Source organism: Oryctolagus cuniculus, chromosome 19 (assembly GCF_051225735.1).
Source record: "Oryctolagus cuniculus isolate XC-2025 breed Fujian yellow rabbit chromosome 19, ASM5122573v1, whole genome shotgun sequence".
In the NCBI taxonomy this organism is placed as follows: domain Eukaryota; kingdom Metazoa; phylum Chordata; class Mammalia; order Lagomorpha; family Leporidae; genus Oryctolagus; species Oryctolagus cuniculus.
Genome location: NC_142885.1, coordinates 17,542,233 through 17,796,950, shown reverse-complemented (window position 1 = coordinate 17,796,950; position 254,718 = coordinate 17,542,233). Strand labels below are relative to the sequence as shown.

The 254,718-nt window shown below is 57.1% G+C and overlaps 10 protein-coding genes, 4 long non-coding RNA genes and 1 other non-coding gene across 43 annotated transcripts; 8 read left to right on the top strand and 7 right to left on the bottom strand.

The window, feature by feature from the left end:
* Positions 1 to 16,029: 16,029 nt before the first annotated feature.
* LOC149120365 (uncharacterized) lies at positions 16,030 to 16,751 on the top strand. The gene is made up of 2 exons (XR_016226368.1): positions 16,030 to 16,177; positions 16,463 to 16,751. It is a non-coding gene; the product is annotated as an uncharacterized LOC149120365 (long non-coding RNA).
* A 15,341-nt stretch (positions 16,752 to 32,092) lies between these two features.
* Positions 32,093 to 34,411, top strand: FZD9 (frizzled class receptor 9). Its single transcript, XM_008249097.5, has one exon. The coding sequence runs from the start codon at positions 32,349 to 32,351 to the stop codon at positions 34,119 to 34,121; it is 1,773 nt and encodes a 590-aa protein (XP_008247319.4). The 5' UTR covers positions 32,093 to 32,348; the 3' UTR covers positions 34,122 to 34,411.
* A 2,465-nt stretch (positions 34,412 to 36,876) lies between these two features.
* On the bottom strand, positions 36,877 to 109,967 carry BAZ1B (bromodomain adjacent to zinc finger domain 1B). Of its 2 annotated transcripts, XM_051835449.3 has the most exons (19): positions 109,491 to 109,967; positions 99,416 to 99,532; positions 94,484 to 94,628; positions 84,329 to 84,530; positions 81,067 to 81,188; positions 77,355 to 77,552; positions 67,507 to 69,208; positions 62,466 to 62,604; positions 61,226 to 61,359; positions 58,965 to 59,067; positions 58,207 to 58,305; positions 56,442 to 56,619; positions 54,079 to 54,261; positions 46,334 to 46,481; positions 45,334 to 45,481; positions 42,443 to 42,558; positions 39,838 to 39,983; positions 38,861 to 38,964; positions 36,877 to 38,692 (listed from the first exon to the last, which is right to left on the bottom strand). In XM_051835449.3, exons 1-19 carry the CDS (start codon positions 109,595 to 109,597, stop codon positions 38,335 to 38,337), a joined length of 4,449 nt encoding a protein of 1,482 aa, XP_051691409.3. In that variant the 5' UTR covers positions 109,598 to 109,967; the 3' UTR covers positions 36,877 to 38,334. The 2 variants fall into 2 exon arrangements, with proteins under 2 accessions (XP_051691409.3, XP_089178111.1); XM_089321985.1 differs by lacking the exons at positions 77,355 to 77,552; positions 81,067 to 81,188; positions 84,329 to 84,530; ... (1 more) ...; positions 99,416 to 99,532; positions 109,491 to 109,967 and adding an exon at positions 72,206 to 72,277.
* A 146-nt stretch (positions 109,968 to 110,113) lies between these two features.
* On the top strand, positions 110,114 to 118,772 carry LOC103345303 (uncharacterized). Of its 5 annotated transcripts, XR_016226365.1 has the most exons (4): positions 110,114 to 110,253; positions 111,618 to 111,728; positions 117,283 to 117,528; positions 118,408 to 118,772. It is a non-coding gene; the product is annotated as an uncharacterized LOC103345303 (long non-coding RNA). The 5 variants fall into 5 exon arrangements; XR_007915433.3 differs by lacking the exon at positions 117,283 to 117,528; XR_011384584.2 differs by lacking the exon at positions 118,408 to 118,772 and having other exon boundaries at positions 116,766 to 118,007.
* Positions 118,643 to 136,895, bottom strand: BCL7B (BAF chromatin remodeling complex subunit BCL7B). Of its 2 annotated transcripts, XM_051835451.3 has the most exons (6): positions 136,548 to 136,786; positions 132,338 to 132,413; positions 123,319 to 123,415; positions 121,497 to 121,667; positions 119,779 to 119,858; positions 118,643 to 119,652 (listed from the first exon to the last, which is right to left on the bottom strand). In XM_051835451.3, the coding sequence occupies exons 1-6, from the start codon at positions 136,637 to 136,639 to the stop codon at positions 119,554 to 119,556; spliced, it is 615 nt and encodes a 204-aa protein (XP_051691411.1). In that variant the 5' UTR covers positions 136,640 to 136,786; the 3' UTR covers positions 118,643 to 119,553. The 2 variants fall into 2 exon arrangements, with proteins under 2 accessions (XP_051691411.1, XP_089178112.1); XM_089321986.1 differs by lacking the exon at positions 132,338 to 132,413 and having other exon boundaries at positions 136,548 to 136,895.
* Positions 136,896 to 140,224: 3,329 nt separating this feature from the next.
* Positions 140,225 to 149,044, bottom strand: TBL2 (transducin beta like 2). Of its 2 annotated transcripts, none has more exons than XM_002721965.6 (7): positions 148,794 to 149,044; positions 147,039 to 147,169; positions 146,615 to 146,799; positions 146,123 to 146,274; positions 145,735 to 145,861; positions 144,547 to 144,699; positions 140,225 to 143,390 (listed from the first exon to the last, which is right to left on the bottom strand). In XM_002721965.6, the coding sequence occupies exons 1-7, from the start codon at positions 148,921 to 148,923 to the stop codon at positions 142,928 to 142,930; spliced, it is 1,341 nt and encodes a 446-aa protein (XP_002722011.3). In that variant the 5' UTR covers positions 148,924 to 149,044; the 3' UTR covers positions 140,225 to 142,927. The 2 variants fall into 2 exon arrangements, with proteins under 2 accessions (XP_002722011.3, XP_089178110.1); XM_089321984.1 differs by having other exon boundaries at positions 148,811 to 148,961.
* A 7,409-nt stretch (positions 149,045 to 156,453) lies between these two features.
* Positions 156,454 to 186,128, bottom strand: MLXIPL (MLX interacting protein like). Of its 3 annotated transcripts, none has more exons than XM_051835439.3 (17): positions 185,971 to 186,128; positions 169,812 to 169,918; positions 165,840 to 165,922; positions 165,637 to 165,726; positions 165,327 to 165,371; positions 164,689 to 164,890; positions 164,491 to 164,571; positions 160,883 to 161,052; positions 159,188 to 159,728; positions 158,912 to 158,979; positions 158,675 to 158,825; positions 158,449 to 158,561; positions 158,234 to 158,353; positions 157,894 to 158,021; positions 157,672 to 157,795; positions 157,234 to 157,363; positions 156,454 to 157,022 (listed from the first exon to the last, which is right to left on the bottom strand). In XM_051835439.3, the coding sequence occupies exons 4-17, from the start codon at positions 165,676 to 165,678 to the stop codon at positions 156,904 to 156,906; spliced, it is 2,034 nt and encodes a 677-aa protein (XP_051691399.2). In that variant the 5' UTR covers positions 165,679 to 165,726; positions 165,840 to 165,922; positions 169,812 to 169,918; positions 185,971 to 186,128; the 3' UTR covers positions 156,454 to 156,903. The 3 variants fall into 3 exon arrangements, with proteins under 3 accessions (XP_051691399.2, XP_051691397.2, XP_051691396.2); XM_051835437.3 differs by lacking the exon at positions 185,971 to 186,128 and adding an exon at positions 172,996 to 173,363 and having other exon boundaries at positions 158,675 to 158,822; XM_051835436.3 differs by lacking the exon at positions 185,971 to 186,128 and adding an exon at positions 172,996 to 173,356.
* On the top strand, positions 172,051 to 174,624 carry LOC103345302 (uncharacterized). The gene is made up of 2 exons (XR_011384581.2): positions 172,051 to 172,788; positions 174,547 to 174,624. It is a non-coding gene; the product is annotated as an uncharacterized LOC103345302 (long non-coding RNA).
* A 6,560-nt stretch (positions 186,129 to 192,688) lies between the features above and the next one.
* Positions 192,689 to 196,353, top strand: VPS37D (VPS37D subunit of ESCRT-I). 2 transcript variants are annotated; one of them, XM_089320765.1, is made up of 4 exons: positions 192,689 to 193,024; positions 194,314 to 194,479; positions 194,788 to 194,870; positions 195,240 to 196,353. In XM_089320765.1, the coding sequence occupies exons 1-4, from the start codon at positions 192,887 to 192,889 to the stop codon at positions 195,630 to 195,632; spliced, it is 780 nt and encodes a 259-aa protein (XP_089176891.1). In that variant the 5' UTR covers positions 192,689 to 192,886; the 3' UTR covers positions 195,633 to 196,353. The 2 variants fall into 2 exon arrangements, with proteins under 2 accessions (XP_089176891.1, XP_069920627.1); XM_070064526.2 differs by having other exon boundaries at positions 192,731 to 193,024; positions 194,308 to 194,479.
* Positions 196,354 to 201,253: 4,900 nt separating this feature from the next.
* Positions 201,254 to 204,870, bottom strand: DNAJC30 (DnaJ heat shock protein family (Hsp40) member C30). Its single transcript, XM_017337949.4, has one exon. It carries the CDS (start codon positions 204,830 to 204,832, stop codon positions 204,149 to 204,151), a length of 684 nt encoding a protein of 227 aa, XP_017193438.1. The 5' UTR covers positions 204,833 to 204,870; the 3' UTR covers positions 201,254 to 204,148.
* A 140-nt stretch (positions 204,871 to 205,010) lies between these two features.
* On the top strand, positions 205,011 to 215,718 carry BUD23 (BUD23 rRNA methyltransferase and ribosome maturation factor). 14 transcript variants are annotated; one of them, XR_016225686.1, is made up of 14 exons: positions 205,011 to 205,087; positions 205,183 to 205,220; positions 205,336 to 205,399; positions 207,212 to 207,307; positions 207,392 to 207,474; positions 207,568 to 207,664; positions 209,352 to 209,448; positions 210,446 to 210,496; positions 211,799 to 211,884; positions 212,029 to 212,074; positions 212,300 to 212,358; positions 213,365 to 213,793; positions 215,230 to 215,319; positions 215,453 to 215,718. XR_016225686.1 is itself a non-coding variant. In XM_089320771.1 (12 exons), exons 4-12 carry the CDS (start codon positions 207,468 to 207,470, stop codon positions 215,505 to 215,507), a joined length of 588 nt encoding a protein of 195 aa, XP_089176897.1. In that variant the 5' UTR covers positions 205,011 to 205,087; positions 205,183 to 205,220; positions 207,212 to 207,279; positions 207,392 to 207,467; the 3' UTR covers positions 215,508 to 215,718. The 14 variants fall into 14 exon arrangements, 12 of the variants coding, with proteins under 12 accessions (XP_089176897.1, XP_002722009.1, XP_089176898.1 ...); XR_016225687.1 differs by lacking the exon at positions 215,453 to 215,718 and having other exon boundaries at positions 213,365 to 213,517; positions 213,617 to 213,793; XM_089320771.1 differs by lacking the exons at positions 205,336 to 205,399; positions 213,365 to 213,793 and having other exon boundaries at positions 207,212 to 207,279.
* On the top strand, positions 214,805 to 214,927 carry LOC127488045 (small Cajal body-specific RNA 20). Its single transcript, XR_007915440.1, has one exon.
* Positions 215,719 to 216,374: 656 nt separating the features above from the next.
* STX1A (syntaxin 1A) lies at positions 216,375 to 229,922 on the bottom strand. 3 transcript variants are annotated; one of them, XR_016225685.1, is made up of 11 exons: positions 229,794 to 229,922; positions 223,522 to 223,599; positions 223,184 to 223,283; positions 221,148 to 221,222; positions 220,616 to 220,689; positions 220,417 to 220,525; positions 220,215 to 220,288; positions 219,444 to 219,581; positions 217,671 to 217,781; positions 217,284 to 217,534; positions 216,375 to 217,239 (listed from the first exon to the last, which is right to left on the bottom strand). XR_016225685.1 is itself a non-coding variant. In XM_070064523.2 (10 exons), exons 1-10 carry the CDS (start codon positions 229,821 to 229,823, stop codon positions 217,457 to 217,459), a joined length of 867 nt encoding a protein of 288 aa, XP_069920624.1. In that variant the 5' UTR covers positions 229,824 to 229,922; the 3' UTR covers positions 216,375 to 217,456. The 3 variants fall into 3 exon arrangements, 1 of the variants encoding a protein (XP_069920624.1); XR_011384579.2 differs by having other exon boundaries at positions 216,375 to 217,534; positions 217,671 to 217,872; XM_070064523.2 differs by having other exon boundaries at positions 216,375 to 217,534.
* An 8,110-nt stretch (positions 229,923 to 238,032) lies between these two features.
* On the top strand, positions 238,033 to 239,589 carry LOC127488039 (uncharacterized). 2 transcript variants are annotated; one of them, XR_016225684.1, is made up of 4 exons: positions 238,033 to 238,097; positions 238,828 to 239,004; positions 239,144 to 239,287; positions 239,367 to 239,589. It is a non-coding gene; the product is annotated as an uncharacterized LOC127488039 (long non-coding RNA). The 2 variants fall into 2 exon arrangements; XR_007915431.3 differs by lacking the exon at positions 238,033 to 238,097 and having other exon boundaries at positions 238,865 to 239,004; positions 239,167 to 239,287.
* Positions 239,541 to 241,614, bottom strand: ABHD11 (abhydrolase domain containing 11). Of its 3 annotated transcripts, none has more exons than XR_007915422.3 (6): positions 241,455 to 241,614; positions 241,169 to 241,304; positions 240,438 to 240,611; positions 240,179 to 240,349; positions 239,896 to 240,097; positions 239,541 to 239,801 (listed from the first exon to the last, which is right to left on the bottom strand). XR_007915422.3 is itself a non-coding variant. In XM_008249093.5 (6 exons), the coding sequence occupies exons 1-6, from the start codon at positions 241,577 to 241,579 to the stop codon at positions 239,669 to 239,671; spliced, it is 921 nt and encodes a 306-aa protein (XP_008247315.3). In that variant the 5' UTR covers positions 241,580 to 241,614; the 3' UTR covers positions 239,541 to 239,668. The 3 variants fall into 3 exon arrangements, 2 of the variants coding, with proteins under 2 accessions (XP_008247315.3, XP_051691406.1); XM_008249093.5 differs by having other exon boundaries at positions 239,896 to 240,077; XM_051835446.3 differs by having other exon boundaries at positions 239,896 to 239,951.
* Positions 241,615 to 254,718: the final 13,104 nt, after the last annotated feature.

Below are 254,718 nucleotides of genomic sequence, written 5' to 3'. Positions count from 1 at the left end.
TAGCCTTTGAGATGAAGTTCAAAGTCCCTAATTTAGCACAGAGGGCCTGGCCTCGCTCCAGCTGCTCCCTGCCTTCCAGCCCTGCTAAGCCATGGTTCCCGAGTATGCCCCCCATTGCCACTCTGCGTCCCCGAGTGTCCCTCCGTTCCCACTCTGTGTCCCCGAGCGTCCCCCTGTTCCCACTCTGTGTCCCCGAGTGTCCCCACTCCCACTGTGTCCCCATTTCCACGGTGTGTCCCCATTCCCACTCTGGGTTCCCTCATTCCCACTGTGTCCCCATGCTGCTCGCGCTGACTGGCCACTGCTCTGTGCTGTTCCGCAGACTTCGGCCCAGCAGAGCCCTGCAGGGCGCGCAGCCCCCGGTGGTGGCCCTGGCAGGGGAAGCGCGTGTGCCCCCGCCCCAGCCGCTCCAGCAATCACGGAAAAGGGGCCCTCAGCGCTACTGAGCTGGTCGGTCCCATCCAAGGAAAACCACGGGAACTTTCCTCTTTGCTTGGTATTAAAATAGTTCTCATGTTTTAAAAAATTTTAATTTCATTACACAAAAAAACCGCACGCATAAAATAGTTAAAAATACATGTGTAAAACTGGAGAGGGGGAAGAAAAAACAGGTTAAGCTCCACCTCCTCCAGGCAGCCTTCCCTGACCACCCTGAAACTGCTGTCCCCAGGGTACTCGGCCCCCTCGGCCTGGCAGAACCAGTCTCCTGGTGCTGTGTGTTCCCTGAGGCAGGGACGGTGTTTCACTGGGCTTTGTCCAGGCCCGAGTGTGGCCTGATAGCCCAGCACCTCGGGGTCTCCGTGAGGCTCCTCGTCCACAGACTCACAATGTCCTCACAGGCGAGACCAAGTCACGCAGTGGGGGGAGCTGAAGCCTGTGCTGTGGGCCTGTGTGGGATTCCAGGACCCTGGGTGGGAAACGACAGGAGCCAGGGCAGCTGAGTGCGGGCTCCGGGTGGCCTGGGAGCACGCTAAGGGCTTACGGTGCAGTGTCGCTGCCATGCAGGACGCACACAGCCCATCTCGGGGCACCTGGGCTGGGGTCCCAGCCTCACTCCCCGTTCCAGCTCCCTGGGAAGCAGCAGCGATGGCTGTAGTCCCTGGGCCCCTGCCACCCATGTGGAAGCCTGGGATGAGTTTTTCACTCCTGGCCTCAGCCTGGTCGGGCCCTGGCCGTTGCTGGCGTATGTGGAGTGGACCAGTGGGTGGGAGATCTCTGTCTCTCCACCTTGCAGATGAAAAGGAAACATGAATTATTTTTTCAAAGATGGACAGAGCAGTGCCGGACACAGTACCCCACTGAGGCGAGTGGGGCTGGTGGGCTGTGCCATCGCCCGCCTCCCACGGGACCCCAGGCAGGTCCCCAGCCCGGGGAAGGCCCCAGAGAGCAAGCTCCATAATGGTTTCCCCCGGGGCGGGGGGCGGGGTCAGCAGGTGTCAGGATTGCTGTTAGAAACCAGCTGCAGCCTTCACCGTCCCCTTGAAGATTTGTGAGAACCCGGCGGTGCCGACCCCTTACCCGTCTGGGTCCTCACCCCAGTGATGGCCAGACGCCAAAGCCCAGTATAGAGAGGGGAGCCCACGCCCTGCCTCCCATCAGCCACTCCCCGGTGGGCAGTGCACAGTGAGGTCTGCTGAGCCCACCCTGCAGGCGGCGGAGGGGCCCCACGCTGTGGCCGTAGCCGTGGCCGTGGCCGTGGCTGTCAATGGCACAGTGTTCCCCCGGCCACAAAGAGCCTCCCTCACGTACATCAGCAAGGTGCGCGTCCAGCCCCGGGATTACTCAGCGGCCGGCTCATGCGTCACCAGTGCCCCGCAGGCTGCACGCCCCGGAAGTCGGCTCTCCCTCCCCCCCCCCCAGCACCCCACTGCTCTCTCCAGGCCAAAGGAATACAGAGGCCATCAGACGTGGAGTTAGCCCCTCGCCCTGCCACAGAGCCCCTTCTCCCACCCCCAACTCCTGTGCGCATGCCATGGGGGCCTCCCACGCCTTTCTCTGCTGTCTTTTAAAATTTTTAATTTTCATTTTATTTGAAAGACACACACACACACAATCTCCTATCGACTGTCTCCCTCCCCTATGCCTGCCACAGCCAGGGCTGGGCCAGGCTGAAACCAGGAGCCAGGAACGCCATCCAGATCTCCCGTGTGGGCGGCAGGGGCCCAGGGACTTGAGCCACCACCTGCTGCTCCCCAGAGTACGCATTACCAGGAAACGGGAAGCAGAAGCAGGGCTGCAACCCAGACCCTCTGATAGAAGACGCAGGTGTCCCGAGCAGTGTCTGAGCTGCCTCGCCCGGATGCCCGCGCCCGTCTTTTCTCTCTCCATCTTCGGCCGCCAGCACAGTCTCCCCTCCCCTCAATAGCACAGCTTCCTGCCGCTCCTGGTGGGCAGCCTCGCACCCAGAGCCCCCCACCCCCCACCCCTGGGCCTGCTCTCTTGCTCAGTCCCAGCGCCCTCCCTGCCTCCTCGCCTAATTGAGCTGTCGGGTGGGGGTGTGGCTTTTGCTAACCGCACCCTGCAGGCGACGGCTCAAGGACCTGGGGCCCTGCCACTCACCCAGGAGATCCAAATGGAGTTTCCGGCTCCCAGCCTCGGCCTGGGCCAGCCCTGGCTGTCGACTGGCATCTGGGGAGTGAACCAGCAGGTGGAAGCTCTCTGTCTCTTTCAAATAAAATGAAAATCAATAAAGATTGAGATATAGCTGACATGCCACGAGTTTCACTCCTTGAAGGTGGGTTTGGGGGGTTTTTGCGTGTGTGTGTGTTTACCATGTTCACACAGTTTCATGCCATCACCCTAACTCCAGGACGCTCCCAGACCCCAGAAGCCCAGCCTGACCACAGGAGGCCCTGTCTTCTCCAGCCCCCATTAGTGCGTTCTGCCTCGGGGCCAGCCTCGCGCTGGAGATCTTGTATGGATAGGATCAGGACCACGCGGCCAGCTTCCTTCACTGGGCACGGTGTCCTGGGTTCCTCCACGTTGCTACGGGTGTGTCACTCCCCGCGCGGCCCTCTCTCCCCGCCTCTCCCTTCTCCGAGGGCATCCGCCGCGTGGCCACTTCTCGGCCGCTGGTGGCACCTGCTCCTGGCGTGTTTTTATTCGAACACATTTGAATGTATAGCAAGGAATGGGGGCGCGGGGGTCGCAGGCTGGTCCGGGGCTGCCACCGCACCCTCCATTGCCACCAGCGGTGCACGGGGGTCCCAAGTTCTCCCAGCCTCAGCCACACCGCTCTTTGCCTGCCTGTGTAGCCTTCCCCGTGGGCGGGAGGTGGCTGCTCACTGTGGTTCTGGTCTGCATTCCCCTAATGACAAAGAGAAGTCAAGCACTTGCTGGCCACTCGTGTCCCTCTTCGGAGAGGGGTTATCTTAGAACCCTGGCCCGGTTTTCAGTTGGGACGCTCCCTTCGGGGACCTGTATGGGCTTTCCTTCTTCCCTGTGCGTTGCTGATGTGGGTTTTTCATTCATTTATTTGAGAGAGAGCCAGAGGCAGACAGAAGCCCCATCCGTGGCAGCAGCCTGGGTGGACCCGGCCTGAAACCCGGAGCCCAGCACAGTCCAGGGCTCCCACACGCGTGGCGGGGAGCCGATTGCTCGAACCGTGACCGCTTCTCGCCTGCCAGTGCATCCAGGCGGGGCGGGGGGTGGGGGGTGGCCGGGTCGCAGTCCCTCAGAAAGATGCCCTCTTGCCCAAGACCCCTGAGAATGCGCCACTTCCGGAAGGGCCTCTTGCAGCGGCTTCCGGTGGGGCTGTGCACACACCAACCTCCTCCTCCTCTGCCTGCTTTCCTCCACTTCTTCCCCTTCCACACCCAAGGTCATCTGACTCTGGGAGACTCCTCCAGCCCCCACCCCTCCGCCACCTGCTGCTGCCCAGGGGGTCGCGGTGGCAGTGGCCAAGGCCCCAGTGTCCAACGCCTCAGGCCAGTGCGGACATGGCGGAGGGGGCTGCTCAGGGAAGGTGGGGAGAGGACACTCACAGCACCTGGCGCCCGGGGCGGGGCTGAGGGCGGGGCTGAGGGCGGGCGCAGCTGCAGGTTCGTCCGCGTCTCCTATTCGCGACCCGGGCAGCTGCGGTGGTGAGGAGGGGGCGTGTGGAGGGCGGGGGTGGGAGCCCCCACACCCCTCCGTAAGTGGCACTGGGCACGTGCAGGATCCCAGTCCGAGGGCGTGCCCAGGGCGACGGGTGGGATCGGCCTCTGGCTCCTCCTCCGCTGTCCGCACTCGCCGAGCCGCTCGCTGTGGTCCTGGTACCTCCTCCCTGTCGCCTCCCCCGCGCGCCCTCCCGCCGCCCCACAGTGGGCTTCGCGGGAGAAGCCCTGGCCTAGCTCCTCTCTGCGCCAATCGCGAGATGGGGGAGGGGTGCACTCTGGTTGACCAGGTCCCGGGCGTGGCGGAGGAGGGGGCTATCGGGCCCTCTTGGCTCCAGGGGATCGTGGGGGGCAAAGCCTGGGAAGGGATGAAGAGGTCAGACCCGGCCACGTGCAGAGAGGGAGACCCCGGCCGGGAGTGGGAGCTCTCCCGGCGCAGGGGCGCGCGCCCATTGTGGGGAGGGGGAGCCGACCGAGGACTTCCACAGCCTCCGGGGGTGCGGGGCGTCCGGGGCAGGGGCAGGGCCAGCAGCGCGGCTCCGACGGAGAGCAGAGGACCGCGGCGAAGGTCCAGGAGGTGCCTCGGGGTTGGCCCGCGGGAGAACGATCCGGGCGGGCTTCGTGGAGGAGGCGGCCCTGCGCCCCCCGAGCGGCCCGGGGCCGGCCGAGCGAGCCGCCAGCGGCTGCCAGGCGGAAACGCGGGCGGCGCCAGCCCCCCGGCGGCGCGGCGGCCCCCGGCCCGGCCCCGCCCGCGTTTGTGTTGGCAGCGGCCCGGGGCGCGCGGCGGCCGCCGTGAAAGGGGCCTCTGTGCGCCCGGCCCGCGCACCGCCCCGGCGCGGTCTGCCCTGCGCTCCGAGCGCGGCTTCTCCTGGAGCTCCTCCCTCCTTCCAGAAATGCCCGCGCGCGCGGTGGGTGCTCGCCGGGCCCGGCTCGCGGACGCGGGGGACACATAGCACCCCCCTCCAGGGGTTCCCCTCGTGGCGAGGGCGGGCAGGCGGAGGGACCCCGCGGGGCCTCCCAGCGCCGGCTTCCCCGCCTGCGCCTATGCCTGTGCGGGCCGGAGTCTGTGGCCCCGGGCGGGCGCTCCCAAGGCCGCAGCCACCGGGTCACTGCCCGAGTCGCACGGAGGGCGCTGGGCCCGAGCGGGGGAGGGGGCGGTCCCATGATTGCTGTTAGATGGCAAACACGTGTGTGTGCCGGTGCTTGGGTTCCCCGCCGTGTGCTGGATTAGGTAAGTGTGCGCGTGCCCTCTGTGTGCTCCCCGGGAGCCACTAACAGGCGGAGGGGACCGGCCTGGGGCAGTTTAAGCCACGGCGACACACGTGGGCACAAGCGCCAGCCCTGGCCGCCCCGCTTCTGATGCAGCTCCCTGCCCATGCGCCTGGGAAGACTGCACCTGCCAGGGCCCCTGCCAACCCGCAAGAGAGGCCGAGATGGAGCTGCAGGCTCCTGCCTTCCGCTTGGCCCTGGGCCCCAGCTGTTGCAGCCACGGAACAGGGGAGTGAGCCGGCAGATGGAAGCATTCTGTCCCTCTCTCTCTCTGAAAAATAAATAAATAAATAAATAAGCAAGCACAGGAGCCAGGCATTTGGCACAGTGGTTAAGTTGCCGCTTGGAATGTTGGCATCCCGTGTGGGAGCCCCTGAGTCTGGGTCTCAGGCCTGCTTCCGGTCCAGCGTCCTGCCCAGGTGGATCCTTGGAGGCCGCAGAGGGCAGGTGCAGCGAGCAGGCCCTGCTGCCCATGTCGGAGACTCGGTCTGAGTGAGCTCCTGGCTGCTGGTTTCCTCGTACCCCAGCCCTGGCTGTTGCTGGCATGTGGGGCATTAATCAGTGGACAGGAGATCTCTCTCTCTCTCTCTCTCTCCCCCTCTCTCTCCCTCCCTCCCTCCCTTTCAAATAAATAAATCAGAAACATTGTAAATGAACAATGCCAGTGAAGCTCTGATTGCCAATAGATGATTGAGTTCCTGGGGCAGCGGGGCCTCGGAGTAGTGCACAGCAGGTGCAGGCACTTTTTGTGCAGATACAAAGTTTCCCGAGGACTTGGCAAAGGAAGCAGGGTGGGCAGCAAGGTAGCATCCGGAGAGAGAGAGCTCCAAGAGCAGAAAACTGAGCCCCTCTGGTGGAGGGGAGGGAATGAAGGTGCGGTCGATTGCAGTCGATTACAATAAATGTAAACGGACACAATTCGTAGTCTGACGCAGCGTGTCATAGTAAAGCAGAAGCCGGACACAGGCACCCTGGAAGCAAAGGAAAGGGGAGAGCTGTGCTCAGCAGATGCTAATCCAGCGAGGGCTAGCGCTGCCCAAGATCGATTGTAAGATTTTACCTCCAGGAAAGGTGGAGGAATACGCTCCAACACGTCCGTCTCCAGCTACAGAGCGTGGACGGATCCAGTCTGAAGGGAGAATGGCCCGGAACTCCCCACACTGGGCAAAAGCTAGTAAACCTACACACTCAGTAAGTGCAGGGACCTATGAGCCAAAGCGGGGCCCACGCAGACAGGCCCTAGTGACATTGTTAGAGGGGAACACAGGCCGACAACTCACCCCAGCCTGAAGCAGCGTATTTATGGTGCTGGGAGGAAAGAAACATCAGCCCAGAAGTCTGCATGCTGTGAGGAGATCCCGCAGGACCTGAGGCAGAATGAAAGCACTCTTGGATGGGGAAAAAGCAAAAAAATGTCTGTCCCCAGCCAACCTGTTCTGAAAGAGTTACTGCAGGGTGTTCTCTGGACCCAAGGGAGATCCGCAGTCCCAGGCAAATGCCACGGACTGTTTTTTCTTCTCTTGTATTTTGAAAACGCCGTTCAGGGGTCGGATGTGAAACTGTGTTTGGTGAGATTTCCCATGTGCACCGCTGCCCTGTGTGATAGCCACAAAGGCCCGATGTGGTGAGGGTTCAGCACCCTACACCAGTCAGTAGCCACTGGAAAGCAGCAGTGTGAACTTACCCAAAGACGGAGAAGTGCATTAGATTAATGAAATCCCCCCCCAAAAAAATACATTTAAATAACCAAAGAGATGAGAGGAAAGGGAAAGTAGGAAAAAAAGAGAAAATAAATAATAAAATCGCTGACTAAATCCAGGCATTATCACAACCACATGAAATCAGTGCACTGATTAAAAGAGGAAGCTTGGGGTGGGTGCCGTGGCACAGCCCTAAGCCACTGCTTAGGGACTCCACATCCCATGTCACAGTGTGTGTGTCGGAGTCCCACCTCTGCTGCCAATCCAGCTCCCTGCACTGCACCTGGGCGGCAGCAGCTGAGGGCTCAAGGACGACCCTGCTTCAGGCCCGTGACGTGGAGTGAGACCAGCACGTGGGACATTGGAGTCCTCCTGCTGCGAGGGTGTGAAAGTGTGCCGCCTGGGGGGCAGAGCTCTGGCGCCAGCAGACCCACCCCCAGGTGCATCCCTGCCACGTCCACATGCACAGGAAGGCCAGTGCAAAGCAGAGCCGACGCCTGGTGAGCTGGCAGAGCCCAGCAGACCGCGGCAGACTCAGCAAACGGAGGCTCCAAGGTCAGGAGCAGATTTTCAGATGGGTCCTCCCGGGCGTCCAAGGAACAGAAAACACTAACTGTTAATGAAGTGGGGAGGCGGGGGTACCCTGAACCCAGCGGTAGCCGGGAAGCGAGGGGGAGAGAGCATAGCCTCCAGATCTCTCTGACACCGCAGGACGCTCTGCGGCTGCAGGCCAAGTCGGTGACCACAGCGACTCTGGCCAGCAGTGTCCGGTGTGTCGTTAGGACGTCACGACGTCACAACCACAGAGAGCGCAGCAGAGAAAGCCATCCGTGATCTACCCGACACCAGGGGAACAATCACATGGTTATCTCGGGAGATTCAGAAGCGGGAAACATACTTGGTAAAATTACAGCCGTTTCTGTTTTTAAACAGGTGGGGGGGGGGGCGGCGCTGTGGTGTAGCAGGTAAAGCTGCCACCCGCAGTGCCGGCATCCCATGTGGGCGCCGGTTCGAGTCCTGGCTGCTCCACTTCCCATCCAGCTCTCTGCTATGGCCTGGGAAAGCAGTAGAAGATGGCCCAAGTGCTTGGGCCCCTGCATCCGCGTGGGAGACCTGAAAGAAGCTCCTGGCTCCTGGCTTCAGTTTGGCACAGCTCCGGCCATTGCGGTCAATTGGGGAGTGAACCAGCAGATGGAAGACCTCTCTCTCTCTCTCTCTCTCGACTATCACTGCCTCTCTCTGTGTAACTCTTTCAAATAAATAAATAAATCTTAAAAATTATAATAAAAAGTAGTATTTTAGGATGCAGGGGAGTCCTGTGGTTTTCCTACCTGTGGCCTACCAATTCTAGTTTTAGGTAAATACCCAAATGCACGCACGCGCACACACACACCAGGAGTCACGGACAAGAACTCTGCGGGGCGGGCTTCTGGCTTCTCTACATCTGATCCGCTCCCTGCCAATGCGCCCCCTGGGAGGCAGCAGGCGATGGCTCCAGTGCCTGGGGTCTCTGCTGCCCGGATGAGAGACCTGGACTGAGCGTTGGGCTCGGGGCTTCAGCCACTGGTTCATTCTCCAGGGTGGGTGGGCGTGGGACTGGGCCAGAGCTGGGAGCCGGGAGCCGGGTGCTCCATCCAGATGGAGCCCAGTTGCCTGCGTCAGCAGGAGCCAGAGCCGGGGACTGAAGACAGGCGCTGCGATGCGGGGCCCGACTTGTTAACCGGCGCCTTAGCTGCCGGGCTGGCACATCCCCCTTCTCACTTTCTCGCTGGTAACCTGTGCAGGCACAAAGAATATTGTTTCTGACGAAGTCCAGTTTCATTTCCATTTCAAGTGAATTTTTGCCTACGGTATGAGGTAAGGATCCAACCTCTAAAACTGTATTTATTTTCACTTTATTTGAAAGGCAGAGAAACAGAGAGAGACCTTCCATCTGCCGGGTCACTCCCCAAATGCTCACAACAGCCAGGGCTGGGCAGGTGGAAGCCAGGAGTCTGGAACTCCATGTGGCTCACCCACATGTGTGGTGTGCAGCCGGCACCTGCCGCCTCCCCGGGTCTGCATGGCCAGGAAGCTGGAGCCAGCAGGGGAGGAGTCAGGTCCCGAACCCGGCATCGCACGTGTGAGTGAGCCAAGCACCCGCCCCAAGAATCCACTGTAATTTTCCTATGTGGCTCTCCAGTTGTTACAGAGAGGCAGAGAGAGAGAGAGAGAGAGAGAGAGAGATATCTTCCACCCACTGGTTCACTCCCCAAGTGACCGCAACAGCCAGAGCTGGGGTCATGCGAAGCCAGGAGCTTCTTCTGGGTCCCCCACCTGGGTGCTGGGGCCCAAGGACTTTAGCCATCTTTTCTACTGCTTTCTCAGGCCATAGCAGAGAGCTGGACTGAAAGAAGAGCAGCCTGGACTAGAACCGGTGCCCATATGGGATGTTGGCGCTGCAAGTGGTGGCTGTACCCACTGCGCCACAGTGTTCGCCCCTATGTGTGTGGTTTATTTTTTTTTTTATTTTTAAAGATTTATTTATTTATTTGAAAGAGTCACACAGGGAGAGGCAGAGAGGCAGAAATAGAGAGAGAGAGAGAGAGAGAGAGAGAGGTCTTCCATCCAATGGTTCACTCCCCAGTTGGCTGCAACGGCCAGAGCTGTGCCAATCTGAAGCCAGGAACCTGGAGCTTCTTCCAGGTCTCCTACGTGGGTGCAGGGGCCCAAGAACTTGGGCCATGTTCTATGGCTTTCCCAGGCCATAGCAGGGAGCTGGATCAGAAGTGGAGCAGCTGGGTCTTGAACTGGTGCCCATATGGGATGCCAGCACTTCAGGCCAGGGCATTAACCTTCTGTGCCACAGCGCCGGCCACATGTGTGTCTTTTTTTTTTTTTTTTTTTTTTTTTTTTTGACAGGCGGAGTGGACAGTGAGAGAGAGAGAGAGAGAGAGAGAAAGGTCTTCCTTTGCCGTTGGTCACCCTCCAATGGCCGCTGCAGCTGGCACACCACGCTGATCTGAAGGCAGGAGCCAGGTGCTTCTCCTGGTCTCCCATGGGGTGCAGGGCCCAAGCACTTGGGCCATCCTCCACTGCACTCCCGGACCACAGCAGAGAGCTGGCCTGGAAGAGGGGCAACCGGGACAGAATCCAGCGCCCCGACCAGGACTAGAACCCGGTGTGCCAGCGCCGCAAGGCAGAGAATTAGCCTAGTGAGCCACGGCGCCAGCCAATGTGTCAATTTTTAAACTATTTATTTTAGTTATTTGAAAGGCAGAGTGGGGGCGAGGAGAGAGACAGATACAGAGATCGTCCATCTACTGATTCACTCCCAAATGGCTGCAATGGCCAGGGCTGGGCCAGGCTGAAGCCAGGAGCCTGGAGCTCCATCCGGGTCTCCCAGGTGAGCGGGAGGGGCCCAGGCACTTGTGGTGTCTTCCTTTGCCCTCCCAGGTGCATTAGCGGGAAGCTGGCTCAGGAGCTGAGCAGCCCAGACTGGAACCAGGACTGCAATGTGGGAGCTGGAGTTGTGAGTGGCGACCTAACTCACTGCACCACCCGCTGGCCCCTGTGTGAGAGACAGACAGACAGATGAGAGAGACAGAGAGACACTCCCAAAATACTCGCAGTGGTCAGGGGTGTGCCGGGGCCAGCGCCAGGAGCCAGGAATGCAACCCAGGTCTCCCACGTGGGAAGCAGGAACCCGGTCACTTGAGCTCTCATTGCTGCCACCCAGGGTCTGCGTCGGCAGGAAGCTGGGGTTGAGAGTGGAGCGGGCGACCGGACGCAGGTGCCCCAGTGTGGGGTGTGGGCGTCTGCACCACTAGCCTGGACGTCCACTCCTCCAGCAAACGTTGAAAACACTGCACTTGGGGCCGGCCTCGTGGTGCGGCAGGTCAGGGTGCCACTGTGGTGCCTGCATCAGACATCAGTGACATCAGAGCGCTGGCGCGGGGCCCAGCTCCCTGCTGACACACCTGGGAAGGCAGCAGTAGCTGGGCCAAGTGCCTGGGCCCCTGCCACCCCCACGGGAGACCCGGATGGAGCTCCTGGCTCCTGGCTTCAGCCTGGCCCAGCCCTGGCTGTTGCAGCCGCTTGGGGAGTGAACCAGCAGGTGGAAGATTTCCCAATATTTCTCTCTCTCCTCTTTCTCTCCTCTCTCTCTCCCCTCTCCTCTCTCTCCTCTCTCCCTCCTCTCCTCTCCTCTCTCCTCTCTCTCTCCTCTCTCTCTCTCCTCTCTCTCTCCCTCCTCTCCTCTTTCTCTCCTCTCCTCTCTCTCTCTCTCCCTCCTCTCCTCTCTCTCTCTCCTCTCCCTGCTCTCCTCTCTCTCTCTCTCTCTCTCTCTCCTCTCTCTTTCTCTCTCTCCTCCCCTCTACATTTCAAATAAGTAAATGTTAAAAAAAAAAAAAAAAAAAGACGAGAAGACTGTTCTCGCCCTGTTACTCGTCCTGACAGCGTCGTCAGAACCTCGTTGGCCACAGGCAGATGTGTTTGTTCCTGGCCCTGGGGTCCGCCCTGCTCACCTCTGCATCCGCCCTTGCGCTGATGCCCACTGTCCGGATCTCACTGCTCCGTGAAGTGTTGAAGCTGGGCTGTGAGTCCTCCGGCTTTGTCCTGTTTCCATTATTCGGTCCCTCTGGACTCCTTGTGTTTCCGTATCATTTTAGGATTGTCGTGTCCGTTTCTAGAGCGGGGGAAACACCATGGAAATCTTTCTAGAGATTACGTGGAATCTTTTTCAATTTAAAATGTGAAAGGTGGGCCGGCGCCGCGGCTCACTAGGCTAATCCTCCGCCTAGCAGCGCCGGCACACCAGGTTCTAGTCCTGGTCGGGGCGCCGGATTCTGTCCCGGTTGCCCCTCTTCCAGGCCAGCTCTCTGCTGTGGCCAGGGAGTGCAGTGGAGGATGGCCCAAGTGCTTGGGCCCTGCACCCCATGGGAGACCAGGAGAAGCACCTGGCTCCTGCCTTCAGATAGGCGCGGTGCACCGGCCGCAGTGCGCCGGCCGCGGCGGCCATTGGAGGGTGAACCAACGGCAAAGGAAGACCTTTCTGTCTCTCTCTCTCTCACTGTCCACTCTGCCTGTCAAAAATAAAATAAAAATAAAAATAAAAAACATGAAAGGCAAAGTTACACAAAGAGAAAGAGACAGAGACTGAGACATATTGAGTGGGGGTTGGGAGAGGGAAGTCTTCCACCTGCTGGCTCACTCCCCAAGTGCCCACAACAGTCAGAGCTGGGCCAGGCTGAATCCAGGAGCCAGGAGCTCCATCCAGGTCTCCCGCATGGGTGCCAGGGGCCCAAGTATGTGGGTGCCAGGGGCCACCCTCTGCTGCCTCCCAGGGTGCATCAGCGGGGAGCTGGATGGCAAGCAGAGGAGCCGGGACGTGGACGGGCGCCGGGGATGCAGGGGTCCCCAACGATGGCTCAGCCCGTGGTGCCACAGCGCCAGCCCCCTGCGTGGGGGCCTTAGAGCCCCCTGTGACTCAGTGCTGTTGTGGAACTCTGTGGATCCCGGCTACTGCCTTGAATCCTTCCTTCCACCTATGGGTGCGCCCCCACCCTTGCCCCCAGCCATCTCCTTCATGGTAGTGCTAGGCAGACGCTCTAGGCTCAACAATGCCTAATAACCATATGGCTTTACAGTTTTAATGCTGAATCAGCTGAGGGAAGGACTGTGCCCTGGTGCTGGCTTTTACAGTGCGTCATCATCTCCACGCTGCTCCTGCTTTCCTGTGTGGGTGGGTGTCTGGGATCGCCTGCTCTCAGCTGGCTTGCAGCAGCCCTGGGGAAGCCAGCCGTCTGAGCTGTCGTGCGGCTGGGAAGGAGGACATCCTAATTGCCTTCCAAAAGGCAGCTCCGCCTCCCTCACCGAGCGCTGTCCCCTTAGAGCGCTGGGGATGTGTTGTCCCAGTGCCTCCTGGGCGGCATCGTTTCAGGTGACAAGTCTGCTGTCTGATCACGCCCACAGGCCCTCTCTGTTACCTGCTTTAAAAAAAAAAAAAAAAAAGATTTATGTATTTGAAAGACAGAGTTACAGAGAGGCAGAGAGAGAGAGAGAGACAGAGAGAGAGAGAGAGAGAGAGAGAGAGAGGTCTTCCATCCATTGGTTCACTCCCCAGATGGCCACAATGACCAGAGCTGTGCTGATCCAAAGACAGGAGTTGGGAGCTTCTTCCAGGTCTGCCATGTGGGTGCAGGGGCCCAAGCACTTGGGCCATCTTCCACTGCTTTCCCAGGCCATAGCAGGGAGCTGGATTGGAAGAGGAACAGCTGGGACTTGAACTTGCGTCCATATGGGATGCAGGCAGTACAGGCCAGGGCTTTAACCCACTGCACCACAGCACCGGCCCCTGTTACCTGCTTTTCCCTGGATTATGGGTCACGTTCCCCCATTTGCTTGCATGTTCCAGACTTTGTGTTGGAAACTGAGTACGTTAGTTTAGCTATTTGAAAGGCAGAGTGAGGGAGTGACAGAGAGAGGAGAGGAGAGAGAGAGGAGAGAGAGAGAAACACGTCCGTCTGCTGGTTCACTGTCCAAATGGTAGCGACAGCCCCAGCTGTTCCAGAGCCTGGAACTCTTTCCAAGACTCCCACACGGATGCAGGGGCCCAAGCACTTGGGGTACCATCTTCTGCTGCTTTCCCAGGTGCATCAGCAGGGAGCTGGACTGGAAGTGGAGCAGCCGCGGGCAGGGTGGGGAGGAGAGCATTGTGCATTGTGTTGTAGTGGGTAAAGCCACTGCCTGCAACAGCAGCATCCATATGGGCGCTGGTTCAGTGGGGGGCCGGTCTGTGTCCCGGCTGCTCCATTTCGGATCCAGCTCCCTGCTAATGTGCTTGGGAAAGCAGTGGAAGATGGCCCAAGTCCTTGGGCCCCTGCACCCACGTGAGGGACCCGGAAGAAGCTCCAGGCTCCTGGCTTTGGCCTGACCCATCCCTGGTCATTGCAAGCAGCTTGGGAGTAAACCAGTAGATAGAACCTCTCCCTCTCCCTCTCCCCCACCCCTCCCCCTCCCCTTCTCCCTCCCCCCCCCCTCTCCAAATAAACAAATAAGCCTTTAAAAACAACAACAACAACAAGAAGTGTGGAACAGCCAGAATTCAAGCAGGCACCCACACGGGATGCCAGCACGGCAGGCAGCGGCTTAACCTGCGGCACCACAGCGCCGGCCCCTGGGGTGCATCTTGGGTGTGCCCGCAGTCTCCCTGGGGGACAGCGCTTCGGCCAGGGCTCTGTTTCCTGTCTGTCAGATCCACTAATGCTGGCTGACGGTTCTGCCTTCTCCAGCATTGTCCTGCAGTCAATGCCAGGCCAATCTGGACTCACCAGAAGCTCCCCACGTCTCTCAGCTGTGGTCCCCAGAAAGCCGGCTCAGCCTCCGCTGGGCCTGCCTGTGCCGTGACTCTGCCGTCTCCTGCTGGCCCGTGCTCTGCGCAGAGGAAGTCGGTTCCTTTGGGGCCAGTGCTGGCACTCTGCCTTCCGGCTGGCCTCCCTCCCTAGCCGCAGCTCTGGGGCCTGGCGTGAGGGCGCCCCGGGGCCTCCTCCGGACTGACACCTGTGCGGAGCTCGGTGCTCCGTGGAGGAGGCCTGCGTGGCTTGCCCCTTGCCCCGCCGAACCACGGCCTGCCAAGCCAAGGTGAAGGGAAGGGGTCTTCAGAGGGGAGCCCAAGGGAGGGGGCGCTGGGCTCTGGCCGCCCCGTCTGGCGGGGAATTTCCATCGTGTAGAGTTCGGGGCCTGGGGAAGCCCAGAGATGCACCGGTCTCACCAAGTTGTAGCGGATTTTCTTGAACACATATGTTTCCCTCTTTTTATAGCCAGAGGGTGCCTGGGTGCGGCGGTGGACAAAAGCCCCTGTCCCGCCCCCGGCAGGCGAGGAGTATGCTGAAGAAATGTTCTGCTGGCTTTTAGCAGTTTCTCTACATTGATTTTATGCATTTGAAAGGCAGAGCTGCAGAGAGAGAGCGCGCGAGCGCGAGCTTCCATTCGCTGGTTCCCTCCCCACATGCTCACAACAGCCAGGAGCCAAGAGCTCCGTCCAGGTCTCCCACGTGGGTGGCAGGGAGCCACCCCCTGCTGCCTCCCAGGGTGCGCCTTAGCAGGGAGCCGGAGTTGGAAGCAGAGCCAGGACTGGGGCCCAGGCCCCCGGATATGGGAGGCCAGCACCCCCAGGGGCGTCTTCCCCCATGCCCAGCGCCCGCCCCACGTCTGCGGTTCTGAGTCGCCGAGAGTAGGAACTGTTAGCACAGCGACTCTAACGCCGAGGCTCTGGAATCTGGGCATGCGCGAGAAGCACCTGGGAGGCGGGGTCAACCGTGGAGCGCGGGGCCCCACCCCTGCAGAATTCGTGCTCCCCACGGCCAGGGCCCCTCCCCTCCGACAGGCACCGGGGATAAACGATAGCAGAGCAGTTTCACCTCCGAGACAGTGGTGAGGCGTGAGTGCCTCGGCAGCCTTGGCGCGCCCGTCGCTCTGTGCCGAGCTTGTCGGAGAAAGACGCTCGCTGGGCTCCAGGTTCAAGGCCATCTGCCGTCGGACTGATAGAGCCCAGTTATTGGCGGGCGCTGCGGCTCACGAGGCTAATCCTCTGCCTGCGGCGCCAGCACACCGGGTTCTAGTCTCGGTCAGGGCGCCAGATTCTGTCCCGGTTGCCCCTCTTCCAGGCCAGCTCTCTGCTGTGGCCAGGGAGTGCAGTGGAGGATGGCCCAGGTGCTTGGGCCCTGCACCCCATGGGAGACCAGGAGAAGCACCTGGCTCCTGGCTTCGGATCAATGCAGCACTGGCCGCGGCGGCCATTGGAGGGTGAACCAACGGCAAAGGAAGACCTTTCTCTCTGTCTCTCTCTCTCACTGTCCACTCTGCCTGTCAAATAAATAAAAATGTTGTTTTCATTTTACTTGAAAGGGAGAGACAGAGAGAGAGAGAAAGGGAGAGGCAGAGAGAGAGAAAGAGAGAGAGCTTTCATTCTCTGGTTCACTCCCCAGGGCTGGTGCAGACCAAAGCCACGAGCCAAGAACCCGGTGACCCGAGTGCCTGCACCATTGCCTGCCACGTGGCACAGGGCGCGCGTCAGCAGGGAGCTGGGTCCCGAGTGGAGCCCAGCGCTCCCATACGGGATGCGGCATCCACACAGTAAGTGTTCAGCCCTCTCCTGTCCCTCCCTGACCCCCCTGCAGCTCATCCCTGCGGCACCGTCGGCCAGGTGCCACTCTCGGGGCTGCTCCCCTGAGTCCTTGTGCAGGTGCAGAGACCCTGGGGCTCGAGACACCTCATGATCACAACACCATCAGAGCCGAGGGCAAAGGCGGAGGCAGAGCCCAGCGGCTGCCCGGGGCTGAGTTCCCACACTTTGGGACCGGTGCTGTGGCGTAGCAGGCAAAGCCGCCACCTGCAATGCCACATCCCATATGGGTGCAGGTTCGAGTCCCGGCTGCTCCACTTCCGGTCCAGCTCTCTGCTATGACCTGGGAAAACAGGAGAAGACGGCCCAAGTCCTTGGGCCCCTGTACCTGCGTGGGAAGAAGCTCCTGGCTCCTGGCTCCTGGCTTCGGATTGGCCCAGCTGCGACCATTGCAGCCATCTGGGGAGTGAATCAGCAGATGGAAGACCTCTCTCTCTCTGCCTCTCCGTAATTCTGCCTTTCAAATAAATAAATCTTTTTTTTTTTTAAATCCTTGATCCATTAAAAAAAAAAAAAGTTGCCACATTTCGTCCTCTGTGGCCTGTGTTTTGTCCTGGTCCCTCCACGGTCATGGTGGAGTCCTCAGGCCACACCCTGGCAGGCTGAGGAGCCAAGTGCCATGAGCTCATTAACCCTCCCTCGGGCAAAGCCCTGGGTGTGGGCGCCGTGTACTCGGGTGCCGCCCTTGGCCCCGCGGGAGCGCCTTCCCCGGGCAGCGGCGCTGCCTGGACGTCTGCAGGAGGAACTAAGAATTCCCAGCCGGGCCCGGGCCGGGGAGTGGCTAGGACCCCTGGCCATCAGAGGCACACGGATGCTCAGGAAAGAGCGATGCCCCCCCCCCACCAAGGCGCCGTGGGGCGGGCCCCCGCTCCAGTTTCCTTTCGGGAGTTCAGTGCCCCCAGCCCGCACTGTAACAGCAGCCTCTGCCCTGGCGCCCAGGGCACAGCCCGGTTCTGCCAGGGAGAGGCCACTTCCCCGGGGTGGGGGGAGAAGGGCCTGGCCACGCTGGGCCCCCACAGCCTGGCCGTCCCGGGCGCTCTGAAGGCAGCCCTGTGCCAATGCCAAGTGGGGACACGAGACAGGGTGGGAAGCCAGGTTCAGATCCCGGTGTCAAAGCAGGGACAGCGGCCGCTGTGGAAACCGTGTGTGACGACGACGCGGGGCGTGGCACCGGGCGGGTCTCGCCCCCGCGGCCCCTCCCAGCCCTGACCCCAGGGCCCCATCCTTCCCTGCACCCCCAGCTGGGAGCGGATTTCCCCAGAGAGCGGCTAAGGCACTGGAGAGCCGGGCGGGGGGTGGGGGGTGGCCAGGGTGTGCCCATGCCCCAAGCGGGTCACTCTCCCAGCTGGTCACTTTTTCCCACAGTTGCTGACCTAGAGACAGCCGGGAAACTGGCTGGCCTGAGAGAGAGAGAGAGAGAGAGAGAGAGAGAAGAGGGAAGGGCACCCTCGGCTTGTCCTGCCTCCACCTCCCGAGCCCCCCTCTTACGGGGGAGCGGCTGGGGGGTTCCAGTGGGAGTGGGAGGTGCTCAGAGCTTGTTTTATTTTATTTTATTTTATGAATTTATTTGAAGGCAGAGACAGATCTTCCATCTCGTGGTTCAGTTCCCCAAACGGTGGCAACGACCAGGGTTGGGCCAGGCTGAAGCCGGGAGCCTGGCCCTCCACCCTGTGGGGAGGCAGGGACCCAAGTACACGAGGGGTCACCTGCTGCTTCCCAGGGTGCCCGTGGCAGGATGGGTCAGCAGGGGAGGAGGCACTGGACCCAGCTATGCCCCGTGCCTGCCCCCCCCAGAGCCCCCAGGAGACCCTGCCGCCGCCCACAGCGTGCCCTTGCAGACGCACGGCCAGCCCCTGGCCCCTCCTCTGCCTCGGTTTCCCCGATGGGGCACCAGGCAGCCTCACCGTCCCCCACTGTTCAGCTCCAAGCCTCTCTCCGCCCCGGCTTTGCCCCAAGCTGTGTCCTGCGCCCTGGTGGCTGGCCCAAGCCTGGCCCCCGCCCGCGGCCAGCCTGGGGCCTGGCGGGGAGGAGGTGGAAACTCCGTGCGCGTGGTCACACGAGGCGCGACAGAGGGCGGGCGGCGGGGGCCGGCCGGGCCAGCGTGCGCAGGACGCCGCGTGGCTATTTTTACTCCTGCCTAGGAAGGAGCGAGATTTATGGGCGGCTGCTCCCCTCCAGGCCCCGGTTATAAATACACCTGGCCCCACGCTCCTGTGCCGCGCGCCACCGTGCATGGCCTCGCCAGCCTCCCCGTGTCCTTTCCCCGGCTAGCCCGGCTCCGCTCAGTCCCCGGGGCCTCCTCGTAGGGCAGTCGATGAGAGCTTCGGCTGGGACAGGGAGAGAAACAGGGCCTTGGGGCTGGGGCTCCCCCTTCCTTCCGGGGGGGGCTCTGGGCAGTGGGCAGGAGGTTGGGGGTGCGGCCAGGGCACGGGGGCAGGCGGAGCCAGGAGGAGTCCCAGCCGCGTGGGCCTGGGCAGGTCCCCTAACTTCTCCAGCCCCCATTTCATTTTTCCTTCTGAAAAGCGGGCCTGGGGTCCCGGTGGGTTGATGTGTGTGACGTTCAGGGTGGGGCCGGCATCCCATAGCGCAGTGCTGGTCTGAACCCCACCCAGCTGCTGCACCTCCCATCCTGCCCCGCGCTGGTGCACCTGGGACGGCAGCGGAGGATGGCTCATGTGCCAGGGAGCAACCTGGGGAGTTCCCGGCTCCCGACTGTAGCCTGGCCCAGCCCTGGCCACGGCTGGCGTTCGGGGAGCGAAGCAATGGACGGGCGCTCTCTGGCTGGGCTCTGTCCCCATCGAGGGCCCCAGAGGGTGCTGGGAGTGGAGGGGGAAATGCTTAGTGAGGCACCAACCCCAGGCCTGATCATTACAGAGGGGACACAGAGCGAGGGAGGAGTGTGCAAAGGCCCCGTGGCCGTCTCCCCAGACTTCACCCGCAGGGCTCAGGATGAGGTCAAGAAACGAGGAGAGAAGTTGGGGGCCTTCCTCCCTCTGGGTCCTGAGGTTCGTGGGAAGAGGAAGGCGAGGGCAGGGGAGGAATTGGATTCGGCGTCCTGGCTCGCGTGTCCCCGTCTGGGCCCCCGCCTGGAGTGGCAGTGGCAAGGGGCAGATGGAGAGGGTACTCGGGCGGGGGTCTCTCATCCTGCTCCTCACAGCCGGTCCAGCGTGGGGGTCCCTGGGGTGAGAGGCAGCCCCGGGACAGCTGTGGCGGGCAGGGTGCTGCCTCCATAGGGGACAGGAGACAGTGGGCAATGGTGGGTGGACAGCGGAGACCCTGCACCCCGGGACCCAGGCCAGCGTCTCTGGGAGAAGAAGGTCCGAGGCTTGGAGGGACCTCGCAGCTCAGCCGCTCACCGTGGAACACAGGGCCCCCCACCCCACAGCGTTCCCGGCTCTGCACCCCCCCCCCCAGCTGGCTCCAGCAACTGCGACCGTGCCAGAGGCCTCCAGTTGTCCTTGAAGCCAGCGTGGTTCCAAGCCAGTCCTGGCCCACAGTTTATAAATAGCACAGCCACCTGCCAGTGTCCGGAAGCCTTCCTTGAAGACACTGACATGTACCCTTGCCCCTTTCTTCTTCCCCCAGGCCACTGCCTGGAAAGTGGGTGTGATGGCTGGGACTCCAGCTGCCACCTTGGGCCAAGAGGTTAAAAAAAAAATTCCCAGAGGTGAACTGGAAAGCACCTAGGTCCCCGAGGAACTTGGGGTGCTGAGCAGCCACGTCAGGCGGGGGGGGGGGGCTGGTTCTGGTGGGGGAGGGGCACATCACACTCTCACAGGCTGAGCTTCCCGGCTCTCACACCTCCAGGTCTTTCCTTTTGTCACCAACACCCACCACCCAACAACCAGGAGGACCCCGACGCCCCCTGAAAAGTCCAGGCGGCGTCTTTTCTGCTAGGCCTGTCCAGCATCTGCTGTTGTCAGCACCTTTTTCCGGGGGAAGCACAGGCGGGGGGCGGGGCCGGCCCCTGGCGGGGGTCCCCTAGGTGGGAGCCTCCACTGTCTCTCCTGCAGAGGAGCGCAAGGTGGGGTGGGTCCTGCCTGGGACCTCGATGCCTTGTGGCCTGACCACGTGGGGGGCGTGGCCAGAGGGGCAGCGAGGTGAGCCAGGTGTGTGGGGCGGGGGTCTGCTGGGGTCCCCCAGCTTCTCAAAGGCAGCGCGGTGACCCCCCACCCCCTCCCCACGCACGCCGCTAAGGGGCCGGGCAGCTCAAATGGGATCCTCTGATCTGGTGCCTGACGCCCACAGCGCACGCCCCGGGGCCTGGGCAAATCCCCGGCGGCTCCGATCTGGGTCCAGCTGCCCGCAGGTGCGCACGCCGCGGGGGGGGGGGGGGGGGGCGGTCCGCGCCACCCGCACTGGGGGCCCGGATGCAGCTCCCGGCTCCGCCCCAGCCGGGAAGGGGGTGGGGAGTGTACGGCGGGTGGACCTCTGTCTCTCTGCCTTTCAAATAAAATGAAAAAAATAAGTCAGCGGTGCCTAGTGCAGCGTCCGGTACGCAGTAGGCGCTCAGTACATGCGCAGGGGATGAGGAGCGCAAACCCCCACCTGCCCCGTGCCCCCGGGACGCTCAGGCTGTGGGGTTGGGTGGGGGGAGCGGCCGCCCCCTCCGCTCTTATGCACTCTTCTCTTAAAGGGACAGCACCTGATGCCATAGAAGCTGCGCCCCCCAAACGCCCCCCCCATCCAGAGTCTGGAAGCCCGGATGTAGCTCGGTGCTGGGGGTCTCACTGTGGTCAGGAGGGGCCCGGGAAATCCTAAGTGCAGTTCTCAGGGTGTGTGGAGACCCCTGCCTCAACACCCACCCAGGATGCAGCGAGCGTGGAGGGCGTGAGCGTGGAGGGCGTGGGCGAGCGTGGAGGGCGTGAGCGTGGAGGGCGTGAATGTGGAGGGCGTGGAGGGAGTGAGCGTGGAGGGCGTGAGCGTGGAGGGCGTGAGCGTGGAGGGCGTGGGCGGGCGTGGAAGGCGTGGGCGTGGAAGGCGTGGGTGTGGAGGGCGTGGTGGGCGTGGGCGAGCATGGAGGGCGTGGAAGGCGTGGGTGTGGAGGGCGTGGGCGAGCGTGGAGGGCGTGGGCGTGGAAGGCGTGGGCGTGGAGGGCGTGGGCGAGCCAGGTGCAGGGGCCCCTCTTGGGGGAGCCGCAGCGGCCACGCTGGGCAGCTGGGGGCCCTCGACAGGGCGGTCTTGGCGGGGCGCTTTGCGGGCCCCTCACCCCGGCTCCCAGCCCTTCTCCCCGGGGCCTCGGGGACCTGGAGGCTGCGAGGGCCAGGGCGGAGGTGGGTGTGGGGCCCGTGCCCTCATCTGATGGCCGAGAGAACTGGGTTCCAGGAAGGGGCGTGTTCCGGGCCTCGGCGAGGGACCAGCGGCTGCCCGAGTCCCCTCGGCTGGGGCCGGGGTCGGCGGGAGCGGGGGGCGAGGGTCCCGGCCTCCCCGCGGCAGCCCCACCCAGGCTGGGGTCCCTTCCTGCCGGGGGCACCGCTGGGCCAGGAGCCCGGGGGTCGCCGCCGTGAGCCCCCGACTGCGCATCAGCCACGGCCCCCGGAATGCCAGCCCGGGGCCGGTGTCCTGCCCCGCGCCGTCGGGGTCCGCGCGCCCGGGCGGGGGGCGCGGGGCCGGAGCGGGGAAGGAGACCCCGGCCGCCCCGCCCCCGGCCCGGCTCCGCCGCGTTTGTTTATTTACCTTGGAAAAGGCCCCGCGGCCGGGCAGGAAGTGGGCCGATTCCAGAGGCCAGGCTGGGGAACAGGGAGCCGCATTGTGCTCGCTGCCCGGCCGCGGGCGCCCGGCCAGGCTGCGGGGCTTCCGTGCGGGGCCCGGGCGGGAGCGCGCAGAGGCCGGGGGCGGGAGAGGCGGGATGCCCGGCCGGGCTGGTCCCCCGCGCCCCCGACCCCTCACCCCGGCAGCCGCCCTGCCCACCCCAGCCCTAAGGCCCAGACCTGGGCCGAGCCCCGCTGGGTGTCGCGCGGGGGCGGCGTCTAGGGCGTCCACGTCCACGGCTGAGGGCGCGTTCATTCCCCCCTTCCCTCCGCCGGCTCCCGCCTCCCTGCCCCTGTCCCCCCACCCCCAGCCGCCTTCATTCAGGGCAACTGCGATGACGTCACGCCCTCCCTCGACGTCCCCAAAGAGTTCCTGCTCTCTGGGTCCCCACCTGCCACCACCCTCCACCCAGGCTCTCCAGGCCCCGCCCCTGGCTGGTGCCAGCATCTGGAGGGTGACCCAGCAGATGGAAGCAAGAGCCCTCGTTCGCTCTCTCTCCCTCCCATTCTGCGTTTCAAATAAATAAACTTGTGAAAAGTGGTTAAAACCCCTTCTTGGGTTCCTGCAAATGAACTCTGTGGGAGGCAGTAGGGTGTTGGGTCTGCACCCCAGGGTGTTGGGCCTGTACCCCAAGTGTTGGGTCTGCACCCCAGGGTGTTGGGCCTGCACCCCGAGTGTCCGGCCTGCACCCCAAGTGTTGGGTTTGAGACCTGGCTCTGCTCTCCTTTCTGGCTTTCGAGAGGCAGAAGCTGATGGGTCAAGTCTTTGGGTCGCGGGTCAGCTGTGTAGAAGGCATGGCTGGAGCTGCCCTGGCCCAGCCCTGGCTGTGGTGGGCAGATGGGGACTGCCTCTATGTCCCACAAATGATTTTTATTTTTTACTTTTATTATTTTTTAAAATATTTATTTATTTGAAAGAGTTACAGAAAAAGAGAGAGGTCTTCCATGCACTGGTTCACTCCCCAATTGGCCACAACGGCCAGAGCTGTGCCAGTCTGAAGCCAGGAGCCAGGAGCTACTTCCAGGTGCAGGGGCCCGAGGACTTGGGCCATCTTCTACTGCTCTCCCAGGCCATAGCAGAGAGCTGGATCGGAAGTGGAGCAGCCAGGACTCGAACCAGCGCCCACATGGGATGCCGGCGCTCAGACTAGGGTGTTAGTCCACTGCACCACCACACTGGCTTCTTTCAAATAACTTTTAATGTGCACATCTTAACGGAGATTATACCTCAATGGAAGAGAAATACATGCACGTACCACTTTATTAAAATGAACCTAAGTACGTGAACGCACCCCAGTGCTGGTCACGTGTCAGCATTAATGTGAGCCCAGGTCTGTGACGTCTGGGGAGCCCCCCCCATCAGCAGGGCCCCTCCCCCAGGGATAGGACAGGGGCGTGAGCAGTGTGGCTTCTCACACTTTAGTGTTTACACTCACCTGGTTAAAGTTTGCCCATAACATGATGCTTGTTAATCTTTTTTTTCCCCAAGATTTATTTATTTGAAAGAGGCAGAGAGAGAGAGAGAGAGAAAGGTCTTCATCCACCACTGGTTCACTCCCCAAATGGCCACACCAGCCAGGACTGGGCCAGGCTCCTGGAGCTTCTTCCCAGTCTCCCACATGGGTTCAGGGGCCCAAGGACTGGGGCATCTTCCGCTGCTCTCCCAAGCGCATCAGCAGGGAGCAGGATGGGAAGCGGAGCAGCCAGGACTGTAACCAGCGCTCCTATGCGACGCCGTGTCTCCGTAACACGGACCTCTATGCGTGCTCTATTTAAAGAGAAAGTGCAGTATATGGTTGTCCAGCGGGGGACTGGCTGCAGGACCTGCTGTGGGTACCGACATCCAAGGATGTCCATGTCCCTCCCATCAAGGGTGCAGGATTGGTACGGAAGCTGCACACAGCCCTGGGGACTTTACGTCCTGCATGGATGTCTCCTGACACCGCGATGACCAGGCTGGCCCAGAACAGCCGGCACGCGTTTCAGTGCAGACACAATGCTTCCTCCAAGTGTCTTTCACCCTTGCTTGGTGGTGCCCACGGATGCCCAGCCTGCAGAGGTGGAGGACCACCCATGTGCGATTTCTTTTTAAATTTTTGAGTGGACAGTGAGAGAGAAGAGAGAGAGAGAGAGAGAGAGAGAGAGAGAGAGAGAGAGAGAGAAAGGTCTTCCTTTGCCATTGGTTCACCCTCCAATGGCCGCTGCGGCCGGTGCACCGCGCTGATCCCATGGCAGGAGCCAGGTGCTTCTCCTGGTCTCCCATGGGGTGCAGGGCCCAAGTACTTGGGCCATCCTCCACTACACTCCCTGGCCACAGCAGAGAGCTGGCCTGGAAGAGGGGCAACCGGGACAGAAGCCGGCGCCCCAACCGACCGGGACTAGAACCCGGTGTGCCGGCGCCGCAAGGCGGAGGATTAGCCTAGTGTGATTTCTAATCGCGGGTATTTAAAACTAACAACCCAATGCGGATTCCAGTCCCTGCTGCTCCGGTTCAGCGAACCAGCGGGTGGAAGGTCTCTCTCTCTCTCTCTCTCTCTTCTCTCTCTTTCTCTCTCTCTGGGACACTGAGCTGAGCAAAGCCTTCGTCAGCAGGGGAGGGGCCTCCCGCCTCGGTGGGCTGAGCTCAGTGACTCCTCCTGGGCTGGGGGTGTGGGGAGCCTGGGGATGCCCCATGGGCCAGACCCCCCCGCTTTTATCGCGCCCCGTGCCCCACTCCCCAAGCCCCGCGCCCCGAGCCCACCGCCAACGTGTTCTCATTGCCTTAGACTTCAGAAGGAAAAACATGCACTCTTAGGCCGCCAATGTTTTCATATACGATATTAATTATTCATCTTTTACCAGTGCAGCAGAAAATGTAAGTCTTCATTTATTTTTTCCCGTGGGACCTAAATCCCATGGAAAGAGGACGCTGGGGTGGCGGGGATGGGCGTGTGGCCCCGATGGGAGTTTGCTGCTCGGGACTCCCACATCCCACATCCAGCTCCCTGCTGAATGCACCCGGGAAGCAGCAGAACATGGCCCCGTGCTTGAGCCCCTGCCGCCCGCAGGGGAGCCTGGGTGGAGTTCCTGGCACCTGGCTTCCACCTGGCTCAGCCCTGGCTGTTGTAGCCATTTGGGGAGTGAACCAGCAGGTGGAAGATTCTTTGCTCCCCACCCTCCCGACACTCCTTCCCTCTCTGTCACTCAGCCTTTCAAATAATCAACCAATTTTAACCTGCTGAGCACCGTACCGGCCCCCAGGAATGCCGGCCGCCGAATCCTGCAGCATCTCCCAACCACACTGCCACCCGGCTCCCCGGGCCTGGGACAGCTGAGGGCCTCCGGGAGCTGTCCCCGCAGGGACGCCTCCGAGAGCCGCCTGCCCGGAGCCGTGGCAGCCCTCTGTGCCAGGGAGGCCTGCGGACCTGCAGGGCGGCAAGCGGCCCTGGCCGTGGCGGGGGGGAGGGGGCAGAGACACAGCCCCACCTCTCTGCCTACCCCCACCCCAACTCAGTCTCCACGTCCCTGACAAGGGCCAGTGGAGCTCTGGCCTACAGGAGGGCCCCACAGGGCACGGGGACGGGGCGGGGGCAGCTCCACGGCGGGAGTGCAGGGAGGGTCCGGAGATGGCGCGGAGGCCGAGCCGCCGAAACAGCAGCCACCATGCTGGGGTCTCGGGGGCCACCTTGCGGTGCCCTGGGACTGGGCTGTGCCCCCTCCCCACCCCCAGCCACAGCTCCCAGGGGAATGGAGGAGGAGGAGCTGGAGGAGAGGGACAAGGCCGTGTGGGCCCCCAGAGCCCAGCCAGTAGGTCCAGGGCCAAGGCCAGCACCTTGGACGCCTCCTGTTTCCAGAGGTCTTCATTCAACAGACTTTTTGACTATAAAGATTTATTTATTTATTTGAGAGGCAGAGAGAGGGAGAGAGAGAGAGAGAGAGAGGTCTTCCATCTGCTGGTTCACTCCCCAAATGGTCACAATGGCTGGAGCTGCGCCAGTCTGAAGCCAGGAGCCAGGAGCTTCTTCCAGGTCTCCCACGCGGATGCAGGGGCCCGAGGACTTGGGGCCATCTTGCGCTGCGTTAACAGGGAGCTGGATTGGAAGTGGAACAGCCGGGATTTGAACCAGTGCCCATATGGGATGCCGGCCCCACAGGCAGAGGTTTAGTCTACTACACCACAGCGCTGGCCCCTAGTGTTGTAAATTTTATTTCCCTATTGTTTGAGAGACAGAGAGAGATCAGTCTTCTGTCCTCTGGGTTCGCTCTCCCCATGATGCAACAGCCAGGGCTGGTCCGAGCCAAAGCCAGGAGCCAGGAACTCCATCCAGGCCTCCCACGTGGGTAGCAGGGACCCCAAGCACTTGGGCCATCACCTGCCGCCTCCCAAGGTGCGCATCAGCAGGGAGCTGGGACACATCAGGCCCTCTCAGGTGGGCTGTGGGCCTCAAAGCAACCCCCACCCCGTGCACCAGCCCCTGTGCTTGGCGGGGGTGGGGTGGGGGTGGGGGTGGGGACGATAGGGACCCCAGAGACGCAGTGGTGAATGCTGGGGCGGGGTAGGTGAGGTGGGGGCAGAGCTGCCTGTGTTGGGGGCCAGGTGAGGGAAGGAGCCCCAGCGAGGCGACAGCCTGGCTGTGCCCAGGCTCAGAGGTGGAGAGGGAAGCATAGGACCCCGGGCAGCCCCCCACACACAGGTGGGCGTTGCCCCCTGCCGGAGGGTGGCGCGTCGGGTGCGCATGTGCAGCCGGGTGTCCGAACTGGTCATTTGTCACAGTGCCCTATGGCTGGCGAGGCCAAGGCCGTGGCTGGGGCACCAGCTCCGTGACATAGCAGAGGGCGCCCCACGGAGGTGCGGCCGGCTGCCAGCCAGTCACTCTCCCTCTTCTTACACAGCCACTGGTTCCCCATCCTGCAGCCCCCACCCCCATGACCTCCTTTAACCCTAATCCCCTCCCAAAATTCCCACCTCCATTCCACCACATGTAGGAATTAGGGGGGTTACACTTCAGTGAGAGGACACACACCACTCCAATCAGCTGGGAACGCGGGGGTGGGCAGCCACGTGCCCCATGGGGAGGTCTCCTCGCTGTGCCAACCCCAGGGTGGTGGAAAGGGGGGCCTTTGTCCGGGTCCTGCAGCCCAATCTGGCCCTGGCCAGGCTGAAGTGCCCAGGGCGAGGTGAGGGGTGTGGCAAAGGGCTGTGTGCCCCTCCAACCAGGGCCTGACACCTCCCCCTCCCCGGGGCCCGGGGCCCAGCCTTGCCCACCCCCACCCCCAGAGGTGGCCTGGGGCAGCGAGGGGAGGCCCCACGCCTTTCCTGCCATGCCAGCCAGCCGCTGGCCACAGGAGGACACGGCGTGAAGTGGCTGAAGGTCACACCGCCACATCTGCCAGGCCCTGCTGGGATTCGGCTCTCCCGCCCCGAGAGGCCGCGGGGGCCCAGAGCCAGGCTCCTAGGCTGGCCGCAGGGCTCAGAGTGGCCCGGGGACACCCTGGGGACCACCTGCTCTGGAGCCGCCCCCAGGCAGGGGCTGGGCGGAGGGGACCCAGGAGGCGGATTGATGCTTTCCCTGGGAGAAGCCGCCGTCCAGCCTCCGGGAGAGAGAGAGGGGGCCCAGCCTGAGGCTTGCAGCCGAGCCCCGCTCCTGCCTGGGCCCCCTGGGCAGGGCAGGGCCGGGAGGGGCGGCCAGCGGGGGCCTCTTTCCTCCTCGCTGCTCGGCAGCCCGGGTTATTTTTTTTCCCCTGCCGCTGCTGAACTTCCCCCTCGAGTTGGATAAATAAGCGGCGGGGTCCAACGTCAACGAAACAGGAGCTCGCCCGGCAGCACAAAAGCGGCTTTCAGCGCGCCCGGCGCCTCCCGCCCGGCCCAGGGCAGCCTGGCTCCCGCGAGCCCGCACGGGGCCGCCCTGCGCCCGGCCCACGCCCCTTCCCAGCGGCTCCCCCGGCCGGCGTGTGACCCCCGCGTGCCCCAGCACAGCCCCCGCGGTCCTCGGACCCCTGCATCCTGCACCCCCTCCCTCCCAGGGCTCCCTGTCCCTACCTGGCTCCCCACCTGGCTCCCCTCTCTGATTGCAGTCATCAGCTGACACTGCAGGGGGCCCTGTTCTGCCTGGGATGCCAGCTGCCCTTGCCCATCCTGTGTCCCCCAGCGCCCGCCCAGCCTGCACCCCGCACTGAGCGAGTGCCCACTCCGTGTCTGCCGTGGAAAGTTCACATTAACATTGCACTGAGATAAAAACAAAAGCAAACCAACCCGGGGTGACGGCAGCTCGTGGCGGCCCGACCCCAGGGACGGGGTAAACTTTTTGAAACCCGTGCCTAGTTCTTGCCGACCCCGCGGTGCCTGCGAGGTGTCTGAGGACCCCGTGGACTGGGCAGTTTCTCTAGAGCGTCACCGACGCACCTCTGTGAGGCTGTACGAGAAGTCCCACCCACCGACCCAGTCATCGAGTTCCCCAACTCCATGCTCCAAAAATAAGAGCTCGAGCCCACTGAGCAACCGGCAAACGTTTTCTGTAAACTGGACGGAGTTCCAGGCTCCTGGCTTCAGCCTGGCCCAGCCCCGGCCGTTGCAGCCATCTGGGGAGTGAACCAGCAGATGGAAGATTCTCTCTCTCTCTCTCTCTCTCTCTCTCTCTCTCTCTGTAACTCTGCCTTTCAAATAAATAAATACTTTTTTAAAAAGAAAAAATGAGTCCTATCTCTTCTGTGCTGACACGGAAAGAAGTTCATGATGAAATTTTTTTCAGATATTTTATTATGAAGATTAAAAATTACAGAGGAGAGAGAGACAGAATTTACAGTGGGCACTCAATGCCCGCCACCTGGGTTCCACCGCCAGCATTTCACTTTCACCTTCTTTTTTAAAGTTGCTGCATTACTTCTTTTTATTTATTTGCAAGAGAGAAGGAGAGGCAGAGAGAGAGAGGTCCTCCATCTGCTGGCTCACTCTCCAGTTGGCCACAATGGCTGGGCTGCACTGATCCGAAGCCAGGAGATTCTTCCAGGTCTCCCACATGGGTGCAGGGGCCCAAGGACTTGGGCCACCTTCTGCTGCTTTCCCAGGTCATAGCAGAGAGCTGGATCGGAAGTGGAGCAGCCGGGACTCAAACCGGTGCTCCTATGGGATGCTGGCACTGCAGGTACCCGCTGAGCCACAGTGCCGGGCCCTTGCTTTTACTTTTCTCACACCCCCATGCAAGGTGTACTGTATATGATATCAACTCTCTGGGGAAAATGAAAGTCCCAAACTGACGCTTGACCCCCCAGACTGCCTGTCCCAGGGTCTGTGCTGCCGGGGTCGGGGGGCTTCACCGCCAACTTCCAGTGTGGAATAACTGGCAACAGCAGTCAATGCCCTAAAGAGGAGTCGTTGAAACTCTTCCTTAGTAAGTACAGAACACAGTCCAGTCCGCCCCTTCACACCCCATAAAGGGAAACTGAGTCAGAACCAGAGCTCAAGCTGCACCCCCACCCCACCCCCAGTCTTGCCCAGCCCCTCCTGTGTGCACCAGGATTGTGTGCACACACAGGTATAACCAGGAACCTGCGCGTGTGTGCACCCGCACACAGTCACATACATGGGCAGCTCTGTCCCCCAGGGTCCGACCAACACCCCTTCCCCAACCTCGGGCCCTCCACGTGCCTTCAGTTTCTTCCAGGAGTATCTATGGCCCCCTTCTCGACCCCACATTCTTGGCACCCGACACACATTTATGGGAACCAGGTCAGGTGCCAAGAGGGGTGATGGGTGCGGAGGAGGCACAGCCAGGTCCTTACCTCCAGAAACCGCACCCCCCAGCCCCCGGCTTATGGGGTGCCAGACACAGGTGCAGTGGCCAGGCTGGGGGTGGGGGCCTGAGTCTGGGGTGTCCTGGGGGAGGCAACATCAGAGCTGAGCGGTGGGGGGGAGGTAGGGGAAGAGTGATGGGGGGAAGGGAGGGCTTGTCCCCAGGGGGCTGGCATGTGTCCCACGGCGGGGCTGAGTGCTGGCCATAGTCTAGGTGGTGATATTAAGAGGAGCCTGTAGAGGGCCAGGGCCAGGGTGGGAGGGCTGGGAAGGTTGGCCCTTCCCACACGTGCAGGGCACCTGGGTCCATCCAAGGCCCCCAGGGAGGGAGGCGCCCCCCAGGGAGGCTCCCCCCACCCTGCTGCCCCAGGGAGGAGGCTCCATTCCCATGGCCAGCGTCTCAGGGGCCCCGTCTGCCCAGGGAGCAGGGCCGGGCTGGGCATTGAGGTCCTCATAGTCTCCCTTTCAGTGAGCGCCTTGGGCATTGTTCCCCTTTGTAAAGAGGGGATCCGGTGACAATGCCGGGTGGGTGGGCAGGCGGCCCCAGAACCCTCTCCTCGCCCGCCCCGGGCAGCATCTGCACGGGGGCGGGGCCGGTCCACCCCCCATCTCTGGCTTCCCAGGAGCGGCTGTTGCCATGGCGACTGGCCTGGCATCCCACGGCCCCTGGGACGCCCTCCCCGCCCTGCTCTCCACCATAGGGGGCGTGGCATGTGATCACACACACACACACACACACACACACACTCCTGCAGCCCCTGGCTGGGGACGAGGCAGCTGGGCGGAGCCGCCCTGCCATTCAGGCACCTGGATGCCTCTTCTGCCTAGAGCCAGAGAAACAAACGTTCTCACCGCCCTGGAGCAGCTGTGGCTACCAGGACAGTGAGGGCAGGCGCAAGGCGGGCTCAGAGTGTGCTGGGACAGGGCCAGGCAGGGACCCCGGCCCCCAGAGCAGAGCCTCTGGCCCTGTCCAGGGAGATCAGGGTGAGAGGGAACCAGAGGCTTGGAGGCTGGACCCTGCTTGTCTCTGGGGCGTGGTGGGGGGTGTGGGGCCCTGCCTGGGTTCCCACTGCCACTGCCAACACAGTGGGGAGTGCCTGACATTCTGGAAGCTCCACGATGTCAAGCAAGTGGTCAAAGCTGGGTCCTTTCTCCAGAGGAGCCACACTCCTGCCTTTGACCTCCCTTGAGAGCCGGGCCAGCTGTGTGCTGGGGACAGCATTTCCCTGTCCTTGTCCCTTCCGGACGGCAGCACAGCTCTGAGAGCACTAACTTGGGAACGTGTGGGAGATGGCAGCCCCGTGTTCTCCCCCTCACCACCACCACTGTGTCCTCACAGGCTCCAGCTCACAGGTCCAGCGGGGCGGGTGCTGTTCCTCTGGGGGTGGCGACGGGCAGGGGGAGACTCTAAATGCCCAGCCCGCCCCTTATGAGCTATGTAGTCCTGGACTAACACTACAACTTCTCTGAGCCTCAGTTTCTCACCTATAAAATGGGTACCGATTTCCTGTAGGACTATGACAGGTGGCTAAGAACTCTCCTGGAATCCAAGCCAGAGCTGAAGGGGTGGGCACAGCTGGGAGGGCGGGAATACCAGTGTCTGGGGGTCCCAGAGCAAAGCCCCTTGGAGGCCTGCCTGTGCCACTTGGTTTGTCCCTGTAGCGCTACCTGGGAACCCTGGCAGCTCTGAGGGGGCGCCCTCGGAGGAGGCGCTGGGGTGACAATGAGGATCTTGGGAGAGTCATGTGGGGTCTGGAGCCAGACAATCCCAAAGGGAAAACACTCAGCAGCTGTGGCCAGCCCTCTCGGAGCCGCAGGTTACACACCTGGAAATGGGGACAGTGACTACGAGAGACGACTAGACGACTGCGGGGGAGGTCGCGGGCCCAAAGCAGGTGCACAGCTGTGTGATCGCCTGTCCGCTGTACACAAGAGGAAACTGAGGCTCGCAGACAGGAGCTCGAGGTCAGATGCAATCGATGTAGCGGCAGAGGCTGCGCTCGGGTTGTCCCTGCGCCCAAGGCGGAAAGTGGACGCCTTAGAAGTGGTTTCCCCGCTGCTCCCCTGGGGTAGAGAAAGAGGCGGCGCGGACGGGCGTGTGGGCAGCGGGGGAGCCTCCCGCAGACCGGCCCTGCCGCGGGGACAAGCTGGGCAGCCGAGAGGCAACGCGTGGGGAGCAGGCAGACGGCGCCCCCCAGGCACCCTGGCCTCCCGCGCGCGCCCCGGCCGGGCTGCGAGATGCTGTGCCTTTAAAGTCCGGCGGGGGGCGTGCCCAGCGGCCAGGAGGCCCCGCCCCTGGGCGTGGCCCCGCCACGAGCCCCGCCCCGGGGTTTGTAGCCGCGGCCGCGGGGAGACGGCGCCCGCTCTGGCTCGGCGGCGGCTGGAGCGGCGGCGGCTCGGCGGGCTCGGCCCCTCTTGCGCCTCGGGCGGCTGTCCGCGCGCTGCCCGCGGCTCCCGGCGGCGCCCGGACACACGTGGGTGGTGGTGGGGGCGGCTCGGCGATGGCCCGCGCGCCGCGACGTGGCGGGCAGGCACGGGGGCGCGGGACGGCGCGGCCCGAGTGAGCCGGGGCCGCGCTCCCGCCCTGGGCCGGGGCTGCCCGGGATGGCCGCGCCGCCGCTCCGCGGGGCGCTGCTGCTGTGGCAGCTGCTGGCGGCGGGCGGCGCGGCGCTGGAGATCGGCCGCTTCGACCCGGAGCGCGGGCGCGGGCCGGCGCCGTGCCAGGCGGTGGCGATCCCCATGTGCCGCGGCATCGGCTACAACCTGACCCGCATGCCCAACCTGCTGGGCCACACGTCGCAGGGCGAGGCGGCCGCCGAGCTGGCCGAGTTCGCGCCGCTCGTGCAGTACGGCTGCCACGGGCACCTGCGCTTCTTCCTGTGCTCGCTGTACGCGCCCATGTGCACCGACCAGGTCTCGACGCCCATCCCCGCCTGCCGGCCCATGTGCGAGCAGGCCCGCCTGCGCTGCGCGCCCATCATGGAGCAGTTCAACTTCGGCTGGCCCGACTCGCTCGACTGCGCGCGGCTGCCCACGCGCAACGACCCGCACGCGCTGTGCATGGAGGCGCCCGAGAACGCCACGGCCGGCCCCGCCGAGCCGCACAAGGGCCTGGGCATGCTGCCTGTGGCGCCGCGGCCCGCCAGGCCCCCCGGCGAGGCGGGCGCGGGCGGCGGCGCCGGCGCCTGCGCCAACCCCGAGAAGTTCCAGTACGTGGAGAGGAGCCGCTCGTGCGCGCCGCGCTGCGGGCCGGGCGTCGAGGTGTTCTGGTCGCGGCGCGACAAGGACTTCGCGCTCGTCTGGATGGCCGTGTGGTCGGCGCTCTGCTTCTGCTCCACCGCCTTCACCGTGCTCACCTTCCTGCTGGAGCCGCACCGCTTCCAGTACCCGGAGCGCCCCATCATCTTCCTCTCCATGTGCTACAACGTCTACTCGCTGGCCTTCCTCATCCGCGCCGTGGCGGGCGCGCAGAGCGTGGCCTGCGACCAGGAGGCGGGCGCGCTCTACGTGATCCAGGAAGGGCTGGAGAGCACCGGCTGCACCCTGGTCTTCCTGCTGCTCTACTACTTCGGCATGGCCAGCTCGCTCTGGTGGGTGGTCCTCACACTCACCTGGTTCCTGGCGGCCGGCAAGAAGTGGGGCCACGAAGCCATCGAGGCGCACGGCAGCTACTTCCACCTGGCTGCCTGGGGCCTGCCAGCACTCAAGACCATCGTCATCCTGACACTGCGCAAGGTGGCAGGGGATGAACTGACCGGGCTCTGCTACGTGGCCAGCATGGACGCCGCGGCGCTCACGGGCTTCGTCTTGGTGCCCCTCTCCTGCTACCTGGTGCTGGGCACCAGCTTCCTCCTGACCGGCTTCGTGGCCCTCTTCCATATCCGCAAGATCATGAAGACAGGCGGCACCAATACGGAGAAGCTGGAGAAGCTCATGGTCAAGATCGGGGTCTTCTCCATCCTCTACACGGTGCCAGCCACCTGCGTCATCGTGTGCTATGTCTATGAGCGCCTCAACATGGACTACTGGCGCCTGCGTGCCACGGAGCAGCCGTGCGCCGCCGCCGCCCTGCCCGGCGGCCGCAGGGACTGCTCCCTGCCCGGGGGCTCGGTGCCCACCGTGGCCGTCTTCATGCTCAAGATCTTCATGTCGCTGGTGGTGGGCATCACCAGCGGGGTCTGGGTGTGGAGCTCCAAGACTTTGCAGACTTGGCAGAGCCTGTGCCACCGGAAGTTGGCAGCTGGCCGGGCCCGGGCCAAGGCCTGCCGGGCGCCCGGGGGCTACGGCCGTGGCACCCACTGCCACTACAAGGCCCCCACCGTGGTCCTGCACATGACCAAGACGGACCCTTGTCTGGAGAACCCCACCCACCTCTAGGGGCTCACGGCCTGGCTCAGGCGGCTGCGAGAGACGGCTGCCCAGCTGTCAGGGTCAGGCCAGTGAGTGTGCCGGGCCTGAGGACCCAGCAAGGCGCCCGTCCACGTCCCCCCCTCCCTTAATGCAGGGGGCGGGTCTGGCTGAGTCCCCACAGGGTCCCGGGAGAGGGGGTGCACTCCAGGCAGGAGGGGGCGGAAAAGCGGGCAGGATGCAGCAGGAGTTTATTTAATGATGTAATTTATTGTTGCGTTTCTCTGGAAGCTGTGACTGGAATAAACCCCCGTGTGGCACCGCTGAGTCCTCTCTGGGCCGGGAAGGGGGACGGTCGCAGGGCGAGGGCCCCCGCAGGGGCTCCCTTGCGGGCAGCGCTGGCAGAGGGCAGGTGCCGGGCTTGCCACCAACCCGGAGGGAGGGGTCCGGGCAGAGTTGCTGTGCCCTGCGTCGCTGTGTCCCAGCTGCAGGGGGCGCTGTTCCCTCCTCTCCCCTTTGCCTGTCACTGAGCCCTGTGCTTTTCAAGGGAACCCAGGAAGCCGGCTGGGGTGCCCCAGATTGCTGGTGAGTCCCCCCAACCCCCCACCATCTCTGAGTGCACACGGGGCCGCACTGGGGACGGGGACGTAGGCTCGGTGGGAGTTAGGCTCCCGGCTTCTGACGCTGCGGGAAGACTGGGGAAGCCAATGGCAGTGGGGACAGTGGGGCAGGCGGGAAGCCCCACAGAGGCCCCCTGCCCATGTGTGTGCAGGAGACCTGGGTGCTGGCGCAGCTCAGGGTTGCCCTGTGGGCATGGCCGTCCCAGAGACCCCTGTCACTTTGGGATCAGAGCCCACGATCTTGGGAGGGGGGGCTATGACTCCAGCCAGGTGCAGGTTTCATTACTATCCCTGGGTGCCTACTCCACACGGCTGGCAGCACCAGGCAGACCCTCCCCCTCCCCACCCAGGGCCCAGCCCTGCTCCCAGCCAAGGGGTGGCCCCAGGAAGCGGGGAGCTCATTAGCCCATTCCTCTCCCTGCCTCCAGGTTTTCCCAGGCCACACTCTCCGCCCTGCACCAACCAAAGCGGAGTTGGGCAGTCAGCATCCACAGGGCTGTCGGTGGCCAGGGGATGGCCTGGGGCTTGGTAACAAGCCCGGGGCTGGTGCTCAGGGCAGCAGGGTCACAAGCACAGGTCCCAGGAGGCTCTGCTCTGAGACTGGGATGGTTCATGCTGGCCGGGACTTAGGAGGCAGGGAGGGCAGGGCCATGGCTGCCAAGGCTTTGGAAAAGTCCTGGACCCAGTGGGAAATGGACCCTGGCCCAGGTCCTGCTCTGGGCCTCTCCCCACGTGCAGGGAGGGCTTGGCCCTCTCAGATCGCTCAGTCGGGCGCTCCAGGCTTGTGAAAGCCAGCCTGTCCCAGGAGCTGCCGGTGACTCCTGTGTGGGGGCGGCAACGGCTTGCCTAGGGAGGTTGTGTCCAGAGAAGCTGGGCGAGGCGGGCTTGGGAGATGACCACCCGCTCCCAGCTCGAGGGAACCTTCCAGAGCCAAAGGTACCTCGGCAACTGTGCTGCCACGTGCCCGGCTGGGTGGAGCCTGCCCCCTGGATCTGAGTGACCTGGTCCACATTTGGGAATAGAACGGGGTTCAGGGCAGGCAACCAGAGGGCTGAGGCCAAACCCTGCAGGGAGTGGCTGGACTCAGGGAGCTTTAAGGCCCAGGGCAGGGGGTAGGAGAGGGAGGAACCCAAGCAGGACCCTCTTCCTGCCTGGTGTGTTTCTCACTTGGCGCCCTGCAGGTAGGGGGAGGCATGGGCTCTGAGCTTAGTTGCTGCTTTGCAATCTAGACACCTGACAGCCACAGCTGTGTGGGACCACACTCCCTCCCGACACAGGGTTTTGCAAGTGTACAGGAGGAGGTGTCAGGTGTGCCTTGCAGTAATCAAAGGGCACAGGAGCCCAGACCTGTGAGACACACCCAGAGGTAGCTCAACTTTCTCCCCCAGGGCTCCCAGGCCCCCCTCCCCCACCAGGCGGAACCTGCGCCCAAGGCTGAGAGCTCCCCGCTGCTGCTGGCTCTGGCGGACACAGGACGCGAGTGAGACCTGGGTATCCGTAGCCCCTAGGCTGGGTGCTGCCCACAACCATTGTGACTTCACGAGGCTGGCCTGTGGCACAGGGGTCCACATCAAGGACGTGGGAGTTCACTGCTTTTCATTCTATGTGTTGAGATTCTCCTTAAAGATCTTTTTAAAATGTCAGACTTTCCCTCAAAATTAAAGGACCAGCCAAGGGGGCCGGCGCTGTGGCACAGCAGGTAAAGCCGCTGCCTGCAGCACTGGCATCCCACATGGGTGCTGGCGGGTGTCCCGGCTGTACCAATCCAGCTCCCTGCTATGGCCTGGGAAAGCAGCGGAAGGTGGCCCACATGCTTGGGCCCCTGCACCCACGTGGGAGACCCAAAGAAGCTCCTGATGGGTCCAGCTCGGGCCTTTCTGGCCATTTGTGGAGTGAACCCGCGGTTGGGAGATCTCCCTCTCTCTCCCCCAATAAATCTTTTCAGGGACCACCCAGATTTCCACAGCGAAGCCTTGAGACGTGCTCTTGTAACCTTGTTTCCAGTGAGTTTTGGGGGAGCTGAGAAAAGACCAGGAGAGGCTTGGGGGTCACCATTCGGTCACCAGGACGTTGGGAATGCGCCTGGAGGCTGAGGCCCTGCGGTCAGTGGTGAGGCCCCGGCTCCCAGCCCCGAGAACACAAAGGAAGACCCGGCACAATGGTTCTTCTTTATAAACACAAGTACATAATGTTTATTTGAAATTCCAATTTATTACAAGTTCACCCTTGAACGGGGCCCTTCCTCCTTAAAGACGATTTAAAAAACAACCACCGGTTCCGATGTCACTTAGGTGGGAACGTAGGATTCTCACTACCAACAAGGACTGGACCTAGGACAGAGGCGGGGGAGGGCGCAGCGGCCAGGGTCACGAAACTGGACATCGGGGCTAGCTCCAAGCCTGCAGGAGGAGGGGCGGTGAGCGCGCGTGCCGGCCACGGGGTCCTCGGCGAGGAAGACGGCGGGAGTCGGGCCGCAGCTGGGCGTCCACCGCCCAGAGGCCCTCTCCCCAGTCCTCCAAGCACGGTCCCCTTCCAGGCCGCTTCTCCTTTAACTTAAATAGGGACAGGAGCGCCGAGGCGCTCCAACCTCCCGAATTCAAAGCTGATAGAAAAGAAAATGAAACCCTGTTCTGTACTTTTATCAAAATCTGTCATAAAAGGGAAAGACTACAAAGCCTGGCCTGCGCTCGCCGTGAGCGCTGGATGGCTGCGGGGAGGGGCCTCCCACCCCCGGGCACTGACCACGGGAGCGCGCAGGCTCCCAGGGAGCCGCAAGCTGAAGGCTGAGCGGGCACAGGAGGCAGAAGGGGCCGGGGCCGCCGCCTGCCAGGACGGGCCCAGCCCAGCCTCTCTGCGGGAGGGAGTAGAGCAAACACCATCATAGAAATCGTACTGTACATGTGCCAAAGCAAGATGACAAATATTTTACAAGATGTTCTTTATACAATGTCACTGCTGAAACAAGCAACTTTTAATAACTAGAAAAGTCAATTTAAAAAAATTCAACAATTCCGTTCCTCCTGCTTGTCTTCTGCTCCCCCAAGAGCTTGTCTGGTGTGGGTGGGCCGGGCCCAGCACCCGCGGCCAGGCCTCACGTAAGGGTTACATGCATGATTAGAAGCAGGACGCCAGTCTCGCGTGAAGTGCCTTCGTTGTTGTTTTTTTTTTTTTTTTTTTGATTATTTTTATTTTTGTTGGGGGGGGTGGTGGCACTGGGGAGAGGTATTCAGGAATGGCTCGGGACGTGACCTTCGCCCCCGCAATGCTGGTGAACACAGATCCTGCGTGCATGGCACTCACCGACGCTGCCGCGGGGGGGAGGGGGCATCCGGGCTGAAGGAAGCGAGGCTGCACAGCCACAGCTTGCAAAGTCAGCCCACGCCCCCCGACCCTGCTGTGGTCGCCAGAGTGGGAGGGGCCCTGGGGAAGGGAAGGGATAGGGACCGGGTTCCCAGGCCGTCCTCTGCCCACAGTGCCTCTGGGCAGAGAGCCCCACCCAGGCCGGGCGGCCCGCAGGCGGCCCCCTCTCCTGGGCTCCCCAACCCTCTCTCCTCCCGTTCCTGTTCCCTTGCTGTCTCCTGCTGCCCACCCCCTAACTCAGCTCCCTCACCAGGGCCCCGCCTCTACTTCCTCTGTCTCCGTCCCCGGGACTGGCCCGCGGGCTCGGCCTCACTGTCCGCTCCGTCCTCGGCGGGCCGATCGGGAAACTTCTTGCGCTTCCTGCGGACGTAGGGGTGGCCGGGCAGGTGCTTGCGCAGCAGGGCCACCAGGCACTGTTCCGTCTTCGCCATGCAGCTGAGCACGTGGCTGCCGCGGCAGTTGTAGAGCTCGGCGTTGCTGAACACCTGCTTCATGTCGCCCAGGAACTCCTGCACGGAGCGGTAGTCCCCGCACGAGCACTTGTTCTGCATCGTCTGGAAGTCCATGGGGTGGCTGATCACGTCGTAGTAGTCCTCGGCCTCATCCCGCGTCACGGGCTCCCTGGGGGAGAACGCAGCAGGAAGCCCGCGTGACGTGGCCCAGTCCGGGACCCCCCCCCCCAACTGGCTGGGACCGGCCAGGCCAGCGAGCCACGCCCTCCCAGGGCCCGGGGTGGGGCTCCTGCGGCAGCTGCCTTTCCGGAATGTTCTTGGCAGCCGCGGGGCTCACCTGAAGGGCCAGCTGAAGCGGTACTTCACCACCTTGTGCAGGATCTCCTCGCACTTCTGCAGCTCCAGGCTCTGCCTCCGGGAGCCCCGCTTCGTCTGAAGCACCTGGCACCGGGGAGAAAGGACCGTGAGTGCAGGTGCAGGGGAGGAGGAGGAGGAAGAACGGCCCAGGGCAAGACACGGGCGTCTGCTGAGGGAGACAAGGACGGAGGTCAGGTGTTTCCGGGTGCGCGGGCGCCAGCATCGCCCCGCAGCGGGCCAGGCCGTGCCGAGAGCGGGAGGACCTGGGGCCAAGGTGATGCCGCGGGGGCACCATCAAGCCACTGCACTGAGCCCAGGGGTGTGCAGGGGCTGGGGCGTCTCCAGGGTCTAAGCAACACGAGAGCTCTGGCAGTGCAGGCTCGCGAGCGCGGGGCCCCTTCCAGGTAGGCACAGCAGCCGGAGTTGACCGGGGCAGGGCTGGGCAAGCAGGACCTGCCAGCGCCCTCTGGCCTCCCAGTGGCTTGCTTTGTGCCCAAGCCCAGGGGAATCTGTCGGAACAGGCACATTTTCAAGAGCTTTTTATCCCTTACAGTGCAAGCGAGACCTGAAACAACGTGCTAAGACCCAGCGGGCTGAGGGGCAGGCAGGCCCCGCCCCTGCCACGACAACTGTGGGCAGAGCCGCGCCAGCCAGCGAGGCCCCGGCATTGCCGACATTCCCGGGAGCCCCGGCCCCTGCGCCCGCTGCGGACACGTGGGAACTATTTTAAAACCTTAGCAAGCTGCAGGCTGCCTGCTCCTGAGGCGGCGACGCAGGCCACAGCAGGGGGAGGCCGGACAGAGCAGCCCAGAGGGCCTGGGGCCTCTGTCTGCTTGTGGCTGCCGGTGCCTCCCAAGCTGCGGAGGGGGAGGGGGGCTCCCACCTGTTGCTTGACAAATTCCTAGTGCTGGGGTGGGGTGGGGTGGGTGGGGAGGACGGACAGAAAGTCACCCTCACCAGCTCGTCCACCTCAGCGTCGTCCCCAGGGGGCGCCTTGGGCCGCGCCCGCCGGGTGGGGTGCGGCTTCTTCCCCGGGCGGCGGCCTGGCCTGGCCGCAGGGGTGGTGACGCTCTGCTTGCCCCGGATGCTCTTGCGAGGCCTCACTGCAATGAGAAGAGAGGATCAGAGCGGAACAGCCGAGCATGGCGGGCGCAGCCATGGCAATGCAGGAAGGGGTGCGGAGGTCCCGGGGCCAAGGCCATGGCCTCTCCAGGGGGTAGGGTGCCCCTGCTCCTCCTGTGACGGGGAACGGACACTGTCACCGCGCTGGCACCAGCTCCTCCAGGACCTCCACCCTTGGGGCGGCGTGGTCACTCCAAGAATGAGGCCTCAAAGGCGTTAGCTGACAGGGCAGCTACAGGACCTCCTCAAGCCAAAGCTCAGCCTCATGGGGCGGACACCCTGGCTGCAGCTGCCCCCGTCCGCAGGCCCCGAGCCATCCTGCACTGTCGCTCCTTCCCAGAGAAAAGTCAATACTCACTGCAAGGGCCACGGCCACGGGCTGCCTCTGAACCCAGCCTAGGGTTGGCTTCGTTTCTGCATTTCTGAACACCACAGGCAATGCTAGGGCACTTCCATCACAGCCCTGTCCAGGGTCCCCACAGAGACCTGCGGCTCAGGTCTGCAGCAGGCACACCGCAGTGTGCCCGCAGGCAGCAAGGCCCAGGACCAGCCCGAGGCTGCTCCATCAGGTCCAGCGACTCTCCTCGCTAACGGCCCGGGTCACTCGTGGGGAGTGGGGAGATGACCTCTGGACGGACGCGGGTGACACTCCTTGGGCTATTTCAGGGTCTCCAGCTCAAAAGCAGTAAGCGGTGCTGGGCCTAGGAGCCGCACTAGGGAACTGCAGCTGGGGGCAGGGAGTGGAGTCCAAAGGCGGCCCAAGCGAAGGTCTCTGAAGCCCCACATGCTTCTCTGACCCTTCTGGGCAAACAGAGGTCCTAGACACCCAGGTGGGAACAATCCCTTGGAAAGGGAGTAACAAGGTAGAAGTACTAGGCAATCATCAATGTGAAAACAGGGGCTGCCAATGTGGCACAATGGCTTAAGCCACCACCTGCAGCGCCAGCATCCCGTATGAGCGCTGGTTCAATTCCTGGCTGCTCCTCTTCCGATCCAGCTCCCTGGCTCATGTGCCTGAGAAAGCAGTGGGAGACAGCCTAGCTGCTTGGGCCCCTGCACCCACGTAGGAGATGTGGAAGAAGCTCCTGGCTCCTGACTGGCCCAGCTCTGGCTGTTGCAGCCATTTGGGGAATGAACCAGCAGATGGAAGACTCTCTCTCTGTAATTCTACCTTTCACATAAAATAAGCAATTCTTTATTTAAAAAAAAAAAAAAAAAAGAGTGAAAACAGAGAGAAGACATTCAGAATCTGTCCCCAGACAAATGTGCACCGAGCCGTGAGCCCAGGCCAAGCGAGGCCGGGCGAAGGCACTACACCTGCCTCCCAGGGGGACACCCTTCGACAATCGCCTCAGTGAACAAACAGAAGGAGCTCCTGCTAACGCGGAGACCGAGCGTCACAGGCTACACCACGGGGGACGGCAGCACACTGCCAGCCCGGCGCCCGACTCTGCGGTCAGAGTGGGCCGGCTGAACCCGAGAGCAGCTCTGCTCTCTTCAGGAGCTCCTGACTCTGGAAGGACAGTCAGGACGCCTCCTGGGGTGGAGGCGAGGCCCAGCACTGTGGGGAAGCAGGTGGGGCCGCCCCTCCAACACCAGCATCCCATGAGCGTCAGTTCAAGTAACAGCTGCTCCACTTCCAGCCCAGCTGCCTGCTAACGCGCCTGCCACCCGCACGGGAGACTGCACCGAGTTCCTGGACCCCCGCTTTGGCATGGCCCAGCCCCAGGCACTGCGGCAATCTGGGGAGTGAGCCAGTGGAAGGAAGCATTCTTCTCTGTCGCTCTGCCTTTCAAATAAATCTTTTTTTCATTTTATTTATTTATTTATTTATTTTTGACAGGCAGAGTGGACAGTGAGAGACAGAGACAGAGAGAAAGGTCTTCCTTTTTCCGTTGGTTCACTCTCCAATGGCCGCCGCGGCCCGCGCACTGCAGCCGGCACACCGTGCTGATCCGAAGCCAGGAGCCAGGTGCTTCTCCTGGTCTCCCATGGGGTGCAGGGCCCAAGCACTTGGGCCATCCTCCACTGCACTCCCTGGCCACAGCAGAGAGCTGGCCTGGAAGAAGGGCAACCGGGACAGAATCCGGCGCCCCGACCGGGACTAGAACCCGGTGTGCCAGCGGAGGATTAGCCTAGTGAGCCAAAGTACAGGCATAAATAAATCTTAAAAAAAAAAAAAAAAAAAAAAAAAAAAAAAAAAAAAAAAGACAGTGCTTCGGACAACCTCAATCCGTAAGGAGGTGCCTGGGTCCAAGTCCCAGTCCTGTACCAAGTCTAGCTTCCTGTTACTGTGTGCCCCGAGAGAGAGCAGGGCACAGGGTAGCCGGGACCCCTACAGCCCTAACACGAGAACACAGCCAGCAAGGCGGCAGCACTCGGGCCCCTCCATGGCAGCTGGGCAGACCGTGAGGAGAGCACAGACAAACCGAACACTTACATCGCAAACCAGCCACCTCATAGTCTTCCTCCTCCTCCTCTTCCTCCTCCTCCTCCTCCTCCGAATCGCTCTCATCTTCTTCACTGTCTTCAGAGGCCGACTCTTCCGTATAATTCCTATGAGGAGGAAAAACCAAATGGTAGTCCCGAGAAGGGCTAATGACTCACAGGACCCCCAGCTTGTCATCAGAGACTAGAAGGGCAGATCTGCTCTGGGCAGGGAACCCCAAATCCAGGCCAGGCCAGCGCTCCACACGATGAATAACCAAGTGTCAACAGCTGTCTCCTCTAGCAGGCCCCAAATGGCTTGGACAAGAACCGTGGTGACAGAATCAAGACCACAATGCAATGCTCCCCTCCCCCACAAAACAATGCCTTTGCCTCACAAAAGGAGCCAGATAATGTAACACTGCAGGTAGTAAAAGCTGCCCGTGCGGGGTGGACTGCAGATGCCCAGCAGCCAGGCAGGTGCGGCTCCACCTTGCTGGCCCGGTTCCACCACGAGCAGCTTGCAGATGGCCCTAAGATCAAAGCACGGTAATCCCCGCTCTGGACAGCCCGTCCCAGCCCCGCGTTTCAGAGCAGCTGGAGGGCAGGGAGAAGCCACGAGGACACCGAGGGTGGGGTCAGAGCACACAGCTCTGCCCTGAGAGACCACGCCAGGGCGCACACTGCAGGGACTGCCCTCTGATGGCCTCCCATTTCAGTGTGAACTCAGCAAACATCAGCAGTCTGCTCTTCACAAGCCTGCACTCAGCCTCACTGATACTCAGTGAACAAAGCGGCGGGGTCGGCGCTCGGGCGTGGCTGCAGCACCGGCATCCCATACGGCTCCCGGTTCCAGCCCCAGTCCCGCCTGTTCCACTTCCTGTCCAGTTCTCTGCTAGCAGCCTGGGAAAGCAACGGAGATGGCCAAGTGCTTGGGCCCCTGCTTCCCTTGAGGGGCGCCCAGAGGAAGCTCCTGGCTCCTGGTTTCTGCCTGACCCAGCCCCGGCTGTGCGGCCATCTGGGGAGTGAACCAGCAGACAGAAGACCTCTCTCTCTTCCTCTCTGTAACTCTACCTTTCAACTAAATAAAAACAAATCTTCCCAGCGACAGCAGGGTGAAGTTTAGCTGGGCCGCGGGGCAGGCTATGCAGAGATTATTCCCAACACGGAGGAGAGCACAGGAGGCAAAGCTGAATGATGCATGAATGTCCATAACCACACAGACGTGATGGCAACCGGGGCTCAGCAAGCCCTGGGCCAGCATTAAGTCTCCAAGTGTAGGCCAGGGGACAGGGGGAGAGGGGGTTCCGCAGGGGAAAGGGCCGACGACGACCACAGTGGATAGGACGCTGCTTAGGCTGCCTGAATCCTCTGCCAAAGCGCAGGCGGTCAAGTCCTGGCTCTACTCTCTTTTTTAAAGATTTATTTATTTATTTGAAAGTCAGAGTTACACAGAGAGAGGAGAGGCAGAGAAAGAGAGAGAGAGAGAGAGAAAGAGAGAAAGAGAGAGAGAGAGGTCTCCTACCAGCTGGTTCACTCCCCAGTTGGCCGCAATGGCCAGAGCTGCACCGATCCGAAGCCAGGATCCAGGAGCTTCCTCCAGGTCTCCCACGTGGGTGCAGGGCCCCAAGGACTTGGGCCATCTTCCACTGCTTTCCCAGGCCACAGCAGAGAGCTCGATTGGAAGTGGAGCGCCCATATGGGATGCCAGCACTGCAGGTATCCACTACGCCACAGCACTGGCCCCTGGCTCCACTTCCAATTCCAGCTTCCTGCTGAAGCACACCCCGGGAAGCAGCGGCAACGGCTCAAGTATCTGGGGACCTGTCACCCACGTGGGAGATCAGACTGAGTTCCAGGCTCCTGGTTTTAGCTTGGCCCAGTCCCGGCTGCTATGGGCGCTTGGAGAAAGAAGCAGTGATGGAAGAAGTCTGTCTGTTTCTGTCTTTCAAACAAATAACATTTTTAAGAAATTGGGCTAGGAGCCAGTGTTGTGGCAAAGCAGACAAAGCTGCCACCTGACATCCCACGTGGGCGCTGGTTTGTGTCTCAGCTGCTCCATTTCTGATCCAGCTTCCTGCTATGGCCTGGGAAAAGCAGCAGAAGATGGTCCAAGTGCCTGGGCCCCGGCCATCCATGTGGGAGGCCTGAAAGAAGTTCCTGGTTTCTGGCTTCAGTCTGGCCATTGTGGCCTTTTGTGGAATGAACCGGCACACAGACGATCTCTCCCTCTCCCTGTTACTCTTTTATAATAAATCTTAAAAAAGAGAGAGAGAGCGAGCGAGCAGTCAGGCTAGTGAGTTTAGAAGGGGCACTAGAAAGGTGAGTCTGCCCGCTGACACATGGAGAGCGGCGGGCAGGAGGCTGATTTCTAAGATTTCTGGACACTGGACTAACCACACCTGGCCAATCAGTGGCTATGTAAAGCCAGGGAGAAATTCACATCCAAGCTGGCATCAAAGTTCAAATCCTGACGGGGAGCAGACAGCGCGCGTGGGGAAAAGGGTGCCGCGTGCTCACTGGAGATCTAATTGTGAAGAAGTGAGACGTGGGCAACATGGAAGCAGAAGGCAGAGCACTTCGCAAAGTTTGTGGAAAATGTGTCTTATGAAAAACGCAGACTGACATTTTTTGCACCACAATGATCTCAATCTTTAACCCCTTTCTTCCAGGAGCTCTTGTGCAGTGCTCTTTCTTGAGAGACAGAGAACAGGGCAGGCGGGGAACACCTGAAACCCCAACATCAAGCTAGAGGCAGAACAGGGCCCTCTGGGCCCCTCCCGGGACGATCGGGTTCTGTACCGAAACCCCAACGCAAGCTCCCCTGAACGATCTGGTGTGAGTCACCGCGGCTCCGCGGTAACAGCTCTTTGTTCATTTCTTTTGAAAACAAAGACTCCTCACCTGCCGCGGGAGTTGCGCCGGGCAGTGGCTGGCTGGCAGGCCGGGCACTGCCACTCGCCATCTGGCACTTCGTAGAGGGCCGGCCGCAGACAGAACAGGTGGAAGGCTTTATTACACTCGTCACAGAGGATCAGCTTGTCGTCCTCACCTGTGGAGAGAGAGGCTTGCAGAGCACCGCGGGCAGCCGGCCACAACCACGGAGCTCTAAGACAGAGCACTCGCCCCGCCCACGCCGCCACAGGGCCACACACGCTCCAGGACGGGGCGCCCTGACGCTCAAGGCAGTCATTTGCTGAGAAGAAACGTAGCATAAACTAGAGGACAGGTAACTGAGGGCTCAGGTCTCCTAACGCACAGCGCCAGACCCGCGCAGGGCCAGGTCGGGCCAGCCAACGCCAGGAATGCCCCTTAGTCTGCTCTTCTGAGACCCCACACGCCCCCCCCCCCACTTCCCATGAAAATAAACCAATCAACTGAGCATGGCCATCTCCCCGCTCCCACCTCCCTTCATCAGCTTGATCCTGAATGACTGTACAGACTTTCCCATCCTTGGAAATTAAACTTTAACCTAATTCACAAAATAACTTCAGCCCCCGAGGAGACAATCACTCGGCTTTTAGCAATGAAGTTCTCTCTGCACACAGGACAGCTGAAGATCTTGGCATGCAACGGTCCCACGTGCCTTGCCCTGCAGAGGCCCCATCTGAGCATCCTCACACCGCACAGACTGCCCCCTGCTGGCCGCACCTGCTCTGACCTCACAGATACTAAAGTTCTGAGATAACCGAAGGACTTAGTTTTTGATTCACTAAACTGCTCCCTGATGGCATCAACTGTTCCTGTTTCACTGAGAGCAAAGGGCCTGCTGGGGCTCACTGTGGTGTAGCCTCAGACCCTCAGAAGGTAAGGTCTGTCCCAGCACACTCGGGGGAGACACAGCATCAGGAGTGAAGATCCCAACCCCTAGGACACCCAGATTAGAAACGCCGTCTCGATATACCCTTCTTTCGACAGACTTTGCACCGCGCGTTCTCTGCAGACATATCCCACTTGATGCACGCGTCCAGCATCCCGAGTAGAACGTGCATTCTGGAGAAAGTCTGAGCCTCACGGATTGCCGTCTTCCATTTTTCCAGTGCAGACGCAACCTAAACAGAGACCGAGTCAGGCCAGCATTACTATGACGACATCAAAACCAGGCATACGCAAAGACACTAAGGCACCTGCCTCCAAGCACTTCCCCGGTTTCACTCAGGTATCCTGGAAGAAATGGCGGCTCCAAAGCATGGGGAAAACATGCCAAACGTCACAGAAGGGAAAGGACAGTCCTTCACCTGGAGACTGAGCGTCACTCAGAAGCCGGAGCTCCCAGGTGCAGCCTGTCCAGCTGTCCCTGCACTCACACGGACCACACTTCTAGACTACGGGGCAAAGGGTGCTGAATCACGTCCGCTGCACTCCTAGTTCACGGGGAATCCCAAGTGCAGGAAAGCCTGCCTTCACTCAGCCCAGCATCAGAAAATGCCCATGAATCTACAGGCAGCCTAAGCACGCGCAGTAGGGATATGGGAGAAATGGAATTAGCAGTTCAGTTATAGACACCATCTTCCCCATACACGCTCTAAGGAAAACAGAAGTGCCATTTTAGCCTAGTTCATTTATAGCGTTTTGTTCATCAAAAGGTGATTTTTCAAAAATGTTTTCAACGGGGCCGGCACTGTGGCACAGCAGGTTAAAGCCCTGGCCTGAAACGCCAGCATCCCATATGGACGCCGGTTCGAGACCTGGCTGCTCCACTTCCAATCCAGCTCCCTGCTATGGCCTGGGAAAGCAGTGGAAGATGGCCCAACTCCGTGGGCTTCTGCACCACGTGGGAGACCTGGAAGAAGCTCCTGGCTCCTGGCTTCAGATCGGTGCAACTCTGGCTGTTGCGGCCAATTGGGGAGAGAACCAGTGGTTGGAAGACCTCTTTCTCTCTCCTCTCTCTGTGTAACTCTTTCAAATAAAAATAAATAAATCTTAAAAAAAAAAAACCTTAAAAAAATGTTTTCAAGTGTTTGCGACCTAAAAGGTATGCAAATGCCAGCGTAGGGGCCTCACTTTCCCAGTGGGGAAAGGTGTCAGAGAAGGGCGTGGCCAGGCTCAGGCGGCACACGACAGCACGGATCAGGAGCACCAGAGGGGTGGAGGTCCTGTGTTCAGCTCAGTCAGGAATGAACGAGCGCGAGAGGAGGCCCTTGCTGCTCTCAAGGCTGGCACGCCCTAGTGCCAACTAGCTGACCCCCACGGCTCAGCCGGCACCACAGGGGACCGCACCACGTTGCCCTAGGCACTTAAGATCCCTGGAAGACAGACCTCCTATAGGAGAGGTGACCGGGCAGGGAGAGCTGGGTTCCCTCTGAGCACGGCTGCCCTCTAGTGGACAGTCAGCTCCCGTGCACATGTGCACACACGTATGGGAGAGCACAGTCCCATGCAGGCTGCAGCTTTTCACTTCCTGATTATATCCTAAGTTATAAAATGCGGGCACCCAGCAGCTAGTCTGGCTTCAGTAAACTATTTTTTAAACTTGAAGAGATCTTGGAAATAAGCTTGTCTAACCTGGTGTATTTTTAAGATTCTAAATGGATCATACACTTCTGCGAGTGCCTTCTGACACGGAGCGTGTTTCTAGGGTCATGCACACGCACGATCTTCCTCCCATTTTACTGCGGAATAACAGTCCACTGTACAGACATATCACATTTTATTTACTCAACAACTGGCGGACACGTGAGCTGTTTCCATATCTGAGCTTCTCAGAACAGCGCTGAATGCTTGTGTAACATTCACTTGTTATTTTCCACGGGAACAAAGTCTGCCTGAAGTTCCACAGCAGTTTAAGGTGCAGGTTCCCTGTGTCCCAATCCACACACACGGCATGACACCTACTGGACAATCATTAGCATCCCCTCATCCACTAAACCCGCCTAGACTCCAACCAACTTCTGATTTTGAGGGGCAAAAACTTTTATTAGACACTCAAGATTTGAGAGAACATCCTGGTCTTCTCTGATGGCACAAAATCCCAAACAGGCCCAAGAACGCCAAAGAAAACCCAAACAAAACATCTACCACATTCAAGGTTGTGTTTTCTTTTCTTTTCTTTCTTTTTTTTTTTTTTTGACAGACAGAGTGGACAGTGAGAGAGAGACAGAGAGAAAGGTCTACCTTTGCCGTTGGTTCACTCTCCAATGGCCGCTGCAGCTGGCGCGCTGCGGCCGGCGCACCGCACTGATCCGAAGGCAGGAGCCAGGTGCTTCTCCTGGTCTCCTATGGGGTGCAGGGCCCAAGCACTTGGGCCATCCTCCACTGCACTCCCGGGCCAGAGCAGAGAGCTGGCCTGGAAGAGGGGCAACCGGGACAGAATCTGGCGCCCCGACCGGGACTAGAATCCGGTGTGCCGGCGCCGCTAGGCGGAGGATTAGCCTAGTGAGCTGCGGCGCCGGCCAAGGTTGTGTTTTCAAAAGCAGATAGGAGTGGGTATTTGGTGTCAGGAGGGTGAAGACCACTCAAGACTCCTGTACCCCGCACGGGAGAGCCAGGGTTTGAGCCCTGGCATGGCTCCCTGCTAATGCACAGCCTGGGAGACAGCAGGTGACGGCTCCAATACTTGGACCTCTGCCACCCACAAGGGACCCAGATTGAGTTCTTGGCTCTTGGCTCTTGGCTTCGGCTTGGCCTAGCTCAGGTGTTACGGGTATTTGCAGAGTGTACCAGCCGATGGAAGCTCTGTCCTTCCAAATGTGTGTTTTTTTGGTTTTTTTTTTTTTTTTTTTTTTTTTTTTTTTTTTTTTTTTTTTTTTGACAGGCAGAGTGACAGTGAGAGAGAGGGAGACAGAGAGAAAGGTCTTCCTTTGCCGTTGGTTCACCCTCCAATGGCCGCCATGGCTGGCACACCGCGCTGATCCGATGGCAGGAGCCAGGTACTTATACTGGTCTCCCATGGGGTGCAGGGCCCAAGGACTTGGGCCATCCTCCACTGCACTCCCTGGCCACAGCACAGAGCTGGCCTGGAAGAGGGGCAACCGGGACAGAATCCAGTGCCCCGACCGGGACTAGAACCCGGTGTGCCAGAGCCGCAAGGCAGAGGATTAGCCTAGTGAGCCACGGTGCCGGCCCCAAATGTCTTTAATAAATAACAAAGAGCGAGCTAAAGAGCAGCCAGTGTGCTTCCCTACCCACAGCCGGCGGCGTCCTGCAGCCGCTGTCCCGCAGTGCTGCTGGGGGCCGGGCACACTACCCTGGTGGGAAACCAAACCCTCGGCACACCAGGTTTTCATAACTGTTGGGCCCACCGGAGAAGCAGGTATTAACGACAGAATCGAGAGGGGGCAGCGTTCATCCAATCACCAGGAACGCCCTTGCTCAGCACTGGAAGGGCAGGTATCCCATCCCGGCGGGGATACCAGCAGCTTCGGATCAGTCTTCCACGGAAGACCATGGGAAATGGAAAAACAAACAGCAAAGTGATCAGGACAAATGCAACCAAAGTAAACAGAAAGTCAAGCAAAACCCAAGCCTTCGCCAAATTCTACATTACATACTGTCTTTTCCACTTAACTCAAGGAAACAAGAAAGCATCGAATATTTGAGATAATCTACATCTGTAAATAAGGAAACTAACGCCTGGATTAGAGACCGATACACGTTTATGCAACAGGGATGGGAAGCCCTGGCCCTGCTGAGTGGAAACCTTCACAGCCAAGGACTGGAAAATTCCATGCTGTGGGGACGCTGGCCCTGGGGAAGGGCAGGCACAGGCCCGGCTGGGAGGCGCCTCGCTCATTTTCCAGGAAACCGTCCCAGGCTTTCCATCCACGCCTCTGGATGTGGAGGGCTCAGTGTCCTCCCCAGCCACACGGAGGACAAGTCTCACCCGACAAGCTGCAAGGCCACTTCACGGTGGGGCTCAGACGCACAGAGCTTACTGAGAACACCACAAAATGGCAAGGGAAGGGGTGACGCCTGGAAGGGTCACATCAGGAAAGACGGCTCTGTCCTCAAAACCCAGGCCAGACTCAGAGCACTGAAGACGATGCCCGACAGACGGGTCCTCTACGCGGCACCTCAGTATCGCCTGGCAGGTAACCTCGGTCATCAACAGCCACTTGGAAGGCGACAACTCAGTCCCAGTCAGATAATACACATGTGCCATTTCTAAGCAAGTCTGAACTACAGCTTTATCTAAACCTCTGCTCTGCTGACCTGTCTTATCGCCACCGTCTTCCCTGTATCACCCCGTATCACCCTAACGAGGAGCTCTGGAAAGCAACATAGACAAACAAAGAGCGCGCCAGTTCTGGGGACAGAAGCCAGTTCCGACCAATCTGCAAAGGCCCGAGCAGCCCTTCCGTGGCCTGATTTCCTGCCTTCCCTTGCAAACCCCGTGCCTCTGGATATCCTCGGGGAAGTTCTGCCTGCCCTGGCCGTGCCTCCCTCACAGCACTTGTCACTCGACTGCCACTGTCTCCTGCTTCCATCTCTTGCATGTAGCCAGGACCCAGGGCTTTGCCTCAGCTCCATAAAACCTCCAGACCCAGCCCTGTGCCTGGCACCAGCGGGCTTCAGCAGATGACTGTGAAAGGAAGGGAGGAGGGCCATCTAGAACAGGGACAAGTACTCCACGGTAGATGAAGGCTGGGGCCTCTCCCCTAACGGAGGGTCTCCAAACGCTTTTCTTTGTAAGTCCTCATAAACTGAAATATAACATACAAAAATGGAGCTGCCAGTTATTATATTATTTATTCCTTCACTTAAAAAGGCAGGGAGACAATGAGAGAGCCCTCCCTCTAGGCTTATCCCCCCCCGCCCAACGCCTGCAACAGCGGGGCTGGGCCAGGGTGAAGCCAGGGGCTGGGAACTTCACCCACATTTCCTATATACGTGGCACCAGCCCAGCTACTGATACTTAGTAGAGGGAAAGCTTCATGACACTGAATTTGGCAATGATTTCTGAGATACAACAGCAAAAGTGGAGGAGGTGACAAAAATAAAAATAGGGGGGCGGGGTGGGGGAGAATGGCACGAGTGCTGTGGCACAGTGGGCTAACGAGCACCGGCTCCAGTCCCGGCTGCTCCACTTCCAATCCAGCTCCCTGCTAACGGCCTGGGAAACAACAGAAGATGGCCCAAGTGCCTGGGCTACTGTTACCCACTTGGGAGACCTGGATGGAGCTCCTGGCTCCTGGTTCACTCCCCAGCTGTTGCAGCCATCTGTCTCTCCCTCTATAACTCTGCCTTTCAAATAAATAAATAATATTTTTTTTTAAAAAAAGGAAAGATAGGTAAGTTGGACTGAACTGACTTTATCAAAATTAAAACTTTAATGCATCAATTACTATCAAGACACTATCAGGAGAATGAAACGGAACACCTGGAATGGCGGACTGTATTAGTCGTTTATCTGAAAAGGCTAAACATAGAAAGAACTTCGACAACAAAACAATCCAATTAAAAAACAAGCAAAATACCTGAATATACATTTCTCCAAAGATTTCAGGCACATGGCCATTTTGAAGAGACTCTCAACATCACTGATAATTAGGGACACGCAAATAAAAACCACAATGAACTACCCATTCATCCAAGCCATGGAGCCTAATGAGCGTTAGGGAGGATGTGGAGAAACCAGAATCCTTGTGCACTGCCGGCAGGAAAACGAAAGTGAAGTGTCGCTCCCCGTCTTCGTGGGGGAACGACACAGGACCCTGCGCTGTTCTTTTGTCTGCTCGGCCCTCCCCGGGTTTGCTGCTGGTTCTTCCCGGGTTGGCTACTATCCCTTCCACCTCCGTGGAAGGGCAGTTCCCCCTGGCCACATTCCCCACTTCCGCAGGGGAGCGGCACACCGCCGGCCGGCTCTTCTCGGGGGCTGCACGGGTGTTCCTTCAGCTAGATGTTCCCCTTAGATGTTCCTGGTGCATGCCGTCTCTCTCCTCCTTTATAGTCCTCCTCCGCCAATCCCAACTCGGCTGCCCACACGCCGAGTACGCTGCTCTCCAATCAGGAGCAAGTCCTACAGTTAATTGGTTGAACTGGAGGCAGCTGTGCAGAAGCTGTTTACTTCTCTCCCAGCGCCATATTGTGGGAGAGCAGATGCATAGAATAAGTCTTAATTCCAGTAACTCAGTCTAGTCCGGGTTGCTCCCCACAGTGAAGTGGCTCAGCCCCTGGGAAACTGCAAGGTGGCTGTTACGACATTCAACGCCGAATCACTGTGTGACCCAAGTCCACCTCTGGGCACACTGAAGTGCAGGGACTCAGACAGTCACAGTAGAATCACCCACACAGCTACAAGGCAGGAGCACCCGAGTGCCCATCCGCAATGGCGACATAGAGTGTGTACACACAAATGCGGCACAGTAAGGAACGTGCCGGGTCTCTGTCCTCGAGCCTAACACTCTCAGCACTTCCTCCCAGGACCACCTCTGGTGTTCACAGGAACCCTTCGGGTCACACTGAGCTGATGTGACTGCGATGACCTCGGTGGCCCCTAAGCAACCTCAGGATGGAGCTGATCGCCAGAAAGACCAAGTGATTAGAGAGCTGGAACGCTGCAGCCCTGTCTGGGACCCCCTGGAAGGGAAAACTGAGGGACCTGGCGCTGAGGCTCTAACAAGAAAGGATGATCCGCAGTGACGAACATACCCGGGTGCTGGTCAAGTGGCAACAGTGGAGAGGGCGTGGCTGCTCTGTGCGCTGCCCCACCCCACCCCAGGCCTGTCCTACGCATCTCTTCCATCAGGCTGTTCCTGTCTTGCATCCTGTAGGACAACACAGTAAACCTAAACAAAACGCTTTCCTAAGTTCCGTGAGTCATTTTAGCAAATCATCACACCAGAGGCGGCAGTGGTTGTGCGACCCTTCAACGTAAAGCAAGCTCAGGTGGCAACACGGGACTTGCAGCTGGCGTGTGAAATGAAAGCCGCCTTGTGGGAGAAGCCCCTTAACCCGTTTGAGCTGACGCAAGGCCCACGCACAGAGCGTGGGGATTCACTTGTGGGACTCAGTCGCGTTGGCAGAGAACCGGAGAACTGCTTGGTGCACAAACCCCACATATGTGGTATCTAAAGTGCTGTGTGGGTAGATCAGGTTTTAACACAGAATGGAATATTAATCAGCCTTAGAAAGCAGCTCTGGTATGTGCTTCAACATAAACCCTGAAGATGTGCTAAGTGCAACAAACCAGTCACAAAAGGACACACTGCATGAATCCATGGATAGGACATACCTAGAGTAGTCAAACCCATAGACAGAAAAAGGACAGTTTGGTGGCTGCCACGGGTTGGGCAGGAGGAGGCAGAGTTATTGGTTAATGGGACACAGCATCAGTTTGGAAAAATAAAAAGGCTCAGGAGATGGATGTGCTGACAGTTGCAGAAGTGTACATGTAGAAACAGTCAATGTCACATTAGCTATGTTTTACCATAATTTTTAAAATATTTTTAAAGCCACCACTATCTTCTAAAAGAGACAATCAAATTGTGCTTAAAGAAAGGGAATGGGGTGGGGGAACTGCATAACCACTCTATTATCCACAGACTAGTTTGAAAATCATTAATGTAGCAGAAAATTATTAAGAAAAAAATGCAAAGTTAGCTCAGGGCACAATACTTATGGTAACTAAAAAGCAGAGTTAAGGCTATTTTTAAAACCAAATGACACTCTCCCATAGCAGCATAAACTGTATCTTCAATCACTGAATACCTTTGCTTCCTCTGCCATTTTCTTCTCTTCATCCACTTCCTCGGCTTTTGCTGAATCTTCGCTTTGCAATTTTCTTCTCTTTTGCTTGGGAGCCATGAAGCCCTGGAGAAATTTCTTTATGACACTGGCCTGAAGGGCAATGACACACTCACCAAAGTCCTTCAGCTTCTCTAAGGAAACGACCTGCACAGAACGACGTTAAAGCCAGATGAGGAAAGGCCGACAGAGAGATGAAGCAGTCCATCCCCAGCTGCATCAGACCGACCGAGACGGCCGCACCGCTCATCTACCTGTGCTCTCAGCTCATGGGAAGGCTATGGGTTTGAAGCAGTCGACCAGCTCCATGTCCCCAGGGAAGGGATCCAGAATTTTTTGAAATTTCTTCAGCTTTAGGAGAGCTGCACAGAGCTCTCATGCAGTAAAGACCAAATGCCTACAATGTGCAGGGACCATCTTAATGCAAAGACAAGCTGAGGAGGCCCAGGTGTCCCTGGATTTCTGGCGCCGTCCGGCAACAGGCCTTGCACGTACTTCATCTGAATCAGGCTGCTGAGCATAGCACACTACACTGTCCGTCACATAAGATGTACGAATTAAAAAACTTCATTGTGGCCGGCGCCGCGGCTCACTAGGCTAATCCTCTGCCTTGCGGCGCCGGCACACCGGGTTCTAGTCCCGGTCGGGGCACCGGATTCTGTCCCAGTTGCCCCTCTTCCAGGCCAGCTCTCTGCTGTGGCCCGGGAGTGCAGTGGAGGATGGTCCAAGTCCTTGGGCCCTGCACCCCATGGGAGACCAGGAGAAGCACCTGGCTCCTGCCTTCGGATCAGCGCAGTGCGCCGGCTGCAATGCGCTGTCCGCGGCTGCCATTGGAGGGTGAACCAACGGCAAAGGAAGACCTTTCTCTCTGTCTCTCTCTCTCTCACTATCCACTCTGCCTGTCACCAAAAAAAAAAAAAAAAAAAAAAAAAAAAAAAAATCATTGTATAGCAAGGAAAAAATTAGGACAGCTCAGTGTCAACTAGAATCAAGTAACTTACAAAACATTTGCTACGTAAAAAAGTGAATGTGTAACATTTAAAGTTGGCAAAATCCTTTCGTGTAACTCTTCAAAAATCAAGAACCATAAATATGCTTAAATCCTTTTTTTCTAGAAAATGTACCAAGAAATATCACTAATTAAAAATAAAAAAAAATTCCATGCAGTGGATATGTATGTAATTTGCTAGCTCTCGTAACAAAGACAATTATGCAGAAGAGGTGGAAGGTATTTATAAATCAGGGCTCACGGGGACACGGGCCGCTCGTAAGTCACACACACCGTAATGAATGACGTGGTTTCTCAGCACCCACAAGGACACCGGCTGCAGAAGCCTCCTGACACCAAGATCTGTGGACGCTCAAATCCCTTCTATCAATGGCACAGGATCTGCAGAAAACCTAGCACATCCCCTCTGCTCTTCAAACTATCTCGAGGTGACGTCTAACACATAGTGGCCACGTAAGGGCTGTTTAGATAGTTGTTATACTGAACGTCTAACACATAGTGGCCACGTAAGGGCTGTTTAGATAGTTGTTATACTGAACTGTGTAGAGAATAATGACCCCTCCCAAAATGTTCACATTCAGCACAGATTAAATTTTCCCCCCAAATATTTTTGATCTGCAGATGGTTTAATTCATGGATACAGAACCCATAGAGGGCTGATTATAACTTGAAGAGATACAGTGTTGCTATGTGTGGGATGATACAGGCTTTATGACTTTAAAGCAGTACAGACTTCACAATGGTGACTGATGGGTAGTATTCCCCAGTTTCCATATCTAATCTGTGCAGTGTGGGCCCTGAGGGCTCATCCGTAGTGTCAGGTGTCATGGACCCACACTACTTCAGGGTCCTTCTAGGCAGTGAATGGCAGGATGGGAAACAGCCCTGACATGGAGTCCACGTCATAGCATGAGTAACGCCCAACGTCAGCAGTGCTCTCCCTGTGCTGGCGGGCTGAGGGCGGAGAAGCAGAACACACAAACATGGTGCATGTTTCTCAGCACAGGAACCCAGCGTTAACCAACCAGGGCCTCACAACCAGTTCTCCAGCCAGCTTAACAGAAAAGCTCATTTTGAACAGATTCTGAGCCAACTATTAGGTTTCCTAGAGACCAACAAAAGATAACACCACCCCCTACCCCAAAAAAATGTACTCGAAGACTTTTGGTCCTATCTATGCCTTTCAAGGCAAACCACCCAAACATGACTTCCAGGGTCACCTTGGAGGTTAGGAACACAGTATCAGGAAACAAGTCCACCCCACTCCAAATGGAGTTTTGTGAGTGACAGCTTTCAGAGAATTTGCTCCTGGCCTTACCCGGGCTTCAAACTCTGATGTCTCCTCCACGTAGCCAAGCCCTCCTTTTTGTAACCTTGTTGCGACTTCAATGAGGTCACTCCTGAGGAAGTTTAAAAGCTCCTGGTTGCCATCACAGGATTTCAAACCCAGATTTGGTTTCCGAGCCAGGTGAATAGAGTGAATGATGTCCTGGTACCTACAAGCGTTGGGGTGGGGGAAGGGTGGGGGCAAAGTTACTCTTGCACATGACGTATTCTTTAGCCTGGATCACAGCACTATGGTGTGCCTAGTACCACTCAAAAAAGTCTGGCACTGTTGCCAGTCTGTTCTAAGGTTATCTCCCAGCTCTCTTCAATCGAACCTGAATTCAAGCATGAAGTATGGAGTCAGCAGTGCCCTTAGCCAAAACCCGGCTTTGACAGAAATGAGGTTAAACAGAAACGGCACAAACCAGTCTAGATGGAGCTGATGCTACTTTATAGGTCAGAGTTTTGTAAAAGATGCGATGAATTCACATAACATAAAACTCACTATTTTAAAGCACACACTTCAGGTGTTTTTATGTTGTAAAACCATCACAACTGCCCAATTCCAAAACATTTCCATGTTCCCAAACAGGGAGGATTCTATACCCCTAACAGCTGGCACTCCCAATGCCTCCCCCCTCCCAGCCCCTGGCCACCACTAACCCACTCACCTACTTTGTTTCCAAGCTTTAGCCTGTTCTGAATGTTTCAAATGCCTGCAATCACAGAGCAGTGCTTTGTGTCTGGCTGCTTCCACTGTGTTTTCAAGGCTCATCCCTTTGTACCATGGATCAATACACCCCATTCCCTTCTCAGGCTGAAAACTATCCCATGGTTTGGATAAACCTACCCCATGATGTTTTTTTAATATGATTTTATTCATTTATTTGAAACTCAGAAATACAGAGAAGGAGAGACAAGAGAGAGAGATCCTCCACCCACGGGTTCACTTGCCAAGTGGCCACAATGGCCAGGGCTAGGCCAGGCCAAAGCCAGGAGCTTCTTCTGGGTTTTCCACGTGGATGCAGGGGCCCACGCACTTGGACCATCTTGCCCAGCTTTCCCAGACGCATCAGCAGGGAGCTGGACTGAAGTGGAGCAGCCACAATGGAACCAGAGCCATGCCAGCGCTGGGGAGGCTTGACCTTCCATGGCACAGCACTAGCCTGCACCCCATATTAAACTGAGGGGTGCTGGGGTGTTGTGAATACTGAGACCACTTCAGGACACCCACTGACCACCAGCACTGCGTCTTCAAGGCAGCCTGGCTGTGCATGCATCACTCCTGCCTGCTTAAAAGGTATAACTTGTGGTGTCGCAGGTAGAGCCACCGCCTGCAACACTGGCATCCCATTTGTACACTGGTTCAACTCCGGACTGCTCCACTTCTGACCCAGCTGCCTTGCTAATGCTCCTGGGGAAGCAGTGGAGAGCAGCCCCAGCTCCCTTGCTGATGCTCCTGGGAACGCAGTGGAAAGCGGCCCCAGTGCTGGGGTAGTTGTCACTCGGGAGACCCGGAAAATCCTGGCTTCAGACCAGCCCAGCTCCAGCCATGGTAGCCATTTGGGGAGTGAACCAATGAATGGAAGACCTCTCTCTCTCTGACTCTTTCAAGTAAATAAATAAATCTTAAAAAGAAAACATAAAAGCATGACATTTTATTTTAATAGCTTTTATGGATAAGCAAAACCCGGGAACGAGAGCCCTCAGACCTCGGTATGAGAGTAGAAGGGAGCCGTGAGCACAGGAGCCCTCACCTCTTCTCCAGCCTCTCCTTCAGCTGACTTTCTCGGATTCCCTGAGGGTGAAGGCAGTTTAGCAGCTCATCCAGCTCCTTCTGACTATCACACAAAAACCTGCAGAGACGACAGACACAGTCAGCTCGGACAGACATCCACACCGGACACTAAGCAGGACATCTAGGACTGGTCTAGAGTGGAGAGCAGAATTCCAAACTTGTCTGAATAATTTATTGTTTCCAAGAGGCTAAATGTTAATTTTACACTAAGATATTGGGGCAAAAGTTTTCTATTAAAATTTAAAAGACAAATTTTATATAAAGTTGATATGAACACTTATTCCTGTATTTTCAAAATGTCAGCTTGCACCCAACCCAACAGCCACGGCAGCTACCACAGCCACAGACCAAAAGAGGCCCTCATGAAATCTCACCCCCGCCTCAAGAATGACAAGTGGCCACCCGCGCCACCCCAACCCTCACACACACGATTGATTCATAAATGTGCTCTAAACTCTGTACATTGCATCAAGCCATAAGCCATAAATGATTAATGAATTTGAGTTGACTGGGTTTGATTACGGGGAATGCTGAGTGCCTCTATCCTCAGGTTCAAGAGCGTAAAATCTTACCTACTGCACAAAGTTACATTACAGAGGGCAAAATCAAATTCCAAACCTTAGAGAAAACAAGTACCTTTTTACCACTTACTTATTTTGTAAATATTTTGTTAATGCTTAAAAGGAAGAAGAGCAACCAGATGAATGCTCACGTTACCATAGGTTCTGTCCTTGTTTGGGTATGGTGGTCTCCACAGCAATTTCTATTGCTGGTCCATGGGAATTCAAGTTGGCACTTTTGCCTAAGTTTGCTTTCTTATCTAAGAAAAATTTACACATTAGATTTAATAAAATAAATACTCAATTCTTAGTTTCAAACCTAAACAACACCCAATGCTGAAGTCAACAACAAATAAGAGACACTGTCTATTAGATCTATCCACGTGTATCTTAAATAACTTATACACAGTATGTTATCTGGGATGTAGATGGTCTCTGGCTGAAGACGGTTCCACTTCAGATTTTTTGACTTTGCAACGGTGTGAAAGCAGTAAACATTCAATATTCTGAACTCTTCCTGGGCTAGCATTTGTGCAGTGGGGGCAGCCGTGGAGCGAGCTGCAGCTCACAGCCAGCCAAGGGGTAAACAGTCGGTGCTCTCCAGTGTTATAAACTAGGATGCTCAGCACTTTGGGCATGTTAAATGCACGTCTGCCCAGGTATCTTCAGCTTAGGTTTACCAGGGCATAACTGCACTGGAAATCCAATAGCATCTGGTATCTGCTCTGTGCAAGTATAGCTAAAGAGCTGTACAGTTCAGAATTTCAAGAGTGCCGCCACTTAGAATGGAGAAGCATGGGGCAGGTGCTGTGGCATAGTGGGTAAAGCCACTGCCTGCAGTGCCAGCATCCCACATGGGCGCCGGTTCAAGTCCCGGCTGCTCCACTTCTGATCCAGCTCTCTGCTATGGCCTGGGAAAGCAGTGCAGGATGGCCTAAAGTCCTTGGGCCCTTGCGCCCCATGTGGGAGACCTGGAGAAAGCTCCTGGCTTTGGATCGGCCTAGCCCTGGCCGTTGCGGCCATTTGGGGAGTGAACCAGCAGATGGAAGACCTCTCTCTGCCTCTCTGTAACTCTGCTTTTAACTCTGCTTTTCAAATAAATAAATCTTTAAAAAAAAAAAAAAGAATGGAAAGGATGACTAACTTTATAGCAAAGCAAATAAAAGTAAAAAACCTTAAAAATAAATAAATTTTAAAAAGGAGACTTCTCAAAGAAATAATGTTCAAAGAAGAGTTGGCAGGAAATTCACTGATCGTCAATCCAGTGGTTCAACAGGGAGATGCTGGACAAGCACTGAAGACATTAACTTCTGAAGTGGAGGGGCCAGTCAGCAGCAGGAGCAGCAGGCAGGACGGCCGCGGCTCGGGACAGCCTGTCTCGTATCCAGGCGCCTCCACGCCGGCTCCAGCTGCCTGCTCACGTGCACCCGGGAGGCAGCAGGTGATGGCTCAGGCACCTGGGTCCCCGCCACACACTTGAGAGTCCCAGATGGAAGTTCCCAGCCCCCAGATTCAACCTAGCCCACCCCAGCTGTTGTGAGCATTTGGAAAGTGGACCACTGGATGGGAGCTGTCTGTCTCCCTCTTTCTCTCAAATACATAATGTTTAAAAAAATAAAGCGGAGGGAAGAACGTCTGAACCTGCCTTCCTGTCCCCCTTGAAACATCTACTAAAAAACTTCCAAGAGACAAAATTTGGAAAGTACTTCTATAAAATCTAAGTCCAAAGATCCTGACATGAAAGTTCTTTTCTCTCAAAACCATGCCTGGAACAAAGCTAACAACCAAACATTAATCTCCCTCTCTCGTTATCCAGCATCTCATATCCGCTCATCTCCCTCCATACATCGGGCTCAGGCAATAAAGAAATTTTGTGGGACAGCTGTAGTACGTGGGATGCATCCATCCCATATTAAGTCCTGACTACTCCGCTTCCAATCCAGCTTCCTGCTAATGCAAACCCTAGGAGGCAGCAACTGATGGCTTGAGTACTTGGGTCCCTGCCATGGCCCAAATGAGGCCCAGATTCAAGTTGGGGCTCTTTGGCTTCAGCCTGGTCCACTCTAGCCATCACAGTCATTTGGAGAGTAAACCAGCAGATGAAGATTCTGCCTTTCTGCGACTCTTCACCCCAGTCACACTGCCTCCACTGTACCACCCGCCCACTCTGTGATGGTGGGCAGGCGGCACACTCGCTAGGAACCTTTTCCCTGGCCGCTGATTTCATGCGGCCAGCCAGCGGCGCCAGAGCCGCAGCTCCCCGACAGCGCAGCAAGCGTGAGGGGAAACAGCCGAGTTCAGCAGTGCGCTGCGCTGTGGAGCGGACGCCTGGCAGGTGAGTCCTGACTCACTTTTGCCTTGCGATGGGTTAGGACGCAGCTCTATCAAGTCAGGGAGCATCTGGAGCGGACAACTTACTGCGGGGACAGGAATCCTCGTCAGGAGAGTCCGAGTGCTTCTTGCGGTGATGGTTGAATCGGTAGTCAATGCTGTCATGTACCCAGCCCTTCTCAATGAACAATCCTGGAACTTCGTCTGAGAAGAGCCAGTATCTACAAACCACAACCACACGTTAGTCAGGACTGCGGGACGACTGCGCGTGTCACAGAGCCTCACGGACCATTCACAACCACAGACAGGAACGCTCTCTTTGCTCAAAATTCAACAGACACCAACCACAGGGGAAAGCGAAGGATACTACATTTTCTGCAGTCTGAGACTCATATAATGTCTGTAACTTTTATAACATCTAGTATTTCTCTGTCTTTAGGTTCCATGTAATGTATACCTTTAAAATAATTAACAATATTAAAGTGTTGGTCGACACTATATTTGGTCGACATTTCTCTTATTTTATGCGTTTTATTTGAAAGGCAGACAGGGCCGGCACCGCGGCTCAATAGGCTAACCCTCCGCCTGCGGTGCCGGCACACCGGGTTCTAGTCCTGGTCGGGGTGCCGGATTCTGTCCCGGTTGCCCCTCTTCCAGGCCAGCTCTCTGCTGTGGCCAGGGAGTGCAGTGGAAGATGGCCCAAGTGCTTGGGCCCTGCACCCCATGGGAGACCAGGAAAAGTACCTGGCTCCTGCCTTTGGATCGGCGCACTGCGCCGGCCGTGGCAGCCATTGGAGGATTGAACCAACGGCAAAGGAAGACCTTTCTCTCTGTCTCTCTCTCTCACTGTCCGCTCTGTCAAAAAAAAAATAAATAAATAAATAAATAAGAGAGGCAGACAGACAGGTATCTCCCATTTACTGGTTCATTTCCCAAATGCATATAATGGCCGGACCTGGACCAGGCCAAAGTCACAAGCTGGGAGGTCAACCCAGGTCTCCCACATGGGTGGCAGGTACCCAATCATAGGAGTCGTCACCTACCAACCCAGAGTGAGAATTAGCAAGAAGCTGGGATCTGGAACAGAGACAGGACTTAAAGCCACACACTCCAATGTGGGACACAGTGTCTGCCCCTATATAACATAAGTTTCAGACCTGTGGTATCTTCAAAGGGTAATTTTGCTACCCTAACATTCAGCAGTTAATATTCAGTAAATGTGTGATAAGCACTTCTGTCTCCAAACAGATCTGGGAAACTCAGCAGGAGCACGACACAGTTTCATGACTAATAACGTAAGACAGAGCAGCTATGCTTAGTAACTGACCTGTTATGGTTTCGATCGGTGCCAATAGGAGTTCTGCGCATGACGAGCTTCGCCTTGGCGATACCTTCCTGGAAAGCCTTTTCGGCAGCTGCTTTGTGCTTCCGTATCCGTTCTTCTTCAGCCTCCCGCTCTAGTTTGACTGTTGAAGACAAAAGAAGACTTATTTTTTCCTAATAACGCCACTCTTACAAATTAAGACATACAGTGAAAAGTGCCAGATCCTTTCTCTCCAAAACTTAACTTCCGGTTAAGACATTTTAAACAACCCTGGTGACATTTCCTAACAGTCGATAAAATGGAACACTTTTAGACAAATATAATCACAGGATCCTCCAAAAGACCATGATGAATAAAACAGTTATTTCAAAAATGAACCATATTTCAGTCCTCAGGAATCAGACAGCTACTCAGCTCAATAGCTTTGATGACAAGAAAAAAGAACTGAGAAAACAAGGGCAAGGAAGCACCTGTGGATCATACTTAATGTACTCGGAATATCACTTTTCTACACTGTTCAGCAAATTACTACTGCTAATAGGAAAACACTTTCATCAGTCACTGCATGGGTTTATTTCACTTCCCTAAACAAAAGCCTGTAATCTTGCCTTCAAACTGTCTCTACAACTGTCACAGACTTTAATACTGCAGAGAGTACTGATTTAAAATGCCAGGTGTTTTTTTGTTGTTGTTGTTTTGTTTTTGACAGATAAGAGTTAGACAGAGAAAGACAGAGAGAAAGGTCTTCCTTCTGTTGGTTAACCCCCCAAATGGCCACAACAGCCGGAGCTACACCAATCTGAAACCAGGAGCCAGGTGCTTCCTCCTGGTCTCCCATGCCGGTGCAGGGGCCCAAGTACTTGCGCCATCTTCCACTGCCCTCTCGGGCCATAGCAGAGAGCTGGACTGGAAGAGGCGCAACCGGGACTAGAACCCGGCACCCATATGGGATGCTGGCGCCACAGGCAGAGGATTAACCAAGTGAGCCGCGGCACTGGCCCCAACAATGCCAGGATTTTTAATCCTTAACCCTCTACTGAGGTAACAACTACAGTATTATTGAGGATCTGGACAGTGCCATCTGTCTAAAGCTATTACTTTCAAAAATTAAAAAAAAAATACTATTTTAGTATTATATTAATCTCACCTTTAATAAAGTTTGCTAATGATATTGTATGATTGTCAAGAATGAAGGTAAATGATACAAAGAGACTCAGAGTAATGGCCGCTTCTCAATCAAAGAAAAACTCATTTTCCTGGGGCCGGTGCCATGGTGTAATAGGTTAAATCTCCACCTGTGGCACCAGTAACCCATATGGGCACTGCTTCAAGTCCCAGCCGCTCCACTTCCAATCCAGATCCCTGTTAGTGTGCCTAGAAAACAGCAGAAGCTGGCCCAAGTCTTTGGATCCCTGCACTCTCGTGGGAGACCCAGAAGCAGCTCTTGGCTCCTGGCTTCAGATGAGCCTAGCTCCGGCCATTGTGGCCACCTGGGGAATGAACCAGCAGATGGAAGACCTCTCTGTGTGTCTCTAAAATAAAGAAATAAATAAATCTTTTAAAAAAAAAATTCCAAAATTTAGCCCAGTGTCCTCCTCTCACACTGGAGTACCCGGTTCAATACCAGATTCCAGATTCCTGAGACTGCAAATCCTTGGATGCAGTGGTAATGGCTCATATAGCTGGTTCTGCCACCCACTCTGAGATCCCAGGTCCAGACATTTGAGGAGTGAACTAGCAAACGGATACAAGCTCTGTCTCTCTTTCAAATAAATAAAACTTAAAAAAAAAAAAAAAGAAAAGAAACGAAACGAAACGAAACTCACAGAACTGAAGGAGACCCAGAATAACCAAAATAATCTTGACAAAGGGAAAGTTGAGAAAGGAACTCTTCTCTATTTCTAAAGTTACTAGAGCATATAGTCATAGAGAACACACTAAAATTCATAGTCCACAAATAAACTGAAGTGCCTAATAGTTAAGTAATTTTTGACTCAGGCACCAAAATCATTCCACGAAGGAAAAGATTGTGTGTGTGTGTGTGTTTTTTTTTTTGGACAGGCAGAGTTAGACAGTGAGAGAGAGACAGAGACAAAGGTCTTCCTTCCGTTGGTTCACCCCCCAAATGGCCGCTACGGCCAGAGCTGCACCAATCCAAAGCCAGGAGCCAGGTACTTATCCTGGTCTCCCACACGGGTGCAGGGCCCAAGTACTTGGGCCATCCTCCACTGCCCTCCTGGGCCACAGGAGAGAGCTGGACTGGAAGAGGAGCAACCGGGACAGAACCGGCGCCCTAACCAGGACTAGAACCCGGGGTACTGGCGCTGCAGTTGGAGGATTAGCCTAGTGAGCCACAGCGCCAGCCAGGATAGAGTTTTTAACAGATGATGCTGGGACAAAAGGACAGCATCAGGACTGGCACATGGCGTATAAGGTTAAGCCTCCTCTGGCAGTGCTGGCATTCTACATGGGTGCCAGTTCCAGTCCTGGCTGCTCCTAGGCTAACATGCCTAGGAAAGCAGCAGAAGATGGCCCCAGTGCTTGGGCCCCTGCACCCCTGAGGGATACCTGGATGGAGCTCCTGGCTCCTGGCTTTGGCCTGGCCCAGACCCAGCCATTGTGGCCATTTGGGGAGTAAACCAGTAGATGAAAGTTCTATCTCTCCCTTCCTCTATCTGTAAATCTGCCATTCAAATAAATAAATAAATCTTTAAAAGGAAAAAGAGTGGACAGGAAGCTTCTTCACCTTTCAAATAAATAAAATAAAAACTAAAAATATAAACAAATAGGCCGGCGCTGCGGCTCACTAGGCTAATCCTCCGCCTAGCGGCGCCGGCACACCAGGTTCCAGTCCCGGTTGGGGCGCCGGATTCTGTCCCGGTTGCTCCTCTTCCAGGCCAGCTCTCTGCTGTGGCCAGGGAGTGCAGTGGAGGATGGCCCAGGTGCTTGGGCCCTGCACCCCATGGGAGACCAGGAAAAGCACCTGGCTCCTGGCTCCTGGCATCGGATCAGCGCGGTGCGCCGGCTGTGGCGGCCATTGGAGGGTGAACCAACGGCAAAGGAAGACCTTTCTCTCTGTCTCTCTCTCTCACTGTCCGCTCTGCCTGTCAAAAAAATAAATAAAAAAATATATAAACAAATAACAGGCAAAAGATCTGAATTAACATTTCTCCAAATAAATGGCCACTAGCACATGAAACAATGCTTAGTAGTCACCAAGTAACCACAAATCAAAAGCACATGAGATATTAATTCACACCCACTAGGATGGTAAGAACTCGAAAGTCAGATAGTGTCAAGTGCTGGTAAGGATGGAGGAATCAGAACATTTCTGCACTGCTGGTAGGGATATACGACTATACAACCCTCTTGCGAACAGCCTAGCCTGTCAGCTCCTGAAATGACCACATGACCAATTCCATTCCTAGGTATTCACCCAAGAGAAACGAAAATATATACCCCCAAAACAAACTTGTACGTAAATGTCCATAGCAGCATTATCCGTAAAAGCCAAAAGGTGGGAAATAACCTAAACGTTCTTCATCGGATGAATAAATAAGATACCATGCAGCCCAACAATGGGCTACCACTCAGCCCCAGAAAGGAGTACTGACGCAGCCCGTAGCATGATGAGGTCAAAGTAGTGACGCAGGCCATAGCATGACAAGGTCAAAGACGACAGACAGGCCGCCGCCGCGGCTCACTAGGCTAATCCTCCGCCTAGCGGCGCCGGCACACCGGGTTCTAGTCCCGGTCGGGGCGCCGGATTCTGTCCCGGTTGCCCCTCTTCCAGGCCAGCCCTCTGCTGTGGCCAGGGAGTGCAGTGGAGGATGGCCCAGGTGCTTGGGTCCTGCACCCCATGGGAGACCAGGAAAAGCACCTGGCTCCTGGCTCCTGCCATCGGATCAGCGCGGTGCGCCGGCCGCAGCGCGCCGGCCGCGGCGGCCATTGGAGGGTGAACCAACGGCAAAAGGAAGACCTTTCTCTCTGTCTCTCTCTCTCACTGTCCACTCTGCCTGTCAAAAAAAATAAATAAAAAAAAAAAAAAAAAAAAAAAAAAAAAGACGACAGACACACAAGCCATGTATTCTGTGGTTCCACTCAAAGAGACAGCCAGAACATGTAAGTCCACAGAAACAGAGAGCAGACCGGGCGGCTGACAGGAGCTGGGGGCTTCTGGGGTGATGAGAATGTTTGAGAACTAGGCAGAGATGGTCTTTCTAAACTGGCTTCCTTAATGTGACATGTTTTACGTGCTACAACGTGAACAAACCTTGGAAACCGGCTATGTGAAAGAAGCCAGTCACAAAAAAACAACATTTATTATATGAGTCTTGCATAGGAGAAGTCTAGAACAGGCAATCCACAGAGACAGAAAGCAGACGGGTGGTGGCTTCTGGCTTGGGGAGGATGGGTGGATGGTTGACACCCAAGGACACGGGTTGTTCTTTTTAGGTTAAAAAAAAAAATAGACATAAAATTACTACAGTAATGGTTATACATATCTGTGAATTTATTAAGAAACAGTGAATTAATTATACACAATAGATGAATGAATGTTATGGTATGCAAATTATTTCTTGATAATGCTGTTTTTATAAATGTTTGGATTTGATGTGGTCATGAAAGCTCAAAATTTCTACGTCTCTTAAACATTATTAAGGGAGGGGACTATCTGAAGTGGTGACTATGCTTGGGGCTTCAAATAACTTGTCATTCAGGTGCCACAACTGTTACCAAGCACCAAGTGAGGCGTGGGTAAGTAGCTTGCCAAGGCCTACAGCCAAGGCCCAGCAGGTCACGGTGTTGCTTCCACTATGCCCACCTGTGGACTTGGTCCTCCCCTGAACCCAGAAGGATGCCACCATCACAGGAACGCATCATTAGCTGCAGAGTGCCGGGCTGAACACTCCCACTAAGAGACACATCTGCTGGTGCTGGGTTACCACCCGGAAGTGGACAGTTGTGACACACACAGACCCTGCCACACCTTGGTCAGTCCCTCCGTTTACAACGCCTGCCCGGCCCCCACACGACAATTTACCTTTCATCTCTCTTTCCTGGATTTCCCGTTCCTTCTTAGCTTGCATGGCAAGCAGCCTTCTGCTCTTCACAGCACTAATCATGTCTTCAGCTTCCGTATCTACTGGGGGCTCTAACTTCACAACCTCTTTCTTCCTGTCAGTTTTGCCTAACCCGTTCTCCTCCTTTCCATTTTCTTTATTTCTGGCTTCCATTTCTTTCCGCTTCTGCTTCTCTGCTCTCTTCTTGTCATTCTCCTCCTTCAGCACAGCAAGCCGCTCCTTCCACAGCTCCGCCGACATCTGCTGCCTGGTCTCCATGTGGTCTTGCACCGAGTACGTCATGAGGATCCGGTGGCACAGCGCTGTCAGGATCTGCAGCTTCTCTTCTGACGTTAGCTCAAAGAACTCAGACGTCTCCAGCTTCTCCAGGAACTCATCCTGCACTTCATTGTCCTCAAACTGCGCGGAGTCTTTGTTGTCATCTGCGTCGGAGCCCTCGCTTTCCTCCTGAACGTCAGATCTGCGCAAGCAGAGCCGTACCAGCTCTGAAACGGAATGCAGGGTCAGAGGGATCTCGGACAGCTTCATTCCCAATTCGCCATAGTCCTCCGCGATCTCGTCCTGTAACAAGGTCTGCAGGAGGATGACCAACACTCTGTTCAGGTACAGAAAGCCACCCTTGTCTGCACTCAAGGCTTCCATAAGGGACACGGCAGTAATGGGGTACTGAGCATCAGGTAAGAGCAGCCCAGAGTAACAACTCAGGAACTCCACCACCAGGGCCACGTCCCCAAAGAGTGTGTTGGGCAGTCCTTCGGGGGTATCCACTAATCTAAATGCTGGGAGGCTTTTGCCAGTTAGCTCTTGGTCCTCATACCGCTTCTGTTTCTCTAACTTCTCAAGCATTTCCTTCTCCCTCCGTTCTTTGGCTTTCTCCTTCAACCTTTCTTTCAGCTCCTCGCGTTTCTTTTTCAAATACTCTTTCCGCTGCTCCTCAGACATTGAGGCCCACCTCTTCTTGTGCTCCAGAAGCTCGTAGCGTTTCTGGACGATGCTGCGCAGCTCCTCCGGGAGCCGCGCTCTGTCCTCGCTGGAGAGGAGGCGGGCTGTTTTGGAGATGACACAGGACAGGGCGCTCTTCTTGTCCTCCCTGTCTTTGTTTTCTTTGTAGTAGGCAATGAGGTGCAGGGCGGCAGGAGGCAGGTGCTTATGGGGTTTAGTAGTGGACCTTGGCGCGCCCCCAGAATTCCTTGGGGCTCGTGTCATCTTCTGAGTGCCTTTCGCCATATCCAACAGAGTCATCTGCTTCATTTTGGTTTTAGGAGTCTTTAAGCCCTTTTTGGGAGATTTGGAATTTCCTGTGGATTTCTGTCCATTGAGGATGCCTTTGCTTCTGCCCTTGGCCTTCAAAGGCTTGTCACTGTGCTTCCCTTGTTTCTTGGTGGGCGGGCCTTTCTTAGGAATGTGAAAGTTAGCATGCAGCTTGTTGGGGGACATCATCTTCATCATTTCTTCTAGATGTTCTTCTGGAGATTTGGAATTTTTTGAGTTCTTGACTTTGAGTGGCGAGCCATTCAAAGATTTCTTCAAGTGTACATGACACCATAACTTAGGATTTAGTGGTGAACTGAGAGACGAATTATCAGTCTTGGATTTCTTTGAAGGCTTCCTGTCTGGGGATCCAGTATTCTTTCTCTTAGTAGAAGGATTGAGAGTCATATACTAGAATTTAAAATAGGAGCAAAATTAATTTTAAAAAGTAATTCAAAGCAGCAGTATGTAAGCCCTCTTTCCCCAGCTATCAGGTAAAGCTACAAGTTCATTTGTCCATAGACACTGTGTCCCTGAAAAAGCAGACATAAATGTTAACTAATGCTTTTGCCACACCAATAAAAAATTCCCTTGCTACCTACACTTAAAAGTCAATATGCTGATGTTAGGCATTTTGCTACGCAACTAGCTGTCTGTAAATACATCAGTGATCATTAAATATTTAAATGACATCTGTGAACCCTTTCCCCCCAAACTACACACAATTACAGAGTCTGTCCATGGACCCCAATTAGGAATGCCTGCCTCTAGGTAATAGTAGTTAACCAAGGGGTGTAAAAAGTACTGCTCTTGAAACAGATCTTGAAAAAAATTATTTCCATTCTTTAAACTTTAGTTCCAATTTGAGACAGCTTATAAGAAAAAGGCAAGGCCGGCGGCGCGGCTCACTAGGCTAATCCTCCGCCTTGTGGCGCTGGCACACCGGGTTCTAGTCCTGGTCGGGGCGCCGGATTCTGTCCCGGTTGCCCCTCTTCCAGGCCAGCTCTCTGCTATGGCCCGGGAGTGCAGCGGAGGATGGCCTAAGTGCTTGGGCCCTGCACCCCATGGGAGACCAGGATAAGTACCTGGCTCCTGCCATAAGATCAGCGCGGTGCGCCGGCCGCGGTGGCCATTGGAGGGTTAACCAACGGCAAAAAGGAAGACCTTTCTCTCTGTCTCTCTCTCTCACTGTCCACTCTGCCTGTCAAAAAAAAAATAAAAATAAATAAAAGAAAAATAAAGAAAAAGGCAAACTAAGTGTTTCTGCCTAATTCTGGGCATATTTCCCTATTAAACATCTCAGCCAGTGTCACAACAACATGATCACTGCTCACAAAGAAAGGAAAACTCCTGACCCTGGTCTCCTCCCGGTCCTCTCCCCGCACCTCAACGACTCATTCATTACAGCTCTCCAAATGACCGCACTGACTTCTGTACTTCTCTCTGAATGCCGCCCAGATCCTTCCAGCTCTCTTGCTCTAGTTTCCCACTGTGCAGCCCACAGCCTCAAGTTCATCCATCTGATCACACCTGCCCCAGACTTGCCCCCTTCTTTACTAGGATTCAATTCCAGCCAATCACTGTAGCGAACCTCTCCTGAACCTAGTTTCCTTCTCGTTCTTGCTCTAGTTCATCTACTGAGAAAAACTATGAATTCAAGTACCTCACACTCTATGTACTGTGGTCTGCATGTGCTCAGTCTAACACTGCTAGAGAAAAGATGTAATGACTGCGATGAGTGGCCAGGTGCCTTGGCTGGGCGTTCCTGACCACTCAGCACTCACGGGACTTCCTTCACTCCCACTGCTCCAGACACACAGCGACTGGCTCCTCAAACCTCCCTGCCTTGCCTCCTTCATATAAACATTTAATAAGGTAGACCTGGTCCATCTGCCAATATACCGCTGCTTACTATGTGTATTAAAACAAAAACAAAAACAAACAAAAAAACCACTATCTTCGGTGCTTTAAAGAATATAATTATGAAGAAAAAAGCTGGCAGGTAAAACGCAGACTAAATGAAATTGCTAAGCAACACAGAGTGTAGATATTTCAGAAAACACTTTGCTTTCAAGTGATTAGGAGGAAGACCAGGTAACCTTCCAAATACTTGATTTCCACTACCAGAGAGAAACAGGTAAGCGCCAGACTTAACAAGAAGGGACTAACTTGTAAAGAGCAACATGTACAGGAAGTCAGGAGGCAGGGGTAGGACCAGCTAATAAAAGATGAGAATGCAGCCCAGGGAACAGCTGGTGGTCACTGACCATGAAATCACGAGCCCCTGAGAAAGGTTACAGGAAAAGAGCTTAGGTGAAGTAAATCCAAGAATTCACACAGAGGAGCACCTATACTCGCGTCAGGGGTCATGCAGACTGCAGTGGTAAATTTGGATTAGGAACTGAAACATTAAGGATATGACCCACAGAAATCGCACAGAGCCAAGGTAACAGAACACAGCGGGGAGAGAGAGGTCTCCACTGAGTAGGCCAGACTGCCTAATCCCTCTTCTGGCTGAATTTTCTAACTTTAAATTGCCCTTTAAGACCCGGATGGAGTTCCAGACTCCTGGCTTCCCCAATTGTTCCAACCATTTGGAGAGTGAAATGGGAACAGGAGCTCTCTCTGTTTTTCCTTCTCTCTGTTACTCTGCTTTTCATATAAATGAATCTTTAAAAAATAAATTATAGGCAAGTACAGGTTACTGTTTCGTGGGCTATTTTCACTGCCTGACTAAAACTGGATGTTCTGTTCACCTCTAACCCTCTGGACGGGCTGACACCGAGGTACTTCTACAGCCATGCAGAGCACCAATTCTATCCATGACTCGGGAGTCTCGTCCAGAGGCACAACTTCCCAGTCCGGTTCCCCAGAACTGAACTTCACAAAACGTTAAAAAGACTAAGCAAAGAGAGCTTCTTAGGGATCCCGTCACTGACCGCAACACAGAGGTGGATCCACCACCAGCCTACGTGATGGGAGCTCAAGGTGTATGAGGGCCTCCCCAAGTTCACCGTCCTCTCTGCTGCCGTGGAATGCCGCCAGTGCAGCGCTCAGTCACCAGTCACACACGTATTTAAGTTACCCTGAGATGAAATTTATCTCGGAAAAGGAAACTAATGGGAGGCAAAGTTTCCTGTGCACTATCTTAAGCAGATCTATTCTAAGTGGCATACTCTTCAATTTACTGATTACATTTACTGATTCTATTAAAAATCACTCATATTTAGAATAAAGTTCTTTAAACTTCTTCAACCTAGAAGCACAGTCTTATGAAGAAATGATACAAGAAGGAGGCAGATGGCTCAGCCACAAGAGGGTCTAGCAACCCATTTTTATTTATGAGGTGTGTTTCTGCCAAGCCACACCACATAATTGTTTTATTGAAAATGAAAGAAAAGAACTCACCCAACCCCCTCCCAACAGGCCGGCTCCCGGTGTGAGCAGTCCTCCAGTAACTGGATCATCTCAGCATGGGGCATGCTGGGCAGTCACAGCCAAATGGGAGCCGGCGTGGCTGGACTCAGGGGGATCTGAAAAAGTATAAAACCACTTATGTGCTAAGGGTCTCCCCTGTACCCCTCTCAGCACAAGTAAATCTACAAGACCAGTGGATAAGGAAGGAGAAGAGAAGACGGGACACTCAGACCATTAGCACCAACATGTTTTAGCAAAGGTCCTTCCTAATTGCCGAAAAGGAAGAATGCGGACTGTCTCTGGGCACGGGGGAACACAGGGCATACACAATTTCCATCTGGCCCTGACCCAGACACACCTCCACTACGTCTAAAGGAAGCTACGGTTCTTGAGATAAGGTAAAATTGAAATAGTTATTTGAAGTAGCTCGATGAGGTGCTGAATTTAACTTCAGTAAGCAGTATAATCTAGCAGCAAAACAAAATTAGAAAACTTCGGCAATGCATATTGATTCTTTTTTAAAATATTTTTAACCAACACAAAGTAATTATACATATTTATGGAGTACGGTATGGCACTGCAATACAGGTACACAGCGTGTGATGATAAGAACAAGGGAACTGACAACTATCACCTCTTTGTGTTGAGGACATTCAAAAATTCTATTAGACTTTTTAAAGTAGTCAATTAATTGTTCCCAGCCATGGTTACCTTACTGTGCCCCATACCATTAGAAGTAATTCCCTGTCTCACTGCAGCCCTGCACCCTCAACCCTCCCTCCCTCACCCCTGCCCAATCTCTGGTGCCACTATTCTAGTCTCTACTTCGTTGAGATCAACTTTAGCTTCTACTTCCAATTCTTGTTAAGTCTTATTCACCCAGCAACACATGAGGAATCTGACGACAACATTCAGAGTGCGCTTATCTCCATCTCTACACACCATAATCAGCAAATTCGTGGAATTAAAACACTTTTAATTGTTTTAAAAATAATCTAACTTATAAAGTACATCTGCACATAAACAAACTTCAGGAGCCAAAATTTATTTAAAGAAAATCTTAAGGCTATGAACACTACTCGAAACACCCAGTATTCGGACAAGAAAGAAATGTCTTAAAACATGTAATAGGGGCTGCCAATGTGGCACAGTAGGTTAATCCTCCACCTGCAGCAACGGCATCCCATATGGGCACTGGTTCAAGTCCTGGCTGCTCCACCAGGGGAGGCTCCTGGCTCCTGATCGGCATAGCTCTGGGGGTTGTGGCCATCTGGGGAGTGAGCTAACAGATGGAAGACCTCTCTTTGCCTCTCAAATAAATAAGTAAATCTAAAAAAAAAAAAAAAAACAACAACAACAACAACAACCCACAAATGCTCCCTCATCACCCTCACACTGGGCCCTATTCAGGTAATACTCCAACCCCTCTAAGTAACCTGCCTCTTCCACCGGCTACGCCCTCCCCAAGGCTCCCTTCCTAAAACTGCTCACAATTTGGTTCCTTGATCCATGCCTCAGCCCTGTCTACAGGAAATGTATTCAGCAGTAAGGTAGAACGTTACATTGTACCAAAAATCAGAGGAGAGAGAGAAAACCTTCTTCACCTTTGGGATGGGCAGATCATCTGTGATTAACTTTAATCCTTAAAGTATCATTTTAAATAATGAAAGGATCCTGGACGGTGCTGTGGTGCAGGTTAATCCTTCACCTGTGGCAGCACCGGCATCCCATATGGGCGCCAGTTCTGGTCCCGGCTGCTCCTCTTTGCATCTAGCTCTCTGGTGTGGCCTGGGAGGGCAGTGGAGGATGGCCCAAGTCCTTGGGCTCCTGCACCTGCGTGGGAGACCGGGAGAAAGCTCCTGGCTCCTGGCTTCAGATAGGTGCAGCTCCAGCCATTGTAACCATGTGGGGAGTGAACCAGCGGGTGGAAGACCTTTCTCTCTGTCTCTCGCTCACTGTAACTCTACCTCTTAAATAAATAAATAAGTAACATCTTTAAAAATAAATAAAATAACAGAAGGATCCAAAGCACTGTCTCATGACCAGCTACTCATCTTGTGCTATATCCTACCTTAAGATGTCAAAATCCTTTAAGAAAACTAATTTTATGAAAAGGAAAAATGGGTTGGCGCTGTGGCATAGTGGGTAAAGACATCGCCTGCAGTGCCAGCATCCCAAAAAACAGTGCCGGTTCAAGACCCACTGTTCTACTTCCGATCCAGCTCTCTGCTATGGCCTGGGAGGGCAGTAGAAGATGGCCCAAGTCCTTGAGCCCCTGCACCCATGTGGGAGACCCAGGGGAGGCTCCTGACTCCTGGCCTCAGATCGACACAGCTCTGGCCATTGCATTCATCCAGGGGGTGAACCAGCGGATGAATAGAAGACCTCTCTGCCTCTGCCTCTCTGTAACTCTGCCTTTCAAATAAATAAATAAATCTTTAAAAAAAGGAAAAACACGCCATGTATGCAAAACACAGGAGACCATCAGTGAACTAACAGTATTTTAGGACAAGAAATCAGGGTTTAAGTACATGCCCTTCACTTCACAGAGTGGTATTTTACATGACTCAATTCTCTATCTGCTTTCCTGTAGCAGTTTAGTCTAAGCGAGCTTACACTGCCCAGGCTCAAGCTGAATAATTTAAATCCTTATTAGAAATTTCCAGCAGGTGATGCCTTCAGAAGCTGCCTTTCCAGCTCTAAGTTACAGAATTCTAAGCTCTGCCTCTTACAAAAAGTGTTATCAGCTTTTTGTCCTAATAAACCAGAAAAATCTTTTACTCATAAATGACAGTCTATCATGGTACTCACATACCTGAATCACTAAAATACACAGAAGATAGCTGTAAGATTTAAGAAGAGGAAAATATTTATCAATGGTGGGTGTGTGGCCCAGTGGTTAAGTCTGCTCAAGATGCTCACATCCCATGTAAGAGTGCCTGGTTCAAGTCCAGCCACTCTACCTCCAATTCAGGTTCCTGAGCGGCAGCAGGTGACTGCTCAAGTACTTGGATCTGGGCCACCCACCTGGGAGACCTGGACAGAGGTCCTGGCTTCAACCTGACTCAGCCATGACTCCTGCAGGCATTTGGGCAGTAAATCTGAGGATGAAAATTTTCTTCTGTCCATCTCTTGTCATTTTACATTTCAAATTAATCAATCAATCTTTAAAAAAAGGAAAGAGGGCCCAGTGTTGTAGTGTAGTGGATAAAGCTGTCACTTACGATGCTGGCATCCTATATGAGAGCAAATTTGAGCCCCAGCTGCTCCATTTCCTACCAGCCCCCTGCTAATGTGCCTGGGAAAATAGCAGAAGGTGGTCCAAGGCCCCTGCACCCATGTGGGAGACCCAGAAGAAACTCCTGGCTATTGGCTTCAGCCTGGCCCACCCGGTCAGTTGCACCCGTTTGGGAAGTGAACCAGTGGATGGAAGATCTGTCTCTCTCTCTCCCCTGACCCCTCTGTTAACTATGCATTTCAAATAAATAAATCTTAGAAAAGAAAAAAAATTATTGCTGGAGAAAACCTGAAATGCAAAGGAAATAAGAAACACAGAAAACCTAGAACAATGCTTTGGTTCCTGTCATTTTATTTTGTGTTGATCCTAATTAGATTAGGTCTCAAATTCCCCATCTGTAAAGTAAGATTAACATAAAACACTACAATATCATAAATATGTTCTGAGAACAAATGTGACAATTAGAGGGGAAAGAATCACTCAAGAGAGATATGCCAGGCTTCCTACTAAGCTGTCACAGAAAGTGATACATATTTCAGGTTCTTTTCAAGGCTGCCAGTGAATCTGATCACCTTGTCTGACACACAAAATCAGTTTTCATCTTTAGGAATTGGTTTGCAAAGTACTTTTTGAGAGGCTGGCGCTGTGGCGTAGTTAGCTAAGCCTCTGCCTACGGTGCCGGGCATCCCATATGGGTACCGGTTCCAGTCCCGGCTGCTCCTCTTCTGATACAGCTCCCTGCTAATGTGTCTGGGAAAGCAGTGGAAGATGGCCCATAGTGCTTGGGCTCCTGCACCCACATGGAAGACCAGGAAGAAGCTCCTGGCTCCTGATCGGTCCAGCTCCAGCTGTTGCAGCCATTTGGGGAGTGAACCAGAGGAAGGAAGACCTTTCTGTCTCTCTCTCTGTAACTCTCTCAAATAAGTAAAACCTTTAAAAAACAACAAAAAAGTATTTTCTACATGTATACCATACCTTATTCCAAAAAGTATTTGAAGCCAAAAATGTACATGCATGTACTTTTATTTAACTGTACAAAGTAAAAAACTAGGGGAGTTATTCAATGTGGCCTCTCCCCTGCCAACCCCACATTACAGTCTATATTAATTAGATGTATCTGGAATTTTTTTTTTTTTTTTTTTTTTTTACAGGCAGAGTGGACAGTGAGAGAGAGAGACAGAGAGAGAAAGGTCTTCCTTTGCCGTTGGTTCACCCTCCAATGGCCGCCGCTGCAGCCGGCGCACCGCGCTGATCCGATGGCAGGAGCCAGGAGCCAGGTGCTTTTCCTGGTCTCCCATGGGGTGCAGGGCCCAAGCACTTGGGCCATCCTCCACTGCACTCCCTGGCCATAGCAGAGAGCTGGCCTGGAAGAGGGGCAACCGGGACAGAATCCGGCGCCCTGACCGGGACTAGAACCCGGTGTGCTGGCGCCGCAAGGTGGAGGATTAGCCTATTGAGCCACGGCGCCGGCCTGTATCTGGAAATTTTTTAAATTTATTATTTTTTTGACACAGTGGCTAAAATACTGCTTGGGATGTTGACACCCCGTACTGGCATGTCTTCCAAGTCACAGTGCCACTCTGATCCCAGGTCCCTGCTAATGCACCCTGGGAGGCAGCAGTGATGGCTCAAGTACTTGGGTCCCTGCCACCCACATGGGAGATCTGGACTGAGTTTCAGGCTGTTGGCCTCAACTGGCCCAGTGGCAAACACTGCAGGCACTGGCAGAGTGAACCAGCAGATAGAAGGGGGGCTGATCTCTGTCTCTCTGACTTCCAAATAGTATGAAAAAGTAAGAGTTCAAAACCTGCTGTCAATCTAATCCTACTGGAGCCATTGGAGAAAACAGAGTCATCTAACAGTGCTTTATCATACTGTCCAAAAAATTAGCAGTGATCTTACCTTATATGGGTCGAGCAGAAAGTCACTGAACTTGCTAGGCAAAGAATATTTCTTCACCAACTCATCTTCTACAACCCAAGGTGCATTTTCACCAGTACCAGCTCGTAATGCATTATGCCGTATAAAGTACCGAAGTATCTCCTTATTTGGTGGGCGCTCTGTACGAACCAAGCTGTCTGCTGGCACATTGCTGATGATCTAGGTGAACAAATATAAATAACTCACCACCAGATCAAAAACAATTAACCATTGAAATAAAAATATCTGTTCTTCCAGAAAAAAAAATCACAATTCCATCTACAAAACAGGGTTACAAATTAGAAGACAACGTGGAATGATAGTTACAAATGAAAACTCAAAGATATCCCTAAGGGAGACAGACATTGTGGTACAGGGAGTTAAGTTGCTGCTTAACTACTTACTCTGCTTCTAACCCAGCACCCCATTAATACATTCTGGGATGCAACAGATCGAGGCTAAGTGCAGGAGGCTCTACCGCCCACGTCGGGGACCAGGATGAAGCTCCAAGCTCTTAGACTCAGCCCAGCCCAGCCTTTATTATTACAGGCATTTGGGGAATGAACCAGGAGATGGATGATCTTTCTTTCTCTCCACTCTGCCTTTGAAGCAAATTAAAACAAACAAATAAATAAAAAATAAAAAAAAGACATCCCTAGGCAATATGTTCTAAAAATGAAAATATCCTTGAACCAGCAACTCCTCATTAAAAGTTTATCTTTGGAGGGGTGGTATTGTGGTGTACCAGATAAAGCTGCTGCCTGCGATGCAAGAATCCCATACAGACACCAGTTTGAGTCCCCGCTGCTTCACTTCCGATCCAGCTCCCTCATAATGTGCTTGGGAAAGCAGTGGAAGATGGCCCAAGTCCTTGGGCCCGTGTACCCACGTGGGAGACTCAGAAGAAGCTCCCGGCTTCGGTCTGGCCAAGCCCTAACCGCTGTACCATCCAGACAGTGAATCAATGGATGGAAGATCTCTCCCTCTCTCTCTCTCTAACTGTGCCTTTCTTTACTGTAAGATTTATTTATTTATCTCAAAGTCAGAGTTACACAGAGAAAAGGAGAGGCAGAAAGAGAGAGGGCTTCCATCTGTTGGTTCATTCCCCAATTAGTCCCAGGAGCTTCTTCCAGGTCTCCCACGCGGGTGCAGGGGCCCAAGGCCTTGGGCTATCTTTTACTGCTTTCCCAGGCCATAGCAGAGAACTAGATTGGAAGTGGAGCAGCTGGGTCTTGAATCGGTGCCCATATGGGATGCCGGCACTGTAGGCGGCAGCTTTACCTGCTATGACACAGCACCGGCCCTTAACTGTGCATTTCAAATAAATTAAAAAGTTTATCTTTGGGGGGCCAGTGCTATGGCATAGTAGGTTAATCCTCCGCCTGCAGTGCCTGCATCCCATATAGGCACCGGTTCTAGTCCCAACTGCTCCTCTTCCAGTCCAGCTCTCTGCTGTGGCCCGGGAGGGCAGTGGAGGATGGCCCAAGTGCATGGGCCCCTGCACCCACATGGGAGACCCAGAAGAAGCTCCTGGCTCCTGGCTTCGGATCGGCGCAGCTCCAGCCATTGCGGCCATTTGGGGAGTGAACCAGGGGATGGAAGACCTTTCTGTCGGAGTCTCCCTCAGTCTGTAACTCTACCTCTCAAATAAATAAATAAATAAAATCTTTTTTAAAAATGTGTCTTTGGGAGTAGGCATTTGGTGAAGCGGTTAATCACCACCTGGGATACTCACATCCCACACTGGGATGCCAGGGCTGAACACCAGCTCCTTCACTTCTGACCCGGACTCCCCCTAAATACCGGCAGCGCCCTGGAACACAGCAGTGGTGGCTCAGGTGCTGGGCCCCGGTCACCCATGGGGGAGACCCAGAGGGAGTTCCTTTCCTGCTCCTGGCTTCAGGCTGGCCCAGCCCCGGCTGTTACAAGCATTTAGGGATTGGCCGGCGCCGCGGCTCACTAGGCTAATCCTCCGCCTAGCGGCACCGGCACACCAGGTTCTAGTCCCGGTCGGGGCGCCGGATTCTGTCCCGGTTGCCCCTCTTCCAGGCCAGCCCTCTGCTGTGGCCAGGGAGTGCAGTGGAGGATGGCCCAGGTGCTTGGGCCCTGCACCCATGGGAGACCAGGAAAAGCACCTGGCTCCTGGCTCCTGCCATCGGATCAGCGCGGTGCGCCGGCCGCCATTGGAGGGTGAACCAACGGCAAAAGAAGACCTTTCTCTCTGTCTCTCTCTCTCACTGTCCACTCTGCCTGTCAAAAAATAAAAAAAATAAATAAAAAAAAAATAAACAAGCATTTAGGGATTAAGCCAGAGGATGGAAGATCTATTTATATTCCCTATCACTCTGTAATTCTGCCTTTCAAATAAAAAATAAATAAATTCTTTAAAAATAAATAAATTTTTAAAAGTAAACTAAGAGCTGACAACCATTCACCAATGTCTACATTCACCAATGTCTCTGAATACAGGACTACAGATCATTACTCTTTTTTCTTGTTTGCAGTTTCTATTTTCCTAATCAATATTTACTAAGCAAAACCATTCACACTCATCAATTAAGAATATGAGTAATAATTAGGAAAGTGGCTCAGATTCTTCACCATGTTTTAATGAGCTACCCTGCTGAATAAGACATAGAAAAAGATTCATGAGAAACTGTATGAATAATATTCAGTTTTCAAATGTAAAGAAAACCTAACAAGCTAACCATGTCTTCAGATCACTAGCTATAAAACAAGTGACTCAGAATGGACCAAGGCTTGACAAATTCTGAGGTAGGAGTAAAAAAACAATACAAATGAAGCAAAAGAACTGAGTTTTATAAACCCTTTTCAATCTCATTTACTAAATTAGGAACTTTAATAGGGCTACTAAACTTTCCAGGGTTTAGTTATTTCTTCTTATGAAATGGTTCTCTATGAACAGCCCTCCACATCCAGCGTCTTACCCCTTCTCTTTCTGGTTATAAGATTCTATACAGAGGGGCCGCCTGCAGTGCCGGCATCCCATATGGGCACAGGTTTGAGTCCTGGCTGCTGCACTTCTGATCCAGCTCTCTGCTATGGCCTGGGAAAGCAGTAGAAGATGGCTCAAGTGCTTGGGCCCCTGCACCCACATGGGAGACCTGGAAAAAGCTCCTGGCTTCAGATCGGCACAGCTCTCTCTCTGCCTCTCCTCTCTGTGTGTAACTCTGACTTTCAAATAAATAAATAAATCCTTTAAAAAAAAAAAAAAAAGGAATAGTAGGTTAAGCCTCCATCTGCAGTGCCGGCATCCCTGTTTGAGCACTGGTTAGAGTCCCAGCTGCTCCATTTCCAATCCAGCTCTCTGCTAATGGTCTGGAAAAGCAGTAGAAGACAGTCCAAGTGCTTGGACCCCTGCACCCGGAAGAAGCACCAGGATCCTGACATCGGGCTGGCCCAGCTCTGACCGTTGTGGCCATCTGGGTAGTGAACCAGCAGATGGAAGACCTCTCTCTTTCTGTCTGTAACTCTGCCTCTCAAATAAATAAATATTAAAAAAAGAAAAAGAAAGAAAATTTAACTTAAAGTTCTAACTATTAAGACTAGAAACACGCTGTACAAAGATTCACTGACATCTCTCTTCAGCACATTTTCTCTAGGAAAATCAACTCTATGATATTTTCTTAAACATCTACAGATCTAAGAGGTTTACCATCAAGTGCCAACCCACCTTATCTTCATTTTGTAGCTTCACATCATATTTGTGAGGCAAAAACTTTGGCGGAGCCCATTTTCTTTCTCCTTTTTTTAATGAAGTGGGAAGTTTACGTGGAGATCTACGAGCTCTGTCATCTACTCAAATAAAAAGAAAAGTAGTGAAAACAAATTCTTTAGATTCTATTCATTCATTCACAGTAACTTTACTGAACAGCAGGCAATGGGTGATGTGGCCTAAATATGAACCCCAATGTCCTTAACTTCAAAGTCTACTGGGGGGAATAACAGGTAAATGATGACAATGTAATGTGGTAAGCACTGCCACAGAGGTTAACAAAGAAAAATCTGTGAGTGTAGGAAAGGAATACCTAATTCAGTGTGGGAGGCTGGTGGGAAAGACCCAGGTGGCATGATTTGTCCAGAGACTGTAAGCACGGAGTATGGATGAACACAACATGTGGAACAGGCAAAATCAGTCCACAGAGGTCAGGCAGCCAAGGCCAGATGAGACAGCATGCATCTCCCACTTCACGAGACTGGAATGTGTCTTGTGAACACTGGGAATCATGGAAGAACTGTTTATCTACCTTGATGTGCATTTTGGAAAGATCAGTGTAAAGGAACAATATGAAAATAACAATTCCAGGTGAAGCTAGAAGTTAAAATAGGGAGGGAAACTGAAGATTTATCACAAGGCACAAAGCTAAACTTCTCAGTAAGTATAGCTAGAATGGAGAAAGAGTGAGTCAAGAGGTACAGTATTTAGGAAATAGACTTGGAGACCAATCAGATGTGGGTGTGGTAAAGCTTCCAAGTTTTCAGCCGTAGGGATTGAGTAGACGATGGTACCGTCATTAACCCAAGTGAGAGAATGCACCAGTAACAGCAGGGCTCCTGTTTACCTGCCTTGTGAGGACAAGAAGGGGTGAGATCATTGATCAGTTTAGCTTTCTATGTGTGACTGAGCTGCCTGTAAGACATACTAGTGAAGAAAGATCTAGAGTTAGGAAGACATCGGACCCAGGGGTGGGCATTGTGGCACAGGTTAAGCCACTGCCTGGTGCGCTTGCATCCTCTATCAGAATGCCCATTCAGAATCCCAGCTACTGTGCACCTCCAACCCAGCTTTCTGTTAATGCACACTCCGCGAGCCAGCAGGGGCTGGCTCAAATATCCAGGTAGGAGACCTGGATGGAGTTCCAGGAGGCTTCAGACTAGACTAGTCCCAGAAATTGTGGCTTTTGGAAAGTAAACCAGCAGTTGGAATCTCTCCCGGTGTCTCTCTGCTACTCTGCCTTTCAAACAAATAAATGCATAAAAAAATAAAAACAAAAACAACTGACTGAGGCTTGGGAACCATCTACATACAGATAAGAGTTAAACTGAGGGCGTGAACAGCATGTAGACTGAAAAATAAAAAGGGAGTGAGCAGAATTTTATGAAAAAAATCTAAGAGATGACAGGAAAAAATAGCTGAAGAACTACGAGAAACAGGATCACATAAGCTTAAAGATACAGAAATGAATACCAGTGTTAAACGTAAGAAAACAGTAGAACACAGAGAAATCTCTTATTTAGCAATTTGGAAGTCACCTGTAAGTATATTAGGAATTGTTTCAGGAGTAAAGAGGCAGAAGTTAGACCCAAAAGCATAAGGAATAAAATGATCTTAAGTAAGAAAAGATTAATCTTCTCAAGGATCTTGACTTGAATGAATGGGATAGACAACACGATCAGGAGGACTCTGTTATTCTTTTTAGAAAATGAGACTCTGTTGGTAAGTTTATACTTCCCCAGAAAACATTCAGAATACGTCATAACACTAATTCCTTAGCCCACCCACCACCCTCTTCACAACTGGCAATACTACAGCCCAAAAAACAAAACTAAGGATAGAACACACTAAAGAAGTCAAAGTCTAAAACTTGGGAGTTCCTAGTGTATTTCAGGTATATAACGAGGGTAACACAACATTGTCATTCCAATATGATACTAGAAGTGTTAAAAGACAATCAGGGACCAGCTCTGTGGCATCGTGGGTAAAGCTGCCACCTGCAGTGTCAGCATCCCATATGGATGCCGGTTCGAGTCCTGGTTGCTCCATTTCCCATCCAGCTCCCTGCTAATGTGCCTGGGAAAACAGAGGAGGATGGCCCAACTTCGTGGGCCCTTGTTCCCACATGGGAGACCTGGAAGAAGCTCCTGGCTTCGGCCTGGCCCACCTCCAGCCATTGAGGCCATTTGGGGAGTGAACCAGCGGACAGAAGACCTCTCTCTCTGTTTTTACCTCTCTCTGTAACTGTCCTTCAAATAAATAAATCTTTTAAAAAAAAGTGTCTTTAAGAAAAGAAAATCAGCCAAGTTCTAATCAAAACGTTCTAATAAAAACATCAACCACAAGGAATTACTAGTAATGCTCATATTATAAAACTTCAGTATCGGAAAGAAAGTAGAAAACACCAATATTAACATTCATAACACAGAGCAGAAAACAAAACCAAGTATCAACTGGAACAGATCAGCCACAATGGCCACCTCAGAAGTTTCCTCCAAACTGTGATAAAGTCCCTCAAAAACATCTGCACGTGTGCAGAACATCCAGAAAGACACAGAGCAGAATGGAAGCCAGACGACACAACATTCACACCCACATCCTGTTAACAGGTAAATATGGAGGTAAAATGACTTGATTCTCCATAACACTCGTGAGGAGAGGAATCAGTATGAACCAAATATTTTACATACTTGTGTTTCTGTGACACAAGGAATCTAGTCTAAACTCAATTACACAATTCTTAAAACTGAAGGCTGGCCGGCGCCGGCGGCTCACTAGGCTAATCCTCCGCCTTGCGGCGCCAGCACATCAGGTTCTAGTCCCGGTCGGGGCGCTGGATTCTGTCCCAGTTGCCCCTCAAAGCCATTATATTAGCCAACAGGGGTTAGAGTAACTGGTACCTCTGATGTTAATCAGGCCCCTCCATAAATGTGTTATTCTCAACACAAAAAGTGAAGGGAAAAGCTCACTTTCTTTGCCACCATGAGTAGGTAGGAATGCACAAAGATTTCTAAGCAACCAGAGGAAATGACTTTCAATGTTCCTAATTATTTAGGGAAACTGAAGCCTTGATTTACTCTTTAGATATTTTAGTTCTTTTATGAATCATAAATGAAAAAAATCCTATATATTACATATTTACTTGCTAGAGAACTCTCACAGAGCCATGCACGATAAACTGAGCCACATAACTCACTAAGAAAGCTACTGCCATACATACTAATACTCTCTCTCCTTCCTTCCTCCTCTTTCACAAGCGCCTCCTTCTTCGGAGGGTCCTGAGCGATCTGACCGGAGTTCTCTTTGTCACTTGACGGAGAATCACAGGCCCCGTCCGACTTCTTCTCAGCGGCCTCTTCATCCACCTTCTCCAAAGGGTGAATCTTCACAATCTTCACCCTGAGCATTTTCTCCTTCCCAACCTATAAAGGGCACAGGAGAGAAACCCAGAGACAATAATACATCAATTACATTGACTTAGATTGACCAGTCTTGCATCCCTACGCTTCTCCCAGGTTTCCCAAGTGGGTGCAGGGGCCCAAGGACTTGGGCCATCATCTGCTGCTTTCCCAGGCCACAGCAGAGAGCTGGATCAGAAAGAGAGCAGCTCTGAAATGACGTGGGACGCTGGCGTCACAGGAGGTGGCTCAGCCCACTGCCCAATGCTGGCCCTGTATTTCACACAGCCATTCCAGACTTCTGACGCACGCCAACATCGCATTTCTTTTTTCCCTCCTTTCCTTTTTTTTCATTTGTTTTTCTTGCAGGCAGCAGACAGGTTTTTTGTTTTTTAACTTAATCTAACAATATCTATCTTTTATCTGAAATGTTTAGGCTACATTAATGTAAATAAAGATACGGCTAGATTTATTTACTTTCTATTCAGTTTCAACAAAACTAAAAATTGCTCATCAAAAGTCACTGTTGGAGAAAGAGAACACAAGCCATAGCCTGGGAGATAATGGTCTCTAGAAGCATGTATCTGATAAGGAGCACACATGCAGATTACACAAAGAACTTTGGGGCCAGCGCTGTGGCACAGCAGGTTAAAGCCCTGGCCTGCAGTGCCGGCATCCCATATGGGCACTGGTTCGACTCCTGGCTGCTCCACTTCCAATCCAGCTCCCTGCTAATACGCCTGGGAAAGCAGCACAGGATGGCCCAAGTCCTTGGGCCCCTGCACTCATATGGGAGGCCCGGAGGAAACTCCTGGCTCCTGGCTTTGGATCAGCTTAGCTCCAGTCATCGTGGCCATTTGGGGAGTAAACCAGCAGAAGGAAGACTTCTCTCTCCCTCTCTCTCTCCATAACCGTCTTTCAAATACATAAAATCTTTTATAAAAAGAAAAAGAACTTTCAAGTCAAAATAAACAAAAAAATCTAATTTTAAATGTACAAAAATTTGAACATTTAACTAAAGGAAATATGAATAAGTGGATGATAAAAAGCACTAATATGATGCTCAGTATTACTAATTGATGGGGGAAACAAACTGAAACCACATGATATACCACAACTTGCCTATCAAAATGGCTAAAAACCAGGAGTGCATGTTTGGCCTCGCAGTTGAAACACTGGCTGTTCTGTCAGTGAAGTCACCTATGTCCTATTGTGGAGTGTTTAGTTTTGATTTCTGGCTCTGGTTCCTATTTCCTGCTCATGCAGACCCTGTGAGGCAGTGGTGACTAACCATGTGACTGGATTTCTCCCACCCACATAGGAGACCTAACTGTAGTTCCCAGTTCTCTACTTCAGACCCGCCAAGGGCCACTGCAGGCATTTCAGGGCAAGAGAACCAGCAGAGGAGAGCTCAATCTCTCACTCCATAAAAAATTAGTACATAACAATAAAAGGACTAAAATTAAAAGACTGACTATACCACGTGTTGGCATAGATAAGAAGAATTTTCTTTCACCGACAGTAGACTGTAATTTAGCTTAATCGTCTCAGACAGCAGCCTGGCAGTTGCTTAAGTTAAACCTATGCCCACCATTCTGACCCAGTCACTCCACACCCAGGTATGCATCGAAGAGAAAAGAAGCCTGTGTCTGTACAGAGACTTGTACACAGGGATTCACAGCAGCTTTATGTCACCCAAAACAACCCACATGTCTATGGCAGCTGAATGGATCATCAAACTGTGATATATACATACACCGGAACAGTACTCAGTAATAAAAGCAATGCGATTTGATACATGCAACGGGGATGTGCACTCAAATAGTTACGCTGAATCAAAGAAGCCAAAGAAAGCCTGCATAATGACTGCATTTATATGAAACCCTAGAAAACACAAATCAATCTACAGTGATAGAACCTAGATAAGCGGTATGGAAGCAAAAACGAGCAAGAGGGAGAACACAGATGAGCACAAGCACACTTCTAGGTGTGAGGAGTAGGGTCATTATCCTATTAGGAATTTCATGGGTGCAAACAATTTATCAATACTTATTAAACTAGGCGCCAGTGTTGTGGCATAGTGGGTAAAAGCCACTACCTGCAACACCAGCATCCTGTGGGTGCTGGTTCGTGTACCCATTGCTCTACTGCTGATCCAGCTTCCTGTTAACGGCCTGGGAAAAGTAGCAGGAAGATGGCCCCAGGTGCCGGCACTGTGGCATAGGGGGTCAAGCCAACGCCTGCAGTGCTGGCATCCCATATGGGCGCCGGTTCAAGTCCTGGCTGCTCCTCTTCCAATCGAGCTCTCTGCTATGGCCTGGGAAGGCAGCAGAAGATGGCCCAAGTCCTTGGGCCCCTGCACCCGCGTGGGAGACCAGAAAAAGCTCCTGATTCTTGGCTTTGGACTGGCACAGCTCCAGCCAATGTGGCCATTTGGGAAGTGAACCAGCAGATGGAAGACCTCTCTCTCTCTCTTCTCTGCCTCTCCTACTCTCTGTGTAATGCTGACATTCAAGTAAATAAGTAAATAAATCTTTAAAAAAAAAAATAAGAAAAAGAAAAGGGTGGCCCCAGTGCTTGGGCCCCTGCCAACCTCATAGGAGGCCCAGATGAAGCTTCTGGCTCAGTCCTGGCTGTTGCAGCCACCGGGGGGTGAACTAGCAGAAGGAAGATCGATTCTCTCTCCCTCTCTCTTTCAAAATAAACAAATTAACCTTTTTTTTTTTTTTTTTTTTTGACAGGCAGAGTGGACAGTGAGAGAGAGAGAGAGAGAGAAAGGTCTTCCTTTGCCATTGGTTCACCCTCCAATGGCCGCAGCACTACACTGATCCAAAGCCAGGAGCCAGGTGCTTATCCTGGTCTCCCGTGGGGTGCAGGGCCCAAGTACTTGCGCCATCCAACACTCCACTACACTCCCGGGCCACAACAGAGAGCTGGCCTGGAAGAGGGGCAACCGGGACAGAATCCGGCACCCCGGCCAGGACTAGAACCCAGTGTGCTAGCGCCACAGGCGGAGGATTAGCCTAGTGAGCCATGGCGCTGGCTACAAATAAACTTTTAAAAAAATGTATTAGCCGGCACCGCGGCTCACTAGGCTAATCCTCCGGCTTGCGGCGCCGGCACACACTGGGTTCTAGTCCTGGTTGGGGCGCCGGATTCTGTCCCGGTTGCCCCTCTTCCAGGCCAGCTCTCTGCTGTGGCCAGGGAGTGCAGTGGAGGATGGCCCAAGTGCTTGGGCCCTGCACCCCATGGGAAACCAGGAGAAGCACCTGGCTCCTGCCTTCGGATCAGTGCGGTGCGCCAGCCGCGGCGGCCATTGGAGGGTGAACCAACGGCAAAGGAAGACCTTTCTCTCTGTCTCTCACTGTCCACTCTGCCTGTCAAAAAAAAAAAAAAAAAAGGTATTAAACTATACTTTTTGAATATGTATGGCTTACTATTATGTCAATTATACCTCAATAAAGCTGCTTTGAAAATCAGCTATACAGTCTCCACCTTGTCCAAACCCTTCAATTCTTTGACATTCGAGTCCAGAGTAAAGTGCTTTGCCAAAGGCTTCAGAACTGCAAAGTAACGAAGCTGATCCAGAATCCAAGTCTGCTACTTTGAAGTCCCATAATTCTTTTTCACTGTAACACCTAATTCACTAGTCTTTTTTTTTTTTTTTTTTTTTTTTTTTTTTTTTTGACAGGCAGAGTGGACAGAGAGAGAGAGACAGAGAAAGGTCTACCTTTGCCGTTGGTTCACCCTCCAATGGCCGCCATGGCCGGCATGCTGTGGCCAGCGCACCACGCTGATCCGAGGACAGCAGCCAGGTACTTCTCCTGGTCTCCCATGGGGTGCAGGGCCCAAGCACTTGGGCCATCCTCCACTGGACTCCTGGGCCACAGCAGAGAGCTGGCCTGGAAGAGGGGCAACCGGGACAGAATCCGGCGCCCCAACCGGGACTAGAACCTGATGTGCCGGCGCCACAAGGCGGAGAATTAGCCTAGTGAGCCGCGGCGCCGGCCAATTCACTAGTCTTATACTGACTTGCAAGTCTTAGACTGGATTTGAATGTACCACACTAATAGCTGGGACTCACCCTTGACCTCTCATTTTGCCCAACCTGCACACCCACGTCATCACAAGGTTCTCTATGTTCCAATCTGTCCTCTTTTCTCCAGTGCCACAGCCATCACCCTATGCAGTTCTCACCTGGACTACTGTATTAATTAACCTCCATTCCCCACTGCAGCCAAACGGTTTTTTAAAGACAGGTATCAGATCATTCAATCACCCATCTCAAATTCTGCAAAGGTTCCTGAAGGCTCATGAATTCAAACCATGACACAGCCTCTGCGGTCCCATAAAGGGTCCAGCCCTTGTTCATCTCACGCCACTCCCATCACCTCTGCTCCTCCATTCCTGGCTTTCTAGTTTTACATGAAAGGACTTCAAAAAATTCATGGAAAAACAGAATTGAAAGTTTATTTGGGGTCAAAATATTTTCAAACTCCATTTTATCACAATTAAGTTTTTAAAGAAAACTATTTGACAGACAGTGAGACAGAAACACAGGTATCTTCTATAGGTGAGTTAACTCCACAAATGTCCACAACAGCTGAGGCTGGGACAGGCTGAAGCCAGGAGCTTCAATTCGTTTTCCCACATGGATGGCAGGGACCCAAGTACCTCAGCCATCACCTGCTGTCTCCCAGAGGGTGTATTAGCAGGAAGCTGGGATTGGAAATGGAAGCAGGACTCAAACTCAGTAATCCCATGTGGCATGCGGACATCCTAAGCAGTGGTTTAACTGCTGTGCCCAATGTCTGCCCCATCATGGACTCTGTCCTAGCATATCCGTTAGTCATGGTGATTTTCCCGGTCCCCCCTACTATACAGGGTGACTTTGTTCCCCGTCCCTCCCCCAGAACATCTGGCAATGTCATGTAGCAGGAGCAAGGTATGCTGCTAAATACCCTGCAATGTGCAGGACAGGCCTCCACTACCTGGAATCATCGGGTATAAAAGTCAGGCAGCCAGGCTGAGAAACTGTTCATAGGAATCAAAGTTCCCTTTTGCCTTAAGGACCTTGACACATCCTGTTCTCTCCCCCTGAAACCCTCAATGTCCCTCTTGAGAAGGCTACATCCTACAACCTTTTTGTTTATAAAGATTTATCTATCTATCTATCTATCTGAAAGGCAGTGGCAGAGAAACAGAGAACAAGAGAGATCTTACATCCACCAGTTCATTCTCTGAACAGCCATACCAGCCAGGGCTGGGCCAGACCAAAACCAGCAGCCAGAAACTCCATCCTGGTCTCCCAAGCAGTAGGAGGGACTCAGGTACTTGATTCATCATCTGTTGTTTCCCAGGTGCATGAGCAGGGAGTTGGATCAGAAGTGGAGTAGCTGGGACTTGAACTCACACTTCAATATGGGATGGGGTATCACAATGCCTGCCATCCTAGTCAACCTTTAAATCACACCTTAAGGGGCTGGCACTGTGGCATAGTAGGTTAAGCTTCTGCCTGTGTTGCTGGCATCCTATATGGGTGCCAGTTCCAGTCTTGGATGCTCCACTTCCGATCCAGCTCCCTGCTAGCGGACTGGGAAAGCAGTGAAGATGGCCCCAGAGCTTGGACCCCTACACCCACGTAGGAGACCCTGAAGAGGAGCTATTGTGGCCATTTGAGGAGTGAATCAGCAGATTGAAGACTTCTGTCTGTGGCTCTGCCTCTTAAATGAGTAAATCTTCACAAAAATAAATAAAAAATAAATCACACCTTAAATGTCACTTCCTTAGAGGAGCCTTATAGGACCATCATCATTTCTGGGTCTAAATTAGATCCCAATTATAAACTCTTCTTCTTGTGCTTTTCTTTCATGGTTCTGATCACTAAGGTTAAATGCTAAAAAAAAAAAAAAAAAGATGGATTTTGGCCACTATTGTTTTCATAGGATCCAAAACACACTCTCTAGGGGCCAGTGTTGTGCCACAGGAGGTTGAACTGCTGCCTGTAATGCGGGCATCCCATATAATTGCTGGTTCGAGTCCCAGTTGCTCCACTTCTGTTCCAGTTCCCTGCTGACGTGCTTAGGAAAGCAGCAGTGGCCCAACTACTGGGCTCCTGCACCCATGTGGGAGACTCAGATGGAGTTCCAGGCTTCTGGCTTCAGCCTGGCCCAGCCCCAAGCCACTGCAGCTATTTGGGGAGTGAACCAGTAGGTAGAAGATCTCTCTTTCTCTCTCCCTTTCAAATAAAATCTTTAAAAAAAGGGTGTGTGTGTGTGTGAGGGGAGTCGGCTCCATGACACAGTGGGCTAAGTCTCTCTCTGCAGTGACAGCATCCCATATGGGTGCTGGTTCGAGTCTTGGCTGCTCCACTTCCAATCCAGCTCCCTGCTGATGGCCTGGGAAAGCAGTGGAAGATGGCCCAAGTGCTTGGACCCCTGCACCCACGTGGGAGACCCGGAAGAAGCTCCTGGCTCCTGGATTCAGATCAGGGCAGCTCTGGCCATTGCGGCCATCTGGGGAGTGAACCAGTTAATGGAAGAGCTCTCTCTCTCTGCCTCTCTGTAACTCTGACCTCAAATAAATAAATAAATAAATCTTTAAAAAAAAAACCTCTCTGTGTCTTTCTGCCTCTCAAATCCATCACATATACTTTTATTTTTTATTTTGAGAAAGTAAAACATTTTAATAATCAGATGAACACATGTCTACCCACCACACAGGCTAAAATACTGAATATCAACAGCACCTGAGAGGCTCCCTGTGGGCCTGTCCCCTCTCCTGCAGAGGGCACCATACTCTCAGTTACTTAGTTCTGCTGTCTGAAGCCTTCTATAAATGGAATTGTGTCCTGTTCAGTGACTTCCTTCTCTCCTGTTACAGTATCCCAAGCCTTAACCATCTATTTACCCACTCCAACTGCCAACTGATACTTGATTTATGCTGTTTAGGCTACCATGAACAATGCTGCTATGAATATTCTTATACAAGTCCCGTGGGGCAAAACTTAAGAGGCAAATTCTCAGGAAAAAAAAAAGCCTAAGGCTGTGTGCATAGTCAACTGAAGTCAGCAACGCCCAAATGTGCTATTTCCACTGCTGGCAGTGAACCAGCAACTCTACGTTCTTATCGAAATGTGCCACTGACTTTTTTAATCAGACTGGAATGAGATTATCTCACTGGGGTTTTGATTTCCTAGATAACTCATGAGTTTAAACATCTTTTCGGGATGGCGTTGTGGCATAGCAGGTAAAGCCGCTGCCTGCAGTGCCTTCATCCCACATGAGCGCCAGTTCGGAACCAGCTGCTCCACTTCCAATCCAGCTCTCTGCTATGGCCTGGGAAAGCAGTAGAAGATGGCCCAAGTCCTTGGGCCCCTGCACCTGCGAGGGAGACCCGGAAGAAGCTCTTGGCTCCTGTCTTCAGATTGGCCCAGCTCCAGCCATTGCAGCCAGCTGGGGAGTGAACCACTGGATGGAAGACCTCTCTCTCTCTCTCTCTCTCTGCCTCTCTATAACTCTGCCCTCAAATAAATAAATAAATCTTAAAAAAAAATAAACAAACATCTTTTCATGTGTCTACAGGCATACATACCTCCCCAATGTTTCTCCCCTTTCCTCAACATTCCCTCTTCCATCTTGCAGAGTATTTCCCTTTGCCACTTCTACTCTGCCTTGTCTACACAGAGCGGACCTCTACAGCCTACACGAAAATGCTCACTCGCCCTCCGGAGTCTGGGGCTTCAGAAAATGAGATGGTGGAATTAGAGTGACACCACGGCATTTCTTTCCCCGAGCGCCTCCCTCGCAGGCTGGATGTCACTCACTGCCGAGCGCCTGGAGGCTTAGGAGTAGTACAGCCTCCTACTCCTAACAGCTGGGAGGTACTTAACTTCGCCTTGCTAAGTTTTCCTTGACCCTGATCAGACTCCTGTCTGCTGTCCACAGTCCCTTTATTGTACTCAATCCAATTACACCATGGAAGTGTGCCATGTTTCTTGCCAGGACATTGAATGACAGGAAGTTTACACTTAAAACTCACTGGTAATATCAGAATTACCCTCAAAAAAGCAGCTCTGAAATGCAGTGAATCGGAGTAAATTAGTGAAGTAACAAGAAGAACAAAGGTTCTGGAATCACGTAGACATGTGGCCCCTGCACCCACATCGGAGACCTGGAAGAAGCTCCTGGCTCCTAGCTTCAGCCTGGCCCAGCCCTGGCTGCTGCAGCCGTTTGGGGAGTGAACCAGCGAATGGAAGATCTCCCCCAATCCTCTCTGTAACTAACTGTGACTTTCAAATAAATAAATCTTAAAAAAAAAAAAAAAAAAAAAAAAAAAAAGGCAACAAGGAATCTAAGAACCAAAACATACACTTAGAAGACCAGAGGGCAAGACAGGGTCCAGTCCCTAGACAATGTTTACCTAGCTCTGTGCCAAAGTTAGAGGACCTACTTCCAAGACTTATCTTGTGAGATAACCACGTTATGCTATTTAAGCCAGTGCTACTCAAAGTGTGGTCCCCACCATGACAGCTTTCTCACCAGCTGCAGCTTGTTAGAATGACAAAAGTTTAGGCCCTGCTACAGCTCTCCTGAAGAGAGCTACAGCAGCTCAAGGGATGGACCAAGAACGCATTTTCAGAAGCATTAATTTCATTTAGGCTAAACAAAGTTCCAGGAGTACCGGCCACGATTCGAATACTGCATTACACACAGCTAAAAGCACATGATGTAACCAGTACACGTCAGCCTCAACAAGCTGTTTAAATGTCTGATCCTGCTTGTCACCCTCCAGATGTCTGTCTTTTTTTTGAACAGGCAGACTGGACAGTGAGAGAGAGAGACAGAGAGAAAGGTCTTCCTTTGCCGTTGGTTCACCCTCCAATGGCCGCCACGGCCAGCGCACCGTGCTGATCCGAAGCCAGGAGCCAGGTGCTTCTCCTGGTCTCCCATGGGGTGCAGGGCCCAAGCACTTGGGCCATCCTCCACTGCACTCCTGGGCCATAGCAGAGAGCTGGCCTGGAAGAGGGGCAACCAGGACAGAATCCGGCACCCCGACCGGGACTAGAATCCGGTGTGCCGGCGCCGCAGGCGGAGGATTAGCCTAGTGAGCCGCAGCGCCAGCCCACTCTCCAGATTTCTATGCAGATTCTGCAAGACACTACGTCAAACAATTGGTCCGGATCTAATACATATGTTTAGGAGACAAATGTTAGTTCCCTTTCTGCTAAATCTTACTCTGAGCTTTCAAAAGATTATATAGGGATGTCTTTTTTTTTTTTTTTTTTTTTGAAAGAGTTAGAGGAAGAGACAGATAATCTTCCATCTGCCAGTTCACTCCCCAAGTGGTCCCAACACCTGCAGCTGAGCCAGATCGAAGCCAGGAGGTTCCTCTGGGTCTCCCAGGTGGGTGCAAGGGCCCAATCAGTTGGGCCATCCTCCGCTGCTTTCCCCAGGACATTAGCAGGGAGTAAGATCGGAAGTGGAACAGCCAGGACATAAACTGGTGCCCATATGGGATGTCAGCATCACAGGCAGCAGCTTTACCTACTACACAATGCCAGCCCCCAGAGGATCACTTTTGTAATAGTTATCCTTTAGCTATTTGGGCTAGACCAAAAAAAAAAATTAATTAAGTAAGTAAAAAAAAAGGAAAATGTCAAGTACAGTGTAGACATGTATGAAAGTACAGTGAAGACATGGACTAAGCTCATCTGTAAGCCTCAATTACTCAGAAATTACAAGACCTGAAAGTCAAACAATAATCAAAATCTCAGTGAAGGGTCCACTAGTGTCCAGTGTAGCACTGAACATTCCCACTAATGAGAAGTTCTAAAATGTGTTCTTTATAAATACTGATTTTGATATTGAAGCAGACTTCAAATATAACTCAATTTTCCACACACACAAAAGCATTCTGTAATCTAGTTCGGACGCTCTGATTCCGAGGACTCAGATCACAGGGAAAAAGGCACTTACCTCAAAGTCACACTCCTCTCCCACAGCATATTTGGTCATGATCTCCAACCAAGCAGTATCCACTAACTTCTCTAAGGAGGCTGTGTTATGGTGAACCATTTCCAGAACAAGCTTCTCATACCAGGCTGGGAATTCCTCCTTCAAACTAAATAAATACGCTATTAGTTACCAAGAAAACACAGAAAAACCTATCCACAGATTTAATTCAGTTCAACAGAAACACTCTTTCTTTAAAAAAGACTTATTTTGAGCGGCAAAGAGAGCCAGCTAGCTCCCACCCACCGGTTCACTCCCCAAATGTCCACAAGGGCAGGGGTGGGGCTGGGAAGAAGCTGGGAACCAGGAACTTCATCCAAGTTCTCCACATGGGTGGCAGGGAATGATACTTGTGCACATCAACAGGAAGCTGGAATTGGAAGCAGACCCAGGACTTGAACCCAGGCACTCTGATCAGGAAGTGGGCATCCAACTAGCATCTTAACTACTAGGTCAATTGTCCCCCGCCCCCAAGACTTAATTTTTTAGAGATTTAGTATTACAGCAAAATAAACATTTCCTTAGCAAATGCACACAAGGTAGCAGATGATAGGAACACAGATTAAAAACTGCAGCCGGGGCCAGTGTTGTGGCCTAGCAGGTAAAGCCGCTGGCTGTGAAGCTGGCATCGCGTGTGGGCTCTGGTTTGAGTCCTGGCTGCTCCACTTCCAATCCAGCTCCCTGCTGATGGCCTGGGAAAGCAGCAGGAAATGGCCCAAGTTCTTGAGCCCCAACCCACATGGGAGACCTGGAAGAATCCCTGGCTCCTGGCTTTGGCCCAGCCCAGCCCTGGTGGTTGTGGCCATCTGGGGAGTGAACCAGTGGATGAAGATCGCTCTCTCTCTCCTTCTTTCTGTGTAACCTTGACTTGCAAATAAACAAATATTCTTAAAAAACAAAAACAACAACAAAAGTACCCTATGCAGCAAAAGGATAAAAGCACGAGCTTTCAAGTAGTTTTGTCACACTGTTCTAGCCATTTTCTCATCCATAAAATAACAGGTCTATTTCTGGTAAGGCCAAGCATCTTCCTATCAGTGTGTTTCTGCAGTGGACTTTCCAGTTGTGAATTCATTCATATCCTCAGCCCGCCTCTTGTGTAAGAGGATCTAACTCCACATTTCTGTTACATCTCAATCAGTTCTCATACCTTGTAAGGTATCTAGAATTTTCACTTTACAGGTAAAAGGTTAACATATTGGAACCATGACTTGAACTCCAAAGGCCTGACAAAGTAAAACAATGAGGAACCACTTTTTATGTACCAAACTACCAACAAAGAAATTTCATCATCATACCCAATATGTACAAGTGAACAGTGCAAAGTGGCATCATACGATAGTGATGGCCTGCTTTAAGCCTTCGGAAAGCAATCTGACATGTATCAAACCTCTGACAGGTACAAAGATTCACTGCTGGATTCTCAGGTAAGCAGAAAATGGGACGCCAGCTAAGTGGACAGCTGTTTAAATACCCAACTTGGGCCGGAGCTGTTTAAGTACCCAGCTTGGGCAGATGATTCCATACTTACTTAGAATGGGGGGAGGTGGGGAGGGAGATCAGGCACAAAACATTCTTGTAAAGGCTAGGGTTAGGGGTTTCCTTTGTAATCATTTTTTCTTGTTGCATTTTTTCTCTATTTATAAAGAGTTATTTGTTTATTTGAAAAGGAGAGAGATACAGAGAGAAAAAATCTTCCATCTGTTGGTTCACTCCCCAAATGTCCACAAAGCCAGGGCTGATAGGGCCATTTAGGGAGTAAAGAGTGGATGGAAGATCTCATTTTCTGGGGCTGGTGCTGTGGTATAGGGGGCTAAGCCTCCACCTGTGGTACTGGCACCCCATATGGGAGCCAATTCTAGTCCCAGCTGTTCCTCTTCCAATCCAGCTCTCTGGTATGGCCTGGGAAAGCAGTAAAAGGTCCAAGTCCTTGGGCCCCTGCACCCATGCTGGAGACCAGAAGAAGCTCTCCTGGCTTTGGATTGGCCCAGCTCTGGCCATTGCAGCCATTTGGGGAGTGAACCAGTGTATGGAAGATCTCGCTCGCTCTCTCTCTCTGTCCCCCCACCCCGTAACTCTACCTCTCAAATAAATAAATAAAAATCTTAAAAAAAAAAAAGATCTCATTTTCTGTCTCTCCCTCTCTGTCACTCCATATTTCAAATAAGTTAACAATAATGAAGTTCAGGGAAGGAGCTAGCACTGAGATGCAGGTCAAGCTGCTACTTGCAATGCCAGCATCCCATATCAGAGTGCTGGTTTGAGACCAAGGTGCTTGGCTTCCATCTCCCTATTAATGCCACTAGGAAGGCAGCAGAAAAAGGCCCAAGTACTTGGACCCCTGCCCTCCTGTGGGAAACCCGGATGAAAGTCCTGCCCAGGCTGTTGCAGCCATTTGGGGAGTGAACCAGTATGATCTCTCTCTTTCTCTGTTGCTCTTTCAAATAAATACAAAATTAAATCTTTTAAAAAAAAATTCGGGGCCAGCACAACTGTGCCTTTCAAATAAATAAATCTTTCATAAAAAATTCATGGTAAATGCATATAAAGCATTACTACACATGGACAGCATCAGGGCTGGCGTTGTGGTGCAGCAGGGTAAGCCACCACCTGTGATGTCAGCATTCCATACGGACACCAGTTCAACTTTCTGATCCAGCTTGCTTCTGATGTACCTGGGAAAGCAGTGGAAAGATGGCCCTCATGGGAGACCTGCACTGGGTCCCTGCACCCATGACCTAGAAGAGGCTCCTGGCTTCAGCCTAGCTCAGTTCCAAACATTGCAGCCATTTGGAGAATGAACCAGCAGATGAAGATCTCTCTCTCTCTCTCTATTTCTCACTCTCTCTAACTCTGCCTTTTGAATAAATAAAAATTTTCTGCACCAAAATAAATTTGTCTTTTAGTTTCATTTTTCTAGGAACTTTGTGACGTACCCTCATAAAAAATTTATCCAAGATGCATCAAATAAAGAAACAGGTGCCAGGTAATTAGTGACGAAGCCACTATTGGAATCCCATGCTGATAATCCATCAAATGAGCAGAACACCATTAGATTACTAAACTCTATGCTCTTTCTGCTTATCTGCTATCAAGTTCATAAAAAATCTGCAGAAAATGCATCTATTCCAAACTCCCAACAGTAGTTTTATCATTCCTTGCTCTTTTTTTTTATACTGTTACTTCTACTTTTTCCATGAACTTTTAAAATGCTTATTATTTATTTATTTGCGAGGCAGACAGAGAAAAGTGATGATTCCCAACTGCCAGTTCATACTCCAAACACCTAGAAGCTGGGAACTGAAGTCAGGAGTCCAACCCAGGTCTGCCATGTGGGTGGCAGGAACCCACTCACAAGAGCCATGATCTGCTGCCTCTCCAGGGTCTACATCAGCAGGAAGCGAGTGTCAGGACGAGCTGAAGCCAGAGACTCCAATACAGGGCAAGGTGTCTTAACTGCTGGGCCAAATGTCTACCCCTGAGAGTTTTCTTGGAGAGAATATCCAGACAATGGAGTATTTTGAACACATATAAAAAATTTTAAGTATTTTTTGACACTTTTTTATAATTTATTTGGGGGGAGGAGAACATACTAACTCCCACCCACTGGTTCACTCCTCAAATCCCCCCCCCCCCCACAGCTGGGGGGCTGAAGTAGACCTAAGCCAGGAGCCCAGAACTCAGTTCAGATCTCCCACAGAGATGACAGACATCCAAGCACTGGACTCACCAACTGCTGCCTCCCAGGGTGCACATTAGCAAGAAGCCGGAACTGCAGTGGAGCTGGGACTCAAACCCAGGCACTCTGATGTAGGATGTGGGCTTCCCAACTGGCCAAATGCCTGCCCCACCAGGATTTTTTAAGGCACCCCTTTAGTGTCTCCATGTAAACAGTTCTCAAACTGTTTTTCAGTTTTGACAAGCTCCTCCAAACATCTGAAATGTCAAATGACCTTCTGCTAGTGTGCTGTCCCCCCACCACTCCAGTGCTATCAGCTTCCTCTGCTTGGAATCCCATGTCCAGAGTATTTAGAAGGTAAACATTTGGAGCAAGAACACTCAGAGGCTTGGTAAATACAACTAGATGCACGTTAAAGGGGCCTGCGCTGTGGCACAGGAGGTTAAGACTCCACCTGCAGTGCCAGCACCCCACATGGGCACCAGTTCCATGTGAGTCCCGGCTGCTCCACTTCCAATCCAGCTCCCTATTAATGCACCAGGGAAAGCAGCAGAAGCTGGATAAATGCTTGGGCCCCTGCACCCACGGGGGAGACCCAAAAGAAGCTCCTGGTTTCGGCCTGACCCAGCTCTGGCCATTGTGCCCATTTGAGGAGTGAACCAGCAGATGCAAGATCTCTTTCCTTCTCTCTCTGTATCTCTGCCTTTCAAATTATAAATAAATCTTTTTTTAAAAAATAAGTATTAAAAACACTTTGCTACTAGCAAAATTGCAGTAGGCAAAAGCATCAAGACAACACTAAAGTATATATTACTATTTGAAAGACAAAGTTACAGAGAGATAGAGGTAGAGACAGAGAGAGAGGTCTTCCATCTGCTGGTTCACTCCCCAGATGGCTGCAATGGCTGGAGCTGCGCCGATCCGAAGCCAGGAGCCAGAAGCTTCTTCCGGGTCTCCCACGTGGCTGCAGGGGCCCAAAGATTTGGGTCGTCTTCTACTGCTTTCCCAGGCAATAGCAGAGAGCTGGATCGGAAGAGGAGCGGCCGGGACTAGAACCAGCGCCCATATGGGATGCTGGCGCTTCAGGCTAGGGCTTTAACCTGCCGCACCACAGCGCCAGCCCCGTGTCCCATAAATTTAAACACAAATCTACTTAGGGTTAACATTCCCCTCCTTCTAATGAAAAGGAGTCAGAACACAAGGCTTCTGTTACTTACAGTTCAGCGACTTCCTGTTCTTCTTCCCAGGCCTCCTTGTGTGTTAACTGACTGCTTCCAGTACTCTTACAGGTCCAGATGCGCTCACTGTACCTCTCCAGGCGGGCTTCGTATTCTCTGTTCACAGTGGCTCAGGAAAATAACATTCAAAGAGGGACAACCAACCCACTGCCATAAAATACTTAAACATAGAAAAAAAATGTGCACTATCCTTTTAGAATGTGCAGCATGAAAAGATAAAAATGGAACCAGGGTTTTCAAGCAGCAAAAGCAAGGCAAGACACTTAAGACTAAAGGAGGGGAGAATAATGTTGTCACACTTTACAAATAAAACACTAGCATTTTAGTACAAATGTGATGCCTTCAATTCACCAAAGTTTCATTTCACAAGAAAAAAAAAGTACTAAAACAATGTAGGAAAAAATAAAGGCAAACTATAACACAAATCATAAAAAATAAAAATTTAAGGTAAGTGGAATTGTTACACAACTCCAAAGGTCACAAGTTTTAGAATCAGTGCAAAGTAAGATGGGATGGCCAGTCTCCAGGACAGTCTGCAATAACCCTATGCATATGCTAATGATCACTGACAGCTTTCCAGTCTACCCTGCAAACACTGGTTGCTTCTGGGGATTAAAAACATAAAGTCCTGGGGCCAGCACTGTGGTGCAGCAGGTTAAAGCCCCAGCCTACAGCGCCAGCATCCCACATGGGCGCAGGTTTGAGTTTCAACTGCTCCACTTCTGATCCAGCTGCCTGATGATTCACCTAGGAAAGCAGCAGAGGATGGCCCAAGTCCTTGGTCCCCTGTACCCACGTGGGAGACCCAGAAGCTCCTGGCTCCTGGCTTCACATCGGCCATTTAAGGAGTTTTACTCCTTCTCAACTAGAATTCACCACCAGCCAGCCACATTCAAATTCAAATGGCAATTTACTTTCATGCACAGCAACAGATACTGTGCAAGAAGATAAACTGACACTACAACTAGAGAGTAAGCTGTCAATCCCTCTACTTTCCAAGTGACACGTTTTATAGTGGCTGAAACAAATGTATTTAAAGTGCTCCTAGTGCTGGACTTGTGGCAGGGCTGGTAAAGCCGCCACCTGCAGTGCCAGCATCCCATATGGGTGAGAGTTCCATATGGCTGCTCTACTTCCAGTCCAGCTCTCTACTATGGCCTGGGAAAGCACTGGAGGATGGCCCAAGTCCTTGGGCCCCTGCACCCACATGGGAAACCCAGAAGAAGCCCCTGGCTTTGGATCAGCTCAGCTTCGGCAGCCGTGGCCATTTGGGGAGTGAATCAGCGGATGGAAGACCTCTCTCCCTCTCTCAGCCTCTGCCTTTCAAATAAATAAATGTTTTTTTTTTTTTTTAATTAAAATACATTTAAAAAATATTTCTATTTCTCCCTCTGTCACTGACTTTCAAATAAGTAAATCTTAAATATACATATAAAAATACCAAACAGGCCGGCGCCGCGGCTCAATAGGCTAATCCTCCACCTGCGGGACCAGCACACCAGGTTCTAGTCCCGGTCGGGGCACCGGATTCTGTCCCGGCTGCTCCTCTTCCAGTCCAGCTCTCTGCTGTGGCCCAGGAGTGCAGTGGAGGATGGCCCAAGTGCTTGGGCCCTGCACCCCATGGGAGACCAGGAGAAGCACCTGGCTCCTGGCTTCGGATCAGCGCACTGCACCGGCCACAGCGGCCATTGGAGGGTGAACCAAAGGCGAAGGAAGACCTTTCTGTCTCTCTCTCTCACTGTCCACTCTGCCTGTAAAAAAAAAAAAATCTATTTATTGGTTATGACTTTTTTTTTTTAAGATTTACTTATATTATTAGGAAGGCAGAGTTAGAAGGAGAGGGAGAGGGGAAGAGGGGAAGAGAGGGAGAGAGAATTAATCTTCTATCTGCTGGGGCACTCCCCAAATGGCCACAAAGGCTGCCAACCGCCAGACCAAAGTCAGGAGTCTCTTCCAGGTAACCTACATAGTTTCAGGAACCCAAGCAGTGGGTTAAGCCGCTGTCTGCAGCGCCAGCATCCCATATAGGTATCAGTTACAGTCTCGGCTGTTTCACTTCTGATCCAGCTTCCTGCTAATGTGTCTGGGAAAGCAGCAGAAGAAAGCCCAATTTGCTTAGGCCCCGGCAACCATGTGGGAGACCTGGATGAAGCCCCTGGCTCCCGGCTTCCACCTGGCCCAGCCCTGGCTGTTGCAGCTTTTGGAGAGTGAACCAGCATCAGATGGAAGACCTTTCTCTCTTTGCCTCTGCCTTTCCCTCTCTGTAACTCCACCTTTCAAATAAATAAAAAAACCTTAAAAAAAATCTATTCTGCTGAGTCATTTCCTTCCATTCCCATTAACTTCAATCACTATCTATATACTAATAACTTCTATCAGCAGCTCAGTCTACCTATGAACTCTATCCATATATTCAATGGCAACATGGACCTATTTTTATACGCACAGGGACAACAATCGTTAGGGGCAGGCTCTCAGCCCAGCAGTTAAAGCTGTCCACATCCCGTATATCAGAGTACCTACATTGGAGTCCCACTCGGGCTTTGTGCTAAAGCAAACAATGGAAGTGGCTGATGAAGACTCCAGTATGGGTCCTGCCACCCATACAAGAGACCTGGATTGAGTTCCAGGCCTCTAGCTTTGACCCAACCATGGCAGAGGCACTGGGGGAATGAATTAGTGGAGGCGAGCTCTCTCTGCATCTGTCATTTTTTCTCTCTTAATAAGAAAAAATTTTTAAAAAGAATGTCCAAACTGAACATTTTACTTCCCCTCCTCTACTCATAAAACAAAATACTTGCTCCTCTTCCATGATTATTTCAAAAAATGACATCACGACCCAATCCTTCACCCTACCTCTCTTCTCCACTCAACCACCAAATCCTGTCAAATCTTCCTCATCATCCCCAAAATGTACCTATTACACATCTCTTCTGCTCAAAGGCTTAATATTTATTCGGACCACCATTCACTGTCATATTATTTCAACGGACACATCACTTGTCTTAGTGACTGCTGGTCTCAAGGTTTGAGACCCACTCAACACTGCAGCCCCAGTTATTTCTCCTAACCTAAAAGCCTATTCAAATTTATCAACAGCCCCCACTAAACATAAGGCCCAGTCAAAACCACTCTGCCTATGTCACAGGGACCTGCAGACGGATGCCTTCGTGTCTCTCACCACGAAGCAATCCCAGCCCCATTCTCGCTTCTTCACTGCAGGTATACGAAGCTACTTTCAATCTTTTAAAATCAAGAACCTTCAAATTCACATTCACAGTCATCACACCTTGTCTACCAAGACAAGCCCTCTATTCTTTATTAACTAAATTCTAATCTTCCTTTAGATCTCAAAAGTAACCTTCCCTAGCAAAAAGTCCCTGAACCTTCAAATAGGGTTGATTACATGTTGATGCTTCCAACTGTTTACCTCCTTGCTACAGAGGGTTTCACATGCAATGCCTCCTGGGAAGAGGAATGCACACTCCCACCCCACGCATTGGTCATGTGACTTGCTTTGACCATTAGATACAAACAGATGTGTTCTCTACTTCCAAGAGGCACTTCTTCTTTAAGGTTTATTTATTTGAAAGGCAGAGGCAGAGGCAGAGAGAGAGAGAGAGAGGTCTTCCATCTGCTGGTTCATTCCCCAAATGGCCATAACCACAGGAGCTGGGCTGCTTCGAAGCCAGGGGCCAGGAGTTTTTTTCTAGGTCTCCCACATGGATGCAGGGTCCCAAGGACCTGGGCCATCTTCCACTGCTTTCCAAGGCCGTAGCAGAGAGCTGGATCAGAAGTGGACTGGCCAGGACCCGAACCGGTGCCCGTATGGGAATGCCGGCACTGCAGGGGGCAGCTTTACCCACTAAGTACTACCACCCAAGAGGCTTTTAAAAGCCACTGTGTTTGCGCTGTGCTGTAGCAGGTTAAAGCCCCAGCCTGCAGCACCAGCATCCAATATGGGTGCCAGCTGGAGTCCGAGCTGCTCCACTTCCAATCTAGTTCCCTGCTAATGCGCCTGGGAAAGCAGTGGAGGATGGCCCAAGTCCTTGTGGGAGACCCAGAAGCTCCTGGCTCCTGGCTCCGGATACACTCAGCTCCACCTACTGCAGCCATCTGGGGAGTGAACTAGTGGATGCAAGACCTCACTGTCTCTCCCTCTCTCTGTAACTCTTTTAAATAAATTAAAAAAAAAAACTTTTTAAAAAAGTCACTGTGTTTGCTACTAAAAAAGTATGTCACATGGGGCCTGCATTATGGTGTAGTGGGTTAAGCCACAGCCTGCAATGCCAGCATTCCATATGGGCTCTGGTTCAAGTCCCAGCTGCTCCACTTCTGATCCAGCTCCCTGCTAATGCACCTGAGAAAGCAGCGAAGGATGGCCTAAGACCTTGGACTCCTGCACCCATGTGGCAGATCTGGATGAAGCTCCTGGTGTCAACCTAGCCCAACCCTGACTGAAAAAAAAAAAAATTGTCACACATATGGACTGCTCCTTCAGCCTGAGTCATAAAATAAGAAAATGTGTGTTTTCTTTTTTCACCTTTTAATTTTAATTAAAAAAATTTTTTTTTTAATTTTATGAAAGAGATCAACAGAGACAGAGGTAGAGACATTTCATCCACTGTTCACTCCTCAAATGCCCACAACAGGCAGGGCTGGAACAGGGGAAAGCCAAGAGTCAGGAACTCAATCCAGGCCTTTCACATGGATGGCAGGGACCCAGGTACCTGAGCCATCCCAGGCTGCCTCCCAGAGCGCACATTAGCAGGGAGCTGGACTCAAGCAGAGCTGGAACTAGAATCCAAGTTTCAATATGAGATAGGGACATCCCAGCAGCATTTTTATTTATTTATTGGAGAGGCAGAATTATAGACACAGAGAGGAAGAGAGAAAGGTCTTCCATCCACTGGTTCACTCCCCAAATGTCCTCATTGGCCAGAGCTAGGCTGATCTGATACCAGGAGGCAGGAGCTTCTTCTGGATCTCTCACATGGGTGTAGAGCCCCAAGGACTTGGGCCATCATCTTGTGCCTTTCCCAGGCCATCAGCAGGGAGCTGGATCATAAGTGGAGCAGCAGGGATTCACACCAGCCCATATGGGATGCTGGCGCTTCAGGCAGAGCTTAGCCCACTCAGCCACGGTGCCGCCACCCCTCCCAGTGCATCTTAACCACTGGCTTTTCTTTACCAATGTGGCTACTCGAAAATTTAAAATTCTATGTGGTTTACATTTTTATTGGACAGCACTGTAGACCTATACCTATAAAAGAATAAATGCCCCCTGACAACATTAACTCTAATTTTTAAATTGACTAGTCAGATTAATTCCACAAGTCTAAAACAAATTCCTAAAATAACCCCTAACAATAGATACTTTTAAGTTTATGTGACTCTGTTCTGTTAAGTTAAGAAAAAGTGAAGTCAATGAAAATTAATGAGGGGAAAAAAAGTCCATTGGAAGAATACTGAGGCCGGCGCTGCGGCTCACTAGGCTAATCCTCCACCTTGCGGCGCCGGCACACCGGGTTCTACTCCCGGTTGGGGTGCCGCATTCTGTCCCAGTTGCCCCTCTTCCAGGCCAGCTCTCTGCTGTGGCCCAGGAGTCCAGTGGAGGATGGCCCAAGTGCTTGGGCCCTGCACCCCATGGGAGACCAGGAGAAGTACCTGGCTCCTGCCATCAGATCAGCGTGGTGCGCCGGCCGTAGCGCGCCGGCTGAGGCGGCCATTGGAGGGTGAACCAACGGCAAAGGAAGACCTTTCTCTCTGTCTCTCTCTCTCACTGTCCACTCTGCCTGTCAAAAAAATAATAATAATAATAAATAAAAATAAAATTAAAAAAAAAAGAATACTGAATCAGCTACCTCTAAATCCTGTTTCAGATTTTAGGTTACCAAAATAAGTCGCTCACTCTCAAATAACCACTCAGAGCAAATGCCAATTGAGGTTTTTATGTTCCAGCAACTGCTGCACATATAATTGCAGGCAAAATGTCAAAGCAATTCTCCAAAGGTTGTGTAAGCTATAAATGATAAGATATTTTCAAATCCTAGACTATCGTATTATGCATCTACTTTTTCATGAGTTCAAGAGCTACCTCCTTACCATAACATGCTGCTGCTTTGTTCCCTTTAGCCTCTTAGGGATTTGTTCTTCCAATAAAGCACTTGATAGCCTGAAAGCACGTGGCCCAGAAGAATATAGAGGTTAAAAAGGTGTAACTGTGGGGCCTGCGCTGTAGCACAGTGGGTAAAGCTGCTGCCTGCAGCACCGACATCCCATGTGGGCGCGGGTTCGAGACCTGGCTGCTCCACTTCGAATCCAGCTCTCTGCTTGGGCCCCTGCACCCGCATGGGAAACCCGGAAGAAGCTCCTAGCTCCGGATTGGCATAGCTCTGGCCATTGCAGCCAATTGGGGAGTGAACTTCTCCCTGCCTCTCCTCTCTGTGTAACTCTTGACTTTCCAATAAATAAATAAACCTTTAAAAAAAAAGTGTAACTGTAACCCTAAGACTCTTAAGTGAAAAGATGATATAGTCAACTGAAGATCTGCTTTTTCTCTCTTTGGACCAGAATCCGTCATCAAGTCAGAAATAAATCTAATCTTGTATGACTTATTACTTTAGAGAAATTAAATTGGGACCAGTATTGTGGCATAGCAAGAAAGGCTGCTGCATCCTATATGGGAACTGGTTCACAACCCTGCTGCTCCACTTCCGACCCAGCCGCCTGCTAATGGCCCAGGGAAAAGCAGAAGATGGCCCAAATGTTTCGGCTCCTGCCACCCATGTGGGATACCCAGCCCTCTCTCTCTAACTTTTTCAAACAAATTAATAAACCTCTAGAAAAGAAATTATAAACAGAAGAGCTCAGTAATAAATGGTCCAATAAAATCCTGCCTTGCAACCACATCTACAGCTATTCAGCTCTTCAAATCCTCTTGCCATTCGTGTCTAGGGCCAGAACTACAAAGGACAGCACATCATCACACCACTGAAAATTTCTCACAGGATTAGACTACAAAGGTCATGAGCTACTTGTTTCTAAGCTTTAGACGCTAGGACAGCAGAAGCAACACAACACAACTATTAACACGCAGCAACGCCCTTATAGCTTCAGAGGCTGCTTAAAACCCAGCGTGATGTAAATATAGTCAGCGTTTCCTGTTATCGGCAAATATCACATCAAGAATTTTGTCTGGTCGGCACTGTGGCCCAGTGAGCTAAGCTGTCAACTGCAATGCCGGCAACCCATACAGAAGCACCGGTTTGAGTCCCAGCTGCTCTGTTTTGGATCCAGCTCCCTGCTGGGTCCCTGCCACCTACATGGAAGACACGGATGGAGCTCCAGGCTGTTGCAGCCATTTGGGGAGTAAACCAGTGGATGGAAGATATCAATACTGATCTCTCTCTCAAAATTTGTTAATGTTTTCCAAGTAAGGTCTAGTGTCTTGCCTATGGAACAAGCCTAGGAAGTAACACGCTGCAAATTCAAAGCTCCGGTGTACAGTACAACCTACACCTAACTCAGGCATTCAGTGTGTGCATCATTCACAACTGCCCTGTAGGCTTAGTGAAGATGGGCTATACCTGCAAGAACCTAAGAACACACAAGTTTAATTCAATAAAATAGCACACAAATTTGCCACAGAGTACACATGCAATCAAAAGGTATTCAGAGAAAATTAAAGTATCAAATTCTATGAAAAACATACTTATGAATACAAATGAGGCCGGCGCTGCGGCTCACTAGGCTAATCCTCCGCCTTGCGGTGCCGGCACAGCGGGTTCTAGTCCCGGTCAGGGCGCCGGATTCTGTCCCGGTTGCCCCTCTTCCAGGCCAGCTCTCTGCTGTGGCCAGGGAGTGCAGTGGAGGATGGCCCAAGTCCTTGGGCCCTGCACCCCATGGGAGATCAGGAGAAGCACCTGGCTCCTGCCTTCGGATCAGCGCGATGCACCGGCCGTAGAGCGCCGGCCGCGGCAGCCATTGGAGGGTGAACCAACGGCAAAAAGGAAGACCTTTCTCTGTCTCTCTCTCTCACTGTCCACTCTGCCTGTCAAAAATAAATAAATAAATACAAATGAGAACTGAGAGTAATACTTCAAAAGCAGCTATTAACCCAGCCACATATTTGTTTTCCTCTATGAAACCACTAATAGCCTAATAAAGAAATATGCCAACCATACAGTGCAATTGCTTAAAACCCATCCTCAAAGTGCTTCCCCTTGTACAAACTCCCAAGGGCGCAATCTCCCCCCAATACATAACACTATGTAAGAACTCCTTTGTTACAAAGATTTTAAATACTGGTGTGGGAAAAGGAAAATAAAGAACATTTATTACGTACATATCACTTAAAGTGTTTCTGGTTTTCAACTGTGATCATTAAGAGAAAGTCTTCCTACTCATGAAGATGTCATTAAATGATCAGAAAAAGCCTGTGTTGCCAGTACCCACTCAGCTACCTCTGGCCATTTTTGACCTGTTAAGAGACTTAGAACTTGTCTCTTCCCTACGGCATGCTCCTTATACTCCACTAGAACCAAAGCTGAAAAATTAACATCTGAGTACGTCACTGGGTGAGACCACCAACAACTCAAAAAAATAAATGACATCTGAAAATGCACTCAGACTCCCCCAAGTTTTTTCACTCCACTGTTCTGGGAATTTTATTTCAACAACAACAAAAGGAGGCTACTCTGGGAAGAAAGCTGTAGTTAGCAGAGCTACAAGACCTCTCTGAAGCATTCGGAAATGCCTAACAGAACAAGAAAAAGAGGCAGCGCGCCCCCCACCCCCAATTAAACGCTCTCATTTTCAACCACAGACGGCCACAAAGCGGACCAGCGCTGAAATGAGCTGAAAGTGCCCCAGCGGCAGCCCGCGCTCCTCTCGGGGACTCAGGCAGGGATCGGCCAGGAACAGCACTGGATCCTACTCCCGCCTCTCCTCCCGCACAGAGGCACACGGCCGGAGGCCCCAGCAGCTGCACCAGGCCAGAGGCGCACCTCTTCCCGAGCACGAATTCCTTCCCCAAGTCTCTGCGCACAAACACCCCACACTCTCAGCCTATGGGATACTCCAGGAAGGAGAGGCCCGAGGAGAGGAAGGGCTCACGGGAACACTCCCTCCCGTGCCGAAGCAAGCACGCAGGAACCACTAAGAAACCAAGTCGTTCCAGGAGGGAAAGGACCGACAAAGCAACCCATCAGCCTCCACGCGTGAGGTTCCCTCAGCTCCCAAGCAAGCGGCACGCACAAGTCGACTTCAAACCCTAAAGCTCAGAAATCATTCATCCGGCGAGCCATTAAAAAAAAAAGTAAATCAAAGTCGTACAACTTTTAAACTTCAGGATGACACTTGCACAAGAAATCTCAGAGAACTAGAAGGGAGGACGCTCCCTATTTAAAAACATCAGCCTCGCAGGTTCCCACCACACAACACTGAGACTTCTAGGTACCTCTCGGCACTATAAAAAAAAAAAAAATTTATTATAAAACACCAACCTCCCGCCTAACCCTTCCCGATTGCAAACCCGCGTGTGCCCAAGGAAGTCAGGGCTCCTCCCAGGGAGCCTCTTTGCGTCCTCGCCTCCCTCCAGGCCCTGCGGGCTCGCGGGCCTCCGGGTCCTGTCACTTCGCCCCCCGGCCTGGGGTCCATTCCGGAGCAGAACCATCCGGGCGAGACGCGACTCACACGCGGATCACGAGGCCGCGCGGCTGCGATTTCAAAAACTTTCATTTCCATCGAAAAGCAAAACCAGCCAGAGAAACCCTGCTCCCCTCCGCCCCCCACCCCCACCCCCACCCCGGCATCCGGGGGCCCCCCGCAGCCAACTTGAGGAGGGGGCGGCGCGCTCCTCGGCCAGCGAGGCCCGCGGACAAAGTGCGCGGCGGGGGAGGGACGAGGCTGGAGGGGGCGCGCGGCCCCGGCACGGCCCGAGCGCTCGCCCCCCCACCCCCGCCCCGGGCTCGGCATCCAGGCCCGCCGGCGGCCGGGCGCGCTGACAGCTGCCCCCCGGGCGGCCCACGCGCCGTCGGCTGGAAAAGGATACTCCCGGGTGCGGAAGGCCTCCTGAGTGTGCGGGATGGTGAAGAGCGGCTCCTCGCCGGGAAGCGGCTTCACCAGCGGGAAGGGCTTGCGGCCCAGGAGCGGCGCCATGGCGGCGGCAGCGGCGGCGGCGGCAGCGGCGGCTGCGGGATCGCGCGGCCCGCGGCCGGCCCCGCGGCCCAGCACTAGGCCCCGCGGCCCGGAGCGAGCGCCTGGCTCCCGGGGGCGGTGGGGGAGGGGAGGGGTGAGAGGGCGGCGCGAACTCCGGGCTCCCTCAGTGCTGGCGCGGCCGCGCGGGAGCCATGGAGCGGAACGCCGGGGCACGGAGCTCCCACGCACACCGCGGCTGCGCCTCCAAGCCCCCCTCCGGCCAACCTCCGCTGCGGGTCCCCGCGGGCGACAGTCACGACTCCTTCTCTAGCGGCACCGGAGGAAATTATTGAAAAATGGCGGGAGATTCCCCTCCTCCCCCCGCCGGGCCGGCGCGCACACTAACTTGCTCCCTTGTGGCGCCGGGGGCGAATGCTCCAATAGGCGGAGAGCTGCTCAGCGCTCACGTTCTATTGGTCCGGAGCAGCTGCCGCTCCACGCCTGGGTCCCGCCCCCGTCCTGCCGCTGCCGCGTAGTTGGGTTGCAGCGCACTAGAGGGCAGTCCGAAGAGGTGAAAGGTCACGTTATGTAAGCGCCGGTGACAGGCGTACGGGCCGTCCGCGGCAGAGCGAAAAGTGGGGGGCAGCAGGGGACCGAAAGGCCGAGAGCCCAGAGAGGTCAGCCTAGGGGAGCTCCTCACACTGGCAGACACTGCGCCATCTGTCACCAACGGCGACACCGACATCCGGGCACCACTGTCCGTGTGGTGCGCCGGCGGGGGGAGGGGGAGCGCGCGGCCAGGGGCTTTGTCTTTCCACTCGCGCTCCGCCCCTTCTTAAAGGCGCCGCGCTCGGCCACGCCCGGGGGTGCGCGGGTGGGGCCGGGCTGCGTAGTGGGGTTGGCGGGAAGCCACCCCAGGACGTGCAGGCGACCGCGGAAGGGTGGCTGGAGCCCCAGCTTGGCTCACCCCCCGGAGTTAACCCACTCGGGGTGGGAGGGCGGCTGGGGTCTGCAGAGAGGCGTTCTGCTTGCTTCTGGGACCACGCTGGAGAGGCTAAGGCGGAAGCTGCTTTGGAAAAATGCCTTAGGGGACGTAGTGGTGATGGGAGATGAAGCCCGTTCATCCTGCTGATAGGACACTGGGCTACCCCCCCTGTTCTGGGCCCTGTGCTGGGTGCTATAGGGCGGGAAGACACAAGAGAGTGCCCTAAGAAATAAATAAATATATATATAGCGTGCAATCTGCCGGAGGAGTGCTTTCCAAAGTGCGCAGTCAGAAGGCAGCAGGAGATCGGAGCTGCTTCTCCTGGCTAAAATCTGGCACCATCAGAAGAATCAGAGAGGTGGGCGTCTGGCCGCCAGCAGTTGGAAGCACATCCTGGTTAGCACCTCCAGGTCCCACATGGGGGAGCCTGGGTTCCTCCGGGCTGGGCCTCCCCTCTCCCGCGTCCTGATGCTGCAGTAGCCCTGCCGGTGATGGCGCAAGTACCTGGGTCCCTGCCACCCACGTGGGGACTTGGACTGAGTCCCCAGCTTCCCTGGGGGCCACTGTGGGCATTTGAAGACTGAACCAGCGCTCTCTGTCCCTCTTTCTTTCTTTCTTTCTTTCTTTCTTTCTTTCTTTCTTTCTTTCTTTCTTTCTTTCTTTTTTAATTATTTATTTGAAAGGTAGAGTTACAGAAAGAGGGAGAGACAGACAAAGGTCATCCACACGTTGGTTCCCTCCCCAAATGGCCGCAATGGCCAGAGCTGGTTGATCCAAAGCCAGGAGCCGGGAGCTTCTTCCAGGTCTCCCACGTGGGTGCAGGACCCAAGCACTTGGGCTATTGTCCACTGCTTTCCCAGGCCATAGCAGAGAGCGGGATCGAAGTGGAACAGCCAGGACTCGAACCGGCGCCCATATGGGATGCCGGCACTGCAGGCAGCGGCTTTACCCACTACGGCACAGCGCTGGCCCCCATGTCACTCTTCTTAAATAAGTGAATCAGAAACACACTCATTGAAATTCTCTGACTGCTAAATTATCTTCCCTGGTTCATAGCTTCCTGATCTACACGGCCACACTGCTGGGTGTCCCAGAGTAAAGTGTGCCGGTGTCTGCTCCATACCTGCTTTCCCTCTGTCTTCAAGGAGATCCTGTTCCCACTAAAAGGTGAGTTCTAGGTCCGACACCACCTCCAGGAAGCCTCACATGGTCACCTACCAGAGAAGGCAGAACCGAATTTGCAGCACAAAGTATGGGGTGGGGGGCTGCTTGTGACACAGGCATCCCACAGGGGAGGGGCAATTGGAGTCCCCGCTGTTCCAGTTCCGTTCCAGCTCCCTGCTGATGCGCCTGAAAAGGCAGCAGATAATGAATGGCCAGGGCTTGGGCCCCTGCACCCACTTGGGAGACCCAGACGGAGCTCCTGGCTCCTGGCTTCAGCCGGGCCGGGCCCTGGTGGTTGTAGCCATTCGGAGAGTGAATCAGCAGATGGGAGATCTTTGTCTCTCCCTTTCTTCTTGTCACTCTCTGCCTTTCAAATCAATAAATTAAAAAAAAAAAAAAAATGAGGAAATGAGTGTGGCAAAGGAAGTGGTCATCCCAGCCATGTGTATGCGCTGAGTTGGAGTGACCACTTACATGGGAGCTGCAGGGATCCCTAGGGCCCAAGTGCAGGAAGTGGGCCGGCGCCGCGGCTCATTAGGCTAATCCTCTGCCTTGCGGCACTGGCACACCGGGTTCTAGTCCCGGTCGGGGCGCCAGATTCTGTCCCGGTTGCCCCTCTTCCAGGCCAGCTCTCTGCTGTGGCCAGGGAGTGCAGTGGAGGATGGCCCAAGTACTTGGGCCCTGCACCCCATGGGAGACCAGGAGAAGCACCTGGCTCCTGCCATCGGATCAGCGTGGTGCGCCGGCCTCAGCGGCCATTGGAGGGTGAACCAACTGCAAAGGAAGACCTTTCTCTTTGTCTCTCTCTCTCACTGTCCACTCTGTCAAAAAAACAAAACAAAACAAAACAAACAAACAAAAAAAAGACAAAAACAAAAACAAAAAAACAAGTGCAGGAAGTGGAGCTAGGCCTACAGATCTGAGGCCCAGACAGGAGACCCCAAGGCAGTGACCATCAGCTGGGCTAAAACCTGACAGCAAAAATCACTCGAAGTAAGGGCTCCAGACACATTAAGAAACAATCAGGGAAGTTGGGGTACTTCAAAAAGTTCATGGAAAACACATTGAGCCTGGCAGGTCAGGTCCCGGCGACCCACAGCAGAGCACCTGTGATGTAGCACAGTGAGTTAAGCCACACCTTGAGATGCCCACATCTCGCATCAGATTGGCAGTTCAAGTACCAGCTACTCTGCTTCCAATCCAGCCCCACACTTATGGGTCCTGGGAGGCAGCAGAAAATGACTCAAGGGCTTGGGCCCCTGCCACCCACCTGAGAAACCTGGATGGGGCTCCTGGTTCCTGGCTTCAGCCTGGCTCAGCTCTGCCTGTTGTATGCATTTGGAGAGTGAGCTAACAGATGGAAGATCTCTCTCTCACTCTCTCTCTCGCTCTGCCTTTAAAGTAGATGAAAGTAACTTTAAGAAAATTTATTTTGGTGTAGAAAACAAAATTGGAAATCCATGCATGTCTTGTAATATACATTTTGTGCGAACTTTAAAGTACCCTCAATTTTTTTTTTAAGATTTATTTATTTGTTTGAAAGGCAGAACTACAGAGAGGCAGAGGCACAGAGGTCTTCTATCCATCGGTTCAGTCCCCAGATGGCCACAACAGAACTGAGATGATCTGAAGCCAGGAGCCAGGAGCTTCCTCCAGGTCTCCCACATGGGTGCAGGGGCCCAATGACCTGGGCCATCTTCTGCTGCTTTCCCAGGCCATAGCGGAGAGCTGGATCAGAAGATCAAAAGAGGAGCAGCCCGCGGGGGGGTGGGGGGTTGGCGCTGTGGCACAGCGGGTTAAAACCCTGCCCTGAAGTGCTGGCATCCCATATGGGCGTTGGTTCAAATCCCAGCTGCTCCTCTTCCGATCCAGCTCTCTGCTATGGCTTGGGAAGGCAGCAGAAGATGGCCCAAGTCCTTGGGCCCCTGCACCTGCATGGGAGACCCAGAAGAAGTTCCTGGCTCCTGGCTTCGGATTGGCACAGCTCCAGCTATTGTGGCCATCTGGGGAGTGACCCAATGGATGGAAGACCTCTCTCTCTGTCTCTACCTCTCTCTGAAACTCTGTCTTTCAAATAAATAAGGGGCCGGCGCTGTAGCGCAGTGGGTTAACGCCCCGGCCTGAAGCATCGGCATCCCACTTGGACATCGGTTTGAGTCACAGCTGCTCCACTTGTGATCCAGCTCCCTTCTGTGGCCTGGAAAAGCAGTAGAAGATGGCCCAATTCCTTGGGCCCTTGCACCTGCGTGGGAGACCCGGAAGAAGCTCCTGGCTCCTGGCTTCGGCTCGGCACAGCTCTGGATGTTGCGGCCAATAGGGAGTGAACCAGCGGATGGAGGGGTTCTCTCTCTACCTCTCCTCTCTCTGTGTAACTCTTAACTTTCAGGTAAATAAATAAATCTTTAAAAAATTTTTTTTAAATCTTAAAAAAAAAAAGTGTGGGAGGGACGGTATGGGGGGGAAGCCATTGTAATCCATATGTCGTACTTTGGAAATTTATATTCATTAAATAAAAGTTAAAAAAAAAAAAATAAAGATGAGCATCCAGGACTCAAACCAGCACCCATATGGGATGCCAGCACTGCAGGCGGCGGCTTTACCTACTACGCCACAGCATCAGTCCCTAGAATTTAATTTTTATTTACCTATTTTTCTGAAAGGGAGAGAGAGAGAGAGTTCCCATCTGCTGGTTCATTCCTCAGAGGCACACAAAGAAGGTGCTGTAGGTTGAAGCCAGGAGCCAGAAACTCAATGCAGGTCTCCCACAGCGGCGGGGGCGGGGGAGGGGGGGCACCGCTTCTTGAGCCATCACCACTGCTACCTTCAATGGCAGGAAGCTGGAATCGAGAGCTGGGTGTCCCTACAGGATTCACCCCTGCAAGACCAAATGTCTGCCCCCAACCACGAGATCTTAACATCTTGTCCTGACACTGCCCCCCCCCCAAAAAAAAATCAGGGACTAAGCTAGCACAACGGTTTCCTGTTCTAAAATTTCCACTCTCAATGCCTCCTCCAAACCCTCTGTCTTCTAATTGAGTTCATTCTTTGCGTCCAGTCTTAGGATTCCCAAGTCCCAGCACGCCGGCCCCAAAGGGACCACTGCCTCCCCACTCCCAGAATCCACCACACTCATTCCTCCCCAGTGCACAAGTGCACCTCCCTCTCTCTCCTCCCCCCTACCCCGCCCTCATCTGAATCCTACACTTTCTTCCCCATGCTGCTCTCCCTGGCCCTGACCTTTGGCTCTGAACTCTCCAAGTTTTCATGAATCATCCTTTTAGCCTAACTCAAGGCCTTTTCTCTGCCAACATCTGGTTAAACAAGCTGAAACAGAGGACCAGGATCAGAACCTGTTGGTTCCCAGGATCTGGTGCGGGGTCGGCTCCAGCTGATTGGCCGCAGGGGTCACAGCACGTGGGGACACGCCCAGCATCTCTTCTGCAGATCGCCAGCGAGCCTGGCATGAGCTCGTCGGCACCTCCGTCTCTTGTGCTCTGTGTGCCAGGGAGCTCTGCCTTGTCATGCACCCATCCTCCAGCCGTGTTGATAGACACCTTTGCCCAGGAAGTTCCAGCTTCTGGCTGGGGCTGGTTTCTGGGCTGTCCTGCTCATTCCTCAGACTCAAATATCCCAAAGACCCAAAGGGAGGGAGGGAGAGAGAGAGAGACGGAATTATCCATCCGCTGGTTCACTCCCCAGCTGGCCACCAGGAGCCAGGAACTCCATCTGGCCTTCCCACATGGATGACCCAAGTACTTGAACTATCATGCTACCTCCGAAGTGCATAGGCAGGAAGCCAGATAGGAAGTGGAGGCAGGATTTGCTCCCACGTTCTCCAGTGTAGGATGCAGAGTCCTGAGAGGCACCTTAACTGCTGCCCCAGTTTTATGCTTGGTATTGACTGACTGCAGAGGAAAGTGGAGACTTAGCCCTCTGTTTAACACGCATTATAGGAGGCTCCTGCATTAAACCCCAACCAAACCAAAAGGGAGTCATTCCCGTTAAATGTCGCAGCATCCAGTGGAAACTTCCAGAGGACACACACTGACCATTTTCTCCTGAAAAAGAAGAGACCCGGTCTCCCCGAGTCGGAGTAATCGAGTCCCCTCTGCTTGGACTCTTACAGAAAAATTTGACCTGATGTTACCCAATCAACTCTTCTTGTTTCCTCATTTCCACCTTACAGTTCTGCTGTTGCCCAATGGGAGCCACCATTCTATTTTTTTTTTTAAAGATTTTATTTATTTATTTGAGTAGAGTTACAGACAGTGAGAGGAAGAGACAGAGTGAAAGGTCTTCCTTCCGTCAGTTCACTCCCCAGAGGGCTGCAACAGCTGGAGCTGTGCCAAACCAAAGCCGGGAGCCAGGTGCTTCTTCCTGGTCTCCCACGCAAGTGCAGGGGCCCAAGCACTTGGGTCTTCTTCTCTCCTTTCTTTCTTTCTTTCTTTCTTTCTTTCTTTCTTTCTTTCTTTCTTTCTTTCTTTCTTTCTTTCTTTCTTTCTTTCTTTCTTTCTTTCTTTCTTTCTTTCTTTCTTTCTTTCTTTTCTTTCTTTCTCTCTCTCTCTTTCTTTTCTTTCCTTCTTTCCTTCCTCCCTCCCTCCCTCCCTCCCTCCCTCCTTCCTTCCTTCCTTTCTTCTTCTTCTTCTTCTTCTTTTTTTTTTTTTTGGACAGGCAGAGTGGACAGTGAGAGAGACAGAGAGAAAGGTCTTCCTTTGCCATTGGTTCACCCTCCGATGGCCGCCATGGCCGGTGCGCTGCGGCCGGCGCACCGCGCTGATCCGATGGCAGGAGCCAGGAGCCAGGTGCTTATCCTGGTCTCCCATGGGGTGCAGGGCCCAAGCACTTGGGCCATCCTCCACTGCACTCCCTGGCCACAGCAGAGGGCTGGCCTGGAAGAGGGACGACCAGGACAGAATCCGGCGCCCCGACCAGGACTAGAACCCGGTGTGCCGGCACCGCAAGGCGGAGGATTAGCCTAGTGAGCCGCGGTGCTGGCCTCATCTTTGTTTTTAATGTTTCTTATTTTCATCTACTTGAAAGGCAGAGCAAGAGAGAAGAGAGATGTATCTTCCATCTGCTGGTTCACTCTCCAAATGCCCACAACCACCGGGCTGGGCCAGGACAAAGCCGGGCGTCTCTCACGTGGGTGTCGGGAATCCATTACTGGGCCATCGTCTGCTGCCTCCCAGGATGCCTAAGCAGGAAGCTCCACTGGAAGCAGAGCAGACGGACTCAACGTGGGATGCGGGCATCCCAAGGGGAAGCTTAACCCACTGTGCACCACCACCCACGCCTGTGGCCATTTATCTAAGGGATGTGAGCACCCATAGATTTTGGTATCTGCAGGGGTCCTGGACCAACCACCCAGGGGTACCAGGTGAACCGAGGTGAAGGAAACACTTTACCCATTTATGGGACTTTTTGCTAACTGTCCGGTTTTGCAAATTCCCTGAAATGTGGGGGAAGTTAGAGACCCGATTACATGGTTTGCTCCTGCATACGCCCAGTGCTTTGCCACCTCTGTCCCTCACTTGCCCTGGTTACTCTCTTTCCTCAGGTCTGTCTGCACCCAACCAGAGGTTTCAATGCCCAGCGAAACACTTCCCTGCATCCTAACGGTCCTCTTCCCTCCACCCCACCCCCCGTGAGGCATAGGCTCCTGTCCACGCTCCCTACCTCACCACACCATACACTCCTTAAAAAGACAGCGACCATGTGGGATACATCGGCACCAAGTATTTGTAAAACAAGCACCTGTCAAGGCTGACTAACACAGCATGGAAATCTAACCCCAGATAAAAAGGTGAGGTCCACTCGTCTTCTTTATACTCCAAACCCCTCTGGCCTCTGGGGCAATCCTTATTCCACACCATTAGTTAGGTGAGCCCATATGTTTTGTTTTTTTTTTTTTTTTTTTTTGTATTTTTGAAGATGTGTTTATTCAAAAGGCAGAGTGACAGAGAAACCATCCACCCATTGGTTCATTCCCCAGATGCCCATGTAACAGCTAGGGTTGGGGCTGGGCCAGGCCAAAGCCGGGAGCTCCCTTTGGCTCTCTCACGTGGGTGACAGACACCCAAGTACTTGAACTTCATCTTCTGCCTTCCAGGGAACATTAGTAGGAAGCTGGATCAGGAGCAAAGGAGCTGGGACTTGATCCAGGCATTCTAATATACAGGACGTGACTTAATCACTGCCCAAAACACCTACCCCTGGCCATTTTTTGATGGCCTCTTACTGGTTATACTTTCCCTTGCTTAAATACATTAGAGAACACATTTATCTTATGTGCCACAAGTCATCATGGAATCTGTGACATTCATTTCACAACTTAATAGTGTCCAATTTTTAAGAAAAAACAAGTAGGGGTTAATAAGGCGGGGCAGCAGAACTTGGATTCTAGTCCCGTCCATGATACCTGGAGCCCCGGTGAGGGGTCAAAGGCATTACTTAGGAAACTCTTGAACACACCTAACGCCAGATTCTTTTCCACCATGACCCTTCTGATTTCCTTAGGAATCAGAACAAAGAGGAATCCGTGGCTGCCGGGGCCTGGGAAGAGTGGGAAACAGGGAGTGAGTGCTGTGGGGTGGGAGGGTCCCGTGGGGGCAGTGAGAAGGCTCACGGGGAGGGTGGCGATGACCAGACGTGTGAGCAGCTTACACTGTGTGCTGACCTGCAGGTGCAAATGCTAAGCTTTCGTGTGATGTGCATTCTACGACGATTTCAAAAGTGAAAAACAGACTTCACGGATTCCTCCCTGCTGCCTGGGGCTGCGTAAGACACACAGGGACAGCACTGGCCACACGACAATGTCAAGGCAATCTTGGCAGCGCACTCCTGTCTAAGGGCCCAGCCCCCAGCACCCCCAGCCCTGCCTGCCCTCTTCCACAATGAGGCACTCAGAGACCAACAAGACTATTTCAAATAGTTTAATTTTAAAAATATTCTATTCAGTGCTAAAATATGTCTTCACTCACTGTCGCTCATTTCCATTTTCTTAAACTTTTTTTGAAACAAAAAATAAAATCACAAAGTTCAATTAAACATGCAGGTTTGAAAGAAGAGGGAACTTTCTAGAAGTCTGAGCTGAAGCAGTACTGTGGGGGTGGGTGCTGATGTCAGAACCTCGACTTCTTGCTGAGGCAGAGTGTACAGCAGGAGGCAGGGGGTGCTGGAATGACACGCACGGGTGGGAACAAAGCCGCCGGCGTGGGAGTGCGCGGGGGGAGGGCACAAAGACCACCAGCAGCCAGAGCCCACCGGAGGCAGGACCGCCTCGGGCTGGGGCAGAGACGGACCTTCACCCTCCCTCCCTTGGCCCAGTCTCCTCCAGCAGCGGCCTGGAGGCCGCACACCCTGAGGATCCCAGCTTCTACAATCTCCTTTCAAGTTCAAGTATCCTTAGGCACTCTCTCCTCTAGAGGGCGCCATCCACACAGTCTCACAGTCTCTCACAGTCTCTCTCTCTCTCTCTCTCTCTCTCTCTCTCTCAATCTCTCTCTCAGACATGCCAGCAGCTCCGTCCAGAGGTCCTGGGGCAGAGACTGCCACCTGGGGGTGACAGAAGAACCGGGGAGGGCGGACTCTCCAGCCTACTTGGGTATGGGAGGACAGGAGCACTCCTCCTCTGGGGGGAACAAGCAGACAGGTGCCAGGGACAGAAGATGGTGCTGCAACCCCAAGTCCTTTGTCAGCTTCCAGGCTGGACGGTTCCTATGTGCAGGCTCCGGACCCCAGCGCTTGCCCTCACCCCAGCGACACAGCCCGGCCAGAGCCAGAGAACAATAAATAGAGGCGGGGTGGGAGGCGGAGGGTGCAGACGCCGCTAGCTCTCCGACGCCGACGCTGTCTGCGGCACTGCAGGCTGGTCCACGCAGAAGCGCTTCAGGGGTGGGGCACTTGCGTCTTCCTCTTCCGCGGCCACCTAGGAGCAGCCAAAGGTGGGTTGGCAGACCCCGGAGGCGCCCCACACCCTCTCTGCGCCCTCCAGGGGCCGACAGAGCCTTTACTTTGTGTCTGAGAAACTGGGACGCCCACAGTGACCGCTCACCTGTGTCTCCAGGGGCACTGGTTCTTCCTTGGTGAGGGTGGGAGGCTCGTCGGCAACTTCGGAGGCCGGCAGGGAGGGCTCTGAAAAAGCGGCAGGTTCAGCCCAGGGCAAGCTCCCCAGGCAGGGCTCCCCAGGCAGGGCGCTGTCCTCAGTTACCCGACAGAAGTGGCTCAGTGAGGAGGGAAGGAGCCAGAGTCTTGTGGAGCAGCCACGGCCACCCCGGGGAGGTGGGGACACTAAGACTAGGCCACAGGGGACCAGCCTGGCCTGCAAGTGCCTGGACCCACCAGAGCAGCTCATTGCTCCCCAGGCCCCTGCCACGGGATGCGATGCAGACAGACACGGAGGGAGCTACGCAGAGGACAGCTCTGTCGTGTAGCCCAGCTGGCACCAGATCGCAGTGCGGCAAAGCTGACGAGGGCCCAGGACAGGGGCACCTCGACTCCGGCTTGTGCTGGACAGAGCACAAAGGGCATGGACGCTGGCGTCTGAGGGACTCAAGCTGACGCCCACTCTGCCAGTCGGCAGCGCCGCGATCCCGTCCAGGCCTCCACCTGCTCTCTGTCTCAGGGTGTCTGAGAGGTCACCCAGGCTCCACAGCGCCTGCGCCTCGCTCGAGCCGCGTGCTTCCTCCTGCCTCTCCGGAGGGGGTAGTCAGTCCTTCCTCAACACGCCCACGCGCAGGGCACTGGGTGTCTGCTGCAGAGGCTGGGATACCGGCATTCTACATCAGAGTGCCTGGGTTCCAGTCCTGGTTCTGGTTCTGAACCCAGCTTCCTGCTACTGAACACCCTCTTGACACCCATGTCGGGGTCCTGGATGGAGTTCCTGGCTGCTGGCTTCCTCCTGGCCCAGTCCCAGGTATTATAGGCATTTGGGGAGTGAATCCATGGATGGAAGTTTTCTTTTTTTTGTTTTAAGGATTTATTTTATTTGAAAGGCAGAATGACACAGAGGGCAAGACAGAGAGAGGAAGAAGTCTTCCATCTGCTGATTCACTCCCCAGATGGCTGCAACAACCAGGACCAGAGCAGGCCGAAGCCAGGAGCCAGGAGCTTCTTCCAGGTCTCACATGGGTGCAGGGGTCCAGGTACTTGGGCCATCTTCTGCTGCTTTCCCAAGTGCGTCAGTGGGAGCAGGACTGGAAGTGGGGCAGCCAGGACTGAAATGCACTGATCCGGGATGCTGGTGTCACAAGCAGTGGCCTAACCTGCAGTGCCACAACACTGGCCCCTTTCTGCTTTTCAAGTTGAAAAAAAAAATGTTTTGGCCGGCGCCGCGGCTCACTAGGCTAATCCTCCGCCTTGCGGCGCCGGCACACCAGGTTCTAGTCCCGGTCGGGCGCCGGATTCTGTCCTGGTTGCCCCCACTTCCAGGCCAGCTCTCTGCTGTGGCCTGGGAGTGCAGTGGAGGATGGCCCAAGTGCTTGGGCCCTGCACCCCGTGGGAGACCAGGAGAAGCACCTGGCTCCTGCCATCGGATCAGCGCAGTGCGCTGGCAGCAGCGCGCCAGCCACGGCGGCCATTGGAGGGTGGCAAAAGGAAGACCTTTCTCTCTGTCTCTCTCTCTCACTGTCCACTCTGCCTGTCAAAAAAAAAAAAAAAAAAAAAGTTTTTGTAACTATGCCAAGCTGTTACCAAATGGCTTGATGGTGCCAGGCCGTGGGGTGCTCCCCTAACCCCTTCCTCCAAAGAAGACAATCGTGAAGGCAGACTCACCCTCGAGGATCTCCTGGCCCAGCGTGGGGGGCTGGGAGTCGTCTGTGCGGAAGTCCGAGGTGTGTGCTGGGCTCAGAGACTCGCTCTGCTGGGGGCTGGGGCTCGAGTTGGTGCTGCTGTCCACCTTCAGCTGGTAGACGTCAGACGCCGAACTCTGGTTGCTGTTTTCATCTGAAACCAAGCACAGCGAAGGTGACAGCTCGGGCAGCTGTCCTCAACAGGACTCAGGACACCCGGCGTCTCCACAGCACAGGGCTCCTGTGCCCTGCAGGCTGGCTGCAGGCTCCCGCGGATTCACTTCGGCATTTCTGTACCCCGAGCACAGAGGCAGCTGGAATCCTGGTGCAACCTGCGCACTTCGGGAGGCTCGGGATCCTTCAGCACCCAGCTGCAGCCTGGACTTGGGGTTTCTCACTGCCCAGGGCAGAGGTGCAGCTGCGCCTCTGGTCAGTACCTGCCCGTCTCCCTCCTGCCACAGATGTGCAGGAAATGACCCATTTGTCTGGAGCTGGTACCTGCAGGGGCTCAGCTCAGGCCCTTCAAGCCAACTGCCCCCGGGGCCGAAGGACTGCCATCCGCCAGCTCTGTCTGACGGCCCAACACGACCACCTAAGATAACAACATACAGCAAGCCCTGCCTCCAGCACCCAGGCACCAAGTGGGCTCCATGCTCCCGCCATGAAACCACTTGCGCTCACGCCTGGCTCTCCTGCGGCCCCGGCCTGGGTTGCAGCATCTCTGAGCAGGCCTGCTGGCCAGCCTCCGGTCTGGCCTGCCCCAGGGCTCACGGCTCCACACTGCTCCACTGCACAGATGGAGGGGCTTCCTGAGGCTTCCCAGGATAAGCCCCACACGCCAGCACCTCTCGTGGCCTCCCTGCCTTTCTCCCCGCCTCACACTCCCCAGGCAGGAACAGCCTTCTCTTTCCAGTCTTCCTGGAGAGCCCTGCACGTTCCGACATCCAGCTCCAGCATCGCTCCCTGCGCGGGGCCCTGCCTCCCTGCTCCCCCAAGCTCCTGTCGTACCCCGCGCACACCTGCGTCTTTCCACTGCACCCCGTGCGGGCAGGCTCGGACACGCCGTCCTTGGCTGCCCAGAGCACGCAGCACCTGCTCATTACTGGATGAAACCACACGGAGGAAACGGAGCCGCACATCTCCCAGAGCTTTGCGACTACTGAATGTCCCCCACACAGCTACAGAGCGGCCTCCCTCCCTTCTGGTCTCCCGAAGCTGCGGTGACCTTGCTGGGGCCGGGAGCACAGGTGTGGAGCGGGCAGCTGCAGCCCGGGTTCACCTGTCTCACGCTGGGCGCGCTCTAATCTTGCTACTCCTGAGTCCATTATCGTCCACACCAGCGCGGAAGCAGCGTTCCGCAGGTCAAGGAGCTTCCCCACCTGGGCGTCTCAGCACTGTCTGGCTCACGGCTCAGGCTGACATTGGAATGAAAACAAGACGCTGGAGCGACAGCGCCACACGAGCAGTAACTGCCGCCTGACACGCGCAGGGCTTAGGCTGACGGCGGACTTGGCCGCTGCTCTAAGGCACTGCCATTAAACACTTAGCATACAGAAAGCACCTGTGATTCAGAAACCCGGGCCCTACGCGGGGCAGGGTCTGCACTTCCGATGATGTCACTTTAAGGACGTTCTCGATGGGACCCCCCGCCTCACAGTCATGGGGGAGCGCTACATGAAAGACCTAAGCGCCCAGCGGAACAGCAGCCACGGAAACGAGACGCACAGTAGCCATGGTCTCGGCAGGGACACCATCTACGTTGTCTGTTTCCTGCAAGGAAGATGGAAGATGGGGATGCGACTCACCCTGGAATTCCAGGAGGAGAGAGGAGTTGGCTGAGGCGTCAGAGGGAAAGCCGTTAGGTTCTCGGGCGGCAGAACTGTTCGATTTTGCCTTTTCTTTCTAGAAAAGGATAAAAAGAGGACTATGACAGAGCCAAGCAGGGGCCGCACGAGGAGGGAGAAGGGTGCTGTCTGCATCAGACTGAGCAGGGATGAGGGCGGGGCAGAGCCCAAGGACCCCAGGGGGACACTTTGGGGCGAGATACTCCGTGTCAAGCCTGTGTCTCCACCTGTGAGACGAACCCTTCTGCACGGATCTCAGCCATCAGAAGTGAGCGGCAGACACACACGCCTCCACCAGAGCCCCCCCACCCCCACCCCGCTCCGCTCATGCTCTCCTGCCCTGAGCAACACGCTCCAACCAACCCTTTCCTACGTGCATGGGCCAGAAACACTCAGGTGGGAGAGACGCCCAGTTCAGTAGCACCACAGGGAACAAGTGAGGGAACAGCACTCGGATTAGGCGGGACGAACCATCGCTGTGCGTGTGACGCGGGCAGACAGGACGGGGTGGCCCTGCGGCTCCGCTGCTCACCACCAGCCTCAAGCATTCTGCCCCTGCCCTCCCTGTCATGTCACTGCTTTCAAGGAGGTTAAGTTATGGGTGTGGGGACCAGGATGGAGGGAAGCACTAGCTTGCAACCAGCAAGTCCAGGGCAAAGAAAAGAAGACAGTCAATCCAAGCATTCGCAGTTGAGAGCCTTCCAGAAGTGCAAAGGTCACAGCTGGGCAGCCCCGCACCGGCCAGTCCACACCTGTACAGTGGAGGAAGTGCGCTCAGACACCACTCAGCTTGGTTAAAAACTCACTCCTAGCACCCTGTCACAAATCACCCCTGCCATGCAGTCATGGGTCTCCTTCCCGCATTTTCCACATGCGGATATTATTCTAATGTCATTGCAAACACGGAACCATTTTAGCACGTTCCATACACATGATTGTTACAGTTGCATAATGTTCCACAAACCATAATTCACTTAATTACTTCCCAAATATGGCACATTTACTTTTTAAAAAAATTTATTTATTTGAAAGGCAGAGTTAGAGAGAGGTAGAGAGGTACAGAGGTAGAAAGAGAGAGAAAGGGAAGGAAGGAGGGAGAGGGAGAGAGAAGTCTTTCATTCACTGGTTCACTCCCCAAATGGTCGGAGCTGGGCCAACCTGAAGCCAGGAGCTTCCTCCAGGTCTCCTACACAGGTGCAGGGGCCCAAGGACTTGGGCCATCTCCACTGCTTTCCCAGGCCACAGCAGAGAGCCGGATCGGAAGTGGAGCAGCCGGGACTAGAACTGGCGCCCACGTGGGATGCTGGCTCTGCAGGTGGTGGCTTTACCCGCTACACCACAGTGCCGGCCCCAGCACATTTAAGACTGGGGGGAGGGCAGCATTATGGTGCTCCTGGCATCCCCATATCGGAGCACTGGCACATCTCACCCTGACGGGATCACCGTCACTCGTTCTCTTGCCCAGCAGACCCACGATGGGGGACGCCACTGCCATGGACTGCTGGGGGCACATGCACCTCAGTAACCAACACTGGACTTGCGAAGCCCTCAGAGAAAGAAAGCAGACCAAGTCTTGGGCAGGGGCTACCTGGCGCCTTCCTTGCCCCACACATGCACACTGCCTGACCTTGGGCAGCAGGGGAAAAGGCACCACTGCAGCCAGGGCTGGGCGAGGAATCACAGCTCATTCCTCAGTGCCCAACTCTCACCCATCCACTCCTCAGGATGCTTACCCCCAGAAAAATGCACCCCCTGGAGGACGGGTACCCCTGGAGGACGGGTACCTCTGGAGGATGGGTACCCCTGGAACCAGTACCCCTGGAGGACAGGTAAGCCTGGAGATGGGTACCCTAGAGGACAGGTACCCCTGGCAGATGGGTATCCCTGGAGGACAGGTATCCCTGGAGACGGGTACCTCTGGAGAACGGGCACCCCAGGAGGATGGGTACCCTGGAGGACGGGTACCCCTGGAGGATGGGGACCCCTGGAGGATGGGTACCTCTGGAGGATGGGTACCCCTGGAAGATGGGTACCCTGGAGGATGGGTACCCCTGGAGGACGGGTACCCCTGGAGATGGGTACCCCTGGAGGATAAGTAACCCTGGAGGATGGAGACCACTGGAGGACAGGTACCCCTGGAGATGGGTATCCCTGGAGGACGGGTACTCTGGAGGATAAGTACCCCTGGAGGACAGGTATCCCTGGAGATGGGTACCTCTGGAGATGGGTATCCCTGGAGGACAGATACCCTGGAAGACGAGTACCCTTAGAGGATGGGTACCTCTGGAGGACGGGTACCCCTGGAGGACGGGGACCTCTGGAGGATGGGTACTCCTGAAGGACAGGTACCCTGGAAGACGAGTACCCTTGGAGAATGGGTACCTCTGGAGATGGGTACCCCTGGAGGACGGGGACCTCTGGAGGATGGGTACCCCTGGAGGATGGGTACCCCTGGATGACGAGTACCCTTGGAGGATGGGTACCTCTGGAGGATGGGTATCCTGGAGGATGGGTATCCCTGGAGGACAGGTACCTTGGAGGATAAGTACCCTTGGAGGACACAGACCCCTGGAGATGGGTACCCCTGTAAGATGGGTACCCCTGGAGGACTGGTACCTCTAGAGGATGGGTACCCGTAGGGATGGGTACCTCTGGAGATGGGTACCCCTGGAGATGGGTACCCCTGGAGGACGGGTACAGGGGCAGAAGATGGCAGAGGGCAAAAGAGAAAGGCTGAATCCTGAGGGTAACCCTATCCCTTTAATTCATTTTTTTAAACAAAAGATTTATTTATGTCTCTATTTGAAAGGCAGAGTGACAGAGAAGGAGAGACACAGAAAGAGGGGAGAGGGAGAGATAATCCATCCATTGGTTCACTCCTCAGATGGTCACAACACCAGGCTAGGAGCCCAGAACTCCGTCTGGTTCTTCCACGTGGGTTGCAGGGACCTAGCTACTTTCCCAGGGGCATTAGTAGGAAACTGGATCAGGAACAGAGTAGCAGGGACTCAAACCAGGACTCCAATATGGGATGTGAGTGTCCCAAGCAGCAGTTTAACCCACTGAATTAGCTTAATTAGCGACTTAACCCACAAATAATTCCTTTAGATGGGGGCCAACGTTGTGGCATAGTGGGGAGAGCTACTGCCTACAATCCTGGAACGCAATGTGGGCACTTCTGGATCCCTGCTGACGGCCTGAGTGCTTGGGTCTGTGCCATCCACATGGGAGACCTGTAGTGCCGACATCCCATATGGGCACCCGTTCGAGTCCCGGCTGCTCCACTTCTGATCCAGCTCCCTGCTATGGCCTGGGAAAGCAATAGAAGATGGCCCAGTCCTTGGGCCCCTGCACCCATGTGGGAGACCCGGAAGAAGCTCCTGGCTCCTGGCTTCGGATCGGCACAACTCCGGCCATTGCGGCCAATTGGGGAGTGAACCAGCGGATGGAAGACTTCTCTCTCTCTCTCTGTGTAACTCTGCCTTTCAAATAAATAAATAAATAAATCTTTAAAAAATTAAATAATAAAATATTTTTAAAAGATTTATTTATTTTTTTGAAAGACAGGGTTACAGAGAGAGGTAGAGACAGAGAGACAGAGAGAAAAAGGTCTTCCATCTGCTGGTTCACTCCCAAAATGGCCGCAATGGCTGGAGATGAGCTGATCGGAAGCTAGGAGCCAGGAATTTCTTCTGGGTCTACTATGTGGGTGCAGGAGCCCAAGGACTTGGGCCATCTTCCACTGCATTCCCAGGAGCATTAGCAAGGAGGTGGATTGGAAGTGGAGCAATTGGGACTTGAAATGGGATCCACATGGGATGCCAGCACTGCAGACCATAGCTTAATCTACCATGCCACAGTGCTGGCCCCTGAACAAATAAATATTAAAAGAACTCAAGTATTAAAAAAAAAAAAAAGAAAGAAAGAAAGAAATTAAGAAAGCAGCTGGCTATAAACGTTACAGGATCTTCTAACAGAAGTCCTAGAAGATCAAAGAGAAGAAATTCTAAGTTTCTCAGAAGTAGATGATCTAACAAAGAATCAGAATCAGAATGACATCCAATTTCTCAACAGCATCAACAGAAGCCTAACAAGTAAGCAGTCCCTCAGAATGGTGAGAGAGATCGATTTTCAACCTAGAATTTCACATACAAATGAAATCAAGCATGAAGTAGAACAAAGAAGTTCTCAGGACGTCTTCCCAACAAAAGCCCTCTGACACACGTTCCAACAAGACAAATGAAATTAGGAGAAAGGAGTAAAAGACAGGTGCAAGGATTAGTCAATAATTAACAATGCCTATTTTGTCTAAATAAGCAATAACCAAAACTAGAAAGGCCGAAAATCTGAAATTCCAGTCAAAATTAAGGACAGCATAGGGGGACGGGTGGAGACCAGAAGTGATTAAAGGGTGCTATGGGCATTTTCCCAAATTCAGAGGGAAAATACAGATTTGTTGATAGTCTTTACACACTGACAGGGAAGAATAAGCATGTGCTATTAAGTAAGAGATAGCCAACAGAAAAACAGCATTGCGGAAGTCCTATGTAGAACATCCAATCCAGAGAAGAAACCTGTGCACGCATCACCAGGGAAAGAGGGAGAGAGGGCAAAGTACTACGGAAAAACCCTTTTCCAGTGCCACAGAACTGGCTGGTGGGCACAGGCTCCCAGGCTTCTCGCGGGACAGAGCACAAGCTACCTGGAGCACGAGGGGCAAGTGTGTGTCCTGAGGCGACTTCTAGCAAACTCCCTGCAAGTCATGCAAAGACCGTTCTCTCCCTCCTCCCTCTCCTGCGACCAGCGCCCGCATGTGGCAATGGGAGCCTGACCTTGGGAACTGGTGCAGAGCAACAGGGTTTCAGAGGCACACGATGCACAGAGCTCTGTGGGCGGCACGGCAGTCTCTCCGGAGGGTGCGCACTGTGCAGCGCTGACTGAAGCTCAGGACACCCACAGCCCGTATCAGAGTGCCAGTGCCAACCCCTGCTACTCCACTTCCAATTCAGCTTCTTCCTAATCCATCCTGGGAGGCAGTGGGTGATGGCTCATCCCACGTGGGAGACCAGGATGGAGTTCCTGGCTCCTGGCCCAGCTCTGGCTGTAGGGCCTTGGAGAAGGGCATCAGTGGATGGGAGATCTCTGTGTTTCCTCTCTGCCTCTCCCTCTCTCGTGCTGCCTTTTGAATAAGTCATTTGTTACAAAAAAAAAAAAAAAAAAAAAAAAAAAGATGCCACTTGGGACGCCCTGGTTCCAGTCCTGGTCCCTTGGCTTCTGATTCACGGCTACTGAGGTGTGAGGGATGTCCAGCGCCAACGAGAAGCTGGGGACCACTCCCAGACACCTAGAGTACGACACAGCAGGAGGCAAACAACAGTCCTTTCAGTAACCAGGGCCAGGACCAATGTCCACCCATGGAGACGAGGCGAACTCGGGCCCCACTCACACACACCCCAACGTCAAGTCCAGGTGCACCGTGAACGGTGCCACAACAATGAGCTTGCGGACAACCACCTCTGCAGCCTCACAGGAGGAAGCAATTTCTGGAGACATCTGAAAGGACCACAGGAGGAAGCGATTTCTGGAGACATCTGAAAGGACCGCTTTTTCTTTTAAGAGGCTTATTTATTTATTTGAAATGCAGAGTTGCAGAGAGAAGGAAACATAGTGAGAGATCTTCCTTCTGCTGGTTTACTCCCCAGATGGCCACAACAGCTGGGGTTGGGCCAGGCCAAAGCCAGGAGCCTGGAACTGTATATCCAGATCCCCCATGTGGATGACAGGGTCCCAAGCACTGGACCACCTTTTTTTTTTTAAAGATTTATTTTTTTTTTATTTGAAAGTCAGAGTTACACAGAGAGAGAAGGAAAGGCAGAGGGGGAGAGAGAGAGAGGTAACTTCCATTCTCTGGTTCACTCCCCAAATGGCTGCAATGGCCGGAGCTGGGCCCATCCAAAGCCAGGAGTTTTTTCCAGGTCTTCCATGTGGGTGCAGGGGCCCAAGGACTGGGGTCTTCCTCCACTGCTTTCCCAGGCCACAGCAGAGAGCTGGATCGGAAGTGGAGCAGCCAGGTCTCAAACGGGCGCTATATGGGGATGCCAACATTGCAGGCGGTGGCTTTACCTGCTATGCCACAGGGTTGGCCCCTGGACCACCTTCTGTTGTTTTCCCAAGAGCATTAGCAGGGAGCTGGATTGAAGTGGAGCAGCCAGGACTTAAATCCACGCTCACAGGAGAGGCCAATTCTGCAGGCAGAGGCTTAACCCATTGCGCCACTACACTGGTGTCTAGACCAACTGTTTTTTTTTTTTTAATATACATTATTTTGTCTAGATTAAAACTGAAAACTTGAGGCCAGCATTGTGGCATAGCAGGTTAAGCCGCTGCCTGCAGTGCCAGTATCCCATATGGGTGCCAATTTGAGTTCCGGCTGCTCCACTTCCAATCCAGCTCCCTGTTACAGTGCTGGGAAAGCCACTGCAGCCAGGACTGTCCCCCTCTGTAACTATTAGCCTTTCAAATAAAATAAGTGAACCTTAATAGAAAACAAAAAACCTGAAAGCTTCCGTTACCCAGGGCAGTAGAAAGAGAAGGCCAGGACAAGCCACAGACACAAAGACACAAGTCCACAAGAACTCCAGTCCACAACACGGACGAGTCCTACAAGTCCACACAGCAGGGAGGGGAAGGGGGACTTCAACAGGTGCCTCCTGAGAGAAGAGATCCCCCAGACTAAGAGTCACAGAACAGACTCTCAGCCTCCTCGGGGACCAGAGCATGAGCACCCCTCGAAGCCACGACAAGCGCTCTGCACAGAAGCCTGACAGCACCCAGTGTAGACGCACATCTGCAGCAATGCCACCTGTCCTGGTCCTGGTCCTGGGGGGGAACAGAAACGCTGTCTCCGCCCTCCAGAGGACAGTTCAGCATCTGCCAACACAGGGCCACGTGCACGTACTCTAGGCCCCAGCAAGTCAACTCCTCGGACTCATGAACACGTTCACCTGGATCCTGAACAGGGGAAAATCCAGATGTTCACTGACGAGGAGAATCAGAGATAAACTATGAAGTGGTCACGTGACGGAATTCCACACAGCAATGAAAAGGAACAGGGCACTCACAACGCCACGGGTGAATTTCACAAACACACAACTGAGCAAGAGAGACACAAACACAGGCCCTTGACGCTGCTGCTTATGGACATATTTACAAACGAGAAGCAGGAGGAAAGCACAGGTCGAAGGGTGGCTACCTGGGCGGGGGTGGGGCTGCAGGTGCTGCCAAGAGGTTCTGTAGGAGTTGGCAACGCTCTGTTTTTTGACTGGGTGGAAACAATCAGAATAAAAAAAAATATGAAGATAATCTGGGTGTGCAGCACCGCAAGAGTATATAGGTCAACGTGGCCCTAGCCGGGGCCAGCAGTGCAGTGCAGCAGGTGAGCTGTGATGTGACACTAGCACCCCGGTCTGAGCACTGGGTCAAGTCCCAGCTGCTTCCTTTCTGATCTAGTTTTCTTTTTCAAAGATTTATTTGTATTTATTTGAAAGGCAGACTTAGCGAGAGAGAAAGAGAGAGAGGTCCTCCATCACTCGTTCACTCTCAAATGGCCACAATGACCAGGGCTGGGCCAAGCCAAAGCCATCTGGGAACTCCATCTGGGTCTTCCATGCAGGTGCAGGGGCCAAGCACATGGGCCATCCTCTATGCCTCACCAGGCCATTAGCAGGAAGCTGGATTGGAAGTGGAGCAGCCAGGACCTGAACTGGTGCCCACGGGGGATGCCGTGTATTGCACTGGCCCCCGGATCTAGTTTTCTATAAAGGTGCCTAGGAAAGCAGCAGCAGATGGCTCAGGTACTTGGGAGACCCAGATGGAGCTCCTGGTTCCTGGCTTTGGCCTGGCCCAGCCTGGTTCCTGCAGGCAATTGGGAAGTGAACCAGCAGACCAAAGATCTCTCTCTCTGTACCCTGCCTTTCTAATATATAAATAAATCTTAAAAGAGAGAGTCAAAAGTAAATAGTTCTATTTACATATACAGGTTTTTTTAAAAGATTTATTTATTTATTTGAAAGGTGGAGTTACACCGAGAGAGAGAGGAAGAGAGACAGAAACAGAGAGACCTTCCATCTGCTGGTTCACTCCCCAGGTGGCTGCAATGGCCAGAGCTGGGCCAGAGCCAGGAGCTTCTTCCGGATGCACAGTTTTTAAATCAAGGTTTAGCAAAAGAGAAAAAACACCAAGAAGCTTACAGTACAGGACTACATAGAGTTTCGTAACGAATACCCACATTCCTAACCCTAGGAGGCAGCCAGGCGGTAACTTGGGCAGCTGGCTCCCTGCTCACACACACGGAGACCTGGACTGAGCGCCTGGCCCCTGGCGTCGGCCTGGCACAGCCCTGGCTACTGCAGGCGTCTGGAGAGTGAACCAGCAGCAGTGAGCCGACAGATGGGGGCTCTGTCTCTTAAAGAACAAAACAAAAACAACCCATAGGAAGCAATGCTATGTGTTTTTCCAGAATACACAGGTTCCCAAACCAATCAGAAGACAAGGAGTCAGAAAAGTACAAACCTTCACATACATACTACAGCGGGTGGCTAACAGGTGAGAACGGGCTCAGCAAACCTTTTCTTAAAGGGACAGACCCATCCTTAGGCTGTGAGGCAGCACAGGTCTAGGGCAACTACTCGGCTCTGTGGCTGTCACAATAAAGCACCCCGTGGGCTTGGCTGTCTTCCAGACCATACTCACGAACACAGGGCTCAGGCCAGGCTGCAGGCTGCCAAGCCCTGGAGAAACAGACACGCTCAGGAAGAGAACAAAGGGTGAAGATTTTAGTAACTGAGAGGCCTTGCCTGGAGCAATGACAGAGGGGACCCTGACGAGTTCGCAGCTCAATCCTTTACCACTAAGAGGCAACCAAGGAAAGAAAGAAAGAAACGGGTACCTTGTGGTTGTTCTCATTGTCTTCCACACTTACCTCCTTGCTGTCTGTCACAGGAACCCACTTAAATATCCTAAGGGATGTGTCACCCACAGTCACCCACTTTTTCTCCCTAAAAGAAAGACACTTCTCAGAACTAATAAAACAAAAACATACATTTTCTGTTCATTGCTTATGTTTCTCTAGTCTTAGCCAATCTGTCCTTCCACCTGGAACGCCCCCTGACGTCCCTCTCCACGGAGAGACCCCTCACCTCACGGCGCAACCTCGTCCCTTCCAGAGACTTCCCTATCAGATGCGTCCGGTGCTGAGCCCTGTCCCCGTCACCTGTCCTCAGGAGCCCGGACCTCGGCCGTACACAACTCAGGGCATTGCCAGCTCAGCAACTGACCTGGCATCACCCTTCTTTTCCAAACATTGAGTCCACCCCACGGCTATGTAGAAAGTGCTATTCCAGAAGGCCCTGCAGGAGACGCAAGATGCTGAAGACATGGTCTCTACCTTCCTCCCTGGGAGCTCGTAAGAGATGGAAACGCTAAGGAACATCACCGCCTACCATGGGGGCGGCGAGGACATCAAGGAGGCTGAAAGACAAGGCCAGGCGAGGCTCAACTATGGAGGGGCACCCTTGTGACTTCTGTAGCACAGACAGCAAAGGTGGCAGCGTGGCGCCACCCACGACATCAGCACCCCGTAGCGGAGCCCTGACTTGAATCTCTACCTGCTCTACTTCTGACCCAGCTTCCTGCTAACATGCCTGGGAAGGTAACAGAGGACGGCCCAAGTGCTTGGGCCCCTGCCACCCACAAGGGAGACCTGGATGAGTACATGCCCCTGGCTTTGGTCTGGCCCAGCCCCAGCTGTTGTGCCCATTTGGGGAGTGAACCAGCAGATGGAAGATCGATCTCTCAGTCTGTCACTCTGCCTTTCAAGTAAATCAATAAATAAATCTTTTAAAAACAGTAATAATAATCCCAGAAGCAAGACAGGATGCTTCTGGGTAACAGAAGTAGGCCTCACACTGGCTCTCAAAGGAGCTTTAGGGTTTTATTTTACAGAGAAGGCAACTTTCAGATATGCCACGAGCCCCCTCTCCCCAGCACATACCTGGGCAAAGGAGAGGAACATTCTAGAATATGGGAGACTATGGCCAGGCAGAGGATGCAGTGTCTGAAGCTGTGTCTGGGGAATAGCAAGCAGCCCCTCGGTGGGAGATGAGGCTGGAGGGGTTTGAGGCTACTCTGCAAAGGGATTGAGCAACCTACACACACACATGCACACACACTCCTTTTTGTTACCATGTGTGCTTTTCTTCTCCCCAGAGTGAGGACTTATTTGGCCTGGAACCTTCCCTGAAGCCCAGGGGAGAGCCCTGCAACCATCAACCAACTGCCGAGCTCATCTCCCAGAAACCGCTTACGGACCAAACCGTAACCGGAGGCCGTTGGCGGGGTTCAGCGCGGTGGCTGAGACGCCTGCAGCCCCATCAGCGCACCTTGGCCAGTCCCTGGCCCTGGCTGGCACCTATGCAGACCCTGGCTGCGGTAACGGGCACTGCCACCCATGTGGGGGACCAGACTGCGTTCAGCTCCCGGTTTCTGCCCGGCCCAGGCCTGGCCACTGTGGGCATTTGGGTTGTGAACCAGTGGGCAGGAGTCCATTCTCTAACAAGTCTTAACACTAACAAAAACAAAATAGGCAGGGCCGGCACTGTGGCATAATGGGTAAAGCTGCTGCCTGCAGTGCCGGCATCCCATATGGGCGCCAGTTCAAGTCTTGGCTGCTCCACTTCCGATCCAGCTCTCTGCTATGGCCTGGGAAAGCAGTAGAAGACAGCCCAAGTGCTTGGGCCCCTGCACCTGTGTGGGAGACCTGAAGGAAGCCCCTGGCTCCTGGCTTCGGATCATCACAGCACCAGCCATTGCACGCATCTGGGCCACCTGGGGAGTGAATAAGCAGATGGAAGACCTCTCTCTCTCTCTCTCTCTCTGCCTCCCTGTAACTCAGCCTTTCAAATAAAAAAAAATAAATCTTTAAAAAAAAAAGAAAGAACAGAAACCTCAGAAAGAATCGTTTTAAAAAAATAAAATAAGGCACTCAAAACAGCAATTCTAAGCTCTCTGTAGGCACAGGCCCCTTTTTGCATGCTCCTTGTTAAATGATGTCACATGTGTGCCTCTGATAGTTTTTGTCCCATCAGCTTATTTACCAAATTAGAATCTCAGTAAAGATAACAAACTATGTAGCACATCTTCAAAAATCCCTATTATTCCATTACCACTAAGCATATAGACAAGCAGAAATAAACTTAGGGCAATTTTTTTTAATTAAAGCAAAAATTTAAAAAGAAGGTTCTGGTCATTTTAGTGTTAATCTCTAAGTCACTCTGGTCATGGACTGGCTGCCCTGTTCTGCTTCCATATAAAGATTCCTCCAAGGGAGAAAGGACCACGGGGGACACACACAGACAGACACACACACACACTCTCTGCTGGGTGGGAGCGGCAGGCGTGGACCCGGCCTTGGGATCCCTTGCTGTTCTGCCTTACCAAGACTGCCTAAGGAGGCAGCTAATCTGAAGAAATGTTCAGATTTCAACCTTCAAGTTCAAAGCTCTGGAGAAATCCTCATCACTCACAAAACAAGCAACGGCTCAAGACCAGGCCAAGGGCTTGCTCAAGACCAGGAGGGCCTGACAACATGAGCTAGACCCAGCGAAAGGAAATCAGGCCCGTCCTAAACTCAACACAGAGCAACACGCTCGACCTGCTCTGAAGGGCTGCCAGCCAGTGTGCGTGCAGGTGGGAGCTGGCTTTCTAAGAAGTTGCCTCTCGGGGCTGGCGCTGTGGCGTAGAGGGTAAAGCCCCAGCCTGCAGCACTGGCATCCCGTATGGGCGCCGGTTCGAGTCCCGGCTGCTCCAATTCTGAGCCAGCTCTCTGCTGTGGTCTGGGAAAGCAGTGGAAGATGGCCCAAGTGCTTGGACCCCGGAACCGCGTGGGAGACCTGGAAGAAGCTCCTGGCTTCAGATCGGCGCAGCTCCGGCTGTTGCGGCCAATTGGGGAGTGAACCAGGGATGGAAGACCTCTCTCTCTCTCTCTAACTCTGCCCATCAAATAATGTAATTAATTTTAAAAAAAGAAAGAAGACTGCTTAGTACTTGCTGTCAGCCCGAGCAAGAACCAAATGCAGGGAGCTGATGTCTCGCGGACCTGAACCGCTTTGCAAAGTTTCAAGGCCAAATCTGAAGTTTATCAAATAAATAATAAATAAACACATAAAAGTCACTACTGTCACAGCTGCTATGAAGCAAATAATGCCATCAGGAAATGCAGAGAGGTGACGATGGACCGGAAACAATGACCTAAAAAAGGCTCAGGGGGCACCGGTTCCTGACCAGTCCGCTCCGTTTCCTCATCTGCTGACCACGTATTCAGTATCAAAGACCCTCGGCTAGAAAGGCAGGGAACGAGACGCACGGCCCCTTCCCTCCCAGGACCCGCATTCCAGCCGCAAGCGGACCTGAACAACTCAGTCAGCGCTAGCCGTCCCAGCGGACACTTCTGGCTTTCGGCGCGGTGACCGGAAACCAACGGAGAGCGAGCGAGAAGGCCCTTCCGGCCTGCGGGGAGGGGGACGCATAGCCAGGCCCACACGGGAGCCCCCGGGCTCCTACCTACTGCTGGCTAGCTAGAGGAGCAGGCTCCGGGAGCTTCCGGAGCTTCACCTGCGACTTCAGGGGGCGTTAGGGGAAGAGGCAGGTTTCCTTTCCGATGACCACCACGCCTGCTCCCGCGGCAGGTGGAATTACCGGGAGAACTCTCAGATTTCGACTGTGTTATGTGGAGCGCTCAGCCGGGCCGACCGAAGCCACTCGGGGGATGGCTGGCTCCTAATCAGGGGGAGGACAGCACCGGGAGACAGCAGCAGCGGTACCACCCCGCGACTCTGAGCCAGGACCCGCAGGCCCAGCGCCGGCCCGAAGTCCGCAGCCATTCCCGGGCCGCGCGCGACCGCGGCAGTGGGCGGGGCAGCCAGCCGGGCGGCCCGCTGATTGGCCCCGGTCGGCGCTGCCCTCTGACCTCACGCCGACGCCGGCGCGCCCTCCGCCCGCCCTCTCCCTCCCCCTCCCCCTCCGGAGCCGGCCGGCCGGCTCCCACCCAGCCTGCCGGACTGGCGCTCCTCGGGGCCTGGGCCCGCAACACACGCGCGCGCGCGCGCGCGGGCACCCTCGGCTCCCGCCCTCACCATTTCCGCACTTTCTCGATGGCCGCCATCACCTTCTTGATGTCGTCCTTGGCCCGGCTGCGGGTCTCGGCCCTGACCGACCGGCCCGACATGGCGGCGGCGGGAGCGGCGGGGGGCCGGGGCACTGCTCCCAAGACGCGCGGAGAATCGCGCGCGCCTCACACGCGCCGCCGCCACCGCCACCGCCGCCGAAGCCGCAGCGTCACCGCGGCCGTCGCCCCCTCCGTGCGCGCGTGCGCGAGGAGGCGCGCGCACCCGCCCGCCCCTTGGGACGCGAGCCCTCAGCGCGCCTGCGCGCCCCGCCCCGGGCGGCCCTCCCGACCCCCCGGGCATGGGTGCCCCGGGCCTGGGCGCGCCGAGCAGGCTGCACGTGCTGCGGGCAGGGCAAGGTGCGAGGTGCTGCCGGTGCAGTGGGCGGGGTGTCCGCTTCTGCCCAGGGGCATTCGAAGGCCCGTGCCCTTGCACTGCGTCCAGAGAAGCTGGGAGCCTCCCCCCCCCCCCCAGGACTCCCACTGGGCTCCAACGGCAGGGAGTTTTACACCTGTCTGGGGTGTGCCTGCTGTTCTTGGTGCTCACCCGAGGAACTGGCTGCTCGCTCTTCCAGAATCCGGTTCAAACTCCAGCCTCCCGGGGTACCCTAGGGTCCCCGTGTTCGTTCTTAGCACGATTCCACTGCCGCCATTTAATGCAGCGGTCACTGGTTTCAGCGATGATGCCTTGGGAGGTTTTGGTTTTGTTTTTTCAAGATTTGAAAGACACAGAAAAGGGAGAGAGAGATCCTCAATTCACTGGTTCTCTTTCCCCCTAACGCCTGCAACTCCCAGGGCTGGGCCAGGTTGACTCCCAGAGCCGGGAACTCAATCCAGGTCTCCCGCGGTTGTGGCAGAGGCCCAAATTCTGAGCCATCCTCCCAGCTTGTGCATCCCAGGAGTGCCCCAGGCAGTCGGACCGGGGTGTGGGCATCTCAGGCAGCTTAGCCCGCTGCCCCGGAACACCACCCCCGATGTGTTTTTGCTTTCAAAGAGCTTGGAGTTCAGTAGAACATGCAGACCAGGAAACAAGTATTTAAGATGCCATTTGATGAACACTAGGTTAAAAGAGACAACAAAGTGACCTAGAAAAAGTGCCCTTGAAGCTGATCTCTGCAAACAGGGCGGTCGCTAATGCCTCAAGGCCTCACTGCCTACAGACTCTCTAAACACTGCCCCCACCCACCTGCCAGCAGTCGCTCCTTCGTGCCCACGGGATGGAGGGAGGGTCCTGTGGCCGCAGCTCCTGGAGACGGCAGGAAGCAGTTCTCTAGGGAGACTTCTCTCTAGGGAGAGAAAGGCCCAGCGAACTTTGGACACAACAGAGCCTGGGACTGTGCCCATCTGACCAGTACCAAGACTTGACAAGCACACACCCTTCTGTATTGGGGGGGGGGGGGCACCAGGAACAGCTTCTGCTTGACTTTGGTGGGGGGGGGGGGGGAGAATGAGTTGAGAAATAATAGGATCACAAAGAGGACACATCTGTTTCTGAAACCCAGCTCATGCACAATAACCCAAGCACCGCTGGTGCACCTGCTGTTTGCCCTACAGCAGTGGACACATTGGTTAGGCAGACACACTGCTTGCCCTTGGGGTGAAGATGAGGAAGGCAGCAGGGAAACCCAAGACAGAACAAGTGCCACGAGCGATGCTGGCTCGCGACAATTCCACAATTTGACTCACAGGGCCCCCGATTCAGGCCCCGAGTCCAACGGCCAACACCTGGAGGTGATGGCTGATTTGTCTCCCATCCATGACCAAGTCCCAGCCAGCCTCCTCCTGAGATTTTTTTCTTCTTTATTTATTTGAAAGAGTTACAGAGAGAGAGAGAGTTCTTCCCTCCACTAGTTCATTCCCCAAATGACCACAACGGTCCAGGCTGAGTCAGGCCAAAGCCTGGAACCTGGAACTCCATTAGGGTCTCCCACCTGGATGGCAGGGGCCCAAGCACTTGGGACCATCTTCTGCTGCTTTCCCAGGCATTTTAGCAGAGCTGGATCAGAAGTGGAGCCCGCGGGACTTGAACTGGGGCTCATGTAGGATGCTGGCATCGCAGGCAGCAGCCTGACGCATTGTGCCACCACACTGGCCCCCAGCCTGAGGTTTGTTGCCTGTTAACTTACTGCCCCTCCCAACTGAACTTGCCCTGGCGTTCACCGTGCTCATCAGCCACCTTTCTTGGGCCACCCCTGCCCCAACTCCGAAGATGCCCAGTTCCTCCCATTTGTCCATGTGGCCCTGCGTTCCTCAGCTCATCTCACGCTGGAGCTCACTCTCTCTGTAAGTGACCAAAGTGCTGATGGGAACCCACCAGCTACTCCCTACAGGCTATGCAGGGGGCATTGTGTTGATACTCTTCTAAAAACTCACACCTGGCCAGGGCGAGGCCACACCAAAGCCAGGAACCTCAAACCCAATCCACGTGTCCCATGTGGGTGGCAGGGGGCCAAGTACTTGAGCCACCCCCTGCTGAATCTAAAGCACAGAGTAGCCACCCACGGCTAGAACCAGGCACTCTTGACAGGAAACGCAGGGGTTCCAAGCACACAACTCCCATGCCAGAGCTCTGTCTTTAAAGATTTGAGTTAAAGAGGAGAGGCACAGGCAGAGAGAGAGAATTTCCATCCACTGGTTCACTCCCCAAATGTCCACAATGGTTAGAGCTGGGTCAGGCCAAAGCCAAGTAGCCAGGTGCACCTGGATCTCCCACGCGGGTGCAGGGGCCCAAGGACCTGGGCCATCTTCCACTGTTTTCCCAGCTGCATTAGCAGGGAGCTGGATCAGAAGTGCAGCAGCCAGGACTCAAACTGGCACCCATGTCATTTTGGGATGCCGCCATTGCTGGTGGCAGCTTAACCCGCAGCCACAGCGCTGGCCCCGGGGGACTGAGTCTTAGGCAGGCAGGACAGGGTCTTCCCAGGGGTTTCCATGCCACACACATACACACTGCCTGACCTTGGGCCTGTAGGGACTTGGGCCATATTCTGCTGGTTTCCGAGGCCATAGCAGAGAGCTGGATCGGAAGTGGAGCAGCTGGGACTTGAACCGGTGCCCATATGGGATAACCCACTGAGCTACAGTGCCAGCCCGTTTTCAATTTTTGATGCCTGATCTAGATTATGTAAACAGTAGGTGCCTGATCTAGATTATGTAATCAGTAGGTGTTAAGATGCCCACGTCCCCCATCAGCGTGCCTGGGTTCAGTTCCTAGCTTCCTGTCCATGCAGACCCTGGGAGGCAGCAGCGACAGCTCAAGTAACCGGGTTCCCGCCCCCCATACTGGAGACCTGGATGGGGTTCCTGGCTCCGAGCTCCATCACAGGCATTTGGGGGAAGTAAACCAGCAGTTGGGAGCTGTTTCTCTGAGTGTCCAAAATAAATAAATCCCCAACTTCTACTGAAAATTTTCAAACCCACTGGAGTTGAAATAGCATTATAAAAATACCAATGCTGCCTCCACACTCTCAAGTATTTTTATCAAGAAGCAAAAAACAAAACAAAACGTAAACCACAGAAAGCCCCAGCAGCTGCTGCGCCCACTCCCCACCCCCCCCACGGGCCCAAGGGCAGCTTTCCGTCCCGGAGGTCTGCAGTCACCTTTCCCTGCTGTCTCCATGCATCGCATCAGAAACTCACGAGGCGAGGTGAGGTAGGAAGAACAGAATTTATTCCCATTTTACAAACAAGGAAACAAACTCAGAGCCGGCGTGACCCGCAGCCGACGGCAGGACTGAAGACTCCTGCCTTCAGCGACAACATCCCACAGTCGCTCCCTCTCCGGGCTGTGAGACGGGAGAGTGACCCCAGAGCTGCTTCTAAGAACAGGGGGGCCATGGGGCTTTAGCCTCACGCTTTGGACAACAGTACGCTATTCACAGGCCCCGTGTGCACAGATACCTTAGTCGGTCAGATGTGTGTTACCAGGAGCCTAAAGCAGAGACTGGCAGTATGAAGACACACGGAGAGGAAACCAGTCTCCGTCCTGTGGCCCTGGCTCGAGTTCAACATTGATTGAGTGCTTACGCTGTCCCAGGTACCACCGCGCTTGAGACACGGAACCAAGGAGCTGGGACCCTGCCCTGGGGAGGGGGGTCACACACGCACGTCCCAGGGGGGTTCCTCAACAACCCAGGGGCTGGTCTGAGGGATGAGACCCGGCCCACACTGGAGTTCTTTTTTTTTTTTTTTCAAATAAGTTGCCAACTTCTAGCTTCTCAGAAACAAGTGACGTCTGTTAGATCCCCGGCCCCTCCCCCCGCCGAGGACGCCCGCGCTCTGGCTCACCGCAGTCCCCACCATTTCTAACTGTCTTATGGGCAGGCGGCAGGGGGCCTACCACGCGTTTATGCTACCTCCTTGACGGAAGCAAGCACTGGCGCCGCAGACACGTATCCAAACAAGAGCATTTCAGAGAGCGAACGCTGCAGATACGGCGGACAGGGAGTGCAAGGGCCGCGACGTAATTGGTGAAAAGGGCTACTTCAGATGGGGTGGTCAGGAGAGCTGGGTCGTGCGCCAGGTGCAAACGAACAACCGCGGCTGGAGGCAAGCCCAGAGCAAGGCTGGGGCGAGCGGCAGAGTGTGTCAGGAAACAACAGAAAGCAAAAAGAGAAGCAGGAAAAAGGAGGAAGAAGCCAGATTCCACGGGGACCCAGCAAGCCAGCCAGCCTAAGAGTTTTGGACTTTATTCCCAGCGTGGCGGCTGCAGGCTTAAGGGCTGCAACCGCGGACTCCCGTGACCTGCCTTGCATGTTTTTCCCCAAAGATCACCCAACTGCTTAGCAAAGTGCGGCTCAGCAGAGGAGGCAGGGGGGCCGCTGGGCGACAGTGGCTGGGACCAGGATGGTAGCAGAAGAGACGGAGGGAGGCGGCCGCCTCGGCATCTGTCAGCTGCAGCGCAACCAGAGGGACTTTCTGATGAGGAGTGGCAGTCCTGGCGGGAATGGCGGGAGGGAGGCAGTGACACAGGCAGCCTGTGTGGCGAGCACGCCCTCGCGGCGCTGCGCACGGCACACGCAGGGGCAAGATGTCTCCGGATGAACGCACATTGCCCGGAGGCCAGGTCTCCCGAGATCCCTCAGTTCCAAGATTGCTTACACACAAGCAGTCCTCAAATCCAGAAAGTCGAACGCCTAAGGACTCAATGTCCAATCAAATCCATGCCTTCAACTTCAACTAGAAACTCAGTCCCCTCTATTGCCTGGCATTTTACAACATCTGCTGTGCTGTCAGTCAATTGACCAAAAAAAATACAAAAATCAAAAAAAGCACTCCCTAGACCTGCAGCCAGCCTCGAGGGCAGAGGGCACGTCTTATTCCTGTTTCTCTCCTGTCCCTAGAGCTGTGCCGGCCGCACGGTAGGTGCTCACGTATCCCAGATTCTCGCGAGGGCCCCGCATGGTGACCGACATGCACCTGGCAGCCTGCCCCTCCCCAGACACCGGGGTCCCCTAGTGCCTTCATCTTGGACTCTGCAGCCTGCGGAGACTGACACACCGACGCCTCGCAGTTACCTCCACAGGAACCGTTTGATGGACTGAGAAGACGGCCCACCAGCCGGGAACGCAGCCCCCGCCCCGCCCTGGCACAGAGGAGCCCCCCCCCTTAAGGGAACACAAGACTCTCCCACGCAGCTTCAAGCAGAACCAAACACAAACTGCAGGATCCGGTCTCCCAGAAAACTTTGCCTTTCCAACGTACGCGTTTCCTTCCTTCTAAACGTGGCTGCAAGCCACGCCGAACCTCCGTAGTTCACGACACTGAACAACATCACTACCTTTTCCAGTTTTCTCTGAATTCTGAGACTTGATGCCTCTCTCAGGCTCACCAGCTGGGCAGAGAGGCGTATTCGGCATTTTACAAATGAGAAAACTGAACCCCAGAAGGAAGTCCCTCCATTGCTCTGTGATGGCCTTAGGCGCCTGGCCTGCTCTGACCCACAGTGCACTCCCAACTTCCGGGCGCACAGAAGCGCTGCTCAGGACTCCTGTGTCCCCTGGGGTTTGCACCGCACGTCCACAGAGAGCGCTGGGTGGCAGGGTGTATTGCCCCAAGGTCAAAGACCACATTCCCTCCTCTCTCTGCCACTCTCCTCCGTTCCAGGGGAAAGAGACATTAAGCCTTTTGGGCCCGGGGAGAAACAGAAGGGCTGTGGTCATCCATCAACAAGAAGGCAGAGAGAGAGAGAACTAAGTAGGCAAGAACAACTTCAATAAGAAAAAGAAGACAGGGGCTGACAGTAAGACAATCAGGCGCCTCCTTTCAGAAGCTGTCCCCCGGGGAGTACCTGGGAAGCAAAGCGGCGGCGGCGGGGGAGCAGGGCCCACCCCTCCCTCTGCGCTGGCCCAGTCACTTCTTCAGGGCCCCCAGGCTCCTCAGGGCCTCCTGGGCCTGAGTCAGCTGCTGCTGCAGCCTCTGGCGGGTGCTCTCGTTGGAGGCCCGCTTCAGGAAGCCCTGTGTCTCCTCCACCACTGCGCGGTGGCCGGCGGTGTTGTGGAAGAGTCGCACGGCCCGGTCCCCGCACGAGGCCAGAAAGCGCCCTGTGATGTCAAAGGCCAAGTCGCTGATGCACTCGCCGTGCACCTGCTGAAAGCACTCCTCCTTCTCACCGCGCCGGGTGTTGTAGACATGGATGCTCGTGCCGCTGGCCAGGGCCAAGACCTGGGCGTCAGGGGAGAGTGCCAGGCGGCACGGCATGGTGCCCGCCTCTTCAAAGCGGCCTGTCCGCAGCAAGTAGGGGTCTTGCTGCTTTTTGTATTCCACGTCCGTGTCCCACAGTTTCCACGTGCCGTCCTTGGAGACTGACGCCATCCTGCAGCACAGAAAATCACAGCTCAAACCGCGACACAGCCTGGCATGGGGGAGCTCCGGGACAGCCTGGGGGCCTCCAGCTAGCAAGTCAAGCCTACTTCCTGCTGAGAGCCAGCGTCCCACCCATGCAGAGCTGCAGGAGGGACAGGCAGGAGGACCCAGCCGTCAAGGAGGGCTGGTGCAGGGGGAGGCAGCTCTGTGGCGCAGTGGGTTAAGCTACTGCCTGCAAAGCTGGCAGCCCATGCCAGTGCCCGTTCAAATCCCAGCTGCTCCACTTCAGATCAAGCTCCCTGTTATGAAATGCCACCCACAGGGGAGACCCAGAGAGAGACCCGGGCTCCCCACTTCAGCCTGGCCAAGCCTCAGCTATTGCAGCCATCTGAGGAGTGAACCAGCAGAAGGAAGATTTCTCTGTTAACTCTGCATTTCAAATAAATAAATACATCTTTTTAAAAAAAATATATTTATTTGAGAGGGAGAGTTAGTCGAGAGAGAGAGAGAGAAAGGGAGAGACACAGATAAAGGTTTTCTATCTGCTGGTGCACTCCCCAGATGGCCACAATAGCTGTAGGTGGACCAATCCGAAGCTAGAAGCCAGGAGCTTCTTCGGGGCCTCGCAAGCGGGTGCAGGGGCCCAAGGACTTGGCCCATCTTCCACTGCTTTCCCAGGGCACAGCAGAGAGCTGGATCGGAAGTGGAGCAGCTGGGACTAGAACTGTTGCCATATGGGATATCAGTGCTGCAGGTGGAGGCTTAGCCCACTACACCACAGCACCAGACCCTAAATAAATACATCTTTAAAAAAAAAAATTGAGCTGGTGCTGTGGCACAGTGCATTAAGCTGGTGCCTGAAACGCTGGCATCCCATATGGGTACCGGTATGAGTCACGGCTGCTCCACTTCCAATCCAGCTCCCTAATGCACCTGGGAAAGCAGTGGAAGATGGTGCAAGTGCATGACCCCTGCACCCACGTGGGAGACTCAGGTGGAGTTCTTGGCTCCTGGCTTCAGCCTGGTCCAGTCATGGCTGTTGTGGGCTTTTGGTTAGTCACCCAGTAGATGGAAGAGCGATCTGTCTCTGTTAACTCCGCCTTTCAAATAATAAATTAATAAATAAATAAAAGAGCCAGGAGCGGCCGACTGGCGCCATCACTCACCTCCGGGAGTCGTTGGAGAAGGCGAAAGCGTGGACAGCCGCGGAGTGGCCCTTCAGCTCGAAGGCTCGCACGACCTCCTGGAAGTCCCCCTTCTTTCCAAAGCAGACCTCCCAAACCTTCACATCTGGAGTGAAGCCACACGAGCCCACAAACCTGCCAGACAGACCAGATGCCTTTCAAATGCAAGGGTATCTTCTTCCTGGAGCCCCTAAGTCCCCTCCCTAAGAAAGCTAACAAACTCTTATCTAAGTAACACTGTACCCTTTAACAGGTGCTTTTCTGGACCCAGCCCTGTGGCACAGTGGGGTAAGCCACTGCCTACAACATTGGCAACCCAATCGGGTACAGGTTCAAGTCCTGGTTGCTCCACTTCCGATCCAGCGCCATCATGTGCTTGGGAAAGCAGCCGAAGACAGCCCAGGTCCCTGGGCCCCTGAACCCATGTGGAAAACCTGACTGGAGTTCCAGGCTCCTGGCTTCAACCTGACCCAGCCCTGGGCACTGTGGATGTTTAGGGAATGAACCAAATGGACGGAAGCGCTCTTTCTCAGTAACTCTGCCTTTTGAACAAATACATCATTTAAAAAAATAGTAATAAAGGGCCGGCGCCGCGGCTCACTAGGCTAATCCTCCGCCTTGCGGCGCCGGCACGCCGGGTTCTAGTCCCGGTTGGGGCGCTGGATTCTGTCCCGGTTGCCCCTCTTCCAGGCCAGCTCTCTGCTGTGGCCCAGGAGTGCAGTGGAGGATGGCCCAAGTGCTTGGGCCCTGCACCCCATGGGAGACCAGTATAAGCACCTGGCTCCTGCCATCGGATCAGCGTGGTGCGTTGGCTGCAGCGCGCCAACCACAGCGGCCATTGGAGGGTGAACCAATGGCAAAGGAAGACCTTTCTCTCTGTCTCTCTCTCTCACTGTCCACTCTGTCTGTCAAAAAAAAAAAAAAAAAAGTAATAAAGTGCTTTTCTATACGGGACCTCAGTTTATCTCACAGCCTTGCTCTAAGAAACACAGCACCCCCAACTGTTATAAAATGACAGACTCTGGACTTGGGGCAGCTCCCGTGAGGTCCCCTCCCTTCTTTACTGCAGTGGGAGGGGTGGGACTTGCTGCTGCAGGCTGGGCTTTGGCTCGGTCTAGGCCCGCCCAGCCTCTCCTCTCCCCTCCTCACACCACACCCCTCCTTCCTCACCTGCTACAAGGGGATATGGCAGCGTAGGTGTTGTTCATCTGGTTGGTGTTGATGGTGGCCAGCACCTGGCCTTTCAGATTCCAGATGAGAACAGTCGTGTCACTGGAGGCCGTCATGATGAACTTCCCTGAGGGAGTGAGGCAGGACGGGAGCTGAGGGCAACGACCTCACCCACGGACATCCTCCCAGGAGGCACAGAGGCGGCTGCTGCCCCCCTGCCCAGCCACAGGTCGGCACAGGGAAGGACCCTGCGGTGGCTCAGAGGACTCCACGGGAGCACAGAGCCCCTGTGTCACGCACCAAGAGCCCACGCACTGTCTTTCCCAACACATACAAGCGGGTCCATGACCTTGCGCCCGGGGCAGGCTCCACGCTGCGTGCCTCTTACCTGTGCTGGCGATGCCGATGCTGATGACAGGGGCCTTGTGCCTTTTAGGAAAGTCCTCTGGGGTGGCTGTGAAGGTGTAGCCCCCGTCCTCTCGCTTGCTCATCTTGAAGACACGGAGGGTGTCTCCACCAGCCAGCCAGACGATAAAGGCCCTAGAGACGGAGCACACGGGTCACTGCCCCACCTGGACATGCACACCTGTGTGCTCAGGTCTGGGGATGGGTTCTGGGGAAAACCAGGATTTACCCTCATGCCCCACCACCCAGCCTCACAGATTAACCCCTCCAAAGACAAAGTCCTCATGGCTTCGGCACCTCCCCTCTCTGCTCCCTTGCTGTGTAGCACCACAGCGCTGCCAGGAGCCCCGGGCAGTGCTCAAGCTAGCTGGGTGCCCTCAACGCCACCCCAAGGGAGACCCCGGAGCTCGCCTCGCTACCCTACACGGGACGCGGGCAGGCCCCCGGGACCGGCCGCGGCTGCGGGCTGCCCCACCTGCAGTCGGGGCTGAAGCGCACCAGGGTGGCATGGTCCAGCTCCACGTTGGCCCTCATGCTCCGGTGCTCCCGCTGCAGGAAGTCCTTGGTGCTCCAGAGGCGGACCGTGCGGTCATCTGCGCAGGTGGCCAGGTACTTGCCATTGCTGCTAAAGTCCATGCAGGATACGTTCCCGCTGTGGCTCTGGGGGAAGGGTTGCAGGGAAGCATTGAGTGGGAACCCCACGGGCACCTGGAGAGGCCAAACCTGGAGCCAGCCGGAACCCTAGGGCCTCAATGCCTGGGGTAGCCGGCAAACTGGGGACCAGACAGGACAGAGGACGGGCCACGCCCACTGAGTCTGCACAGAGGCAGAGACCTGCACGGGCGTCTCAGGGTCAGCGTCTGTGCACGGGGGCTGTGCGTGCGTGCGTGCCCACGTACCTTCAGCGCTGCGGCCAGGAGGCGGTGGCTGAAGGTGTGCTGCTGAGGCTTCTCCTTGCGAATCCGCTGCTGCTGCTTCTGCTTCTTGGAGCCCGAGGACTTCTCAGGTGCGAGTCCGTTTGCTTTCTGGCCTGTGAGGTGGGGGCCACATCATTCCCCCATTCTCTCCCTCCTAAGCGTTCACTGACCACCTATGATTGGCCAGGCGCTGAGTGCGGCAGCAAGAGATAAACCGGATCTGGCCTTTATTCTTCCCAACAGCGTGATGTGGGCACAGACGCAGGCTTTGCAATCTGACCTGGGTTTGGATTCTTTTTTTTTTTTTTTTAAAGACTTATTTATTTGAAGGGAAGAAAGAGGAGAAACAGGCAGAAAGAGATCTTCCCTCCACTGGGCCCAAGGCTGGGCACACAGTGGAAGACAGGGGCCTGGAACTTCCGGTCTCCCACATGGGTAGCAGGGCCCAAGCACTTGGGCTGTCTTCCCAGCAGCATTAGCGGGGAGCTGGATGGGAAGTGGAGCAGCTGGGACTCAAACCGACGCTCATGTGGGATGCAGGTGGCAGCTTAACCCACTGCACCATAATGCTGACCTCTGGGTGTGGATTGTGACTGTGCCACTGAGGAGGCGGCCAGTCTATGGAGCACCGCAATGCAAATTAGAAACGCCAGCCTCATTCAGGGCCGATGCTGTGGCATAGCGGGTAAAGCCGCCACCTGCAGCGCTGGCATCCCATATGGGTGCTTGTTCAAGTCCCAGCTGCTCCACTTTCCAATCCAGCTCTCTGCCGTGGCCTGGGAAAGCAGTAGAAGATGGCCCAAGTCCTTGGGACCCTGCACCTGTGTGGGAGACCAGGAAGAAGCTCCTGACTCCCGGCTTCAGATCGGCGCAGCTCCGGCCGTTGTGGCCATTTGGGGCGTGAACCAGCAGTGGAAGACCTCTCTCTCTCTCTGCCTCTCTGTAACTCTTTCAAATAAATAAATAAATCTTAAAGAAAAACAGCCTCTGTGTGACAGCAGTTGGGCAGGTAACACAGCACAGCCGGGAGAGTGCGGATCCTTGGCCAGAATAAAGTGCGTCTTCCCTAGCAGCCTTGGCCTCGGGAACATTCTTAAATCCCTCTGGGGCCTTGGATTCCTTCAACAGGTTGAAAGTATTGGACGAGGCAACACACATAGGGCTAGAGGCTCCGGGGCATCCCAGAAAGAACCCAGGGATGGCGGGAAGTCCAACCCGTGTGGGAGCTCCCAGCCCCTCGCCAGGAACGGTGCCAGTCAACTTAGGCATCCCCTGCCTCATGGAGGACCAGGCTAGGCACAAGGCTAGCACCTGGAACACGCGCGGCTTGGGCTCCTACCCTACTAGCTGGATCGAGCTTCTGTCTGCCTGTCCTCCCCCTCTCCTGACCCCCACACGCTGCGTGGGGGTGCCTCGTCTTGCCCCTGGGGGCAGCCATCCTCCCCGGGGCCCACGCGGCCTCCCCATCTCTGCGAAGGGGTCCTGCACACCTCCCCTCTCGCTCACGTCGGACACGCTAGGGGACCCCTCCCCCCCGAAGCCCACCATGGAGCAAGGGGTGCACCGAGCTAAGTCGCTCTGCCCTCGCTCTAAAGTCGCGCACCCCAGGCACAGCCGCAGAGCCCCGGAAAGGCCACGGCGCGGGACCCAGGTTCTAACCAGGGCTGCCCAGGGGCGAGGGACCGGCCCGGCCAGGCGGCACCTCGTCCCTGCGAGCGACGCCCTGGCCTCACTTACGCGCAGGCGGGCCGCACCTCTCCTCTTCCGCGCGCAGCCACCCCCGCGCCACCGCCGCCGTCGCCATCAGGGCCAGCAGTCCAACCAACAGGGACAAGCCCATTAACTCCGGCATCTGTGGCAGCTCCATGTCGGACACGCCACCGCCAGCTCAGCCGCGCACCGCTCGGGAGCCCGTACGTCTCCGCGGGGCCGCGCTCGCACGCGTGGGCGGGGCTGGCCGTTAGAACCGCCCAGAGGGGCGGGTCCGGGCCGTTTGAACGTCTCGAGGGGCGCGGCCTGGCCGTTTGAACGTCTCGAGGGGCGGGGTCTGGCTGTGAGCGCTTCAAGGGGCGGGGCCTGGCCGTTGGGACGCCTCGAGGGGCGGGGTCTGGCTGTGAGCGCTTCAAGGGGCGGGGCCTGGCCGTTGGAACGCCTCGAGGGGCGGGGTCTGGCTGTGAGCGCTTCAAGGGGCGGGGCCTGCCCGTTGGGACGCCTCGAGGGGCGGGGTCTGACTATGGGCGCACCTCAAGGGGCGGGGCCTGGCTGAAGCCCGACGCCGGCCCCAGAGTAACTTACCCGTAATAGCTCATTAAAGGCTTTATCGCAGCCATTGCCGCACTGGGTCCTTCTAAGAGGCGTGGTGGACATTACTTGTCTCTGGGAAAGCGTCTCCAGCGTGAGGAGACGGGAGGGAGGGAGGGCGTCCCCCGCGTGAGGGGACCGTCGGATGGGCTTTCGCTGGGGATGGAGCCGGGGAAGGGTCGTTCCGGCGTTGGATGCGGGGCAACCTCGGCCCGGCCCCGAGAGCATGATGGCGGAGAGGGTCGGGAGGCCTGGAAGGGTCGCGGGCTCTGGCTGCATCCTGCAGGCTGGTTGTTCCAGGGCCAGATGTGTTTCTCCTTCTCTGTCACTCTGCCTTTCAAATAAATCTTAAGAAAAAAGATCTTCCATCTGCTGGTTTATTCCCCAAATGGCCACAGCAGCCAGGACTGGACCAGGCCGAACCCAGGAGCCTCTTCCGGGTCTCCCACGTTGGCTGGCAGGGGCCTAAGCATCTGGGCCATCGTCCACTGCTTCCCCAGGCCATAGCAGGGAGCTGGATCAGAAGTGGAGCGACCGGGACTCAAACCGGAGCCCATATGGGGTGCCAGCGCTGCAGACCAGGGCTCTAACCCACTGAGTCACAGCGCCAGCCCCAAGTCTCTGTTTTAAAAAAGATTTACTTGAAAGTCAGTTACCGAGAGGGAGGGAGAGACAGATCTTTCATCCGGGTCTCGCACGTGGGTCGCAGGAGCTCACATGCTTGGGCCATCTACTGCTTTTCCCAGTCCATAGCAGGGACCTGGATCGGAAGTGGAGCAGCCTGGACACAAACCGCTGCCCATAAGGGATGCCGGCACCGCAAGTGACAGCTTTAATGGCCAGGACACAACTCAGGCTCCTTGGGAAAGATTGGTGGATGGAGCTTGGAAGGGGCGTGTCTGGGGAGGGAGTATTCCCAGGACGAGCGTGCCCCACGGGGTTCTCAGCACCGCGCAGCACAGAGCAAGTTCAAGGCTGGAGACTCCAGTCTCAAATGCTTCCATCCCCATGGAGGAGCCTGGCTCTCCCCACAGTCCAGGCTGCGAGCTGTCAGAAGCTGCCCGAGGGCCAACTGACAGCCAGACGCACCCGCAACCTCGGGGAGGAAGCAAAGGGAGCAGCCTCACTTCCTTCCCTTTGTCTTCTGCAGGGGAACTGGCATTGACTCAGCCGTGGGTGGCGGGGGGGAGGGGGTGTCCACAGCATCCTGAGGAGACTTTGCCTCACTAATGGAGGCCCAGGGGGCCAGCGTTGTGGAGTAGCGGATGCAGCCACACTGCCTGCGGTGCCAGCATCCCGTATGGGCATCAGTTTGAGTCCCGACTGCTCCACTTCCGATCCAGCTCCCTGCTGATGGCCTGGGAAAGCCACAGAAGATGGCCCAAGTCCTTGGGCCCCTGCACCCACGTGGGAGACCCAGAGGAAGCTCCTGGCTCCTGTCGTCGGATCGGCACAGCTCCCGTCGTTGCGGCCAACTGGAGAGTGAACCAGCAGATGGAAGACCTCTGTCTCTTTCTCTCTGCCTCTCTCTGCAATTCTGTCTTTCAAATAAATAAATCTTTAAAAATAAATTAATTAATTAGAAAAAAAAGGCCCTTTTCGCCAAGAACCCCCATCTAGAGACAAAACTACTTTAAGGAATTTTGTTCACCAGACGTTTCTTACGGATTTAGTTTTTATTTGAAAGCGAAAGAGGGAGAAAGGGAGAGGGAGAGCTCCCATTTGCCGGCTCACTCCCCAGATGGCCGCAACCGCCAGGGCTGGGCCGGGCCAGCCAGGAGCCAGGAGCTCCATCGTGGTCTCCCACAGGGAGGCACCACTGCCTTCTGAGGGCGCTGGATGGAAGTGGCCCTCTCCTATGGGATGCCGGTGTGGCCAGCGGAGGCTTAGCCCTCTGCGCCACCGTACCATGCCTTCGCCAGGGGTTTCACTTGTGGTAGTGGTCCTGGAGCGCGGCATTCGTTTCATCTTCTGCCATTCCTGGGCCAGTTTCGGAGACTGATCTAGGAAGGTAAGTCACCTTACCAGGGTCACACAGGTGGGACGAGCACAGCTCCGTCTGGCTGTCACCCGAGAATGTGGGGCAAAGCAAGGCAGAGCAGCCATTCCTTTTTTTTTTTTTTTTTTTTTTTTTTTTTTGACAGACAGAGTTAGACAGTGAGAGAGAGAGACAGAGAGAAAGGCTGCTATGGCCGGCGCTGTGCCAATCTGAAGCCAGGAGCCAGGTGCTTCCTCCTGGTCTCCCATACGGGTGCAGGGCCCAAGCACTTGGGCCATCCTGCACTGCACTCCCAGGCCACAGCAGAGAGCTGGACTGGAAAAGGAGCAACCAGGACAGAACCGGTGCCCCGACCGGGACTAGAACCGCCAGGGTGCCGGCGCCGCAAGCAGAGGATTAGCCAAGTGAGCCGCGGCGCCAGCCCCCCCCCCTTTTTTTAAGATTGTTTCTTTGCAAAGCAGAGTGACAGAAAGAGAGAAAGACAAAGAGAGGGTTCTTCCATCTGCTGGTTCACTCCCCAAATGTCTGCAATGGCTGGAGCTGGGCAGATCCAAAGCCAGGAGCCAGGAGCTTCTTCTGGGTCTCCCACGTGGGTGCAGGGGCCCAAGGACTTGGGCCATCTTCTACTGCTTTCCCAGGCCATAGCAGAGAGCTGGATCGGAAGTGGAGCAGCCAGGACTCAAAGCGGTGTCTATATGGAATACCGGCACTGCAGGCAGCAGCTTTACCTGCTATGCCACAGCACCGGCCCAGAAATCTGCATTGTAGCAAACCTGTACTTGATTCTGATGCTCATCACAGTTTAAGAGCCACTGATTGTCACTGATGTGTGGTGCAGCCCTGAAGATACTGCTGGGGATGCCCGCACCCCATATCAGAGTGTCTGGGTTCTGGGGGGCCATCTTCCACTGCCTTTCCAGGCACATTAGCAGGGGGCTGGGTCAGAAGGGGGTTATCTGGGACCTGAACTGACATCCATGTGGGATGCTGGCGGCACAGGCAGAGGCGTTACCCATTACACCACAACTCCAGCCCCTCGGCTCTCCACTCCAGCTTCCCGCTAAAGCACACCCTAGAAGGCAGCAGACGATGGCTCATGTACTTGGGTCCCAGCCACCTACCAGGGAAACCAGGATTGAGTTTCAGGCTCCTGGCATCAGCCTCATCCCAGCTCTGGTCGTTATGGGCATTTGGGGGGTGAACCAGTAGATGGAAGATCTGTCTGTGCGTCTGTCTGTCCCTCTGCCTTTCAAAAAAAGAACCACTGTTAGAAACTAACTTTGAGCCCCAGAAATATTTATTTATTTATTAAAGATGGATTTATTTATTTGAAAGTCAGAGTTACTCAGAGAGAGAGAGAGAGATCTTCCATCTGCTGGTTCACTCCCCAGACGGCTGCAATGGCCGGAGCTGTGCCAATCCGAAGCCAGGAGCCAGGAGCTTCTTCCAGGTCTCCCACATGGGTGCAGGGGCCCAAGAACTTGGGCCATCCTCTACTGCTTTCCTAGGACACAGCAGAGAGCTAGATCAGAAGTGGAGCAGCCAGGTCTCGAACTGGCACCCTTATGGGATGCCAGCACTGCAGGCGGTGGCTTAACCCACTACACAACAGTGCCAGCCTCTGTTTTTTAATTTGAAAGAGTGACAGAGAAGGAGAGAGAGCGTGTTCTCAGCTGATGGTTCACTCTCCAAGTGCCCACAACAGTTAAAACTGGGCCAGGCTTTAGCCAGGAGCCAGGAAACTCCATTCAGGTCTCCCGTGTGGGTGGCAGGGACCCAAGGACTTGAGCCATCCCTGCTGCCTCCCGGGGTGTGCATCAGCAGGAAGCTGGAGCTGGGAGCCAGGCTGTGGGACACAGGTGTCTTGACCACCCGTCCAGCCTGGACCTGCTGGTGAAGATTTTTAAAAGTCCCTCAAGTGACCTGTGAGTGAGGAGCAGAGGTAAGGGATACAGCGGGTGCAGGAGCTCAGGCATAAGGTGACAACCTGCGGGACCGAGGTGGCAGCCATGCAGGTGTACACTTAGGTCATCTGGCCAGGCCCTGGTAACAGCAGATAGCACAGGGCAGCAGGGCACAGGGAGGGGCTGAAGATGACAGCTTCCGGCTTGCGCAAGCGTCTGGGTGGTGGTGCCCAGCCTGGGAGTGGGGAGGACAGACGGCACCAGGGGTCAAGGGGTCAGACTGGGAACTGATGAGTTCTGTATCGGCTATGGAGTTAGAGGGGCTTCAGGACATACAGAGGAAGGAGCCGACGCGTGGCTCTGGGGAGACAGGGAGGCCCGCATGGAGGGGTCCTCCATGGAGAGGCTAAATCCCATGGTCCCCAGGGCCTGGGGGTCCCACGCAGGGACTGGGAGGGCCCCATCCATCAGGGAGGAGGAAGGGGGGGGCTCAGCGAGAATTCCAGAGTGGTTCTGGAAGGTTGCCACAGGGGCAGCAGTTACCAACATCCCCCCGGGAGACTTGGCGTGAGTCCCCACCCTCACTTCTGCTCCAGTTTCCTGCTAGTGCACAGCCTGGTAGTGACCCAGGGGATAGAAGAGTTTCTCTCTTGCTCTCGCTCTCACTCTTGCTCTCTCTTTTAAATACACACACACACACACACATTAACAAAAAGGATACCCCAGGGGAGAAGGCATCTAGAGAGAAACACAGGGTTGGGCACCGGGGTGGGGGTGGGGGTGTTTTATGGAGAACTTTCCAGCAAGGGGGTGAGTGGGTGAAAACAGCCGCGCACAGACCGCCGGGGTTTTCCTCTGTGCAGAGCAGTTTCCAGTCTGGCTGCAGCAGTACAGCACGCTCGGGGCGCTGGGTGCACCTGCTACCCTGCTGTGCAGAGGACAGACTGAGAGCAGATGGTCTGGCCGCTGACTGTCTGGGCCAGCACCCGAGCCACTCGGTGACCAAGGCCACACAACCTTAGGCAAATCACTCGGCCTCTCTGTGCCTCTGTTTGTCACCTGCAAAATGGGAATTAACTTACACACGGTCTCCGAGACCGGGCACGGTGGTGACAGGTGACTTGTAATCGCTCAGTTGTGCCTCGGCTTGCACAAGCCCACTCCAGCAGGATGAACGCAGGCATCCGGCTCAGCAAAGTAGGACCCCTGGATGTGCTGGGGGTCCTTGGGCAGGGCTGCCTGCCGCCACGTCACTTGTGCCATCTGGTGGTGGGGTGCGTCTTAGCCACGACGCTCTCCCTCCTCACCGGCAGTAGCAGCACCGAGATTTGCCCAGCCCTCCCTGTCCCGCATTACGGCCCCCAAGAGACCGCACCACCAGACCCCAGCTGCTACCGCTGCCGTGTTGCCCGGATGTAGGGACCCAACTCCCTGAGCCATCGTCTGCTGCCTCCCAGGGGCACATTCGCAGGAAGCTGGGATGGGGAGTGGAGCCAGGGCAGGAGCCCAGGCGTGGGATGTGGGTGTCTTACTCAACATCTTAACTCTGGGCCAAATGTCCACCTTTTAAAAATATATTTATTTCGGCCGGCACTGCGGCTCACTAGGCTAATCCTCCACCTTGCGGCACCGGCACCCCAGGTTCTAGTCCCGGTTGGGGCGCCGGATTCTGTCCCGGTTGCCCCTCTTCCAGGCCAGCTCTCTGCTGTAGCCAGGGAGTGCAGTGGAGGATGGCCCAGGTGCTTGGGCCCTGCACCCCATGGGAGACCAGGAAAAGCACCTGGCTCCTGGCTCCTGCCATCGGATCAGCGCGGTGCGCCGGCTGCAGCGCACCGGCCGTGGCGGCCATTGGAGGGTGAACCAACAGCAAAGGAAGACCTTTCTCTCTGTCTCTCTCTCTCACTGTCCACTCTGCCTGTCAAAAATATATATATATATATTTATTTGAGGCCAGCGCCGCGACTCAACAGGCTAATCCTCCACTCCGGGTTCTAGTCCCGGTTGGGGCGCCGGATTCTGTCCCAGTTGCCCCTCTTCCAGGCCAGCTCTCTGCTGTGGCCCGGGAGTGCAGTGGAGGATGGCCCAAGTACTTGGGCCCTGCACCCCATGGGAGACCAGGAGAAGCACCTGGCTCCTGGCTTTGGATCAGCGCGATGCGCTGGCCGCAGCGCGCCGGCCGCAGCGGCCATTGGAGGGTGAACCAACGGCAAAAAGGAAGACCTTTCTCTCTGTCTCTCTCTCTCTCTCTCTCTCTCTCACTGTCCACTCTGCCTGTCCAAAAAAAAAAAAGTATTTGGAAGGCAGCGTTATGGGCTGGGGAGAGAGCAAGAGAGAGAAAGAGAGTGAGAGAGAGAATCTTGTATCCACTGGTTCATTCCCCAGATGGCTGCATCTGCTGGGGCTGGGCCAGGCTGCCAGGAACTGCATCCGGGTCTTCCATGTGGGTGCAGGGATGCAAGCACTTGGGCCATCCCCTGCTGCTTTCCCTGGCGCATCAGCAGGGAGCTGGATTGGAAACAGAGCAGTCCCAGGACTGGAAGCAACACTCTGATGTGGGGTTTGCGGGCCTGGCCAGCAGCAGCAGCACCCACTGTGCCACAAGGCAGGCACCTGGCTTTGACACCTCCATCCTCACGGCAAGGCTCCGAGGCAGATGCTGTGAGAACGCAGTGAGTGAGTACTTAACAAAGCACTCAGAATGGGGGTGTGTGGCTTGCGGGAAACACCAAGCACTTCTGGGCTTGTTCTTTGCAGGCTCAGATGAGAACTGACAGCCCACAGAAGCCCATGTGTGCGTTTCTTGCAACCCACAGGTGCGTCCAGATGTCCCACTGAACGCCAGCTCCACAGAAGGGGAGATAGAGCCGCAGGCTGTGGCCTGGTCCCCAGCAGGCCCACAGGAAATAGTGGCACCTCCACTCCCATCGTCCTAGCTCCGCCCTCTTCCAGCCCCAAAGGCAGCCTCCCTGGCCTCTCTCTTGGCCTGGAAGGAGGATTTCCTGCACAGGAGCCAGGCCCTGGCCCCACCTGGACACACACAGCAGCCTCCTAACTGGTCTTCCTGCTCGTGTACCTATTCTCAGCCCAGCCCACCTCTCCCCGCCACCCCGGGGCAAGGTCTTGGTCGGGGACTCCCAACTCCTCCCACTGCCACCGACAAGGCACGTGGACAGTCACATGGACAAAACAGCAAGGCGGTTTTTGCTTTTATTGGTTAAGAATTCTTTACAAAACACACTCACACATGCGCACACACACACACGCACATGCGACGCCTGCCCTGGTCTCTCCCAGGGTCAGGTCTTTCTGGCTTCACTCCAGGGGCCCTCCCCAGCCCCCCACACCGTGCCCCGCTGCTGGGGAGCAGGTGGGGTTGACCTCTTCCCTCTTTGAACTCCCTGAGTCACCAGTGCAGGTGCTGACGTCATGGTTGTTGCTAAGGCCTTGGGGACGTCGGCTGCTGGAAGCCTCCGTGTGTCCATTTTTGCAGATTGGAAGACAGAGGCCCACGTCGGTGTACAGTATGAGACTCGGCGGGACCTGACTCAATCCATCCTCAGGGGAGGGCAGAGCCAGGGCCTGGGGCAGTAGGGGAGCACATGCCCGGGGAAGACAGCCCCAGGGCAGCCGGGTCTGGCCGGGACTACAGCGGTTTGCCAAGGGTGCCCTCTGTGACTGCCCGCGTGGCTTGCTCAGGTACACGGCCTGGGTCGGTCAGGATACTGGTGGACGTGCTCAGCTGGCGTAGGGAGTTCAACACGGCTAGGGGGTGGCAGTGGGGAGACAGACTGTCACCTGGGGTCAGGCCCTATACCCCGGGATGCTGCGGACAAATGGTGGTGGTGGTAGTGGGGAGACCCTGCAGGGAGCAGATCCCAGGCTGTGTGGGAGGCCAGAGGGACCTGGGGTCTGAGCAGGGCTCTGAGCAGTTGCCCACCCTCGGGGCAACGCGCCTGCAAGGTGGCTCACGTACTTGGCCGGAGAGCCGGCAGGGAGCAGTACTGATCCAGCCAGGCCAGCGAGGTCTGACGGAGGCTGTGCAAGCTGGCCGTGGACACCATGCCATTGAAGGACTCGAACAGGGGTCGGATGAGGATGCTGAACTGGTCCCAGGTCAAGGAGCGGGTCTGAGGCCAGGCTGGTGCCCCCACAGCCTCACTCACCCTAGCCCTGACCCTAGGTGGGGCCTGGACACCATCCAACCACAGGCTCCGGTGACTCGCGCTGGTGCACCCGTCCCATCCCCACCAAGGCCCTGACTCCTACGCTCTTCTCCCAGTCCCTCCACGGCCCTTTGCGCTGACCGAGAAGCCAGGGGTCAGGGAGCAGGAGGCAGACCCACAGCCCGTCCCCCCTCCCCCACTGCCCCTCCCCTGGGAGCGGCCCTGGGCTGCCGCGCGCGCTAGGATACCACCCAGAACTTCCAGTTGTGCAGCGTGCGCGTCCGCACGTAGTCATCGAACATGTCTCGCATCTGGTCGAAACGCTGGTGCGTGATGGGCACCCCCGTGGCGGGCAGCTGCTGCTGGCACAGGCTGCGGGCGGGCGCAGGCGGGCGCGCTCAGGGCTGGGAGGCAGACAGTCCCGGCCCTCCCCAGGAGGCCACGGCGCCCGCCAGAGGGACCCTGCCTACTTGATGGCGGCGTTGAGCTCCTCGATCTCGTCGCGCAGCTGCTGGGCCTCCTCCTGCATGGCCGCGCGCTCCTGCTGCAGCATGACGATGTACTCGGCCGTCTTCTGGAGCGTGGTGGCCTTGCTCACCTGCGGCCGCCAGCAGGGGGCGCTCAGGCGCTGGGGGCCGTCTCTTCGGACCCGGGGTGTACGTGTGTGTGTCGGGGGGACCCACCCGTTGCACAGCGCGGGGCGGGAGGAGACCGCAGAGCGTGCGGACGCGGTCTCGGGCATGGAGGTGCAGGAAGGGGCCCCGTGGTGGCGGTGGGCAGGGGGCGCCGGCCCGGGCATGGGGGTTGCACCTTGATGCTGGGCTGGGCGCTGAGCGTGCTCACAAGGCCGTGAAGCGTGTCGAACCCCAGCTTGATGTTGAAGCGCCGCTTCTGCTCCGCAGAGATGTGCGTGATGCGCCGGCTCTCGGTCTTGGGGAGCAGACACCGGGTGAGCCCAGGCGGGGGCCCGGGCGAGCCTGGGGGTGGCAGACCCGGGCTCGGAGCCAGGGGGACGACGCCCCCACCTTGTTGTCTGGACGGCCGCGGCTCAGGATGGGTTGAGCGGGAGAGACTCGCAGGCTCAGGGCCGCCTGGCAGGGCGCGGAGTTGAGCTCCACTGACAGCCGCCGCTCACTGCCTGTAGCGGGGACAGAGGGGCCCACAGACAGACCGACACACAGGTGGGGGGGTCCCACTGCCCTGTCCCCCTCAGCCTCTCCGTCTCTTAGAGTCCCTGGGACCCCTCTTTACCGCTGGGTGCCGGGGGCGAAAGTCTTTCCACCTTGGGGACAATCAGGGGCCTGGGAGCGGCCGGGGCAGCGGGGCCTGGCGGTGGCCGGGGTGGCGTAGGGGCCAGGGCCGGGGGATAGAAGGCGCAGGAAAATTCAGGGGTGGGCTCCTGCTGCGGTGGAGCAGGGCAGAGGGTTAGGGGGTGGGGAGAGTCCCCGGGCCCCCCCCCCACCTCCCTCCCAGTGGCCACCAACTTACGGGGGACTCCGTGGGCTGGAGGAGAGCACCGGGGGCCAGCGGTGGCTCCAGGGCGTGCTCAGGTTTGGCTGTACACAGGCAGGACCGTGAGGGCTGCGCAGGCTGGCCCAAGCCCCATCATTGCTCAGGACTGCGACCTCAGTCCTCTCAGGCACAGCTGGCCGAGGTCCCTAACTCCTTGCCTCCTCCACACCCCTCCCTGCTGGGCCTGCCCCCAGCTCCCCTCCCATGCCTGGTCCACTCCTCCCCCTCTGGCCGCTCTGCTCCGGGTCTCACCTGCAGTGAGCAGCTGCGTGAGACAGGGGTTGTTGCTCCTGGCCGTGGCAGGGGCCAGGGTTGGGGGGCTGGCTTTCCGCCCCCCAAGGGATGTGGTGGGGGGCTTGCATCTGGGCCGCACACCCTGAGGCACTGCGAAGCCAGGCCCGAAGGCAGGCTCTGGGTACCCAGTGGGGAGGTGGCCCAGGGGGAAAGTGGTGGGGGCAGGGCCTTGCACCTGCTGGGGGGTGGGCAGGAAGGGGGTGGGAGCAGGCAGCGGGGACACGCCTGGGGCAGGAGGGGCAGGAGGGGCAGTCAGGAAAGGGAACCTGGGCGGGAAGACAGACTCTCCCTGCTGCAAAGCAGCCTGCGAGGGCGCCGTGGCAGGGAAGGGGGCCGGGGGGCAGGGCTCCAGGCCGGGCACCTTGGCAAGGCTGGGGCATTGGAGGAGAGGTGGGGTCGCAGGGTGGGGCGGCAGCTTGGGCTTGGGGTCTTCAGGAAGGAGGAAGTCAGAGCTCAGGAAGGCACTGGGGTCCAAGGAGCCAGGGCAGCTGCTCCGAGCCTTGTTGGGGGGCAGAGGGGTGGACAGAGAGTTAGAGAGCAGAGTGGGCCCTGCAGCCCCCACACAGCTCCTGCCCTGGTGAAGTGTAGATTGGACACTGGTGGGGGGAGAGGGGAAATAACCCCTGCCTTCCAACACACACACACATGCACACACTCGCACACATACGTATACATGCATGAAGTCATACACATATGCACACATGCACATGCAGTCCCACACGCATACACAACACACAGCAGGGAGAGTCTACTCTGGTGAGCGGAGGGGAGTGCATCTCGACACAAGTCAGCAGGTTTCCTGCCTTCCATTCATCGCCCCGACGAGCAGCCCATCTCCTAACGCTTGCGCCAGTCTGCCCACGGACCAGTCCACCCACCCAGGCTCTATCCATCCATTCTCCACCCAGGCACCCCCCTCCTCATGGAGCTCACTCACCTGCCTCTCCCTGCCCCAGCCCCACTACCTGTCACTCATCCGTCAACCCATCCATCAGCGATCCGCCCATCCGTGAGCCACCTGGGCACCCCGCCCCCCCCCCCCCGAGCCTCTCACCTGCCCACCGGCCCATTCATGGAGACACCAAGCAATGCATCTTGGAATCCAGGCAGCAGCCCGTCCATGCCACTGGCCACTCCCTGCTATGCTAAGTCCCCCGCCGGCCACAGCACATCTCCCATTCCTCCCCCAGCCTGCTCGCTCACTGCACAGGCACTACCTGGGTGCGCTTGTGCACCTGGACGGTGGCCAGGGTTGGTGAGCAAAACACTGCCCTTTCTTCCAGCAAGGGAGGAGGAAAGAGACCTCCTCAGTGGGCCACTCTAACAGCCTTGAGATCTGCCCGGGACGGGGAAGGGTGTGACAGCGAGGGGGACAATAGGTCAAGCGCGACTGGAGCTCTCGAGCCAAAATGAGGGTTCCCCAAGCCCTGAACCTGTAGGCTCAGCTTCCCTGCCCTCTCTGCCCCTGGTTTGCTCTCTGCCCGTCTCTTCCCACCGAGGCCCACAATTCCCCCTCCTCCAGGAAGCCTTCCTCCCCAGCCTCCCTCCCAACCTCCCTCGTGTCCAGTTCTGCTTCCCAGGGTCCTCCCTGCCCAGGTGGACGCCGAGACCCAGGCAGGGCCCTGGGGTCAGCTCTCACCCAGGTGGGCTCACCTGCAGGCGGTGGTGTGCTGAGAGCTGGGTCGGACCTGTGGAGGCTGGGGGCACCTCGGGGCCCAGGACCCCGCTGCTGAAGAGGGAATCAGCCATGGGGCCGAAGCTGGGGGGCTCGGGGAGGCTCGGGGGCGCAGGAGTCTGCGGGGGCCGGTAGTTGGTGAAGAAATCTGTAATTGAGTCACACAGGGAGGTGGCACTTAGGGCTCCTGCGGGGGCTGGGAGGCAGTGGGCGGAGAGAGGGCATCAGGCTGGCCCCGGGGCTGGGGTGGGGGTGCTGGCGGGAAAAGGGGGGGCTTACACAGGAGATTGTGAAACTGGGGGCGTTTCTGTCTCACTCACGGGAAGCGGCGACAGAGGCTGGACTGGGGTGGGCATGGCGGGGGCGGTAAGCAGAGACCCCCAGAAACCCAATGGGCCCCCATCCTCGGCCCCTGTCTGCCCCCTACTCCAGTTTCTGCTGGAGGCCCAGGAAGGGGGTGCAGAGAGGGCAGAGTGGGGGGCTGCGGCACCCTAAGGCAGCATGGGTTCGGGGTGAGTTAGAAGTGAGCGAGGTCAGGGGGTCAGAGGCGCTGGGACCAGCTAGGTTTACTGTGAGGTCAAGAGCAGGGTGTTATGAGGGGGTTGACAGTCGGGTGGGGCGGGAGTGGGAGTGGGAGGGGGCCGGGAGGCCCGAGGCGCTGGGGAGGAGGGCGGCCGGATTGTTTGGGGTGCGGGTTGTGTAAGTCTTAGGCTATTCTGGTTTTGGGAAGCAGCTGGCTGACCACATCCCGGGCCGGGGCGCCACCCGCCTACCCGCTCCCTTCCGGCCACCTTTCTCTGACCCGACCAGCCATGGTCCGCGCCAGCTCCCAAGGCCTCCGGGGGCCCTCACTCTGCCCTTCCAGCCCCCCACCCCAACCCAGAGAGTCTCCCCTCCCCCCACCTCAGCTAAGGACACCAGGAATGGGTTGAGTAAAGTCACAGCTGGGACTGGGACCCAGGACCCGGGGGTGTCCAACACATGTGCGTGTGTGCGTGTGTGGGCGTGCGTGCAGCTGACAGCTCTGCCAGGATGTGGGGCCCGAGGGGCCAAGGGGCCGACTCTGGGAGGGTCAGCGTGCTGTCTGCATGTAGCGTCTGTTCCCCTTGGCGTCGCCTCCCGGCGTCTAGAGCTGAGCTGTGCTGAGCTGAGCTGACCTTGCCCCATGCCCTGTGCCGTGTGTGTGTGTGTGTGTGTGTGTGTGTATGTGTCTTTCCTCAGCACAGGGCTAGGAGGTGGCCCCTTGCTGTCCACCGAGGGACTGGACGGACACGGCTGCTGTGGGCCTTTGGTGCTGCGGCTCAGCTGCCCCCCCCACCCCCAGAAGTTCACATCCCGTGTCCGGGAGGGCCTGGATCCCAGTCCCGGCTCCTGGCTCCAGCTTCCTGCTAATGTGCACCCTGCAAGGCAGCAGGCGCTTGGGTCCCGGCCACCCGTGTGGGAGACCTGGCTGGAGCTTGCGGCTGCTGACTCTGCCTGGTCCAGCTCTGACTGTCGCGGGCATTCGGAGAGTGAACCAGGGAGATCTGTCTCTGTGCCGGTCCAATAAAATAGAGGGACTGGGTGGGACAGGGCCAGGGGTCACTGATGCCACCCGGGACTGAGGGACCCTGGGACTGTGGGTCCCACCATCTTGGGGGGCCCAGGCTCCAGTTCACTGTAGCTGCCCACCACACACACAGCAAGCCCGCCCCAGACCTGAGCCTCCAGCCGTCCCCTGACCATGGACAGCCCATGCTGTCCCCACCCTACCTTGGGGCAGTCACTTCCTGGCCCAGCCACCCACTGAGCCCTGAGCCCCTCCAAGGCCTCCCCTCACCCAGTGTGCCCCCGCCGCGGCTCCTGGCCCCTCCCTGGGTTTCCAGCCTGACCTCCCCAGGGAGGGGCCCCTGGGGACACTCAGAGCGGCAGTGCACACAGTGCTCGCTCCAGGGGGCCGCACCAGGCCTACTGTTCTTTGTGACCCATAGCCGCCCCCACCCAGCAGCCACCCTGGATTGACAGTTGATTCCCAGCCCCAGACCAGCTCCTACCTGTGGCGAGGGTTTGGGTGCCCACCCAGGGCTCCTGCTCTCGCAGGCCGCTCTGCTCCCGGGGCACGGCCATCAAGACTTCTGCCCCCAGCAGCCCCCACCCGGCTCAGGGCTGGGGGCGGTTCCTCATTCCCTAGTCCCCGCCCCCATAGGCTTCAAGTCCCCACCCTATAGGCCGCCACCTCTTGACTGACAGCACCCTGGGCGAGGGGGAGGGGGAGGGGTTGGGAATTACCGAAACTGAGCCTCTATCCCAGGGACCCTGTTTTGGTCCCCTAGGCCGCAGGTGAGACAGGCCGAGCCCTGACGTCCGCCTGACATCTACAGCTCAGTGGGGCAGAGACTGTTGTGAGAACCAGGGCATGTGTGACCCCCTCCGCAACCAGCAGGAGCAGCCATGGACTTGGTGGCCCTGCGGGGGAGGCTGGGGAACTTACTATTTTATTTAAACGCTTGCTTTTGAATTGAGGGGTAGACAGAGAGACAGACAGACACAGAAAGCGTTTCCATCCACTGATTCACTCTCTAAATGCCCACAACAGCCAGGGCTGGGCCAGGCTGAAGCCAGGAGCCAGGAGCTCCATCCAGGTCTCCCACGTGGGCGGCAGGGGCCCAAGGACTTGAGCCATCACCTGCTGCCTCCCAGGGTGCGCATTAGCAGGAAGCCGGATGGCAAGTGGTGCAGCCAGGACTTGAATGCTGATGTGGGGTGCAGGTGCCCTAAGCAGTGCCGTACCCACTGCTCTAAACTCCCACACTCCCCCCAAGAACTATTTGCACATGAAAATGATCTAGAGGCGAACTTTGTGGGTCCAAAGGGACATTCTTGGTTTAAGTAGGTTTTCCCAAATGGTTACATGCCACCTGTTCAGGATGGAGGTTAAGACGGCCACAGCCCAAAGCCGCGTGCCTGGCTCTGGCTCCTGGCTCTGGCTCCCTGCTCATGTAGACTCTGGGAGGCAGCAGGCAAGGCTCACATAACAGGGTCCCTGCCGCCCACGTGGGAGACCTGGATCGAGTGGCCAGCTTCTGGCCCTGGCCCTGGTCCTGTTGAGGACATTGGGGGAGTAAATCGGCAGATGGAAGTTCTGTCTGTCCTGTCTCTCTGCCTCTCAAACAAGCACATTAAAGGGTTAAGCCCACCACCTGCAATGCCAGATCCCGCCTGAGCGCCAGTTCAATTCCCGGCTGCTCCACTTCCTACACTGCTCCCTGCTAATGCACCTGGGGAAGCAGCGGAAGATGGCCCAAGTGCTTGGGCCCCTGTACCCACGTGGGAGACCCAGAAGAAGCTCCTGGCTTCAGCCTGGCTCTGTCCTGGCCATTGCTGCCGCTTGGAAAGCAAACCAGCAGATGGAAGATCTCTATCTTCCTCTCTCCGACTTTCAAATCAATCAATCAGTCTATATTTTAAAGGCGAACAGGAAGATTCTTCAGAATCCACCCAGGCCACCTGCCTGGGACAGGCCTGAGGTCTGACAGTCACCCCAAGGCTTTCCTGTACTTGACCCTGCTCCTGCACCCCACCCCACCCCCGGAAGGGCCCCGCCCACCTGAGATCTCCATGAAGTCATCCAGGCTGGGCTGCAGGGGTGTCAGGTCCGGTTGGATCATGTCAGCATTGCCCACGTAGGCTGCAGAGGGCAGTAGTGCACCGTCGGGGCCAGCAGGCAGAGAGCGGCCTGGATCGTCACAGGCCTCGGCCTCCCTCGGCCCCCCTCCCGTCCCCCAGCACCCACCCCGGCCCTCACCATCCTCGGGGGGCAGCTGCAGGGGCGAGGGCCCCGGCTGAGTCATGGTGAAGAGTGTGTCGGAGATGTCGGACAAGAAACTGTCGATGTCCAGCAGCTGCCGGCCGCCTGGCTCCTCCTCGGGGCCCCCCAGCAGCACCGGCACCACGCTGGAGAAGAGCTGCTGGCACCATCGCTCCCGCGGCGGCCACCCCGTTTCCGGCTGGTGGGACAGAGCACTCACCGCCCGGCCCTCTGGGTCACCCCTGTGGGGGGTTCAGCCAGAGCCACACACCCTCACACACATCTGCCCCTCCTCCTCTGTCCCTGCAGGACCCAGTTGGCCACCTGGAAGGCCAAGGTCATCTCGTGGGCCCCTACCAGCTCCCCCAAGGGGTATCCTGGTCTGAAAGAGGACCCCTTCCTGCCCCTTTATACCTGTGTTGGGGGGTGGGGAGGGTTGGGGCCCAGCCCTTAGCTCCCTCGGCACCCCCCGGCCTCCCTCCACTTGCCCAGTGGCCTGGGGGGGTCCTCCCAGTTCTGCGGCCTCCCAAGGGGAGAAGTGCTCCACTAATAGAGCACAGTGAACCCCAGGTCCCTGGCTGGTCCCCTCACTGCCCTGTCCACCGAGGCTGAAGCTGTCCACCCTCTGCACGCACCTGCTTGGGAGCCAGGAGGTCCCCTTCTCTGCTGGACTTCCGGAGCTGCAGGAACACAGAGTCGGACCCTCGATTCCTTGCTCTCGCCCCCCACAAAACGCGAGCCCTCGGTCGGCCTCGGGAGTTCCCCCCAAACCCAGACCCTAGAGGATGCAGCAGGCTGCGAGGAGTCCGCGTGGCCGCACGGTGGCGCTGTCGCCCTCCAGGAACGCAACAGAAGGCGCGAGGCGAGTGGGCTGGGCCGCGGCCGGCAGGGGGCACTGTGGGTGGGGGGAGGTGTTGGGGGGGTGTCCCTGGACTGGCCACTGACCCGCTTCTTGTAGTAAATGCGCCACTTGTGGTACTCTCGCATCACCACCTCGATCCGCCGCTTCCAGTAATTTCCCTCCAGGACGACGGCCTGGGGAGGGTCCAGGGGGAGGGGGCTCAGAGAGAAGGCGGCCCGGGCACCCCGCCCCCAGCTCCCGCCCCTCGCTGCCCCTCTGCAGGGGGAGGGTCCCGGGTCCCCGCTACCTCCGGCTTCCGGTGCTCATCCGCCTCGGGCCCCTGCAGGGGGGTCACGAAACCACACACGGGGCTCTTCCTCCGCTGCACATCTGAGGGAACCGGGCCGGGTCAGGGCGCCCCCAGCCCTTGCATCTCCCCGCCCAAGGGCACTGGTTCTCAAGCAGCACCCCACGAAAACCTGCTGGTGCCGCCTCCTCTGGGAAGCCTTCTTGCCTGCTTTAACCTCCCCCACCCCAGATCTTCCTCCTCCAGGTATGCACTGACTTCCCACACCTCTGTGCCCGCCCCCAACCCCCGGAGCTTGGGAGCTTCCAGCTGTGGGGCCACAGGAAGTGAGCTGCCCCAAGAAGGTCCTGGCCAGGCTGGAGTCCCCGCAGCAGGCTCCCCACCACCACCACTGACGCCCCAGGCCAGGTCCACCACCTCGGGGAGCCCTACCCCCGCCCCCATCTGCAGTACTGACTTCACCCCAGGCTTGCTCCCTTTGGGCCACCCCCAAAGCTCCCACTGGCACTTGCACCTGCTGCACTCACCCAGCTCCCAGGCTCTTCCCCAACCCCAGCAGCTGCCCCCTCCCTGCTTTCCTGCCTGCCCCCCCCCCCCCCGGCTTTGTCCTGGCTGCCCCGCAAAGCCCAGCCCCCAGCCTCTCTCAGGCCACCCTCCCCGGCCCCAGCCCCACATCCAGTTTCCCGAGGTCCCTCCAACAGGAAGTCCCAACACTTGCCACCAAAGCTGGTCCCCAGCTCCCAGCGTCCTCTGCCTAAGCCACAGACCTGGCGGCTCAGTGCCCTAGGATCTGTGATGTCTCTTCCGAGGCCCACCCTCCCGAGCTGGCCTCAAGCCTGCCCAGCGCCTCCCTGACGCCAGCCCCACCGTCTCCAACCCATCTGCCCAGTCAGTGCAGGTCTGGAGCCCTCCATGGCTCATCCCGGAGTCTGGGTGCCACGTGCTTGCCCCGCCTGCCCCTCCTGGAAGCCACACAGCCCACCCTCTGGTCTGATTCCACAGGACACTCCCCTCCCTACCCTGCAGGACGGGGGCCCCTCCTCCAGGAAGACCTCCCTGCCCATCCAAGCCCCCCAGGGTGCTTCCAGCATCATTTCTCTGCTTCCAGCACAGAGCTGGGCACACAGGCATTCTGATGGACAGAACAATTGCTGAGCCTTGGCGGGGATGATCTCGGGGAGTCCCCCCTGGGGCCCCCTGCCAGCTTCCTCTGTGACTAATGAGGACCCAAGGGGACCCAAGGAGGGAGCCGCTAGAACATGACATGCATCGGGACCTTTTTTTTTTTTGACAGGCAAAGTGGACAGTGAGAGAGAGAGAGACAGAGAAAGGTCTTCCTTTTCCATTGGTTCACCCACCAATGGCTGCTGCGGCCAGTGCACCGCGCTGAGCCAAAGCCAGGAGCCAGGAGCTTCTCCTGGTCTCCCATGGGGTGCAGGGCCCAAGCACTTGGGCCATCCTCCACTGCACTCCCGGGCCACAGCAGAGAGCTGGACTGGAAGAGGAGCAACCAGGACAGAATCCGGTGCCCCGACCGGGACTAGAACCCGGTGTGCCAGCACCGCAGGTGGAGGATTAGCCTAGTAAGCCACGGCGCCGGCCGGGACTTTTCTTTTTTAATTTAACTTATTTGAAAGGCACAGAGACATCTCTCATCTGCCAGTTCACTCCCCCAAATGCCTGCAAACAGCCAGGGCTGGGCCAGGCTGAAGCCCGGAGCCTGTAGCTCCATCCGGGTCTCCCACGTGGGTGGCAGGGACCCAGGTCCTTGAGCCATCACGCGCTGCCTCCCAGGGTGCACATTAGCGGGAAGCCAGAACCCAGAGCTCTAGCGGTGTGTTAGCCGCTGCTGTAACGCCCACCCCTAGCCAGACCTTTGGCACCGTTTACAAAGCTCTGCAGGACCCGGCGGAGGGGCGGGGGCTTGGTCCCGGCTGCTGGGACTGGCTTGGACAGAAAGTAAAGGGGATGAGCCTGTGGGGGTGCAGACTCTCAGGGCTGAGAGCAAGGGAGGGCTCCCCCCTTCCCCCAGTGAAGAAGCGAGCACCAGCGAGGACGAAGCAAGCCGCCGCCGAAGGGCTGAGTGGGCGCAGCCTGGCTGCCCCCTGCCCAGGCCTGGGCAGCCCGTGTTCTGGACAGAAGGGCTGCGACACTGTGGCTTCCTGGGGCTGGGGGGGGGGGGCAGGCTTTGTTGAATGCTGATAAGTTGGCCGCCTAAGCCTTTCTCAGGGACAAATACTGAGATGGGGATACAGGGGGATACAGAGCTGAAGCAGGGTGCTGTTCGCAGCTCCAGTTGTGTGCAGAGATAAGGAGAGCAAACAAACAACAGACAGCGCAAGGTGGAAAGTCCTCCCGCCTGCCCGGGAGGGGGAGGAGTGCAAAGTGCCCTGGGAGCTGAGTGTGGGGGTAACCAGGACAGGAGCTGGGGGCCGGGAGCCTGCAGAGAGGGGGTGACAGGGCCTTCCCGGCTGAGCCCCCTCCCCTGAAGTTCATTTCCAAGCCTTTGTCATTGTGGGGGGGGGGTGTCCTGCTGTTTCTCATGTGCCCGCTGTGAGCTGTCACCACCACCACCATCGTCATCATCGTCACTCCTTGCCTCCAGCGAGCCCTCAGACCTACACTTATACCCATTTTACAGATCAGCAAAGACAACTGAGGCCACATAGATAGGGCGTGCCCAGCCTGGGGGCTGCCAGCAACCTGAGTAGTAACTGCTGCAGAGGGAGGTCTGTCTGGGCTGGGGGGAAGGAGGCACCGCGGCTCAGCAGAGTGATGGGTGTGTGTCCCAGGCAGCTGATGGGGAGGGGGCACACTGACTCCCCCCTGCCCCGCCCCGGCTTCTCAGCTTCCCAGCTTTGCCAGGGCCTGCCTGAAGGACTCAGGAACAGCAGAGGCCCAGAGGAGACATCCAGAAAGCCATCTGCTCTTGCACACCTCAGTCCTGGCTCTGCCAGGCGCTGTGTTCTCAGCCAGCCGGGAGCACTGGGCTCTGAGCGGGAGAACCCCGGCAGGCCAGCCAGCCCCCCGAGGCTGCTCCTGCTCTGCTTGGTGAACCTGAACGAGCAATCGCTCACTCTCTGGGTCTCAGTGGCTCCTCCACAGAATGGGAGCCCGTCAGACGGATCTCCCAGGGTTGCTAGGAAGTCTCTAATCCCGTGGATTTGTGGAGCTGCCCAACACGCAGATGGACAGGAACCAGAAAACTCACACCCTCTCTCTCTGCTTGGATGGAGGCCAGCGGGGGCCAGGACAGACAACAGCATGTGGGCTGCCCTCCCCCCTCACCGCGGGAGTATGTCCCCGGCTCAGCGCTGGACCTAACTGTACTGGACAGGGTCCCAGCCCAGGGCTGCCTGCCTCAGGACTGGGGTGTCCCCAGATGAATGAATGTGACCTCCTACAGGGATGCATCCACTATGGAACAGGGATTTAGTGCCATCTCATACCAAGCATGGCAGGTAGGACCACTGGCCTTGCTTTAGAGATGAGGAGAGTTCAGAGAGGTTAGGCCACCTGCCTGAAGTCACACAGCCAGCAAGGGGGCAGAGATTGGCTGGCAAACCAGCTCCAAGAGGAGTTGAAGCCCAGAATCGCTTCCACGACCCACCATGGCCTCTCTGGCAGCGGCGGAGGGGTGGGGTGCCCCTCTTCCCAAATCTCCAAGGCGGGCACTGGCTAGGTGTTGAGTGACAGCGTCAAGGAAAAGGTGGGAGAGGTCGGCTCAGGGTCAGTGATCTCTCTGAGGAGTGATGCAATGGTCCCCAAGAGCGTCCAGTGCCCACCCCATGCCCGGGCGTGCAAGGCACCCGTGTGGACGAAGGGGACCCGCGAACGGGCCTTGAACAGTTCCCCAAATCTGAACCTCCAGCGGAAAGCGCCCTTGGGGACGATATGCCCTTCACCCCTCTGGGGGGCCGGGAGCTGGCCAGGGGCGCCCCCCACCCCCGCCCGCCGTGCTGCCCCACTCACACTGGATGTACCAGGCTCTCCAGATGGCGTTGTTCAGGCGGATCTTGTCTCGGCACAGCAGCTTGAGGCCTTTGAAGTTCTTCCACTTTGGGGAGACCAGCTTGCCGCTGTGGCCGGGAAGAGAGCAGGCGGGTCAGACACGCGCGGCCGGGAGCTTGTGCAGGGGCTGCCAGGGGCCAGGGGCCAGGGACCAGGGACCACCACCAATGCCCCTCATCTAACCTGCCCGCAACCGTGGCCCCGGGGTCAGCCCTGGGCTCAGAGCGTCCCACCAGGAGAGACGGCCAGGCCCGGACTGTGGATGAGCCCAGTCCTTGGCCGGGCCAGCGCTGTCTGGTAGGCTTGGCTGGAGACAGTTCTCAGGCCCCTTTCTTACTAAGAAGAGTCAAAAAAAAAAAAAAAAAAAAAAAAAAGAGAGAGAGAGAGAGAGAGAGGAGAGAGTTGGGAAGGGCAAGGGGCAGGCTTGGGGCCGTCCCAGCCTTGTGGCTTCGGGGCCAGTTTGCCTGGACAGAGCAGAGGTGGCCTGAGAGCTGCCAGTCACCGCTTGGCCTGTGCCCTGTGGCAATCCGGGCACAGTGCAGGGCGTGTGTGTGTGTGTGTGTGTGTGTGTGTAAGACAATGGATCCCCAGGACCCCCAAGAAAGGTGCTGGGGAGATGTTGCCCTGAGCCTAATCCTAGTGGTCCATCCAGTCCACGGGGGTGGGGCTTGACACCCAGGGGCCTGAGAGTCACGGGCCAAGTCTGCTGCCTCCAGGAAGTCGGCCCGGCTCTCCCTCCCTCCTTCTTCAGGGGCTGTGAGCCAGGGCAGTGCGCGAGTCCCCTGTGCCCGCCTCCACCCCTTGCTCAGTGGGAAACACCGAGGCCCCAGTGCCAGGGGAAGCCAGGCCCGCTGTGTCCAGGGGCCCGTCTCCCATGCTGGGGGGTCAAGGGGTGGGGGTGCCAGTCTGACTCCTCGGCCCCTTCTCCCACTGTCCCCTGGGCATGTGAGTCATTGGTCCCTTCTCCTCTCTGGTCTCCAAGCTCCTGTGTTTGCTTTGGGGTAGCAGCGGTGGGGAGGGCATGATAGGGCTCATTGCCCAAATGCAGTGGTAAGCCCAGCGCCCCAGCCCCTTCCCCCCTGGAGTTAGATAAACACCATCTGTCTCAACAGGAGACAGGGGAGACAGGCTAGGGGGGGGGGGAGGAGAGGCCTGGAGCCAGAAGCTTAGAACCAATGCAAGGACCTTCTTGGGATGGCTCAAAAAATTGGAGACCCTTGAGGGAAAAAGCGTAGGGACTTCTGGTTCAGGTACCGCACCCCTCCCCGCCCTCGATACCTGGTAGGGTCTCCTTTCCTGCTTGCTCCACCACCCCCCGCCCCGCCCCTGCCGACAGCCTGAGGTCCGTGTCTGCATTGGGCAGTCAGCTCTGACCATGAACAAGTGCTTCCTTGGAGCGCCCAGAACTCCCCCCTACAACCCAGCCCCCGGGCGTCCGCCCACGCAGGCCGTGGAACACAGCCTCCTGGAAAGTCCTGCCTCTGCCCACACTGCCCCGCGGGAGGTCAAAGGCGGCCACCTCTGCAGGCCAGAGCACCTCCCACCACCTCCTGGACTTTTTGTCCCACACGGGACACTGGACTTCTGCCATCTCTTGTTCCAGGGAAACCCCTATAACTGGGGGGGGGGCGTGCTTTGAGGGCTTAAACACTGACCCAGTCTGAGTTTCATCATTTTCCCTCCGCCAAGTGGGGGCAGGGAATCCAAAGGCCCCTCCGAGACTGAGCCACTCCCCTCCCTGATGCTGGGGTCTGCACCCTGGGGAAGACCAGAGGTTGAATGTTCTGAGTGGGAAAACACACAGTCTCTGCCCACTCCAGCTGCCCCTGGCTCCATCCTCCTGCTGGTGACTCAGGGGTGGCAGTTCTGGGGTGCACTGGGGCTTGTCTCACCCCCTCCCCCACCCTCCCCTTTTTGATCACCCTTTGGCCTGGGGTGGGACACAGGTGTGCCAGTCCCAGCAGAGCAGGTGCATAGCACTGCAAAGCAGGAAGATGAAGTGGGGGCAGTGGGTGGGAGTGTGGGGAGAAGGGCTCATCCCTAGTGCCGGGACCTCAGATGCCCTGTCCCAAGCAGTCCCGTGATGTCCGGGGAGGAGGGAGGGGAGGGGGAAAGGGACGGGAATTTGAACTTTCCACATCGGTCTGGCGTCCTGGACTATCAGGTTGCAACATGACCTGGGCCCGGGGCCAGAACGTGTGGGCCAAGGTTACGTCGCCTCCAGCCAATGGGGTCTGGGCTGGGCCAATGCGGCCAGGGGCAGGCATTGCTCCTCCGTGGTCCGCGCCCCTCGGTAGCCAGCGGTTCTCAGAAGGGGAGGAGGCGCCGCGGAGGAAGAGGGCTATTTGCAGAGGAAAGATCAAGGCCCGCCGATCCCCCCTCGCTTCCCTAAGGTCTTCGGTTGATAATTTATCCTGGTCCCTCAGCTCCGAGGAACTTTGCTCCAGGGCTCTGGGCCAGGACCCTGGTTCGCGCCCTCCGGAGGGGCGCAGGGCGTGGAGCAGAAGTCCTGGGGAGCGGCCGGCAGGGACCCCAGGCCACGGGAGGCGCTCAGACTGGTGCGGGGAAGCCCAGGCCTCCCCCAGCACCCGACCCGCGCGCCTCCTGCGGGACCTCGGCGTGCACAGCCTCTCTGGCCCGCCTGGGGCAGGCGCTCTCCTCCCGCCACCCGTGACCTAGCAGGTCAAGAAGGAGGGGTCCGGGCGCTGGGGACGCGATGGACGAGAGTCTGGGTCGGCGTCGGACATAGGGGCTGTGCACTGCGGCCACCACGGGCGCCATTCGGGGTATCGACAGGTGCCCAAATGGTGGTCCCAGGAGGAGGGCGGGCACCGGCGGGGGTGGCCCAAGCTTCTGGGAGCGCCAGCGATGCCTGGCGTTTGTCTGGAGCGGGGAGAGGAGCGCGTCGTGGGCCTGCGGAGGTCGAGGCGGAAGGCAGGTGCGTGCGCCCGAGCAAGAGGTAACGGCGGCCTGAATGGAAGCCTGGGGTGCACAGGTCCCATGGGGGGGGGGTGCGTAGGCTGAAGCGGGGTCAGGGGACACCCGGGTCCGGGGAAAGAAGGTGCCCGGAGTGTGACTGGAGTCTCGGGGTGCAGCCGGGGGCTGGGCCTGAGCTGGGCGCGGGGCTCTCCGGAGCGGCCCTCACCTGTACGCCAGGCTCAAGCATTCGAAGAGGCGAGTGAGTGTGGGGTCGATGCTGCGCGGCCCGAAGTCGGAAAGTCCGACGGGCCCCTCCTGGTCGCGCCGCCGGGTCAGCGAGTCGCTGTGCGGCGACGACACCATGAAGTGTCCGCTGTGGATGACCTGCGAGCGCAGCGGGCCTCCCGCGCTGCGCCGCGGACTCGGATCCTCCGAGTCGGTGTCCGAGTCCGAGTCCGGGCTGGGCGCGGCCCGCGGGACCTGTAAGTCCGCGGCCAGACCTGCCAGCGCCCGGGCCATGACCACCGCCGCGGTCCGCGGTCGCCTCGCCGGGGCTCGGGCGGAGCGGCAGCAGCGGCTCGCTCGGCTCTCCCGGCCTCATTAGCATAGCCACGCCCCCACACAACGATAGGCCGTCCCTGGTGGGCGTGGCTCGGAGCCCCGCCCCGGCGCGCCGGAGGGTGGGCGGGGCTCGTCCTAACTTCGTGCGCCAGGTGAGATCTACGCTACCTGGAGCTCGCAGGTCTTTCCGAATCTCCGCCTCCCGCCTTTGCCCTTGCCTGACCCCTCGAGGTCTTGATGAAGAGGTGTCCTGAAGGGTGGACCCTCACACCTGGGCCCGCCAGCGGCTCTGTACATGTGGTTCGTGCCTCCAGGTGGGGCTCAGAGGCACAAACATTCCCAAAGACTAGTTATAGAAGATTCCAGAATTCGCAGCCAGGCCCGACCCCAGTGGGAACCGGAGAGGGCTGGAGGCCGATGTGAACCGGCCTTGGCTTTGCTGGTGGTGTGCTCTGTGCACCGTCCAGTGAGGGCCCCGCGAAGCGGGTGGGGAGGGGGCCTATGAGGAGTCTCGGGAAAAGTTCCAGCACACACCCAGCTCTTGGTGGGGTCAACACCGCCCCCAGGATCACCAAGGACCTCCCCCGGAGGGCCCCAGGAACTGGCTGAGGGAGTGAAAGGCGACCCAAGGCTCTGCTCGGAGTCACCTCACATTCCCAGGAGCCCCCGCGGGAGACCCACGTTCTCCCAGCCCCCTCCTGCCAACGCTGAGGAGGCCACCAGGGCCCACGGCGTGCCCCTCCTCTGGAGGGGCTGTGCCAGGTTTCTGAGAGCCACCCCTGAGCCACCTTTTGTGGCTGCTGGCTCCAGCAGGGTCATTCCTTGCCATGGGCCCTGAGGCAGGCCTCCTGTATCCTAAGATCTGAACCCCAGCCCAGGGCACTCACTCAGAGAAGGGGCACAATGCTAAGAGGAACAGATCAGTAGCTGTGAGGGGTGGGGGCTTCCCCATGTCGCTCTGCCACTGGCTCCACCACAAAAGGCCCCCCGGGGAGGGGGGGAATGTCTGTCTCACTGTAAAACTGGATGCCAAATTCCTGCAGCTTTTGCCATCCTTGGTTCAAAGCCTCTCTACCAGTGTCCCTGGTAGAGACAGGTCCCAGAGACACTCCCCTCTCCAGTGAGCGGGGTGCCTCCTCTCCCCCACCCAGCTCCCCTCTTTCGCCCGTCACTGTCAGCTGCCTGTCCGCCCACACCTGCACTTTGTTTCTCCCAGCCTCAGCCCAGATCACACCTCTGAAGGCTTCTGCACCGGGAAGATAAGCCCCATCTGTGTGATTGGAAGCAAAACAACCTAAGATGTGCAAGAAATGCAGGGACAGGGGCCGGCACTGTGGCACAGTGGGTAAAGCCACCGCCTGCAGTGCTGGCATCCCATATGGGCACCGGTTCAAGTCCCGGCTGCTCCTCTTCCGATCCAGATCTCTGCTATGGCCTGGGAAAGCAGCAGAAGATGGTCCAAGTGCTTGGGCCCCTTCACTTGCTTGGGAGACCTGGAAGAAGCTCTTGGCTCCGGATCAACCCAGCTCCGGCTATTGCAGCCATTTGGGGAGTGTGGCTGGAAGACGCCTCTCTTTCTCTCTCTGCTTCTGCCTCTCTGTAACTCTGCCTTTCAAAAAAATAAATAAATATTAAAAAAAAACCATAAATGCGGGGATGTGCACAAACCCTGACATCTCCCAGCTGGTGCAGGGTGTCCTTGCCTGCAGGCATGAGCAGGTCTGGCTAGGTTACCCACTTCCCAGAGTCGGTGGCCTCTCTACTAACAAGTCTTGAACACAGTGCACGGCTGTCCTGGCTGTCTCCTGCGACCCCATCTGATACCAGGCCCTCCCAGCCTCCTGGCCTTGGCTCTCAGAATCCCGTCCACCCTTGAACTTTTCCAGGTTCCCGTCTGAGCGCCCACCCCACCCCCCTTGTCCAACGCAACTCTAATTTTCTTCTGCTCCCAGTGAATGGTGCACATGCCTCTCTTTGCCACTAGATGGCAGACTCCCAAAAGCAAGAAATCACATTTATCTCTGCATCCCCTTTCCCTTGATAGTAAAAATATGCAAATAAGAACAGTCAGGCCTCCTTATCAGAGGGCTCTGCATCCATGCATTCAATCAAAATTCGGAAAACAATTGGCACATGTACTGAACATAAACCGACTTTTTTTTTCTGCCTTCACTCCCTAAACAATACAGTGTAACAACTGTTTGCTTCACATTAGCTTGGTGTTGTGCATTGTAAGTCAACTAAGAGAGGGTGTGCGCCAGGAGATCGCAGCTTGAGGCAGTGCCCCATGCCAGCAGAAAGTAACTCGTCCCCCCATATGAGCCGGAAGTAGCCCTAAAAGACAGATCATCGTCCCTCCACCCTCCTGGACTTTTGGGGCTGATGTAATCCAATAGAACACTTGCTTTATGAAAAAACAAAAGGGGGGAATGTTGGTTAAATGGCATGGTCTTATCCGTGGCTCAATCTACACCCTGGACATCCTCCTAGGCTCTGGCCCCTGCCGCCATTGCTACAAGCCAGGTGACCAGATGGCCCAACCACAGGTGTCAGCTCCACCCCCACCTAATGGGACTCTCTGCTCCTCCTTCCTTGCCCCACCCCCACCCCACCCCACCCCTGCAAAGCCATAACAGGACCTGCTCCACTCACAGGCGCTCTCTCCAGATCACTCTCTTTCTTCACCCTCTTTCTTGATCTCTCTCCCTCCTTCTCTCTTCTTTAGCCCTTCTCTCCTGCCTGTCAGATTTCCCCGTCAATAAACATTTTCCCTTTGGAAAAAAAAAAGAGATAGAGAGGGTGTGCGGAGGTTCTACGCAAATATTGCGCTTTAAATAGAAGGGACTCTTGGGACCAACCCCCTCACATACTGAAAGACAATTGTATTCATTGAGTGAATGAGTTAGAGTGGATGAATGAGCTATGCCTCATCTACCCACAAGGTGCTATTCATCTGTCTGTCTGCCCAGACACACACACAAACTTTGTGAAGTGTGTAGTGGCTGTCCTAGGTCTAGGTTTTTGGGTTTTGGGCAAGGCAGAGAAACACAGGCAGATGGACAGAGAGAACTTCCACCTGCTATGGCTCCCCAGCAGTCTGTAACGGCTGGGGTTAAGCCAGAGGGAGCTGGGAGCTCAATCCAGGTCCTCCACATGGGCAGCAGGAACCTCAGCTTGAGTCATCACCACTGCCTCCCAGGGCGGGCATAGCAGGACTCTGGAGTCAGGAACCGGAGCTGAGACTCGAACCTGGGTCCTCCGACATGGGACACGGGCATCTTAACCGTCAGGCCAAATACCTGCCCTGTGCTATTTTTACTTTTGCAAAAGTTAATAAATATAGAAAGACAAATATTTGGCACTTTTGATATCCACAGAGATAAAAGTAGACCAGCAATTGCCAGGGACTGGGGGCAGGGGAAGGGGGAGGGATTGCCAATAGGTAAAGGGTTTCTTTTCCAGCGATGGGAATGCTCTGGGGTTAGCGATGACGATTGCATAACTCCAGATCCAGCAAGAATCACTGGAGCTGCTGGTATTGTGGCGCAGTGGGTTAAACCTCCTCCCACAACACTGGCATCCCATACAGGCACTGGTTCAAGACCCAGCTGTCCCACTTCCGAGCCAGCTCCTTGCTAATGTCCTAGGCAAAGCAGCAGAAGGTGGCCTGGGTGTTTGGACACCTGCATCCACATGGGAGATGAGGATGGAGGATGAAGCTCCCGGCTTCAGCCTGACTCAGCCTCTGCTGTTGTGGCCATCTGGGGAGTGAACCAGCAGGTGGAAGTAAATAAATCGTTTGAGACTGTTGAGTGAACTGAAGCAGTGGGTGATGGTGACATGGACAAGAGTGAGATAGAGGAATCATTTTTTTAAGATTTTATTTATTTCTTTGAGAGGCAGAGTTACAGACAGAGAGAAGGCCAAGATAGAGAGAGAGGTCTTTCATCTGCTGGTTCACTCCCCAGATGGCCGCAATGGCTGGAGAGCCGGGCCAATCCGAAGCCAGGAGCCAGCAGCTTCTTCTGGGTCTCCCGTGTGGGTGCAGGGCCTAAGCACTTGGGCCATCCTCCACTGCTTTCCCAGGCCACAGCAGGGAGCTGGACTGGAAGTGGAGCAGCCGGGACTCAAACCGGTGTCCATATGGGATGCCAGGAGGTTTAACCTCCTACGCCACAGCAGCACTCAGAGACTGTGCAATCTTAGCTGTGTTCATTTCCTTGTCCAGGTCTCAGTTTCTTCCACATGGAGGATGAAGCTCCCGGCTTCAGCCTGACTCAGCCTCTGCTGTTGTGGCCATCTGGGGAGTGAACCAGCAGGTGGAAGTAAATAAATCTTTTGAGACTGTTGAGTGAACTGAAGCAGTGGGTGATGGTGACATGGACAAGAGTGTTCACCCATGTGGAAGATGGGTGAACAATCCAAAAAAGAGAAATGGATGCATACGACTACATTAAAGGGAGGAAGTTGGACCAGGTTCATTTGCATATCAGATGCACCTCGTTGTTCTACTACAGAATCAGAGTCCTAACCCCTTAGGAGTGAAGACACCTCTTGCCTTTGCAAGTACTACAAGGAACAGTTGCATCACTCCTGTATTTCTTTTTCTTTTCTTTTTTTTTTTTTTTTTTGACATCCAGAGTTAGATGGAGAGAGAGAGAGAGACAGAGAGAAGGGTCTTCCTTCCATTGGTTCACCCCCCAAATGGCTGCTACGGCCGACACTGTGCCAATCCGGAGGCAGGAGCCAGGTACTTCTCCTGGTCTCCCATGGGGTGCAGGGCCCAAGCACTTGGGCCATCCTCCACTGCACTCCCTGGCCACAGCAGAGAGCTGGACTGGAAGAGGGGCAACCGGGACAGAATCCGGTGCCCCGACCAGGACTAGAACCCGGGGTGCCGGCGCCACAGGCGGAGGATTAGCCTAGTGAGCTGCGGCGCCGGCCAGCTCCTGTACTCTTAAAACTGATGCAAATATCAAGCCCAAACCAAGCCTCGGAAGAATGCTTCTGGTCCTGACTGATACCCGTCAGTCTCCACACTTTGAGATTGTGAGTGTGGAAGAGGAGTGAGAGAGGAGGAAGCACAGTAGGGCAGAGATCAAGTGAGCAGCCAGCCGTGCGCCTACATCCATTTGTCTGTCCCTCTGTCTGTCCGTCTAAGCATTTGCCTAATCACCCACCCATCCCCCAACACTCAGTCTGCTCACCGATACGTCTATTCATCTGCCTGTCAATCCACCCACCCATCCATCATCCACCCACCCACCCATTTTTTCTTCCATCCGTCCATCTGTCCACATGAACGTCCAGCTGACATCAAGCCCCCGAGTAAGCCAGCAGTGAGGGCTGTATTCAGATGTTTGCAAGGTGACTCCTGCATCCGGGCAGCCGAGCTGACAGAGTGAGCATGGCTCATGGGGCAGAAAGAGCACCCAGGGTGGTGGAAATTCAGGGAGGGAGGGAGGAGGGGGGCCCATTTGCAGACTGGCGGCCAGGGAAGGCTCTCAAGAAGAAAGAAGGCTTGAGGTGAGCCTCAAAAGACGAAGTGGGGGCAGGTGTGTGGTCTATCAGTTCAGGCTTCCCTGCCCCGCACCGGAGCACCCAGGGTTGATTTCTGCTAATGTGGACCTGGGGAGGCGGCAGCAATGGCTCAAGTGACGGTTTCCTGCTGCCTACACACGGACCTGGACTGAGTTCCTGGCTTCCAATCCCTTGCTCACCGCGGTGGGCATTTTGAGGAGGGAACTAGAGCATTTGGGAATAGGAGCGTCCTCTCTCTCTCTCTCTCTCTCTCTCTCTCTCAAGAAAGGACAAAGTGGGAATTATACATGCAGAGATGGAGACAGTATTCTAGAGCCGGATGGCTGGGCAAAAACAAGGGCCAGGGAACCAGAGTGGAAGTCGCTCAGCTGGCCGGGCTGACAGCGGGGTGCTGGCAGCCACCCCCTGGCCCCGGCCTGAGGCCTGGCTCCAGGGGACACTGAGGGACCTGCACCAGTGCCACTCAGAGGGCAGCCCATGGGTCAACACTGAGCCTTGGCTCCTGTTACCAGCTCACAACAAGACAGATTGGCAAATTGAGAGTGTTCAGAGACGCTTAGATCAGTTTAATAGGGTAATCGTATGTCTGTTGAATACAATAATAATTAATAATAAATCTTGGGCTTAGAGTTTGCATATTCTTCACTATAATTTTTGTAGTAATTTTTAATTGCATTTTCTATACCCATAGCAGATTGAAAAAAAAAATGACCAGCCCAAGGTTCTGACAGACAGCAGGTGGCAGGGCTGAGACCTGAGCCCAGGGCTGCCTCCCCCAGCAGACATCAGGCTGCTCCCCCTGGGCCCCTGCCCCAGGCCTCTGGGCTGCAGGCAGAGCCGCTGCTGGGAAAAACTGACCAGCAGGGTGGGAGAGAGGGAACGGACCGGGGTCTGTCCATGGTGCTGAGGGCGTCCCCTGCTGGAGGCGAGGACGCTGGCCTGCCAGGCGGCAGCGTGGGCATCCCCTCCCCAGAAGAACCTAGAAGAACCAGACCAGGCCCAGGGGCTCTCTGGGAACATCACGGACCTCCTCCCAGGCCTCGCCAGCCTCAGTCCCTGCCTCTCCTCCCGCCTCCCACACCCCGTGAGAGTGAGTTCCCGTTCACCCAGCGAAACCCCTGGCCTCTGCCTGGCCCTTGGTAGGAACCACATTTTCTGACACATTCCTTCCTCCTGTCTCTGGGGCAAGACTGGATGAGGCCTCAGGTTGGCGCAGCTCCGGCCTTTGCAGACATCTGGGGAGTGAACCGGCGGATGCAAGAACTCTCTCTCTCTCTCTCTCTCTCTGCCTCTCTGTAACTCTGCCTTTCAAATAAATAAATAAATCCTTAAAAAAAAAAAAAAAAAAGCAGAGACCGAGACAGGTAGCCCACAAGGGCCAGAGCTGGGCCAGGCTATAGCCAGGAGCCTAGAACTCCACCCGGGTGTCCCACAGGGGTGGCAGGGGCCCAAGCACCTGAGCTACCACCTTCTGCCTCCCTGGTTGTGCAACATCAGGAAGCTGGAATCAGGACGCACACCCAAGCGCTCCGGAATAGGACGCAGGTGTCCCACGGTGCCAGGCCCAGCCTCCAGGGCAGGCGTCTCTAACTACCTCAAGCTATCAATGGGCAAACAGGCTCAGAGCAACCCTGTTCCTTGGCTGAGGTCACGGGCAGGTAACCTACGTCTCTAATTCCAGACCTTGTACTTTTTTTTTTTTTTTTTTTTTTTTTTTTTTTTGACAGGCAGAGTGGACAGTGAGAGAGAGAGACAGAGGGAAAGGTCTTCCTTTTGCCGTTGGTTCACCCTCCAATGGCCGCCGCGGCCAGCGCGCTGCGGCCGGCGCACCGCGCTGATCCGATGGCAGGAGCCAGGAGCCAGGTGCTTTTCCTGGTCTCCCATGGGGTGCAGGGCCCAAGCACTTGGGCCATCCTCCACTGCACTCCCTGGCCACAGCAGAGGGCTGGCCTGGAAGAGGGGCAACCGGGACAGAATCCGGCGCCCCGACCGGGACTAGAACCCGGTGTGCCGGCGCCGCTAGGCGGAGGATTAGCCTATTGAGCCGCGGCGCCGGCCCAGACCTTGTACTTTTTGGCGACGAGGGTTAAATCGTAGAGGAGAGGAAGCCCCCCATGGGGTGAGGGGTGGGCGGGGCCCGCTGGGCAGGAAGCAGGCTATGTGGTGTCACGTGATTGGCAGAGTCCTTCGCCCAGAATCCTCCCTTTCTGGGGCAGCTTTGCCGGCAGCCTTAAACGCCACTCCCGGCCAGGAAGAGGCTGGAGTGACCAGGGCAGGCGAGGGCAGGGCGGTAGGGATTTCCCCTCCTAGGACGGCAAACGGGTGACGCGGGAGTCCATTTTCAGAGGCCATTAGGCAACATCTACAAAGCCAAAAACGGCGATGCCTTTGGACCCACTTCTAGGAATTTGTCCTGTGAAAACAGTTCCCTTACGGTGCGCGATTGGGACAGCGGATGAGACGGCCCCTTAGAGCAGAGTGCCGGTCGCAAGTCCTGGCTCTGCGTGCAGTCCCAGCTTCCTGCTAACGCGGCCAATGGGCAGCAGACGGTGGCTTGGGGACCTGAGGCCCCGCCACCCCTGTAAGAGATCCGGAGTGAGTTCTGGGCCCCTGGCTTTGGCCTGGCCCAGCCCTGGCTGTTGCAGGCTTTTGTGGGAATGAACCAGTGGATGGAAGACCACTCTCCCTTTCTCTGGTGTGTGTGTGTTATTCTGCATTTCCAATAAAATTGAAATTAATTAAAATCTAATTAATTTATTTATTGAAACTTAATTAAAATTGAAATTAATTCATTGAAAAGGACCCTTGGGGCCAGTGTTGTGGCATAACAGGTTAGGCCACGGCCTTTGGCGCTGGCATTCCATATAAGAGCGCTGGTTTGAGTCCCGGCTACTCTGCTACCAATCCAGCCTCTTGCTAACGCACCTGGGAAGGAAGCCATAGACAGCCCAAGTCCCTGGGCCCCTGCCACCCACGTGGGAGACCCGGATGAAGCTCCTGGCTCCTGGCTTCAGCCTTGGCTCAGCCCTGGCTGTTGCAGGCATTTGGGGAGTGAACCAACAGATAGAAGATCTCTGTCTCCCTCTCCCTTCCTCTCTCTATTACTTTGCCTTTCAAATAAATAATTTTTTAATCTCATCCATGTCCCTCACAGCACTGCTTGTCATTCGGAAAAATGGGAGAAGCATCCAATGTATGTTGATACATCCTTACGGCGGAACATTATGTAACTGTTAACAGAACCTCATCTTTGAAATGGAGCTAATAACACTATGAATCTCCCCTGGTTTCTAATGTGGGCTAATTCGGTAAATTAATACCTACACAGTGCTTAGATGCTATCTACTCATCACCATTACAGCGGTAAACATAGAAGAAAGCAAGCTGTCGGCAATAGGTGAGTGTGATCTCATTTGAGTAAGAATTAACCATAATCCACAGAGGCAGAGAGAGAGAGAGAGAGAGAGAGAGTGAGCTCCCATCTGCTGGTTGGTTCACTCCCCAAATGCCCACAATGGCTGGTACTGGACCAGGTCCGAGCCGGGAGCTAGCTGTCTACTACTCACATCCTCAACCTGTGTGGTCAGGAAACCCCCCTGGGTTCCAGGGTACGAGGCCCATCGGGGACCCATGGATGACTGGGAGCCAGCCATTGCCCGCCCGGGGCCTCTGTGACCCGGGCACGTGCAGCCCAGCCTCACCGGCATGCTGCGAGCAGACAGCAGGCAGAGTGTGCATCAGAGCAGGGGACAGGCCCGAGCCTGGAGCAGGTGCATCAGCCAGACAGTCTGTCCGCCAGGGCACGCGAGTGCTGACGGCTGCTGTGTGCCGAGGAAGTTCCTTTTCCACATAATTAATTTGTGGGAGAGGCAGTGAGACAGACAGACAGCGAGAGCGAGAGGGAGAGAGTGAGAGAGTGCCTACCCTCTGGTTCATTCCCCCAAATGCCTGCAATGGCTGGGGCTGGGCCAGGCCAAAACCAGGAGCCAGGCGCTCCATCCGGGTCTCCCATGTGGGTGGCAGGGACCCAGGGACTTGAGCCCTCACTGCTGCCTGCCCCCCAGGGTGTGCCTTGGCAGGAAGCGGGAGTCAGGGGCCAGGTACCAAACCCAGGCTCTGGGATGTGTGCTGGGGGCATCCTAGCAGCCCTCACACCAAACGCCTGGTTCACCCCACTTCCGGCACGGCAGGTGCCAGTGTCTTCTCTCAATATCGCTTGTCCAGCTCTGATGCCATCTGGGTCTCCATCCAGGACTCCACATGGGTGGCAGGGACCTGAGGACTTGAGCCATTATCTGCTGCCTCCCAGGGTGCCATCAGGGAGCTGGGTCTGAAGCCAGGACCAGGCACTCCCCAGCACGAGTGTGCAAAAATGGGATGCGGTTGTCCCAAGTAGCAGCTTAACAGCTATGCCGAAAGCCTGACCCCAGTCGTCTTTATTAGCATGCAACAGGCACTCTTACTATTTTGGATATTCCAAGAGTTTAAGGAGCTATGTACCAGGAACCAGAGGAAAAAGGCAAAACTGCTATTCCCCGCCATCCCATGGCAGCTCTTCCCATGGGCTGCCAGACCCTGGATCTTGGGCACTGAGTCCACTCAATGCTCTTGAGCCCCCTTCACACAGGGTTGAGGTTCCCAGCGCAGGCAGCACACCATGGCTCAGGTTTGTGGGGCCAGCGCTGTGGCATAGTGAGCTAAGCCTCTGCCTGCGGCGATGGCATCCCATATGGACGCTGGTTGGAATCCCGGCTGCTCCTCTTCCAATCCATCTCCTTACTGTGGCCTGGGAAAGCAGTGGAAGATGGCCCAAGTGCTTGGGCCCCTGTACCTGGGAGGATGTGTGTAAGGTCACCTGCTGTTTCCACAAGGATCTCAGCTTCTGCATCTGAGGGCGCCCTGGGGAGTGCTGGGGAGCTGGTGCTGCATCTACCTTACTCCCTTACAGAAGCGGGAGCCAACACTGTGTGCTAAGTATGGAAGTCTTTCTTCCTTCCCACACTCTCCTCTCCTTCCTTCACAGACAACCCTCGGGGTATGTTAAAATCCAGGTGCTGTGGCCAGCCTCATGGTGCAGCGGATTAAGCCATGGCCTGAGATGCCAGCATCCCCTATCGGCGCTAGTTCAAGTCCCAGCTGCTCCACTTCCAACCCAGCTCCCTGCTAATGTGCCTGGGAAAGCAGCAGAGGATGGCCCAAGTGCTTGGGACCCCTGCACCCATGTGGGAGACCCAGAAGAGGCTCCTGGCTCCTGGCTTTGTATTGGCTCCTGGTTTTGGCCTGGTTCAGCCCCAGCTGATGCGGCCATTTTGGGGAGTAAACCGATGGATGGAAAATAGCTCCCCAACCCCCAATCTCCACCTTTCAAAGCAACAGCAGCAGGAGCAGGAGCAGAAACAGAGAGCTTTGGAATCAGGCTGCCTGGGTTTGAATCCCAGTCCTGTTTCTTTTAGGCTGTGTGACCTTGAGCCAGTACCTTGACCTCTCTGGGTCTCTCCAGAAAGTGGAAGTAATAATCTTCTCCCTTACAGGTGATCAGCGAGAAAGACACAGGGCCAAGAAAACGCCATGCAGTGTCCGGCTCCGAGGGGCTACCCAGGAATTCTGTCCCTCCCTTTCCCCTCCCTTTTCTGCGTCCCACTGGGGCTGAAAGCCCTTCCTTGGTCCCAAGAGGAAGTGAGAACTGTGCTGAGGAGGGCGTCTCTCAGCCCCTTACAGCCCCATCACATCCCAGGGCCTGCGTCCACCCAGCGTGGGGCCAAGGGCTGTCTGGGGAGAGGGCCCGGGGAGGGCTCTGTCTGAAGAGTGGGCAGCCCCTGGGCAGGTGTGGCTCGTGGACCCCTCAATCCCGTGCCCCCCTGCTGTTGGCCAGAGCCCATGCCACCTGCCTCCACACCAGGTCCATAAGCATCGCCTCCACCCAGGACACTCCTCACAAGCCCAGCGATTTCAGTCCCGGGAGCCCAAGATCCCAGCCCTGTCCCTGATCCTGGCTCTCAAATGCTCTCCCACCAGGGCCCCAGGTGGAGCCCTGAGCCCAGCCTGAGCCTTGGTCCTTTGGGGGTCTTGAGGGATGATCCAAGGACCAACCTCTCAAGAGAAGGCAGAGTCTGCTCACCACGGCTCAGGGGTGGTCAGCTGGGGTCTCTATTCTCTTCCCCATTTCCCCTGTAGGAGGTTGAGGAGCTGGACCTCCCTGGGGTGGGCATGGGATTCCTGGACCCCTACCCAGAGCCTTCCCCTGGGCCCATAGAATTGGGCGAGAGACGGGGCAGAACCATGGCTCAATATAAGTGGACTTTGGGGAGCAAGATGGAGGCTTGGATTAGAACCCGGTCCTCCCAACCCCCCCCCCACACACACTGCTGCACCTGCTTCAGCTGACCTTGTAATATCGGCCTTATGAAGGACCAGAGGGGACTACGGTTGGCACAGGGCCACCCAGGCCTCCAAAGCATCCTAATGTCTCATTGTATCCTGTCCCCGTCTCCACGGAACCGTCACCAAGGGAAAGACATGCTCAGAGAAAGGAAGTCAGGAGTGCAGAGCAGAAACCAACAAGAACTGAAAGCTCCCGCACCCAGCCCTGGCCCGACCCCAGCACCTCCCCTACCAGGAGGGTCTCGAGAGGCAGGCACAGGGGGCACTGGGAGCAGGCAGGAGACCCCGGCCCACCCAGCCGGAGCCACCCGTCCGGACCCTGCACAGGTGCTAGAAGCCTGGTGGCCGGGAATCCACAGGCCCCACCTGCACACCTGGCGCCTCCTGCCCAGCCCAGCGCCCCCCCTGAGCTCCGCTGCTCCCCTGGCGCCTACACCCGTGCAGGGCTGGGGAGCCGGAGCAGAAGGTTCCCCCTCCTGCCTCCGGGAGCCGGCGCTCAGCTCCGGGGCAAGCCCTGTGAACCCAGCCCAACTCAGCCCAGGCACCTGCGTGGGTGACCTCGCTTTTGCATTCTTGATCCAAATTCCTCCGCGGGCGAGGGGGCCCTAGCCTCTGGGCCTGAGCGAGGAGCGGATACACAAGGGTGTGGACCCCATCAGCCCAGCTGAGCCCTGGCCATTGGACAGGTGGCAGTGGAGGCCCGCACACCTACACTCACCTGTTCACGGAGGGACTTCCCGCCGCTCCCCGTGGATCGCGCGGTGTCTGGGCGCTGGGGATGCTCCGGACACCCCTGCGCCGGCGGCAGGGGCCTGGGTGCACTGCGCCGCGGGTGTGGACGCGGGCACTGCCCGTGCCGCCCGCCCCGCTCCGGGGTGTCCTTTGCCCCTTGATCCGGTGCCTCCTTCTCCCCTTAGCACGTGGGTGGCAGCCGTTCAGGCGGCTGGAGTCCCGTGGAGCGGCCCTGGCCCGGGCTGTGGGCTCCGGCGCCTGCCAATCCCCGCCCGCTCGTGCGCGCTCACCTTTAACCCCCTCTTTCGGCGGGGGCTCGGCCCGGCCCCCACATTCGGCTGGGTCCGAGAGGGGAGGGGCCCCAGGCGTAGGGCCCAGGCCCAGGGGGTAGAGAAGGAGTATGGGATGGGCCTGGGTCCCTGCACCGGCCCCAGACCCTCTCTGGGGCTCATCCCTGTGCCTGAGTTTGCCCGAACTCTATTTGCATGCTGGGGGACAGCTCCATTGGTGCCCCTCCGGAGTCCCCTCCCCCTCCCTGATGTCCCCTCCCTGCCACTCAAGCCCACTCCATGGAGGGCCCTCTACCTTCCCACTGAGCTGCTCCAAAACCCCCTGCTCCCCTGAGCTCCCTGTCCACCCTGGAGCCCCTCTTTCTGATCTCTCTCCCCTTCCCTGGCTCCCCATTCCCTCCCCAGCTCTCTCCCCTCCCTGCACCCCATCTGTGAGCCTCCCTGAGCCCCACTCCTTTCCTGAGTTCCCCCCTCCCAGCAACCCCTCCCTGAGGTCCCCCCTGGAGCCCTCTGGCCTCCCCTGTCCAGCTCTTGGCACCAAATCTTGGCATTCTCTCTCTCTCTCTCTCTCTCTCTCTCTCTCTCTCTCTCTTTCTTTCTTTCTCTCTCTCTCTCTCTCTCTCTCTTTCTTTCTTTCTTTCTTCTCCTCCTCCTTTTCCTCCTCCTTCTTCTTAGATTTATTTCTTATTTATTTGAAAGGCAAAGTTACAGAGATCTTCCATCTGCTGGTTCATTCCCCAGATGACTGGGCCAGACTGAAGCCAGGAGCCAAGAGCTTCCTCTGGGTCTCCCACGTGAGTGCAGGGGCCCAAGCACTCTGGCCACCATCCTCTGCTGCTTTCCCAAGTGGGTTAGCAGGGAGCTGCATGGGAAGTAGAGCCTCCAGGACATGAACCAGTGCTCCTTTGGGATGTCAGTGTCACAGGCGGTGGCTTTACCAGCTATGCCACAGCGCCAGCCCCTAAGTAGGCAGCTTTTTAAAAAGATATTATTTATTTGAAAGTCAGAGTTACAGAGAGGCAGAGACACAAAGAAAGGTCTTCCATCCACTGGTTCACTCCCCAGATGGCCGCAATGGCCAGAGCTGCACCGATCCGAAGCCAGGAGCCAGGAGCTTCTTCCGGGTCTCCCACACTGGTGCAGGAGCCCAAGGACTTGGGCCATCTTCTACTGCTTTCCCAGGCCATAGCAGGGAGCTGGATTGGAAGTGGAGCAGCCAGGTCTCGAACCGGCACCCATATGGGATGCGGACACTGAAGGCGGCAGCTTTACCTGCTACGTCACAGCGCCGGCCCCCAGTAGGCATCTTTTAATCCCACATTGCTACCAAGTTGTCCTGAAATTGTTGCGACTACCCCGTTGTCACGGTGACCCCCTGGGCTTTCCTTATCAGTTCCACTCAGGAGTGCTTTGGCTCGGTCCCCTCCCACTCTGGTCCTTCAGTGAGGTATTCCCCTCTGCTGAGACGAGTGTCTCCTGTCTCTCTAGTTTCGCAGAACAGTAGAGTTTGTCTACATTTTCTGGATGAGTGTTAGAATCACCCTGTTTTCACTACAATGGATGCCTCCCACTGGGATTTCCTGGACAAGGTTTGACCTACCTTGCCACCAACACCCTTGAACAGCCTCAGAGTTGCAGCCCAGGGAGAAGAAGGGGACAAACTGATGGTGGCCAAGGATCACAGCCCATCAACATGGGGTGGGTTAAGACACTGCTTAGGGGGCCGGCACCGTGGTGTAGTAAGTAAAGCCACTGCCTGCAGTGCCAGCACCCCATATGGATGCTTGCTCGAGTCCTGGCTGCTCCAGTTCCAATCCAGCTCCTTGCTAATGCACCTTTGGAACCAGCCAAAGATGGCCCAAGTGCCTGGGCCGCTGCACCCACATGGGAAACTTCGAAGAAGTTCCTGGCTCCTGGCTTTGTCTCTGCTCAGCTCCGGCTGTTGCAGCCTCTGACTCTCCCTCTTTGACTGCCTTTCAAGTAAATGCATTTTTAAAAGATGTAAGATGCTGTCCCTGCTCCCAGGGGACTTCAGGATCCAGGCCGTGACAGCTGATTCTGCCCGGAGCAGAGGAGGCGTCGGCTGGGTGGCGAGAGGTGGGTCCCTTCCCTGACTCCTGGCTTTGGAGGAGGAGCAGCGTCCTGAGTGGGAGCCAAGCAGTGTGGAGATGCAGCAGGGAGCCAGGAGTGAGTCAGGAGCTGGGTGACTGCAGGGGGCGCTACTGGTCCAGTGGGGACGGGGGTGGGGGGAAGGGAGAGAAGTGGGGCAGGGGGCATAACACAGATCAGACACTCCATCGGGAGAACAGGGAAAAACACCCGCACCCGGGATTTGCTGGGGTTGCAGGGAAGACCTGGGAGCCCCCAAGCCCAGGGCCACCTGAGCTGGGCAGGATGGCCAGGCCTGCAGGGAGGTGCACAGGGCACTCCCGGGGCCCTTACTTGCTGGTGCCGGAGCCAGGGGTGGAGGGAGGGAGGTCACCTTGGGATGGCACCCAGCGGGCCACTGTCCGCATGATGGACAGCCCAAGCACACAATGAGATCCTATTCGGCCATAAAAGAGAAGGGAATGCTGTCATTTGCAGCTACCTGGCTGGAACAAGAAGGCATCAGGCACAGGAAGACAAGCACTGCACGTGGTCACCCCTATGCGGATGCCAATGCTGATCTCAAGGAAGCAGAGAAGGGGGGAGGGGAGGGGAGGGACAGAGGGGGGCTAACAGGCCCTGGGGGTGCAGTTGGCTAGGCAGTAACTCCAATGTTCTGTAGCACAGTTTTTTCATCCCATGTCAACTCTGACTGTCAACAGGTCATGTGTAACTTTCTTTCTTTCTTTTTTTTTTTAAGATTTATTTATTTATTTGAAAGAGTTACACAGAGAAAGGAGAGGCAGAGACAGAGAGAGGTCTTCCATCTGATGGTTTACTCCCCAGATGGCCGCAACGGCCGGAGCTGCACCAATCAGAAGCCAGGATCCAAGAGCTTCTTCTGGGTCTCCCACGTGGGTGCAGGGGCCCAAGGACTTGGGCCATCTTCCACTGCTTTCCCAGGCCTTAGCAGAGAGCTGGGTCGGAAGTGGAGCAGCTGGGTCTGGAACCGGCGCCCATATGGGATGCTGGCACTTCAGGCTAGGGCTTTAACCTACTGCGCCACAGCGCTGGCCCCCTGACTTTCAAATAAATAAATAAATCTTAAAAAAAAAAGAAATAGCACTCTGTGCCCCATAAAAATGGGCAGTTATCATGTGTCATCTTCAAGTAAATATATATATATATTTGAAAACTACAAATAAAGAATATGCTGTCTAGACACCCACGTGCACAATGTAGCAAAGGAAAGACACCTCCGTTAGAGTGGCCGCAACAGAAACGACTGAGCATATAAAGTGTTGGCGAGAGGCCTGGATGGAGTTTTGGTTCCTGGCTTCAGCCTGGCCCAGCCCCAGTCATTCAGCCACGTGAGCAGTGAAGCAGTGTGTGTAAGATCTCTGTCTCTCCTCTCTTCCCCTCTCTCTTTTCCAAGAAGCGAGGGGGGCGGTCAGCAGTGATGGGGACCCTGGAAGAGGAGGGGTGAGGTGAAGTGAAAGTGAGCCTCAGGGTTAAGTGGGGTGAGGAAGCAGACGCAGGAAGTGTGGCGGGTACAGAGTCCTCTCAGAGGCTCCGGCGTGTGTCACAGGGAGCTGTGAGTCCCCAGGCAGGGAGTAAAGGTGACGGCGGCGCAGGGCACCTCCCGGAGCAGGCAGGTGTAGGTGACACCCTGCAAGGGCACCTGGGCTGGCTTGGCACAAAGCGAGGCCGCGGCCCCCAGAGACAGGAGGGTAGGAAGGGCACCAGGCAGGTGCAGAGGGGGAGGGGGCACTGGGAGACAGTGCTCTGTACGCTGGGCCTCCGGGGGGGGGGGTCCACCTAGCAGGGCGGCTGTGGGTTTTGGGGGTCTCGGGAGTGTGCGGAAGGCTTACGTGGGGCTTTGTGGGGCTGAACAAAAGGGGACGGGCAAGGGGAGACGGGAGGCTTTTGAGGTGAGCAAGGCTGGGGGGCAGGTGCACGGAGCCCTGTTCAAGATGCCACATGGGATGCCCTCCCTCCCAGATGGGACTGCCTGCTTTCAAGCCCCAGCTCTGCTGTGCGTCCTGGCTTCTCACTAACGCACACCCTGGGGGGCAGCAGGTGATGGCTCAACTACTCGGGTCCCAGCCACCCATGGGGAAGACCTGGACGGAACTCCAAGCCCCCGGCTTTGGCCTAATCCAACCTTGGCTGCTGCGGGCGTTTGAGGCGTGAACTAGCAAATTGAAGGTCTCTCTTTGTCTTTTTTTTTTTTTTTGAAGATTTATTTATTTATTTGAAAGTCAGAGTTATGCAGAGAGAGGAGAGGCAGAGAGAGAGAGAGAGAGAGAGAGAGAGAGGTCTTCCATCCGATGGTTCACTCCCCAATTGGCCACAATGGCTGGAGCTGCTCTGATCCGAAGCCAGGACCCAGGATCTTCTTCTGGTTCTCCCTCATGGGTGCAGGGGCCCAAGGACTTGGGCCATCTTCTACTGCTTTCCCAGGCCACAGCAGAGAGCTGGACAGTAAGTGGAGCAACCGGGACTCAAAGTAGCGCCGATATGGGATGCCAGCGCTTCTGGCCAATATGTTAACCCGCTGCGCCACAGCACCGGCCCTTCTCTTTGTCTTTTTATCTGTCTGCCTTTTAAATAAAATGAAAACTTTTTTTCCAAAAAAAAAAAAAAGAGGGGCTGGTGCTGTGGTATAGCGAGTTAAGCTGCTGCCTGTCTCCTCTATGGGTGCCGGTTCAAGTCCCGGCTGCTCGGCTTTCCATCCGGCTCCCTGCTAATGCGCCTGGGAAAGCAGCCGAAGATGGTCCAAGTCCTTGGGCCCCTGTACCCACGTGGGAGACCCGGATGAAGCTCCTGGCTCCTGGCTCTGACCTGGCCCAGCTGTGGCCATTGCAGCCATCTGGGGAGTAAACTTGTGGATGGAAGACCTCTCTCTCTTTCTCTCTTTCTCTGTCATTCTGCCTTTCAAATAAATAAATAATCTTAAAAAAAAAAAAAAAAAGGTGAGAAGGTTGCCCAGAGTGGGAGGGGCTGAGACAGCGGCTAAGGCTCAGTGGCCATGGTGAGCGAAGCAGAGGCAGAGCAGACCGGGGAAATCAGCCCCCCACCCACTGTGACCGCGGTGCAGGGGGAGCAGAGGGAGGGGGCCCTCAGCCCCGCCTGGGGAGGTGGAGCGGGCTCCCTGGGGGTGGTGATGTTCCGGAGGAGTCGCTTTTTACATCATTTATTTATTCATTCATTTTTATTTGAAAGGGAGAGACAGAGAGAAAGCTCTCATCTGCTGGTTCAACTTCCCAAGCAGCCACAACAGCCGGGACCAGCCCATGTGAAGCCGGGAGCCGGGACCCCCAGCTGCGTCTCACCCGCGGGTGGCAGGGGCCCGAGCACCTGCTGCCTCCCGGGATGCACATCAGTAGGAATAGGGAGCAGAGCTGTGCCTGGACCGCAGGCGCCCTGGGACGGGGTGGGGGTGGGGGGAGGCAGGCGCCCACGACGGGGCTTCCCCACGGCTCCTCCCCCACAGATGAATCTAGAAGAGATCATGAAAATGCTGAGGGAGTCTGCCCTGTGGGCGTCTGCCCCCTGCCTGCCCAGCACCCTGGATGCAGGGGGAGGCCCTTTGGCTGGCTTCGGGACTTCCCTCCGCCTTCATTTTCTGGGTCAGCATCGCAACTCCTATTCATGCTGTGAAACCCAGCTCAAAGCCACCTCGTCTGGCAAGCCTTCCTGATGGCCCTGACCCTAGGCCGGTTCTCTCATTGCTGGGCGACCTAATGCAAGCAACCGAGTCCCTGGGTGCCATTGCCGAGATGAGACCAAGGCTCCAGCCGCTAGGATTTGTAAAGATAGGGCTACACCTGGATCAGCTGCCTGGCGACGGACACCTGCCACCCCGAGTGGGGCTGCGACTGTGTCCCATTCCAGGAGCTCCCCGGGAGCAGGGACAATGTCCCCGCACGCCCTACATGCATGCGGGGAAGAACTGGGGTGACCCATGGCGTACCTGTAAGGTGACTTTGGAGGGTGACGTCATTTCCGCGATATTCTCCCCCCCAAAAACAGCGCCCACGTGGGCAACCCATCACCCATTTTACAGCACGGAAGGCTGAGGCTTAGAGAAGGCGAGTGACTTGTCTGAGTTGGCTAAAAAATGCTGTGTGTCTCCAAGTGGGGTGACAAACAGCCCTGGCAGCTAAGCAGCGGGAGTGAGAGGGTGGGCGCCTAGTGGGGGTGGCGGGGGTGCGCTGTGAATTGGGTCCGGGTCAAAGGGTGTGGAGACACGCGGCCTCGGATTTCGGGATGGCTGCAGGGAATCGGTACCTGGGCGATCCCAGGGGTGCCCGGGACGCGGCGAGTCTCTCCCCGCCCCACTCCCAGCCCGGCGCCGCGGCCCCTTTAAGAGCGCGCGGGGCGCCCCCTGGCGGCGGAGCGGCGCGCGCACGGCCGGAGCCGGAGCCGGATCCCGGAGCCGGAGCGGAGCGGAGCGGAGCCGGGGCGGAGCGGGCCGGGCGGGCCGAGCCAGCGGCCGAGCTGGGGGCGCGGGCGGGCGGCATGTACCGGGCCCGGGCGGCGCGGGCGGGGCCGGAGCCCGGCAGCCCGGGGCGCTTTGGGATCCTCAGCACCGGGCAGCTCCGGGACCTGCTGCAGGATGAGCCCAAGCTGGACCGGATCGTGCGGCTCAGCAGGAAGGTAGCGCGGGGGGCGCGGGCGGGGGGTGCGGGGGGCCGGGCCGCGGCCTGCCGGACCTGGCGGGCCGAGCGCAGGGCCGCGCGGGCGCGGGCCGCGGGCCGTCGGTGGGCGCGGGAGCCTGGCACGTACGAGTGGGCCCCGTGGAGCCGCCCCCGGGGGAGGGGGCGCCCGGAGCCCGGGCCTGGGGCGGGGGCTGGGGGCGCCGAGGACGCGGGGCTGGGGGCCACCCGTGCCCCCCCACGCCCGGGATGGCCGCGAGGCGTGTCCTACGGCGGCCGCTCCGGGGAGGTGTGTTCCGGGGGGCAGGGGCTAGCTGTGTGGTGGTGGTGGGGGGCCCTGGCTCGCACGCCCACGTTCTAGAGAGCCAGAAAGGGGAGGCGCCTTCCCCGGGGGGTGGGAGACCTAGGGGCCCGTTTGACACCTGAGGGACCCCTGGGCGGGGGGTGGGGTGGGGGACGGGGAGAGCTGGGCATTCCGGGGGCGCGCGGGGCGGGGGCTTGGCGCTGCGCGTTAGGGAGGACTGGGAGCTGAGGTGTGTATTCTGTAGGCCACCATAAGAGAAAGTTGTGTATCTCCCAGAGATAGGCCGGGCTGCCAGGGCAGTGGGAGGCAGAAAGGGAAAGTGTGGGGGGGTGAGGAGCAGGGGCAGGTGCATCCGACCGACGGGGGAGGGGCGCAGCCTCCCTGGGCCCCCACCCCTCCCGGGGAGAAACTAAGGAGAAGCCTCATCCAAGGCCAGGGGCCGCTTTGTGGGGGGGGGGGGAGGCAGGCGCTGGGGCATCCGAGTGGAAAGGGGGGTGTGTATTCCTGGGGGTGGGGGGGCGGTGTGTGCCGGGAAGGGGCACTGGGCGGGGACATCACTGTGGAGAGGGCCGGATCGGCAGCTGGCAGTGTTCTGGACATAAACACCTAGGGAAGCAGCAGACAAAGGCCTGGAACGCGGGGGCAGCTGTCCAGGCGTGGAAAATGGGGCAGCAGAGGGAGGGGAGCTCCCCCGAGGGACCCAGGGCAGACATATTAATTGAGAAATTAAAAATTAACTAACATTTGTAGAGGCCTCCGTAGTTTCCCTCACTTGGGGCTCAGGGCCGCCCTGCACGCCGGATGCGTTCAGCTCGCTGTGCCAAACCCAGGCACGAGCCCCGGGTCCCCAGGCCCCTGGAAGTCCCTGCACCTGTTGGGCCTGACGGGTGCCTTGGGCCCCAGGCTTGGCGCTGTGGCCCCCTCCCACCCCCCGGGGCTGGACTCCTGGAGCGGGCCTCTGAGCCGCCCTGTTTTGCTAGTTCCAGGGCCTGCAGCTGGAACGCGAGGCCTGCCTGGCCTCCAACTACGCGCTGGCCAAAGAGAACCTGGCCCTGCGGCCCCGCCTGGAGATGGGCCGGGCCGCCCTGGCCATCAAGTACCAGGAGCTGCGGGAGGTGGCTGAGAACTGCGCAGACAAGCTGCAGCGACTGGGTGAGGGGGTGCGGGGCGGGGGCGTGGACCCCTGGCGGCTGGGCCCCAGGGGGCAGCCAGCTTCCAGGCTCTTTGCAAAGGCCAGGACTTGGGCACGCCTCTTCTTGTATGAATTTGGGGATTGGGGGGGGTGGGCTACCCCTGGCCTCCTGGAAAGCGGAGGTGGGAAAGGGGGTGCCCCGATACCCCAGGGCCCCCCACCCCTGGGCAGGTGCTAGGAGCTAAAGCCCTGACTTTCTCTTTGGCACTGGCACTGGGGGGCGGAGCCCGGGGGCTGCTGCCACTCACCGCGCCCCTGTGTCCCCCAGAGGAGAGCGTGCACCGCTGGAGCCCCCACTGCGCGCTGGGCTGGCTGCAGGCCGAGCTGGAGGAGGCTGAGCAGGACGCGGAGGTGAGGGGAGGGCTGGCTGGGCCGACGCTCGCTCTTGCGCTGCAGGTTTGAGGGGGCCTCTCCTCCGGGAAGCCTCCCTGGAGTGCCTGACCCACAGGCGAGCCCGACTTTGCTGCCAGCACTGGAGGGCAGGGCTCCCCTAGAGAATGAATGTCTCAGGCAGCCAGGGCGGGGCGGGCAGAGGGGCTGGGCCGGGTGGGGAGCGCAGCCCCTAGTGAGGCCCAGCCCCCAGTGAGTGCCAGCCTGGGGTGTCTTGGCTGGCACCCAGCAGGTGAGGAGGGAGCTCCGGGGGGGGGGGGAGGAGACCCCCCCCACAGCCCCTGGTGGAGCAGCTCCCCCACGCCCACCCCACCCCCAATCCTGTCCCAGGAGCAGATGGAGCAGCTGCTACTAGGGGAGCAGAGCTTGGAGGCCTTCCTGCCTGCCTTCCAGCGAGGCCGCGCGCTGGCCCACCTGAGGCGGACCCAGGCCGAGAAGTTGCAGGAGCTGCTGCGGCACCGCCGGGAGCGGTCTGCCCAGCCGGCCCCCTCCGCCGCCGCTGCCGCCGCCGCCGCCGCCGCCGCGGACCCCCCCAAGCCCTTCCCCGCGGCAGCGGTCCCGCCCGCGGGGGCCGCCCGGGGGCCAGCCGCCGCCGTGCCCCGGAGCCTGCCCCCCTTGGACTCCCGCCCAGTGCCCCCGCTGAAGGGCTCCCCAGGGTGCCCCCTCGGCCCCGCCCCCCTGCTGAGCCCTAGGCCCTCGCAGCCAGAGCCCCCCCACCGGTAGGAGCCAGGGAGCGGCCCCCCAGTTGGGGGGGCCCAGACAAACTTGATGGGGGGCTCCTCCTCCTCCTCCCCCCCACTGCCTGGGTGGGGGGAGGGGCAGGCCCCTCCCCCTGGCCTCAGGCAGGCCCACCCCTGGCCCTGGAGGCTGAGCTGGGGAGTAGGGGCACCTGGAAGCCACCCCATGGAGGGCTGGGGGTGGGGTGGGCAGGTGTCTGGCCTCTGGGGCTGAGGCACCTCTGCCTTTTTTGTCTCCCCGGCTGGGGGCCTCCAGGGGGGATGGAGCAGCCCCCATCCAAGAACTTGACTCACCTACTGGTGGGGGGGCCCTGGGAAGACACCCGCTTCCCGCTGGGGCCGGCCCCACAACGCCAAGGCCGACAGGAGCGTTTTCATCATGTCCTGAGCCTACCTTTCCCCCAGTTGCTGGGGCCCACCGCCAAGGAGCCAGGCGGGCAGGCCCCAGTGGCGGGGCTGGGGGCGCCACAGCCCCCCTGGGGGCTGCTGTGTACCCGGCTGGCGCTCTAGATCCTGCCGTGAGGTAGCCCGGGGGGGCTCCCGCCCTGCACAGGTGAGAGCGCGCCGTCCCCAGGAAAGACCGTTCTTGTATTTTTTCTGTCCCTGTCTCCTTAGAATGGAAGCTTTTTGAGGGCAGGTCCTTGTCTTTGTATGTTCTGTCCCCAGCCCCAGCTCCTAGGGGCCGTGAATAAATGTGATGATGAGGATGCGATGCTGCCCGGCTCCTCTCTGCCCCTCCTTGCCCGCCCACCCGCCTGCCCGCCCACGCGGGCCGCCTCCACCTCTCTGCTCCTGCACTCCTCCTCTTGAGACACAGCTCCGGTACGTCTCTGCCACGAAACCTCTGGTTACCAATCCACCAGAGCCTTGCCTAACTCTTACCATCCCGGCACCTCTGGCCAGAAGCTCCATCCGGTTCTCCAACGGGCTTGCCTTCTTTTCCTGGACCACCCATAGGCCGAATCAGGATGGCACTTGCGCCTTCTCTGGTCGCCACATGACTGCCCCTGCTGAGCAAGCTATGGAGGAGTGAAGGCATCTGCCCCCAGCGGGGGGACACTGGGATGGCCAGGAGCTGGGCGAGCCGGGCCAGGTCACGGGTCAGCCTAGATCGGGTCTGATAAGACGGGGCTGGGCGAGGAGGCCTATATAGGAGGTTTTGTAGACCAGAGGGGTCAGCGTGCTGTGTATGCCTGCAGGGCTGATATGGGCATGGGCCATGTTAATAGGGATGGAGCCATCTAGAAAGAGGGAGGTGTGGATTGGTTCTACTTTTCATTGAAGTTTCACACTGTAAGGGACCTGCAAAAATGGCACATTTGAAGTAATAGGGACAAGAGACTGTATTGTCCCACGAGGAGTAGAAGATGTGTTTGAAATTCGTGTGTGTTTGTGTGTTTGCGCATGTGCCTGTGTGTGCGATTGCTCGTGTCTGTGTGTGCACATTTGCACATGTGGATGTATCTGTGTCCAAGGGCAGGCCTGTTTTGCACATGTGTCTGTGTGCATGTGTGTGCGATTGCTCATGTGTCTGTGTGCATGTATGTGTGCCTGCACATGTGCATTGTGTGCACGTGTGCGATTGCTCATGTCTCTCTGTGTTTGCATGTGTGCATGTCTGTTCATATGTGCATGTGGGTGAGCGTTTGCATGTGCATGTGTGCACAATTGCTCATGTGTCTGCGCGTGCATTTGCATGTGTGCACGTGTGTGCATGTATGTATGTGACTGCTCATATGTCTGTGCATGCACATATGCACATGTGCATGGGTGTATGCACACTTATGTGCATATGCATACGTGTGCATGGGAGAGGTTTAGTCTTTGGACCTCGAAGGGACTGCTTCACAAAGAACCAGAGAGGGCAGAGCCCGGACCCGCGGGTGGAAACCACAGGGAGCCAGGTTTCCTCTCCGTGTGCAGCCGGTAGCTCAGGGCTGCTCCCGAAACAGGTGTGCACTTGCACAGGAGTGGGTGCCCAACGGGAGCCTTAGAGAGTTAGGCCCTGGCTAGAGGAGGGCCTGGCCCAGGTGAGCGTTAGCAAGCCCTTCAGTCGTGGAGAGTCAGCCGGCCCTGGCAGGGGCTCGGTTACAGCACGGAGAGCGCCCACTGAGGACCGCCGTCCTGCCTCGGCCTGGGTTGTCCCAGCTGCCTCTGGCTGGCGCTTGAGCTGTCGCAGGCTGGGCCACCAGAGCCATCTTAGATGACAGAAGGTGGCACAGCCTTGGGCGGCCTCTCGCCACGCTCAGCACAGCCTGGGGCGGGCTGGGCCCCTCTCACCTCTGCCTCCCATCCCTGGTCCACACTGCTGGCCGGCTTTATTTTCTTTTGTCACCAACAGGAGAAAAGGGTCTCAGGTTGGGCACCTGTGAGCCTCCCTCCAGGGCACCAGCATCCCGCTTGCTCCACTTCCGAGGTGGCTCCTTGCTCATTTGCATTCCCCACCAGGGAAAGCAGCAGCAGGTGACCCAGGTGCTTGGGCCCTGCCACCCAGCTGGGAGACAGGGTGACTCCACGCAGACGGAGTCCCTGCCTTGCCAGTCTCTCTCTCTCTCTCTCTCTCTGTTCCTCCCTCTCTGTAACTCTGCCTTTCAGATAAATAAAAATAGGTAAATATTTCATTGACATACATGTACATCTAAGAGAGAGAGACCCAGGCAAGAGAGGCTGTGGGGAGGGAGAAGAGTGTTACCATGGAAACCAGGGGGGTCCCCACATACTTCTCCCCCTCCACAAAGAGCTCAGGGCAGTGAGGCCTCTCAGTGTCCAGCTGTGAGACCTGAGGCAGGTGGGGAGGGGCCCTACCCCTGTGTGGAGTGGCCCTGGTTGTGAGTGGGCCAGGGGAAAGGTTGAGCATTGTCTATAAAACTTAGCCCGCCCCCCACCCCGGCTTAAGGGCACATGGAATGTTCTGGAGAGTTCAGGAAGGTTTCGGGCAGTCTGGGCGCTCTGTCCTGCTTGCAACCTCCTGGAATTTTCCACTCCCAGGTTCGGGGGTCTTGGGGAATGTTCCTGTCTATGATCCTAGGTGAGAGAACCAACTTGGGGTTTGTACATCACGGGGTCTGAGAAAGAACTCACCTAGCCAGCAGTTTACACACAGAGCCAAAAAAACCCAGGCAGATAACAAAACTCCTACTCCTTTTCTATTAAATTTTTTTTCTTACCTCTCCAGAAATCCTGTTGCCTCTAACCCTTATTTGCTGGTGTCCACTTATTCTCCTAAGCTTCTCTTGTTTTCCAAATATGAGACATCAATAACATTATATGTTCTTAACCAACCAAAGGCCACTGAGGTAAGCAGTGGCTAAGAGCTTGCCCCTGACCCAGGTGAGACAGAGGGCAATAGTTGGCTGGGCTCCCGGCAGGTCGGTTCCAATGAATACAAGGCTCCCCCCACCAAAAAAAAAAAGACCGAATGCGTTGGTGTTACTGCACCCAGGGATCTCTGGCTTTGTCTAAGTCCATGCCATTGCTATAGATGTAGGAGCATTGTCTCCCATGTGTGTGCAGGGGCCCAAGTTCTTGGGCCATCTTCTGCTGCCTTCTCAAGCCATTAGCAGGGAGCTGGATTGGAAGTGGAGCAGCAGAGACTTGAACTGATATGGGATGCTAGCATTGGAGGGGCAGTTTTACCCCCTGTGCCACCTCGCTGGCCCCAAAGCTATCCATTTCCACAGAGAAACACTCCCACCCTGTTCACTGGAAACATGTTTATTTATGGTCATTTATGGTTCCCCCACTTGAAAGGCATGGGGTAGAGAAATTCTTCTTCTGTCTACGAAAATTCATGCAAACCCGTAAAGGCCTTGTACACATCACCGCTATGGACAGAAGTGCAGCAAACTGGGGGGCAATGCCTCAGGTTCCAGCTTCCCGCTAATGCACACTGCAAGAGGCAGATGATGATGGCTCAACTATTTGGGTCTTATTACCCACATGGGAGACCCAGATTGAGTTCTGGGCTCCTGGCTTTGACCCAGCCCAGCCTTGGCTGTTTGTGGGCATTTGCAGAGTGAACCGGCAGATAAAAGAGCCCCCGGTGGGGCAGGCGCTGTGGTGTAGCTGGTAAAGCAGCCCCTGCAGTGCCGGCATCCCACATGGGTGCTGGTTCGAGTCCCAGCTGCTCCACTTCTGATCCAGTTCTCTGCTATGCCCTGGGAAAGCAGTGGAAGATGACACAAGTCCTTGGGCCCCTGCACCCACGTGGGAGTAGGAAGAAGCTCTTGGCTGCTGATTAGCCCAGCTCTGGCCTTTGTGGCCATCTGGGGAGTGAACCAGCGATGAAGATCTCTCTCTGCTTCTCTGTAACTCTGCCTTTCAAATAAGTAAATAAATCTTAAAAAAAAGAGCTACCTGTCTCTTTACCTTTCAAATAAATAAAAATAAGTAAAAATTAAATAAAATAAAAGGTGGATGTTACTTGGCTTCTCCCATGGCAGTAACATAGTTATGAAAGTTCAAGGTTTTTTTTTTCTCTTTTTTTTTTTTTTTTTTTTTTTTGACAGGCAGAGTGGACAGTGAGAGAGACAGAGAGAAAGGTCTTCCTTTGCCGTTGGTTCATCCCCCAATGGCCGCTGCAGCTGGCGCACCGCGCTGATCCGAAGCCAGGAGCCAGGAGCTTCTCCTGGTCTCCCCTGCGGGTACAGGGCCCAAGCACTTGGGCCATCCTCCACTGCACTCCCAGGCCATAGAAGAGAGCTGGACTGGAAGAGGAGCAACTGGGACAGAATCCGGCGCCCCAACAGGGACTAGAACCTGGGGTGCCAGCGCCGCAGGTGGAGGATTAGCCTATTGAGCTGCGGCACCGGCCAAGAGTTCAAGTTTTGAAAAACAATTTGGGGCCGGCGCCGCAGCTCACTATGCACCTCCGCAGGAAGCTGGACTTGAAAGTGGACCAGGGACTCAGCCCAGACATGCTGAGAAGGGAGGCAGGTGTCCCAAGCTGCGGCTTTTTTCTTTCCAAAGATTTATTACTTATTTGAAAGGCAGGGCAACAGGGAGAGATAGAGAATTCCATCTGTTGGTTCACTCCCCAAATGCCCACAACGGCCAGGTTTGGGCCAGGATTGGGCCAGGATGAAGCCGGGAGCCAGGAGCTCCATCTGGGTCTCCCATGTGGGTGGCAGGGGCCATCATGTATGGCCTTCCTGGGCACCTTAGCAGACAGCTGGATCAGAAGGGGAGCAGCCGGGACTTGAACTAACACACAATGTGGGACTCGTGTTCCAAGCTGTCTTAACCCACTGGGCCACACAGGCACCTCCTTTTTTAATTTAAATTTGAGGAGAGCCCCCATTGGCAAGTTCACTCCATAGATGCCTACGGCAGTTGGGGCTGGGAGCTAGAACTAGCAGTCTCCCAGGATGCACCTGAGCAGGAAGCTGGAGTCGGGAGCCAGAACCAGGAACTGGACTCCAGCACTCTGATGGGGGACATAGGTGCCGACTGCTGACTCCTTAAATTCAGGCAAAGACAGGGTTCTGAATACTGGCTCGCGTTATTTTCAAATACTGTGCCAGCCAAACACGGTGTGCTGACTGGTTGGCTGTGGTCCATGGACTGTGAATCTGTCTGTTCTTGATCCTTCTGAAACACACCTTATTATTATTAGGAAAGACATTTATTTAAAAGGGAGAGAGGGAGAGAGACACATGGTCCATCTGCTGGTTCCCTCCCCAGATGGCTCCAGTAGCCGAGGATCTGCCAGGCTGCAGACAGGAGGGAGGAGCTCCATCGGGGTGGCCCATCTTCTGCCGCTTTCCCAGGTGCACCAGCAGGGAGCTGGATTAGAAGTGGAGCCCTCTATGGGGTGCTGGGGTTGCAAGCAACAGCTTAACCCACTGTGCCACAACACCAGCCCCTGAAAGAGGCCTTCTGACGGGGCTGAGGGCGGGCCACCCGCCTCAAGATGAGTGGCAAGAAGGACCCCAGCTCCAGGGCAGCTCTAAGATCCACAGCGGCACTGACCTCAGGGCAGAGGCCCTGCACGGAACGAGAGCTCTGCGTGCTCTCTAGGTCACGGGGTCTACACTCGGCTCTCAACAGGGTTTAACGTGGAAGCCAAGGGACGTTCAGCTGCTCGTGCAAGCCCACCAGGGCTGCAAGCCGGCTGCTGAGGGGCAGGGGGCAGTGTGCGGCTTTACCACAGGGCTGGGGAAGTGAGGGGAGGCAAAGGCCAGGATGCAGCCCACTTTCCTGGTGCACGGAATTCGAGTGGACTGGACTTGTCCCTGCACCACCACGTACCAGCTGTCCCTTCTCTCTGTCTGGTTTCATGGAGCTTGGCGACCTTCCAAGAAGCCTCAAGGTTTGAGACGTGGGCCTCTCCCATTTCCCAGAAAGCAGTGCTGGGGGCCGCTTCGTGCCTCGGCCTCAACCCGTGGCTTCAGGGTCGGTCACCACCCAGTGGGTGAACCCTGTTGTCATCACCTTGGCTGACACTGGGACGGCTGCAGGGGCCAAAGGTGCACCCAGGGCACGAGGTGCCAGACGCCGGAGGAAGCGAGCAGGAACACATTCTCCCAGCTGGTTCCGGGGCTCCTGCGCAGGTCCCTCTCGCCCTAGTCTCCCAATCCAGATCCAAATTCTTGGGAAGTTTTGCTTTTTATTTGTGACCAGAAGAAAAAAGGAGCACGGCTAGGCCTCCGTGTCTGCCATCGGGAATCCGGGAATCAACCCTAGAAGGCAGAGGCTGATGCCCAACGGCCTAGTGCAGCCACCCCTGGACAGGGCAGGTGGAAGCAGACCAAAATCCCGGGGGCCCTGCGAGGGGCATGGGGCAGAAATGTCAGCCAGGGGAGCAGCCGGGGTGGGGGTGTGCTTCATAAAGAGCCCACCCTCCCCGCCCGAGGCAGGCAGAGCGTGGGGCTGTTTCTGCACGGGGAGGAGCCTTCCAGGCTACCCTGCCTGGAGCTGCAGGCGGGCTAGGGAGGTTCCCTAAGCTTAGTGTGATCCCAGACCTGTAACTTTTTAGGTCCCAGGACAGAACTTCCAGAGCTGTGGGCTTCACGGAGCATAAACAAACTTGGGAGGTCTACGCCAAGGGGCCCATGTACCTCCACGAACCCACAAAGAACCAAAGCCCTGAGGCTCGAGTAGTCCCCCCCCCTTGGTCAGCCATCCACGGCTCCTGCCAGGTTTGTCTGCAGGGCTCCGTTCTCCCATCCCCCTCGGCCTGTTTTTCAACAAATGGCCCCTCTTGCTTTCCAAATATGAAACATACCAACAGTCGACATTCTTTCCAAAAGTACACACCCCCACCCCCGACATCAAGGCTCACGGAGCCAGGACAGTAAACCAGGGTGGGCCCATTCTGTGGCCGCCCCACAGGGATGTCGGAGCCCAGCCCCCACCTGGACTATGTGTGGGTTTATCCCGAGGATCAGACACCATGGGTACAGGAATTGCTAATACACCCAGGCACCTCCGATTCTGTTCAGACCTTGGACTCGGGCCCTCCCTCTTGCTCTGGACCCCTGGCAAGAGTCCTGCTCTGCTCCAGCCTTCCACTGGGCCCCAGTGCAGCCCCCTGAGCACCTGCAACCCCATGGCCAGCCCCACTGCCCCAGGCCCAGGAGCCTCCCAGCTGCAGCTCTGGGCCCCTGCCTCGGCCTGTCTCTCTGGGCCCGGCCACCCTGCTCAGCAGCCCGGCCCACTTCAGTTCCCTCCGCTCCAGCACCCTTGCTTCCAGGACTTGGGGGAGGGCTGTGATGAGCACTGCGAGCTACACAGGGGCAGGGGCCACCCTCGGGGAACTCTTAGCTGAATGTGACCCTTGTCTGGGAGGGGAGGATGGCCTGGGAACAGGATGACCAGCTGACAGGCACACTGTCCCGAGGATGACCTTGGCCCTACCAGCATCACCATAGAATTACCGGCCATAAACGGGACAGACTTCAAAACAGCAAGTCACTCACTCCTCTGCGGTCACGGCCCTGAGCAGCTCCTCCAAGTTAAATGGACACAGACAGGAACACTGGTGCTTCCGCTCTGGGATCTGGGTGTCCCACCCTCCGAGGGGGAAGTGGCCTGGGGGCTGCCCGAACTCCCACCTGCGGCTTGGGGAACTCACAGAGAGAGACAGGTTCTCGGACGACCCCAGAATTTTTTTTGGCAGCCAGTGCTTGGGCGTATTGCACTTTTCAAGGTTACAGAGAAGCCCCCACGCGGCTCGGTGGGGGGCAGATAAGTCCTGCTTGGGGCCTCACAATAAAGCCAGAGCAAGTGGTCCAGTCGCTGACAACATCCGAGGGAAGCAGGCACTCAAGGGACCCGGGGAAACCCTGCACTCCGGACTTCCGAGAATCTCCATCTTGGGGGGAGGGGGCTCTTTCTTGGACCCTCGGGGAGGGACGTAGCTGGGCGGGTGGGGAGGGCAGAGGGAGTTCAGCTCCTGGGACCCCAAGCCGAGGTAGACTAGGGAAGGTCAAAAGTTCCGAGGGCCAGCAGGGCCGCTGTCCCGGGACCGGCTGAGCCGCGGCTCCTCCCGCCTCTCTCCGCTCAGATCCGAAAGCCGACGATGATGAAGACTAAAAGGAAGAGGAAAATGAAGGTCGTGTCCCGGACCTCATCCCACTTGAAGCCCTTGGTGGCGCGATCCTCCTGCTGTTTGCGAAGGGCCTCCCGCCGGGCCCGCAAGCGCCGTTCGCGCTCCAGCTGCTCCCCGTAGTGTGCCCGGTAGAAGGCGTCGAAGTCGAACATGGTGCGCTCGGCACCCCCAGGGGCTGCCCGACCCCCGTGCGGGGCCCGAGAGGCGGCCGGCGGGGGCCGGGGCGGGCTGGGGTCGGCCGCGGGCGTCCTGGAGGGCCGGGCGCCGGGGCCGCGCAGGTCCTCGTCGCTCAGCAGCCCGCGGTCGTATTTGCGACGGAGTGTGGTACTGCCCAGCACCAAGTAGGCCTGGGAGATGCGCGTGAAGCGCTCGGCAGCCTCGGCGCTGCCGGAGTTGCGGTCGGGGTGGTAGAGGAAGCTCTGCCGGTAGTAGGCCGCCTTGATCTGAGCCTGCGTGGCCGTGGGGGGGACGCCGAGCAGCTCGTAGAGCGCAGTGCGCGAGTACGGGCCGTCGCCCCGAGAATAGGTTCTTGCTCGCAGGCCCACACTCGACGCCGAACTGGGAGCGAATTCCCAGGTCCGCCACAGTCGCCAGAGTAGCAGCCGCGACCACCGCGGACTGTGCGCGGCTGCCATCTTGAACGGAGCCGGCGACCGCTGGGAGACGGACCGGCCAATGGGAAGCGCAAGGAATTGGCAGGCGTGGGCCCCGTAGCCAATCACTTGAATAGGGAGGCGGGGAAAGGGGGTGGAACATGTGCGTCACGAGCCGGTCGCGGGACTGATGACGTAAGAGCCGGCGCCCGGAGTCGCCAGTAGCCGGCGTGTTCCAGAGACGCGAGGATGGCGTCTCGCGGCGGCAGACCGGAGCATTGCGGCCCCGCCGAGCTGGTAAGGCCTGTGGCCCGCGGGCGCTCCTCTCGGCTTTTCGAGGACCCCCCGCGTGTGCCTTCCTGCCTCGACTTGCCTTTTTCTCTTTCTCGCAGTTTTACGACGAGAATGAAGCCCGGAAATACGTTCGCAAGTGAGAGGAGCCGTCGGGGGTCGGGAAGCTGCAAGTCGCCCCCTCTGCGGGGCATTGCTTAGCGGGCGGGGGGCGGGAGTCTGGTTCGTGAGCTGACGCTCTTTCTGCCCCCAAGGAAAGCCGGCCTCGGGATCTTACCTGAGCATTGGAAGTGGGCGTGGTCGCGCCTGTTCCCCCAGGTGGCGTTCAAAGTTTGGGGGTGGGCCCAGCTTGTGTTGTGCATGCGGGGGTCAGGACTACTCGGGGGGTGGGTGGGGGGACTACTGGGGGGGGTGGGAAATAATATCCCGGCGTGCTTTGGTGTGTCCCTCTGCGTTCTAAGTAAATCTTAGCGAGAGTTGTTGGTTGTCGCTGTGATTGAATTCCCTAAGAGGAGGTGTATTGTATAATCCCGGAGTTCCTTGGCAGGTCCGGGCTAGAGCAGCGGACTTCCAGACCTGCCTTCTCTGGTGCGCTGCTCTGTAGAAAATTCTGCTAGTACTCTTCTGTCCAAGTGAGAGGCCAAGACGGAGCGGCGGCAGCTCCCCCTGGTCCAGTTGTCCCCGGATGGGAGGTGGAGACGGGATTCCGGGGGCGGCAGCTCGCCCTGGTCCAGTTGTCCCCGGATGGGAGGTGGAGACGGGATTCCAGGGGCGGCAGCTTGCCCTGGTCCAGTTTTCCCCGGATGGGAGATGGAGACGGGATTCCAGGGGCGGCAGCTCGCCCTGGTCCAGTTGTCCCCGGATGGGAGGTGGAGACGGGATTCCAGGGGCGGCAGCTTGCCCTGGTCCAGTTGTCCCCGGATGGGAGATGGAGACGGGATTCCAGGGGCGGCAGCTCGCCCTGGTCCAGTTGTCCCCGGATGGGAGATGGAGCCTGGATGGGAGGTGGAGACGGGATTCCAGGGGCGGCAGCTTGCCCTGGTCCAGTTTTCCCCGGATGGGAGATGGAGACAGGATTCCAGCTGCAGAGCTTATGTTAGGTGTTAACGGAAATGATTTTGTGCGATCCGGGTTCATGTGCACAGACAGACCTCCTTTGTGTAGTGTGGCTTACTCTAAATGACCGCTTAGGAAGAAATGGAAGGATCTTGTCTATTATTATTATTATTTAATTGGTAGTATTTCCTGTGGGTTGATGGTTGAAATGGTATTCAGAGCGTACCAGGCTAAATATAATTTACTGGGTAAAATAAACTATTACTACAGTTTTGTTTTGCCACTTGCTTTAACTTCTAACTGTGGCTACCATATTTTTTTTTTCATGGATTGCACTGCCAGTCCTTTTTGTTTGTGCCTCAGAGTTTGTGGAAGATGAATTGATTTTGGTGCAGAAATGTTTGAAGTTCATGCATAGATTTTTCCCCCCCATGGTATGCATTTTCCACAAACCGTTTTGAAGCACCCTTCAATATGCTTGCGAGCGACTGGTGGATGATTCTGGGGAGTGTGTTCTCAGGGAGCCGAGGACCGTCAGAGCCTGCTGGGGTTTCAGTAGAGGTCGGGCACGAGCCAGGTGGCTCCATCACATCAGCTTTGCACCTGTGCCAGCAGACACAGGTTGCTGGGTTGCAGGGTCTTTGGAAGTCACTTTTACTTTATTATTGCTGTTGTTTAGAGTTGATTTATTGAAAGGGCAACAGAGAGTGAGAAAGGTCTTCCCTTCACTCCTCAAATGGTCACAACAGCCAGGCCCGGGCCAGGGCAAAGCCTAGAACTCTGTCTGGGTCTCCCACGCGGGTTAGCAGGAAGCTGGATGGGAAGCGGCCTGGGACTGGCACTTCCGTGTGGGGATACCCACAGATGGTGGTTTAAGCGACCGTGCCACCCGCCAGCCCTGGGGCGCACCTTTGATAGCTGTGATCGTGTGTGTTGGTGTCAGGTTGGAACCGCCTGGTGAAGGGGTCGGGGAAGAACGCTCAGGGTGATCATTCATGCTTTTCTTCCCTCGGGTCTTAGGCTGTGGGGAACACACGGCCCAGAGCTCCTTTCCCACTCAGTTTTCCTTTGCAGCTCGCGGATGATTGACATCCAAACCAAGATGGCTGGGCGGGCCTTGGAGCTGCTTTATCTGCCTGAGGGTCAGCCCTGTTTTCTGTTGGACATTGGGTGAGGTCCTGCGACCGGGTTCTCCCTGTTCGGGGGCTGGAATGCCTTCGCGCCTCACGCTGAGAGTCTGTCTGTGTCTTCCAGCTGCGGCTCTGGGCTGAGTGGCGATTACCTCTCAGATGAGGGGCACTACTGGGTGGGCATCGACATCAGCCCCGCCATGCTCGGTAAGGATGTCCAGCGTGGCGCTAGGCTGGCCTCCGTCACCGGGGTGCGGGCCGTGCTTGCTGTCGGCTTCCCTCACTTTGTCTCCAATGTAGATGCGGCCTTGGACCGAGAAACGCAGGGAGACCTGTTTCTGGGGGACATGGGCCAGGGCATCCCCTTCAAGCCAGGCTCCTTTGATGGCTGCATCAGGTGAGCGTCTCCGCTTTCTGCTCTGTCTTGAAGGCCAGCACATCCACACCTGGCCGCGCGGCAGGTCAGCCAGGATGCTGGGACTTTTAGACCTAGAAGATCAGAGCAGGAGCTACAGCAAGGCCCAGATATCTCTGTAGTGGGGTGTGTGTGTGTGTGTATATATTTTTGAAGATTTATTTATTTGAACAGCAGAGAGAGACTTATCTACTAGATCATGCCCCAAATGACCACAATAGCTTGGGCCTATAGCTTCAGGCCAAAGCCAGAAGCTGGGGCTGGCACCGTGGCATAGTGGGTAAAGCCACTGCCTGTGGCACTGGCATCCCGTATGGGTGCTGGTTTGAGGCCTGGCTGCTCCATTTCTGATCCAACTCCTTACTAATGGCCTGGAAAAGCAGCAGAGGGTGGCCCAAGTGCTTGGGCCCCTGCACCCACATGGAAGACCCTCCTGGCTTCAGCCTGGCCCAGCCCTGGCCATTGTGGTCATCTGGGGAGTGAACCAGCAGATAGGAGATCTGTCTCCCCTTCTCTACTTCTGTCTCTCTTTCTCGCTATAACTCTGCCTTTCAACTAAAAAAAAAAAAAAAAAAAAAAAAAGAGCCAGGAGCTTCTTTCGGGTCTCCCACGTGGGTGCAGGGGCCCAAGCACTTGGGCCATCCTCTGCTTTCCCAGGCGCATTTGCAGAGCTGGGTTGGAAGCAGGGCAGCTGGGACTCAAACCAGTGGCAACTTAACCTGCTGCACCACAAGGCCTGTAGTCCTTAAGTGCCAGGTTCAGGCGGCTGCTATGGATACTATGTTTGCTTTGTGTGTAGGGGGAGGGATGAGCCTCTAGGAGCCATTTTGTGGGCCTCTGCAGCCATCTTGTTTTGTTCCATTTGATAAATTCTAGTGGGGAGCGGCCCGACTGCTGTGTTTTCTTAAGTGTCATTGGAGTCCTTTCTTGGTCATTGGGGTCAAGCTTTTTTCTTTTTAAGATTTATCTACTTGTTTATTTATTAAGTTACAAAGAGAGACAGACACAGATCTTCTGTCTGCTGGTTCATTCCCCAAATGTCCACAGTGGCCCAGACTGGGTCAGGCCAAAGCCAGGAGCTTGGAACTCCATCCAGGTCTCCACGTGGCTGCAGGGGCCCAAGCACTTGGGCCACCCTCTGCTGCTTTCCCAGATGCATTAGCAGGGAGCTGGATTGGAGGTGGAGCAGCCGGGACTCGAACCAGCCCTCATGTGGGATGTCGGTGTCGCAGGTGGAGGCTTAACCGCCTGCACCACAGCACCTGTCCCAGGTCAGGTTTTTATCCTGTGTATAGTACTTAGATTAGCTGGTCTTGAAACGTAGAAATTACTGTTAGAAGCATGAAGTCTGTCTTTGTCTCCTGCGGTGAGTGGTAGATTCTCTTGAATTTGGCTTTGTGTTGTTGACAGTGGAGGTGCAGAGGCCAGGGGAGGAAGCTGAGAGGGTTCTCTGGGGCTGGCTGAGGGAGTGTGCACCGCCCTCCGTCTGCCTTGTGTGGTGCAGCACTGCAGAGCACTGGCCCAGAGTGCACCTGCCAACGGGGCCTGCGGGCAGGGGGCCTTTGCGGGTGGGGCCACAGAGGGTGGTGGCAGAGTCTCGCAGGCTGTGGAGGCCGGGGGTGGCGTGGATCGGCCCCTCTCCTAACCAGGTACCTTCCTTTCCGTTCAGCATCTCTGCCGTCCAGTGGCTGTGCAATTCTAACAAGAGGTCCGACGTCCCAGCCAAGCGCCTCTTCTGCTTCTTTTCCTCTCTCTACTCCGTGCTTGTGAGTATGCGCGGTCCCTGTGTGGGCTGGGTGCCCGTGTATCCCTCCCTTGCCCTGCAGGTGGACAGATGAAGTTGAGATGCCCCTTGACAGGACCCCATGGGGTGTCAGAACCTTACCCTGGTGACTTATCCGAGGCCCTGGCCCAAACAGAAGCTCATGCTCAGTGGTCTGACGCTCTCTAGTTGAACCCACAAGACACTGGTGACAAAACCTGAGCTACCTGGAAATAAGGCCTACTCCTGTTGAATTCAGTTGCTCTGCTTGCTATGCTACATGTGAAGTGGGCCGAGCAGAGTGGACGTCTTGCAGAACGCTGTGTCCTCTGACTCCTCCCTGCCCACCGCTCCTGGTGGTGACCCCCACGCAGAGCCTGGCATAGCTTCATCTCGTCCTTACAGCCGAGGGCATGGCTTCTAGTTGCTTCTAGTTACAAGACTGCTAGAGTCCATGTCTTGAAAATGAGTCCTTTTTCCATTTTTTGAAGGACCTAGGTGTTTCTGTCCTCCTGGGTCTCCCCACCCTGCGCCCAGCCTTCCCAGGTGGCTTTTGGGCTGGTAGGCCACCTGCTTTCTCCACTACACCGTGGGGTTAGCTCTGAAGTTCTGAGGGCCTATGTCCGCCTTTCTCCTCTGAAATGCTTTGCACTCCTGCATGGAAGCCGCCGGCTGCCCGCTGTACGTGGGTCTCTGCTCCAGTGTTCTCAGAGAGGCCTGCCTGGAGTCAGGAGTCAACTCAGCCATCCCGTCCCCCTCCGTCTTGGTCTCCAGCCTGTTTGTTTTTGGTGCTGACACTGCTGTAAATGAGTTGCTTCCTCTGTGAGAGCATGAGCTGCAGAAGTTTAGGGGCTCTCGCGGTCAGGGCTGGGTCCCCAGTGCTCAGAACAGGGCCTCGCACCCAGCGGGAACGCAGTAGGTGTTGAGTGCAGGGAGGGAAGGAAGAGCGACCCGGTCCTGACCCGTGGGGTGCTTGTGAGACACCGACATCTTCCTCACAGGTGCGTGGAGCCCGGGCTGTCCTGCAGCTGTACCCTGAGAACTCAGAGCAGGTGAGCCCCTGGCTGCTGCAGGTGCAGGGAAGGGGGAGGGAGGGGAGGGAGCGAACACCCTCGGGTGGCCCCTGTGGCCTCCTGAGCTCTTAACTGGAAGGATCTGTGAGGCTGGGCTTTGTCTTCTGGTACCGTGCTGTGAGGGCACTGATTTCTGTGACCCAATGGCCAAGTGCTCTGCTCTCTGTGGGACGGTGATTAGGAGTTAGGACAGACGCGTGACGAGCTGTCCCTGTCTCCTGCCACAAGTGAACGAGGCCCCCATTGGCTGCTGGCGTGTGGATTGCTGTGGGAGGTAACTCCCCCAGGGAGGCGTGTGCTGGCACAGCTTCCGGCCTGCGCTTGCCTCTGTGTGGCTTGGAGGGACTTAGTTGGAAACGTCTGTTTCATCAATTCTCCCAGGCAGGGCCCGTCCTGGGAGCAGACTGGCTGCTTTCTCAGTGTCGTTGAATTCGTAGTTCTCTGAGAGAAAGAGAGCTCTCATTGGATGGTTCATTACCTAAATGCCTGCACATCACATTGAAGCCTGGAGCCGGAACTCACCTCAGACTTCCCACATGGGTGCAGGGCCTAACTGCTTGAGCCATTCCCTGTTGCCTCCTGGGTGCACACTGGCCAGAAGTTGGAGTCAGGACCCGAGGTGGGACCCTAACATGAGAACTGTGACGGGATGCTGGATCGATGGCCTGTTAATTGTAGGCCAGGGGCCTGTGTGTGGTGCAGCAGGCCGAGTCCCTGCCTGTGCTGTCAGCATTCTGCAGGAGCACCACTTCAAGTCCCAGCTGCTCTTCCATCCAGCTCCCTGCTGACGCGCCTGGGAAGCCAGCAGACAGTGGCCCAAGTAGGAGGCCTGGCCCAGCCCTGGCCATTGTGGCCGTCTGGGGAGTGATCCGGCAGATGGAAGAATTCTCTCTCCCTCTCCCTCTCCCTCTCTCCCTTCCCCTCTAACCACCTTTCAAATGAATTGACGTGGGGCTGACCCTGTGACATAGCAGGTTAAGCCTCCATTGCAGTGCTGCCAGGTCACACGTGGGCACCAGTTCTGGTCCCAGCTGCTGCACTTCCAGTCCAGCTCCCTGTTAATGGCCTGGGAAAGCAGCGGAGGATGGCCCAAGTGCTTGGAGCTCTTGGCTTCGATCAGCCCAGCTCTGTGGAAGACCTCTCTCTCCCCTTGTCTGTCTCTGTTCCTCTCAATGAATTTATTTTAAAAAAGCCAGCTCTCAGAAGTGCTTTTTGAGGGAGCGGGAATAAGCGCTCTGCCCCAGCCACCCGACCTGACTGGCTGCCCTCTCCCCTCCTCAGCTGGAGCTGATCACGACGCAGGCCACGAGGGCCGGCTTCACTGGTGGTGTGGTGGTGGACTACCCCAACAGTACCAAAGCCAAGAAGTGAGTGCCAGGGGCCCGTGCGCTCCTGGGCTGCAGGGGAGGGGGCGGGGGTGGGTCGCCAGGCCCCAGGCAGGCAGGCGGTGGGGTGAGCGCCATCCCTGAAGGGCTTGGAGCCCAGCCCCCACTGTGCCTCTCTCATTTCAGGTTTTACCTCTGTCTGTTTTCTGGGCCCGTGACGGTTCTGCCAAAGGTGAGCGACTGTGGGTTTACAGGCGGGTGCGTCCCAGCCCCGTGGGACAGAAGCGTCGGGCCTGAGACCTCTGGGAGCCACAGGCCGGGACCGCCTGAGGGACGGCCAGCTCCTCCCTGTGGGATGGAGCCTGGTACCTGTTGGCAGGCTCAGACCTGGTGTCTTCTGGATCACACGAACGTGTAGAGACCCCGGGGTGGTCTAAGCACACTTTGGTTCCTCCAGGGCCTGAGTGAAAATCCCGATGAAGACGAAGCCAGTGAATCCCGGTTCACCAATGCGAGGTAAGGCACGAGCCTGCCTCGGCACGGGGTTGCTGCTGTCGGGTTTACCAGACGGGGCGTCTGCTCTCGCCCGGGTTACCTGGGTTCAGATGCAGCAGCGACCAGGGTGCTGGTAGCAATGGAGAGATCCCGTTGGAGCGAGCCTGCTCCTGCCTTGGGCTGGGGGGCTGGGGCCCACCTGGGGGTCAGGCAGCCTCGAGTCCCCTCGGGAGCCTGCGCGGACCCCTTCTGCCACACTTGGGAGCTGGTCCCTTCCTTCCCGAGGCTGCCCTCCTTTGCCATGTCCTGTGCCTTCTGCAGCCGCACCTGTACCCCTGGGGCACCCCGTTCCTGCCTCTACGCTGCACACTGTCTTGTTTTGGACAAGAACTCTCTAAACCCTGAGACGGCCATTCTGCCCTCTCCTCACTTCCCGCCTTCCATGCCCCCCACTGCACGGGCTCCATGATGATGCTTCTGTCTCGTCACGGACGCCCACATCCAGGCCACCACCAGTTCCCTCTTGCCCAGTCTGCCCACCTCTCCGCCTTTGCCCCATCTCTGTCCCTACCTGAGCCGCGTGCTTAGTGGGATCTGACGTGGCCACTCACCACCTCTTGCCTCATGGGCTTCCGCCCCAACCCCGCTGGCCGCTTGTCTCGGTCCACTGCTGGCTCCTCTGCTGGAGTTCCCTCGGGCCTGCTCTGGACTCCACCTCTCTCTCAGCTGCTTTCAGCACCACCACAAGTTCCTAAATCTCCGCCGTGTCTCAGCCACACCTGACTGGCCAACTACCAAAGTGTCCAGCCCGGGCTCTCATGGGGATCTCACACAAAACCGCCCTTGGCTTGCAGCCCCTCCCCCACCCTCGGCCATTGTGCGGTGTGGTCCTTCTCACACCCGGCCGGCCCTCTCCCTCGGTGTGCCGGAAGTGTCCGCCATCGCTTGCCGTTTCTCTGTCCGGTAGCTTCAGTTGAGTTCCCCTCGCCGTCAGTTTCCGGAACACCTTCTCTTCTCTCGGTCACAGCGCTCACTTGGAGTGCACGCTCGGTGGGCCTGGTGGTGCGTCCCAGCGTCTTGCTAGCGTAGGTGCCCAGCAGGTGTCGAGTGAATACTGGCTCACCAGGTCGCGAAGGGGGACCCTTCTTAGTCCTGGCTGATGCGTGTGACGTCTGAGGGCGTGAGTTTGGAAGGCCCCCTGGTGGTGAGCCCTGCATGTTCCTGTGTCCACGGGGTGTATGCCCTCTGACTGGAGACCCTTGGCCATCATTTCTCTCAGTTTCCCCAGCCCGTTCCCCATGGGGAGTTGGGGCTCTTCCAGGTGCTTCCGCCCTAAGGTGCCCCTCCCCTGCGCCCTGTGCGAGGAAGTGCAAGTTCTCTAGCTCCTCCGTGCGCCCTGGGACCCCTCTTGTCCTCACCCCAGTGTGTGCCGACGACACAGCCTAACTAAGCTTGGGTAAGTCAGCAGACCTGAGCACCCGTTCCCCCCTGTTCAGAGGGGAGGGAGAAGCCCCAGCTGACAGCGTGTTGAGGGTGGAGTGGGGTGGAGTGCCGCTGCCCTTGTTCTGGGGGGCGGGGAGGAGGCCGTGCGCTTGGAAGGCTCCCCACTTCTGTCTAGTCTGTGAAGGGCGCTTATTTTAAGCATTTAGGTAAATTCCAAAAGTGACTCCTGACCTGACCTGTCTTCCTGCTGCATCACTCTCACCTGTGCGGCCCTTCCTCCTCCTCCTACCTCACCTGAAAGGCTTGGGCCCCGCTGGCGCTGGCCACTGCTGCTCCGCCAGGCTGGGCGCCCCAGCTTCGCCTGCTTCTCTTGTCTCCCAGTGCGTTCCCCCCGACGTCCCTCACTGGCTCCTGCCCTGGCCTTGTTCCCCTCCCTGCCCCCACTTTGCTCTGAAATAGTCCCTGGGAGTCATCTTCTGTGGCTCCAGCCCTCTGCACCACTGCCTCCCGCTTTGTGCCCCGCCTGCTGGTCTCAGGTGTCCAAATGGCACTCATTGGCTCCACCCACACTGGTGTCTCTGGACTGACCTTTGACCCGGGTCTGCTGGGTGATTCCACTCCTCTCTCTTCACACCCCTGGGTCCCCACTTTTGTCCTTGTCTGCCCCCTAGCCTCGGGTCTTCCTGAGATTCTCTCCTGAATCTGTCTAGACAGTGCTCACTGCAGGGAGACACAGGGCACGACACAGGGCAGCCTTCCCCCCTGGTCCTCGCACAGGCCCCTGGTCCCGGAGGTGGCCTGGGCAGCTGCACCCCTGCCCTCTTCCCCGCCTCCCTGCGGGAACCCCACTCCTCGCTGTGCTTGCCCTTCCTGTGTGCCCGGGGCCTCTGCGCTTGCTTTGCCTAGTGGGGGTGGTCTCTGCCCTGGCCCAGCCCTGGGATGAGGTCAGGGCTGGCTCATGCCGCTGTTGGGCAGGCTGTGCTGGGAACAGTTTGGGGCATGTGGTTGCAGGCCCCATTTTGAGATCCTGTCTCCCTTGGTGCTGTGGGGGTCCCCTCTCTCCCCAGCCGGGGCTGGAGGCTGAGATTAGCCCTGCTGGGGACGTCGCCGGGTCTGCTCGAGCCTCGTTTTCCTACTTCACATATCTGCAGGCGCTGGAACCTCTGGTCCCTGCACAGAACCGGTCCAGGGCTGAAGTGGCAGTGCTGGTGGGGTCCTGGGGTGCCCCCAGCAGGCTGGATGTGTGCCGTGCAGCAAGCGGTTGTCCCCTGTGGGGATCCTGGGGGACTGCGGGACTGCGGGCGCACACAGCTGCTCTGTCCTGTGGGCCTCCAGGAAGGAGGGGACCAGAGTGGGGACTGGTATTGCAGAAGGGAGGCGGGGCGTGTGGAGCCACCGAGGGCAGAGGGAAGCTCCACCTATCGGCTCATCATGGTGTCTCTGGCCCAGGGTCCCTTTCAGGCTCGAGAGGCGGTCACTGGTGAGAAAGAGCCGAGCGTGGGTGCTGGAGAAGAAGGAGCGGCACAGGCGGCAGGGCAAGTGAGTCCCGGCTGGGCACGAGCCTGGGGGGGGGCGGTGCGTGCCTGTGCCCCCGAGGCCTCGCCTGCGTCGGGAGGGGCCCCTGGGCTGCTTGGTGCCGCACTGAGCCGCCTTCCGGTCTTTGTTGGCACAGGGAGGTCAGACCTGACACGCGGTACACCGGCCGCAAGCGCAAGCCCCGCTTCTGAGCAGCCGCGCGAGCAGGGGGACGGGGACGGCTCTGGGGGGCCGCAGCCCCAGGCTGGACCACGGGGCCCGGCAGCTTCCCTGTGTCGAAGCGCGCACTTCACTAGTTGACAAAGTAATTATTTTAGAAAACTTCCAAAGTTGTATTTTTCTTTACCAAAAAAAGTTCCAAGCATATTTTGTTCTAAAAGCAATAAAATCACTTCCTGAGCACCTCCAGCCTTGGTGTTCTCCAGCTGGGCAGGGCTGCTCCTGGACTCCTCAGGTAGGAGAGGGCTGTGGGGAGCTGGAGCGCACGAGCCCAGGTGGGGGCCTTCCCTTGGGACTGGTGCCTGACGCCCAGGCCAAGGGGGGACGGCTGGGCCAGGTGAGAACCAACAGTGGCACCCACGGGCCGAGGCCTCCGTGCGGGTGCTTGCTTCCCCTGGGGGGAGGCTTTCCTGTCCCCAGTGCTCAGAAGAGCAGTCCTGCTCTGGGGCGCTCTAACAGGCTGGTGAGGGGTCTCAGGTCACTTGAGACTCCTGGGCGCGGGGGAAGGGAGATGACATGTGACAGCAGTGCAGAACAAGCACCTCGCTTTGCTTGGAGGACAGCGCTGGGCCTAGGCTGGGGCTCCCGGGCTGCCCAGCTGTCAGGCGCAGGCCTTGCTTTCGGCGGATGCTCTGGCTGTTGGACTGGGGTGAGCGCGGTTTTGGGCCTGGGCCCGCAGAAGAGCCTGCGTTTATGCACTGCGTGGCCGGAGCTGAGCCCGCGGCCGTGGAGAGCTTTTGTGGGTGGGACTCTCCGGCCCTGAGCCCCTTCCCCCTGGTGTCACGATGGCATGCCCGAGCCCTGAGGCATGACGCTGCAGAGAGGAAAGCCAGGCCTGGTACAGGTACAAATGTTTATTCTACATAAAAACCTCACAAAATGGGCAGCTGGTTGTACCAAGACCTTTGGTGAAGGGGGTGGGAAGTGGCTGTTGAAGAAGGCAACACGGACAGTGGTCACAGTCACGGCAGGAGCCAAGCGCGGGGATTCCGGAGGGTGGATGCGGCCCCAGCACACCCCATGCACACCGGCATGCACACCTCCTGCCCGTCGGCAGGGGTCTCGGGGGTGGGGCCCCATTCTGACTCCAGGTGGACAGGGAGGGGAGAGCAGCCCCTCCCCACTGCTGAATACTGCGTCTAGGACATCTGACACCCACATGGCACATCAACGGGGACAGCAGGGCGGGATGAGACTGCAGGCCTCAAGGGACATCCGACCTAGAGCACACGGGCGCAGGCACTGCTGTCCCGAACATGCAGCATGGCTTGAGGCCTGCTGGGGACGCCTGGGCACAGGCCTGACCACCAGCCTCTGCACGGGTCATCTGGCGTCAGGCCTAGCCCAAAGGGGTGCTTTAGCTCCCAGGGATGTGGGCGGGGAAGCTGTTGGGCCTTGCCCCTGGGTTGGGGGGAGACCCTGGCCTCCACCTGGTCAGCAGCCACAGCTCCCTGAGCCTTGTGGCAGTGGTCAGCTGATAGAGGTGCAGAGCTGGACTGTCCCTCTGGGCCACCCCTCCCCTAACCTGAAAAGCAGCACCATAGCCAGCTGGTCCCCACCCCTCAGGGGCTCAGCTTGGGGGACAGCTGGAGAGGACAGGGCAGATGGGCAAGGCTAGGTCCAGACAGAGCCTGGGTCCCAGGTGAGGAGGGGTAGCAGGTGCTACCCGGCAGCCCTGTCTCGGCGGGGCAGGGCGGGGGCAGCCTGGGCCAGGGCCTGAGTCTGCCCCAGGCCGCCCCCGCTGCAGCCCGGCTCCCGTCTGCCTCCCCTGTACAGACACGCACTGTCACAAAGATCATGCACACGACACGGCCCAGGGCAGAGAGGAGCAGAAGGGGGTGGGAGGGAGGAGGCTGTGAGCCAGAAGGTGGGCGGCCAGCAGCCAGGGCCTCCTCAGGGCAGGGCGGCCGTTGGGCGGCGTCTACCCGAAGATGCCTCCGAAGGTGGAGGCGATGACGATGCCCAGGATGACGCAGCAGATGATGATCATGATCTTCTTCTGCACGGGACCAAGGGGCGGCCGCGTCAGGGCGGGGGGACGGGAGCGCAGGGACAGACCCCGGGGCAGGGGACAGGAGCGCAGGGACAGACAGACCCGGAGCAGGTGGGGCAGGCCTGGGGAAGTGGCCACTGACCCGGCGCGCCTTGCTCTGGTACTTGACCGCCTTCTTCGTGTCAGACACAGCCCGTTCCACGTAGTCCACTGAGTGTTCCACGTTGTACTCGATCCTGTCAATCATCTCCCCCTGGGGGGCCGAAGGCAGGCGAGCTCCAGGGGGTTTCCTCCTTGGCCTTGGGGTGGGGGCTCGGGCAGGACTTCAGGAAAGCAGCCTGAGGCTAGAGAGAAGGGGGGACACGAGGAAGATGGGGTGCAGCTTCTCACGTGTGCCCAGGCATGCTCCCTGGCCCCGCAGAGCAGCCATCATGGGGGTGGAGATGGCCATGCAGTCTCAGCCAAGGGGTGGGGACCATGCAGAGGATGCTCAGCTGGGCCCTGACCTCAGTGCCCAGTGCTGGACACAGGGCGGTGCCAGGCAGAGGGGAGCAGGGGCAGGAGCAGTGAGCTGGAGTCGGCCTGCCCTGGGCACAGCTCACCACGTGACCAGTCCATTCCCTCAGCTCTGGCTGTCCGGGGTCTTCATCCTTGAAGACTTCCCTCCCCAGCCCCCTAGCCCTCTTGGGCCCTGCAGTCTGGCCCCACATGGCCCCCAGAGGCCAGTCTGACCACAGCACTGCCTCACAACTAGCCTTAGTGACTCCCTCTCTGAGCTGGCGTCCGTCACCCTGGTCTCTTACCAGGTTGGTGGCAGCAGCTTCCTAAATGACCCCTACTTCCTCACTAAGGTCACATCACGCCCATGCTGAAAACCCTCCGACCTAGGGGCAGATGTTGGCCTAGGAATCCTACCCCCGAGAGCCTGGATTCCATCCCCAGCTCTGGCTCCCGACTCTAGCTTCCTGCTCGTGCAGACCCTGGGAGGCAGTGGCAATGGCTCGAGGGACTGCATTCTGCCACCCACGTGGGAGACCTGGGTCAGAGTCCCAGCTCCCAGCTGCAGCCTGGCGCAGTCCTAGCCTGGGCAGGCAGTTAGGGGGTGGGGCAGCAGGGGAGAGCTCTCAGTGTTCTTCACTACCTCTAAAACCCCAAAACATCCTCTGGGAGATGGCCTATGTCCCCCCAGCGCCGGCCACCTCCTCCTCTCAATGTCAGCTCCAGCTGTTCCCTGGGATCCGGCCACAGGGTCCCTGTTCCTCAGGTGGAGTCTGGCTCTCACCTGCAGGGCACCTTGGCTCTTCTCTCTGCCCCACCCCCACCCCCCAGGGAGGTCTTCAGAGTGGGCTCCTTCCCACCTTTCTTGCTGTCAGCTCAGATGTCCTGTCCCTGACCACTCCATCCAAAGTGGCTGCCCAGACCCAGGACGTCTGGGACAGGTGACCTGGGGAGTTTAGAATGAGCCTTCCTAGGTGGTTCTCAGCCACTGTCGAGACGGTGCACCACCGTTCCGTCCCACTGGCGCCTCTAGCGGCTCCTGAGCGCACTGCACTTGCGCTGCCCCTTCCACCCAGGAAGCGGGCCCCTCAGCTACCACCGCTCTACCTCCAGCTCCGAGGAAAGCACCTGGTCCTCGGTGGCCCTGGGGTAAACAGTCGGTGACTACAGACGGGGGTGGGAGTGGGGTGTGAGGCCATGCAGGGCCGGGGGTCCTGGGAGGCCAAGCAGAGCCATGCAGAGGAGCAGGTCCTTTGGGTGGGCAGCGCCCTGGAGACGACTCCAACAGCGGGCAGTTGGTTACCTGAGGACTCGTCCCTCCCGGGCAGGGCAGCGTGTCGGGCAGAAAGGGGAGGGGTTAGAGCAGCGGCCAGGTGCTGCTGGGGGCGGGGCTCGGGGCAGGGGCCCAGGCACTCACCTGGCTCTCCACCAGCATGGCCATGTCCATGAACATGTCGTGTAGCTCGCGGATGCTGTTCTCCAACTTGATGATCTCGCTGTGCCGTGTCTCGATCTCACTCAGAGCCTGCTTGGAGATGCTGGAGTCCATGATGATCTAGAGGGTGGGGCGGGGGGCTGCTGAGGAGGGGGCCACGGGCCCAGGACAAGCAGGGCTTAAACCCGGGGAGGGAGGCAGCTGGGGTGGGCAGACCTGTTCCAGTAGTGGCGCCTGCAGCTCCCTCCCGACCTCTGCTCCACCTCTTACATAGTAGTTACCCAGTTTCCTGCCTGTGTAGGGGAGCCCGTAATGCTGCCCCTGGAACTGACAGTTCTGCTCAGAGCCCAGGATGTGGGGACCCAGGCCTCCTGTCGCCTTTCCCTCCCCTCCTCCCCCATCCCGGGAGCCCACGCCCCAGCCCTGCCTCCCTCAGGAAGCAGCCTTGCCTGGAGAGCAGAGCTCTCCCACCTGGTGTGTCCAGCCACCAGCAGGGGATAAGGGGCCCGGAGATGACGGGGGTGGCCCCTGGCTGCTGGCAATGCTCAGGGGTGGCAGGAACGTGGGTCCCCCAGGGAAGCGCTGGGAGACTGGTCTGGACCCCACCTCTGTCACTACCTCTGATGGGACCTCAGCCTGCCCCTGACTGCCCTACAGTCTGCCTGAGTGATTGCAAAGCCCACATGCGTGTCCACAGCAAGGGCCACGGTGCTGGGGAGCGTGGGAGGTGGGAGAGGTGGGGGTCGCACTCACCCCGGAGGCAAAGATGGCAGGGTTCCCACTCTCCAGCATGTCCTCTAGCTCCTCGCTGGTCGTGGTCCGGCCAGCTGCGAGGGGGTCACACTGGGCTGAGCAGGGGCCCTCTCCTTGGGAGGCCCTGGGCCCTGCCCCAAGCCACACCCACCCTGGCCCTGCCCTCCCGAGCTCCACCCCCAAGCTCTGCCCCCTGGCTCACTGATCTCCAGCTGCCTCTGGATGCGGCCCTTGCAGCGCTCCCGGTAGTCGGACTGCGTCGCGTTGTACTCGGACATGACCTCCACAAACTTTCTGGACAGTGTGGAGTGCTAGGGGTCCCAGATGGGGGTACAGGCGTCAGGCTTCACAGAGACCCGGGGCAGGGGGAGGGGACCTGCCCACCCGTGTCCCCGCTGCACCTGCGTCTTCCGGATCCTCAGGTCGGCCGAGGAGCGGTTCAGGCCTTCCTCCTGCTCGATGCTCTGCTCAATGCCTGGGGACGATGGCCGCTGAGCCACGGCCGCCCCCGCCCCCACCCCCACCCCCTGCGGACACCATCACCCTGACCCCTCGCCCCATCTGGCTCCTGGGGGCGGGGTCTGCGTGGTACAGAACGGGCCAGCACACTCCAAGCTCTGTGTGTGTGTGTGTGTGAACACCTAGTGTGTGCTGGGGCCACCCACAGGGGGCATGGGCAGGGTGGGGAGGCCCGGCTGGCCCCCCTACAGGCTCCGTGGCCCCTGGCCTGGGAGGTCACTGGTGGGCACAAGCGCGTGGAGGTCTCTGTGAGGGAGTTCAAGGGGCTGGCCACTTCTTGAGGGGGCCCCCACCCACCGAGCAGATGGGAGACAGCAGCCACTGCTCCACGTGTCCCCCCCCCCCCCCCCCCGTGTTAGGCCTGGACGAAGCAGGCCTGGCTTCCCGAGAGACACAGCTGGGAGCCCCACTCACTCTTCAGCTTGGACCGCACTTTGTTGGCCGTCTTCTTGATGTCGGACATGAGTTCCTCCAGCTCCTCCTTTGTCTCTGGGGAAGCAGGGGGGGCGGGGGGTGGGGGCCAACACTCAGGTCCTAACCCTGGTGATGTCCAGGCTCAGCCTCCTGCACAGGGCTCCCCCTGCTGGCGAAGGTGTGCCTGCGCGCCCATTCTGAGCCAGGGCCAGCCCAGCTGTAGCCTCCCTCTGGCGCTGCCTTCCTAGGAGCCTCCCTCCTGTATCGCCGGCTCCCCACCTCCTGCACGTACCAGATGGGTCTAAATTTAAGGCAGGAATAATTGTGGAGCAGCTGGCGATGCTCGCACTGGCACTGGGGAGTACTTGATACTGGCCTGTGCCCAAGGCGGAGGTGTGGCCTCACCTGGTGGCCCAGGAAGGCAAGCAGCCGGCCAGTGGGCTGCGGGGGGCCAGTGAGACTGTGGCCTCCCTCGACCCCATATTCCCCGGAGTCGTGGCCTCAAGCTCCCCAGCCCCAGGAAAATGCCCCTCCCTGGGCGCTGATTGCTCGGGGGGCTGATGGGGCAGGAGGCCCTGGCTCAGGTGGGAGCTGAGCCAGCAGAGGCCACCAGGGTGCCTGGTTTGCCCCTGGGGTGCTCCTGGCCACACCCAAGCCTTGGGCAGCTCCAGGGCTCCATGGTGGGTGGGGGAGAGCCTAGCTGCCACCCCTCCAACCACACCCTCTGCGGCTGGGGTCTCCTGGAGCCTGGAGATGGACCAGGTGGGTGTGCGGGGAGGGGGGGCCCCGACAGGCGGAGGAGGGCTCCTCAATGGCATGAACAAAGGAGAACTTGGGGGCCAGCTGCTCTGACGTCTCAGCCTCTTTTACTCAGACCCAAAATAGCCCAGCCGGATGGCGGCCCCCCCCCCAGAGGAGGCAGAGCCAGTCTCGGCCCAGGAAAGCCCCCCTCCACCGCCCACCCTGCCCTCTCTCCTTGCATGGCTGCCTCTCCTGGAGAGCCCTGAGTCGGGAACCCCTTCCTCTTGGCGAGCCACGTCTAGACTGGCTTGGTTTGTGGGGCTGACCGTGTGACCCAGTGGAGGGAGGTGCCACTGGGGGCCCAAGGGAGGAGACCCACACCCACCCCACTAATGACAGCTGAGAGGCCCAGTGCCCTGCTCTGTTCCCACCCTACAGTCACCACGTCCTGACCCTCAGTAGGAGCGACCCAGATACACAAAGACACACGCACGTGTCACCTGGGCGAATCTCTGGGGCCCGGGGCAAACATGTCACTGCACTGGGTGCACCCCGCCTGGGGGCGCCCTCTCCCTGCTCTTCCTGGCATCTCCACGGCTCCCACCTGACCCACCTGCTTTCCCATGGCCGGGCACTGGGCTCCGGCACTGCAGGTGCAGGCACTGCCGGGGGCGGGGACCTCAGCGGGCCTGGGCTCAGCCAGGGCAGCCCAGCGCCTATTGGTGTAGTCCTCCCGGGACGTGAGAGCCAGCTCTTGGGGTCAGAGTGGCATCGGAACGGAAACGGGCTCCCAGGGCCCAGGGGCGGGGTGGCTTCCTGGAGCCCAGAGAATGCTCGGCTCCGGGGTACCCAGTGGCAGGGAGCCAGGGCCACCGGCTCTTTCCGGAAGCTCTGTCTTCATGGCCGGCGTGCCCTCCCACAGCGCCGGTGCCTCCGAGCCGCCATCTGCTCCCGGGGAGGGGCGGGGCCCAGCTTTGAGGCCTCCCAGGGATCAGAGTTGGCTCCCATGCCTCCCTCCTTCCCAGCATCCCAGGGTGGCAGCCGCTCTGTGACCCTGGGAGGGAGCAGGTGTAGCTGGGAGAGGCGGGGCTGGTGGCCCGACCCCACCCCGGGTCCAGCTGGAGACGCTGGCCCTGACCTGTGACCCCAGGCCCAGGGCGGCTGTGCTTCTCATGGGTGCCTCCCCAGCTGGCCGGCCCGGGACCCCCAGCCTCCCAGTGCTGGGCTCCCAGGGACTTTCCCAGGCAGCAGCGGCTTCCTGGGGAACCCAGGGGCCCTCGGCCCTGCACACTCACTCTCGTCGGGGTTGGGGGAGGCCAGGATGGTGCTGTGCTTCCGTTTCACCTCCTCCACGTTCTCCGCGATCTTGTCAATGAAGCCCCGGATCTCCTCCACCTGTGACCAAGGCCGGGGAGGGGCTGCTTGGGGCTCCAGGAGAGGGCGGGGTGGGGGTGGCTGCCCCCAGTGGCCCTTCTAGATGGGAGGCGGGGAGGAGTCCCAAACAGCCTCGCTCTGAGCTCCAGCCTACCCTTACCCCAAAATGGGTGCGCTGCCCGGCCAGGTGCAGCCATGCAAGAGGCCTGGGCCTGGCTCGGGGGTGGGAGGCGCCCGCCCCAGGCCTGCCAGCTCCCACCTGCTCAAAGAACTCGTCCATGAAGCGGTCTCGGTCCACGGCGACAGTGACGTCGTCATCGTCATCGCTGTCCTTGGCCTGTGCAGGGTTGCATGCCTGTGAGTGGTCCAGCCAGGCACGCAGGGTGCGGCCCCGGCCACACCCCTTCCTCCCAGGGTCCCCCTGGGCAGACACCAGAGCAGGCCTGGCCATGCCCCCAGCTCCCTGGGGAGCCGGTATTGGGAAGAGAGGCCCTGTCCGTCTAGTTGGGCATGCCTGCCCCTCCAGGCCAGGGTCTCCATCCACCACCCAGTTCCTGCCCTTCCAAACCAGCCCGAGGGTGGGCACCTGTGAGTTAGCAGAGGCAGGCCCACGTGAGACGGGCACCAGGGGCCCCTCCTGGCCCAGCTGTGTTAACAGCTTCCAGGGTGGGGCCCTGCAGTGTGAGGCCCGTGGGCTCTGTCCCAGCGGCCTCACGGCTCAGCACCTGCCTCCCGGCCCCAGGCCCCAGACGTAGAGGTTGGGGGCGCCTCTGCTGGGCGTCAGCCTCCCCACTCCGTGTCTCGACATTGGGCCTTAATCCAGCTCCCTTCCAGGCTCCCAGCAGGGCCCCACAGACAGGAGGGGCCGGTCTGAGGGGCAGATGGAGGCAGCCAGCCCCTACCTTGGGGCGGGGCAGGTAATGATGCCTCTGATCTCCAGGTCTGTAGGCGCGGATCACCACTGGGCACCCCACACCTTGATCTGCCTGAGCTGGCCACCCCAAGGGCTGGGCCCATCCCCATGCAGGTGGGGTTCAGGGCCTGGGAGCTGGCACCACCTGGCTGCCTGGTTGGGTCGGAGGCACACGGGGCTGGGAGAGCCAAGGGGACGCGGGCTGGCTGCCTCTGCTTGCCCTTCAGGAAATGGGGACACGGCTGCCGGGAGTGAGGCGGAGCCGTTCTATAAAGGGCTGGGCATGGTTAAGGACCAGAGTGGGCCCCGCGGCGAGGGGGTGGCCACTCGTTAACCGATCACACCTCCGCCCCCAGCAGCTAAAATAAACCCGCAAGTGCCTGTGGCTGCCGCCAGGTGGCCGCTGCCGCCTCCCCAAGCCCCCAGAAGCAGAACATCGAGGAGGAGCCATTCTCGCGCTTGAGGGCCATGCCAGCCCCAGAGGCTGAGGCCCAGGCGGTGCCCCCAAGGGAAACTGAGGCACAGTGCAGGCAGGAGGAGTCCAGCCCACCTGCTCCATGCTTCTGGTGCCAGATAAGGAAGGGGGTGGGAAGAGAATTCTGCAGCTCTCTTCCCCCAGAGATGAAGCGTCACGGCCAGCCCTGAGATCCGGGCTGGTACCTCCCCGACCTCATCTTGCCCCTCTGTCAAATGGGGACAGCTCTCTAGGCATGCAGCCACCACGCCTCCCCCCAGAGGGCTGCTGGGGAGGGGGAGGGGGTGCGGCAGGAGAGACGCCCACGCGATGAGGGCAGAACTGGGAAATGGGAGACCCGGGGCTAGGAACCAAGGTCAGCGTCCACCCTGGAGGGGGCATCCAGAGTGGCCCCAAAGCCAGCCGGAGGAGGGGCTCTCACAGCCATGAGCGAACCAGCTGTGCCTCCAAGCATGGTCCGGGGGACGGCCCCCACCACCCCACCATGCCCTCCTGCTCCCTCCCCTCAGAGCAGACCATGACCTTCCGTCCATGGTCCACAGTGCTCCCTGAGCCCAGGAGGCTGCCACTCCCCTCACCCCTAGGCACCGCCTCCTCCCGGAAGCCCCGCCCCCACCAGGATCTCGATCCTCACGCCCAGGCATAGGTGGAGCCGCGGACCCCCCTGCCCACTGTGGTCTGACCCACGCCCTCCCTCTTTCTACCTGGCCTTCCTCTACTAATGCGACCAGGGACCATGCACGTGATCACCCAGTGCTTCCTGAAGCCAGCGCCACGCAGCTGGGGCTCAAGAGAGGGACTCGCCCTTGCGACCTCACCCACATCCAGCCCAGAGCCCTGTGGGTCCTAGAAACATCCGTTGGGCTAACTCAGACCTTCATCTCACTAAGGATGTTGAATAAAATGAGAGAGATGGAGGGTGTCACCCACCGCTCTCACCTCCCGTCTCCTCCAAGGCAAAACATACCTGGGCAATGCTGCCCCCTGGCGTCTGGGGCCGGCCAGGCCGGGTACTGCCGGCAGGAGGAAGTGGGCTGATTAGAGGCTTGGAGAGCGGGACCCCAAATCTCAAGGATTTGGGGGTGGAGGCGGCGGCTGCAGTCCCAGGGCAGTTAGGAGCGCAAAGACCCAGACATGTTTAGGACGGATGTGCCCCCGTATCAGAAGGGCCCCTCTTTCCCCTGAGCCCCCATCCTGCGACCTCCCCAGCTCAGCATGCTCTGGGCCCCAGGGTACCCCAAGCCAGAGATCTGGGATCCAACCACCGTCTGCTTTGGGCAGAAAAACCAGTGAACCAAGAACGCACTTGGGTGTAGTGGGCTAAGTCTCCACCTGCAGTGCTGGCATCCCATATGGGCGGTGGTTCGAGACCCGGCTGCTCCACTTCCGATCCAGCTCTCTGCTATGGCCTGGGAAAGCAGTGGAGGATGGCCCAAGTCCTTGGGCCCCTGCCCCTGCGTGAGAGACCTGGATGAAGCTCCTGGCTCCTGGCTTAGGATCGACCCAGCTCTCCAGCCATTGTGGCTATTTGGGGAATGAACCAGCGGATGGAAGACCTCTCTCTCTGTAACTCCAACTCTCAAATAAATAAAAATCTTTAAAACACACACAGAGGAAGGATTTTCACAAAAAAGCCTCCAAAGGCGAAGGCATGGGTTGGGGGAGCTCACGGAGCCAAGTTGTGTGTGTGCGTGTGTTTAGGTCTTCTAACTGCTATTTCTGCTTCCACTTCTTTTAAATTTTTATTTATTTTCATTTTATCTGCAAAGCAGAGAGACACAGAAATCTCCCATCTGCTGATTCACTCCCCCAAAAAGCCACAGCAGCTGGGGGCTGGGCCAGGTCCGAGCTTGGAGCCAGGAACTCCATCCGGGTCTCCCACGTGGGTGGCAGGGACCCAAGGACTCAGGCCGTCATGGGATGCTTCCCCGACACATCAGCAGGAAGCTGGGTGGGAAGCAGAGTAGCTGGGACTCGAACCAGACATGTGGGTGTCCCCAAGGGGTGGCTTAACCCACTGTGCCACACGACGCCCGCTAATGGGCTAATTTTTTTTTAAGTACCAACAGGTGCTTTTAAAGGGCAATCCGGGGGGGAGGCCGGCTGACTTAGTCTCCTCCTCTGGCCACATCCCCTCCAGCCTGGGCGGTCGGGCCACTGCAGAGACCACCAGGAAGGAGGAGGCGCCCCCTGAGCTCCCGGTGGATTCCAGGACACCCTCTTTCCTGGAAGCCAGAGTCTGATTCCTCCCCCAGGCCCGGCGATGGCGGCAGGCCAGCCTCTGCCGGCTGGGTTGATTCATCACTGCCAAGCCGAGTGGCTGTTGTCTGCCTCCAGGGCGGTTTTTTTCCCTTCCTCTTTTTAATGGCTAACCCAAGTCAATATCAAGTGCAGAGGCCCAGGGCTGATACAGGGGCTGGGCCTCCAGGAAGGAGGGCGCTCAAAGCCCTCACCCCCACCCCCACCCCCCACCAGGCCTGCTACATCAGCTCCCTGCTTAGCACAGGCTGCCCCTTCGCAAGGTCCCAAGAGCATGGGGGCGGCAGCTTCGGGTCCGGGGAAAAGGCACCGGGCTGTGCTGTGTGACCTCAGATGAACCCGTGGCCCTTTCTGAACCTGGCTTTTCTGATCCGTAGGCTAGGCGGTGAGACCAGCCGGTCCCCAATGGCACCGTCTCTCCGCAGCCAGATCCTACTTCATTCTGGGAAGCCGCGGGGAAGGAGAGGGGGGTGTCGGGAGACCCTGCCCCGTGCCTGCTCTGCGAGGCTCCACTGGACAGGTGCAGAACCGACCAGACCTGCCTGGTGCTGCCCCCCACTGCGGCCTCTTGACCTGCCCTGAGAGGCGTGGGGAGGGGGGGAGCCGGGCCCCTTTCTGGACCTCAGGGGCATCCTCCATCCCCTCGGCTTGGGCTCCTCCTCCTCCTTGGGACCATCCCAAGTTTTCCTCCTCCAGGAAGCCTGCCAGGCATGCAGGTGAACTCCTTTCTGGACCGGAGGAGGGGTGTGGAGCAGCTCCAGTAAAGCCCCAGAAAGAAAATCAGGGAGGCTTCTAAGTGTAAGGGGACATCCTACCCTGAAAGTGCCCACCCCACCCGGGGCTGTGTGGCTTCCCTGCACCCCCAGGAAGGCCTCTCTGACCTGAGGCCTTGGTCTCAGGGGCTGAAGCCCCACACTGGCCCCGCTCCCACAGCCCTCTTCACTCTCCCCCTGCAGAATGGAAAGGAACCTCAGAGAGAGAGGCAGGCGGGGGCAGGAGGAGGCTGGAGGGCTGAGCCCGGCCCGCGGAGCACGGAGGAAGCACGCCAGCTCCTTCCCCAAGTGTGACTTTTATAAATAAGCTCCCTTCGCCTTCCTTCCAAATGTGGTGGCGATGTTGGGTGAGCGAGGAGGAGGAGGAGGAGGAGGGCGGGCTGGGGGTGGCGCACAGCCACGTCCTGAACCCCAGCTCCGGCCAGCCCAGCCAGTGCCGCTCCTCATTTCTGAGCTGCAAATCCTGATTCCTGGAGTTCAAGGTCTCCCCCAGAATGTGCAGCCATAGGTCCAACACCTGTGGCTGCACCTCGCCCCCAGAGCTGGGGTTTCCTCGTGGAAAACCCTTCAAAACTGCAGCCCACCCAGTGCGAGCTCTGGCCAGCCGCCCCTTGTCCCTTGCCTCTCGCCCCACCCCCTCGAGGCTGTTAGAAACTGGAGGACAGCGACCAGGGGCTGGTGGGAGGTCTATGCCTGCAGGGAAAACATCAGATAACTCAGAGCAAGCCAGGCTCGCCAGCCAGGGCTCAGGCAGGTGTGTGTGTGTGTGTGTGTGTGTGTGTACACGTGGACTGGGGACAGGGACTCACATCACAGACAACTTCTGGGTCCCTGCTTCTCACCACTCAAGCTCTCCTGGGGCCCCCCAGTCCCAGCCACCAGGCCAAGTCCCTCCCCACACCCCGTTGCCTCCAGCAGGCAGCCCCCCCCACCCCGTCTCCTTGTGCCTCGGTTTCCCTTCCAGCATAGGGACAAGCCAGAGGCTCCCCTGCACCCTCATCGGACCCAAGGGACACGCAAGCAGGAGCAGGCGCTTCACGCAGCCAACCCTCGCCACGCCGGTGCCCCCACCGACTTGCCGCATCACAGGAACCTTGAGAGCAACCGAAAGGGCTGGGGGGAAGTGTCCGGGGACCAAGGACCGCAGGAGGGACCGGCTGCTTCCTTGGAAACCCCACGGGATTTGCCCCTGGGGCTGGGCGCTCGGCCAGGAATGACACAGATCTGGAGGCCAGGCAGGTGGGGTGGGTGGGGGGCACGGACTGGTGTGCAGGGGGTGGTCGCTAGCCGGGGCATCAGAGGAGACCCAAGCCAGTCTTGAGCCCCCCATTACATGACCCCATTTCCTTCACTGCCCCCCAGGGGCCCTCCCCGCCATCTCCAAAGGCAGAGGCGGCTTTGAGGGTGAGGAGCAGCAGGGCAGAAGTCCTGATCCGGGCTGAAAGAGGTGGGCGCCGACCCAGAACCTTGCCCCGGAACCCCGCCCCAGGAGCCACAGCCCAGGGGCCTCGGAGACACAGGTGGAAAAATAAGATCCAGGTGGGAGTCGCACCGCGGAGCCCCGGAAGGTGGACTAGGTGGGTGGGTGGGTGGGGTGGGTGCGATCCCTCGCAGCCCCAGGGCGCCCAGAGACAGGGTCCCGACCGCGCCCGGGCAGGACAGGGAGCCACAGGTGATGGGAGCCACAGGTGATGGGGGAGGGGCGGCGCCCGGGCACCGTCCCCGGCGGGTGTCCCCCCGCGGTCCCGGCGCGCGTTCACACGGCGGGGTCAGCGGAGTGTGCAGGGGGTGGCGATGCGGGCGGGATCGGCTCCGCGGGCGCCGTCCCGCCACCGCCACCCCGATAACCCTCCGACTCCCCCCAGGCACCGGGAGCCGCAAAGTTTGTCCAGGACCCCGGGCTCCGGCCGCCAGCCCGCCGGCCGAGGCGTCCGGGCGCGCGGGAGCCGGGGACCCCCGAAGGGTTTCGAAGGGGCGGGACGAGCAGGGGGCTCAGGGTTCCCCCCTCCCCGGCCGGGGGCGCAGGGGCCGCGGGAGGCCGGGGGCTGGAGGCAGCCGGGGCGCTGGCGCTGGCGCGGGCGAGGAGCGGCCGCGCGCGGGGCCGCACTCACCGTGCGGAGCTCCTGGGTTCGGTCCTTCATGCTCCCGGGAGTGGCAGCGGCACCGGCTGCAGCCCTGTGAGCCCCGCATGCGCGGCGGCCGCCCCGCGGCTGCGCAGCGCCAGCGCGGCCCCGCCCCGGCCCCCGGGACCCCGGCCCGGCCCCGCCCCGCCCCGCCCCACCCTCCCAGAGCCCGGGGGCCCTGGGCTTTTGTCCCAGCTGGGACCTGGACGCTGGATCCCCTGCGGCCTCCCCGGCCTCGGCCCCGACCACCTCCCCACTCTGCACCCCGGACCTGGGCCCCTAGTCTCCCCCGCTCAGTGAGCCCTTCCAGCTGCGGTTGGAACTCCGTGCAGCAGCCCCCTGCCCAAACCCCGCCCCCGACGCGGGGCCCCGGCCCCTCCCACTGGTCACACCACCTCGTGCAGACTCAGCCTCTGCCCCAGGATCTCTCGGTTCACGAGTGCGGGCGACCCCCACCCCCAACTCACCCTTGCGTTGGCTGTTCCAGCAGGATGCAGGAACCCCTCGATCCTTGGGGGGCGATGGTTTTTTTTTTTTTTTTTTGCTTTCTTTTTTTTTAAGGTTTATTTATTTGACAGAGTTACAGAGAGACAGAGGCAGAGAGAGAGGTCTTCCATCCGCTGGTTCACTCCCCAGATGACCGCAATGGCCGGAGCTGTGCCAATCCGAAGCCAGGAGCCAGGAGCTTCTTCCAGGTCTCCCACGTGGGTGCAGGGGCCCCAAGCACTTGGGCCATCTTCTGCTGCTTTCCCAGGCCATAGCAGAGAGCTGGATTGGAAGTGGAGCAGCCGGGACTCGAACCAGCGACCATATGGGATGCCGGCGCTGCAGGCGGCCGCTTTACCTGCTACACCAAGCACCGGCCCCAGGCCCAATAGCACTTCCTCTCCTTTCCCTTCCTCTTTCCCTGCATCTCCTGCCCTGAGCTCCAGCTGTGGGCCTGAAGACCCCATTGCCTGTCCACAAGCCGGGGCCGCTGGGCCTGGGACGAGCAGCACCTGGGGAGGGGCGGAGAGGGGCTGGTTAGTCACAGATGCTCCCTCCAGGGCTCTGTCTCTCCTTGTGACAGCATCCCAGTGGCGGCCCCCGGCTGGAATGGCCCAGACCCTCGACCCCAAGCCAAGCACGCGCCCCTTTTCCCTCTCCCCAGGACCGCCAAGGCTCTGCTCTGGAGCCAGCCCAGCCCCCGCTGCCTGGTGAGCCTGGCGCCTGTCCCAGACTGAGGGCACAGGTGAGCTGGCTGGCAGGCGGAGTGGGGGCAGCATGCCAGCCTTCGCTTCTTCCCGGACAAGCTGGCCTCTGATGTGGTCTGGCCTGGGAGACAGACGCACTGCTTGCGAAAAGCTGTCCAGGCTTCAACCGTGAGTGCTCCAAAGGCCGCGCTTGTCAGAGGAGAAGCGAAGACTCACCTGCTACAGGCACTTGCTCTGGGTGACGGGGCCCAGTGGCCGGGGACAGCGAGCCTGCAGCCCCAGAGCCCAGCGCCTGGCTCTTTGGGGAAAAGGGGAGACACTGCACCTGCCCCCAGAGATGGAGGCACATATTAAAGCAGTAGTACGAAAAATGAACAGAGGAATATATGCAGGCCTGTCACCTTGAACTCTGCTCTTTCGACATCTCTCATCCTTAATCAGTCAGCCAGTCATCAAACATGACCCGAGCAGCCATGCACTGAGGCTACTGTTCTGTATTTGGGGTCTTCCCCGTGTAGGAGGGGAGACAGACAAGGCGGCTTCCCGGAGGTGGTGATGTCCGAGCAGGGTGTTGCAGGCTTCCTGGAGAAAGAGCCAGAGTGTGTGGGGGGAGGGGGAGGAGCACTCTCTCATGGAGTCCTGTGGCCTGGAGAACCCCAGGGGCCCTGCTGTGGCACCCAGGTGAGTGTCAGGTGGGAGGTGAGCCCAGGGCCCAGGTGGTGTCAGGTGGGAGGTGAGCCCAGGGCCCAGGTGGTGTCAGGTGGGAGGTGAGCCCAGGGCCCAGGTGGTGTCAGCTGGGAGGTGAGCCCAGGGCCCAGGTGGTGTCAGGTGGGAGGTGAGCCCAGGACCCAGGTGGGTGTCAGGTGGGAGGTGAGCCCAGGGCCCAGGTGGGTGTCAGGTGGGAGGTGAGACCAGGGCCCAGGTGGGTGTCAGGTGGGAGGTGAGCCCAGGGCCCAGGTGGGATGTGAGCCCAGGGCCCAGGCGGGTGTCAGGTGGGAGGTGAGACCAGGGCCCAGGCGGGTGTCAGGTGGGAGGTGAGACCAGGGCCCAGGTGGGTGTCAGGTGGGAGGTGAGACCAGGGCCCCGGTGGGTGTCAGGTGGGAGGTGAGACCAGGACCCAGGTGGGTGTCAGGTGGGAGGTGAGCCCAGGGCCCAGGTGGGATGTGAGCCCAGGGCCCAGGTGGGTGTCAGGTGGGAGGTGAGCCCAGGGCCCAGGTGGGTGTCAGGTGGGAGGTGAGCCCAGGGCCCAGGTGGTGTCAGGTGGGAGGTGAACCCAGGGCCTTGAATGCTAAGCTTTGTGGTACAGACAAGGGGGAGTGATTTTCCAACACCGTCCATTTCAAAGAGCATTCACTGAACATCTACTATGTGCTGCCTAGTTTAGACGCTGGGGATACGGCAGAGAATGAGACAGACACGAGCCCTCGCCCTTACCGCCTCCATGGGCTGGGTAAAGGTGATAATAGGCCCTGGAAAGCTCATAGGAGAAACGAAAGAGGTAGGGATTGCTGGGCTTGCGGGCAGGGGCATTTCTCACTTTAAGTTAGGAATCAGCTGGGTGTTGCTGACAAGGTTGGAGTGAGCGTTTGGTGCAGACATTAAGGGTCTGTTTAGGCCACCTGCCTTCCCTACCCGAGTGCCTGGGTTCTGGTCCTGGCTCTGTGCGCCCTGGGAGGCAGCAGGTGACGGCTCAAGTGCTTGGGCCTCCCCACCGCCCACGTGGGAAACCTGGCTGCAGTTCCAGGCTCCAGGCTCCAGCCTGGCCCGGTCCATAGCCGTTGTGGACATTTGAGGAGTGAACCAGCAGGAGGTGCTACGTCCATCTCTATTTCTCTGCCTCTCAAATAGAGGAAATAAATCCATACGGCTCGGTGAAGGCCTCGGAAGCAGAGAGACAGATGATGTCATTCCCGCAGTCTGGGGACCTGCGGGTCCCTGGTGCCTGCAGGCCGGGGCCTGGCGTTCTGGGATCCACAGCAGCAGAGCGGGTCCCAGCCCTGGGAGTAGGAGACCAGTGCATCTTCTGTAGCGGGTGGCACCTGTGCCTCCCGGCCTGCTCAGCCTCCCATGCTAACCCCTTAGTCCAGTCAGGCTGACACCCAAAATTTAGCACGGTCGGGGAGGAAGAGTCCAGAGGAGATACAGCCAGGGAAACTGGGGGCGGGGGATGGAGCACGGGCGACCTTCTGAGCAGCCTTCAGCTTTCCCTGGGGGTGGGGGGTGGATGGGGGCCACAGCAGAGCCGTTAAAATATATTGATTTGTATTGGAAAGGCAGAGCGACAGAAAGAAAGGGAGAGAGAGATTTTTCCATTTGCTGTTTCACGCCCCCAAATGCCCACAAACAGCCAGGACTGGGCTAGGCCAAAGCTAGGAACCCCATTGGGGTCTCCCACGTGTGTGGCAGGAGCCCAAAGACTGAGGGCATGGGCCCCGGCTTCCCAGGCACATTAGCAGGGAGCTGGACCAGAAGGGGAGCAGCCGGGACTCGAACCTGCACTCAGCTATGCGATCCTGGCGTCCCCAGCAGTGGCTTAACCCACAGCACCACAATGCTCCCCAACCCTGGAGGGTTTCTTTTTTTTCCATTTGTTTAATTTTAAGACTTTTTTTTAATGTATTTTTATTTGACAGGAAGAGAGAGAGATTGATTTCATCTGCTGGTTCACTTTCCAAATGCCCACAACAGCCAGGGCTGGGCCAGGCCAAAGCCAGCAGCCTGGAACTGAACCCAGGACCCCACACGGGTGGCAGGGTCCCCAGTACCTGAGTCGTCACCGGTGCCTCCCAGGGTGCACATGAGCAGGAAGCTGGAGTCAGAGGCGGAGCAGCCGGGACTCACGCACAGGCATGCCCACATGGGAAGCGGGCCTCCCAGGCTGCGACTTGCCCACTGCACCCAGGTCCCACCTCCTCCCAGGAGGGATTTGAGCAGAGCAGGGACCAGTCCACCCCTGGTTCTGTCCGGATCGCTCCGGCTGCTGGCTGAGAACAGACAGCAGCGTCCCTGAAGGGGGTCTCTGCAGGAACACAGGTGAGAGGCAGGGCTGGTCAGAAGGTGGGCGAGGGGACGGCCACATCCGGCATGATTTAAGGGCAGGGCCAACAGGGCCTTGCTAGAGGGATACCCAGGGTGGGAGGCTGGGAGGGACCAAGAGAAAGGGAGGAGTCCAGGATGCCCGGGTCGAGGTGGTGGCCTGGCCAACGGAAAAGACCGAGTGGCCATGTGCGGGGTGGAGGTTGGGAGAGGCTGGATGAGGGGCAATGAACCTGGGAGCGGGGGCCGCACCTGTGAATTTTGGGCTGCCCCTTAGACGACCCCATGGCGAGGGCAAGAGTAGGCGGTTGCCCGTGTGAGTCTGGCGTTCAGGGGGACGTCAGGGCTGGGAACCAGGCGGGTTTTGCAGCTGGGGAAGAGGCCCTCGGCGGCAGCGTGGAGGAGACGGCTGGAGGGTTGCTTGTGTCCAGGAGCATCAGGCCAGGCTGGGGCTCGCGGTGCTGTGAGTGAAGCCACCACCTTGGACGTCCGCATCCCATATTCGAATGCCTGGGATCAAGTCCTGTTCTGTGTCCGATCCAGCTCCCTGATAATGCACCTGGGAAGGAAGCGGAAGATGGGCCAAGCGCGTGGGCCCCTGTGAGACCCGGATGGAGCTCCTGGCTCCTGGCTTCAGCCTGGCCCACCTCTGGCTGTTGCAACCATTTGGGGGAGTGAACCAGGAGATGGAAGGTCTTGCTCTCTCTCTCTCTCTCTGTCCCTCTCTGTCACTCTGCCTTTCCTATAAATAAACCTAAAAAAAACAAAAACAAAAACAAAAAAAAAACACACCACCAGTTGGGCTGCAGAGAAAGATGAAAGGCATCCAAGATATTTGCTTAGCACTGTGCTACCTTGTTTCGGTGGTGGAGGGAACACAGGTTTGTCGTAGGAGGTGAAAACAGCCGGGAGGCTGGCCAGAGCCCTGGACCAGAAGCCGCAGGCCCTGGTGATCGGGAAGCGGCCCCTTGGCTTCAGGCTCTGTGTCCTGGAGGAGGAGGAGCAGGTCTGGGGAAGTGGGGCGCAGCCTGAGGGCCCAGCAGACACCCCTGGGGGCTTGGGAGTCGGGAGGAGTCGGGCTGGACCGGAAGGTTGAAGTACATGGTCCAGGGAGTGCGTTTGGGGGTGTGTGGGAGGCAGGGGGTGGGGAGTGGGAGGGCGCTGGCAGAAGCAAGGCCAGCAGGTGCACCTGGAATGCTCCCCGCCAGGTGCGGGCTGGATGGAGAGGAACTGAGACGGTGACAGCGGCTGCATTCCAGGCAGCAGCATTAGATGCCCTGGGTCCCCGCACTCCTGCAGAGGGGCCCTGGCGAGGAAGTCGGGCGCTGGGCGGCGCTGTACAGGTCGAGGTTTCCATGGCTGGGAGGCTGCCCGGTGAGCCCACGGCCCGCCGGCGGGAGCCCTGCCGTTGGGAGCTGCTGCCCCCTGCCGGGCAAAGCCGGCGTTGCCTCGCGGCCACCGCACCCACCTCAGAACCACCAGGCAACCACAGCAGCTGGTCAAGCAGGAGAGGAGACACGTGTGAGTGCATGTGCGCGCGGGAGCATGTGATTGCGCGCGCACACGTGTGTACATGTGCACGTGAGCGTATATGTGAATGTGTGACCGCATGTGCGTATGTGAATGTATATGTGTTTACATGTGTGAGCGTGTGCGTGCATGTGCATGGGTGTAGCTGTGTGTATGTGTCTGTGTTTCAGCTCTCCCGAAGGGCCCAGTAGGCCAGTTCTGACGGCCACCCCCCCCCACTCTGTCTCCCCCTTCGTGTCCACCATGAGCCTGGAGCCATCTTCCAGGGCAGGACGTGGCCCTCCTGGGCCAGCAGCAGGTATGTGTGTGTGTGTGTGTGTGTGTGTGTGTGGCAGGTGCAGAACGAGCCCCACTCCATAGCAGCTGCTCTATCGGATGGAACTCACTGTTTTCCTGAATGTGTTCATTGCCTTCTTCCAATGAAAAAGTTGGTAGGAAAAGCAGGCCCACTATTCTGCTTAAATCTCAGAGATACGGATGAATGGTGGACTCCCTACTTGTAAAATGTAGCCAAGATATGCAAAAGCTAAATATTTAAAATCACACATTTTTCTGCAATTAAAGTTGAGAGGCAGAGAGAGTGCACCTCCGTCCGCTGGTTCACTCTCCAGAATGCTCACAACGGCTAGGGCTGGGCCAGGCTAAAGCCAGGAACCAGGAACCCCATCTGGGACCAGGGCCCCAAGAACTCAGGCCAAATTCCCCTGACTTCCCAGGCGCATCAGCAGGGAGCTGGCAGCCGGGACACGAACCGGTGCTCGGGTAAGGGATGCTGGCATTGCAAACAGCAGACCCCCTCATGGCTCCTAAAGCTGACCCGACCCCTCCCCGGGCCTCCCCGCCTCCCACTGTTGCTGTCAGAGCCAAGGGCTCTCCAGCGCCCTCTTCAGTCTCGCTGGAAGCACAACTCATTCCCTAGCAGGTGTTTAGGATGGTGCAATGGCTGGTGCTGTGAGCTCTTACAGTAACCCCAGAATTACAGGAAACAGCACTTCCTGGCCCGCCCTCAGCTCCTTGCCCCACTTCCTTGTTCTCTGCAGCACCTGGTATCGAACACACAGGTGTTTTTCTGTTCTCTCTCTCTTCCCCAGGTCAGGGGATTCTGTCTGTCCCACTGTTCCGTGCCCATCACCTGCAAACACACCTATGCCAGTAAATATTTCTAGCATGAATGAATGGCTGTAAAAGTCTTGGGAACATCTGACAGCCCAGTGGCAGCCAGGTCACGTGTGGGTGACGGCATTAGCGGGAGGTGCCAGGCGAGGCGGCCCTGTGGGAACCGAGCCCGTACTGAGGATGACACGGAAGTCAGGGGGAGCCCAGCCGTGCCAGGAGACTAGCCCCACACAGGACTGAACTCGTACGTGATGTCTCTCACTGCTGGGGAAACGAGAGAGGGGGCCTAGGCACCGCCCATGACACCAACAAGCTGACTGGAGTCCCGGCTGCTCCACTTCCGATCCAGCTCTCTGCTATGGCGTAGGAAAGCAGCAGCAGGTGGCCAGGGCTTGGGCCCCTGCACCCACGTGGGAGACCCAGATGGCGCTCCTGGCTTTGACCTGGCTCGGCCCTGACCTTTGAGGCCATCTGAGGAATGAACCAGCAAATGGAAGATCTTTCTCTCTCTTTCAAATAAATCAATCTTAAAAAAAAAAAAAAAGTGAAAGCTAGCATGACCCTGTGATGTTCCTGCCTCCCACCAGTGCCTCTGCACTGGAATTAAAGGTCTAAGCTGTAAAGTGTGCTCCATTCCGTGTGCACACCCGTGTGTGTGTGTACATTTATGCGCACTCTAGCCGACACTGGATATCAGCATCATTTCCTGGGGTTTCTGCTCAGGATGGGTAACACTGGAAAGATTGGACGAGCTACAAAGTAACTTCCTGTCACCTTCAAAAACTTCAAGGTCATGCCACTCCAAGGCTGGGAGCCGTGGAAGACGGGGGGGGGGGGGGGGGAAGATGGGACAACCCAGCATCCTTTGATACTATGGATATATATATATATATAAAATCCTAAAAGGGATTTTTTTGGGGGAGGGGAGCAGTTTGCAATCCCTGCAAAATGCAAAGGTGAATGCCTGACCGAGCCCTGAGGGCCGCAGCGCCCCCCGGCGGACGAGTTTGTGCACAGCCCCTTCTGGGCAGCTTCGAGGGGCTGTCACCCTCCCCCACCCCACCCCCAGCCGCCCTTCTGGGATTACAGCCACGCTAACTGGGGGAGGGGGTGCCCCTGGGGGGCAGGGGTGATGCCTGGATCATGGCACACAACGGCTTCCCAGACACGGAGAAGGGTATTGGGGTCAGCCCACAGGCCGTGAGAGCCCAGCCCTGGCTGAGTGGGCTCCCACCCGCGGGGGGGGGGACAACTAGGGGTTACCACTACAGAGGGCTCCCAAGGGTCGGGGGCGGGGCTTGGAGGAAACTGTCGCTGTTGAAAACCTGACCTCCCCTCCCCCCGCAGGTTGCAACCCGGCTCGGAAGTCTGGGGAAGAGGCAGTCCCCCCGCACGTGTTGTCGAGGGGGTGCCCAAGGTACGTGTTTGTGGAGAGGGACAACCGCCTGGGGGTGCGCCGAGGCCCCGAGGGTCAGGCGCCCCCCCCCCCCCCATGCTCCTGGATGGGCAGGTTGGAAGTGTGGGAGAGATGGGGATGCAGATTCGAAACGCTCTGGGGAACCTACTTTTCCTTCTGACTGTAGCTCATGGGAGAGGATGGTTCTACACGTGGACAGTCCCAGCCACGCTACCTTCAGGCTGATGGTGGGGTAGGCGCAGTCCTGGCTCTGGCCCTCCTTGCTCTATTGGCAGAGCGCCCCCTTGGGGCAGAGCGAGGCATGTGCACCTGCGCAGGAAATGGCTGGGAAACGCAATGGGCCAGTCCAGCATTCCAGGCTGCAGAAGGGCAGGCGGGGGCACCTGCTTCCTGGGGGCGGGACTTGCCAGGGAGGGCCTCACCCAGGAGGGAGGGCAAAGGGCCATGTCCTTTGCCTGCCCCACCCCGCTGAGAGGAGCCCCAGTCGCCAGGCTACCGTCTCTGTCCCAGGCCTTCAAGGGGTAAGTGTCATTCTAAAGCCACCGACTGGGTATTTCCAGAGGACAGGGTGAGCGTCGTTGTCTGCTCAGGGGGCCCGAATGCCCTGCCCACACTGCCTGCCCGCAGGCCAGGCGGGGGCCACACAGGCCCAAGTCCTCCTGCTGGGAGTGGGGCGCTGGGCAGCAGGTGCAGGAGGCCTCAGCCCCTTCCCTCCTGATATCAACGCCAGGGCCTAGGCCAGAGTGAAAGGGCTCAGAGTGGACACCTCGTCCCAGCAAGCCCCAGCCTTGTCGTCTGTCACTCCGCGAGAGCACTCGGAACCCCGGGTGGCTGGAGCACTGGGGGACGCCCCGCCGGTGCCCTCCCTGGACCAAGTCCTCCAGGAGCGAGATGAAGCCATCGCCAAGTGAGGAGGCTGCTGGTGGGAGTGGGGGGCGGGGAGGGCGCACCCACGGGGCCCTGTCCTGTCAGGGGAGGGGGCGGGGCGGGCCACGCACACCCCTGTCACTGAAGCGGGGGCCGTGGCCGCACCCGCGCACCCCCAGGCCGCTGTCCCTGCCACCCGCAGGAAGCGTGCAGTGGAGGCCGAGCTGGATACGTGCAAGGCCAGGCTGCGTGCAGTGGAGGCCCAGCTGCTGGAGGTCCTGGAGGAGAAACTGAGGCTGAGGCAGGAGGTGGAGGCCTGGGAGGTAGGGGACTGCTGGTGGGCCTGGGAGGCGCGGGGCGACGGGCACGGGGTTGGCCCTGAACCTGCTCTCCGGCCTACAGGAAGACGTGCAGCAGCTGGTGAGGCAGCAGGTGCAGAGTCAGCTGCAGAGGGAGTCCAGGGGCACCCCGGGAGCCCATGGGGACCCCGAAACGGCCGGGACCCCGAAACGCGCCCGGGCCCACTTCGCCCTGGGCCAGTGGGGGCGCTGGCGGTGAGAGAGCTCCGGTCGGGACTCTGGGAGCACAGTCTTTATTCATTAAAGCTGCAGGCCTGGCTGCCCACTCTCTGCCTGCCCGAGTCCTTTTGTGCCACGACGGGGAGGTGGGCTGCAGGCACTCGTGGTCCTGGGGGTCCCGCGCGCTCAGGCCAGGAAGCCTCGGATGGCGGCCGTGAAGTCCTGGGGCCGGTCAGCGTGCACCCAATGCCCAGCATCAGGGACCGTCTGCAGCACGGCCCGAGGGAACAGCCGTCGGATCTCAGCGTGGTGGCTGGGGCTGCCCGTGGAGATGAGACGGGGCGCCCCGTGAGTCCACGCGCGCCCCGTGCCCACACCCCAGGTGGCCCCTCCCCCGGCCCAGGCTGGCTTACTGCACGAACTGGGAGTTTCCGCCGCGAAGAAAGAGCGTTGGCCCAGGGTAGGCGTCCTGTCGGGGCGGGAAGGCCATGATGTTGTCCAGGTGCCGGGCCAGCGCGTCCAAGTTCACCCTCCACACAAAGCGCCCGTCCACCTCCACCAGGTTGGTGAGCAGGAACTGGCGCACGGCCGTATCCTGGGGGCGTCCCACAGTTGCTGGGGAGGGGGGACTCCTTGTGAGGCCCGGGCTGCCCCTGGTCCCTCACCAAGGCCCTCCAGGGGGGTGGGGAGCATCACCTGGACCACAGGGCTGAGCTGCTGGTCGGCCAGCTTGCGGGCCTGGGAGCGGGGCACCTCACCCGGGATGTGTACGGCCTGCATGGCCGCTAGGTAGGCTTTGAAGTCCGAGACAGAAGTGGTCTCCACCGGACTGATGTCCACGGCCACCAGACGGTCCACGAGCTCCGGCTATGGGAGAGAAGTGGGCTGGGGACCGGCCTTGGGGCAGGCACGGGTCTCAGGCTGAGCGCCCGAAGCTGGCTGGGAAGGGGCTCACCCTCTGTAGCGCCAGCAGCATGGCCGTCTTTCCTCCCATGCTGTGGCCGATGAGGGCACAGGGCGCCAAGCCCAGCTCAGGTAGGAGGCTCTGCAGGTCCTGGCTCATGGCCTCATAGCTCATATCCGGGCTGTGGGGGCTGGCACCATGGTTCCGAGCGTCCACGGTGAGCACCTGGGGGTGGGGGTGGGGGTGGGGATGAGGTGACCCTGGCTGGCTGTGGGGTAGACAGCTAAGGCCTGGTCGGGGTGGGCAGTGCCTGGAGGCTGATCCTGATGAGGGGAGTGGTAAAGACCCCCTATGCAGCTACGGGAGACGAAGTACGTGGGTCAGAGCAGGCCCAAGGAGTGGGAGCCCGTGGTTTGCAGGGCTGGCTCGGCTGCACAGCAGCCCCACGGGAAACCAGGAAGGAGACCCCAGGAATGTCCAACAGCCAGGACACAGAGGCGGTGGGCTCCTGACATCCCCCAGGGGTGGGGGAGACACAGGGGGCTGGCCCCCTTCGCGTCAGCGCTGAGCCCCAGCTCTGGACTCGCTGATGGAGACCCGCAAGGTGAACAGGCTGGACAGACGGCAGCGTGAGGGAACAGAATGGACGGTCCACCCAGGACCTGGCTCGGCCCATGGGGTCTCAGCAGGGCCCAGGAGGAAGGGGGAGGAGCTGTGCGCCCCAGGCCCCGCCCACCAGGACCCCGCCCCATTCGGGACCCCGCCCCTGCCCGGACGCTCACCCTGCGGCCCGTCTGCTGCGCCAAGGCCTTGGCGATGGAATTGAAATTGGTCTTGCTGCCCAAGAGCCCGTGCAGAATGACGATGGCCGGCAGGGCCGCCTCTCCGTCCAGCAGCTTGTAGGACAGCGGCAGCGGCCTAGCGGGAGGAGGCGAGGCTTGGGGAGAAGGTCTGAGCCAGGACAGGAGGCAGGGGCTTGACAAAGCAGCCTGGGCCGGGCGGGCCGCAGGGGCCGGCAGGGAGGGGGAAGGGGCGGGGACGGCCATCCACCTGGCGCCCTTGACTGACCTCGGCTCGGCGCCGCCACCGCTGCTGCTGCTGCTGCAGGGTGCGACGGGCAACCTCGAGAGAATGGGGCTGCGGGCACCGAGGGCCCCACGGGGCAACCTCCATGCGCTGGCCCAGCGGAGCATGCCCGCAGCCGCAACCCGGCGCGCACCTCGCGGACGACTTCCGGTCCAAGCCCGGCCCCCACGCCGTCCCGTGAGCCCCGCCCAGTTCCCACTGGAGCTCCGCCCTCTTGCCGTCCCCAGAGCGGATAGACCGCCCCCGATCACGTGGCCTTACGTAATCCCCAGGAACTGTCCGTCTCCTCCGCAACCCTGCCCCCTTGCGTCATTACGTAATCCCCCGCACGGGGCCCTCCCTGGCCACGCCCTAGGCGGAGCCAACCTGAGCTCTCGCCCCGCCCCGCCGCGCCCTGCCCGTCTCCAAGGCCGCGCCCCGCCCCTTCCGGCGTGGAAACCAAGCGCTCCAGGCGTCCGGAGTGGGGGCGCGAGTTGTGGGCCGGCGTCGGGCGGGTTCCCGGCGAGCTCGTGTCCCTGCGCCCGCTCCACAGCTGGGGGCCCGGGTATCCTGAAGACTCAGGGACCCTAAAGGCGACGCCTCCCCGCCCCTCTGTCCCCTTCACAGACGGGGAAGTGCAGAGAGGGCAAAGTGCAGAACTTCTGATGCGAGTCGGGGGCGCCACCGGGGTCCGCTCCCGCCGGGCGTTTGTGCCGTCGGGGGCATTGGTTGGACTGATATGGCCGAGACCCTTCCCCGGGGGTCGAACTCAGCTCACCCGCTGGGGGGAAGCGATGGCGGCTGACGGCAGCGCCCCACACCTCAGAGCCTGGGTTCCCCTGGCTGCCAGTGCTTCACCCAGTGATGGCTAAAGTGGTTGGGGTCTTGGCTCCCAGCCGTGGACGGGAGCGTGTGTGCTCTCTCTCTGGTTCCAGAATAAATAAATACATAAGACTGGATCATGCTGTTGGGGAACCAGGGGTTCGCCGAGCCCCCAGCCGCAATGCTTTTGATATTTACCGTATCAAGACCCAGTATCTCTGCCCCGGCTTGCGGGCTGAGGTGGTGGCGCAGCGGCTAAGCCTCCGCTTGGAACACCCCGATCCCCTAGCAGAGTGCCGGTTGAGTCCTGGCTGCTCACTGCAGGTGGCGGAAGATGGCCCAAGTGTTTAGGCTCCTGCATCCACGTGGGAGACCTGGATGGAGTCCTGGCTCCTAGCTCCTGGCCACAGGAGCCATTTGGGGAGCGAACCAGCGGATGGATGATCTCTCTCTTTCCACTCTGCCTCTCAAATAAATACAATTTGTTAAAAAAATAATCAGCACGCTGTTAAGGGACTGACACAAAGACAAGAGACCCTAAATGATACAGACCCGGAGTTAACACAATTAACATCTCAGTGCAGGTCTCTATTCTGAGAATTTTCGCTGGAACCCACAGTCCCCGCTCGAAGAAACGAATGCCCGGTCTCCACTTGGAGGCAGACAGAGCACACGCTGGCCTGGTGCCTGGCCCATCAAAGGACAGCCATGTGCTCTGTACTGACCACACACTGCTCACCAACCACGCGGAACACAAACATCCACTGTCCTGACCCCTCGGGGAGCTGGGGACTTGAGCCTTGGCGACCGGACTCCTTGCTCTGCGCTTTGCAATACACACCTGCTTTTCCCCCATCGCCCCCGAGTCTGGTTGTCTGGCCCTGCATCGGGCAGGTGAACCCAGTTTGTGGGGGTGGGGGAATTCTGTAGCAGCCAGCTTGCGGGGGGAGTGGTTCCATCACAACCCCCAAGCTGGGAGTTGGAACCTGGTCGTGGCTGATGGTCCCTAATCTCCATTCCCCTCCCAGGCGGGCACCCAGTGGCTTCTCCCCTGCCAGCTGGGTGCTGTGTCCGCCTCACAGACATTAGGTTGTGTAGAAGACTTCCTATACATCCTTCAAGATCCACTGTAGCCGCCCCCTCCCCCTCGATTCCTCCGGTTGAAGAGAATCTCTTGTACCCATGTCCTCAAAGCACCTGCCAGAGACTACCGGGAAGTGTTGTAGAACTGGCCTTCCCCGTGCCCGCCGGGGACCCCGGAGATGATTGGAAGACAGGTTCTTGTGTTTGCACCACGAAGGTTGAGGCACAACGCGGAGAGGAGTGGTGAGCCAGGTGGTGAGGTTTGACGGGTCAGGGTGTGCATCAGAATGAATGGGCACGTCGCCTGGTGGAAGAGAGAGAGAGAGAGCATTCAGACTGAGAGAGAGAGAGCGCGCATTCAGACTGTGGTGAGCAAGGTCACATAGTTGAATGGAGCAAACACACCTGACCGGCCGGGCGGGCGGCTCATCAGGGAACAGGGTCCAGTTCCTCTGGCAGTCTCTCCTCTTCTCTTGCAGGAAGGGTTTGCTGGGTGTGAAACAGATAAAAATTCCTCCTAAGGTTGTATTCCCTGGCGTTATCAGTCTGGTCGCCCTCTCAGGCGCCTGGCAAAGCCGGATCCTTCTGGGGAACTTTTCTTGGGGAGGAGGAGAGGTTGGGACCACCTATGAAGTTGCCGGGTCTCCCGCGTGGGGGTGGGCAGGACTTGGTGCGCTTTCAAGGCCACCACATTCCTTTCCATGGGGGCTTTGTTTTCCTTAGAGCCTTGCCCCACACATACGGCTAATTTCTAACTTCCTGCCTAACAGAGGTAGGTTTTATTTGGAAAGAAAAAAAAAAAATTATGGCTGCAACAGCTGGGGCTGAGCCAGGAGCCTGGAACTTCATCCAGGTCTCCCATGTGGGTGGCGGAGGCCCACACATTTGGTCCATCTTCCACCGCTCTCCCAGGCGCATTAGTGGTGCCTGTATGGGATGCTGGTGTCGTAGGCAGGGACTCCACAACACTGGCTCTGCCAGACTGATCTTCCATCTGCAGGTTCACTCCCCCAAATGCCTGCAACAGGCAGGCCTGGGTCAGGCCCAAGCTAAGAGCTTGGGGCCCACTCCGGCTCTCCCATGTGGGTTGCAGGGACCAAAGCACTTGATCTGTCTCCAGAGATCACTGCTCAGGAGTTCTTGGTCTGCAGGCGACAGGTGTGGTAGGAGAGGAGAAATAATGAGGAGAAGTGCACCCAGACACTAGGCGCGTCTCAGGGAGGGTCTGAGACCGGAGGAGTTTGTCGGACGTGTATGGGTACCCTGCTTCTTCTCCCTACCTCCTTAATTTGGGAAATTGTGGGTGGGGGATTTCTGAATGTGGAGGTATGGATAAATCCTCCCAGGATGGGGCCAGAGCTGTGGCGCAGTCGGTTAAAACCCTGGCCTGAAGCACCGGCATCCCATATGGGCGCCGGTTCTAGTCCTGGCTGCTCCTCTTCCGATCCAGCTCTCTGCTGTGCCCTGGGAAAGCAGTAGAAGATGGCCCAAGTCTTTGGGCTCCTGCACCTGTGTGGGAGCCCCAGAAGAAGCTCCTGGCTCCTGGGTTCAGATCGGCGCAGCCATCTGGGGAGTGAACCAGTGGATGGAAGACCTCTTTCTCTGTTTCTACCTCTCTCTGAAACTCTTTCAAATAAATAAATTAAATCTTAAAAAAAAAAAAAATCCTCCCAGGATCTTGTCAGCACAGTGTTATTGGACCTAATCCTCTCCCTGGGGTGGGCGCCCAGGCCACTGGGATAGGACCTGTAGGGGTTCCACGCTTGTCACGTGGCCACACCCAGAGCGACATCGTAGTCACTGCTGACCAATCACCCAGGGCTTAGGGGCAGCTTCTGCTGGTGGCTGGGCCGGTGGCCCCTCCAGCGCCGGACACCTGTGCCACTCAGCACCTCCTCTGGCCTCGTCCGGCCCTGCTCGGCTTCCGTAGGCAGGCCTGATGCCACAGGCCCTGCCCTGACTCCCAGCTGTGCCCTAATTCCCAAGCACCAGCTCCAGAGAGGGAAAAAACTGGGAGGCAGGTGTTTGGGTTTAATTTGAGGCGGGCTCGGAGGTCACTGGGGGCTGAGCACACCAGGTGGCCATGGCGCCCCGTGTGGTCATTAGGGAAGCCGGCAGCACAGCTGAGTCCTGGGAGTGGGGGGAGCAGGTGCAAGACCTGGGAGGGGCACGTGTTCTGCTGGGGCTGGTGGCAAAGAGGTGGCTCAGGGGACAGCGTTTCAAAGGTGCTTTCAACAGCTGCCCCCTCCCCGCCCCCCGGCCAGCCATCTCGGTAACCTGAGCCTAGCCCAGGACCCACAAGAGCCCCAGGGAGGTGTTTACCCAGAGTCCTGGGCCCTTAGGGCTGGCAAGCTGAAAAACCAGTTGGCTGGAGGTTTTCTTCTTGAACATTCCAGAGAAAGTGGTGGGTGGGGACCGGGAGGGAGGAGGTCGGGCTCCTAGCGTTGGGGAGTGGTCATCCCTGGGGCTCTTAGGGACAGGCTGGGGGTCGCGCGGGTGTGGAGGTTGGGGGAGGGGGCTGTTGCGGCCCAGCCTCAAGCCGGAAGTCTCCGGAACCGCCCCCTCCCCCTCGCCGCGGAGGTCCGGTCGCCACTGCATCCGGCGCCAGCCTCGCTGTCACGTGGGAGGAGTCGTCTCGACTTCTCTGGCGTGTGGTCACCCAGCTCCACGCCCCGATCCCGAGCTCCTCCCGGCACCGCCCCCGGTACCAGCGCCAGCGCTCTGGGATTTCAGCGAAGGTGGAGGGTGGGGGGCGTGACCTGCGGCGGCGAAGGGGTTAAGGCCGGGAGGCGGCGGCTGTCCCACGACTGCACCTGGCCCAGTATCGGTCACGTGGCCGGGGTTTCACCTGCCCCGCTGAGCAGGGACAATCGTGCTGCCTGTTCCAAGGCCGGTCGTCTTGGCGACAGGCGTGCGCCTGGGGAGGTCACCGGGGCAAATTCCTGCCAGCCGCCGGGGTGGGGCCGGGGCGGGGGCTGCGCTGGGGGCCGTGGGGGCGTCCCAGCGACCCCTGGCAGTATCCTGTGCACCTGTCACCGCCCCACCCCCAGGGAGCCCCTAGGAGACTCCCCCCTCCCTATTTGTCCTCTAGCGTGGCCGTCTCCTGCCGGCTTGTGGACCAGAGCTGGTGAAGCTGCCAGTCCTATACATTACCAAGCTTAATCCTCGCAGCAAGCTGTAATCCCGAGGGTCTGCCCGCGTGCCCGCCCCGCCCCCCCACTCGCTGGGCACTGGGAGAACATTGCTGATACTTTCAGTACCCCCTAGGAAGTGGCAGGCGCCTGCCTTCTCTCTCCTAGCCGCGAACAAAAGAACAAATTAATGAAGTGCACAATCATGGATTGTGTGGAGTGTTTATGTTCCTCGGGGCAGGTTAGGGAGGCCCTCCCCACCCCCCAACCCCCCCCCCCCGCGGGAGAGGGTGTCAGCAGGGGGCAGGGACTGTGCCTGTTCCCTTCCCTGCAGCTCTGGTGCCAGGACCATCTCCGGGGGCCTCTCTGCCACCTGCACACCCCACCTGGCACCTGCTCTCCTCCCCTCCCGGTCACGCCCACAGATCCCTGGCTGGGAGCAGGCTCTGCTAACAGCAAGGGCTGGCAACTGTTTTTCTACCTCTAGACATGCAAGGGCTGAGGCCGGTTCTTAAACGGGGCAGGGCTGGGCCACTGCCTTTTGGACTCGCCAGGGGTGGTGGAGAGAGGCGGTGTGTTTTGAAACGTAGCCACCTGCCTCGGCTGCTCTTGATAAACCCCCAGCAGCAGTGCCTGGGCCCCACACTTGGGAGCTTTTGTTTACCGTGCACCTGCTAGGTGCAGGATGACGCCAGGGAGGCCTGAGTGAGCTCCGATCAACCCTCACACCTGACCAAGGCGTCGGCACACACAAGCAAACAAGCGCCAGAAATCCCGGGGTGGGGCTGGGGAAGCGGACTCAGCAGAAGTGAATGATCGACAGGTCACGGTGCAGGAGGAATGTTCTAGAAGGGGGGACATCTTCCTTCTTTATGAACTTTAATTAATATTAATTAATTTTATTTGAAAGGCAGAGAGAGAGCGCGAGCGAGCGAGCTAGCTTCCATCAGTCCAAATTCCCAAAACAGAAACCAGGAGCTGGGAATTCCATCTAGGTCTCTCTTTCTCTGGGCTCTAGGTCCAGTGCTCTTTGCCTCTCTCTGCAGAAGGCGGAGTGGAAACGCTGGTTCCTGTGTTTCCAAAGCCCCAGCCCCGAGGGGAAGAGAAAGGTCTTTGAAGAGGCAGTGTCTTGGCCAAGCATGGGAAGGGGCTCTGTCACGTGCGGTGACTTTGGACAGGGCCCCCCCGGGGGGAAGAATAGCACACAGGGGGCTACTAGGCTGGAGGCAGCTTGCAAAAACTGTCGGTCGCCCCAAGCGCAGAGCCCAGTGCCAGCCGCAGGACCGCGGTGTCACAGAGACAGGATGATGGCTGCCCTGTCGCTGCTGCCTGGGCTGGATGTTGTCTAGCGGGAACCAGCGCAGGCTCTGGGGCCTGCTCAGCAGGGTTGCAGCTAAACTTGTCTCTGGCTGCCTCAGTGGTGTGAGGGAGAGACGCTGAGCCCTGTGACAGAAGAGAATGCCAGGGCCCATCTAAGTTTGCAGACTGCCGCTCAGGAACGCCACAGGGCTCCGTGCACCTGCGGGTCCCCAACTGACTTCCTTTGTCAGTCAACGATCCGGTCATCCCTTAGACAAACATCCACTGTGCACCTGCTAATGCCAAGGGTGAATTTTGGAGGTAGGGATACAGCAGCCACCTGAGCCTGTTTATCCAGGAGCACAGGAAACTCTAACCCCCTCAAAACCCTACTCTCCAGTGGAAAAGGAGACAAGCCATAAACAGATACATATGTGAGTGCAAATTGTGATACACTCAGCGAGCAGGGTGCCGTGTGGGCAATAAGAGGGGGTGGGAGATAATAAGTAGGGCCAGTAAGGGGCCTCAGGTAAAGGGAAACTGAAAGATAGGAAGGGGGACATCAGGAACAGGCGAGAGCATGTGCAAAGGCCCTGGGGTGCAGGAAACCTCATTTTGCTAGAGGGACAAGGAGGAAAGCAGAGGATGCTGGGACAGAGAAAGCCATGGAGAAAGGTAGATGTGAATGAGCAGGTGCCTGTTGAGGGATTTACTCTTTCTCCCGGGAGAGACGGTGATGTGGGAGTGTGGGGCCGCAGAGGGAGACGGCACAGCACCCAGGGCTGGGCCAGGCCAAAGCCAAGAGCCTGGAACTCCATCCGGGTCTCCCACGTGGGTGGTAGGGGCCCAAGGACTTGAGCCATCCCCTGCTGCCTCCCAGGGTGCTGGACAGGAGGCAGAGGCGGGGCCTGATCCCAACTATCTCTGATTTGGGCTGCAGCAGGAGCTGTGGCTGCCCCACTCCTGGTGCTCTGTGCCACGTGGCTCCACGCTGGGTCTGTTAATCCGTTCGGTCCTCATGATGACTTTGAGAGGTACACCGTGACCAAGGATCCCTCTGTCTGACGTGAGAGAATCCAGCCCCAGAGGCTAATTGTTGTAGATCACACACCTTGGACATGACAGGGCCGGGATCCAATCCCCAGCTGGCTGGGCTCCTGGGGCCACACTGTGAACCCCTCCTCTTCCTTCAGGAGACCAAGCAGGTGCCGTGAGTATTGCAGCTGTGGGAAGGGGCCGGGGCGGGCTGATGGAGGAGAGGGCCCAGGCTGGAGCAGGTGGAGGGGGCGCTGGTCCCAAAGGGCTTGCGGAGGGGCAGGAAGTGGGGGACAGGGAACAAGTTGTGATGTCCAAGGCCGGCGCTGCGGCTCACTAGGCTAATCCTCCGCCTTGCGGCGCCGGCACACCGGGTTCTAGTCCCGGTCGGGGCGCTGGATTCTGTCCCGGTTGCCCCTCTTCCAGGCCAGCTCTCTGCTGTGGCCAGGGAGTGCAGTGGAGGATGGCCCAAGTGCTTGGGCCCTGCACCCCATGGGAGACCAGGATAAGTACCTGGCTCCTGCCATCATATCAACGCCGTGCACCGGCCGCAGCACACCGGCCGCGGCGGCCATTGGAGGGTGAACCAATGGCAAAGGAAGACCTTTCTCTCTGTCTCACTGTCCACTCTGCCTGTCCAAAAAAAAAAAAAAAAAAAAAAGTTGTGATGTCCAAAGCTGCTGAGAAAGTGAATGAGCTCTGGAGAGAGAAGTCAAGACCCCCTTCCACTCCCCCCAGCCCTCCCCCCCCCCCCGGCAGCCCCCCCGCCACCATGGCCTTGCTGGGAGTGCTGGGGAGCAGGGACAGATGGACTGCTGAGTGGTCTGGGGTAGGGAGGGAGTGGAATTGGATGAGACCACTCTTCTTCATTTCTTTTTTAAGATTTATTTATTTTGTTTGAAAGGCAAGTGAGAGAGAGAGAGAGAGAGAGAGGTCTTCCATCCACCACTTCACTCCCCAAATGGCCGCAACAGCCAGAACTGGGCCAGACCAGAGCCAGGAGCCAGGGCCTCTTCTGGGTCTCTCGCGTGGATGCAGGGGCCCAAGCACTTGGGTCATCTTCTACTGCTTTCCCAGGGGCATTAGCAGGGAGCTGGATCGGAAGTGGAGCAGCCAGGACTGGGTTGCCGGCCTCACACGCGGTGGCTTAACTTGCCTTGCTCCAGCGCTGGCCCCTGGGCTCATTCCTTTGGGGTTCAGGTTGGTGATGGAATTCCAGGTGTCCCTGCCACCTGTCAGGACGACATCCAGGGCAAGTCCAAGGTGTTTCTCAGGAATGTGGCAGCCTAATCTCCCCAGATCTTCCCTTCCGGGCCCGCTCTAAATGGCCACGACTGGCTTCCGCTGGTCAGCAGTTACCCCTGGACCTGACAGTGCGGTCTGTTCCGCGTGTCCATTGCTGTAGCCAGTGGACAGCCAGTAGGCGCGTGCGCAGTGTGAGTTTATCCACACCAGGGCATGCTGGCTCTCCGAGTATGCCCATATGCATTTTGATTGAAATGGCCATGTCACCCTCATCAATATATCCTTTTTAAATATTTTATTTATTTGTATGCGAGGCAGAGTTACAGAGGGAGGGAGGGAGAGACAGAGAGAAAGGTCTTCCATCCACTGGTTCACTCCCCAAATGGCCACAACGGCCAGGGCTGGGCCACGCCAAAGATAAGAACCAGGAGCTTCATCCGGGTCTCCCACATGGGTGCAGGGGCCTGAACACTTGGGCCACCCTCCACTGCTTTCCGAGGCCATCAGCAGGGAGCTGGATTGGAAGTGGAGCAGCCAGGACTCAAGCCAGTGCCCATATGGGATGCCAGTGCCGCAGAGTTCAAAGTGCAGCTCCTCTGTTGACTATCCTCATGAACGTCACACAGATACCATGCCTCTGCCTCCATTTTCCTACCTGTAAAATGGGGATGATGAGGATAATACCATGAATCACTCAACCTTTGCACTCTGCAGTTGTAGGCTGTTCTTTTTGCTCACGGTGGACACCATGAAAATGCTAGCTGCCGCCATCCACTCTGTCCTCTGCCCTCCAGCGGAGGTCGTGTCGATGGACGCCATGGCTACCTTTTCTCTGTGGCTGTGTCTCTCAGCCCAGCGCCTGTGGCTTCCGCGGAGTACCGCCTCCCCACTGACGGTGGCGTAGCATCCTTCACTGAACCTCCTAGCTCTGTCATTTGTCTCTAAACACGCCCCTCTGGGCATCTGTCCTCAGAATCCAGCCGTGTCCGCCTCCTGCCATGCCATGGGAGATGCAAGAATAGGTCCTTATAGTTTGCCAATCTGGGCCAGTGCTGTGGCATAGCAGGTAAAGCCGCCGCCCTGCAGTGCTGGCATCCCATATGAGTGCTGGGTCGAGCCCCGGCTGCTCCATTTCCCATCCAGCTCCCTGCTGATGAGCCTGGGAAAGCAGCGGAAGATGGCCCCAGTCCTTGGGCCCCTGTACCCTCATGGGAGGCCCAGATGAAACTCCTGGCTCCTGGCTTCAGCCTGGCCCAGCTCCAGCTGTTGTGGCCATTTGGGGAGTGAACCAGCGGAAGGAAGATCTTTCTCTCTGTCTCTCCCTCTCACTGATTGTAACTCTACCTCTCAAATAATAAATAAAATCTTTAAAAATAAATAAATAAATAAAGCTGATTCCTCCTTCTTTGCCTATTTTGCTATTGAATTATTATATTTGCTCTTATTGATTTGTAAGGACTTTTATTTTTTTAAAAAAAGCTTATTTATTTTCATTTACTTGAAGACAGAGAGAGTGAGAGTGAAAGGCAGAGTGAGAGATTTTCCGTCTACCGGTTCACATCTTTTTTTTATTTATTTATTTATTTTTTGACAGGCAGAGTGGATAGTGAGAGAGAGACAGACAGAGAGAAAGGTCTTCCTTTGCCGTTGGTTCACCCTCCAATGGCCTCCGCAGCCGGCGCACTGCGGCCGGCGCACCGCGCTGATCCGAAGGCAGGAGCCAGGTACTTCTCCTGGTCTCCCATGGGGTGCAGGGCCCAAGCACTTGGGCCATCCTCCACTGCACTCCCGGGCCACAGCAGAGAGCTGGCCTGGAAGAGGGGCAACCAGGACAGAATCCGGTGCCCTGACCGGGACTAGAACCCGGTGTGCCGGCGCCGCAAGGCGGAGGATTAGCCTAGTGAGCCTCGGCACCAGCCCTGGTTCACTTCTCAGATGCCCGCAATAGCCAGGGCTGGGCCAGGTTGAAGCCAGGAGCCTAGAGCTCCATCCGGGTGACAGAGACCCAAGAGCGTCCTGCTGCCTCCCCGGATGCATGAGCAGGAAGCTAGGTCAGAAATGGAGAGGCCGGGACTCGGCTCAGTACCGTCATGTAGGGTGCCAGTGGCCCAGGCAGCTGGGCCTCGGCATCTACCCCTGGAAATCCCAACAAAATGCTTTGTTAACATTAACCATTTTTCTGTGACCTATGATGCAAATATTTTCCCTTGTAATCTTTAAACTCTCATAAATAATACATATAAAAATATATATATGTACATATATATTGGCAGGCAGAGAAAGAGAGAGAGGGCATCTTGCCACCCACTGGGCCACTTCCCGAATGTCCACAATGGCTGCAGGCACTCAACCCAGGCGGCCCACGTGGGTGGCAGGAGCCTAGTCACTGGAACCACCCCCACCTCCGCACAAGCAGGAAGCTGGAGTCAGGAGCTGGAGCCGGGACTTGAACTCAGCCGCTCTGACGGAGGGGTGTGCGGGGTGGGGGTGGGGTGCCTGTGTCTCAACTGCTAGGCTAAACCCCAGCCCCATGTGAATGTTTTTATTGGGGTTAAAAAGTGCACACAGCCGCCTCACCATCCTAACCGTGACCGCTGTACCCCCCCCGGGGGGGGGGCTGGGGAGCGGCTGCCCAGGGTGTCCCCATCTCGTGCATCTGACACCCACGCAGCACCTCCCCGTCCCCCCGCTGTGCCAGGCCACTTCCAAGTGCTGGGACTCCGACTGCCGCCGCTGCCCTGGGCGCTGCGTGTGCCTCTTGCGGCTGCTCTGTCTCCCTTGGCGTCCGGGCCTCAGGGTTCACCCACGCCGGAGCAGGTGTGGGTCTCCCTTCCGTGCAGAGGCCGCACCGGGTCTGTCCGGGCAGCCATTTCTGTGCCCTGGTGCTTTCCATCCCTGCCTCTGTGCAAATACCGGCTTTGGATTCTCTGTGTATATCCAGAAGCAGAAACGCTGACTCGCGGTGGTGCTAATTAGTTCAATTAAAAACAAACAGAGTCCAGGCCGGCGCCGCGGCTCACTAGGCTAATCCTCCGCCTAGCGGCGCCGGCACACCGGGTTCTAGTCCCGGTCGGGGCGCTGGATTCTGTCCCGGTTGCCCCTCTTCCAGGCCAGCCCTCTGCTGTGGCCAGGGAGTGCAGTGGAGGATGGCCCAGGTGCTTGGGCCCTGCACCCCATGGGAGACCAGGAAAAGCACCTGGCTCCTGGCTCCTGCCATCGGATCAGCGCGGTGCGCCGGCCGCAGCGCGCCGGCCGCGGCGGCCATTGGAGGGTGAACCAACGGCAAAAGGAAGACCTTTCTCTCTGTCTCTCTCTCTCACTGTCCACTCTGCCTGTCAAAAAAAAAAAAAAAAAAAAAAAAAAAACAAAACAGAGTCCAATTACTTTAAGAAATTATTGAGAGAAAGACACACACACACACACACACACACAGAGAGAGAGAGAGAGAGAGAGAGAGAGAGAAACAGATCTCCCACCCATTGGTTCACTCCCCAGATACCCACAACCTCTGGGTGTGGGCCAGGCAGAAGCTGTTGGGGCAAAGGTTGGAAATTCAGTCCAAGTTTCCTCCATGAGTGCAGGGGCCCAAGCGCTTGGGCCATTCTCCGATGCTTTTCCAGGTGCATTAGCAGGGAGCTGGATCAGAAGTGGAGCAGCCGGGACTCGAACCGGCACCCACACGGGGTGCTGGCGCTGCAGGTGGCGGCTTTACTCAGTACGCCACAGTGCTGGCTCCAGAACTTTAATTTTTACCAAGTCCAGTCTGCCTATGGCTTCTTTTATTGCCTGTGCTTTTGGTGTCACACCTGAGAAATCATTGCTGAACCCAACGTTGTGAAACTTTGGCCCTGCATTTTCTTCCAAAGGTTTTATAGTTTTAGATCTTATGTTTAGGTGTTTGATCCATGGTTTTTAATTTATTTAATTTTTAACTATTATTTATTTATTCAAAAAGCAGAGTTAGAGAGAGGCGGAGGCAGAGAGAGAGACAGAAAGAGAGAGAGAGAGAGAGGTCTTCCATCTGCTGGCTCACTCCCCAAATGGCTGCAACGGCCAGAGCTGAGTTGATCCGAAGCCAGGAGCTTCTTCCAGGTCTCCCACGCAGGTGCAGGGGCCCAAGGACTTGGGCTATTTTCTACTGCTTTCCCAGGCCATAGTAGAGAGCTGGATGGGAAGTGGAGCAGCTGGGACTCGAACCGGTGCCCATATGGGATGCCGGCACTGCAGGTGGCAGCTTTACCCGCTATGCCACCATGTCGGCCCCATCTTCCGCTTTCTCAGGTGCATTAGCAGGGAGCTGGGTCAGAAGTAGAGCAGCTGGGACTTGAGCTGACACTTGGATGTGGGATGCTGGCATCTCAGGCAGTGGCTTAACCCACTGAGCCGGAACGCTGGCCCCGAGATCACATCTAAGAGCTGAACTGCTACCTAGGAAACTGTTTTGCATGTGGATATCCAGTTTCTTAGCGCTGTTTCTCAAAAAAATTGTGCTTATAACATCAAATGATCTTAATATCCTTTTAGAAAATCATTTGAGCGCATTGTTGAATGTTTATTTCTGGGCAGCCTAGTCTGTCACATTCGTCTACATATCTGTTTTCATGCTAATGCCACAGATTCCATGCCCATCAAAACTCCAAGAAATAGAAATT

Excerpts from the sequence above, each read along its gene's own strand:
- ABHD11 (XM_008249093.5), bottom strand. The coding sequence starts at position 241,579 with ATGCTCCGCTGGGCCAGCGCATGGAGGTTGCCCCGTGGGGCCCTCGGT. Across the intron at positions 241,305-241,454 it reads GGTGGCGGCGCCGAGCCGAG|GCCGCTGCCGCTGTCCTACA; the intron begins GTCAGTCAAGGG and ends TCCTCCCGCTAG. Across the intron at positions 240,612-241,168 it reads CGCAGCAGACGGGCCGCAGG|GTGCTCACCGTGGACGCTCG; the intron begins GTGAGCGTCCGG and ends CCCCACCCCCAG.
- STX1A (XM_070064523.2), bottom strand. The coding sequence starts at position 229,823 with ATGAAGGACCGAACCCAGGAGCTCCGCACG. Across the intron at positions 223,284-223,521 it reads TGGACGAGTTCTTTGAGCAG|GTGGAGGAGATCCGGGGCTT; the intron begins GTGGGAGCTGGC and ends CCTTGGTCACAG. Across the intron at positions 220,289-220,416 it reads CCAGAGGCAGCTGGAGATCA|CTGGCCGGACCACGACCAGC; the intron begins GTGAGCCAGGGG and ends ACCCCCTCGCAG.
- BAZ1B (XM_051835449.3), bottom strand. The coding sequence starts at position 109,597 with ATGGCGCCGCTCCTGGGCCGCAAGCCCTTCCCGCTGGTGAAGCCGCTT. Across the intron at positions 58,306-58,964 it reads AAACAAGGACAGAACCTATG|GTTTTTGTGTGATAGTCAGA; the intron begins GTAACGTGAGCA and ends TCGTCTCTGCAG. Across the intron at positions 54,262-56,441 it reads CATCAGAGTTTGAAGCCCGG|GTCGTTTCCTTAGAGAAGCT; the intron begins GTAAGGCCAGGA and ends CGTTCTGTGCAG.
- VPS37D (XM_070064526.2), top strand. The coding sequence starts at position 192,887 with ATGTACCGGGCCCGGGCGGCGCGGGCGGGGCCGGAGCCCGGCAGCCCG. Across the intron at positions 194,480-194,787 it reads AGACAAGCTGCAGCGACTGG|AGGAGAGCGTGCACCGCTGG; the intron begins GTGAGGGGGTGC and ends TGTGTCCCCCAG. Across the intron at positions 194,871-195,239 it reads AGGCTGAGCAGGACGCGGAG|GAGCAGATGGAGCAGCTGCT; the intron begins GTGAGGGGAGGG and ends ATCCTGTCCCAG.
- TBL2 (XM_002721965.6), bottom strand. The coding sequence starts at position 148,923 with ATGGAGCTGCCACAGATGCCGGAGTTAATGGGCTTGTCCCTGTTGGTT. Across the intron at positions 146,800-147,038 it reads TCCTGGCCGCAGCGCTGAAG|AGCCACAGCGGGAACGTATC; the intron begins GTACGTGGGCAC and ends CCCTTCCCCCAG. Across the intron at positions 146,275-146,614 it reads CGCTTCAGCCCCGACTGCAG|GGCCTTTATCGTCTGGCTGG; the intron begins GTGGGGCAGCCC and ends CTCCGTCTCTAG.
- FZD9 (XM_008249097.5), top strand. The coding sequence starts at position 32,349 with ATGGCCGCGCCGCCGCTCCGCGGGGCGCTGCTGCTGTGGCAGCTGCTG.
- BUD23 (XM_002721963.6), top strand. The coding sequence starts at position 205,040 with ATGGCGTCTCGCGGCGGCAGACCGGAGCATTGCGGCCCCGCCGAGCTG. Across the intron at positions 209,449-210,445 it reads CCTCTCTCTACTCCGTGCTT|GTGCGTGGAGCCCGGGCTGT; the intron begins GTGAGTATGCGC and ends TCTTCCTCACAG. Across the intron at positions 211,885-212,028 it reads AACAGTACCAAAGCCAAGAA|GTTTTACCTCTGTCTGTTTT; the intron begins GTGAGTGCCAGG and ends CTCTCATTTCAG.
- BCL7B (XM_089321986.1), bottom strand. The coding sequence starts at position 136,880 with ATGCCCGGGGGGTCGGGAGGGCCGCCCGGGGCGGGGCGCGCAGGCGCG. Across the intron at positions 121,668-123,318 it reads TCTCCTCCTGGAATTCCAGG|ATGAAAACAGCAACCAGAGT; the intron begins GTGAGTCGCATC and ends GCTTGGTTTCAG. Across the intron at positions 119,859-121,496 it reads GGGCCAGGAGATCCTCGAGG|AGCCCTCCCTGCCGGCCTCC; the intron begins GTGAGTCTGCCT and ends CCGCTTTTTCAG.
- MLXIPL (XM_051835436.3), bottom strand. The coding sequence starts at position 173,288 with ATGGCCCGGGCGCTGGCAGGTCTGGCCGCGGACTTACAGGTCCCGCGG. Across the intron at positions 159,729-160,882 it reads CAGCACACCACCGCCTGCAG|GCTCGGAGCAGCTGCCCTGG; the intron begins GTGAGCCCACCT and ends CCCCCCAACAAG. Across the intron at positions 157,364-157,671 it reads ACAACTGGAAGTTCTGGGTG|TTCAGCATCCTCATCCGACC; the intron begins GTATCCTAGCGC and ends ACCTGGGACCAG.
- DNAJC30 (XM_017337949.4), bottom strand. The coding sequence starts at position 204,832 with ATGGCAGCCGCGCACAGTCCGCGGTGGTCGCGGCTGCTACTCTGGCGA.